The sequence below is a fragment of the Nymphaea colorata genome, chromosome 11 (assembly GCF_008831285.2).
Source record: "Nymphaea colorata isolate Beijing-Zhang1983 chromosome 11, ASM883128v2, whole genome shotgun sequence".
NCBI classification, from domain to species: domain Eukaryota; kingdom Viridiplantae; phylum Streptophyta; class Magnoliopsida; order Nymphaeales; family Nymphaeaceae; genus Nymphaea; species Nymphaea colorata.
This window is the reverse complement of record NC_045148.1, coordinates 1,922,338-2,205,029: the sequence shown is the minus strand read 5'-3', so window position 1 is coordinate 2,205,029 and position 282,692 is coordinate 1,922,338. Positions and strand designations below refer to the sequence as shown.

The following is a 282,692-nucleotide window of genomic DNA, read 5'->3' as shown; positions in this document are numbered from 1 at the left end:
TAAATAAATATTCTATATCCTGTATTCTAATCGACTGGATTCAGATATGAACATAAAAATCAGATTTCGGATTTGGATTCAAATATGACTTTTCTTCATTTATATTCGAATCCAAACATCTAAATATCCAGAAAAACAAATCGAGTATATGCAATTCGAATTTGATCCATTGACATCCAATTTTCACTTAGTTTTCGTTTTCTAGAATTTGGGTTGAACGTTTTAAATTGGTAATTTGATTTGCAATTTATGGTAGACCTTTGCTTCCATCTCGGGAATTACCTAGAACTAAAATCAATAGCTTTGATAAACAAAATAGTTACAAAAGTCTCATTTAGTTATGTTTTTCGTGATTGAATTTTCTTGAACTTACCGAGCTATCAAATCGTTGCACCATAAGTATTGAAACTATAATTAGGCCCTCCTCATGAAAAAATTCTGGGTCCAACCCCTACTTGCTACTCTGTTCGCTATTCTGCGATTCATTCAATTCAAATCACCGCTATTACTGAGATCCGCCAAACTAAGAGCACGAGCTCGTGTGAGAGTGGGATAATTAGGTCGTTACAACTTACAATCTCCATTAATAAACTTTGAAAAACTGGTTTATTTAATTGTGCTTAGACTAATAATCTAGGTAATTCTCCAAAAAACTTGGACGCCACGAAATTGGAGCAGGCTGGTGGCGATTTGATCAATTATGAGAATATGGAGGCCTTGAAATCAACTCTAGTACAACTCAGGTGAGCTATTTGGCGATGAGAACAGTTTGCTACTGTTTTATTAATATGCCTTAAAGATTACCCTACTATAGCACAGTGTTATATAAATTTGCTTCAATCTTTTGAACAGATTTATAGAACAATAATAAATTGTTATTATTGTCAAACACCCCCTGAGATAGGAATTGCAAATAAGGGGGAGATCAATGAATTGAAATAATTCCTGGTCTAGATTGAAGCGTGGTTATTTAAGCAACTATAGTTGGTTCATTGTTTCGGTATTGCCTTTCATTTCACTCTTCGCATTAAAGGAAGTGCAGGTCCAATTTCTTTGACATGCACAAATTTGAAACTTTGCAGTTTACTTCATCTCGTCTGTTTCCACTTCCTTTTTTACTTCATCTGCATCTCTTTCAAGGCGAGGGGTCAACTTCTTCGACCTTTTGATCACTCGAAGAAACTGATATATATATATATATAAAGAGAGAGAGAGAGAGAGAGAGAGAAATGAAAGGCGTAAATGTCTTGGGATTATCTGATTGCGAACTTTGAGTGCCTGAATTTGATGAAAAAAAAAAAAAGTAGATCGGAGTCCATACCTTATCAAGAAACTACTGGACTTAACTTGCCTAGCTGAATTGAAATCTAACTTCACATGAATTGCATGTAGGGATGTCAATGGATCAGATTTGAATTAGATATAACCTTAACCATATTCACTTTTTTTTTATATTTATATATTCCGCTTTCAATTCAAATTCAAATAAAAAAAAAAACCGTATCCAAATCCAAAATCTGATTTCACTATCCAAAAACATTCGTTTCCGAATCATGACCTGAACTTTGATACGAATTTGGCCGATTTTCAAAACATAAGAACCTTAGATATAGAATATTTGGTTAAAAACAAATTTGAGCTGAATCTGTATCCAAATCCGACTGGATATTTATGTATATCTGGATCAAATGCTATTTCTTAAATTTGAATCTGATCTGATTTCCTAATCAGATTTTTAAAGTTTTTGTTCATTTCCGATTTTTTTGAAACAGTTGGGTTGGATATCAGATCCAAATCAAATGTATTGACATCCCTAATTGACTTGATCCCAGATCCAAACCATACCATAGGGCTTGTGTCCATATCTATGATTTCTGATCAATAAATGAGTGCGCGCAATTCCAACCCAGCATCTGAAACAAGTAGAACACGATTCATGTAACAACCCGACCCACTCTCAGACTTGGGTCTCTGGTTCGACGGATCACAACCTGCCTCTTAGCAGTTTCGGTTTCAATCCTAAAAAGACTAGGAACCAAGACAATCATCTCATTCATGACCTCTCTTTATAAGATCTCTCATAATTTTCGATACAAGACTAAACATTTGGGGCATTACAATCCATGGTTTACCTCATGCTTGAATCACATGATGCGGTGGGCGCCATAATAGAAGCTGATGCACCTAACAAAAAAACAAAATTAAAAAATGATATTGTTAACAAAGGAAGAACCAGGGGAGGATCTGGGGAGATCGTTGACATACAAGAAGGAATTAATTTGTATACCGTTTTGGGGGTCAAACACACAGATCTACCTTGAAATCCCACACAGTAGCTGCTGGAAATTAATCAAAATCAACTGGGGAAGGTCCATTATATGCATTAAATTGTTGAGCACTAACTACCACTACTTGAAGTCATATCATAAGTATTATAACGTCATAGATTTGGCCTATTAAATATGATGGGACTACAGTTCACACCCAACAATTGACAGAAATCAAATTGTTTTCGGATTTAATAAAAATGCTCCGACGTTTCGAAAATTGGCCAGATTTGGTTTGTAACTTTGACTCGGATTTAAATACAAATGTAAATGTAAAAATCGGATCAAATTGTAAAATCGGATTTCAGATTCAGATTCAGATATGACTTTTCTTTGTTAATCATCCAAAAATACAAATACATGTGTATATCCGGTTTAAATCCTTTTGACTGAGAGGTTTGGAATAAGCAAAGAGCAACACTTGTTTCTCTTTTCTTGGAAACGACCTTCCCCAGACATCGTCGTCTCCATCCAGTCCAGTTAGAACCGGACTTTCGTGAGATACACGCAGCGTAGACATTGCAGCAAAGGAATGTCATTTTCCTTTTCAAGTGAGCCTGATGTCTGCCGCCGTCTTTGCGTCAAACATGCCTTTGCTTCTCTAACCTCACAATGCAGTTGACATGATACGATCATCATATGGTATGAAATGATAATAAGAAATCCCAAACTTATACTTTTTGTATTTAAGTCAATGTGTCACACCATTAACTACATACATGGCTCCTTTCTTCCACTCACACGCATTCGTGGAGATAGAATTTTTTTATTTTATTTTATTTTATTTTATTTTATTTTAATTTTTAAATCATCATAATGTAATTCTGAATTTTTAAAATGAAATTTTTGTAGCTTGGTCACTGGCCACAGGTATTGCAACTGGCACAAGAAACAACTCAAAAATTTGAATGATTTTGCGTCCAAAATGTCATTTCAAGCCTACTTAGATGACACATAAGAATTGGATTTGACCAAAACTCAAATTTGATAAAGCCACCTCCCCTAGGTTTTTCAGGCAAAATTGAGTTTTGCCACCTCTTGGTATCGTCATCCAAACATTCAAACCAGGTTTCCAAAACTATGTTTTTGTCAGGCATTTATAAAATAAATTTGGTTTTTCATAAAATCAAGCTCCTTTTTAGTGTGCAATTGAAATTTGAAATCTGGTCAAATTCGGCTCAAAATTCAGATTCAGATTCGGATATGAATGTAAAAATCGGATTCGAATTGTGAAACCAGATTTCATATTCACATTTGTACATATGACTTTTGTTTGTTCGTATTTGAAAAACGGATATAGTTAGGAGCTTATGCGATTAGAATCTGATCCGTTGACATTTTTACCCGAAACAACTAGGACTTTATTGGCTTGCAGAATGAGATAAGGCCTATGTCACTCGATCCAACAGCTAGTCATATCTACCAGCCACTGGACCTCACTAAACCTCAGAGGAACCCAATCATTTATCTTCTTGCCGAAACTTATCTACCCTATCATGGAAAACGTATTTTTCGTTAGCAACTACTTCGGGTGAGCGGGACTCGACTCACTGCCCGGAAAAAGCCGAATCCCCTACCCAACCTTTGGTTCTTTGGGAGACTTGTTTACGTTAAATAAACTACCACTCAAACACCTCTTAAGTCTCCATATTCCTACAACTTTAATGGCTTGGGGCCCTCTCTCAGTTGCCGTCGCCAGTTTAGTTCTTTGTCTCGTTTTAAAAATTTATACGGCCATGAAAGGAACAGGAGAACGGCCCGTTTCCGAATCCTTAATCAAAGTCTGTCCTTTTTATTGTTTTCTTTTCATCGAGTTAAAGAAGCTTTTCGATAAGGCAGCTCCTCATGGGCCACACCGATCACGGATCAACTTTCAAGATGTAATCAAATTTAACTTTTCCTTTTTCTTTTTCCGCATACTTTCAAATGAATAAGCTAAAAAAAAAAATTACTTTAAAAATACTCAAATTTGGTGGGTACTTATATGTATGTAAGGATAAATATTTAAAATTCTCATTTAAAAATAAAGAACTTTTAAGAAATTGTTATAGGCAATTGCCCACACAAGTCACCATGTGGCTACGCCACTGCCTTCAATTTAGGTGTTAATACTCTGCCACACTTAGATTTTCATACATCTCAAACACATACCATAGATTTTTATCTCTCAAACCATAATGCAAATCCAAGATCCAGACACCTAAGATCCACATCCGTAGTGATACGGGTCCGTTCGATTGACATCCGACTATTTTGCTCCCATTTGTTATTGCTAATTCCATCCTTTCCTTTACTTAATTCCCTTCAAATCAGGTTTGGAGTTAAAATGGTGAATGGCAGCTGTTTTTTTATTTTAAAAATCATGCCCAAATAAAATGACATCAACTGCATTTTTCAAATGAAAGAAATCCCTTTTGCTGTTTGCAGTACTAAATAACGAAATTACTTAATTTTTCTTCAAGAGTAACTTACCAATCACAGTTAATGTGGTATTATGGATTTGTCAACTGCTTATGTAAGTCAGAGACAAATTTCAAAAAAGAAAAAAAAATTATTTTGTTTTTATACGCAACCGTTGTTATTCTCACGTCGCAGGTGAAATGACATAAGAAATTATTGAACACTTTTCTGAAAATATATAGCTTGGTCGAAAAGGCATTTGCTTAGAAAGAGAGGATAATATCAACAACTTTTCATTTAAGCGACTTTTGTTTTTCAAGGTCGTTCACTTCTTCCAATAAAGGGAAGCCAGTTTTTTCTCATCATGCAATCAAACTTTTTGGGGTTCATTGACAAGTTTCTTCTGTATGCTTCCAAAGTTGATAGTTAATGGCTTTAATGGTAAGGCATCAGATGCAGTTTCTCGGGTTTATAAACAAGCTTCGTCTGTAAACTTTTTTACAATTTTTTTAAAAAGTTTTTTCGGCTTTCTGTATGCTTAGTACTTCAAGTATTTTTTTTAAAAAAGGTTAAAAATTTAGCTTGAAAACGCAGGAACTAAGAATTATGGATGTAAATAAGTCATTAAAATTTGATTACTGACCTGAAATTAAATTCAGTAAGTGAAATCGGGTAAATCCAGAAGGACCCAAACTATGATCAATCTCGAATTCGATGTAAATTCAAGTTCTAACTTTGATAATGATGAAAGTTAAATCATGTATTTTAAGAGGACAAGGGGTTGGGTAGGGGCTTTGGAGTGAGATTCCTCCATTCATCAGGAGATCTTACTTCCGTTTTGGTTTCAAGATTTCGAACCCTAATATGAATCTAGATATGATCAGAATATGATCTAATTAAACCAAATATAGTATAAATGAACAACATCTAAATCCAAAACGCTTCACATCGCTACTGAGAAAATGTTGAACATCAAACCATAGTTGGCAAACTCACCTCATTGGCTCGAGAATTGCCCGAATTAGCTCGGATCCCTAAAAAAACATGGCCAATAATTAAGGTTAGCCCGGCTTGCCCCTGGCTTGGCTTGACTCGGCCCAACTCACCCTGATTTGGCCCGACTTGACCTTACTCGCCCAATTCAACCCAGTGAGTGATTTTCATTATAGTTATTTTAAAACTCGACTTAGTCAACTCACTAACCCGATGACCCAGTCATCTGCCAATTATGTCTCAAACAATGAGATGATGTTCGAATCTGGGGTGGGTCTCACTGGATCTAATCTATTAGGTAGTGTGTCTGGAAACTTGCGGCGGCTGCACAAAGAGAAACTGGATTCTCTCTCTCTTTTGGTGGCCTGGAACTTATCAATTGGAATCTGGACCAGTCTAAAGTAGGACAATGTTGTGGTTTGTGATGCAGATCCAGATCCAAACATACACTGTAAACGGACGAAGGTGGGGTGCCACTGCCACAGCTAGCCAGGTGGGGAGTCACATCTGGGTCAGATCCAGAACAGCCAAAAGAGGGCAACCGATCCACCGACCAAAACATTTGTAGATCGGGTCTGGGTTCTAGTGTAGTCCGGTGCAGGTCCAGGCCCGCGCATGAAAAGGCCAGGTGATATCCTCGGGTCATCTTAGTGGGATCCATATATCTCCAGTTGTCACCTGTCAGAAAGGCATCCAATGTAAACTTACCGTCCTATCTCCAAAGGTTTTGAGAACCAATGTAAATAAACTTAACATGGTAATCAATTTCTCCAAAAATTTTGAGGTTGAGAAGCTGAGATAGATAATGATTTGAGCAATTCATTTTTTATATTTTATATGAGTAATTCACATATCATTGGGGTTTGAAGTTCAATTTTTTTTTATATCTTATTTTGATCTTGATTGGCATTGCTAAAGACAATTTTCACCAAGTAAATATTAAAAAAAAATCCTCTTTGTTGCATGAAAAAAGTATTTTAACCATTACCTTAACATATTTTCTTTGGTAAATCAACTAAGTTTTACAGTTTTTAAGTGGAGTATATTATCGAAGCCCGCCCCACTGCCGTCTCCCATCACTTTAAAGTGATTCAAAGCCAATTCGTTGAAGCTCAAATTGATGATTCGTCTGCCTACCAGCCACAGCTGGTGCGTCAAAACCCCCGTTCTAGATCAACTTGATTTTGAATATTCTGCGATGAACAGAAAGAAACTGAAAAATAAAACCGACTGTCATGTTTTAAGATCTAAGATATAGAACGTGATTCGTTTCGGTTACTCCTATCCACTTTCTTTCTAATGCTACAAAAAAATATATACAAGAGTTTTCGACAAACTCGACGGCCATTGAGGAAGAAGATGCGACTCCTTAGGTAACTTAGTTTTAAACGGAATGGGGCACGCCGGGCTGGACCTGATGAAGGATGAGGCCCACGCCTCCGTCGTCCCACGCAAAACGAGAAAAAGGGAGAGGTGGGGTGGGACCTTTTGATCGATCTGAGGCCGGAAGCGCTTGGGGGAGGCAGAGAAACACGTTGGAAGATGCCGCATTTAATAAACATTTAAATTCACCACTGGTGTGATTATTTTAGAGATGTTCTGATCGTTAATGGCAGCAGAAATCATACCGTCGGATCTTCAACTCCAACTTGGTGTCTTATTCTCAGTGGCTATATGATTGGGGTTTCAGAGGAAAAGAAGCCTGTTAAGAGAGGAGCGAGAGAGAGAGAGAGATCTTTATCGTTCTAGATCTCGTCTTGTAAACGGAGGGGATAATCTGTTGAAGACAGGCAGGTTGATTGGGTGTTGGCTCCTTTTGGTCGTGGGGAAGGGGAGAGAAGGAGGGGTGAGGTGGGGAGCTGGTTTTTCTTTCTTTTCCTATTCTCTCTCTCGTTGCTTTTCTTTTTCCTTTTCTGGGTTGTTGTGTGTTGTGCGAATTTGATTTGTTAAATGTGGTAACGGCAGTGATTTTGAGCTGGATGTTGTGTTTCTAGTTTGCCTCTGAGACCTATGTCTCTCTCGCTCGCCCATTGGGGATTCCCCTTTTTGTAGGTTTCTGCTGTGTTGGAGTTCCTTTTTTCATTTTCGCTTCCCTGTCTCTCTTTCTGCGGTTGTCCCTCTCTAGCCTTGAGCTGTTTCTGAGTTTTTTTTTTTTCTTTCCTATTCTCTCTCTTTCTCTCTCTCTCTCTGGTTTATGGTCCCGTTTCTTTGAAGGGAATACCACCAGAACCCCGTTTTCTTTGTCTATAGATTTGATGCAAGAGCTCCTGCGGGAATGGCGAGGCTTTCGCTTAGAGTTCGGTGGACCCTTTTCCATCCTTTTGGTTTTCTTCCATTCCTTTAACACCCATACGTTCTTCCCCTTCAGCCTGTTACAGATGAAACGACCAATCCGGCCCCTCCTCAGCGTCTTTCTGCTAATTGTTGTTTGCACTGTGCTGGCCTCGCGTGTTGTGATTCGCCGGAGTTCCATTTCTGCTACTCTGGAAGCCAGACCTGCATCTGGCATAGATGTTTTGCCTCTTCCTGCTTTGAATGAGACTTTCCTGACCTATGCTGCTATTGAGATCGGCGAGTCAGATACTCGGCGTCAGATCAACGATATGCTCGAGTGGACTCATCGTCAGGGCCGCCCTCGATCCATCTCTTCGTGGCGGCAGGATAACCATGAAGGAACGTATGTGCGGCCCAGTCGAATTCCGGTACAGCTCATGAACCCCAGGTACAGCGCTCTATGGCCGGAATTTCGTCAATCTCTGCGCAATTGGGTGATGAAAAAGCGGTTTCAGCCTGAGATCATGAGTGAGTTGGTGTCACTTGTTAAGGGCCCTCTTGATCGGCATTATGGTTCAGTTCCAACAAACCGACCGTATGCATCATGTGCGGTTGTGGGGAACAGCGGGATTCTGCTGAAGAAAGAATACGGGGAGTTGATAGATAGCCATGAAATGGTGGTCAGATTGAACAATGCGAGGACTGAAGGATTCCAGCGAAATGTTGGCTCGAAAACCACGATTTCGTTCGTTAACAGTAACATCTTGCATCTCTGTTCAAGGAGACCCAGTTGCTTCTGCCACCCATATGGAGAAAACGTCCCCATGGTTATGTACATTTGCCAGGCAGTGCATTTCATGGATTTCCAGTACTGCAACCGAACTCATAAGGCTCCATTGGTCATCACAGATGCCCGTTTCGACACGCTGTGTTCCAGGATTGTGAAGTACTACTCGTTGAAAAGATTTGTGGAGACGACGGGGAAGTCCCTTGAAGAATGGAGTGTTGCCCATGATGGAAACTTGTTCCATTACTCATCGGGTATGCAAGCAATCATGCTTGCATTGGGTGTGTGTGAGAAGGTCGACGTTTTCGGGTTTGGTAAATCAGTTGATGCGAAGCATCACTACCACACGAACCAGAAAGCTGAGCTCCATTTGCACGATTACGAGGCAGAGTATGCGTTCTATAGGGATTTGATTGAACAACCAGAAGCTGTGCCATTTCTTAGGGACTCCAAGTTTAAAATCCCTCCTGTAACCATATACAATTGATATCAATATTAGGTTTTTTAGCTTGTCTAGCTTGAAGTACCACACTGAAGTTTGCTCCACGAGGAACCTTGTTTCCATTGTCTTTCTCAGATTTTGAATTCAATATGTTGGTACTGTTTCTCTCCATTTTGTGTGGTGTTAAGAATCTTAGTACTTTTATCACTTGACCATTCCCTGAGAACAAAATTTTGTCGTAAATTTGGCAATGGTAAGGAATTCCCTGACCAGGAGAAGGAATGAATAGTATTTTTGTCAACCTGGCTTCCATGGACTACCTTGCTTGATTGATCTGCTGCCTGGTTTCTCATCCAATCTTTAACTCGATGTGGTTGGATTGGGAGACTGGGAAAACACGAACAGCGTGTGTCGTACTGGCTACTTCTGCTATATGGTTTATTGGTAGACTGCGGCTTTTGATGTTGAATTTTATGGTAAAATGGTTGCAACTGTATCATAGCACCAAGATATGGTGGCTTGCTATTCGCATCGGGATTTGACAACTATGATCTTTTAAGGAGGCATGAATTTGAGAATTTCAAAATTTGTAGATAAAAAAGTGGCCAAGTGAATCAGTGGCTTTTGATTATTTAAACAGAAGAATTTGACGGATAGGTGAAGGGAAGCGGTAGCAACATGATATCTGCAAATGGTGGTTGATGTGAGCAATTACGCTTGTCGGCTTTTTTCTCTACCTAACTGTGGGCTCTGAATTTCTACCTAATCTTCGGTTCCTGAGTGTGATCCTTTTTTGGTCAATTGAGTTCTGTACCTACTTCGAATGGAAGTTGGCAAAGCACCTGCAGGTCTGCAATTTGAATTCATGATGAGAGTCGTTACTTAAACTGTGAAAGAATGAGAATCGTTATTTTTCGAGGTACTATTTCAGTTTACTTTTTTACTCTTAACAAACTTTTATGCTCGAGTTCTTTGACCATTGTTGCATGTCAACGAGCAGTTTTTTTTGTTTGTTTTGCTTGAGAGACTTTGTAAATTGTGGTATAACTGAAGGACTAAAAGCTTAACGGCATCAGTTGTTTTGAGCATCTGCTGTATCATCAGAATTATTGTACCTTTTTAAGTTCATATTCTTGGTGCTCTTGTTTAATCTGCATGTGATGGTTGCAAGTGCTTTAATGCTCCATATTATTTTGCATATCAGAATCTCTAGAGTTCTTCGTATTTTGTGTTTTGTTGCTTGTCTTGTTATATGGCCATCAGCATGCTGAGTTCCCGTTCGATACACCACTATTATCATGCAATCTCGCAGTTCTGTACTTCTTTCAAAGCACAGTGATTCAAGTGTTACTAAGTATTTATATGCTGATAGCTAGGTACTGATCTTCACTTTTGACTGTCAATCGTCTTAAACAAATTCAATGAAGTGACCTAGATTTTGTCTACCCTTATACGTTGTTATTTTCCAATTATGTTTTGTCGCAATAGAATGGGAAGGTGACTTGAAGAATAAATTAGAGTACAAAGTCTGCTTGATGCCTACCTCTAGTTGGAAAAGTCGACTATTTATTAATGATTTCGGATTTTATCCAACTGTAAAAGTAACACCTCAATAACTTTTCCATGTTACCTTCCATGTTTTTGTATTTTTTGATCTTAGGTTTCTTGTGAATGTACAGATCAGCTGTAGGAAATCAAAACAGCAGTTACTGTTATAACCTGATCTCCTTATGCTTATGCAGGTTTCTTTTGTTCCTTTCATCCTTCACTTTATGGGTCTTACATCTTAAGAGCGAAGAATGAAATTATATTTCTGTGCTTTGCTTGCAGCATCTGCACTAAGAATACATCTTTTGATCATTCAATCATACGGTTCAAGACTCTGGCTTTCCATTGTCACTCTAGAGCATGTTGACTTCTGATCTACTTCAGTAGGCTCTTGCAGGTTAGGAGAGCGAGGAAAAGCGACTCTCGACTCTACTTTTATGGAGTATTGTGTAAACCTGTAAGGTTTAAACAAAGTTTTATTTCTTCAACATCTCTTAAAATCTGTACTTTCGGATCCCTCTCCCTCGTATCACATTATGCTTTGCGACACAATTTCAAAAGAAATTTTATTGGGGCAGAATTTCGAAGAAGCTGCAAACAGAAGAAAAAGAGAGTACTAATTTCTGACCCTAGAAAACATTGTGGTGCCACTGTTGATCGAAGAAATTTCTTCTTCTAAGTGGCCATTAATGCTCTCGGTCATGCTTTGATTTAAGATTATCTTAAATCAAATGAACCGCCAGACCTGGAAAAAAAGAAACTGTGGTTATTGGTCACAAGTTCTGGGTGGTAACTAAGAATCACAGGACTTTTCTGTTGCAACTTTCAAGTTAAAACCATGATCATGTGTTTCACTTCCACATGTTTCACTCAACCTGAGAAGGTGCCGCAGTTGTGATCTGTAACCGCAGAAAATGCCTGGTTCACAAGGCTTTGCTGGTGTGAAAAGACTCCCCGATGCAAACTGGAAACTGTGCAGTTGTGTCATGTGTGCGCTTTTAAAGAAGAAGGAATCGTGGAGGAAGAAGAAGAGTATGTGAACAACATAATCAAATTCCTCAGGCTGCTGCACGTTGTGTGCACGTTAACGGATAAGAAATTGGGAAGAAAGATACGAAGGCATAATCAGTTCTGCAAAGTGGTGTTCCAAATTTAACTTTTCTTCCCCACAAAGTAATCGAAGGTTCCAAGCTACCGATGTTTTTTCCTGGGAAACTTCCATCTATGGGGAAATTGATCTCTTTGTGTTACACTCATCAGCAAGGGCTTTAGGCAAAACTCTACAAATTTGGAAATTGTGAATATCTACGGCTGCACATATTGTCCATTTAAGCAGTGCAGTAGTAGAAATTGCTCCTTACTGGAGCCCATGGGCCAGTTATGCTTTCACTGACAGGTTTATCAATTTTATATTTTTATTTTATAAAATTAGTTTGTGATATTTTAAATTATTTTTAAATTCAAAACATGGGAAAATAGGACGATACAGTTTTTCCATTGGTTCCTTTACTTTTAATATCTCTTATATAAGTTTTATATATATATATATATGTGTGTGTGTGTGTGTGTGTGGAGAGAGAGAAAGAGAGAGAGAAATCAGGGTACCCATCAAGTAGTTAGGTCTGCAACCGGCTGAGCTCGACGATACAACAACAAACTCAAGCCCAACTTGCTTAACTCGTTCAACTCATTTTTGTTATCTTAATCTATCTCGTCTATTTTAACTTGTTAACTGGTCTAACTTGTTAACCAGTTCCTTTTAACTAATTCACTTATGAGTGACCATCAAACAAAAAAATAATAATAATAATCCACAAAAAGAATGCGCATATTTTGTATCCAAATATCCCCCTAAAGAAAAACTAAGCAACAGAAAATCTTTCATTTGTGATGCATTTGTGTAGTCAAGCCGAGCTAAGTTTAAACGAGTCGAATTCTTATAACTCAAACATACTTGTTTAACATTTTGAACATAAATTTAAAGTCGAGTTGTAGTTGAGTTTTTATGAGCGAGTTTGAGTCGAGCAAGTTGCTCTCAACTCATTGTGCAGCCCCAACTGGCCGGCGAGAGAGGAGAAGCAAGAGAAGGAAAGTGGTTTTACACTTTGAAAAATCTGCCCAGGTTGATTAATAGTGACGCAAAGGTGATTCCGTGCTTAAAGAGAGAGGCTTTACTTGCCTTCGCATGAAATGAGTGGAGCCAGGGGCGGAGGGAGCAGGGCCCACCTAAGCCATGGCCCCACCCCGGCTAATGAAAAAAAAATACATTGAAAAAAAAAATTTAATTGCGCCATGTATTTTTTGAATTTGAATTAAGTTGGTCCTACCCGGATTCAGAGGTTGGACTGTCAGCCCGTCCTTGAAGAAAATTCTAGCTCCGCCCCTGAGTGGAACCAAGTTGAGTCCACCATCGTCAAACTTAGCCTAAATGGACCCGAGTTCGTACTTTAGAGCCGAGATATAAAACTCCTATTTCACATGAAACCAGTTACTGAATGGGTCTACCAATTACCATTTCTTTTATTAGGGATATTGCCTAAATCACAAGCATTTAACTCTCTTAGTCTCCGCAAATTTGTCCCCTCATTTTCTTGGGCTCTTCCAATTAGGATCACAGAAAATACACGAATTACTTGACCATGTAACCTTTTTTTTGTCCTGAAATCTATTATACTCATCAGCCATTCCTTGTTTGAAGGGGTATAACACCAGTTATGATGCATAACTGGTGTGGGGCCACTGCCCACACCAGTCCCTGAAATCTTATATTGTGATTAAACTGGACCTAGGTTCAGCTAGGTCTAACCGCATGTGGTGCCCACACTAAACCTGAGTCAATACCTTTCAGTCACTCATTCTCTTAAGTGAGAGATCGGTTATTGCTCCTCAGTCAAAATTTTTTGGCTCTGCCACTGTATAGCACAGATGGTCGGGCTGTCACACATGTTTGCGGCATATTGTATGCATGCCCTTGGACCTTTAGCGTGGATTGCAGTACTTGAGTTAAAAATATGTATGGGCATTGGGCTGGAACGGGGCAGCCTGACAAAGTAAGGCTTAGGCAGGCTCGAAGCCCATGCTGGCAGCCTGGGCCTTACCTAATAGCTTACAAGTGGGCCAAAGCCAAACCATGTACATGTTGGCACAGACTATGGTTGAAATATATATATATATATATATATATATGAGTGAATGATCGATGACTTTGATTATCTAGAGTCACTCAACCACTTACCAGCGCCATCCATGGTAGATGGATGGTGAAGATAAAACTAAAGAAAAAAAGTGTAAACTAATATTAGATAAAGAAAATGCTCTTCACCTTTTTCTTTTTGTTTTTCTTTTAATCGGGTCTAACAGACAGAACTGGTTCCTTAGATGGTTATGGGAAGGAACCAATAGGTGAAAGGAGAGAGACAGAGAGATAACAAAATAAAAAAAAAGAGCGACATAAGGCTTAAGGTTCATTTCATGCAGAGATAAGACTTAAAGGTGTATTTGGGCTCGAATCGAATCCAGATACATGGCCCAAGCAGATCCAACCCAGTTAAATTTTTTTACCATGCCTTTAGTTACTAAAGAGGTTGTTTATTAGCCGTATCACTTGAAAGCGATAACATAGATGAACTGGATAGAGGGTGGATCCTGATTTTACTTTAAATGGATTTTAGATCCAATATATTTCCAAGGGGGTTACCCCACACTGGATGGTGAAGGGCTGGTAGGCGGTCAGTTTCTATTTTCAACTTCAATGACATCAACTCTTTGTACTGCAAGTTGGACGCACAGTAAAAGAACCATCCCGAGGACCAAAATACATTTTTTGGTAAATGGTGTCAGGTTATTCACTCCCTTTTGAAAAACAAGTTTTGCCAAAATAAGTTCTACCACAATTTGGTATCTTTTTTCCCACTTGTTACACAATAAAACATCAAGAGAGCCTAATGTTAATGTAAAACTCTGTGGCTACTACCTTAGCCATCAAGGCTTATTATACATGTTTTGCCTACCCAAAACTTATGACTAGAACATTATTTCATAAAAACTTTCTTCAGGAGCTCGTAGTGTTTGGGTGATAAGATCAAAACAACATTTTAGGGTCCGGGCCAGTATCGGGTACCTAGCCCAATGTCCAGCGAGGCCCATAGAGGCTTAGCTTATGTAAAACCTCAGGGTTGTTAGCAATGTGCCAAACATGAGCTGACAAGAATAGCACCAAGTAAAAGCACCGCAAGTATTGAGAATTTGTCCATGCTCCATTGTACAGACCATTCGCTGCAATGTTATGTAAAACGAATCGGCCAGAGTCCCAATTTGGTGAATCTCCAATAGAAAAAGAGAAAGGAAAATTTTCAAAAATATTATATATATATATATATATATATATAGTGAGTGAACAATGACTAGTTATTTAGCTAACCAAGGCTGTCTATTTAAAGCAGATTGGTGGTTGAGAGAAGAACAAATAGAAAAAGGCATAAACTAATATTAAATAACGAAAATATTCATTCTCCTAGTCTTTCATCATGTTGGATCAAACAGTGCAAATTAAATAGCAACGTGACTCTAAAAAACTAGAGTTACCATTCAAATTCTTTTTCTTTCTCTCTTTATATATATATATATAATATATATATATATATCACTTGACCAAATCAATTTGTCACTAATTTTATTTAAATTTGAATTGCAATTATATATATATATATCACTTGACCGAATCAATTTGTCACTAATTTGAATTGCAATTAGTCCTGTTCATAATGAGTCCTCACTATTTTTTGGTATGGTAAGTACTCATGTTGGGGTATGGTGAGCACTAATACCATTTTTTGAAAGGTCAAAATTAATTTGTCTGTCAGAGAGTCCTGACCTTTCAAGAACCTTTACATGAGTTAATGTCATTCAAAGTTGCGAGTGCTTACTTGATTCAGGCTAAATTTTGTTGGGAGACTGTCCTCAACAGTGGCGGAGCCACCGAGGGCCATGTGCCACCTCACATTTTGAAAAATTAACATTTTCCCAGTAATTTTTTTTTAATGTTAGTTTGGCTCTTATTTGAAAAACTATATTTGGTGTCTCTCATGATGGTTCGGCCTCCTTGAGGAAAAAATCCTGACTCTGAAAGCTGTGGTACTAAATCATCTAACTCGGTATACTTCCTTGACGAAACTTGCATTTTGTTTCAGTTTGAACAAGGAGGTAATATGTGCCCGTGAGGCTCGAAAGCATGTGTCCCATCTCCACAGCAGCCACTTGTTGGGCGTTTGCTGCGTTTTGGAACACAGTGTTCTACGAATCTACTGTGGAACAGATCCATGGAATGCTATGTTCCAAGTCCTGTCCTTCAAGTTATTCTCAAGTTACCAAAACTTGCTCAAGACTTTCTCCAACTCTCCAAGCTAACTTAGTTCCCAAGTAAGGAATCCAACTCTCCCATGTCTTCTTCAGAATCATGAGATATTCCTTTTTTCCTCATCATGACAATTCCTTGCTTCTCTTGACCTTTTTTTAAAACAAGTTCCCAGATCCAGATCCAAAATTGGATCCAGATCCAAAAATAAGAAATACACAACCATGTTCTGATATATGTCAAAATTGAATAGAACCAGATTCGATGAGAAAAACCTGATACGTATCGGCGTCCAATTAGTTAATAGTTCAATTTGAATCTTGTTAAATACTACTTCTGGATTTCGGATATGAACTGAATATTAGATCATATCTGGAACCTGTCCACCTATTACTTGTTTCAAATGGCGAGCACTAAAATTTGATTCCTAGGGCGATTTCAACCATATCTGATCTGTTTTTAGTTACCAGCTGTAACGGGTCAACCCTACATTAGAATCCGGTGGTTTCGACCTGGAACCGACTAATATAAGTTGGTAGCTGATCCAGATTTGGAGGTGTAGGTGATATAAATCCCCACAACATACTTTATGTTTACATGAGAACTTATTTGGAGGTCAGGTCGAACCTGGTTTCATACTCCAATACGATCCAAATATCTAAAAATGACTTGATTGAGCTCCATTAAAGGCTTAGTTCATTGGATGGACTATTATGAACATCGTTGATTTGATAAGAAAGTTTATTGTTCTTCTATAGCTGCCATTAATTGTGTGTATATATACAAATGGAAAAGGAGAAAAAGGTAGTTTCAAAACGGATTGAATTTTCAAGTCCCTTTTCTTTTCTAAGATTTACTAATTTTGGGGTGAAGAGAATGTTTGGAAAAGAGAGAGAAAATTGGATATATATATATATATATATATATATATATATATATATATATATATATATATATATATAGTGACTCTAGTTCTCCAGAATTATCTTGTCATCTAATTAGGTTTGTCCATCTGATGCATATTAATGGTTGAAAAAAATATAAAAAAAATGTGAAAATTAATACTAAATGATGAAAAAGTCTATCACTTTTTTCTCTTTATTTTTCCATTAACCTTTTTCTCTTTATTTTTCTATTAACCGTCCATCTTGTTTGATCGTGGTCCTAGTTAGTGACTCTAGAATATATATGACTGACCAAAATAAACAAGCTTGCAATTATGAGAACTAATGAGTTCTTATAAAGCAGTTAAGCTTTATGAGAGTTCCTTTGAGCTTTAATGGGAATGCCTTCACTGCTTTCTGTTTCCGAATGGCAAATAAATTTGCAGTGTCATTTGCTTTTTTAAAATGTATTATAAAGGATGAGACCGCGCCAAAAAAGGCATAACTTATACAGGCATGCTACCAGCGCATGTGCAGCAAATCCCCAGTTTGACCCATGGGGCCTTATATTCCTGTACCAAAAAAGGGGATGTATTCTACATGCAAGTTGAAGCATGCGGCTATCACACCGCTTCGTACCGGCACATCTTTGGACTTTGTAGGAAGAGCTTCAGCTTTGGGTGTTGGAAATGCACTTTTCAGTCACTGTATCTTAACCATAAACCCTAACTGAGTCACAGCCTCAAATAATCACTTTTACGTAATTTTTCTAAAAATTGCTATTGAAATACATTGTTTGCGACAGTCAGTCCTAGACTGACTATTTTGAGTTTTTTAGGGGCGTCATTGATCATTGCAATAAAGAATTTTTTTCCAAGAAACATGTCATGAGACATTTTCTCTTGGACTTGCAGCCACGAGGTGGAGTGTCTTCGAGGCTCGCTTTTCAAGTAGAAGGGTAAGGTGACATGAATGTGAATTTGATATAAATAAGTGTTTGGTTCATTAACTGTATGCTATTCGAAAGACTCGTTCAAATAAACCCTGACATCAACCTCGTGAACTGACGTATAGGGTCAAACGCACATGTAATTAGAACATAACTAAGTCCATTTGATATATAAAATAGTGTTTCATAAAAGTTCCTTTGACAAGAAAAAACATTGCACGATCTAACTATATATTTTCAAAGATATTTAGAATCATGATGTTTTTGTTTTTAGAAATATAATGCAATTACATATACTATGTAAATGTATAAATATTAGGTGAACAAGAGAATAATTTCATCCTAATTACCCAACAAAAGTAAAAGCTTGCACTGCATTTGATCTTGTGCCTTGTTGAAATAGAGTACAATTTGTATCATATTTTATCAAACGAGAATCCAGTATCTTGGAAACAAATATTGTATGGATGTGTTTGAATGATGCAATGTTTGTTATCAAATGTTCTTTCAAGGGAACTTTAGAGTTTTTATAAAAAACAACGTAGATTGTTAACCTCTTGCTCACCTAAAATATATAAAAAAATTGATCACCTAAAAAAATGATACCTAAAAAAATGATTTTGATGAAGGTGATAGAAAGGCGGATCTTATGCAGATTGGATTTGGACCATTACCCGATCTATTGGACATGTGTGCGGGCGTAGGGCGTGGAAAACATGCAAACCCTACACATACACATAATAATGAAGAGAAAAGGTATTTTCTACAGCCATCCTTTCCTCTCGTATATAAGAGAGGAGGACTCTGTGGTCGATGGGTCTTCTACTCGCTCCGCAACACGATGATTCTTTTCTCTTTTCCCTCCTGATTTTCTCTCGCTCCCCCATCTCTCTCTCTCTCTCTCTCTGCCTGTGGCTTCTCTCCCTCCCTCCCTCCCCATCCGGTCATGGAGGGCCATTCGGAAGACCCTGGTGCCCCTGACTCCTGGGAATCGGCCGATTTGGAGGAGGGCGTCAAGCGCCTGTTGGTCTCCACTCCCTCCTCGAGGAGGTCCCCTCCTGAATTCTCAGATGACGAGCCCCAAGTCGGCCCACCGCAGGCGGCTGGGGTTGCCGATGCTTCCACTTCCTCCTCCTCCTCCTCTGCTGCAGCCGCGTCTGATCGAAACAGCGCCTTTCTTGAGGCAGTTGCCCAGGTCGACCCGTTCCTCCGCGAAGCTCTTCAGAACCCTCGCGAACGCCTGTCGAGTGAGCTCTCTCTCTCTCTTTCTCTGTGTGCGTGTGTATGTGTGTGTGTTTTCTATCGGCTGGTGGTTATTGAGGTTTATTGATGGCTAGGATTAGGGTTTGAGTCTGACCTTTCTATTTCCGCTAGCTTTTTATTATGGTTTTTTTTTTATTTATTTACCTGAATGATGATTATTGTTGGGGAATTTAATGTACGTTTCGAGGGATTATTTCTGAGGCTTTTTAGGGCATTCCAGCTGATAAACTGATAGGGTCTGTGTATATTTAGCCACTGTTGGAGCTAAAGAGTAAGGGTTACAATTGAACCTAGGTTTGGGCCGCTATGAATTTTCTTTTTCATAGAATTTAGGCAAAATATGGTGTACGCTGTTGGGATTGAGTGTCAACTTCGGCCAGGTGCTATCGGCTATCCTTTTCTCAGATTGGAAACTCATGCCGCTCCAATAAATTAGGTATTCTTCAGCTGGGATATGAGTTGATTTTCTTTCCGCCTTTTCTCTAACTTGTTTTGTAATTGAGTAGATTGGTCATTGGTGTGAATACTTGCTGCCACATGAGATGGTCTTGTTAATTGCAGACCTCGGGGATTGGGATTTGTGTAGGGAATAACTTTGGTTTTCTTTGTAGCAGTTTATTACTGCAATTTTCATGTTCACTTGGATTTGTCTCAAATGGTAGAGTGATTTTTTAGTAGACATGCTTTACAAGAATGGTTGGACTACTTGGCTTTTGTATCTAGGTGAACATGGTGGAGTGTTATATTTTCATTGTAAACTATCATAATGTTCCTGTGCACCTATATGATGATTGGGAATTGATACTGGAAAGTGGCATTTTACATATGAAAGCTGTTGATGCAGCCCAACGTTTGTTTCTTTTTCTTATCGGCTGAGAATATGTTAGCAGTTAGCGCAAGATTTTTGGTTCTTCAATTGTTTTGGTTGTTTTTTGTTTGAGTTGTTTAGATTTCAAGCGAATCATTGTAATAATCAGCTTCGTTCTTGAAATATTTCTAGGTTATACTCAAAATGGTCTTGCCAAACTGCCAACTAGGCCACTTGGGTTTAGCATTTTTTACTACCACATGTGTATTATCCATTGCAGATCTCCTGCTATTGGAATCACATGTTGAAAATGTGTTATTTCACATGAAATAAATTTTTGTTAACAATCATAACTCAGTTAGAATCCCAGCTTCCAAATTGATCGTCTCTTAAGTAGACCTCAAATTTCCAATTGTAAGGATGAAACCTAGTTGTCCTATAGGAAGTAAGCTCTATATATGTAATGTTCATCTACATGGACAAGCAAAAGTTAATTTGAAAGAACCACATGTCACTGAAGTGATTCTGGTCTCAAAATATGGAAAACTCATGTATTGAACAAAGGCAGCTTCAAGGCTACTCCTGTATGTTATCCTACATATTTAACTCAATAAACATCCATATATCTCAATAAAGATACATACAACACACACACACACACACACACACACACACACATATATATATACATATATATGGAGAGAGAGGGAGAGAGAGAGAGATCGAGCTAATGCTTGAATTATCAGTCAACCCTTAGATCTTCTTTGCTTTTAAAGAGGCTTCCAGGTGAGCAACACAACTACAATCCTTCCAAAGGTTCAGAATTGATGCCCATTCCTGCCAACAATCTTTGAAGCCAACTCATGCATCCTGCATCTCACCTGCAGGGAGCATCACCCTCCAAGCCAACAATCCATCCTCTAAAGTATTGGAAATTGATATCTATTCCATAGTCACAAAAAATGTTCTCGCGCTTTAAACATCGAGGTTTTTCTCTGGTATAATACAATGACCTTGAAAGAAATGGGAAAAAAATTGGGAAAAATATGGTAAATTTTGAAAAGATTTTAAAAAATCTAAATAAATTGTGGAAAAGTAAAATAAGTGACAAACTAATAACACAAACATAAAAAATAAGTAAATAGGCCGCAAATAAAAATTAGAAAATGAAAACAAGGAGTTTGGCATTAAAAACATGAAAAAAAGCCTAAAATGAAAAATCCGGAAAAATTTTTGAAAAACTTAAAAAATCTTTCTTTCGCTTAAATTGTATTTTTTAAAAATTTTTAACGGCTGACTTATTTCTCGCATTTTCTATGTGTTTCTTTGTTTTTTTTTTTTTTTTGAAAAAAACACATTTTTTGTGACTATGATATATTCCCTACCAACAGTCTTGAGGCCAATGGAGCACACGGTATGGCTACATACTGTGTGGCAGATTTGTGCAGTCATGGTAGACCTTTATTTGAGAATTGCAAAGTACAGCTGGAAAGTAGTTACATAGAAATGATGCGTTACATAGATTGCCAAAATCCTGTGGCGATTGTCTGAGGGAGATCCTATAATAACCTAATCATATATCATATTGATTTTTATAAGATTTCAATTTTCAATAGATAATGATTTTTTATATTCTAGAACATCAAAAGTTAAGTTCTTTGTTGTTTACAAAAAATAAAAGGTTCATGATTCATGGCCTTATAATCTTATTTCTCGGAAAAGTTTCCCAAGTTTCCTTGCAGGCTTTTTGCACCTATAATGAGATTGTATTCACTAAGATCACAAATCCCATGTCATAGATGGCACTACCAACCTTCCTAATCCTATTGACCATCTTAGTGAGCACTACCTTTTTTTGAGATTGCCATCTTTCCTTCTCACTGCAGGCTTCTCTTTCCTTTTGGTCATAGATATTGAGGATCTTAACATAGTTGATGCTATGAACTGTAATGGTTATTGAAGGTTATCCTCGGTGATGGTTCTTTCCTGGTCCCTTTACTGCTCGTCGTGCTCAATTGATATCTCCTTGTAATGAAGCTGGTGGGTTCCTATGTCCTATGTGAGATGGGTGCTGAAATAGACTGCCACACCCAAGTTGGGTGGGCACTGGATTCATCTGTTAATGGTTCTTAGAGACGATGGTCGAATTTATTTCTTAGCTTCTTATATGTGTATTGCTGACTTGCACCTTTATTATTTATTTATTTATTTTTTTTGAAAAATCTCCTGCACCTGCACTCATGTTTTCTAGGAACAGGAAAATGAAGGAAAACAAAGACAAACTTTTGCAGTACTAGTTGAGGGAGAAAGTAGGTCAGGGTGGATATATGAGCCTTTGTTCTGAGTTTGATTAGCTTGAGACTGTTTGGATCTAAGATTTGCGAATTTTAAGGCCTTAATTCTGCAAATCCGATCAGTTTCAGCCAGCTGCAATTTATCTATATCTGGGATTTTCAGATCTCACACTGAAATCCTTTCCTTGTTTGTCTATGTTGATGTTACATACTGTGTTTCGTCTTGTTCATTTCGTTTTTCTGTTTTCATTCATCTTGTTCATTTCGTTTTTCTGTTTTCATGCTATCTATGCAGAAGTATTTTTTGTAGTTTAAAAATAATTATTTTTGCTACTCTACGACTAACGTACTGCTACCATTGGGAAGATGGTTGAGGCTAAGTCTAGATATTGGAGAAATGTAGAGATCAAGTTGAGTTCATAAGGTATCTAATTGTCAACTCACGTCTCCCTTACATGTGACCACAGGCTTAAACCTTGAATTTGGAATGTCTTCTATCCAAAAACAATTATACGCTTTCTATGTAGGACGGCATGCCGTCCATCCACTCTTCATGTCATCCTAGTTAGGATCTGGAAATGTGTTTCATCCTTTTCTTGCCACTCGTCTTCCTTTTTTTTAGTCTTTTATGTGGTTGCTTGTTTCGATGTTCTCTTGCTGACATGTGTGTTTGTTACATGTTCCAACCAGTGTTGGACATGCTTTAGTAATGTTACAATACTCTCTCTCTCTCTCCTCCCCCTTTTCTCTCTCTTGCTCTTTCTGTGCTTTTTTTATGTTAATTAAGGTTCTTTTTTATAGTTCTGCGTATGGAGCAAGACGTTGAGAAGTTCATCCATGACCCTAGGCAACAACAACTTGAATTTCAGCAGCTTCCTACATCCTACCTGCGATTGGCGGCCCATCGGATTGCCCAACATTACTATCTTCAATCAATGGTTGTGTTGGACAATAACTTAGCTGACAGTTCTGGTTCTAAGATTGTATTACGTAAAATACCTGGTTCCAGGCTTCCTCTAGTTCGGCTGGCTGATATACCTGTAAATCTACCACAAGATGACAACAGTAAGGTGGTCAAGGTGGCCATCAAACAGCGCCCTCAGAAGTTGGTCCAGTCCTTTAGCAACACAAGCCATCATTCTTCCAAGGCAAATTATCTGAGAAGCGTTGAAGAAAGGAAGGAGGAGTACAATAAAGCCCGTGCAAGGATATTTAGCCACAACAATAGTAGCAGCTTTGGGGCAAAGTCTGAAAGTGATCAAGCTGTCTCAGAGAGTTCACAACATAGCCCTTCATTGACTAGGGTGGAGGAGAAAACTTTGTTTGAGGGCTCGGAAATTAACTCTGGGAAAGGCTTAGGTGAATCTTCTTTGGGTGGTGCAAGGTCAAATCGGAACAGAAGTGACAAAGAAATTGTTGGTAGGTCGAAGCCAAACAGCAGAGTGGCCATTTTCAGAGATCGGGACCTTGACCGGAAGGATCCTGATTATGATCGTAGTTATGATAGGTAAGTGTGTTAATGGATGAAGTCTCAGATTTCCTTCTTCCCCCTCCTCTTTCGACTTTATTTTTGGCTTTAACTACCAGGGGACATCTAATTGTTCTAGATGGATTGGGGATTGCACAACTTAATGCTTAGTTCTAGTGTTTGCTGTTAAATGGCATCACTTTATGTCATTCTTATTTTTCTAGTTGAGGTGGATATGAGGGAGTTTCTTCTTTTTCTGGTGGTTCTGATGAAAACAAGAAAAATGTTAAGCTTTTTTGGTATCAATGTTTCTTATCTATATTATTTTAATATTCGACTAAGCATGGATATTGGGCTGAGTTTAAAATCTGAACCTACACAAAGTGAAGGTTACCCTGGCTGCAAAAGTTTTTAGTGAATGATTAATTGCATGTAGTGCTTATGTTTTATTAGAAGCTGGTATAGTCCTGTGCCAGATCAATCCAACTGCTTTGTGTGGCCTGAAAGTTGCTTTTGTTGTCAAGGTTGGTTACCTGAATGAATCTCTGCAATTGAACTGCAATTAAGATAGCTAGTCTTTCGGTTTTTAGTGGTTGGTGGTAGTTTCATCTTCATAGTGGAAAAAGGAGGGGACCCGGAATAGCAGCAGGAACTTTGTGATGAAAAGCATGCAAATGAAGCAACATTATTCATTTCACTGACATGGATTTAGAAGATTATTCTTTTCGGGTTACTCGACTTTTGACATGGATTTAAAGGTTCATGTTAGGTTCTCTCTTGTTATTATGGTGGTCACTGATGGGAGTAGCATGAGGTTGATAGAAATTTCTACTGTTGGCGTTTCATATTTCTGTGCTGAAGTTGAAGTGAGGTGTGGGAATTAATTTGTAGGTACATGCAGAGATTTGACCCTGGTTTTGGCTTCACCTCTGGGCCCTACACCATACAGCCTATGTATTCTCCAGCGATTAACTACAATACCGAGTTCCCCCAGCTTGGAGCTGCATCCCTTAGGCCTCAGATTCCTATGGAGCATGCACCTAGAGCAGTTACTCAGCATCCTCGTGGACCATGGGCAGCAACTGGATCTACAACGGCAATAAATTATGCTCCCCATGATGGCATGATGACTCCTTTCAATCCTCCCCATGTGGGAGGACATTCTTCTTCTGCCATCTATCTGCAGTCATCTCAGTATGCTTGTCCGCGTCCTGGATTGCCATTTCTAAATCAGCATGAATCTGTTCACCAACCATTTCCACAGGTACAAGGTTTTTGCTGATTATGATCTCCAACTATATTCAGACGTCTAGTAGTAGTAGATGAGTATATCATAAATGTGACTAATGATTTGGGCTTTTGCTGAACGCTATTAAGAGTATATTCCACTACTGAAACACCAGTACCTTCAAACACTTTTTCTTGAATGCCGCTAGGTGTTGGTCAATGCTTTCCTTTTATTAGTGGTAAATTTTCTTCCAGCTTGTGTATGTAATCGGAATCACATTTCTGTTGTTGGTGATATTAGTTTTGGCTGTTGATTCGTCCTATCAGATGTCTATTAGACAATAATGTGATTTAGCACCTTTCCCTTTTTTCCTTTTTTTTAGTAGGTGAGGTGGGTATTTTTGTTTGAACCTCCATGGATGAAACCTGAGGCAGCTTTGACTATTAAATTTCATTTCTCTTAGAAGCACGTGAAGCTAACACAAGCCCCTAACTCAGCCCACATGCTCACCTGCCCCCTTCACACTTGAATTGTCAACCTTTTATCTGGATGTTAAAATGCTCATATTTCATGGTGTCCTTTCATCACGGCATGACTCTTGTTAATCAAGTTCTCATTCATGTTTGGGTTAATGGTTTCTGACATTACCAAGTCTGCTTCCTAGTTAAGAGCATAACAGTTGCTGAACTTGTGCAGCAGCCTCACCAACAGCAGTCTGAAGCTAGTTTTGGATTAGGCCGGCCCCGTTGAGGGGCTTCGGCCATGCCTGCATGCCTGCCAGCAATGGGCTTCCGATTTCGATCGGCAGAGAGTCCATGGGTGCAACAATTTTTTGAATTGGCATGGCATGCAGGCATGAAGGCTGAGACTGAATGGAGTGGCCACGTTAAAAGATCATGTCACAGACACCGCATCAAGCCGCTCCATCATTCTCAGTTCTTGAGGGCAAACGCATGGCTTTTCAACCGTTATCTAGCCCCTCATGAGCTTGGTAAGCCATGCTTTTGGCCTATGCGTGAAGACAGAATAGCCATCCGTAATCTGGATGTGTACATAGACGGTACCAATGGTATGTACCCATCTACCAACTCTTCTATTTTGTGTGCTCGAGTTGGCTTTGGAGAATGTTCCACAGGTTGAACGCACTTTTTACTTTGTCAACAGAAATGCCACTTGATGGACCGCTATCCACAGCATTTCCTCCTGTGAATACAAGTGGACCATACGCCGCGGAGGCCAGGTGGGCAGCTTTAAGTATGTTTCCTTTTCTACCTCTCGTCCTGTACGGTCATTTTTAAAGGGTAGTCTTTTTGTTTTGTTTTGTTTTTTGTGTATTTTCCAGTAAGGAATATCAGGAGATGAGACCTAGTAGCAAACGAACAGTGCATATTTGGGGAGTTGGCTCTTCAGTGCTACCTTTGACATGTATTTGGCGCTCCTCTCATGCGATGTCTAGAAACCCGTCTAAAGTACATATTTCATGACACTAGAATATGTAAATTACGTGGTTGTGAAAATGACCGAACATTCAACTTTTTTTTGGTGGAATCATCACATAATCCTTCTGGTCTTGCTTTTTTCAGATCTAGCGTCCGAGCTGTTCTGCCACTTGTGCAAACTGGTCTGCATGTTCCTTGCATCCTGGTGTCTTGTTCTCCTGTACATGCTATGTGTCCATGTTTGGTGGGTTCATTTAGGTTCTTTCTTTTTGGATGAGACATTCGTCTTTCCGGTAAATCGTCGGGAGATGGCTTTTTCTGTAAATAGCCTTTTCTACTTTAAGGGGTGTGGTAAAGGCCGCACCTGTGAGACCGGTAAGGGTCCGACTTTTTTTCCCAGGGAAGTTTTCCAGTTGGTGTTCGTTGCCGTATTCACTGGATAATATTGGCGTACATCTTTTTTATGTAAAGTCGTTTCCACAACACTGGGCATCTTAAATTGTATTTAAGTCGTAATCTTGCACATATAGAAGGGAAGAGGAGTACTATTGTGGTTGGTGTAATTTTACAGGAGGACGCTGTGGTTCATTCTGTTTTGCTGCGTGAGTCTTTTTTCCCAACTCAAGTAGCTAGTGAGATTTGGTTTCTCATGTGGAATGAAATAATGATTTGTAAATTTGGAAGTCATTTCTAAGTGATTCTCAAAACTCTTTAAGAAATTTACAAAGTACACAGGTTAACGAGGTTGCGTCAAGTATCTAAGTTACCTCCAAAACGAGATAGTCATTCGTTGGGTTGGAAAATATGTGCGCCACTTCATGCTGGTTGGCCTGCCAGAGGGATTCAAGCTGATGACAGGTCGAAAACGCAAAATCAATGGTGTCAATCTCTTATTCTCGGATGACAAAGGAATACAGCCTCTTTGAGGTTCCCAATGAAATCAGGCATGAAACAGAGCCGCTGCAAAACGTTCCTGGAATAATGAGGAAGCTTCGGGCTCATATTGATCATGTTAAACTATCTATGGGTTCTGATTCGTTTGTTTTCAGTCTCTAATATCAGTGGTCATCCGTAAGTTCGTAACTTCTTTTTTGTATTGTATTCCGGCTCATCATATGGTATTCTGTTCCGCAATATTTGTTACTCACCATTAATATCTTGCATAAACTAATTAATATTTGGACTTCTTATTACTATGTGGCATTTCATATCTTCTATACATGTATAAGGTTTTTTAAATATGTATACTAAATGCATGTGAGAATTTTGTCGATTGATTATGAGCCGTTCAATTTGTCTATTGTTCATAAGAAAAATTTGTACTCCTATTCCAAAAGAGATTATATAAACGGCACTTCATAAACCAGTAATCGAGTTGATTACACAATTCACAAATCAATCTTCACAGTTTTTATCCTAAGGTCATATACAGCAAAACGAGGGCTTTGAGGCTTCCTAGCAAGTTGTCCAAATAGAGGACGTGAATGGTTGAACTAGAAGGTCATACGCCGCCCAAGACACTAGTTGGGTAGATCATGACAGCAAGAATTTATGTTATAAAGCAGGTGGTATCAAACTCGGCTCGTTTATGCCATGTTTTGAATTCTACCACTTTTACAAGTGAAGAATGTTGCTTCGTGCACAAAGGAGCAAGTTCGAGCCTAACTCAATTTACTTAGTTTGGAGATCGACTCGTGTGATATCAGTTTCTACATTTCTCTTAAGAGAAGTCAAGATAGAATATGTCAAACTTGACATCTTCATGAGCATGCTTTTTTCTTTTGTTTTCTTTTGTACAGTTTGGCAACTTGAAGAAATCAATAGTTCTAAATGAATTTAGCCGATGCAAATTTCGTCTGCCTGTAGATGGGGTGAAACTGGTTTCAACTTAACAATATAAAACACCGCCAAAACCATTCATTTGACATCTTTCTTTGTTAGCTTTCTACATAGTACATTTACAAAAGCTGGGGTATGTGTCTAATCCCCGCGTTAGTTTTTATAAACGGCGGATAAAGTAGTCAAGTTTTAAAGTTTAGGTATTATCAAATAAAAATTAAGAAAAATAAAGGCTACTAAGCGTGACAATCGAGAGCTTGAGCCGGCTCTTCGTAAATATCTGATAAGCAACGAGGGTTTCAGTAAAATATCCTTCTGCATCGCGTCTACTCGTCGTGTCCAACCCCGCGAAATGAACAGATTTTGGGCTTTCACTTCCTCCTCCCCCTGCCTAAGGCGAACTCTGCACGATATCCGGTTAAAGGGACGCGGAAAATTTCGGCAATTGTAGGGTTTTCTTCATCTGGCAGCACGATGCAGGCGGCACGTGCAGGAGCTCGTCTCTTCCGGCCGGCGTGTAACCTTGCACGCGCCGGCGGGGCAGTAGGGGGGCGTGCCGCCCAGCCGAGCAGTAGGGTCTTCTCGGTAGCGGCGTACGCTTCTCCTGCGACGTTCTTGGAGAAGACGGAGGTCGTGGATCGAGTCAATGGGCTTATCAGATCCATCCCTTTCATTGATCCCGCGAAGGCAAGTTTATGTTCTTTTTCGCCTTGGTTTTGTGGTTATGAAATTTCTTCACTTCTTTTCATGTTGCCGTCTCTGTTGTTGCGAATGGATTATTTCTTTTAATTTGTGCTTTTGTGTGCGTAATTGAAGGAAATGTGTGAGAAATCATGCATATGTTAAATTGTTAATTAAGGTGATCCGTAACCTGGAAGAGTCCTGTAGTATCTACTACTGGATCGAAAGATGCATCTCTGGTTGGTTTATTGCTATGTTGAACTTCAACAGCCTTGATGTACTTTTTGCATGTTGAATTGAAGGAAAAAACATAGCATGGTCACAGCAAACTCTAGGTATAACGTATAACTCTTCTAGTCGCGCATTTGGTGGAATTGTTTCATTAAACACCTTTACTGCTTTCTCCACATCTTGTTGATGGGGCATCTAGATTTTGCCCTTGCGTTGAAGCATTTCGTCAAATACCTGACAAACGGCCTCCGGCTTTATTTTCTCTTCCATTTAGCTCTTGCCTAGTCAATTCCAGAAAGAATCCCACCACCATGTTGGTGGAAGACAATGTGCTCGGTCACCTGTTCCTTGCGGGCCTCCTATTGTAACCTTTTTTGCTACTCGTCATGCCCAAACCTGTGCTTGGTCTAATTTTGAATTTATCAAACCATTCGTGGGCAACAATCTATATTCTGTGTTCTCAATGTTAGTCACCAAAAGATCAAGCCTATGGAAGAGGCTGTGAACCACAAAAGTGCTATGTTGTTCAGCAACTAGTGCACGTCCTGAAAGCATATTCCATGTTTTGCTTATAAGGAATGATTTCTTCTGCTGTGATTTTCCAACTGCCGCATATCCATAATATGTCTTTGGAGAGGACGATCTCCTTAAATTTCCATTATAAGAATCAGAGTAGCGTACTTGAGCGCCGCAGACAATTGTGACCTCAAATATATATATATATATATACACACACACACACAGATCCATTAACTGATTTGGTTGCCCAGGTAATTTATATCCATTGTCACAGATATTGGAAAATTTTTGAAAATCTTGCGATATTTACTATAATAAGTAAAACAACGGAGAATCTCGGCAAAAATGAATATGTCGCAATTTCTCACGCTTTTTGGATGATTTTTCACCTTTATTAGTTTTTCATTTATTTCATTTTTTTAATTTGCGAGATTTTTTTTCAAGATTTTTCTGAAGTAAAGAATTTTGCCGAAAAATACCTGAGGAAAACCTTGCAATATTTTCCCGAGAATGATATTTATGACAAAGCTTAGAACCACCCGTAAACCTCTACCTCTAATATAACTTGGTTGTCGTTGCAGTGTGGAACACACTCATGGCCTTAGAGTCACCATGTCTATTGCATGGCATGATGGCAAAGAATTTGTATGTTTCAGAAAATTAATTGGATAGAACACTCCATTGTACTTGGAAGTTGTTTAATGCCTCATAAGATTTTGATCCTACAGATTGAGCTTAAGATTCCATGGCTTCAGCTTTTGTATGTGCTGAAGAGGTAGATTCGAACAACTTTAAATACATCAATCAGGAGAATCACATGAAGCATCATATTTTGAAAATGCTTAGTACATTAAGGAGGTAGATGTGCACATCTTTTCTCAATGGTTGGTTTTGGAAGATGCTTGGCACCACATTTAGTTCGTTTCAGTTCAAGGTCTTGCAGATTGTACTTGTAGAACAGCAAGAACCATTAGTCTATGTATGACTGTCCTCCGCGGTTGAAGATCTTGACCACATAGATAATCGATTTGGTAAAATGTGTATGTTGTATTACTCTTAATGTTTTGGAACAATGTGATGAAGTGACTCAAGTGAGCTTTTTTTATTGATAAAGTATTAGGAAAGAAACTGAATATTGTCCATTTGGTCATCTTGTATCTTGACTGAACCTGGTGTTTGCTTTGCCTATTTGATGATAAACTTAAGCTCTTCTAAAATGGGTTTCGAGGTTTCTTCTTTGAAATAACATTTAGCATGTCACGATCTGACCAGCCTTTACTTTCTGTTTTGCTTTTCTTTTGGTTAAAGGTGACAACTAGTATTGTTGGCTTTGATCCATTAGTAGAACTAGTCACTTTATGCTCCGGATTTTGTTTTATATTATATCATTCCTGAATATAACTCTTACTAGAAAAACTAGCATAGGTGGTTATGCTGAAGCTTTTGCACTTCACCAAAAACAAAAAGTCATTTCTGGTAGCTTTACCCAATATTGTAAACTGCATATCATGACCTGCACCAATCATGCCAATAGTTACGCCACATCATAATCGACTGTAACATATGATAAATGTATTGTAAATTTATTTTTAATGTTAATAAATTAAACAGTGAAACATAGAAAAAATAGAAAAGAATCAGGGAAAATGAAGAAAAGCATGTATCTATAAAAAACATGTCTCACATAATATAGGCTTATAGAAATGAACATTCATCGCTTTAACATAAAAATTATGATAATGTATGTCATAACAAATCAATATATACATTTAAAGTCTCATACATCACAAGGTGAACTTCTTCAATGCAAATGACAAATGATCTACGTTTTGAGCCACAGGAAATCGGGGGAAGTCAAAAGCCTTTATTTTTTTCAACAGCCAACAGTTAATCTAGCAGGCAGAAATCTAGCTTCAAATCCACATTTTTTTCTTCAAAGTGGAAAGATTTCCCTCACACTCAACTCTTAAGAGTGTGTAGGAATTGGATGAAGAAAGTTTTTGAAACCGAAAAGGACAAATTGGGGTTCAAGTGCCCTTTTTTTTTTCTAGCCGACCCTGTATAACAGCAACTGGACGTATTGCTCGGTGTTGTACCATATGGGGCCCTATCATAAGATATGGTGTGATACAGGTAAGGTACATACACCCCATATCTTGTTATGAGGGTGTATTGTCTTACAAACATTAAGGGCTACTATCTGTATGGCCATATGATACATAAAATGTTGGTGTTTTTTTCATGCTTATTATTTTCTGACAATTTCATTAACTATATTGATGCACATTGAATTGAATAAGCCATATGGCCTTTTTAACCATCTAAATTCAACTAGAGGCAGCATTTTCGAGAGTGCTATAAAGTGAGTGCCATTCCCATCGGTCAAAAAGTCAGCAGTGCTTTATTGCCAAAATAACTCCAATTGGTATTATCGGGAAAATTTCTCGTCACCAAGAAAAATATCTTGCAAGATTTTCCTTTTCTGGATTTTTTTTTTGTTCATGTATATTTTAAGTCTATATTGTTCTTGTTTGTTCCCTTTATAATTAAAAGATTTCTTATGCAATGTTAAGGGTTAAGGATTTTTAAAAGAGATACTGGAAAACTGATAATTTTATAGTTGTTTCTTTCAGCTTCTGGTCGTTTGAGTTCCCAAGATTTTCTTGAGGAACAGAATACTAAAAAGCAAAACTTCCAGGAAACATCTTCTTAAGAAGTTGCTGAGAATGATGCTTATAGCTCCAGTGACCACCAAAACTTGAGGCATATGTTGTACCTAGGTGCAGTTTTTCAAATTAACATTCTTTCTTTTCGTTTTTTAAAGCTAGGATGGTAATTTTCAAGTTTTTTTAACAGCAAAATTGATAGAAAGATATTTATTAGTTAACAATGGATGATACTTTAAGTTTTTAACAACATCAATAGGTTTTTGTGCACTTTTGTGGTTGTCAAAACCTTTGGCAAGGTTTTAAGTTTTTCCCTTCTCTAAACTATGTTGATGGGAGTTGAAGTATATTCTCAGTGCATCTATCAATTTGCACGGTTGAAACAGCTTTTTTTGTAGTCACAACTAAAAAAATTATCTTTTGCTTCCCCCAAGATCAGTAAGCTGCCATTGAAAGGTATACTGTAAACATGATTCGGTTAGTAGGGAAACTGAAGGAATAAGGAAACCCTGACCTTTTTCTTATTAAGTAGTATCCATTGGTTAAAGGTTTTCCTGTTTCTTGCCACTTCCTTGTTTTCTTTATGAATCACTCACTTCGCAAATGCTGTGAAATTCACTCCTTTATACTTCCCAGGTCACCTATCATCTCGAGTCCAATGCGTCCCTGAATTATTTTCACTTTTTTCTCTCAACTTTGCTTTTGCAAGCATGTCAGAAGTCTCAGAACCAAATGGCTTACAAGAAGTCCAAGTAGTAGTCTCATATTTTTTTCATCCCAGGAAGATTTCTTTTGAGGATTCTTGATGTTAAATTCTTGGACCATTAATTTTGCCTCAAAGGGGCAAATTTCTTTTTTCCTTTTTTTTTTCTACTTTGCCAATCCTTTAAGAAACTTATTGAGGTCAAGGTAATGTGCTAGTCTTGGACATAAAGAAGTCTGTCCACAAGCCTGAATCTTTGACCTTGTAGAAAATGTTATAAATGATAGTATTATCATATTGTGTGATGTATTGAAACAAGAAGATTGTCTTATGTGTGTGTGTGTGTGAGAGAGAGAGAGAGAGAGAGAGAGGGAATAAGGAACACATATTTACGGGCATCCATGTATTTGATTAAAGAATTATTTTTTATTCATTTCAGTAGATATGCACTTCAGGCACTTGTCCATTTGGATCTCATTTAGATAAGTAGAAACAGGGCCCACACAATTACATGATAGGCTTGTCCAGTTTATTGCTCTACCTGAGTTTTGAAAACCTAAGGCATCCTCAGCTAAACCGAATACACCAAAGGGAGCATTGTGATTGACCCATTGCGTTCATTCACTAGAAAGTAGCTGTCAATTTTTTGTGCATGACTTGGTTCTTTTCTGAGTCGTTGCATGAAAAATAAGAAATCCAAATAAAAGAAGAAAACAATACATGCTAACCATTACCTACCACCAGCTTGGAAAAGCACTAGGATAGAAGTATGGCCCTCGGGAACATGATCTAGTTTGCTATAAAGGAAAAGGCTTGAAATGAAAGACCCTAGCACCACTAATGGCTTTGACAAGCTTGTAGCTGTTAGTTTGTTCCTATTTGTATCTTACAATCTACAGTGCACCATTATATCCTTGTGCACCTTACAGAAATTATTGTTTGAGGCCATTAGTAGTGCTACAAGGATATTCTGGTCATTGTTGGCCTATACTAGTCATGCAGCGCCACAAAATGTGTATTTATGTTGATAAACAGTTTCAGACACTTATATACCGGTTTGTTTATGGATGTAGCTGTTAAATTGTTCCTCATCCTTTAAATATCAAGCAAATTCATGCAACTAGAGGGGTTATGTTCTACCCGTATACTATATGGCAAAAGATGCTTTCCAATTTGCTGCAGGTCTTATTTTTGGCCTAAGCCAAGCTGTGTATTTTGCTGACTTTGCACCACTCACTTAATTTTGTTATTTAAGGTTTAAGCCCGCTAACAAATGATCTTCATTTTTGCATGCACTAGGTCTGCAACTCACAATCTTGGCTTGCTTTCTTGGAAGGAGCCACCAAGAACATGCCAAATTACAGCTAGTTCACTTGTCTTAAGTAAAATCAGGTCTATGGTTTCATCTGCGTTCCATGATTTCTTGCAGGTGACTCCAACAGCCAATTTGGAAAAGGATTTGCAGTTGGACATGTTGGACACTGTAGAAGTTATGATAGCTGTGGAAGAAGAATTTGCCATAGACATACCAAACAGTGAAGCTGACAAAATTTCTACTGTTTCTCAGCTCATTGACTACATTGCATCTCATCCACAGGCCAAATAGGGGCCACTTTCAGTGGAGAACCTTTAGTTTGTCAAGATGAACACTTCATTCTGCCCTTCGCAATGCCATTCAACTATTTGTAATAAATTCTCACTGTTCTGGTCCACAAAAAGAACCATGTCAGTCTTTGGTTTGAATCTTCTTGAATGGGATGGTAAATGAATTCACCTCTTCTAGAAAAAAAGAAGAAGGAAAAATAGCAGACATTGTTTTTCTTTTCGTAATTAATCACCCCTTTTGTATTTCCCTCCTAAAAGCTCGTCTTATTCCCACTGAAGAAGGTGGTCTTTAGAGAAAGCCAAGAGCCACGATGCCTTTGATCGAACACATGCGGTTTTGCTGGTTTCTAGCAATGCATGAGCCAAAGTGCCATCTGGGGTGTGTCAGATGGCATCTTTCTGGCCTCATGAAAGGAACTGGTGCCGGAGATGAGGTCCGCATGATGATTTCAGCCCTAATTTAAAACCTTGGGCATGCCAGTGAGGCTAGAGGATCAGACTCAAACTGCCTCAGAAAGCCGCCCAATGCAATGTACAGAACCTCGATGATATATTCATGGAGCAATTTGGTGATGATTCCGATTGTAGCCCTGCCATTTGCAGCGGAGTGAGACGAGTGGACCATTAAATTGTACTAATGTGCTTGATGATTTGAGGCTCATATGCAGAAGATTAAACATGAAGTCGTATGAGAATGATGGGAATCTTCTGTTCCTTGGTCGTTGATTTCAAAGATGAAAATGCATCGATTCTCTTTTCAAGCTTTCCCTTATTGATGCTCTTTTTTCCTGTTGTCATAAATGTTCTTCCTGGGCCATCTTCAAAGGAAAGGAGAGAAGAATTATGGTTTCCACTGTTCCTTGGTTTTAGCTCCGGCCAGAGTAGAGCAGACGAGAAAGTGACAAAAAACCGGGAACTCCTCTGCAACAATAGCTGCAGTTTGTTGTAAGAATGACAGAGCAGAAGGGAGGAGTAGAATGGTACTAAAAATGAACAGTATCCTTTTTACCTTTTCTGTTGCGAGGGGGAGCAAAATGATGTGCTTTCTGCTGGCCTGATGGATCTACTGAGAAAACCCAGCAGATTTTTTGGTGCCTCAGATTGTTTTAGAAACCAATGCGCAGATTGCAGATCCCCCCCTTGGATCGTGTTGTGGCTGTGGCTACCCCGCTTTTATGCAATCTCTGTTGCTATTCGTAAGACGTAAATGTAGCATGGATTTGGAAAGGGCTCTATGCTGGGAGTGGTAGGTTGTAGAAAGCGTTGGCCAGACAGAAACATTTTACACTTGGTGGTTAGGAACGTGAGGTTGTAGTCGGGTAACGCAGAATTTTTGAATTGAGGCACTGGATGCGAGTCTTCTGGAGCAAGTTCTGTAAAGAGAGGAACTCAAAAAGTATGCTTGAGGTGCCCAAAGGGCCATAACCTAGCTGGTCGGGTTAGTAAGGATTTATTCATCAGATTTTCATGGGTACTATTGCTTTATACTATAAAAGGTATCATATGCTATTCTTGAGTTGAAAGGCATTACCATAATTTTACTGATATGTCGATACAGTTCCCAATCCTAATAGCAGAGGACAAGAGAAGGGGCCTCTCACCCTGACCCTGGCAGTGTGGTTCCCTCCTACTCAAACTTTGCTTGGGGTGATCTCATGCATCACCAAAGTCCACTTTTTCTCAGTTGGAAGAAGTAAGGACGAAATTTAAAACGTTGGTATTGACGTTGATAAGTTATTGGTTGACATGGACTTGTTTGTATTTTAGATGTTCATGGAGAATAAAGTACCCTCTTGTTTTATTAGTTGCGTAGGAAGAAAGGGATTGCTATTGCAAATTCTTCAAACATGGCAGCACATCGCATCGTACACCTTTCAGTAGTGAGACAGAACAAGTGCCTCCTGCTTCCATACATGTTTGCAGTCTCCTCCAAGAAATCTTGGCCATGAGAACTTTCATGTTTATTTTAGGACTTGAATGCTTCCACAGAGAGATTATTTGGCATCGATTCTATCGTTCTTGACATGACAGTTTCAAAAGGAAGATTTTTCTATTAATCTATTCTTTTAAGCATTAAGAAAGATGAGATAAACTATGGCATTATCTTTTTGTGGGATGGCTGTTGGCTAAGCATTGATGGTAATGTATAAGTGCAGAAAAATGACCCGTGAACGGGACTTATGACATAATCCTAATCATGGTTTTTATATTTATATGCTATAAATATAAGGTATAGTGACATTTTAAGGTTCAGTAATCGGAGGTCCCAAATGATTACTTAGGGGGGCAGAGAGAGAGAGAGAGAGAAAGAGAAGAAATATGAGGAATCCAAGCAGTCCGAGGATCAAGATTGAGAAGCGGTTATGTAAAGTTTCTGAAAGATTCTTGGAGTGAGGATCAAGTAAGAAGCAAGAAGGATCTTTTTAATGGAAACAACAAAATCTATTCAAGTCTTGTGATTACTAGTACAGAGGTTCTTCAAAATTGGTCTGTATGATTTTAAGATGGCGAAGATTTAGAATCTTAGATTGAAATCTCTAAAGACAGGGGATCACGATTATTACGCGAGAAAAAGAATCAGGACTTCTGATCATAGAAACCTGGGTTGCCATGCTGCAAAAATCGCCCTCTTCCTAAGCACGGATGTTTGGATTCCACTCTTCCGCTTTCAGTTTACTAAGGGGCAGATGATGCTCCAGGGGTTCATTTGGAATTTACCTTATTTTTTGAAACCTGAGGTGGACGGAGATCTTGTTTGTTGAAAAGGAAGTGGTCTCAATCCAAAGGAGGATAAGTACAAAATTGGGCCCCTTTTGGCAAGAGTAACAACATATTATTTTTATTGAGCAAGTTCCTAGTAACGCTACGTTATAATGTTTTAAAAATCTATTCTGATTTTCTGGGCAACAATAATAATGTGTTACCTTTACCAAATAAAACCTAAAAAAAAAATTTAAGCACAAGTTTTTAAAGATCACAAGGCTTTGACCTCAATTTAGTCTGGGTGAAGAGAAAATCTGAAGGCTTTAGAAAAAAAAGGATCAGGGCTTCTTGTTCAAAAGTGGGTTCCCCATGATAAAAAAAAAAAAAAAAAAAAAAACTTTCTCCATAAAGCTCCAAATGTCCGGCAAATCAGGCGATACAGGAACTTTGGAGTTCATGAACTGGGTCTTGCAACTTCATGTCGTATCAGGAGCTCCGAATCATTTTTCTTCTGCAAACGGGCCCCCCCTTTTCCCGAACCCACATCGGGAACTCAAAAAATCTCAAAAAGAATGATTTGCCAGAGTTGACCCGAACACGTAGGGCAGCGGTCAAGCACTTGATCATGAACACTTTCTCCCTCAATCAATGAAGACAAGACCGTTTTGTATGGGACGTTTGATGACGGGTAGACCACAAGTCTACAAGAAGTCAAACGCAGGGCCCCGGGCTCAGGGTGGTGTCTTGGACGAAAATGCCCATGTGAAAAGACTAAACTGCCCATGATGATTAGAGAAGCAGATTGCAGCATACGGCGCGTGAAGGGATTTGGTTGATGATGACTACTAGGATAAAATTTTCGGGATTGTTAAACTGAATGTCCTAAATGCCCCTCGTATCCTGCGGGGAACCCCAATAATTTTAGGGGGTTTTGGTCATTTTCGTTTGTCAGTTCAAAGGAGGGACGGCCTTGTATGCGACTGGACTGCTCTTGGACGACGAATAAATGACTGTTTTGCCCTTCATGGTGCAATCTTCGTTTGGGACGGAAAATTTTTCATTCTGGATCGTTGGACGTCTCAGCGTTTCAAGATCCGCATCATGGTTTCATTGAACGGCCAAGAAAGAACAAGGCGCTCAATCGATCCATTTTGTTTTGCGGGTTTGTTGTTTTGAGTCCTTCTTAATCGAATCCAGGCTCATACTCGTGTTTGGACATGAATTATTTGAAATGGAACCTGAATTTGACCACATGTGATCTAGATTCTGATTCGGATTTGGACTGCTAAACCAAGTCTTCGTCCTATTAGGAGCGGGTCCATTTTCCTTCACTAGATGCCACTAAAAGAATCTGATTTCAAACCCCCAATTGGATCTTACCGACCGTTCAAATCCTTAACCTTCGTTGACGTTCTTCATGTTTTTCGTTTCTTGCTTTTCATTTCTAAATTTAGATAAGCCAAGAGCAAATCCTGCATTGCTCCACCAAAATTGGCAATCTTTCCGTTATCAAATCCTTGAGGCTTCCTTATATAATATATATATCAATGCATCGTGCTCTCCTCGTTAGGCACTGTCGTCGATCAAATGTCCAACTAGAAGATCAATTCAATGTAAACTATCTGAATTCAAAAATCCATAAAATCCAAAACGATCATTATCTTCTGAACTCTTCTATCAAAATAAAGTTTGAAAATTATAACCAAAATTACATCATTTTCTATGTAGTGAGCTTTGATTGGTAACTTCTTTAACATAATACAAGCTTTGAATGTGATAATATTCGAATTTAAGTCTCAACCGAATCTTGTATTGGATTATAGCTTCAATTGGAATTTTTAGCATTTTGAATCCGTCCAGGGATCCAGATCAGGTTAGATATATCCACTCATATTTTTAAATTTTATGAACATATTTAAAAAGTTTTAAATGTAGATTTCAATATGGAGGGTTGCACATGTTAGACTAATGCAGTTTGATTACTTAAGTTGAAGACTTAGCAAATTGCGGAGTGAGTATGAACGTCACACTATCACAAGTAATATCTTCACCGAATAGATGAAATTGAAAGACTGATGACTGTGATTTGAGCTAAGGTAGCATCTTCAGCTGCTGGTAGAAGAGCGCATACATTTGCAGAAGAAACAAAAACGGATGTCAATGCGATTCGTGAGTACTCGGGATAGAGAGCGAACAGAGGAATGATTATAAGGGAAAAAAAAAAGAAAATAAGAAGAAGAATTGATGATGGGGAGCGAGAGAGAGAGAGAAAGAGAGAGCACAGATGCGGTGGCGTCGGGAAGTGCCATGTGATGATGAAATTTTGTTTTCCTTTTGGCCCTCTCCCTCCATCATTGCGAATCTCTCTTCCACCATCATCACCTCCCGCGCTCGCGCTCTCTCTCTCATGCGCGTACAGGGTTCAACGACTTATCTCTGGAAAGAGAGAAACCAGAGGGGCGTTAAAAGGATGATGATGATGACGAAGATTTTATGTTCAGAGGACAGAGAGGCATATGATGATGGTGATGAGTCTGACGCCATGCTCGGCATCCCCTTCATGATCATCATCATCATGCAACCGCCCAAAACGCCGCCTATCCTGCTTTCTTTCCATGATAGTCTTTGCAGATAACCCTCTCTATCTCGTGCTTTCTCTGTTCTTTCCTCTCTATATATGTCCATTCCCCTCGTTAACTCCCTCCACGTCTTCCACATCTTCCTCTACTCTTTCCCTCTTTTCCTCTCAAAAATTTTGAGCTTGGATTGTTTCAGATAAAAGTAGGTGAAGTTTCCATCCCCTCTTTTGCTTCTTTTATATATATATATATTCACCCTTCAAACCTCATGGTTCGTCTGTTAACGGTTCTTCTTTGTCATGGGCTTATTCCTCCACTAACTTCTTTCTTTTCCGATTCTTGATTGAGTTGCGTTGGGTTTCCCCACATGAAGATAATAACTCTTTCTGCCTGTCTTGTAATGTTGGTTTCTGGTTTTCTTTTTCCATCTGGCCTCTGTTTTCCATTTTATTTTAATTGAAGATTGTCTCTTTAACACACTTTTTCTCGCCACCATGCTTTTTCCTCTATTTTATTTATTATGGTACTTCTGATTGATAGTTTGGGCTTGTCCTTTTGTGGCTTTTAATTATTTTTCGCTTCAAAATTGAGCCTAAATATGGAAGTCCTTCGGAAACCAAGAGACTGCAACTTTGATTTGCCATTGGTCCCGTCTTGTTGTATTGCATTTGTTTTCTGAAACTGTACAAGTGAAAGCTAGAATTCACGAAAACGTTACATTGACAGCGTTGTGACTGTCACTTGAATGGAAAACCCGGCTAAATCCCTAGATGACGACATCCCTCAGATACATATGTGATACCAAAAGGATGAGTGTCCTGCTGTCGGATTTCCAAGAAACCAGATCAAGGCAACCAGAAGGTTGCAGTTTAGCTTTCTGGAGTTCATGCCTTCATGGATTTTGGCCACCTTACATTGAACGCCAAGATGACCAAAATCCTGATCTTTGTTGTGCTTGAGGAGTTCATGGTCTTAGTTAAATTAGTCACACGCATCACGCATGAGAGTAAGAATATGGTGGTTTTCTCTGCTTCAATAGAAACCATTAAATAAACTCGGATGCGTGTTACAGAAAGGCCATGTTTCCCATTCTCTTCAAATACTTAATCTGCTCTCAACGGTTTCCATGTTAAGTCCATGCCTGTTTAACTACTTCTACGATGTTGGTATCTTGATAAACGTTTAAAACATATTGCAGCAGCAGGTGTTACCGAGATGGAGAAATTAAACGCTGAACTCTTCATGCAAAACTGCTACATACTCCAAGAGAACGAGAGGCTAAAGAGGCAGGCTCAACTTCTCAACCAAGAAAACCAGGCCCTTCTGTCCCAGCTGAAGCAGAGGCTGACCAATGCCAAGAATGGTGCTGGAAACTCTGCCTCTGGCACCAGTTCAGACACCACCCGCGACCCTCCAAGACCATAGAAGGGCCACCTTTTAGAGTTCTAAGACCTTGTCGGCGGTGGGAATTCTCTGTTGCTGGGCTTTTTGATGATTACGCCTTCATGCAGCTGACTTTAGGAGTATTACTGATGATATATGTATGCGCACTGAAAAGTGAAAAGCCACTGTAGTAGAAGTTTCTCGTGGTAAAGTTGAAAAGCCACTGTGGTAGAAGTTTCTTGTGGTAAAGTAAAAGTGTCAAACTTTTTTGCTTGCATTTTCTTTTCTTTCCTTTCTTTCCCGATGCTTCCTAGGACGCAGGGTCGCCAACTTTTAATCATGATTGGTACCCTGCTACTTAGTAGTTTAGCCTGAAATCCTTTTGGTCTCCTACTTCTACTTGTACTTGCAATAAGGCTGTTAGAAAAGTGATCGCATTGGCTTTTAGTTTTAAAATGTTGATAAAAAAAATTGTAGCCTGTCAAATCTTTTATCTCAAGGTTAAGGCCTTTGAATCCTTGACACTGTGTTAAGGTTGGTCAGGGTAGCAAGGTCGAACCTGGTTGAATGCGGCAGATTGAAGACTGTTTTACATCGTTTATTTGTTGGTATCTGCCATCTGAACAAACGTGGATCAAGATCCAGTCCCCTTTGTAATCCATATCCAATAGTAAATTTAAGCATTGATTCACTTGATCGTTGTTGATCTTATTCACAACCATACATTTCCAGTCAGCTGGGGCGTTAGATCGGTTCCATAGTGGTAGATTAAGAAACTGGGGCATGTTCCAGTTTCAAGGTAGACTATAGAATCTTCTTCTTCATCATGTAGCTTCTGGAGACAGTTGTCTCACGCAGCCACTTAGAATAGAATTTTCGGTTATTTGTAGCTCCCCAATTCCCTCATTGATCTCAATTCACCACACAATCTCCATTTTTGCTACAAAAAACATTTGTTTAGCGGTCACGTAAGCGCAAGCACTATGTTGACTTATGTCCAAACACATAAACCAACAATAAACAAGCAAAACACGTAATGGTCATTGGTTGATTGGCCATGAACGACGAACCGACAATGCGCTTGACGAAATATCCTTGCGACGTTTAACCAGGAAACAATAAGTTTCATATAAATGGGATGTTTTCTCGATAGGGTTGCAAATAGGCTGAATCTGGTTTGAGGGCATTATAATTTTCCACTGTGCCAGATCTGACTACAAAGCAACCTCAGGCATATTAGTTGTCTCAGTCTGAGTCAAAAAATTTTGAGTCAGATTTTGTACAAACGAAGAGCAGAATCTCAGTTCATTCACTGGTAATTTGGTGTTTAAATTGCGGATGCACTTTGGTAATGAACAAATAAAGCTTCACTAATTAATTATGACATAGCAATAATAACTAGAACTCTAGTACCATAGTGCATTCAGCATGGTCATACACGGATCAGCCCCGTCTATCATCGACCATCTACATTCAGCTTCTTATCCAGGGTGGAGAACGTTCTATAAAACGCCACGAAAATTTTGTATGCAATGTCCACATCTTCCTTCCCGCATATCTCACGTACACTGCAGATGGTAAACAAGCAACGTCAGAAAAAACTGAATGACAAATGGAGAAACCTAGGTTCACCATTAGAGTATCCAATCGTATAGAACTTAGGCCTTCGTCCATGGCTAGATTTCTCCAAGGGGACAAAACTAAGCTTAAAGCTGGAACAATCAACCAAGACAATAGGTGGGCCCGCTGGATGGCCTGAGAGTTCTGAACTAAAAACAACTGTTTAGAATCGACAAAAACCTGGTTAAAGGATTTTACGAAATGCAGTACAAGACAATGAAACAGATTCAAAGATGATCTAAGTCACATAGGTATGGGTACGGGTACGGAAATACGGATACGGACACGACAACTTTAAAAAATGTGGGTACAGGGGTACGACAGGACATATGTATGTATATATGCAAAATAATACAAAAAAATCAAAATAAAATCAACATTTTAGTAAACAAGTGATATAAATAAAAACATTAGTATGTTAATGAACAATAACTCTAAGAATAAAATGAAAAGTGAGGTGAAAAAAATTAAATCAAAGTAAAATCAAGCAGTTTCAATATAAAGGTACTCGAGTGTGTCTAAGTACCCATTTTTGGATATGGGTACGAAGACACGGGTGCGTGGACCTTATTGATGTATCCATGTGACTTAGAAGATGATTTAGCCCTCGACCTTTAAAATCAACGTGTGGAAAAATAGTTTGAAGCATTTGAATTTCTATGTTAGCTCTGAAAATGGAAAACACTATCTATGCACATTTAATCAGTGAGCCCGTAAGCCACAGTTCTAGTCTTCTAGGTCGCACTAATACACCACTGGGCCATACCCACCAGCGTTGTGATATTATAGAAATGTCACAATAATTCAAGCACTAGCTGCACATCAAAAAGTACATGTTTTTTAGTGCCTATGCATATGTTTACATGAGGAGAGAGAGAGACCTGTGCATGGACAGTTGAGGAATTCCACAATCAACAGTCCGCATACCAACTCCTGTCGCAAGAATAGGTCCTATAGTAGATCCACATCCCATATCATTTCTTACAACAAATTCCTGCATAAACGCAAACTCTTAACATTTATCTTCTTATTTCCCCACACGAATCTAGTAGATACTGAATCTAGTAGTCATCATCACAACATGCATATACACATGCTTGAGCACATGCATGAACAGGACTTTAGATGGGAGAATGCCAAACCTTGTCTCTTTGTGGTTACTGGGTATAAAGAATGACAAAGTCACAAAATACATTATAAGGCCGGGTAATAAGAATGCGGATGGAAAGTCAATTTGGACTTGCAAAACAAACATTCAGTATTAGAATGACACACATCAGTCACGTGTCTGGATTTAACAGACGGATTATCACTAATGACCGCATCGAGTAGTTGACCATTTGATAAAGTTTAAGCAAGCCAGTTTTTATTAATTAACTAATGAAGCTTCTTATAAAACGCCCCTAGCCAATTTATTAATGGAAATAATGAGAGTGATGATCCTGCAGTTATAAGGCAGCCATACCACCTGGATAGACAGAAGGACACAAAACATACCACTTTGTCTAGCTTTCCTCTAGAATTACCACACATAGACATGACATAGAATGAACACTAAAATATGCCACATAGGATGGCACCTTGATTTCAGAGGAAATTTCATGGAATCCCTGTTGGTTTGTGGCCAGTCAGATCAATGGTATTGATCTAGCATAAGGATTAGTACCATAAAAAGAACCATATCAAACAAACAAAGAACTGTTTGTCTTAATGAACAGAATATAACACAAAAACTGATTCAATGGAACATAGAGTGAACTGGACAGTGTTCAAAGTTTAACGTACCTGGGTTGGAAGGTTATGTGCTCTTGCTACTTGCTTAAATAGAAAAGCTGTTAATGCATTTGTGGCATATCTCTGATTTGCATTATGCTTGATAACCATTCCTTTCTGTAGAAGAGGGCGGTGCTGATCTTCATGTTTCTCTGTGAAATTTGGATGAACACCATGGGCCATGTCTGCTGACACTGTACATAAGAAAGAAAAAGAAAGTATTCATGATTTAGAAAGCAGAGACAGGTAGCTGGATTTTCAATGCCTCTCTCACTATCAGTCAACGTGCGTGTCAGGCTTGGCCATGACATTACTTCATATAGATACACTTTGCTATTCAGCTCACGCACAAAATAAAATTTTCACTATCTCAAGCATGACAAAAACAGATGTCAAAGACTATAATTCTACAAATATAGACCCACAAAAAAACCTGCAGGAATTTGCAGTGAGAAGAAGAAAATGACCTCTGAGCAGGTTTGTAAACCTCCACATTCCAACAAGCACTGAATTTAAAACTAAAATGACATCAAGTAAGATCATTTCACAGGTTGCATGACGTTAAATTTAGTTTGCAACCTTATGAATGACAAGAAGTTATAATTGTCTGTAAGTTGCCCATTTTATGAGCCAGTCAAAGTTATGGCCTTCAAGAAAACTTTTGTCGTCATCCAAGAAATATTTTGACATATACCTCTGCAGCATATCATGCATTCGCCCTTGGTCAAGATAAAATTTACCATATTGACCAACTTTATAATGTTTTCCATTTGTATCCATCCTCTCATACACACACACACACACATATATATACTCTCTCTCTCTCTCTCACACACACACACACATCATTGACTTGTAATCAAACTCATGAAATCATCCTATCTGTCTCTTGATCCAAGTATCATAAACAAGCTTCCCTAGACAGGCATGTAGAAATCCCATGCAACAGATGCTCTCTCAAGTATGGAAACACTAACACAACTCAGCTGCCAAAGGTTGTTGGCTTTATGAAATCTAAAATAAAGGGGCTCCACAAGATATTGGATGGCTAGAGTCAACTATGACAAGCAAAGGAGATGAAGTTTCCATGACCCACCTATTCTGTACATTGGCTGTAAAAGAATAGACAAAAAATAAATGAATGAAGGAGAAAATGGATGCAAATTCCAAATGTGATAATAAATCCAGTTCAGAGGCAGAGAACTGTTGTGCTACAGTATGCACATACATACCTAGAAATGACTGGCGAACTGCACGCTCAAAAGTACCTTCACCTACATAATCATGTCCCAAGCAGTCAATTATGCGTCTCATGCCCTGAAACATAGTAGGTGCACCTGCTCCTTGTACTGAGCCTGACCCTACCTGCATGTGCAGCAACCTTATCATGCAACACATTTCGGACTATTTTGAGCACACAGAAGCACTGTAGAATGTTACAGAAGCCAACGAGTATAATGTCTATTGGATTTCAAAGATGCCATCATATTTGATTTTTTTTTTTCCCATCAATAAATCCCCAATAGTTGCTGAAACTCTTAGTAAGCTAATTGACTGAGCCACCTAAGACTTCCACACAGTGATGGGAACATAATATTGCCATATAAAACCAGTTACCTCTTGAAGAACAGGAGAGAGAATGTTGTAACTTGTTAAATGTTTGACAGCTACAAGTCAAGATCAAGGTTCAAAACAACAGTACTGCCTGCTGTTCTTGCAGTATATGACAAAAGATGGCATATGTTGCAATAGATTTCTCTTGAATGATTAGGGATATGATTGTAATCTAAAAAACTCGAATACCTCCTCATTGTCAAATAAAGCAACCATCCTTATAGAAGGTTCATTTAATAAGCTCTCCAAAGAATTACAAGAATCAATAAGAGCTCTCAGTGCACAGAAGCTCGAAGCCAGATTATCCAGTCGTCCAGAATAAATAAATTCATTATGTGCACCTCCAAGACAGCTAGGTTGTGTATCACACAGATTCAGCTCAATTTCCATGATTTGATCGACAGTACATCCCATCTCTTCTGACAAAATCTGTCACACATAGAATAGAAAGATGATATCTCCAAGTAAATGAAAGCAAATAGTAAAGTTCATCTATTAAACCCCTTAAAGTATGTTGAGAAACTTTAGTATAACTATAGAAACTCTGGAGTTACCTGCAGAAGCACAGGGTGATGAACATTTTTCGGTGATGGAAAAGAACATTTTCCTTCATGCTTAAGAGGCGTTTCATCTTCAGGTTTTGTTGCCAAAAGAGGAAGAAGATGAGTCTCCAAATTTGGCTTAAAGCCATCGGTATTAACTGTACTGTCACAGTAAGAGGAAAAAATATTTCAGAGGATCACACATTTCACCATTCAGACAATGCCTTCTTAAGAACGGGAATAAAAACTCACACCACACTGAGATATTCTCATTGCAGATTACATATCACTAAAAAAAGGAGCAAAAGTTAGCCAATTTTTTAGCATCAGATGCTGTAAGGGAAAAATGAAACAAGTATTTATGGAATATCTACTAAAGTCTTAGAAAGAAAATCGCAATCTAAGGTGGCATTCGAAGACTAACAGCTTTGGAAACATCTGGCATAGCTACTAGGACGTTGACACCTGGCAAAGCTACTCGGGTTTGGTGTGCTAACAACACAGTAAAGTTTGTCATCATAAAATAAGCAAAATAAATATATCAGAAGTGCTTGCAAGAACACATAGCACAGCAGCAGAGAACATTTTCAAGTTAATTACCAAACATCCTTACCTGCAGTAACATTCATAGGTGTTCCAACCTAATTTCTCTGACTTTCAAATGTTGAATCTATTCAGAATCATTTTTAATGCACAACGATGATACGATATTTACAATTAGGTAATATGACATCAGAAAAAGAACATCAAGTGTTAAGAAGGAAAAGGAGTTAAGGTACAAACTCATCAAGTTTTGATAAAAAGCAAGAGTGAATAAATTAATCAACTAACCGATCAAGATGAATTGCTAATGTTGGCACACGAAGTATAGGTCTCTTCACTTTGACAAGCTTATGCACAAACGATCCATCATCAGCTCTTAATATAGCCCTTCCTGCTACACTCAAGTCTCTGTCGAACCATGTATGCCACAGACCACCTCCATATGTCTGCACGTTCACCATATCATAGCCAGCCTTAGACAATGCAGATACTGGTTTCAGTTTAAGACAGGGACTATCTGTATGTGCAGCAATGACATGAAACCCACTACCCAAACTATACCTGCATAACAACAGGGAACCATTAGATGAAATGCAACATTCTCCACTAAATAAAAAACAGAGAGAAAAAAAAAAAAAAACAGATCCATGATAACTGTCAAGGTTTCCACATGGCAAGATAATGGTGGGGACTGAAAGCGGAAATGCAGACGTATCTCATCCAGATAGCATATGCATCACCAGGATACAGTTGACTAGTTACAGATCAAGTAGAACAAAATGTCTCATATTAGATTTTTATGTACCTGAATAGTGAAGAAGGGACATAAAGGCTCTCAAAAAGAACCTTGGCCCTGAAGGAAACAAGATGGGGTTTTCTATATCTCAAGTGCAAGGTCAATTTACACAAGAAAGATATAGTTCTCATAGCCCACAAATGCGTTATATGCCCAAGGCTGGTCAGAAAAAAAAAAATCTTTAAAATAAACCTTTTGTCAAAAAGCTCAAACATGTGTCTCTGGTGAGGAAAATAGGATAACGTAAATATCCCACTTTAACAAGACATACACACCAAGTCACCGAATAATCTCATGAAGCAGTCATACAAAATATATATATATATATATATTATTTTAATAATAACATTTGTTATGACTGTGTTTGCTTGTTGCCGGTTATGTTCTTGTCTTTTATAATTGAGACGGATAAGTACAAGAAGGAAAGAATACCAAATGTCATTAAGGCTTGGCTAAATTGAACTACACGGTCACAGATTCACAAAAATAGTTTGTTCTTGAAACTAAAATAAGAAGCATGTGACGATTAAACCAGATAGAGAAACTTATCAAGAACATCAGATGAGCCACGAATTGGAGCAGCTGAAGGATTATCCTAAGTGTCAAGAGTTGATAATTGATATACTACCACCAGGAGTTGATACACTACCACCAGGAGTTGATACACTACCACTAAATCTCATCATCTTTTAAGAACAACAGAAGGAAGCGGTGGATCCTTATCAAAGAAGAAAAATATGAATATTTATATATCACTCACAGAAACACAAAATTTCGGTTGATAACCTTTGTAAAGCAAGGAAAAGATATTTTTAAGTCACCATACCATGATTGATCTAGTAGAGCGTTCATGTTTGCTCAATATTAAATGTTATCTACTTGCCGTTATGACCCACAGCAGCCTAGATGCTTAAGACCCAGCAATTTAGATAAAGAAGAACAAAAAAAAAGGAAAAAAATTATAAATGTGGCATTGAGCTGGAGACATTTCCTAAGTCCCCTAAAAACATCATGTTTCGATGGCCTTTACTTGTCCCATGAACTGAGCATAAGAAGGGCAAAACATCTATACGCTGAATCATGTCCATGAATCTCAGTATGTCAGAAAAACTATCTGGCAACCCGCTCCATCTTCCATCAACTCCGCTCATGGAATTGAATGTATAGGAGAAGAAATTATTTTGATTGCCAGAAGAACAGTGAACTTTTTAACATGCAAAATAATTTGAGGAAAACTGAACCTTAAAACCAGAAAACTAGACCCACTTTTCTCCAACAGCAAAAGCAACCAAGCAGGACATGTTCCGTGTGAAAAAGTAGCGCCCACCAGGCTTTATTTCCCATTCGTCATTCTCATCTAACAGATGAAACCCAGCTGCTAGTAATTGCCGTTTTGCTTCAGCTGAAAACAGAATATAAATCAACCAGTTATAGAACCACAGAGTGAAAATAACAACGATCGAGCGATTCAATCAAACGAATTAAGAAAATAAATAAGCCAAAATCGCATAAAATTGGCAAGAAAAAAGCTAAGAAAAATCTGATAATTAGGCGCATTCTCCACAAATAATGAAGAAAAAATACCACAAGTCATTCGTCTGTACCAGCTCTTACCAGTAGCATGAAACTGCGTCCAAGACTCATTGAGAAAGTCCAGCAGTTCACTTACGACAGACGGGCTTTCCTCACATGCAGAAACCTATCACCCAAGAAAAGGAGAAGGATATAGTTAAAAGATTGGTGACACAACAGGTTCCTATTTCTTGCACAAGATTAGAACAACACAGAGTGGAACTACAAGTTACATTATCTAATGAAAAAGAAATTGGATTTCAATCGACCTCCAAGAATTGACAGTTTGATGTTTATCTTTCAACATCAAAATTAGTTCCAAGCACCTACACATAAGTGACATTCTTTCGCTGCAGAGGAAGGAAGATTAAATGATATGATACATGTCAGATCCATTTTTAAATGTGTATATATGGAAATGCCATTTCCAATCAAGCCACCAACAAAAGGTGGAAGGCAGATGATACATCACATCGAATGCTTCTTCCATTTACGTATACTAATCACAAAATGGTAAAAAATTATCTGTCAGAAAATGCAATCCAAGGGTGTTGTTGAGTGCTCTCACTTTTCCAGATATATGGAAATAAGTTGGGTTCCCAAACGTTTGGAGCACCGCATCTCAGCTTATTCAATTTCCGGACACATGGGTGCAGCCAACCATAGAGTAGAAATCTGAAACAATTTCCCGCCATTTTGCCGGGCTAAATATCTTCCGGTACTAACGGCTACTCCTTTATCCAGATAAATAGCACGAATTACATACCACACTTGAGCTGAAAACCCAACATCGTATAATTCTAATATGATCCAACGTTTCTGGATAATTGGGCGGTCCTTCCTGTCGCGATGTTTCCCTCTAGCAAGTTCCCATGACTTCCAATTTCGTGTCCAGAGAGAGAGAGAGACAGAGAGACAGAGAGAGACAGGGAGAGGGAGAGAGATGTATATACATCTGAAGAAGAACCCTGGGAGTGAGAGCAACGTAGAGACGTGCAGCAAGATGGAGAAGACGGAAGCGAGGAAGATATCGATCGGAGCGGGGAGCTTGCGTTTCCCAATCTGGAGAACAGCAAGGAACGTCCTGGGCGACGACGAAGGTTGAAAGAGGAGGCGAGGAATGGAAAGGGTCTTAGCACTTGAAGGCAGCAAGTCGCCATTGCTCGCCACCACTCTCTCTCTCTCACCCCCCGGTTGGCGCTATAAAGACAGAGACAAGTACGTTATCAGGTTAAAAGATTGACACGGAGATTTCTTATGTCAGCTTTTATGTGGTGTTGTTAAAATCGGTTTTGAATCCAACGGCCATTCGAAAAGATTCAGAAAAGCGGCTGAATTAAGAATCTTAGGTTTTTCAATAGGAAATACAAAGACAAGAAAATAATTTAAGAGTATTCAGAAGACGCCTAACAATCGTGAAATGTATGATGGCTTACAACTTTCGAGAATTCGACCAATCGAAAAATTAAAGTCATAGAAGAATAGCAAAATATGAACTAGTACTATTTTTCATCCATCTGGTCGATTGAAATCGATCTTACTAGTACTTCTTTTAACCAGAGTACGCTGATATAGGGCACGGCACAATTTAAGTGAAAGTCCCATTACAAGCTCATGGAGATAAAGTAGTTTCTGAATCCAAATCTCTTGGGTTTCTCTTATTTGACAATGTTGGCGTAAATCCGCATCCTTATATTGATAACAATCTCATGCGTCAGTTTTTGTTCCCAGGCTTGGATGTATCATCATTACCCTATGAAATATTTCTATGGCTCTAGCTTGCATAAAGAGTGACATCCATCAATAGTCAAAGCACTAAGTTTGAAAGGCAATTGCCCTTCTCCAAAGTATCTCCCCCATACTAGCTCGTCTACAAGTTCTACCCCATACAGTAGGACAACAACATCGCAGCATGCGAGTTTACAGAAACATAGCAAATTCAAACGAAGATTATAATCATGTCAATTCCCGGCAGTCTTGCCACCCACAACTCTGTGAAAATCAATCACAACGATTGCATTCTTAGCTCTAACTGCTTGTTTCACCTGTGCCCAACGTAACTGAAATTGAATCTAAGAGATGAAAATACCTCTGTGTGTGTGTGTGTGTGTGTGTGTGTGTGAGAGAGAGAGAGAGAGAGAGAGAAGGAAGAAAAAAACGTAATGAGCTAAAGGCTTCCTCTACGTCATGATAGAAGCATTTGAAATGATAAATACGTCCTAGCAAAGGGGTTAACTCAAGACTTGAGCATCCAATTGTAAAATCGAGAGAGACAAATTTAAGCATGCCACAGGTAGAAATTTCACGTTTGATGGAATATACAGTGCTACTGATATTAAATATTGAAAAATGCTTTTAATCATCAAGGCTGATGCATCAGATGTTATTTACGGCAGATCTTGCCTGCAATGTACAAAAATTAAGATCAGTGGAATCAAACTTTAGTAGCATGATCTTTCCTTTCCAGGCCCATGATATTGCCAGCTCCGATGTAAAAATTCTTCACGTGCTGCTCTATTGGCAATTTTGGCCCAAAAGGACCCCGTCCTGAAGCGGTGCATGCCTCAGACGAAGTACAAATGGACTACAAAAGTAGGATCACAACAGTTGAGTACTCAAGCAAGCTGAAGCCATTAATAATTTCACAAGGTCCTGCCCCAGCTGCAGAACTCATGCCAACATCTACAATGTTTTGTGTTGCTGTTGTACAAATCTGGAGATGTTGCTGGAAACAATAGAATGAAAAAGGTTCCGCAGCCAATAAGAAAAGAAGAAAACACAAATGCTGCAACGAAAAGAAAATGAACCTGTAAGTGACAGCTAATGAGGACATTCTTTTCAGAAAAACATCTCATTGGACACAAAAGAGGACAAGAAATATACCTCGCTACTCTAGACCAAAACGCTTAACCATGATCATTGAAAACAATTTTAAGCTAATGTCAAGGCCAGATTACGGGCATGAAGATGTGAAAGAAATAACATGTACATGTATACTACGTAGACAAACTCAAGAAGACATTGCAAACATCACGTTTATGAAGTTTTTGACTGGAATAGTAAGTAACAAGTCAGTTATAAGCAGGAGTGTTGCTGTGATACTGATCCATTTTCGTACATAGCTCCAACTCAGAAAACAAATACCAAGAATTGTTTTATTTTATCCAGAGCCAATTTGTGGGTGTCCAAATAATGCATGAAAAAACAGAAACTGATACATTTCACATTTGGTCCAGTAATCAAATCAATTATGTGTTGTAATGTATGTATATAGTTGCTTTTAAATATTTCTTGTTAATATGTTCTCTGTTTTTTTTCTTTTTCATTACTCCTATGATGTAATTTCAATCAATTAGGCATTTGTACATGTATATAGTTGTATTTAAATATCTCTTAGCTAGCCATTCGATGCTCATAGTAGCTACTTGGAAGTCCTGAAGGTGTGTATGTACTGGGCACCCAATTTTGGGTAGACATACTTCTTCGAAACGTTAGTTGATATAACAAAATGCTTTTCTATTACTTCATGTGTGTGATTACGTCCCTTGTTAAGAGTGATTATTGTATATTAACAGAAACATAGATCATTTATCAACTTTTCAGCTGTATTTGTAGCTTCCAATTTGTATTGCTGGAGTAGGCTTCCAATTGACAAAAGCACATATAAGAAACATAGCAAAAGAATGAAAACATGCGATGACAAAATGTGTTGTGCTTGAAACACTTTGACCATGTACCTTTTTGAGTGTTGGGGAAGACTATTGGCAGTCCCATCATGTTGCAAAATATATGTGCTACGATTGGAGCAATGAGATGACCTACATAACAGCAATGCAAAACTAATAAGCTTGACAAATCAAGATTCAGCTACACCAAGAACACGTTATGAAAATAATAGTTTCAAATTATATGTACAAACATAAATATGTGTATGTGTGTGTGAATGTACCAACATCATAGCAGCAAAGACCACCCTGTTAGCATCCATTGCTGGACATAGATTTAAAGTTTAAACCATGGCCAACTTATCAGTTTCATATAAAAGCTATCTTCATGAGATCAGCATAAGTGCATCGGTTTCAAAGCAACAAAAGATTGAGCAGACAATCACTAAATAGTTTTATCTTATCCAAGTTTGGAATTCAAAACCAAGAAGTAAAAACTTCAAATTTCTCTGACACATGCAGTCAAGGCCAAGTCAAATGGTTCAAACCTGTTCGAAGAAATAAAAAGGAAGCATACCATCCAAACATCACTGTGTAGCCAAGCTGCATACCTGCCATTAAATACAAATTAGATGATTGATACTCATCTCACAAAGGAACATAAAAATAGATCATCCATGCATTTCCAAATTGGAAGGGTATACCAGAATGCGTACTCTGATGGTTTCAGTGTTGAATATCGTGTTCCTTAAATATGAACATTTCTCTTACTGTTTTCAAAATAATATACAGGAGGGTCACAAACTTTAAGTTCTTACTTGTCAAGGCTGGTGATGCATAGAAATTTTAACTTTACCATCTAAACTTTCATAACATGACCACGACAGCATTCACAAGCAAATTTAATAGGCCCACTGTCCCAGATGCAAATATACACACACATATTATGATTAATTACAAAAATGATTCAATGAATGCTTAAAAGCACCGTTTACGAACTTGATGCTTCTTTGACCCAATTACCTAGAGCCCGAAAATTGGTTAACTAAGGATGCCATGAAGTCTTCATTATTGTTTATTTGTTCCAAAAATTTCATCCATATCTTCCATAGAATATCAATGCAGCATTTATCCATTCTTTAAGTTTAATACGGATGCCAAAAGCACCAAGGATGCAAGCCAATTCAAGAAATGCTAAGTAGACACAGGAAGATCATAGAAATAGGTGCATTAAGCATAGATGTATTATTCTGACATTCACACTAAATGCTGGTTACCCCATTGTCCATCCTTGTATCTCTTTCCTAAGTGGACAGAAACATGGAGAAGAAAACCAAAGTTCTAGACAATAATAGCTATAACAGGCTCAGAAATATTTTGACAGCCAGGTTCAGTACAATTCATCTTTTCTGTAGATCTGATACAAAATTGATAAAAAAAAGGGAGTTTAGGAAGAAGAGAAATAAAGAAAAAAAATTTCTTTGTGCAAGAATCATAAAAGGAAGTCGAAGAGGACAAAAAAGATAAAGAGTACAGGAAGCAGAAACATGTTTCTCGAATATTACGAAATCAAAAAATTTCAATATTCAAGTATATTACACGTCTGCTTTCTAAAAATGAAAATTAAGGGATCGGATGATCTTACAAAATTCAATAGAGGTAGTGATGTTTTGCAAAAATTTTGAGAAGGGCTGGTTATGTTTTGCAAGAACATGAGGGTGCCTTAAATCGCTTTTAAAAAACTTTATATGTCGCTTTTATTTTTAGCCAAGGAAGCTATGTCACACGGACGCGGCTAAAGAGGCCGCGTACCCGTGTCGACTCGCCGACATGGCGATTCCGACACGGGACTCGGCTAGGACACGGCAAAAAATAAAAAATAAAAATTTAATGTTTTTTTTTCATTTTATCAATTTTTTGTGATGCATCCAATTATTTCCATGAACAATCCTTTCAAATATTCAGTACTTTTGTGATAAAACACATTTTCTCACAAGATTGTAAGAGTGAACTATTAATTTAATGTTTTTTTTAATCTTATCATCTTTTAGAATATTTAATGTAGCCGTGTCCGCGTATCTGAAAATTTTGAAAATTGCCTTATCCGCACCCGTATCGCATCCGCACCCGTGTGACATAGCAAGGAAGGCATGGCTCCCTATTTCTGCCTCGTTAGTGGCAGTTTACGTAAGTGTTGGTGCGCATGCATGATTGCCTCCAGAGTGGACACTGGACAGAGGAATATGGATGAATGAATGCACACTAAGAAAGAGAATGAAATTCTTTTTTGCCCATTTAGGTGATAAATATGGATACAAGAAAAGACATACCGCTGCAAAAGGAAAGAAAACAATGCAAATTCCAGATATTATATGCAGTTGAACTATGAATCATAAATAAGTACGGGTACGGGTGCAGGTACGGGTGCTGGTAAGGGTACTGGTTCGAACTATTTTCAAAAAACTTGGGTACAGGGGTACGGCTATATATATATATATATGTATAAAAACATAAAATAAGAATTCAAACAAAATAACACATTCATGATTCAAAATTTATAGTTTCTAAAGAAGAAACTATTGAACAAAAATATGAAAACACAGCTTTGTATGTGTTTCCTAAGTGTAAATGGTGTGAAGAACAAAACTGAAATCCTAAATTTTGGATAGGAAAGGAATCGGTCAACTTTGATTGAGTCCTAAATCGGACGGATACGGTCCTAGCCTCCTAGGTACATTGACCGTGTCCGGTAACCCAAGAGGTACCCGAGACAGTACCAGTACCAGCACCGGTCTCGTACCTGACCGTACGGGTACACTGCCTTTACAGCAGTACCCATGTGACAAAGTACTGCATTAAAGAATGAATAAATCTCTCAGAAATTATTTACAAGCTTCATTCCAAAGAAGGGAACAAAGGGTAAACTGCACTTGCATCTTACAAATATATATAGGGTCCATAGGGCACCTAAACCAACTTCATAATTTGAGAGAGTATTTTCTAACAGCAACAACCATGGGGATAAAGAAATACCTACAATTAGAACAGCCCTAGAGAAGGTGTACTTCTGTCCATAATATAGTTCCAGAAGATGATTTAAATGTGCTGCCAAAAAGAAAAACATGTCGTAAAATTGCATGTTATGCTTCAATTACCCCAAGGATACACAAGTAACTAAGCCAACTTGCCATTAAAAGAATCTAATATTGAGGGTTGTGCAAGGAAGCAAAGTAAATGCAGAAAAAAAAAAACAAAGTAAATGCAGAAAAAAAAATATTATTTTTTGACATATATGATAACTATTAAGAAATTGATTACTTGAGCAACTATGTATATAGGAAACTACACAATTCCAAACTGCCGATGATGATCCAGGAACTAAAAACAGATAGTTCCTTGTCTATATTCATTAATGAGTATATTAAATATGAGGTGATCCCTTCATTAGGACATCATTTCCTCTTAAGGTCTAGACAGTCTCTACGGGGACAAACTCCATATGCATATCCTGCACCATGTCATCAAGTTATAAATTCTCATAAGCAAATTGATATCAAATGGTTTAAATTGCTTTCAGGACCAGAACTGAGCATCAATACAGAGTGACTCAGCCTCTAGTGAAGTCATGAAAACCTGGAGGAGGACCCGATCCAGAAGCGGAACCTATCTTGAGCTGGAAAGGAATGATTTGGGCTGTATACAAAATGAACGATCAGATATCCAGCCTGATTTCTAAGACTACACAACACTATGAATCAATGTCTTCAAAATGGTAAGCACTAATTTTACAATGATTTTGCATCATATGCTCAAACAAAAGTTCCAATTTACCAAGGCTGAAGAATATAGGACTGAGAAATATGATGCTGTATGCTTTGAATCCCGCACACAGAAGCAATGGGATCATGCAGGCTCTAAAAACCAACTCTTCCGTAATGGGTGCCTGGTCAAAAAAAGTCTGAGTTAAATTCCACAAAGTAATTATAACACAATCATTTGCCTTCAAATAGCACTAATCCAGCACAGGACACAAAAGATACAATTAACTACAATAAAACAAGTGCGAAAAAAATAAGTCTAGTACACTTGGTGGTATTCCAAAGAGTATATATATACAAGTGCTTGGGGTAAGATAGAACCCAAATATCTAGCCTCCATCATTCCATCTGCCAGTTTAACAGATTCTAGGTGCATTTGCAGTTTATCAAAAAGTAAGTTGTAGACCATTTTTGTCGGGAGCCAGGGGGGGGTAAGACCTGCCAGGGAATTGGACATGACATGCCCCCATAATGGTTTTTAGCATGTAACTGACTCAAGAGATAATTACCTACCATGTATCCTCGAGCAACTTCTGTAGCAAAGTATTGAAGAACGCTGCCTAATTCTTCAGTTCGGTGTTAATGAAGGTTCACACAAACTAGGTCTAGTTAGCTTATCTCGACCATGTGATGTGCGAGCTCTTTTATACAGACTCAAAAAAGTTTAATCATACAGCACCTTTTTATTAAAGTTAGTTGTTTATTTTTTTTGGGTTCATTTGTTAATACATTAGAAAACATGCAAAAAGTACTACTAATTATATTTATGTTTATGCTTTAACTTTATCAGCACTTACAACTAAACAAATAGAAGTTGATGCTAATAAGTTTTTCAACAATTCATTTTTGTTTAGTCTTCAATCACTCATTAGAGAGCAAGATCAAATTGCTGGTGGGCAACTGTCCCCTTAAGAATAAAACACGGAATTGGTGTCATGCTTGTTGAAGAGCCATGGAAGTTCAATTATATGCGGAAGAGAACCACTTATGCTGTTCATAACAACTAAAAAGGGATGTAGCTTCAAATTTTGCACTAAATGCCACAACATAAAGTAGCCAATTTTGATCAAACTACCTCCAATGTTCTATCTGCACTATAAACCACATCTAAAACCAATACACGTGCCATCCTTTTCGCTCCAGTCTCATGTCTGGTGCAATTAGCCATGGATACTGTGCGTATGTGTGCATGTGTTGGCACATACATCTGCAGTTGGTTCCCGCATACACACAAGAAAAGAGGACCTACTTAATCCTGAAAAATATATAAACTGGACTGCATGATCGAAAAGGATGAAGCAAACAAAGTCACATAAACAAGTAAATCAGCTCTCAAATTGAAGTTTCCAACAAAAACATAAATAACATGAAAATGAACTGCCAAAAAAGCTAAAAGCAAATAATACTGACCACAACATAGTTCCGCCATGCTAAAATATTCAGTACAACAAAGTGTGCATCATCCACAAGTTTCTGGGATGCAGCCTTGAAAATTCTAACTAAATAAGCTTCTTGATGGAGTTCCTCTTGCTCCCATGCATCACTGAAAGACAAAAGTCTAGAAACAACTGACCCAACATAGAAAAGGGATGTCAAGCAAAGAGGGATTGCCACAGCCCGCCCCTGTTACACAACAGATATTAAAGAGCAGGTTAGTCTTACAGATCAAAAACCAGAGATGCATGGAGAAACTAAATTGCAACAGATAACAGGAAAAATTTGTTAGTTTCTTCATTTATGTTATATCAAATACACATGGAAAGTAATATTTTGACTGGAAAAACTTAAAGATACATCACATTAAATCAAGTGCTTACCAGATGGTCCAGTCGAATGCCACAAATGCTGAGAATAAGTGATGCACCTTGGTAATTCCTAACCTGTGGCACCAAGACAATTAACTTCCCAGGTAGTGAAGAAAATTATGCTAGAAGTCACATTCATAAGCACGAAAAAAGGTAAACAGAAAAAAAAAATGATCTGTTGGAATGTGGGAGTGGAAGCTCCATTGCAGCATGACATTCTTATACATCATCCTGAAAGTTCGATGGACAAGGAATTTAACTATATGATATCCAAAGAAGAAGACTCACTTAAAAATTGTAGAAACTGAAGAAAATTGATCTGGACATAAAGAGGAACTTTGAAGTGAATTAAAGATCAGTTCCATTACTAGCCCTGTAAATAAAAATTTTATTAGGTGAAACCAGATTCTACTTACTAGAGGAAATCAATTAACAAAAAAATGATAAAAAAAGAAAAAATTTAGCTTCTTTGGAAATTTATTTACGTGATTGGTTGAAGCTTATAATGATTTCTTTTAAAGACACGACAAGGCATCAAATTCAACAGGATATGTCAATTTATACTGTTCTATATATTTCAATTGATACTATTACTGGTCTAAACCAAGCGGTGACACCTATAACTTTCTCTCTTATCATACTTCTAGAAAAGGGCATGGAACATGGAACAAATACTTCTCACGCAATCAAAAAACCGTTTGAACGAGTGGCATCACTTCCTCTAACAAAAGCTAAGAAGGATGTGAAGTTAGACGTGAATGAGTTATGCAGTTGCTGATCTAAACCATTAAAATTCGCCAATGGGAGAAAAAATGGTTGTAAGGTAATTAAAGTTCAGTTCATGGTTCAGTTCCATCTACAATCAAAGCCATAATAAACTGCAACAACACCAGTAACTGAATTGCATTTCTTGCCACCCATTACTGCTAATTGTCTATCCCTTGCTAACCAATTAAAAGTCCTTATCACTCATTGCGCTTAGATCAACTATCACTACAGTACCCAACATCAATATATGGATGATGTTCTAAGGTACGAGCACTGGTAGTAATAGTGACTCAAAATATTTTTGCTTGCCCATTTTATGGTTTTATGATCTACTGCTATTTTATCTTCTTAGGAGATCTTGTCTATACTGGTGACTTAACAGGTTCATGTTAAAATCGTCTCATTAGCCCGTTAAACAAGTGTCATTGTCTTCTTACTTCTCTGCACTTTCCTTCTGTTTTGTCAAGCGTCTAACCAGTTTAGCTTTCTCCAACAGTGAATGCTCTAAAGTCGAAACACCAAATTTCTTACTAAAACCGGTCACGGTTCAATCTTTATTGTATTCAGAACTCCATCTCCTAAATATCTATCTCCTGTGATATATAAAAGAACAAATGTAATACTCCTGTTGATTCCCCTCTTCCGGTAGACACAACTACTGAACGGCACCAATCTCAAGGGACATCACGAGCTCAAATTGAGGTAAACGTCAATGCTGGATGTACTCCTTCATGAGAGACCTCAAAAAGTTTTCCAGTTCACAGGTCCGCGAACGTATGAAACCCCCTCCCCCCACCCTCCCCGCCAAAAAAAAAAAGAAAAAAAAAACCCCACCACACCCCAAAAAAAAAAAAAAAGACCCTTGAGCGATTGGTCGAAAGAGGAAACGAAATCGATCGCTTAAGGAGAAAGGTGTAACCGATTTTCGAACTCAAGCAACGCAACCAACATCAGAAACAACCCAACAGAATATTATAAAAAGAAAGAAGAAGAGGAAGAAGCGAAACCCACGGGCAGGAGGCAAGCGCAGAGCAGGATGGAGGCCAGAGAGGCAAAGATGACGGAGATGAAGCGTCGGATCATGAAGGTGTTGAGGGAGGAAGCGGGAGCAAGGCGAAGTACGTAGGTGGGGGCGTACAGGACGGCCACGTAGAAGAGCGCCATTGCAAAGCACGCAGCAAGGGCGGATTCCTTAGAGACCGAGCCGTCCTCCGCCCCGGGAAGCTCGGGATTTCGCGGAACCCACTTGTTGGGTTCCGCCATGATCGGATCTAGCCCAACGAGAGAGATAGAGAGAGAGAGATTACGCGCGTGCGAGACGTCGGCGCAATGACCTCCCACAGCGTCGAAAAAGCGCGGTTCCCCCGACAGAATAGGGAACTGGAGACGTCTTCGGAACTTCGGGTAAAAATCGAGTCGCCGTTGATAAAATGGAATATTATCAAAGCGTCCGCTTCCTTCATGAATGCAACGGTCCACGACTGTTTTTTGAAAATTGACTTCATAATAGATACATTGCCGCCACTAATTATAAGGCATTCGATTAACTTAGTCAAAACTTTATAGGTACCAACAATGTGATGCATAATTTCTTGAAATGTACATTCATATTTTAAATTAATAAAATTGCTAAAAACAAGGCATCTTAAGCTCTCCATTGTTATGATAATTTAAGAGAATTTTCAGTAAGAAAACAGCTACGGAAGCCATGTAGAGATTCTTTGCTTCAAGCAAATAAATGACCATTAATCCTTATTAGTTTCTAGATCTATCCTGTTGTTGTTGTGCCGTCGAGAATCGGCATGTTGACAGTGTGATGTGGCGGGATAAGATGGGTTGTTAACCTCCTACTCACTCGAAAAGATGCCATATTCTTTTTTATCACATTAAGCCCTAAAAAGTTTTTTTTATTGATTTTATCTCTAATTACCCCAAAATATTTTGTTGTATTGTTGAACAGCTGCCTAAAAACCAGGCTTTCAATATTAAAACCTGAAAGGTCATCCGAAAACCAGTAGTTTTCACAAAACCAGCATTTTCTTGTCATCCAAATACTTTCGAAAAGTGGTTTTTGGAGGCCAGAAACTAGTTTAGAAGTGACATCCCAAATGCCCCCGAAAAGAAATGGTCAAATTTGTCCCTGAAAAAATTATTCCTGTTTCAAGCGTTTCTTTACATGATTACCAACATCCGAAAGAATTATAGCCGCTAAAATCTCTAGCTTTTAAGATTTGATATTTAACTAAACTATATGATACGAAAACAAATTAACAACCAAATACAACAGATTTAAGAAATGAAATTTGGCTAATACTTGTTCAATTTTGGATAACATTTGATCGGTTAATAAGCGCCAATGTGGCTGGCTAAATTGTCTATATCTAATATCGTACATTTTGAAAATTGGTTCTTAAATATATCATAATATGGTCTAGATTCAATTAAAAGACAAGTCCGATCTATTGTTAATGGAAAGTTAAAGTTGGAACTGAATTTAGAATTTGAATTTAAACGTCAAAATCAGATAACTTATCTACTTTTCTCATTTTCATTTGAATTTAAATTTGGTTATGTACATGTAAACACCTAATAAATAAACTAATGGTAAAAGTGCATTCGATTTGAATCCAATCCATCAATGAATCCAATCCATCAACATCTCCATTCATTAAGCATGTGACAATGAGAGGTACATAGACCAAAGAATGGGGGAGGAAAGCATTGGCAGCCATGCTAACCTCTTATATTGGAGGAGTATTCGCCAATTAAGCTATAAGAAAATAACAATATAATAAAGTTGTAAACAACAAAATAATTAGACTCATCAACTTGACATTCTTCTCATTTCTTTATATTTATTAAGGAAAAAGAAAACAATGCCATGCGTTTTAATATGAAAAAACATGCATGCACGTTTGAATTCAAAAATCCACCGCTTGTTTTGAAACAAAATCGTGTCTCACAGATTTCCCTGATATAACATTAAAACAAGGCTCTCTCCTTCTCTCTCTCTCCCTCTCTCTCTCTCTATCATATATATATATATATATATATATATATATATATATATATATATATATATATATGATATTTCTCGTAGTGAATTAACTGGTTAAGATCTTTTGACCAGATTTGGAACGGAAATGGCATTAAAGTAATGGAAGCACTACTCTTTCTTTCTTCTTCTCACGATCAAGGAGGCCCAAGCAAGGAGAAGAAAGAAGGAGATGGCTTCTAGTACTCTGATACTGCGGAGGCATTGTTGCTTCTCCACTTTCTTGGCGCTCATCTTCCATTCCCTGAAGAACGCCAAGCGCTTTGTTAATGGATGCGCACCTTCCTCACATCCCAAAACCACCAGAGAGCAGAACAAGAGCGAACGGGCAACAGAAGTGCATCTAAAAGAGGAAGAGGAGGGCGAAGATGATCTCTTCGAGATCAATTTAGAGGTTGTACCTAGAGGAACAGATGATCAATATTTCCTGAATCCCACCATGGCAACTGTTCATTTTGCAGATAATGATCGAGTCCTCCTCGCCAATTGCCTTTCTTCTGTGTTGGAACTCTCAGCAGCAATTCCGGTCACCAACGGCCGAGCACCACCAACAATGGCTGTGCTGCCGGCGATTATGGCAGGATGGATCCTGCAAGAGGATTGCGACAAACCAAGGAATTCCTCGTTTAGGAAGATGACCAGCAACATCAAGCGATTGGTTTTCTTTAACCATGGAAAACGATTGTTACGTCGACCGGCCGCATGAGAGCTGCACCAACGGCCGAACCGGGCGGCATCTTTCTACACCTTTCGTGTTCGTGAACGACTGCATCAATGTGAATTCATGGTGGAAGGAGTTGGTGCAGAAAGTCTCAGATGATGTATGAAGCCCTTGGCTTCGTCTATGAAAGCAAATGCTCACTTACACCGGCCTCGGAGCAATCGTTTCACCCGTTTGGAAGAAAATGATTCACGCAAGAAAAAGAAACTGATGTTTGTAAGGGAAAAAAGAAAAAATTTCCACATCAACATGGATAGAATTTTGACAAAATGTAGATGCAACTCTCTGGCCTCCGACTCTCATCATCAATATATCTTCATGTTACTGTCTACTGATCACTATAGCTATTGTACAAATTATGTTCTTATTACATATGCGGCGAAATCATATGCGAGCGGGATTAGATCAAGGGGGGCTATGATTCTATTCAATAATAAAATCGTGTATAAGTGGAGCCAAAATTATTTCCAATAAAAAAGAACATCAGCATACAAGTGTCAACTACTAAAATGAATCATGCCTGTCTTTGGACTTATGATACACCGAAAAATACACCTGCCAACTAACAAAATGTATCGTATCGTAAAACATATTGTGATTCTATGTTTAACAGCCCCAAGAAAATCAAAACCCACCAACTAAAACGATGACTCCATATAATACAAAAAAGTAATAAAAATCAGCACCATTACAGTTCAAAAAAATAAACATTGAACCACCACAGTGAAACCGACTACGATCCTAATTACCACTGTCAAATATCAGAGCGAGTAAAACTTCCCAAGTTCTAGAACCCGAGAAAATGGGAACGAACTAGGAAATACAACACAAAAAGTTAATGGGCTGGTGGGTAACGCACGCGACGCCTCACCATCCTAATTAATTCTAAATTCTGAATTTGTGCTTACGTTTTATTATATGTAAAGTAATTTTTGAACATTTTCTCTAGTGAGAAGATTAAGCAGTATTTTCTTGACCTAAGTTCTCGCCTCCCCCCTTTAACAACCCCAGCCACCGCACTGGAAGGTTGGTCGGCTCCAGACAGGCCAACACCAAAACACTACCGCAATGGGTCTGTCTGCATTTGTGGGAGAACATATTATCATCAGCATGATCTATATATATATATATATATATATATATATAGAGAGAGAGAGAGAGAGAGAGAGAGAAGCTAAAGCCGTCCCTTCATATAACACAAATCATTCACATGTAGAAGTTGCATGAGAAACCATGCAGCGTGCAAAGTGCAATCCAAAAACCTGGCTTCTGAAAACAGGCATACATATTATAATACACATATAATAGACAAATCTGAAGCTGAAGGATCTTCCGTTTTCCCCATGAAAAACAAAATAGCAACTCACCAAGATCACCACCCTACTAGCAAATTCCTTCAAGCTCTACAGCTACATACAGTCCACACCTTTCCCCAAAATGGATAAAGATCAGGCTTCCCTGCTCATTCTTCAGGAATAGGCGCATCGGGAACCAGCTCCATGTTCATCTCCTCATACTTCACACCCACCAGGTACCTGATGCTCACCTGGTATGCATGCCCATAACAACCACATAAATCCTCTGTCATTCACTACGTTTGATCTAGAAAACTTTGTTTTGAGCGGAAAAAATATGCACTAGAAATCATTGAAAATGTACAGAAGCATCCCCAGTGGTGCCATTAATGAGAAAGCATATAAATATTGTTGAGATCCGTAAAACAGGAAGAGATGGGGATAACAGCACAATAAACATTTCACAAATGTTGCAAAATATCTCAAACTTCAAAGATGCTGAAAAATATGGGTACTCTAGCATCTAAAAGGTTATCTGGATATATTTTTATATACCTGTTTTGGATCGTATACCGCATACTCGTTGTATTCCAAGGGGCTATCCTTTTTCCCAGATGGAATCAAACGGCCGCAAGGGACTAAAACGTCGTTGTTCCACTTGAAGTGTCCAGCCTCATCCGGCTTCTTCTTCCCCAAGCCCTTTACTCCTACCTTCTGCTCTTTCAGAGATTTCGTGTCCTGTAAGTATCATACCAAAACATTGTCAAGACTTATCGTGCACACATGATACACTCTTCACAGTCTTTGGACTAAGCTGAGCAGGATCACTTCACTGAGCAAATTAAGCTCAGGCATTACCGAGCCTCTAAAACTGGACTAAGGGGCAGAACTTCATACCAGCAAGCTCAAGATATGAACAATTCAGCAGTCATCAAAGTCTCATACTCACTACTTTACCTTGTTACTAAAATTTCGATGAAAAACGGTGGTGTCTTTGAGTAACCACAGCCTCAAATACTAATGAAATTTTGTTGCTATCAACAAAATTTTGTTCCGGATGTAGTCTCCCTTATGAGTGCAATCAATGACACTAAAAATAATAATAATAACTGCAGGTGCACGAAAAATTACCCCAGGAATACTAGAAATTTCAATGATCTTGTCTCCAAGTGCAACCACAGCTAAGACCAAGAAACCATCTGGCCGATCGACCGCAGTAAATCCATATCTTGCTGCTTCAGCCGACGCATCTGAGCAAATGATAGCTTCACCAAACTGAAATAGAAGGAAACAGCCATCATCATGGAGCGCTGAACATAAAATTCACTGTCATATGTCATGAAACAATAAGGACACTTTTGTGTGAGTTTGGAGACTGACCATGTAGCCAGGAACAGGAAGAGTGCAGAGAGCAGGCAGGAAGCCCTTTTGTAGATGCCTCAGCAGGTTGGAGGTCCTAGTGCCTAACCCCAAACCAAGCACAAGTCAGATCCAGAATGCAGTCGTCAAACCACAAAAATCTTAGACCCAATGAACTGAACAACTGCAACTCGAAGGGCTTCTTCAGTTCAATGTAATAGAGGATTTTCACAAGAAAGCTCCTATTCCTTTTTCAGGATGCGACACAAACAATCCTACTGAGAAATAAGAAATGGTTGTCTTGAGCATGGAGTAGAAGCCTTTATGTTTCAAGAATGAGGATCAATCTAGATAGATAAGCATTTGCACAGTTTGTCCCAGGAAATTCTGACTTCCCCAAACCCTCGCTACGCAGAACAACGATGTAGGACTATCTTCAGGTTCTAATATGAAAATCTGCTTTGCAGTCAAAAATCAAGGACTCACCACACCATAACAGAACTTTGTTTGGCATTTTCTTCAAGTCATCCAAAGATGGGGAGGCACTTGATTGCACTTTAAAGATGTTGTCAACGCTAACCCCATAGCTCTGCAAGCATAGCAAGTGTTCAATGAGCAGGAAAATATGATCTTCATTAAGTTCTGCTGACTCGTGTTTAAGCAAAGATCACCTAGACAAGGCTGCCAACACCGAGGTCACTTAACAATAGCAGTCCGCTCAGGATTATACATCAAGAAGTTACGAAACTTGATGTATAGACAAGGTCCACAAGGGTCAGGTAACTTGAGATTAACAGACCCTCCCTATAAAATGCCAGTGAACACTAGACAATTTTGCTCACGACAGTATATCTAAAACATAAGGAGTGATATTTTACAGATTAGTGCCTGGTGTATTATATACGTAGTCAACATCAGTCATTTCCTTTGCAACCTCAGCAAGTGAAGAAGAAAAAGAGACCTCAAAACCATGTCAACATGAAAATAATATAAGAAGAAGAAAATATCACTAAATTCAAGCGACAGCTGTTCATCTGGTCACCTTTTTAATGCTCCTTTGGTTCCACTCTTTCCATATCTATCTAAGAAAACTTATTTTGAAAGAAAGAAACACTGGAATTTTCTTTCCACAAATTATATCCGAGAACACCCAATTATTTACAGTGCACGACCAGGCCAAAGCGCCAAAAAGTTTCACAATGGGAGCAAAGGGAAACCTATACAACACACATATTCAAGTCTTGATTTATTAGACTCATGGTTCCTGAGAGAAACATATAAGCAATTCAGACCGATAATAAGAATTATAATCAAATCATCACTGAGGTTTCTCAATTCATCAAAAAACTCCAACTGCTTACTCAGAACGACAATTGGTGATGACCAAGACAAGAACCATCCATATATGTGTGTGCGTGTGTGTGTGTGCTTGTGAGAGAGAGAGGGCTTACCACATCCTCGAGCCGGAATGGCTCATAAGTGGTATCCAGATACTTAACAATCAACTGGTAATCCTCCGAATTTTTGTCCAATGGGCTAATGGAGCAACCCAACTTTGTGAACCGATCATATAAAGGATCATCCACCGTTGCACCGGTCATATCCCCTACGACCAAGGACGCCACCTTGATATCCCTCAAGCTCTCAAGAGCAGATGCTCCCTGTAAATCAGCAAGATGGTTGAGACCAAGAACCTACTCCCTCGGGATCGCCCATCCGTAAGAAATTAAAGGCGATCAACGGGTCAAGCTTACATGGTCCGCGAGTTCGTGAGGATCTCTGATGACAAATGGCCTGCTTGAGTGCATGAGAGTGAACCATTTGTTGCTTAACTCTGCCCATAGCGCCTGCTTCCTCTCCGAGGATTCGGCGGCGTTCAGCTTCTCAAGAAATTCCCCTAAAGCCTCTTCACCTGCAATACAGTATCTGGTGAATGGAGCGAACATAGTGAGATCGAAGATGCGATTACGTATCGGCTTATACAAACTGTTGTCAGAATCTGCAAACTAGAAGGATTGATAAAATCAGTTGAAAATTGGAATTTTATAGGGTCATGAGATTTTTTTGAGAAAATAATTTCTAATCAAACCATTAAGGTAAAATCTGCAAATAAAAAGGCAGAGACGATAGGCCAAACTGAATCGAATCAAAAACTGTTTTGGATCAGACTAACATGAAAAAAAAAATCCAATGAAACTATCAAATATTTAAAACTAAAGATCATAAGAATGCAACCAACAAAAAGAAAAAGAAAAACGGCTGATATCTAGTAAAAGAATAAAAGTATCATTTACTTCGTTTCTCCTCCTAAAAATAGTGTGCAATTGGTAGGTTTGACTTAAAGAGAATACTATGCAATCTGTGGGCTCAAAGCCTCATACCCATTGTTCAACTACTTTTAGTTAAGAAGGAACTGAACATACAGGTTCTCATTAGTGTAACCTCTCTCCACGGGCACAAGAACGAATGTTTTACAAGAAACATAAAGCATACATCTGTGTAAATGCAAATCAGTTAGCATTCCACTCGGCAAATCCGGAACATCATATCCCATTTCCATCACGGCGTATCTGCAAAACTTATACAAGTCAGTAAGCTGTGGCACAGATATGCTAGAACAATGTCTGTCTCAAGATTTAAGAATCAAGACTCTCGTTCAATGCTGTGAATGCAAGGGATTCCCAATTTGCTGAAACGAGATCCAAGGATCTCAAGTTATTGGAAATCTTAGGCATGCTTAGAAGATAATAAACAGCGAATATGATCAATTACTTGTAGACAAGTTGGCTGCACAAAACTTTCATCAAGTTGGCCACAAAAGGGTCCAATTTGGTATGTAAGGCGGCGACCCCGAGCTGTCGGAGGCCCAAACCGCCATGTCGGACATCCATTCCATCATCCTGCAACACAGACGTGATAAGGTCAGCCATGATTCTAGCTTAAGGTGGACAGCTTTCGAGAAGGCATTTCTCAAACACAGGGTGCTCTGTTTCCTTCAAACTGATCCTAGAAGGAAGATCCTGACGTTAAAGAGCACGAGCTATGCAGACAGCAACAGCTGCAGAACTAAGCTTGTTACTTATATGACTACTAAATACTAACCACGTCCACTGGAAAGAACTTGTTGAACTGCTTATTGATCTTCTTCTCACGCTCCCATGGCTCGAACTCGTTACCAGTCAGCTCTTGGAAGAGGTTGGCAAATTCCTTGATGGCATCATCTACGATATTTGTTTTCACCCTTCTTCTAGAGTACACAGTGGTTCTTTCTTCCAACCTTTCCTCTGCTTTGGGGTCGTCCCCAGGACGACCCCTCTTGTAATACATATATAAGTGGTCTTTTGGCACCATGATAAGCTGCATGATACAATATCTAACAAGAACAAAGAAGCAACATTCAGAAACAGAACCATAAAATCCCTATGCAACACACACGTGGGCACGCGCTTGACTTGGAAATGCGTAGCAAACATGTACCAGTGCCAAGGCTACACACACATAACTAAGTTGCATGCACGCCTATACATTAATAAACACACATGTTTGCTGGTACGTGCACACACAAATAATCACATCATACGCATGTATGCACACACACACACACACACACACAAACACATGGCATGCACGCATGTGTCTCTGAATCTCTCACTGTCACACTGCACTTCGAGAACCTTACCAGTGGACCAGTGGCACAGAGAGGATGGAGGGGGAGGGGGGTAGGGGAGAGAGAGACAGAGACAGAGAGAGAGAGAGAGAGAACTCATTGATGTCACGTGCAATGTCACATTTGGTCAAGGCACAGTTATAGATGAGGCCGTCCTTCTCCAATATGTATCCCCCTCGCTCCTGCAACCTCGAGTCCTTGTGCACACCACGCTTCCCATACACCTTCAGCTGCGACCAGCATATACAATTCCCAGTGAGTCCTCAAACTCAAGTCTCAGATATCCAATGACTTCATAAGGAACAAGTTTCGACACCAAACACAAATCAAACCACCATGGAGATATCGAGAGAGAGTTACTGATCCTGTACCTCGGTCGCGAGGGACTCCAGAGCTTCTTCGCTAGGTTCTTGCTTGTCCCAAGCAATACCACGTCCCTCAGGCGCCAAATCAGACACAACATCGTAAGCTTCCAATGGCTGTTGTTCCTTCTTCTGAAGGCTCTCAATCAGCCACGCTTCACTCACAACAGGTATCCCCATTTCCCTGCAGTCGACAGAAAAGAATCCACCATTGTAAATATCACCAAGGATTTTACCCACACAAAATAACAGAGAGCAAATTGTTCTTGTAAACCAAAAAATCATATATCCAGAGGACTAACAAGGCTTCCGCAATTCTGCTTGAACCTCCTCGTTCACGCTCCGACGGAGCGACCACAAGGCAGCTAGCACCTGCACCCAACCACATAGCCAAAACTCAGTTAAGGCACAATACACACACACACACACACACACACAGAGAGAGAGATAGAGAGAGAGAGAGAGAGAGAGAGAGAGAGAGAGAGAGCGAGAGAGAGCGAGATGGAGAGATGAGTTCTCTCACTTACCTTTGACCGAGTTTGCAACCTTCCCACCATGCCTCTCAATCTCCTTCCGCCATGTCTCCTGCGCAAAGAAAACAACAGTTAACAGTAAGAACAGCAAGCCACAATTCCTGCAGGTACATGCACACGAAAACACATGCTGGAACATGCACAAAGAATCCAGGTAATGGCAGATTTTATGCTGCCGTGATGAAGTGCAATTGCACTCACGTGCTTTCGTGTCATTCGGCCGGATAACGCGATAACCATGCCGGAGAAGAGATTCCCCTGATCTGCCGAAAGATCTCTCTGAGGTCGCTGTGCCGGATCCTGGTTATCAAACCACTGCCACAAAGATCACTATGAGCTTCAACCATTGAAGGAAGGACGGGCTGGGCTCCAAGTTCATTACCGGTCCATGCGGCTTCACATTTTACCTGTTTGGCGGTCGGATCAAGCTCGAGCCCTTCCGGCAACTTCAACGGCTCAGGCTTCCTCTGGTCCTCCTTGGTGGTGAAAATACAGGAGCCCCACTCTGAGTAGGTACCAGTACACTTGTATTCCTTCCCGGTGCACTCCATCCAGCCATTGCACAATGGGCACCTCTTCAATGGCCCGTAGAACATCACATCCTCACTACAACATATCCATTAAACAGAAGGAAAGAAATAAAGGAAATGCTAAGAGAGTGTTACATAACCATATCCCTCCGGGCGTTTCATATGGTAAGGAAGATAAAGATAGTAAGAGAAAAGAAAGACTTGGAAGTGATCTCATCATAAAATTTAAACTCAAATAAAAGAAAAATCTGAACCTGCCCAAGTAGGGAAACCAAATCGGATTCTGATATACATATGAAAATATGACTTATTATAATAAGAGTGACATAGCCACTTCTTTCAAGTATATTTTTTCAAGTAAGAACTAACTTGCTTTAGCGTTTAAGGTTTAGAGAAAACTTTTTATTTGAGACAATAGTGACAAAACTGGCGTCCATGCGAGAAGAAGACGGCACTCCCTCATGACAGATCCTGATGCAAGTGGAGATCAGAGAAGGTAATTGAAAACGAGTATTAAAAGGTCGATCCCAATAGAAAACACGACTACCAAGTAGACATAAGTAAGCTGAACTTAGACTTTAGAATTTCAGATGATCCAGTTGCGGGTTCATGTGAAAATTTTCAACTTTGAACCGGTTACACCCGCAATTGATACAAGACAATCCGAGTCTACAATTTGGATATGGAACCCCATAAGGTCAGCAGGGAAGCAGATCCACAAACCCGACAAAGTAGTTGCAGAGAGTCACAGAATCCACAGAGGACAGAGAATTCGTACCATCTAGGAACGACGGCGTCGTCGGAGCCGGTGGGGTTCTGATCGCTGGCCTCGAGGATCTTCTTCATCTGCTCGACGGAGAGGTGTTGCCGCGCCGCCTTGCAAAACTCCCCGAATTCCGCGGCGATCTCGGCCGAGGACCGCCCCCGAGTTCGCTTGAGCTGCTGCCCGGACTCAGGCTCATGGCCCTTCTGCTTCCTCGCGCCCACCTTAGTGTCCTCCTCAGCCGCCGCCGCTCGAGAGTGAGACCTCGTCTCGGGTCCCTTCAAGAGGAACGTCAAGTGGTTACAGAGAACTCACCACCAACGCCATCACATAACTGCTTAAATTCATATAGCCAACTTGAAAAGAGAGACTGGAAGTAAAATCCTCCGGTTAATTTATCCACTGACTGGTCACAAGTGCTTCATGCGCAATTGAACACGTAAACTAAGTTCTCTTAGAACTACGTACTGATTATTAACAAGTTCTTAATAAACGTTTTACGTAGTTAAATATCTGTGAAGCTAATAAGAATTGATTAAAAATAAGATAATCCACCTTCCAACATCAACATCAACCATAACAACAACAGTAACAGCAGAGAAAGAACAAATACAGGCCCATGGTGTGAAGTGTGAAGCAGCAGCAGGAAAAAAGAAACAACTTCGAAGGTACTAAAGAGACAATAGGGAAGAAAGTTCGCGCCTAACTTAAGACAAAGGAAAATCACCCGGCTCTCCCCAGTTCCAACTCTTCCTACCTATATTCAAAGAACAAAGACCCACCAAAAAAGAAGGGTAGTTTAAATGCAGAAGAAACACCAAAAGGCAGCTGCAAGAAACCTCATAGCAGAAGAAAACCAACGTCCCTGTGTGTGTGTGTGTGTGTGGAGAATAACTAGAGAACAAGTGAAGATGAAGCCTGAAAGGCAACTCTCGAGGTCATACTAAGCAGTGAAGAAGCCAAGATAGTGCAGGGGAGGGAGGAAGCTCAACTCACCTTCATCTGGCGCTCTTGTCAAAGACAGTCGTCCCCTCAGAACACACAAAGATCTAAGAGAGAAAGAGGAAAGGTTGGCGGAGAAGAAACTAAACGGAGGAGAAGACGCCCAAGAAAATAGGCAGAGAAAAGGAATTATGAAGACAGAATGGTAGTCCGCTGCCAGGCACGTTGCAACGCCGCAGCCACCAGCAGCGGTGGAAGTCCCCAAGGTCTTCCACGTATGTTCTGTGTTTCAGACAGATGCCTCCGTTTTAGTCCCGGAACTTTGCAGAAGATGAACACTTGGCCTCTAGCTTCGCTCTTGCAACCGAATCAGGGGGCTCGAATACCAAATAGATCCAAGTTTTGTGAAGTTGTACAATATTTTCTGCCTGATACCCAATAAGGATCCAGCAACCCATTTTCTTCTCTTCTCTTTCTTCACTTGCTCGTGACCCGTCATGCTGGGCAACTCACACTGGTTGCTGGAGTTTCAGTCAAATGTGCTATAATGAAGTTCGAACTCATGATCAGATAGCTATATACTTGTTAGATATACCCCAATGGCCCTCTGGGTTGTGCTAACACTTGGGGTTTGATATTGATCTTTTTAATTTCTTGACCTTTAAAGATGATTTGGATATATCAACTAACATATAAAAAATTGTAATTGTTTGAATCGCATGCTGGTCGTTTTCTGGTTTGGATGTTTGTGATGTGCCTACTTTTGAAAAGATTTGAACGTTCATGTGCAGAATATTCTCCCCAATCTTTTTGTTTAACTTGTTTGCCTATAAGTTCTAGGTTCATGTGTCAGGATGACTCTTAACATATATAAAGAAAAGATCGCTCTTCTTTTGTATATGTCCAGTTATTTTCCCCGTATATATAAACTCTATGCGAAGTTAAAGCATGGGTAGCCGGCCGAAGTTCATCATGAGGCTCCCAAGAAAATTTTGGACCACCTATGAATATGATCACAAATTTAATTACATGGAGGCCAAACACTACACCCGTGATACTCTCTCTCTCTCTTTATGACCCCTGAATATATACTTTTGTATACAAGTGCATATATACTTTTGTATACAAGTGCATAGATATGATCTTAAAAATACACCTAGGAGAAACATATTCTATGTTAATTATTGTTTGAATTTCATAATGTTTTACTTTAAAAATGGCACTTATAACATTACAATTTTAGTCGTGGAAGAATTTTTTTTTTTTTTCATACAAACAAGTACTTGAACTAAGGCATGTTTTCTGTTCCGATGCAACTCCCTTGGGGATATTTTCATGGCGAAATATAGACAATGTGTAGTTCAGTAAGCATCTCCAATTTGCTCCAGCCAGACTGTTTATCACCCATTATGCATGTGGCTGCATGTACTTGAGTGCAAGGGTGAAACTAGAAGTTTTTCATGAAGTGAGCTGAATTAAGGTTTCTAAGTTTTGAATAGGACGGAAATATCATTTTCCAAAATTTTTATATATAACAAGTGAAACTTTTTAAATTTATATGTAAATTTAAAAAAAAAAATTTGAGGTCCAGGGCCCATTCTAACTTGGTTCTGCCCCTGCTTGAGTGTGTGTGAATGATATATCCATATATACTTACAAATCTGATTTTAAAAGAAAGAGATCTAATTGTAGAGAAAATTAATTAGGATGTCAGACTACTGCCCACGTTGGACTCGTATATGAAACTCCATACCAGCCATAGGTCCTAAGTTGAGTTCTAATAGAAAAACTTCGATGTGGAAAGCACACAACAATTGTACCATAATGTGGGAGAGTAATCATCTCTATATATACCCTTTAAGATTATCCATAAAGTACGCTTTCTCAATTCAAAACGGGACTAATTAATCTAGGGCTAAAAATTTTTCCAAAATCTTGAGTTTTCTCTAGGACTTGTTTTGTTTAAAACTTGATTTATGGAGCAAAATGTAAAGAGAAAATGAGCTTCAAACTTTAATTAAGTTCATAGGAAAAATTCAACGCCCACCATATTGCCTACCATGGAGGTCAGCCTCATGTGCCCTATAAAACCAGTCAAGAGGCTTGAGCCAAATTAAGTTCCACCCCCAGCACTATTAAAACCCGGGCCGCATATTAATTAGGAGCAATTTAGAATGCTAATCTTATTAAATATGTTATAGTTTCGATATACATTGGATCTATTGCCTTTTGTTACGATTGCTAGATTTAAATGAATAACCGAATGATAGCATATGCAGGAGCTAGAATTTCTCTTCAACAATTGACACAGCAATTTTTTTTTATTTAGGAGTAAGATCCAACTTTTTTTTGTTATGGAATTGATTGGGTAGAAAAAATTATCTGACCTATACTCCATATAACCACAAGGATCTACTTGTTAATCACGGGCCAAGGAACCAGCTTTGTTCAGTCCCATAAGTGGAGTGGGGTGGAAAGGATATTTAGAAGAGGTCAACCCCTTTTTTATTATTCTTATGGTTCATGGTTGCTTTGAGATTTACGTAGGGAAAGGAACACCTCATAACAGTCTGTGTCTGTTTTACAAGTCAGTTACTGAACTAATCTACTAGTTAAAATCCAAGACTGCTTTCGGACCTAAGTGGGTAGCGGCAGAGCCAGAAAAATTAATTGAAGGGGTATTTGTTTAAACAAACTCAAATTTGGTAGGACACTTTTATATATATATATATATATATATATATATGAATAAATATTTAAATTTTTTATTTAAAAATAAAAACTTTTAAGAGACTGATGAGGGCAACCGTCAACACCAACCACAATGTAGCTACGCCAGGAGATAGTTACTAAACTCGCGAGCAGGGGTCCAGTGCTTCCACTGACAAACATTTTGGGAGTCGGGCTGCATGTTATATGCTAAAAAAGATTAAAATGTCTGAACATAAGAAAGGAGAAAAAAAAGTGGCAACAGATCATAAAAAGCGTTTCCCTTGAGGCCTTAAAAGAAAAAAATAGTTTTTTTTTTCTCAGCACATAGAATTTGCACTTGGCTTATTCTTTAGGGGTCTAACATATATATATATATATATATATATATATATATATATATATATATATATATAATATAATATAATAGACCCCTAAAAGAATAAGCTTGAGTTCTCACGAGACTCAAAATAAACAATCATCACAGCCTATGGGTTTTCTCCTTTTTATACTAAAGGAAATTGGTGGGGATTCGTTATTGCCTGAGATGTGGACTAAAGAGGTCTCTGCTTATCTTTTCAAAAAGGCGCCATGCAAGACTTCTCCTGCGCAGGAAGAGAAAATTAAAAGAGAAAGAAAGGGAGGCAATAAAGAAGAAAAAGGAGAGGTGAAGATCATGATAGAAAAGCACGCAATGATCGTTTTTCAAACGTAAAGACTGCTAAATCTCTACCCTAAGCAAAATCTTGGCCTTTCTTTATTTTTTCTTTTAACACCCAACTTTTCGAGCTCGGTAGAAAATGATTAAAGTAAAGGCAAACGAACAAAGATATGGATCAACAGAGTAATAATACACTGCTTTTTCTCCTTTGAGTTTAGCAGGCAGGACGATGACTCAGCTCACATGGAAAAGGATTCCATGAACCGCAACTGTAAGCCTGTGGCTAGTGTTTTCTCAAGGTACTGCCAATTAGTATCTTGTACCATCAAGTTAAAATTGAAGTCTTATTGCTTGGTTGGTGCTTTTGGACTTCAAACTCAGAAGAAAGTTTTCCTCTCTCTCTCTCTCTCTCTCTCTCCCCTCGAGGTTTTAGTACCAAAGTCTTCATAACATCAAGGTAAAGTTGAATTTATATAGTTGCTTCTTTTGAATTTCATTGCCTCTCTCTCTTACTCTCATATTTTGTCAAGGTGTTTGATACCAAGTCTACATCATCAGGTAAAGTTATGTATATATATATATATGCGCTCGTCAAAAAAGTACTACCATGTCCTATATCTAGCTAAACTTGCATTGAACTTCCACAAATTCTTTGTCCTTTGTTGATTTCTAGTTGCAAAGTCGACAACTTAATTAATACACTACATTATTGCATTGAAGGAGAATCTTCTGATTGAATTCGTAGCTGGTCTGCATGGTTGTTGCGCCAAAGTAAAGTAGGATGATGTTCCATGGTAAATACATTCACTTCAAACTATTTTCAGGCCCAGTGCATGCACGGGTTCGGAAACCGAGGCATTTAATACAACTAAGTATAATCTGTGCGGACAAAGGATAGAAGAATGTACAATAGCGTACGTTTAGAGTCAAACAAATTGTTCATGTATTCAACTTCTTCAACAAAAGGGTAAGTCAATTTTGGTGGCTCAGAAAATGTTAACTCATTTTGTCTTGAACAATTTTTTTCCCATTTCTTCCCATTATTAAAGGTTTTGGAGGGGGCTCATTCTAGAAGTTAGTCTTTGTCGATCGGACACCTGAGGACTTTCTTTATGTTTGAAGACCGAACACGAAATATGCTTTAGTAATATGTGAGACGGGGTGAGCATAGATTTGGAGAAACTGCTGACCCCTTAAAAGAAGACCATCCGTAATTTTTAAGATCCAGTTGATGAAAATATTTCATACATCTATAATATTTCAGTTATCATGATATATATATATATATATATATATATTGAACGATTTGTCTGACCTGAAACAATGACCTTCAATGTCATCAATGAAAATAAAATTCTGAAACAATGACCTTCAATGTCATCAATGAAAATAAAATTCATCCATCAAACCTTGATTTTGTAAGAGCTTGATGAGTTCTCTTCTTTCATAATCACAACTTCAAATTGCTGAAGCTTCTGAATGAAATTGCTGAAGCTTATGAAGTGATTCATGTAAGAGCAAAGCCTTCTTTTGAAGAGTACTTCTTTTTTGTTAGCTCAACGCTTTTAATAAGCATATTCGCTTCGCTTTGGCTTTGTAATGTCACGAGCAAAGCAAATCAGATTGACACTCACAACTTATATATATATATATATATATATATATATATATATATATATATATATATAAAATATCATATAATACAAAAAACCCACTGACATACATCATACATACAATTACAAAATATTTATAGAGCATATCAATAAAACCCTAACATCCCCCATATAAGTAAACCTTCTCACTGTAATGTTTTTCCTCTCTAAAACCCTAATATTTCTAATATAAGCGACCTTCTTACTGTAATGTTGTCCTGCACATTACTTGCTTTGAAAATCATGCTGTAGCATCACCATTATTTTCAAAATATATCAATTTTGTTTATCACGAACTGGAATGCATCTTATAAAAGAACTACCAAGTGAATGCAATTACAGTCCAACAAACATTTTATATATATATATATATATATATATATACAGGGAGAGAGAGAGAGAGAGAGATCTAGAGAGTCAAGTATTTAATTAATAGCAAAAATCTTGTCACTGACAGCCCAGCCTGTGATGTAGGCAAATTTTCCCCTTCACCGTTACACCAATTGAATCAACATGACCAAAGTGTAAGCTCCTCATTGACGAAAATTCGGCTACCTCACACCCTTTCTTTTCAGTAATTCTACTCACAGGAAGCCGCTAGTTACCCAATTAATTGGAAATGCTTAGAACACATAAACTTCTAATCTACAGACATCTAGAGGGCTACTCCTGCTCTATCATCACTTCCCAACAAATGTGGTCCATCATCCACAAAATTAACGCCATTAACAGTTCCATCATGCGCATGCAAGAGTGCTGTGAAAAGCTATAGCCTATGTGCTAGGAATACCCACCAATACATCCCCCTCCATAAGCTTCACTAGACTGGCTAGATGATCTATACTGAATTCATGGGATGCTTTAGATGCATTCTATCATAGCCTAATTCATAAGCCCTTGATCATTTCATAATTGATGAAATGAGAGGTGGATGCATGGTAGAGCACCAAGCCACATTGTTTTATGAACTTATAAGGAAACTATAAAACTGCTACACCTATAATATGACTCTAAGGAGGTCGTTCACATGGTTTCATGTTCATGGGATAGGGATACATTTCCCCCAACCCAAGTTCGAGTCCCCATGTTGTTCCCTTGGTAAGGCAAAGGGAACAATGTATAGGACCTACCCAAGCATGGATGTTAGCCATGCCTATGCCTATATTCTTGATAAATATGTAGAACTAGCTACAAGAGATGAGCTATCTATCATATCTATCATCTCAGTGTGACTGGTTTCCTGTTACCACCTCCTCCCCTTCGGATACAGTGATGCATTCCTTCTCTTCTTCTAAAGGGTGGTGAAGAGGGTGAGGCGAGTGGCCCCTCCCGAATGCCCTTACATGGTCCTTGAGCGACCTCTTGTGCTTGAAATCCGAGCCGCAGGTGCAGTGCCAGAGCTTGCCGCAGTTCTTTTCATGGGTGCGCCAGTCACCCCTCACAGCGAAGGGCTTGGTGCACTTCCTGCACTTGTATGGCTTGTGCCAGTGCTTCCTCTTGTAGTGGGTCTGAAGGGTTCTGAAATCCTTCAGCGTCCGCGCCCGAGGGTGGTCTATGTTATTCTTGCAACCCTGCACGCAGCAGTAGCATGGCAGCCTCAGCATGGCCGTCGGCTGCGTCCCTCTCAGCGACTCCGGCCCTCTTCTGTATATGGCTCCATGACCCCACATGTGCATCTGCAGAATACCAATTCGAACTATTAAGCAGCAGCAGCAGAAGAAGAAGAAGAAGAAGAAGAAGAAGAAGAAGAAGTATTCGTATTTGGACTACTCTGAACTCTTATCCCCTAGATTACCTGATGAATGCATGAAAAGCCTCGTGTTTCCCATCTTGAAGAAAGTTACACCAACATGGGAAATCGGGCTCCATCGGGCATGGGGAAAATATTGTTGCTATTCACAAGTCTTGCTTGGACAATGCTTTGAGCTCAGTGAGTCACTAGGAAGGAGTTGCTTTACATTTACACAATCTATAGTGCATCAGAATGATGTTTCTAAATATTGGCCGATCTTCCTGCATCGATATTTCCAAGTGACTTGATACCGTCGTACTCCACCATGAAACCGATGCCATTAAGCTTTCTGAAATTCTTTTAGTTTTTTTCTTTGTGTATTGGGGAGTGGGACATAGGGAGAGAGAGAAAGAGAGAGAGAGAGAGAGAAGGTTTTACAAGGAAGGGGTTAAAGAAAATGAGGTTTAATCTCTCTCTCTCTCTCTCTCTCTCTCTCTGAGAATAGTGCTCTTTGAGCAGAGATGTTGGCAATAAAATAACAAGGGTAGGGTTCTATTCTGTTTGATTTGTACTTAAAATCAGCACTGATATTGAAAGAAGTTAAGAACTTCCCTCGATCTCCTAACCGAGAATAAAAGGCACAAAGACGCGACTATATTACATCCTGAATATATGATCGTTTCCTTCACATGCGGCCTCCACGGTGCATGTGCATGCGTGAGAAGAGGGGGCGCAGGGCTTCTTTTTCTGACGTTAATTAACTAACAGCTCGGTCATGAATTTCATATCTATTGAGGTTCTAACAAAACCCTCATTCTAGGCCAAGCCAGAAAGCATAGCTGAAGTTATACGAGATGCCAAGTACAGTTGCTGATCTTTTGCTTTTTTTTTATTTATCGAGAACCATGCTGCTTAATTGATCACACCATTGAGTCTCAAGTTTTGGATTTGTTGAGATGACATGGTGGGGGGGTGGGCGGGTTTTCTTAAAAGATGTATCAGATTTCCTACTAAACTCATCGCCTGTGCGTCTGCGTGCGTGCATGCTTCTGTGTGTGTGTCGGCATAAAAGCTTGCAACGCAATAATGACTTGCACCAACTTCTTCAGAAGGAGATCTGAAGGCAGATCTGATACTTCTGCTGATTTCCTAAATCTATAACATGAAAGAACCCTCGAGAAACCATCCAAAAGACATAATCAGAATAAGAGAGATAGAGAGAGACCTGCATATTATTATATCTGCTGAAGGTCTTAGTGCAGATCGGGCAGGTGAACTGTGTGGGGCCCGTGAGTATCTGTGAAGGTGTTGGGATCCAGTACTTGCCAAGCTTTGCTTCAGACCCTTTCCCTTTGTGGTGGCCGTCGTCTCTCTCTTCTTCTTCTTCTCCTCCTGAGATCACAGCAGGAGGTGTCTGCAGGCCGATGCATAAGGCAACTCTTTTCTGCTCATCATGGTCACCATCGCCTTCCTCACTTTTCACATAGAAACTCTCCCTTGGTGATGCTGCCTCCTCCTCTTCCTCCTCCAGTGATGGCTTGCCTTCTCCAAATTGGCTGAGCAAGGGAAGACACTGATCAGCTGTCTCATCACCCTGGCCCTTCCCTTCTTCTTCTCCTTCTCCCTCTCCTTCGTCTTCTGCCTTTTGGTAGAAGAGAGGTAGGGCTAGGAGATTAGGATCAGGACTGCTAATAGAAGATCTGATCTCGCTGATTGAATTTGCTGCTTGGGGTTCCGAGCCTGATGGCTTCAACCACTCGAAGAAAACAGGAGCCTTCCTATGCTCTTTAATTTCCATAGAAGGAGAAAGAGATGGAAGAAGAGAGAAGGAGAGAGAGAGAGAGAGAGAGAGAGCTTATGCTGGTTGTGGCTTCCCCTTTTTCTTCCTGCTTAGCATATTCTTTTTTCGGTTCAAGGGTCTAATTCTATCTTCTCCTTCCCCTTAAAAGGAGATGAGATCATATTGAGAGAAAGAGAGAAAGACCTGTGGCATTCTTTTCAAACAGAGAAATTTCATTCAAAAGCCATATTTTTACCTTTACTTCCAAAAAGAGCCTCCATTGATTTTCAAATCTGCGTATACAGATCATTTTTCTGAAACTTCTCACGTAGATATCATCTTATGGATTACTACAAGTCAAGGCGGAGCCACATGTTGGCATGTGTGTGGGCAATTGCCCACATGCCCAATAAAAATTTCTTCTTTATATATTGGTTAATTGTAATTCTTGCATATGTGCATATAAAATGCTCTTTACATACATGCAAGTGTTCCTTAACCAAATATGTACTGCTACGAGTCTTTCTTTCTGTCCTGAACATCGAAGAAGCTAATCACTCACCCTCGTAAGGAAAAAGTGGGAACTGTGATTGAGTCCACTTAACCTTTACTGCAGATCTTCCTTCGGCATTCCATAAAACAGAAGGGCGGCTCATATGAGGAGAACTGAAAACACGGATAAAGGGTTCTTTTTTGGATTAGGAGCAAAGATATAGGGCTTCTCAAAAAAGAGTTTCTCCTTTTGAATAAGGAGCGCTGCTGTTCACATCTCCTACTGTAAAAGAAAAGGAGAGAGAGAGAGAGAGAGGTTTGGTGGGATCCTGCGTTAGACAAAGGAACGCGCTTTCACACGGGAGAATGCGGAAAAGCTAGCCGGATTTTCTTTCTTTGGTGTCGTTTTTCTCTCTCCCCACGATTTCCCCTCATTCTGATCAGCCCCCCCGCCGGCATTCAGACTCGCTCCCTTCTCTTTGCCGACCTCCTCCGCGCCGTCACGGCCAACCTGTGGAGGGAGGCGGACGGCAGCAGTGGCCGGCAGATCTTGTGCTCCGGCCGAGTACCTGAACGGAGAGAGCCCCACAGCCTCTTTCATTGATAGTTGCAAGAACCAACCGACAGAAGCTTAAACACTGTGACAGTTACTCCATGAATTTTTAAAAGTTTGAGTTGTTTTATATGGGAAGCGAGATTTCACCGTATAAATCTTGTCTAGTTACAGTTGATTTGTTAACAGTGGGTATACTTTTTTGTGCTGATTAAATAAGGATCTGCCATGCACATCAAATTCGTATGGTTGAGTATGGATTAAGAACAACTTGAGACGTCGGGTTTCAAGAAGAACTGACGCAGAGTCCCACTAAAAAGCTTTTACCTGGCAGTCCAGGCGTCATGCCTACGTCCCAAGGACGCGGGTCCAACAGCAGGAGCCTTCGGACAGGGACTCAGGGCGCAGAGGGAATAGTCGCCAGTGCAATTATTTGCATTCTATTTGTTTTTTCACTCATTCCATTGGTCCATTTAAGCTTATTTCTCTATTTTGTTAGAAGCATAGTAAAATTATGTAACTTTGTAACTTTTTAACGATAGATTTTTAATTTTTAACCATCTAGTAACTTTCAGACGTATAAAGTATAAATAATAGCTCATAAACTACTAAATGCAAAATATGTGATTTGTCATTTATTGTTACAGTATGTTATCTTTTCAACTACCACACAAGCTAATCAAATAATTCATAATTGATTCACATATTATATATATGATTTGTGGATTTCTCCAAATGGGTTTTGCGCTGGAGAAATCCTTCAGTCTCTCACACATTGTTCAATACATTTTATCAAGCAGTGTGTTTAATCACACATGTCCCATGAATGCATCAGGTGGTTATGATTGTATTGGATGGAGTTTAAGATCATAAGAGGGTTTCAACTTTCCCCATATATATATATATATATGTGTATGTGTGATGGAGTTTAAGATCAGGTTTCAACTTTCTTTTATATATATATATATATATATATATACACGCCAAATATTAAATAACTGAGAATTAAAAATCTGTCCCTGAGAGTATTATGAATGATTGTTTCCACGTTTATGCTCTTGTGGTGACTTTTTTTATTTTTAATGATTAGATTCTTAATTTTTGGCCATTTAACATCTCAGCAGATTGAATTATATATATATATATATATGTGTGTGTGTGTAAAAATATGCATATGGACGGACGGGTGAAGAATGGGGGACATTTTTTCCATTTAGCATTGTCTCGCATGTTTTATTTTCCTCACGAACCATCATTATCGATAGCTTTCGGAAATGAAATAATTTTTCACCGGTCTTATATGTGTGCGTGTGCGCGGGCCAGGCGAGAGACGAAAGGATCCTTCGTTCATACTTGTCTTGTTCACGTTTGGAATAATCCAAGCGCTTCCTTGTCGAGACAAATATGAATGACCGTTTCATCGCTCAAACGGTGTGAAGCCACAATCACTCGTTCCGTTCCATGTATCTCATCCCGTGGGATGGGCCCCACTACTCCCCGACATTAAATTGGATCGGGCGCACAATCAGGCCCCAGTGCCAGATCTGCTCCACACGTCGTCATCCCATGCCAATTGCAATTTGTTTATCAATCAATTTATTTTCAGGGAGGTTGACATAAACAGTAGGAGTGGGAGTGGGCAGGTGGCCGGTTTTTGTTTCAAATTTTTATGGGGTCGGTTTTTTGTGTTTTGAACGAGGACCACTGACATGCAACATGAAGTACAACAGGAGCGTCACTCGAGACACTAAAAGCAGACCCTATACTTTATAGATAAGCGAAAGCTTTGGCCTATTCTGAGCGATGGGAAGTTCCGCTCACCCAATAATCAATTTAATGTCATTTCAATTAGTTTGAATCAATAAGGACGGATCCAAATTTGATTAATCATTGAATCCATGAAACTCAGTTCTGGATACAACTGAAACGCGGTATATATCTCTTGTTATCAATAGATATTGAATCCGATTTATTGGATTCGAGAATGGTTTTTCTTCCATAGGAAACCAGATCTAAATAGATATTATAAGATTAGAGGGATATGGTAATGTGGCAAAATTGACCCGTTGATTTTCAGTCTCCAAATGGGTTGGATTTGGTAATGAGATCTGGATCTGACCTCCATGATGATCGGCTGTCCTGGATCCGACTCATTCCCAACCCAACCTACCCACTGCTGTTTTGGCCCACTTCCACGCCTTATCTTTTTACCACCTTTTGAATGTTTTGGTGGAACCGTTTCCCCGTGTCTACGAATTCTCATCTTCTCTGAAACCAAAAGCTCACTTAATTGCGAATTGGTTTGAACTAAAACAAACCAGGCAGATGAATGGATCCAATGTGATTTAATTTCATAAGCTTCGATCTTAGAGCTCGTTTCTTTAAGGGAAATTTAGTTTTGGAAGAAGTTAAATTCCTAGAATCACCTCACTTGTAATAGAATGGAACACATAATATAGATTTCAACTGTACCTCTATGCCCCCATTAGATAATATGACACCATGTTAATGTTTCATTAACTTTGTCACAAAGATTGAGACAGATTCATGAAATAATATTCGAGTATTATAACCTTTCTCGAATGGGTCTTCGAAAAAATTGATGAACGGATGCAACCCAAGTCCGATCGCGAAAAAACATCCATTTTGTGTTCAATCACCCAAGAAACTCAACATTGTAAGTATTGAAGATGGGGACCAAGGGGGTCCATATTCATGATGCCATATTTTTTAGTCATTGTGGACTTCAGTGCCCTTTCTAACCCACTAGAAATGTCTTTCCACTACACATGAGCTTTGCATTTTTACAAGCTTTTGAGGCTATTGGTATCTAGACCTACTTCAACTTGTATATATGCTCCAGTCAATTCACCAGCTAAGTGTATGGAGCTCTTGTTGCCAAATGCCTCTAGATTTTATATTCCCGAATAAAGGACACGTGTCGAGTGGGCCCGCTCCGCTTGACCTAATTTTTGACTTCCTTCTCATTGTGTGGGGCCCAACAAAATGTGTTGCCCCCTGTTTAGTGGAACACATACATTCTTTTCTGTGCCATTTGATTACACCGACTGGTTCCAAGTGTGATCGCGACCCACATTGTTTTCCGGGCTCCACGGCGATCGTCAGCATGATGTCATCAGTGTTAGCTCGCTCATTGGCCGTCGATCGCGAGGTCGGACTCCGATGGCTCAGATTTGATTTGCCAAAATCGTTTGATTAGGTCACGAATGGGTCAGACTTGTTGAATTGATGGCATGAATGGAGTCGCTTCGAAGAAGAAAATTAGGTTAATTTAGGACAAGTCTGACAATTGTTTCTAGTGGCGGAGGAGCTACATATGGGCTGGTGTGGGCAAATTTCATTATTATATATATAGATGGTTTCAACAATTTGCATTTTGTACATATTGTTATCCCTAAGAATATTAAATTATTAATTTAGTGCATCTCAACCCAAACTTTCTAGCTCCGCTATTGGCTTTTTCTTGTTACATAGAAATTTTCAATTCAATCCTTCAAGTTAAAAAATAGTTATATTTGGGCGTCAAAACATGAGAATACGTGTTTGGAGCTGAAAAGACTGGAATACCCTTATGTGATGAGGGGAAAACTTAATATTAGTTTGAAGTGTCTTACATCTTTATTTAAAAACACAATTAAAAACGAGTATCTCCTAAAACATATTCTTATATACTTATAAGGGGTCGTTTGACAATAATAATACATTGTTATAAGGTGTCATGAATCTGCATCAATTTTTTGAGTAGATTTATAAAACTACAATTAAATGACTCCAAAATTTTCAAAAGATTTAATCAAAGAAAAATGCTTAGAAATGGATTCCACTGTTTTGATGTGTTTGGGAGAAACGCTAGAAGTAGGATGTGTTTTCCCTGGCGTTCCGGAAACAGCGCAGCAAACCGTCCCGGTACCTGTTTGCATGCAAGAGGAAGGACGCCCTCGCCTTCCACGAGGAGTGAAACAGCGGAACACCAAATGATGCCAAAACCGGAACGTCGCATTCCCCGTCCACCGTTCGAGTGGGACGTGGGCCCCGTGCACTGACCGCCGAGCTCTAAGAACGCGGCGTTCCAGCGCGTTCAAGCAAGGCCTACGACTGATGCCGTCCGGGGCTACAACTTACGTGCATATCTTTGAGTTTGCTAATAGAATATCCAAATGGGATTTCGCTAAATCCGCAAGATTCTTGAAAATTTATATTAAAATGAGATCTTTTTTAGACCCAGTTCCCAATATTTTATAACAAAATGAGATCTTATGCAGAAGACGTCAAAGGACCAACGCAACGCGGGTCTGCTTTGTTTAGTACAAGTTTGCAGAGTGAACCCCGTGCATGTGATCTACTTGACAGTTAATTATCTGAATGCCATACAACTGTATGGTTTCATAATATTTTGTACAGAACTACAACTCGCACCAACCGATGTATATATATATATATATATATATATATATATATATATATATAGAGAGAGAGAGAGAGAGAGAGAGAGAACCAATTGTCATTTTCTACCTCCTCTTCCATGCCTCCATCATTACATTACTTTTATGAAAAAACAGTTTATGCAGCACTAGCCCATCCAATTAAGTCAAATGGAGGCAGGATATTTCGGATTTATGAAAAAACAGTTTAATTTTCATATTTGCAACTTAATCTCTGCTATTTGGTTTCTTTGATATGGACAGCTCAAATGATTTCCATCGAAACTAGTAAGGGTTGTGAAAAAACAACCTGATTTTCGTATTTGCAACTTAATTTCCACCATCTAATCTCTTTGATATCAACAAATGAAATGACTGGTACCTACATGTTTTCATATATATATATCTATGATGAGAAGAGCTAGGCAAACACGAAAGGCTGTGTGTACGTTTAAGGAAGAAGACGACTCTGCTTTAGAAAAACGGAGATGAATGCATGGATAGGTGTGTATATCTTATAGTCAAACGACGTTTTTGAAGGGTTTTAGGAAGCATTATATCCAGAATCATGACATTTTAAAATCAAAATGATCAATTTTTAAGAAATTGAAATTATTAAACAGATAAGAGAGTTTGTTTTCAGAATTAAAAAAATGAAACATGAAATTTGATTCCATCCAGTTTGAGGAGGAATTACAATTGTGATCTTTTTGTTCTTGAATCAAAATTGCACATCATCAAACACCCCCTTAAAAGCGTACTCAGATGATAACCTCAAAAGCCATTTTGGAGGCAAAACACCGCTTAACGTGTGTTTGAGTAATGATCAAAACTGAGTTTGATGAATGTGTGTGTGTAGTGTATATATATATATATGTGTGTGTGTGTGAGTGTGTGTATATATATATATGTGTGTGTGTGAGTGTGTGACTGACAAGTAATGCATCTTTTTGTGATGGCTTTTAGTGACACAAAACAAAAAACTACCCAACCACAGTGTGTGTGTGTGTATATGTGTGTGTATAAAGATGAATGGATTAACTATCTAATGGTTATGAAAGCTTTAATTAAGTGGGGGCACTCGAGCGGTCTCAGTTGAAGACCTTGTAGCAAGTCTCTACCGTGTCCTGCTATTTCCTTTGATTTTTATGGTGCCGTTCTCAGATGGCATAATGGTTAAGATCAATTTCAATCTCTGCAGGCTTTCACTGCTATGTCCATGGACTGCTCTGAATTGCTATCCAGATATTGTGATGGTGGGGCTCAATTTTTTTCACATTATGGCAGATTATCAAGGCATAACAAATAAATTAGAGCTGCCCAACATGCTTCAATGAATCATCTCAACATTGGTAATATGGCTCTCGATCACGTAATTTAAGCATCTGATCTAAAAGAAAATTGGATGCACATTATTTTGGATAGAATTTATTAGTTGTCGACTTTGCCCAAACAATCACATCTTTGAACCTTATAAATTTCATCATGAATTTCATGTGAACAATCTGAACTTGGAGAAATATGCATGTTACTCATGAGCAGCAAGAAAATGCTAGTCATCCATATGTGTCTTCCCGTATTGCATGGATCGATGTTGGCCTACAAAGGAGCATTCACCCAACCAACTATATTCATATTGCCTCAGAATCCAGTTCAGAGAGAAAATTCCGAAGGAAAGAAGGAAGAGAAAAGGTAGGTGAATTGGTGATCCTTTGAACCAGAAGCAAGAAATTTGGACATCATTGTTTTGTCTGTTCTACGCGAGAAAAATCATTCTAAAAGTATCTTTAAAACGAAGCGGGCGTTTTAAGAGCTCAATACTGCAGTTTATCGATTCTGCCTACTTCTAGCTTGTCTGTTGTCCAACAAGAGAGCCAAAACCCCTGCCCTTTTCTTTGTCTTTCCAGGGTATTAGGTCTGTATACTTCAACTTGCATATCGGAATTCTGGCTTTGGAAAAATTATCCTCTCAATAGTTTCAAACACCGGGGAAAAATAACCACTTTCTTGAAGGAGATCAAAATGGACTTAGATGGTTACACAACGCCAACACGTCACCGACGGTATTTTTATACTCATAAAAGGCACATGAAATCAGCCCTAGTGAAAATTCCCCCACTATTAATTCTACTCGATGTCAAAGTCATGAAAGAGGAAGTCTCAAACACATTTTCAAGGGTGATACCAAGTAGGAATGCTGCCTTGTCAACTGGTAGGACCTTCGTGACTTTGAATCAGATGCCATATCAAAATGAATTCCAATCTTTGTCTCATGTACTGTCATTTTCTCACTGGAGGAAGGGAAACAAGTTACTAAACTTGTAGGACTTTGTTTCCGTTGTTGACACTCACAAATGCGGACGAGCTTATTTTCATGAAGGTAATCATATCCTTAGATTTTCACGGCCAACAATCTTTGAGATTTGCTCTCAGGCCATGGAACAGTGCACGTTTGATTTTTCATATATATATAAATTTGCTTTCTTGAAGGGACATAACCCAGTTTGACCCTTGGATTAATGGGTTATACATGGAAATATAATACAATATAGATATCTAATTGAAAAATGAAAAAAAAAAGTAGTACAGGGTTATTAAATCTTAATAACTCAATACTGGTAAGAAAAAAAAAAAAACTATGTCTCTTTCTTCATGAAATCCTTTACAAGGTACAGGTAATAGATGAAAACAAAGATAAAGAGTTGTCTTTGTTTAGTTTTGATTACTTATTTAGGGCTAAGTGCACGTGTGAGTTTGTGTGTGTGTGTGTATTTTCATGTGCACCAAATAGATCTCTTTAGTTAGAAAGAGTAGTAGAGTCAGAAATTTTTGGCCAAGGGGTGCTATTTCAGGAATTTTCATTCCTTAAGTCACACCAGAACATGTAAATAAACAAATATTTGAAGACACTTGCATGCAAATAAAGAAAAAATTTGAGGCTGTTGTGAGCAACTGCGCACATCAGTGAATACGTGGCTCCATCACTGCTTAGAAATTAACCAATTCATGTTATTCCAACATGTAAATACGCTTTGCAAGTGATTTAAAAGGTAAAAGGTTCACAAACAACTTAAATCTATGCTAATGTGAGGTTTATGTAATAAGAATATTAAGGATGCAGATCTACTGCTGCGGTTGAGGTAAGATGGGAAAGTGAAAGTTGAAGACTCCGAAATTATTAACTACTAATCCCACTATTAATGCTGAACCATCTCATATTGTTGTCCTCTAGGACTTGGTGGTTCATTAGGCCTAGGGTTTTAATTAAGAGGTATCTCATTGACGATATTACCAGGTATAAATTGAATATTTTCTAGTTTAATTTTATTAGTTATTATTGTCAAAAATATTTATAAAAATAATAATCCAAGGACAAGACCACAGGGCTCGCCTGCCTCCTAAAGCAAAATTCAGGATGTGCCCCGGCCAGCCCTGAGGGGAGCAGTGTAGCTGGTCAGGCTAACGGGCCGGTGAGAACATGGTTGTCAGTTTAATTTATGTGGGCACTACCCGTTTGTACTGCAAACGGAAGCCTAGTTATGTAAACATATGAAGATATGGCATGACAGGATGTGAATGTGTGTCTATGTGTCTATTCAAGCTGCTTAAGTTTGAATCAGGATCTTGAAGCAAAACTGACATCAATTTCAAGTACCAGTCAAACATGGTTGCTGTTTTGCTGATTTTATGCCTCCTTTCTACAGAAAGGTTAATATAGGAGACGTGATTTCTTGGTCAAATCTTGAACCAAAACTGAACTTCTGTAAGTTGATCAGTTTTCCTCTTGGCGCCATGCGGAACAAGCCGATCTAATTCGTTGAGATATCTCAGTCATGTACTTAAACAGGCACAATATACATTTTGTCAAGGGGGCCGGCCTGCCCCTCCTGCTGGCTCATGTGGTCTCATTCTTCTGCTGGTTGTTGGCTCTTCATGTCATCTTCTGCAGCATGTCGGTTCTTCAACCCGCATAAGAAATCCACAGGATCTGATTGACATACGTAAGAAAGGCAGCGGCGGCCACGGCCATTACACCAGTTTTACACTTGTTTATATATGGAAATCAACTATATATATAGATCTCGAACCCGCATAAAACAACCTACATGATCCGACTGTTATAAGTTAGAAAAGCGACGGCGGCCACGGCGAATGCACCAGTTTTACACTTGAACATGGAATGAATATATATATATATATATATATTAAAGAAAGAAAGAAAAAAACTCTTGGTCATGGCTAAGAACTTCCCACTATAGAGGTGTGGAATTCAACCCTCTCTAATCTTAACTCGATGGATTTCATTGAGCAGCAAAGTTATAATTTTTCAGTTGAAGGGCACCTGAGTCATCAAGTCGAGACTGGTATGGACATCGCATGTTAAGGACTACCAAGGTTTAGCTTCGTCACAATATAGTTTTTGATGTGTTGGTGTCGACCACTATAGCTCTACTAATGCTTTTACCCATTCTGCGGATTTGACATTCTTACATCAAAGATCCACCATTTGTTAAACCTTGTCTTTAAGATCTGAAGCTAACAAGCAAGTAATGCACCAGAAAACTTATATAAAAGGCCACTGTTATTTTATGTATATATGGTCATTATTATTTAACAAAATTTTATGTTTTCTCTACACTTGTTTCATCATTATAATTTTATGAAAATTTCAAAGTGCCAAATCTTTTCTAAATTTTCGACCTTTTTATTTGAAACTCTCGTTTTAGCTGATAAGGACTACTTTGATCTGCCGGAGTTGTGTGGAAAGCTAAACGTGATTAAGTGAACGGAAAATTATTAGGTAAAGTGGCAGAATGTGGTAACATTGCTGGGTACATAAGTTGTACTCAGTCGAGGAAATATGTGTTCAGGTATTAATTCGGCAAGCGACAAACACTCGATATGGCCGTTGGCAGAACTCATGAAGCACTGCAACAGATATTATTTTTAGCTACGGCAGATAAACCGTTCCTACTCCTTAATGGAAACGGGTCCATTCTTGGTTGGACCGGTTCCCTGCAATTGATCATTGTGTGAGGAAGGGTTCACTTCTTGAAGGTTAACTTAGCTTTGCCCATTTTGGTAAACGTAAAGAGAAAAAAGAATATAATTAATTATCTATAAACTCAATATTTTCCCATAAAATATTTGTTTTTTGAGCTTTTCATTTTAATTGCCTAGATTATGTTTGATTCAGGCAGTTAGTTAAATGAAGGAATCCAACTCAAACTTAAGCATGTTTTTGTTATATAACTAAAACACGCGTGTTGATGTTCATGAAAAAAAAAAATCATAGAAATGTGTTTGTAATGGTTATATGGGAACTCCAAAGATTGTGTAGATCACGCGTTTGACACCAACTGATTGGCGAGTGAAGAGTCCAATTTTCACAAGTCTTGTTAAGCTTTTGCGCTCCACCTTCACTCCTTTCCAACGATCCCCGTTGTTGACTGAGACTTGCTTCGGCATAACTTAAGTGCCTTGTGGTTCTCTCTCTCCACAGTTCCTGGGAAGGTAGTTTAGGAACAGCCTCTCTTGGAAAGTCGAAACCACCAGCAATTGAAAGATCTTCAAGTCTTATCCTGTCTAAGTTTCCACTCCTCAACCAATCTTTGGCCATTTTCTGTATACCTTTAGTTGACAGAATAGTTGACAAAGAATTCCTCCTTGACTTTATATCGCCCATGACAAACCCTTCCTTCTCTCATGTTGCAAGCCTGGTCAGAGGCTTGCAGCGTGTGAACACTGCATCTCAGGTGCGATTTCCATGAGCATTACCCTCTAGATAGTGTTTAGATTACCCTCTAGATAGTGTTTAGAGTTGGCCTGCGGGGTTGCATTACACGGCTCAAGTGACAGGTGTTGTGATTGTTAGTCCCCACCCCCTCTCTCTCTCTTTTTTGTACTTAGGGGATTTCTTGTTCTCAAATTTTGTTATATATTTCCATTTTATCGGCTCTTTGTTTCTCTTTCTCCCTCTCTAAATGGCTCTCTCTTTTTCTCTAAATGGCGGCTCATGTAAGAGTACAGATTATAATAGTTAACCGCTTCCTTTGAGTTACCCGTATTTATGATTGTCCAATCTAAATGGTCAGATAGTTTGAGATATCACTTTCAGGTAAGCACACATACTTCTGACACTCGTATTCTATGAACAATATATATACAAGGGAGATGCCACTATAGAATTACTTTTGCATACCTTCAAAATAGCACTAGCTTATTGGCTTCTGGGTCCAAAGACGTTTCCATGGCCTGCAATTCTTTGATGACGTAGCTTGAAGGTCCAAAGACGTTTCTGATGTTAGAAAGAATTGGAAACCCCAAGATATGAGGCTGAGCTGCTGGCATCTGTTCAGCATGTGACAATGAATGGCAATAATTTTGTTCTTTCTAAGTAATGGAATTTGGCTCTTTTCGTGCATCAGAATATATCATTGGTCCAAGCTGGTAAAGACGACACAACAAAAGTCACACACGTTGCGGACACAAGTGACCATCAGGAATGATCATGAGCAAAACCAAACCCCTTGGACCACACGAAGAAAAATGTACAGATTATTCTACTTGCCAAATGCATAACAGAATTTGCTATCCATTGTATTCGTATTCCGATATTCCGATGCAGCCGCCGGGAGGTTAGGCTGCCTTCCGTGTATTGCAAAGAGCATTTGTATTTCCATCTTAATAGAAGACATTTGAAACATCCGAACAACAAAAGTTAACAAGATATCGCGAACATATGTATGAAAGCAGTGCCGCATTTCACCTTTTGCGTTGTGCCTCCTCACTTAGACAACCTGAAGCTTCCAACAAGACTTTCCTACGCCATCCATGGTAAGTCTGTTAAGTGTAAGGGGATCGGGTCTGGATCAGGTCTGTTTAGACCTGATCCACTTTGTTTTTATGTCTTCAAGCCTAAGTGGTGGCATCTATTGTAATTACTTCATGTTTTATTCATCTTTTTGTTGTAACCTAATTAGGTTCATGTTTTAATAATAGAGATCAAGTATCATGTGGCTGTATTGGCATAGAGATCAAGTATCATGTGGCTGTATTGGCCGACTGTTCTCTTACCTTCATTGCTTTCTTCTATTTTCTATTCTCCATCCTCCTCATTTTCAGATGGAAAGACGTGATTCGGTGGTGTTTTAGTGAAGATTCTCACAATCCAGTCATCAACATGAATGCCAACAGACGTCACTTGGGGCTACACCTCGTTAGGATAAACCATCAGTAGGATTCTATGATCCCTAGCTGATGCGCCAACATCAGCTACAGCAAAGAAGTGCATTTGCTATATGTTCTAAAGAATAACTGTACGTAACTTACTTTTCATTGGTGGCATGGCTACCTGTAAATGCATTGATTGGATCATCTCAGAAATTTTTTGTTGAGAACACCTACTGGTAACCACTCATATTCGTGATGACCATCCAAGACGCCTGGACCTGATTCTTCTCCCTTCATTCCTCACTCTCTCGTATCTCCTGGGAACTCAAGGAACCAGTTGTACAACTTATAGAACAGATCCTTTTTAGGTATACATAAGAGGACCTGCTGCCGATCAAGGGAGAAGATATACTTGAAGATTTCATACATTTGACTCGTATCCAGATGCTGAACCGATGTTTCAGATTAAACCAGACAGTGTAAGTTGCTTGTTGAGCACCACGAAGGCAGGAACGAACTAGACTGAAGCATTTAAAAAGCGAAGGGCATCTGATGTATTGCATATAAGAAAACTGAATCATAAGCACAAGAGCCGTCGTATAGAAGCAGTAAAAGTTAACTGTTAAATATATAGCACCATGGCACCAATTCTACAAAAATGAATTGATTAATTGACCAACAGTCATACTTTTTCTTCATCTTACTGGGTTACGTTTCTAATTTGTACATCAGGCTCATGCTTTTAGCAAATATACAGAGAGATGCGTGCCCTTGCCTTCCCAACAAGTTAGCATTTGAAACCGCTTCGTGAATCTCCCATCTGTAGGAACTCACCAACGCAAGAATACGGCTGTTGCCAGCCCAAAACAAAAATTAGAGAATAGGATAAGGACATTTACATCGAGGACAAACTATCTGTCTGAAGCTACAAGACCTTCCCACGTGGCAATTTTCGTGTTCCAGCTGTCAACTGAATTCCTTGACAGAAAAAAGGTATCAGAAATATAAAACCAATAAATGAATTATGATAGAGAATAGCACATACATACGCCAAAAAGAGACAGAAAGGTAGAGAGGCCCAAAGGCTTGATGTAACGGGTTTGCGCTTTCTCTATCAGAAACGCAATCTGGTTCAAATTTCACGAGCACCACTCTCTAATAAAGGCTAAACATCCATAGGCCTTGAGAGTGAAGGTATTAGCCTCGGGGTTAATGAAGGTACTAGCCTCAGGGTTTCACGCCCCTAGAATAAAATCTGATCTTCCAAAGTAGTTTTGTGTGTGTGTGTGTCGGTGAGAGAGAGAGAGAGAGAGAGGGACTGACAATCTTCAACATTTTTAACTGGTAGTAGTGTGGAGTTATTTCAACCAGCCATTCAGGTTTCACCTCTGTCACCTGCATTCAGTTGGTCCTGATCAGAAGCTTTTCTCAATTGAAATTATCGATGATACGTACTTTAGAATCCAATCACACCTGACGCATGTTCTCTTTCGTTGTCAGCACCAATTCGTGTAAATTACCCATCTAGGAATATCCTGAAAACATCGAATAGTCAAGTTTCCTTCCTACGCAAAATATATAAAAATAACATGAAAAGAATCTTATCCTAAAGATGGCCTTAAGAACATGAGCATTCCCAAACATAAGCACTAGCTATGCACTAATCTTACCAGTTGATCATGTTATAAGTATCGTTAAAATAATTCCCAGTCAAAAGGAAATTGCAAACTGAAAAAGATGATTGTAAGTTGACATTTTAAAAGCTACCCTAAATGTGTCTGATTGGATGGTTAAAATTAGCAGACACATGTTCTCATATTTGAGGAGCTCATATTGGATGTGTTCATATTCTAAGAAACCTCCTAAACTTATAGCTTAAGATACTAACATAAAGATACACTTAAGCCAGGGAGAAAATCATAGACTTGTCAGGAAGACTACCCAACTCTCCAGAAGTTCAGCATTACTTCCAAAAAAAACCTAATTCTCCCTTTAGGGCAACAAATAAAACTCCATACTTCCAAATTATCAGTCGGTCCTTTCTTATCGTATGATGGTTCTAACATGTCTACTTCCAAGCTATTTCATAAACAACCAATCCCTTTCAATCCTATCAAGTATCAAGGGCTAGCTTCTGCACTAGTCCAAATGGGTCTGGGCTGGTTGACACTGGCTTTCAACCACCTTAAGCTGGGGGAGCTCTCCTCCACCAACATTAGTTTGCATAAATCACAAACATATACAATTTAGTCACTTTTTGGGAAAGATTGAGGTGTTTTGAAAAGAATATTATTTCAGAAGAACATCATGAATGTGTGTGTGTGTGTTGTCTGTAAAAGAAAGGATCAAAGAGACTTCTTGCAAAGTAAAGTCCAGTCCCAAAGACTTCCTCAGGTTCTCCAGACTTCATAATTTACGTATAAAGAAAAATTACGACTAGCAGCCATCATTGGCTTCCACTGACCATTAGAAGAGGAAAAGAGAACAAAAATTTCAGAAACAGTGATCAAATTTTTTCCTATAATACATGGATTTGAGAAACTTTTTATTGATTGGCTTAAGTTTCTAGGCAGACATGCTATCGATTTTTCCACTTTCAATAGATTACAGGAAAAAAAAAAGGTAGTGAATGTTAATACCTGTGCTAGACCAGAGGTTGGATGTATATGTACAGTTTGCAGGTTTTTGAGAGTACGATATGCCCCATATTTTTGCAGCTTTGCTGAGTTGAGAAAAAAGCCTAACGGAAAAACAAATTAAAAAAAAAAAAGAGAAAAAAATTAGGTAGAGAGTTACAATGATTGCAGCATTTAAATTTAGGTAGGGAGTGGGCTGATTGTTACATCTTAGGCTTCAAATAAATCATGGTTACGCCGACAATGGTTTTTTTAAGCTATAACCAAGAAATATTATCTTAGTGCAATAGAAAATAATATTATTTGGAGACTTGCAAATAAATTTCTTTTTCATCCACAAAAAATTCATAACCTAAACTATAGCACAATAACAATGAAAAATATACAGACAAGTTTCTTACGTTCATTATCATCATAAGCTTGTTTTGCTTGATTATAGTTTTCCCTCAGTTCAGATGATCCCAAGTTACAACAATCAAGTTTAAGAACACTACTTATAATAAAAGATGAGTGTATCAGAACACAAAGGCAAGGTGTAGTCATATCTTTCCATAATGCACGAGAAGAGGATGTCCATTGGAGTATGTGTACCAATATACTATTTCTATCTGAGAGTACCAAAACAGTACAAATCACGTTACAAATCCCTTGCAATGAAGCAGCAACCAAACTCAAAGAAAAAAGTACCGCCCATATACTTGCAATACTCAGGTGCTTATTTTTTGAAGCAAGACAAACATCTGATCCACATGCTTGCACTCCACAAAAGAAACATAACAAAAGGTGAAAGACAAATGCTTATAACTGAAATATGACAACTAATTTGCCAAGACCTAACCCAAAAAAAAATTCCAAATTCGGCAGAAAACAATAACTATTATGAATTGGTACACACTTGTCAGAACCATCATAATAGCACCCACAACTGATCACGTTTTAATTTACACATGTAAGGAGAAAACAAATAGATTAAAAGTTGCATTCCAGGTATAAGCAGCCATAAAGCAGAACAAGTACCTCCATAATCTCATCCACCTCTTCAACTCGTTTCTTTGAAAGTCTATATATTTCTTTCATATGCTTCATAATCAATCGCAAAAAGTAATAAAACTAGAAATTTGGCATGGTATGTTCTATGCTTTTTTTGCTCTATCACTTTTATCAGAATTACCATAATCTAAGGATATTGCTATATAATAGTCGAACATTAGGTACAGCTGGAAAATTACTTATAGCAGTCTTGCAGCCTAAGTCCAAACAGCCAACAAAGTTTCATGGCCTCACGTTTACAGCAGTAAGCCTCTAAGGCTATAATTTATCCCTTGAAAGACAAGATGAAAATAGAATTCAATTTCCAGCTAAAATATCAAAACCAGTGGCGGAGCCAGAAATTTTTGGCTATGGGGCACTAATTCATAGTATGTGAAAAAATTCTCAAATTAAAATATATGTTATTTTAAAATACATAAAAGTTGGTAAGCATTTTCAACGACTTGAGAGCTTCCTTCCAAAAAAAACTAACTTTTCTATTACTTTAAACTTAAAATTTTATTTTTTTAACTACTAAATTTCATGGTAACTAGTACATTGGATCTAATTTCAGCACTTAGTATATGAAAGTAACTTTCATATCTCATTCTTCTTCATCAAATCATAGACAAATTTTCTGTTGCAAGGAATCAAGACTAAGCCTATTATAGACAACTTTTCTGTTACATTGGATCAAATTTTCTTCATATGAGGGACAAATTTGAGCTTTCCCGTTCGGCCCACACTGGTATCCATCCAACGTTTGTCTCTTTGCCTGATCATCTTGAAGGCTATTTCAAACCAACTTTGTAATTCTTCATTAGTTAAAGAAATCTTCATTAAGCATTTTCTTGTACAGCTTTAATATCGCTGCGACGAACTGCTGCACTTGCTTTGTCAAGTGTAAGGTCTCAGCTTGGCTAAAGGCTAAAGCTCATCCCCTGGTCTCCACACGAACAAAAGCAAAAACAAAAACGAAAACAACAAAAACCATGTAGTGTTCAACTTCAATCACATTTCAGAAAACAAAAATGAAAGCAAAAACAAACAAAAAATGCCAGTAATATGAAATTTAAATAGCACACAAACGAGAGAGAACAAGTCAAGTGGAGAAACTCTGCTTCTGGCACCATCCACCTCAGAGAGATAGAGAGCACATTTTCAGTTGAGGGGAATTAGCAGATTTAAGGCTAACGAGATGCAGACAAAATAGAAAATAAATCAAACAAATAGACATTAAACGCCCAAAACCAAACACCCAAAATCGCTGCAGGGCTGAAGATGTGGAGGGGAGAACTGTGAAGCGGAAGAGCCAACCTGCGGTGGACGGGGGAAGGTCGAAAGGAGGAGCAGAGTCAGCAGACCTGCTGTTGCAGGAGCTCTGTCCTGCGGCTGCAGAGGGGAGAAGATCCAAGCAAACTTGCTGATAGCCTGATGTTGGAGCTGCAGAGAACTGCTGTGGCAGCGAAACGAAAGAGCGTGTAAGATGCACAGATTGGGACCGGATCCATTTTTGGTGTGGGCAACACGGCGTCAACACGAGCATGAGGCAGACTGAGGCTCCATTTCACTGTGGAGCTTTCTTGCGCTGGCGTGGGCAGGCCCACGCTTGCCCCACGCTGGCTCCGCTACTGATCAAAACTAACACTATTATATTAATTTATTGTTCTGATTGATGCTCATGAACAAAGAAACGGAATCACTCGCTGGAAACATATTGAAGAAGTTCACATCACGGAAAAAATAAGTTCTTAACATAAACCTAAGAAGACATTACCAGTCAAATTTGTTTATTTTAATAGTGCAGTTCAAAACTATAACCTTGATACATTACTTGCATCTGTTTCACTTAGAGCCGGTTTCTCACTCACATGCACACACAAGCAGACACATGAAAGCCACCTATTCTAAATTCTGAAATGCTTTTCATGTGTATTGACAACAGTATCTGAAAGCAATAGAATATAACAGCATTAGGTAACAGCTTGAGAAGCAATATGATTACTGAGGAAAAAAGGCATACATATCTAAGTTATTGCATGCTAAATGTATGTATATGAGTCTGTACATACACATACTGTACACTCTATGCCTATTTCATAATTTCATATACTAGAGCTGTAAGTACAGGTGCATATCATGCAATACAGTACAATAAGAATGCTAACTTTCTGTAAAACAATACGATATACCCCTACAACCATTTGTGATCACTGCCATATAGTCTGCAATGTGACCCAGGTACATGTACGAGTGGGTCATATATATTCTGTTCACACGATAGCCACACCCAAGTCACCGTGTTAGATCATGATTGGTCTGACCAATAAGCATTAGGGAATAAAGAAGGGAAAATAACAGGGATGAGAGGAAAAGGATTACCCTTTAATCGGTCACGCCTGGATCAGATTAGAAAGGTAAGTTGCAGTAAATGTTCTCTGGAAATGGCCAAAACATGGAACAGCAAATAGTCTAGCTCGTTGCTATTTGTAGCGAACAGAAGGAAGCAGATAAATTTGACCGTGGGCTTGTTTCGTGCCGTTCCATTTCATCACGCTGGTTATGCTGCAAGGAAACCCAAACACAACAAAAATGAGGCAGACGCACGCACAAAGAAAAAATCGGACCATCTCCGATTGGAGCGACCACCATTAGGACATCGCCTGGTTTGGCGACGGAGGCCCAAATGAAGCAGATCGCCATCGGCCATCTCCTGATTTGGGCAATTCGGCCGCCCTCTTATAAAGCGGAAGACGGACGGCCGGCCGTCTGTGCCTCTCATCTGACCACACGAGAGATAGAGAGACAGAACCGAACACCATACCTCGTGAGGAACAATTTGGGAGAAGAAGCCAATCAACTAACCAAAACCGTTTCCCGCGTGTAAACCGTTTGCTTTGGTGGCGAAAAGTTTACAAAGACCTGCCCCTTAAATGGGAATATAACAAAACAATCCCGTTTTCAACCTTTTCCATTAACTGCGTTGGTTACTAAGCCTGCTTTATTTCCACCTCAACCTTAAATCGGGAATGAAAATTTGAGTTCCAATTTTCCTTTGAGTTTGATAATATGAAATGTTGACTTTAGAATTAAAAATAACTTGTTTGATGAAAAGGGAATTATAATGATAGAATGGATGAAGCAAGGCTTTCATGCTTTGTGCCTCAAAGTCCAAAGAGAGATACAAAATTTCCATAATTCTTGAATCATAATTCTACCCCTTAAGGTGGGATCATAATTATAAAATTTGGGTTATGGAATAAGCTTATAATCACAGAATCAAACTACTCGAGCTAGGCAAGCTCTGTTCATTTGAGTGGGTTGTTAAACAAACTTGTTTCCAAACCATGACAAGTCCACTCCCCGGACTTGAAGTGTGAAGTAGACATGGACCGCCGGACGACGTTCTCGTCCGGGACAAACCCTGTGGGTAGTATGGTTATTGTGTCTTGGATAAATATCTCTCCCGCGTCCACCTTCGCCCCACACTAACTTGATGGGGGCGGGAGCGGCTCAAATTTTGAGCTTCCCGGCCATCCGGCCGATCGGGGACCGTCGGAGTTGCCGGAGATACTTTTTCACGGCGGAAAATTCGACTGTCAATCTCATTGGTCGCCCACAGTGCGCGGTGAGGCCGGCTGGGATTCAGAGATTGCTCTTGCGACGGCAGATTTGCAGAGCCGCCGACGCGGGAGGCCCGAGCCCGGTACTTGATTATCCCTTGCATTCTTTATATCCAAAATTTAGAAACTTATTTCCTTTGGATTTGATGATAGTTTTGTCAGCATTGTTATTTTTTGAGCTTGTGTGGTCTGATAATCGCAGGTTCATGGGGGTCCATTAGTTGCACAGATTTTCAATATTCCACGATTTTTCCTTTATCCGATTCGTGTTTGCTTGACAATGAAGGCGTGTTCATGCCCATTTTGAGATGCAGTTGCTTCGCTCTGTCATTAAAGATTACTCGATGGACTGTTTACCGATCTTATTCTATTAGAATACATTGATTCTTACTTTCAGTCGGAAGGTCATGATGATGACAAGTGGAACTCAACTCTGGGGAAGGTGTCAGCATGTATTCAACCGGTACTGGATTTCGCGATGGCAAACTTTCTACCAATAGGTATCTCTTCTTCTTCAGATTAGCGGCATAAGTTTTATTCATTTGGTTTCCTTTAACCTTCTTGGTTAAAATTAACTCAAGAAAACCATCGTTGTCTGTATGATAGTTTCCATTCCTTTTTTTTTTTTGCCCCAGCTAGGCTGATTTTCCATGCATTTGTATTTATAGGCATCGCATGGCAAGATGATGGTTATCAATTTACTTTGCTACCTCATGTTTCATAGCACATTTGGAATCACTTGATAGTGTATAATACTTGCTATATCCAATCACATAACCAAAAGACAGACAAACACAAAGACATACGCATATGGTGACTAGGTATTCTCTATTCATGGTACTCCAGTATGAAATGAAATGGCATGGGAAGATACAAGGAAAAAAAAAAAAAGACCACAAGTCAATAGGTTTACAAATTTAGAAGCTGTCACAACACACAATGTTCTGAAAACTTATTCCTTAAAGAGCATGCAAAGATATCACAGCTCAAATGATAGGAACATATTCATTAAACAGCACAAGGAAATGCTGTAAAAGCATTAGCATAGAATACAAAAGGAGGAAAAACCTCAGTATATAGAAGGAGGAAGAGGAGCTAGCTGTAATGGCATCAATATATTTGTGTGTATGTTGTGTGCGTGTGTTGACTTGATTATGTATACTATATATATTCAACATGTTCACTTATGTGGATACAGTCTTTCAGGCACACATACATAAACGTGTATGCACACAAAAATATGCATAATTTAACCCTGTATACTGCATTAGCTTAATTTATTGCATGTTTTTCTTTTCTAACGTTACAGAGAGACCTCTCTGTTCCCATTGTGCTGAGTAGAAAGACTTGAGTTGAGCCAATCTGCATAAGACTCTCATGAATAAGTTACTGCTCGTCAGCCTTGATCTGGTCAACTTGCAGAATCAATCTCTCTTGGTATTGTCTTGGAAGCATACTCAGTAATCAGGTTTCAAATTTTGGATCTTATCCTGTCTAGCTTTTACTTCTGTTCTCCGACAAAGTAAAAAACTGTCAATTTTCATCTTTTGAAATTTGAAGCCATTAGTATAATAGTATTACATTTCGACCAATCAGATTGTGGGCTGGTTATCATATATCTTCTTGCCTCTTTATGCATTGCATCTATTGCAATTTAGAAACAAAATTGCGATTTGTTGTTTATTTTTCACTCAAGTAACAGCTTATTTAGCTATTCTATGACTTACAAGTTTGACACAAAGGGGGTTATTGCGTGCAGCTTTGCTTAGTGGTATTTCTTTTGGCTTGGCCAATCCAAGTCCTGGATGCCTTGCACATAAATATTCATTGTCAAAATTCAGTACATTCGGCATATTCTTAATATCTGGTAAGCATTCTCATACCACAATCCTCTCATATTTCCTTTCCTTTAATCCAGTTCCTTGAATTGCCAACTTTCACCATCAGGGCTGATGTTGCGTGATGCTGAAATAGCTTCCGCCAAAGAAGCCTGGCCTGTAGGACTGTTTGGAGTGGTATGGCAAGTATCTTCTCGTAAATTCTACATGTCATAGGTTCAAAATTCAGACTTTTTCCATGAACTTGGTTCTTGTACATGTAATCATGTGTTTGCTCTTTGTAGTTGTTTTATTTAGCAACCATGTTGTGAAAGTTGTACAAGTGCCTTATTTTGAACTGCATGAAAACTGTGCACTCCCTCTTTTATACCAGTGGAGCACACTGCACAGATCTGATCATTAGATTTCTGTTCTTTGCTTGGATGGGGTTGTCATGGGAAGTAATAAATTAAGATCATTATGATATATTGGTTATGAGGTTTCTGCCGTCACATAAGGGTTCTTAATCTAATCGGCTTAAGATTCCCTTCTTCTATGTGTAATGTTCCACCTACTGAGTAGCTTTCAAATGATTGTTGTTGTCATGCTTGTAAGTCGTACGTTCTTGCCATGGTACATGCAAATACAAAAGAAGAGAAAGTTTCTCAAGGAGTGCAGACATGGAAGAAGAAGAAGCAGATAAAGAGGGTTGAAGAAGTATGAGAATCTTATGCGTTGGCTTTCCTAGGGCATCTTTACAATTTTAAAAGAATACAATTGGTATATGCTCTTAAGACTTAAGAGACATCAGCAAGTCCAAATTACACATACGTGCAATATAAAGCAAAACATGATCATTCAATAGAAACTGGCAGGAAATCATGTGATACCAAATAATAAATCTGACACACGTGGCTGCACAATGCTTCTTTTGATGGATTTTCTGTCCGTTTTGATACTAGTGCCTATTTGGCAATCTTTAAGAGTGGTGTCCTTATGGCTTATATATCTTTTTTCATGCTGCTTATAATGTGAATGTTGGATACAGCCGTATGGTCTCCACTTATAATATATGAAATGGGATTGATCTGCAAAGTTAATTTCCAGTGAATAAAAAATTTTAGTTCCCAAAAAAGCAAATTGATCCCCAGAATTCCACTGCTTAGTTTCATATTGCCTGTGTTTTTTCTTTCAAGAAATAAGCATTATTTTTCTCTGAAACATTTATAATTTCCATATCTTGGAATATGAACTTGTGCTTAGTTGACAAAGTAGTTGTCAATTTAGGAAAAAGATAAGATAGATTGCAGCCTGCAGGTATCATCTACTGTCAAAATAATCATTCCATTACTTTTTTTTTGTCCTGTGCCGATATAATGTTTTTTAACTTTTGTCTTCTGTACCAGTAGTTTCCTTGTTTGACATATTTTAATGCTGGTAACTATGTGATCTGGCTTGTGCAGGTTTCAATTCTAGTTTTCACTCCTCTTGCTTCACAACTTGTCTTAAAACTTCAGCTGACACCTCAGGAATTTGTTACTGGTGCGCGCATTGCACTACCCTCTATCTTATTGTTACTTTACTTACTTGACCTGGTTATTTGTCAGTGGGAGAACTTTGGTGAGTTTAATCATTTTGGATGGTTATGTATCAGGACTGGCTATATTTTGCTGCATGCCCACAACATTGTCTAGTGGAGTGGCCTTGACCCAGGTTGTATTTCCTAATGCCAGTTTATTTACTTACAGTCATTATATGACAAACTGCTAACATGACTGCAGCTGGTTGGGGGTAACTCTGCTTTGGCTCTTGCAATGACGGTGATATCCAACCTCATGGGCATAATGATTGTAAGTTGAAAATTAGCTCCATTAATTGGTTTAGCGGTCAGTCTCTAGAAGGGCCTTAGCCAATGTCATTATCTCTTCGAGCAAAAAATCAAAATCTCATTGATTGTTCGTTTTGTCTTCCATTAGCTTGTAAGCAAGATAAACTACTTCATCAATGGCAGGTACCTTTTACTTTGTCAAATTTCATAGCAGCAGGCACTGGAGTATCTGTTCCCTCAAGGCAATTATTCAGGAGCCTTTTTCTCCGTCTTTTGCTTCCCTTGATTCTAGGAAAGGTACTGTTTTTGCTGCTCTTTGAAAAAAAAGAATGGAGAAGTCTTTTTATTCACTCCATATACTAACATTTAATTTTGTGATGGAGGCATATGGATTATTTTTCTTTATCAATAGAACCACTTTCCATTTAACCTTCCTTGTTTGAAGATCAATCTTATAAAAATCATCCTACATAGGAATTAGGGAGGTCAATGATGAGCATACTTTCTCATGACAACGGGAATTATGTAAGATTTATACATGCAACCAGTAAAAGTATTATTGGTTTAAGACATTAAATGCTATCTCTTTTAGAAATGAAAAGACCGATCAAATAGAAACTGAAGCAAGAAAAATAAAAATGTTAAAATAAGCTCAGGATTAATAAAAGGCAATAATGGAAATAGACTAGATTAATAGAAGGCAATAATGGAAATAGACTGACTTACACCAATAAAACTTAACATGATTGAAAGCAATAAAGCAAAGCCATGTCCACCAGTGAATACAAATTGATGGAGCTGATCCAGGAAATTTGGTTGGTCTGATAGTACCTGGTGGGGCCCACATGCCCATCCCTGTGCTTTGGCAGGGAGAGACAATACACTAAGCACTCTAACCGATTACTGTCATTGCCACCCCTTTCCTTTCAGGCAGGCTATAATCATATTAGATGACATTATAAGATTAGACTTTTTATCATGATAAAAATGATGAAAAAGGCCTCTTCTTACAATGTTACCTTAGTCATTCTGCAATTTGGTTTCCTGTTTTGACTTGATATTTTTTCAAGCAAAAGACAATGCCTCTGTCTCCCACTGGTATACTTGTAGGACGGGCTTGAGAAAATGTTTACCATACTGACATGACTAAAGAATCAAAGCAGGATGTAGAACATCAATGTCATCATTGTGATTACTCATTGCTACCTTTATATGTTCTGGGAGTTGATCCTGGGCATTCATTTCTCATAAAAGCGATAATTTTTTTTCTTTCTACTGATACAATCTTTATTGCTTGCAACTGATGTGTCAACGATATGACATTCATTTGCCTATGTTACGTTGAGAGGTAGAGAAGAATGAGAGGAAGGAGGAGAGAAAGGTAGCAGCTGAAAAACGTACTGCTGCTCCTCTTTTCATTAGACTAAATAAGATTAGGGTTAAGACTAACCCTTTACATAAAGAGTCCACCAAAAAATTAAAAATTCAGAAAGCTACCTAATACTAAATACCAAAACACATAACACTTTAAATATCAAAAAGCAACACGTTTTCTCAACACTCCCCCTCAAGCTGGAGCATAGATGTCTATCATGCTCAGCTTGCTACAACACTTCGTGAAATTGGATATTGGAAGAGCTTTGGTAAATATATCTGCAGGTTGGTCTTCGGAAGCAACATACTCAGTAGAGATAATCCCTGCTTGGACTAAGTCTCTAATGTAATGACAATCAACTTCAATATGTTTGGTCTGCTCGTGGAAGACCGGATTATTTGCTATGTAAGTAGCCGCTTTATTATCACATTGCATTTTTATAGGCAGCTCAACCTGAATTCCAAGACCTTCTAGCATGCCTTTCACCCATGTTATCTCAGTGGCTGTTTGGGCCATGGCTCGATATTCTGACTCTGCACTTGATCGAGCAACAACAACTTGTTTTTTACTTCTCCAAGAGACTAAGTTGCCACCAACAAAGATACAGAATCCTGTAGTGGACTTTCTGTCATCAATTGAGCCTGCATAATCTGCATCAGAGTAAGCTTCTATCTGAAGTGAGGTGCTTCTTTTAAATAATAGACCCTTCCCAGGGGAGCCTTTGAGAAATTTCAATAATAACAGAGCTGCATCCCAATGGGCTTTCCTCGGCTTGTCCATAAATTGGCTTAGTTTTCCCACAGCAAATGATATATCAGGTCTAGTAATTGTTACATATAGTAGCTTTCCAATGAGAGACCGATATGATTTGCTATCAACAGGCTCAGATTTGTCATCATATAAATGAGTACGAGAATTCATAGGTATAGAAGCTGGTTTAGTTCCAGTCATACCTGTTTCGTGAAGCAAATCAAGAACATATTTTCTTTGAGAAAGAACTAGACCTTCTTTGCTCCTTGCCGCTTCTATCCCCAAGAAGTAACGTAGTGAGCCAAGATCTTTAGTAACAAAATGTTGCCGCAAATATTCCTTTGTGTCCTGTATTTCTTGTTAATTGTCACCAGTTAAAATAATATCATCCACATATACCACCATAACAACTATAACAACTATACCTCTGGAGGTCTTTTTTATGAACAGTGAATGGTCTAGAGGAGATCTCTGAAACTCAAACTTAGACACAACTTCACACAACTTCTGAATCCATGCTCTAGGACTCTGTTTCAAACCATATATAGCCTTCTTTAACAGACATACCTTGGTACACTCCCCCTGTTTCTCAAAGCCGGGTGGTTGCTGCATATAGACTACTTCAGTTAAATCCCCATAAAGAAAGACATTTTTAACATCGAGTTGGTGCATGTTCCAACCATAATGAACTGCAATAGATATAATAAGTCGTATAGTGCCCAAACGTGCAACAGGAGAGAAGCTTTCAAAGAAGTCAACACCATATGTCTGTGTGTACCCTTTTGCTACCAAACGTGCTTTGTAGCGCTCAACTGTACCATCTGAGTTGTACTTGATAGTGAAAACTCATTTCGAGCCAACAATATCTGCCCCATACGGAGGTTAAACGAGATCCCAAGTGTGACGAGATATGAGAGAATCCATCTCCTCCTTCATAGCCTGGTACCACTTAGAGTCCAACATAGCTTGTTCATGTGAAATAGGAATGGATGTAGCTGACAAGGCATCAATGAATTTGCACATATGATTTCCCACATTGGCTGTACTAACAAACTTAGAAAGAGGATGAATTGTACATTGTCTAATCCCTTTACGCAGAGCAATAGGTAATTCATCAGGAACTGGAGCATCAAGGGAACACTCAGGCATGTTATGTAATTCCAAACTACTTACCTCCTGAGAGCAAGATGGTGCTGGGTCATTAGATGATGGATTTCTTCTTGAATATGTAAGAGGAGGATCTTTAAACCGAGGGATGGAGGGTGATGATGAACAAGGAAGGGACTCAAGAGGAATTGGAGGAATTGGAAGTGGAACCGAAGATGACATCTCAGACTTAGGATTTGAAGTACGTGCAAGAAAGTATGGAGATGACTCGAGAAAGGTTACATCGGCACTGACAAACTCTCGATTACATATAGGATCAAGGCATCGATACCCCTTTTGATTTTTTGAGTATCCCACAAACACACATTTACTTGCTTGAGCAGCCAGTTTATCTTGATTGGGACCAAGTTTATGGACAAAACATGTGCACCCAAATATACGTGGGGGTAACGAAAATAAAGCTCTATTTGGGTATAGAATTTGTATTGGAATTTTGTTGTCTATGGAAGATGATGGCATTCTATTTATTAGGTAACATGCAGTCAAAATTGCATCTCCCCAAAATTTGGAAGGCATATGAGAATGAATCATGATGGTGCGGGCTACATCCAACAGATGACGATGTTTTCTTTCAACTACACCATTCTGTTGAGATGTGTGAGGGCATGTAAAATGTGGAACAATACCTAGAGATTTATAGAATTCAAGTAAATGAGAGGATTTGAACTCGAGAGCATTGTCAGTGCGAACAACCTTGACACAAGAATTAAATTGAGTTTTTATTTCCAATATGAAAGATTTCAAGATACAAGAAGCTTCAGTTCTGTCTTTCATCAAAAACACCCAAGTGACACGAGAGAAATCATCAACAATAGAAAGATAATAACGAGACGACAACCGACTTGAAACCCGACTAGGCCCCCAAACATCAACATGGACTAAATCAAATAGACATTGACTAGACTGACTTTGACTCGATGGAAAGGAAGTACGACAATGCTTGCCCAGTTGACAAGCTTCACACTCGATAGACGTTGTGGAAGAGATTTGAGGACACAGCAGCCGAAGTTTAGGGAATGAAGGATGACCCAATCTGAGATGCCACTGGAAGGCACTTGAAGTAGAATCAACATGGAATGACGCCTCCTTAGGGGATGTATCCAAGATGTATATTCCATCTATCTCATGGCCTCCACCAATCTTCCTCCCAGTTGATAGATCCTGAAATACACAAGTACCCGAGTAAAAAATAACTCTGCAATTCATCTCTTTTGTTAGTTTGTTTACAGATAATAAATTCTTCGAGAATTCAGGAGCATATAACACATCATGGACATGTAAAGAAGGAGAAAGATAAACATCTCCACGTCCTTCAACTGGCGATAGTCTTCCATCCGCCAAACGAATATGTTGAGGAGAATCAAATTTCTGCAGGTTTGAAATACTAGCATCTCCACAAAAGTGTTTAGATGCTCCAGAATCAATTATCCAACAACCTCTAGAAGTAGTGTTACCTGCAGAGTACGCTGAACTTGTGACAACTGTAGATGCCGATGAGGTAGAAGGAGTAGCATTAGACCTATGCTCCATAATTAAGTCAATTTCAGCTGGACTTAAATTAAGAGATGTAGCATCTACGGAAGCAACAGTGGGATTCGCCTTAGGAGCCATACTGACAGGATGTGTATTTGGAATAGAGCTGGATGAAGATGTCACAGACGAAGAAGTGGATGAGTTAGGTTTACCCACTTTATTCCAGCACCTATCCTCTAGGTGACCAAGACGACCACAATATGTGCACTGAAGTCTTCCACGTCCTCCAGGGCCTCGGCCTCTTCCTCTACCACGGGAAGAATATAGACCACCTCTTCCTCCCCCAAATGAGGCAAGGGCAGATGGTTGCGAGTTGTTTGAGGAAGGAAGAAGAGTAATAGCCAATCTGTTTAGTCTATTGAAGGCCTCATCAAGATCGGGAAAATCAGACCCTGTAAGCATTTGAGCCTTGGATGCAGAATAATCAGAAGATAGTCCAGCAAGAAATTTAACCACAATCATTTGCTCCATGTGAGATTTGAGACAATGCTTACAGGGTGGTTTTAAGGAATTCATCTTTTCATAAGCAAACTTCAACTTTGTAAAATATTCTGTCAAATCCATGTCACCTTGCTGCATTTGTAGCAATTCTTGCTGAACCTGTAAAATTTTGCTGATATTTTTATCTTGAGAATACGTTTGCCGAAGAGAATTCCACATATCTTTGGCTGTATTATAATAACAAAGTCCTGCTGCTATGTGGGGTTGAGTGCTATTCATAAGCCAAGCACTAATAATGTTGTTTTCTTCCTCCCACCGTGCGTATTTACCACTTTTTTCAACTGGTTCATCTTCTTCCAATATATATTTCTTCCCATGTCCAACGACAGACAACATGAAGGTTCTAGCCCATACATCATAGTTGGCTCCATCAAGTTTGATAGTAGATCCAAACGAAAAAGGATTTGAGAAAGCTTTGTACTCAACACTTGCCTCTAAGTGTTGATTTCCAGATTCAGTTCTATCAAATTGTATAGATCTGTTTGCAGCCATGATAAAACCACGAAATCAGGCCCACTATAGACTGAAAATCAACCTGTGACTGAAAAAAAACTCTGCACCACACGTCAGGCAGATCGGACGTTATGTATTTTTGATAATCAATGTCTGAAAATCAAACCTCCACGCGCCAGGCATATCAGACTTTATATATATTTTGATTTAATGTCTGAAAATCAAACCTGAAACACACAAAAAAAACGTCTGATCTGATATATATATATATTTTTGATAATAACATCCACTGAATCAGATCTGATCAACACCAACACGTTGCAACGACACCACCTAGATCTGATACACTTCTGGATTCAGATCTGAACTGTTTCGAACAAACAAAAACAGCAACCTTTTTTTTTGTTTCTGCAGATCTGAACCAACAAAAACAGCAACGTTGACCTTCAGATCTGAACCAAAATAACAACTAGTCGACTTCGACCTTCAGATCTGAACCAAAACAGCAACTAGTCGACTTCGACCTTCAGATCTGAACATCAACAGCAACACATCTTCTTCAGCAACATGAGGGACTTCAACCTTAAGATCTGAACATCAACAGCAACACATCTTTTTTAGCAGCAACATAGGGTACAGATCACGTCTCTACATGAAGAACGTGATCTGCCCCTTTTTCTTTATCAAGCAGTCCCACCGACAGCAGCAACCTTAGACGCCCAACTTGATGGAGAATGATAGGAAGAGAAAAGGAGAGAAAGAAAAGCTGCGGAAAACCCTAGACGTCACAGCCCTAGGTCTCAAGGCTCTGATACCATGTTACGTTGAGAGGTAGAGAAGAATGAGAGGAAGGAGGAGAGAAAGGTAGCAGCTGAAAAACGTACTGCTGCTCCTCTTTTCATTAGACTAAATAAGATTAGGGTTAAGACTAACCCTTTACATAAAGAGTCCACCAAAAAATTAAAAATTCAGAAAGCTACCTAATACTAAATACCAAAACACATAACACTTTAAATATCAAAAAGCAACACGTTTTCTCAACAGCCTATACGGATACTCTTGTGGCATCAAGTGACAAATGTTCCTTTGTTTTAACAACACAGGATTGTACAAGCATATTTGGTTTGTTCGCAGGATATGTGGCAAATTTGGAATTTCTAATCTGTATTAATATTTAATAATCATTTATCATCTTTACATTACTTCTTCATGGATGCGGAATTAAGAAATGATTAATCTGAGAAATTTCTTTTCTTCCTTTGGCAGGGAATAAGGAGCTCCATTGGTGGTGAGTGCTTTAACACTCAGTTTATGATTTTGCTCAGCATATTGCTTTGGTGAAAACTGGAGGTGACTTAACTGCTATGTTTCGTGGCTGCAAATGAACAAGGACATTATGATTGTCAATAAACAGTTGATATGTTACGCTTACTGCCTTAGATACCACAAAGACATGCATATCAAAGTTTTTCTTTAAAGGATAATTAAATCAAAAGATGGTCTAGAAAAGGGAAAATTGGACCTTATCAAATTTGATTTAGTCTAAATTGGACGGAAATGGATACGGGATACATTGATCACATCCTGCATGAGTTGACCATTCCTGAGTTGTGACCAAGGTCACATTCATGTCCTAAAGCATTGAGCATCGGTGTCATTATCAATTTTAAGTGTGTATGCATTACATGTAGAACTCATATCTAATTCTGTTGACGATATTTATTGTTTAAAATTTGGAGGAAACTACACTTGATCATAAAAGCCAATTTCATATTCTCTCATACATGGATACAGTTGACAGGCCTGTTGTGGCTCCAACCACGCTGCTGTTGCACTTGTGTTTGTTACATTTCATACATACATAGATGCTGCAAGCCAGCAACACTTGTACAAGTCCACATTTACTACCTTGTCACATGCTCTAATAACATATATATACGATTGTAACAAATATATTTTTCATGTTTTTGTGGGTGAGGCTTTCTCATGTATTGATCAGAAATATGGTTTTTTTGGGGAAAATGTTGGCAGTTTAAAAAATATGAAATATAAAACCTATGTCACACAGGTATGGCTGTGGGTTTGGGTGCTGGTCCATGTATAGGTGCAGACAACTTCACAAATCATGGGTACGGGGCTACGGCCATACATATATATTTATAATATTTATATGTATAATAATAAGGTTTAGTTAAATAAGCACAAAATTGATTGCTTATATTTATAAAAATATATTACCGAACAAAAAATACTAAAATATATGCAAAAGGTTACTAAAAATTAAAATATATCAAAAAAAAAAAAATTTAAGGCTGCCGTGTCCAGGCCAGCACCCATGTCAACACAGGTACTTGACCTTTTTATCCATACCCACACTAGTCTACCCTGACGTAATAGCAGCTACTCCCATGCCTGCTACATTTTCAAAATTTAAACTACTAGCTTTAATCAGTGGCAAAACTAGGTGCCTGCATGCTACACGAACTTGCAAGTTTCCTCACTGGGCTCAGTCCATCGCTATGGAGTGCACCTCTTAGACCCAGCTCAATGTTCTTTAGCCTTTCCATTACATCTATGAGGCCAGGCCGATATCTAGTGCCCCTCAGCTAAAAACTTCTAGCTCCGCAACTGGTTCTGAGCTTTGTATTAAACTTTACACGTCTGTTGCAAACTTTAAATCTTAAATGTTGTTATGTCATGTACCTATGATTTGTTCATGCTTATAGTGATAAGAGAATCATTTATTGGTTATGAGTTCGTGCCAGTTAATTTGCCATTTATGTAGATATTTAAAGCTTATTAGGATATAATCATATTATAATGTAATCATGTTCTATCTCTAAAGGTGGTTCCATATTGTATGAGATCTTGAGATTATCATTGACAACTTGTACAATTGTGTCACACTCTTAGGTGTTGCAAAGTATGTCGACCGGAACCGTCAGCTTTTTCCAATGCTGAGTGCTGTTCTTCTTAGCCTGGTAGAATCTAAACCCTTGGATTTATATAAGGAATCTTCTGATATGGAAACATAAGCAAGTTGAGCCATGCTACACACGTATGCCTCCAAGCATGTGCACCTGACACAACTAGAAGCTTCTATTTTGTACAATAAGAATAAAATGTATGTTGAAATAAGAACTGAAATACATTCTTTTGCATTGGTTGGTTTGTTATTTTTGGCCCTTGTGCATCTAAACTTTGTATTAATTTCCCACCCGAGTTGTCTCCAGAATTTGCTGAAATATTTGCAAATCTACGAGTTTTATCATGCTCTGAAGTTGAATATATAACAGAAAAATTTGCAAAGTAGTGGCAATTTGCTGGCTGGAGTCACATAAAACCTGAATGTAGATTTCATTGTTAACTTGTATCTGTTGTTAGAAAAGATGGTCTTGAGACTGTTATTCTTGATTTTCTTTGAATTGAACATAATGTAAAAATTAGCTGTTTCTTGCCAAGTGGCAGTGGATCATTCCATAAGTTCATTGACATTCTGGGAAATCCCAATAATAACGGTCAGAATATCACAATTGTTCCAGATTCCCTTTTGTAAGGGAACTACCACCAAGGTCTCACAATAAACATCAGATGATACCACGTTCTTTCTTCTTTACTTTATTACTTTTCTCTGTTTTATAGTCACCAATATCAGTGACGTCACAATAAAAGTTGACAAAGTCTGATCAAAAGAAAGCAGGGATAGTATTGGATATCTTGAAAGTAGAAGAAAAGCATTGTTCACACATTTTTTCAAAAGGTCATTTTTACTATGTCCTAATTTTTTTTACTTATTTTTTAACATTTTGGTTGCTATTTTGAATTTTTGTCAGTTTTGTAAGAAAATTAGTAAAAAATTATAATTTCACAATTATCTCCATTGCTTTTTCAACATTTTTAGGTTTGAATTCCCGAGGAATACTAAGCTGTCAAAAACCTTGAGGATAAAAGCCCAAAAATGATATCTGTTACTGTACTTTGCTTTACAGTATTTTAATTTTTATGTGTGCCTATGCAGAGATTGATATTTACGATTGTGTGCTGAATGTGATCTTTTCTCCATTTATGTTTAATATAAATGTAGTTCCTAAAATGCATATCATTCAGGCATACAGAGATACAAAATTTAAAATTTATTACATATATTTTGTACAATAAAAAAAACTATGGACAGCTAACAGCAGTAGAATTCTAACCATGAAAAATGTAAAAAGGGCAGGATAACTGGCAAAGGGAGCGTGATGTAGTTGGTCCTTGAGCTACCAAAAGTTGATAATCCTCCTTGCGTAATACAAAGTGTTGTGCATATCCTAATTAAAACATGTTGTTCTCTCATGATTGTGTTTCCATGTGAATCGCAGGTGCCTTGGATACAAGTCAGCAGGTCCAGATCCTTGCTCTTGATGGTTAAACCAACCACATTTCTTGTTGCTATTGGGATGGCAGCGTGAGTGCAAACATCACTTTTCTTTTTTCTACCATGTCCTACCATGGAAGCGTTTTCCATGATCTGCTGTATTTTCATGGCTCAGAGTGTTGATGACTCAGTGCATACAATGTGATGCTGTTTGTCCATTCTCACAACTTCTTGACTGAATCTTTCATCAAATGAGCCAATAGAAGTACACTTGAAAAGGCCGACTCCAGTTCAATCTAGAGGGATAAACATGTTGTTTTTTGTATTCGTTTCCTGTGTCAATCTTTCCCTACTCCAGTTTGGGAAACTGCATCTTTGGCATTGAGGATGTCAGTTTTCAGGGTATCAGCAATTATTGTGATTTGGGGTTATTTGCATAGACAAATTCAGGATTCTAGTTAATTTTGTGGGTGTTGTGGATGTCATGTGTTGTGTGTGACTCTGTGTTATGTGTGCATTCCCTTCCATCAAATGCCAGCTCCATTTCACCTGACTTTTAACAATCAATATGCACATAGTGGCCTAATCTGTGTTCAAGAGTCCAGGCAGCATGTTTCATGTTGTTCCTTTTTAGACATGGAATATTTTCACTTTCATGTGATTTTGATTTTATAGTTTTTACTCCAGCCTCTCAGCAATAACGTGTACACTTTTTGCAGAGTAATTCACCTTGCCTTCTTGTTATGGAATACTCTTGCCATACAAGGCCTGAACATTGCCTTTGGAAACGATAAATTAGTTTTCGCAAAGAAAGAGAATGCACGTGCTGTTATACTTGTTGCCAGCCAGGTCTGCATTTCTCTTTTGGCTGCTCTACCAGTATTAGGAAGGAGATAGGTAGTCATCTGGAGTCGTGCAGGGCCACACAACATGCACATCTTTCTATGTCCATCCTTGAACTTCATGTGGGGATGTTCAATAATTCTGAGAATACATGTTCATGCATGTTTTGTGTGCACGATATGAACTATATTTTGCGAGCTGACAAGCTAATTGTTCTCTAGAAAACTCTACCGGTAATGGTAGCTGTCGTAGAGCAGCTTGGAGGAGCAATGGGGGAAGCAGGATTGCTGGTTCTTCCCTGTGTTGCTGCACACATTAACCAGGTAATATTAGCCTGAATAGTTTTACTTTTCTTGATTACCTCCTAAAGGTTGTACACTCTTTTTGGCAGATAATAATCGATTCAGTTCTTGTAAACTATTGGCTACGAAAGGACAGAATAAACAAAGAGTCCAAGGGAGCATGATCCGAGAACCATCTAGGGCAAATCCAATAGACACCAGCATTTTCAGATGGTCCATGAATAATAGTCTCTGTACCATCTTGATGGTGGAAGAGAAACTGGATGCTTTGAGAGAAGCACATGGGAATCAAATTTGTTGTACAAGTGTCCGTTTTTAGTATCACATTTCCACACTCACATATTATATGCTTGCGCCCACACACATAAACAGATGCACACACTGGAATATTTGGTAGTAATGAAGGTATCAATCTACTCTTATGCAATCTATTCACATTACATGGATAACTTGTGGACTTGTTGTATCGTTTCCTTCACCAAAGATCAAATTAGATGTTCTTTTTGCGTAAGAACATGATTTTGAGTCACGCTTCCATACTTTATACGCGATTGATTTTTCTTATTTGTTAACTCACGTTTTTTTTCCGTTGAAATCGCACGATTTATCACTCATACGTACCAAAAAAATCGTGTAAAATGTCCTTGAGGATTAATCCGTTAACGTTTGCAGTTCATGACAAGGTGTTTTGAAGCAACAGTTACAATGAAATGGCTTAATATCCCAATATCTAAAATTAATTTTTAATGTTTAAAGATAAAAAAATTCTTCCATATTTGTCAGAAAAACGCTACATGCCAATCAAACTGTCCATCTGGTCTGTTGACTACGCTACGCTACAACCCAACGTAGGTTGGCTCCCGCTTTGTTGAACAAATTATTTATGCACGCGGTCAAGAAGTTGGCATCGTAACTTTTTGATTGACAATTAGTTATATGTCGTCAAAGTGGTTGCTTCCTTTTCTTTTCTTTTTAATCAGGCCTTCCTTGGGAAACATAGTTGCAGAGAAAATCGCCAAAACATGTGAACCATCTCAATTTAGCATGTGAAAACATAATTGCAGAGAAAGTCGCCAAAAGAATTGACCTGACAATTAGTTATATGTCGTCAAAGTGGTTGCTTCCTTTTCTTTTCTTTTTAATCAGGCCTTCCTTGGGAAACATAGTTGCAGAGAAAATCGCCAAAACATGTGAACCATCTCAATTTAGCATGTGAAAACATAATTGCAGAGAAAGTCGCCAAAAGAATTGACCTGTGCGAACAGAACTCTCTTCATCTTTGAGGCTCTGCCTTAAAAAGCATGACTTTGCGTAACATCATAGGCTATCTCCGGACTGGAGACACTTCGTCCGATCAAGTGGTCGTCTCTCTGCAAACCCACCGACGAGTGGGTTTACAGAGACACAGGAGGTGAACCGATTGGCCTGGTACGCCCTCCACCTCATGCCTCTTGTTCATTGCAAGAAATACTACTTGTCCATGTATCATGCATAACAAAGAGGATTGCTACACACCGGAGCTGTGAAGGAAATACCGTTGGTTTCTGGATGAACAGCCAACTGCTCCTGCTCTGCCTGATCACTGTAGCTGGTCCAGATTGCTTGATTCGAGAAAAACCACGTGGTTGGACGGTGCCGACAGTTTCTTTTGTGAATGACGCTGGCAGACCGATCCGTAGCAGAGAGTCTGAGAGTGGAGTATCCTATGCACGGGATGAAACACTGAGCTCCCTGAGATTAACTGGGAAATGGGTCCTGTTCTGTAACAAGAAACCGGGACTGCAGCCTGAAATTGATCGAACTCTGTCCTCCCGGTCACTCGTCTTATTATCTCTCTAAAAGGTGTTCTGAAAGGGTGAAATTGCATCTGTTAGTATGAACCTTGAAATCAAACATGGTAAAATCTTTTCAGAAAAAAAATCAATCTTGTCATGTCGTAGACACCCACAAAAAGAAAAGGGGAAAGAGAAAGTAGCCCCAAGAGGTTGTGGCTTTTTTTCCTGAAAAGTTATTCCAGCCGTTGGTCAAGTCTTATGCTTGGTTCAAACAAGCCTACATGATCCTTGATCAGATGAACGAATCCGTCATGAGGATAGAAAATAAGCAACGAAGCACGGTCAGCTAGCCTTCGCAGTCTTTGGTTTTGATCAGAACTACATATTTACTCCGTTGCAATATTAGGAACTTGCATCATCCCTCGTAAGTTTTACGAGCATCCACTGTAGAGCCATGAGAGGGAAGTTGATTCACATGCATGAACTTGCTTACAGCAGTCAAGAGATAATTATATCTCTGCTTATTGGCCATCCGAAAGTTCCAAACAGAAGCTGAGCGGTTTCTCTTGTCCGGCTTTTTGTAGCTCTATTTCTTACAAATGCATGCCTTTGGTACTTTTGTAGTTCTATCTCTTACAAAAATGCATGTCTTTGGTACTTTAGATATGCACTCATTGCATTGCTTTTGGTACTTTAGATATGCACTCATTGCGTTGCTATAGAGAGAGAGAGAGAGAGAGAGAGAGAATTATATTATAACACGACCAGCCATGGTCAACAGAAGATACAAAAGCAAGCAAAAGAGAGAATGGTAAACTGGCAGGGATCGAAACAGCTACTGCTCCAAAATTTGGAAGTCTACTGGGGCACCCATCGAGAGATGATGATGGATTTTATATAAAAAACAAAGCTTAGATGAGTTCTTCGGGAAAAGCAATTGCTGCCGTTGGATAATATCATTTCTCCCATAGTTTTTTCAGATGATCCCGCTTCTCACAACGTACAAGTCAATACATATTGCATCTGGCTGTGCATGTGAGAGTAGTCGGACGGATAGCTGAATGGCCAGAGGATTTCTGCTCTTTTTCTAGTATTATACCAAATGTGGGTTCCTTTTATGGCAATCGGTGGGCCTAATTATGGAAGGCTCATGAACATCCAAAGCAGGAACTTTCTAAGTATCACTACAAATTTCCTCTATAACTGTGAAGCAAGTTGTATACGCTACCATGTTCATTATTTTTTCATGCAATGACCAAGATGTCGTCATTAAAATACAAAAACATAAACCTTTTATAAAGGTAAACAAGGATTGTGAGACAAGGTTTAAAATGTCCTTTACTTTATAAAAAAATAAAAAATACCCTCATCTCCTTTTTGGTATAAATTTGTTGTGTGCAGTGGTGCACACAAAACTCAATCCCCTATGACTAGGCATTCATGATCAAGATAAGTGTGTAACTGGTTCCTCGGACGCCATACAACATCATAAAAGCATGCATCAGTTCGAAATTATTCTTCAAGTTGTTTTGAAGTTTTATATATATATATATATATATATATATATATATATATATATATATATATATATATATATATATATATATATATATAGTTAGTGACTATAACATCTAATGTGCACCATTTAATCCAACATGATAAACGGTTAAAAAAAATAAAAATAAAAAAAAAATAAAGAGAAAAAGGTAATTGGTATTTTTGTCATAGAATATTAGTTTACATATTTTTTTTCTTTTAACCATTCATTTTATTTAGATGAACAGTCTTAATTAAATATAAATGGTTCGATGACTCTTTATTCATTATTCACTCACTCTTTCTCTTTCTCTCTCATATATATATATATATATATATATATATATAATGAGAGTTTAATGACTAGGAATCTTGAAAATAAACAGGCCAAATTAAAGGGCTCGTCCTCTAAAAAAAAACTAACATTTTATCATTTCTTTTGTCTAACCAAAAACAGAAAAGCCTGCAAATTCAGATTGATCAGTAACAAGTTGGAAGATGCAGACGCCTGCTTTTTCTCAGGAAAACGGCTCATCCACTCAAACTCCGGCCACATCTAGCGCTCCATCAGTCTACGTACCGGGCTGCGACACGAGGCACCATAATTTACAGTAAGAATACAGACTTTTGGGGTTCCTATGCTTGTCCTTCGCATCAAATCTCCGTTTTAAACTCCCATGCTTGTCAAATCCGCCTACAATTTCCAATCCACGCATCTCTTCCCGCCCTGGAATTCTGCATGTCAGAAGACCCGCCCCCATCTCCCATCATATTATCCCATCTGTATTGCTCTTTAGATCTGGATTATGCCGCTCAGCAGTTTTAGTTTTAATCATCTAGAGTGCATTAGGGTTGGTGATGAGCCGATCCATCAGCCAGCAGGTGGCTCAAGGCCTCCAGGAAAGTGGGATTCGCTTGCTGATCGCTGTCTTTTTGCTTCTCCAAGCACATTCACTTGTGCGGCCTATCAAAACTCAGGTACGCCCTAAAAGAATGGCAGTCGTGTGAGTGATGGTGTAAGATTACGAGGACAAACTCTGCACACCACAAAGCTTGTAGCGATTGAATCTTGATAGCATTAAGCAAGCAAAGTATGAACGGGTTAACCTATCTCAAATGCTCTCTTGGGAATATATTTGTGTTAAACGAGTATTAATTGCACATATCTATTCATTAACTAGACCATTTGATTTTGTTTTCTAAAGTGCTTTTTTTTTGCAATCTAACCTCATTGGTATGATCTTTAAGAATGATTTGATGCAAAACATTTACTAAGTCGATCATTTGTTAGACGTCAATAGTGTTTTTATAATAAAAAAAAGAACAGCCCTATGAAATGATAATAAAAAAATCAACATTTTTCATTAAAACAAGTTGAACCAAATCATGTTTTATATTAACATAGTCTTTAAAAATATATTAAGATGTTTATATTGTATTTAATATAGTATTTGAAAAAAAAATCAATGGGTCTGGTTTTTATCTCTGACCTAACGTCTGGTTTTTACCATATATATATATATATGGTAGGTATGAGACCGTTACATGCGAGATCTGTAAAGAATCATCTTGACCATTAATTTTTCAAAGATGAATGGTTGAAAGAAAATCAAGAAAAAACAATTGTTAATTAATGCTAGATGCCTAGAATACCTTATCTCATTGTTATCCTTGTTTTTCTATCAGCTATTCGTCTTTGTAAGATTAACAGTCAACATGATTGCTTATGATCAAATATAGCACACAAACGCATGTACCTTTTGAACTTATAGATATTATCAAAAGAAAGTTTCAAGGCAACCTTATCACGAATTTGGCGAACAATACATATATGCACAACTTTTGAATGGTGTTACAGAGGCAGCTACTTTTTGCACCATCAATGGCAACTAGTCCTGATAAGTTAAGATAGGGCGCTTGTGTGATAAGAATACTAAAATACTTTCAACAATTTTTTTTTTGTTAATTCATTAGGTTGTCTTATTCTCTTTAACTATAAACAGTAATACAAATTCGTGTTAGTGAAATTTTTCCGTTAATATTAATATCTCAATCAGCTAAATGAATGTTGCTTTTCCCCCCTTTATATGCCAGCTAGAAAATTGCCCAAAAGAAAGTTAGGTGGTATGAGCAAAATCAGGTGTCTTTCATGTGATTTTTTAGTGGTCAATTAAATGGCAACTTTCAGTCAATTAAATTTTAATTTGATCACAAAAGAAATCTTACAAGTCCTTTTGATTGGCCATGAAAAATCTTAGCTGCATTTTAGACAAAATCCAAAAGGTATGCATTGGATGCCAAATCTATAGATGTGCCTTCCAAAAAGCCTCTAGTATCAAAATATAAAGAGAATGCTCAAGTAGAGGGGAATCCCTCAACCCCACCCTCATAGCCTCAACTTCATATTATTCAAAACCAGTGACATTAATGAATTGACCTTCCAAAGCAAATTGATGTCAAATCGATTTGATTCCATGACAGACTCAAAAGTGACGTGTCAAGTTTTTACTGATTTCTTAATATATTTGTTTTTATTTTTACATATCTTTCACTTTTTTTTTAGATAATTTTTGTAACATCTTCGGCTGATTCATCTGAATCGTCAAATATCACCAATAATCTGCAGCCTCGGCGATTACTTTTGCAAACCCATTATTATAACACTGTTTAAGATCCATCAGCCTGATTCAGATTGATTGAAACAAGAGGATGCAGCATGAAACTAATTTGGTCTCCCAACTTAGAAGCTTGCATTTTCAGAAAAGAATATCGGGTCTTCTTGTGTCTAACTCATACGGATTGAGCTGGAACTCTTGTTTGATTCATGAGCCATTAACAAGAAAAATTTGAGGGTAGAAGGCTCCTCAGGGATCAAGGCGGCTCGACGTTCCGGTGCTTTAGCCACGCCGCCGGTGTACTAATTATCATGGAAATGCTAGCAATTCCGGCAGGTACCACTATATGGCGCATTCAGCTGCAGAAAAGGAAAAGAATGAAACGAAGATGGAGCACACCCCAACTGACGGCAACGGACTTCCATGATTCTTAATCAGAAAGTCTTGATGAACTTGGAATACTGATCATGCAACTGAAACTTTAGTCTGCAATTCAATCGAGTCTCTTAAACCATATGAACAAAAAAAATAGATGCGGGAAGCAATAAGGTAAGAACACAGATATGTCAAAATTACTGCATTAACTTGGGAAATGGGATTCGACGATTAATGGACGTGAAGGGAGAAGGGAGATGGAAAGGAAGCGAATTTTACCAAAGGAAAGTGATCCGCTGGTAAGTAGTTCTTACAAAAATGAGAAGTCCTTTAGGAAGGACAGCAATGTGTGTGTGTGTGTGTGAGAGAGAGAGAGAGAGAGAGAGAGAGAGAGAGAATTCATCTTTTGGCCAGAAAGAGTAAATTTCAACATTACAAAACAAAACATTGAACTGAAAATCCAACTCTATCTTGGCATGGTTAACCAAATGGTGCGCGAACATAGACAATCAAGATCTCCATATATTCCTTCCCTTCTTTTTGTCTGAGAGAGAGAGATTATATAAGTAGGTCCGACAGAATATTGGACCTAGATAAACGTGATACAACTATAGATCTGCTCGAGATAACCAGCTTCTAAGAATAGAGGTCCAAAGCACTAAGTAGATGGGAGGCACTTCTCCTATATTTCGGAAGAGAGGGGAGACTCTGAATATTACATTTGTGACGCCACGCCACAGCGCATATAGATTGAGATTCTAGAACAAAAGCCCACAATTTTGCAATGAGAGGAGTGTTCCTTTTCCTAATATCTGGAATACCCTCGCCTCCTCGTGAAAAGGGTAAAGTAACTGTTTCCCATGCGACATGGTTCTTCTTCTTTTCCAAGCAAAAGCCCCACCAAAGAAATCTTTGGAGTATACGATTCACCTCCTTCTCCACCTTCCAAGATAAATGAAAAATCGATAGACAGTAAGAGATTAGTGAATAGAAAACATACTTACTCATTGTAACACGGCCCGCTAAGAATAGATCACGAGATTTCCATGATGCCAATCTGTTTTTAATATTATTTATGATTGGTGCCCAATAAGAGGATTCAGCAGCCTGAACTTGAAGAGGGAAGCCCAATTAATATTGAATGGGTAGATCCACAATTTGGCACCTAAAAACAAGAGAGGCCCCGTGCTTGGTCTGGGGGTCTACATCTAATAAAGTAATGGACGTTTTCTCTTCGTTGATGTCAAAGACCAGATGCCATGGAGATATAGTGAGAGAGAGAAGAAACCTGTCCATAAAATGCGATTACACATACAGCATAGTTATGTGCTTCCATACATCTCATTACATTCGTTGAATCAAAGCAATAAGCAAAGACCCATGTGATCCACGACAGGAAAAGATCCACACCGTGACGAACTGTAGACAGACTAGTGCAACACTGTAACTAAGCAAGCCAAACACGTCTCCTATTTTATGGCGCTACACCTTATCACTCGTAGAAAGCTCTTTTTTATTTTCATCTAAACCTTTACTTAGACCAACGAGAGGCGCCTCTCCCTCTCTCTCTCTCTCTCTCTCTCTCTCTCTCTCTCTCTCTAGCGCCTCCTTGCGGCAGTCTCTCTCTGGGCATTGAAGTAAACAGCAGCAACAGGAAGACCAAGATCGTTGTCACGTGCAAACTTCTTGGTGTTGAAGTGGTCTCTTGATGGAGGAGGGCTAACAGATTGCCTTTTCTTCTGCTTGAACAAAGCAAACACGAACCTGTGTATGCCAATATATGGCTTGGGTGACTCATAAGCCACAACCTCCTTTCCTGCAAACACCCCATCAGTAGAAACCATCAATTTTATCTGCTTACCATTTTCGGAAGGATGGGACAGCAAAATACAACAGGATAAACAATACAGCACAGATGAACAAATTCTTCAGAGTACTGGTAAACAGTTGGTTTCTAAAGAAAGAACAGTTCAAGCACTGAATGAGTATGAATCTCACCAAAGCTAACATCTGTTGTCCCTGGAATGTCCGTCACCATCCTACGGCCATGCAAATAACAATGTATTACACTCTCCATACTCTCTATCATAAGAGGACGAACCAGAAGACATGTATTCTTCTGAATATTCTTTTGGACAAGTGGCAGTAACGAATAAATGAGAGAGCAAGAGAAGTTTAGATGAGAATTAGTACCAGTGGAGATGCTCCCTCAAGTAAGGGTCACTGGGGCCTGGAACATCAGGGTCAGTCATAATCTGTTCACAGAGAGCGAGAGAGAGAGCTCAGTTCTATTAGACTGATGGTTTTTGTTACTTCAGTAACAGACGAACCATTTACGTCAGGTAGGCAGATAAAAAAAGCTAGCAAGGAGGAAGCTGAAGCCTGAAGGGTTTACCAGAGTGAAGAAAGATCTGAGATCACCTCCATTAACCTCAACCCTGGGCTTGGGTTGTACCGCAGAGGGCATAAACTCATGGCCATTGCAGACTTGCTTGCTGGAGTTGTATACCACACTCATTTTGATGCTGGGAGAGAAATCCTCAAGAACATCTCCTATGACTCTTCCCACCACAAGAGGCTCAAACACCCTAGCCATGGATGTCAAATGAGGAAAGTGAAAGAGGGGATTGTTTTCTCGAACTGTCTTGTGATTGGTTCACGCTTCTACTTGTCTGCTCGTAGGGATAGCAAGGCCTCAAGACCCCTATATATAGTCTCAAGGCTAGCTTTTTGGCATTGATGCATCTCTCTCTCTCTCTTTAAGTCATCATCGTCAAAGGTCTTTTTCCCCTCTCCTGGACAGGTTAACATCTTCCAATTAAATTAAGCATGACAGACAAAGTTCTATAGCTTTCAACTGTCTATATTGTCCAATATCTAGTCTAAATGCAAATATTCAAATTGAATAAGAAGGCCAAATCTGATAAATAGTTAAAACCAAATTCGCTTTTATAATTACTTTCCTTAAATTGGATGGACATCTGATCTCAATGAAGTTAAATATGATTTTGCATTTTGTACGCCTAATCTGAACCCTAATGGAAGTCCGATAAAGCAATCCAATCTGCTTGTACCTTGTTTATTACTGAACCCAAAAGTTTAGCGCTCGAATATGCTTCATGTCTTGGCATGATCACCAATTTACAATGGATTTGTATCAATCAACAGTTCACTAGCATCCCTAGTGCTCATATTTCCACATCGACAAAGATGGTGCTACCTTATGCCCCAGGTGTGCCTCGAACTGAAATATTTTAAGTTTTTTAATATAATTTCACCTACTTGATGTCTCAATTCTCAGTACCAAGAAACACTCACACAAAAAACGAATAAATCAGCATATGCCCTATTCCCGAAATGGTATATATTAAAGAATTATTTTCCATTTTCGGGGTAAAAAGAGATACCAAAAGGCAATGCTTATAGCCATCAAAAGCACATTGTTTTAATTTCTAGGTTCTGATGGTACTTATACTAATACCGCACATTAATGCCATTCAGCCACGTGTCTACATATTCTAGGGTTTCCAAGCAGACCTCCCTTCTCGAGTCAATCTTGTATGCCTGTGTGTCTCAGCTGCCCACTGTTACCAATAGTAGAGATCCTGTTCATCTTTGTTGACTAGTACTGTGCGCGTAAGGCCTAGCTAGCAGTATACATGGATCCGATTCCGTTAGGTTTGGACCTTTTAAAAGGAGGATACTGTCTCTGATCAGATTTACAGTTGCGTGAAAATGGCAGCATCAAATCTTGAACACAATATGAAGCTTGAGGGCACAAGCAGGCCGGTACTACTCACTACTGTATTGGAAAACACCTAAAACGGATTGAAACCCAATTTGTATACTTGGATTCGGCTTGATTGGGAGGATCCAAGTGAAACATGTTAAGTCCAAATCCCATGCATTTGCCATGGCAGAGATACACATGATCAATGGTGCACAACGTCGTCAAATTTTGGTTTCGGTTCAGTTGGTCAGACTGCAAATTCGAGAAACTGACCGAGTTTGGAATCAAGCCTGCGTGCAATCAGCTTTGTTCTATAAAGTCCATGTCCTTTTACACTTTGGGAAACATGCTTTATATCTTGCTTTTTCCAACTTTTATCTGTTCAAGCTGTACATTTTTTATTTATTATCATCATCTTTTGGCTTGCTTGAGAACTAAGCTGCCGTGTTTCAATGAGGAGAGGACTCGTGGAAGCTGCTCTCAGCCTCTCAGTTGCTTTAATGCCAATGGAATTTGCTTCTTATGGTTGAGGATGGTATAAAGGTAGGCCCCCAACAACATGCCAAAAAGGAAGGGATGAGGCTCTAGTTCAGATACAAATTCCTCGAGTAGAGAGGATGCGAGTTCTAGAAAAAGGGAAAAAGAAAGAATTAAATGCTTAGATGACATAAAATATGGAGAAAGGATTATGTTAACGCGGGCAACGTTCAGATACTGTTGCCAAAATCATTGTGGCGATCAACGAGATGCAGTTTGTTTGGCTATAAAAGGGAAAAAGGAAATTTAGGATCAGTGAAGGCCCAAAAGTGGATGCCTTCATACATATTTCTTGGAAAAGAGAACAATAGTTTAACGATCAACGTGGCATGACTAGTCACGTCTCACTTAAATTCCATGAGTTTAATTGGCTCAGTCTTTTCTTTCTTGCTTATGCTTATTTTTCTTCTTTGAACAAGCTCGAACAGATAAAATTCCAACACAAGTCCTCTGGAAGCCTTTTGGGAGTAGAACCGCCTTCTTGACTTTCAGTACACAAAGCTTTGGCTTGCACATGGAGTGACGACGAAATTAAACCGAACCATGACTGCCCAAATGATAGAAAGAGACAGATTATGCCCCGTTGAGCCGGCCAATACTTCTGCTTCCACAATCAATTCAATGAGAAGAAATCATACACATATTTCCGGAACTTTGCAGAGGAGGTCGATCCTGCTATATATGAATAGAAACATGAATTTTAATAAAGTCAGTTCCTTTCATTCATCACTCAATTTATCATCGCAGGCACTGGTACCTCACAGAATAACAAGCACCCAATACATGTAAGGTGATAAGGTCAACATGATGCAACTTGCAACACAGTTTTCATGGCAGTAAAATGGAGTCAGGTTCAAGAAATGAAGGACTAATAGTTGCACTGATCTCTTATTTCACTCTTGTTTGGGATTAGGTAGTCTTTTTTCTATGCTCGCACCACACGGCATATGTTTTGTCGAGATTGGTTGTGTAAATGTTAGGGAATCTGCCATAGTTGTACTTTTGCAGGTATTTTTGATCTTTTCCGTAAGTGCGGTGCATGCCTCCTGGATATAGTGGAGGACCGGCCTTAGAGCAGGATGTCCTGGGATTCTTGTCCAAGAAGAAAAAAGATGTGCTGGCCGAATTAATCAACTTGGTACGCTTACAATGGAAGAAGCAAGCAAAACAAAACCCGAATTCTAGTGAAAATCCAAGATTTCCACATTAACACCAGCAAGTTGCACTCTAACAGTATGAAACATTGACACGTAGGGATTGGATCCCAGACAGATACATACATTAGAAGCCATGTCGAAACAGATCCTGTACAACCGGAAACGACAGAACTTTCACACCAGATCCTTCCCATTTGCAACCCTAATCTACGATCATCTGACACTAAATAAGAGTGAGGAGGCAACCTGTTGTTTGCCACCAAGTCGATGGAAATGGGATGTTAAAGTCCAAGTGAACATATATTCTTGCCGCAAGACCAAATCTCGGTATAGTAATTTTGTTACGTGAAAAGAAGCTTTGGCCATCGAAAAGCTTTTGCAAGTGGGCAGTTTTTACTAGACAATGTTCCCTTTCTCTTTACAAAGTGCCCATGCATGCGCAGGGAATTAATGCTTGATTAGCCTTTGGGTACCTTGGAAGCTGTGATTATGATACATGAGCTTAATTTCGGGATATATATATATATAGGGAGCGTGGTTTTGGAGATCATCATTTCATTTAAAGAAGCACAACTTACTTGGGATCAGTTCTCCCTAGGTTCATCCGCCAATTCTTCCATGGTTGGAGTTCTTTGTCTGCTAGTTCATTGAGAGTTCAACATGTAGCAAAGGCCATATTAAGTGAATTCTGGAGAGTAATTGAAAACCAAATCCAATCGCATATTGGATGCAAGTAATATTATAAAAAATCTTAAGAGGAAATAGTTTATCATAGTTATATTGTCATGAAGTCTGAATCTTTAAAATAAGACGATATTCCAAAAGTTTGTTCTTTTGGCTACCATATGTGCATTTGTATGCAAATATTCATCAGACAGTTCTTCTTTTGAAAATCCCATTGTTGCAGTGACTACACAAACAGGAGAATATTTGTAGCTTGAATTCTAATCCCTATTTCTAGCAACCTGTTTGTTTGCATTGGAAACAAAGTTGATCGGTTGACCATATAAGCACTGCCCTGACATATCTCCCAATTTACAAATGAATTCTCATGCCAGTGGTACTTGAAGAAGAATTTCTTCAGGTTTTTGGATTTTCTACACACTAATTCTCGGTAAAGTTTTCACATATATATTGAAGTTGGGTGTTTCTCTGGCCCATTTGATCTCTTTGTGCACCATGCTCACCCACATGGGTTCTTCATAATCTCTTTCCTAATTGAAAGCAGTCTTAATTTAAAATCAAATCTCTTGGTACACGGTCTTACGTTTTGAAATTTCACTGCTATAATTATGTGATTGGACGTGAGTAACTTGAGGGTCGATGATCTTAAACGGATCATGAGTCTAACCATATCATTAGATTTGACTGAGTCATGCATATATATGCTATGTATCTTCATATATTGCTCCGTCCGAGCTCTAGTCAAGCTTTAAAAGGTCAGTTGAAATTTGGCTCGATAAATTGTCAGAGCTCAAGCTCGACTCATTTAAGCTTGTGAATGAAAATTTAACTCAGGCTTGATAACAAGCTAAATTAAAAGGAACGACAACGAACCCTGTGTGCTTCTACAAGTTAGGTTGGCTCAACTTGTTGAACTTGAACATCCCTAGCTGTACATAAGTGTACTTGAGTTTCATCGAATCACATTAGTGTACCCTGAACTCAAGCAATATACAAACTTGAGTTTTAATTTAAGCTTGAACACTCGTGCTTAAAAAAGGAGTTCAAGTTAAGCCCAAGTTTTCTCAATTTATTGTACACCTGTAACCATAACTTATATTGACAATAATTTTTATAGGGAAAGAAAATACAGTAGATTTTAATTTGAAGCCGTGTCTTTTCAAGTCCCAATCCAATTTGTATTCTGCAGACTGAGCTTTATTTGGTGGTGGCTGAAGCTCACATGGTGTTTTCCTTTATAAATAAAAAGCACGTATAAGCAGGTTTGGGAAGTTTACCACACCAGCTAGCCCCATAAAAATCCTTTATGTTTATATTGGTGCTATAAAAGATTTGTTCATTTATATATACTGGTGCCCTTAAAACCATACATGACAGTTTTTGAATTAGTGTCTTTCGACCTAAAATTTAGGGCTACACCATCGGCTGACTTCCTTACTAAGATTGCATCTCACAATATGGGTGGCCGTTTTCTAAATTCCCATGGTATCAATTTTTGTGCAATAAAAAAGAGATACCGATATGCAAGTAACAAAAGTACCACCCCAAAATACCGAAAACAATCATAGGTTTCACTTGGACAATGGGGTTTCTTTCGGCTCGTCTGAATATTGGTGAAGTTTTTGTTCATGTTATTTAATTAGCAGGATCGACCAACATAAGTTCTCATGGTTGCCTTTCTCGAATCCAATCCAAAGTTAAAAGGTGTTTCCGTTTTCCGTTCCTTATGGCTGGCTGCAAACTGCACATTCCGGCCATCTACTTGGCCTCATATATATGCAGTACATCACATATTGTACTGCTCTGGGATAGTCACATATATACATGTAACGTGTACGACTCGGGGATGTCAAAATCTGTGGGCACCTCCAATTGTACGTGTATATATTCTCGTTGTCTGCATGTTCCAAGTTGTTTCAGGTAAACCGTCTACTCACCTTGCACCTCTTCTTCAAAAGTTATCGCAGTAAGAACTTGATTCCATCCGACAACTATGATGGTCCATGGAGTTTATCTTAATCTGAAATAAGATGAGAAAGAAATGCTTGAAATTATATATATCGTTCGAATTTGGTGATTGGTAATGAAGATTGCATTACCCGCCCCTCTTAACTTGGTGATTCTTAATTGCTCGACTCTTCATTTAAATCTCACAATTTCTTTAAAAAAAAAGAAGGAGCAAGCTTCTAATGTAATGTTTGATCATAGCTTGATTGGGAGATAATAACGGAATCCGGTGAGTTCTATAGATGCACCCTCCAATTATCAGCGGCATGCAAATCGAACTTCTAGTACTTTTCAGGTCAAGCATTCAGAGCTGAACTCCCTCCCCCTTCCCACGCAAACACATTGGGTCGTTTGGCAGTTGTAACAAGAATCTAGCTAGGTGTCTATCAATATCAAGAAAATAATGTTTTTTTTAACCATTGTTAAGCTTTTTGATATATTGTCAACAAGGATAGAGCCAGAATTTTGTTATAAAAAGATTGAATTAAAGTTTTTAAATTTTGTCAGAAACTGAAATATCATTTTTTTTTAAATTTTCTATAAAAAAATAAAACTTTATAAAATTTACATGAAAACTTAAATAATAATAATAATAATAATAATAATGGTTAGAGCCCCTGACAGCCCCCCACTTGCTTTCCCCGGGAGTTGAGGGACCCAGATCATGAGCTCACTAATGTAGCGACTTCCTGTCAGTAGGCTGGAAGAAGTGATATTAAAACCGGTTTAATCGAATTGAGTCGGTGGGTTGCTGATTGATTCCTTGATTCAGGAGAATCGGTGGTGAATCCGCCAGCCAGGAATTTTAAGAAAAAAAATTCTTCAAAACAAATAGCAGTATATATATATATATACATATGATTATTAAAAATAAAAGAGTATTTTTTAAAAACAGGTGCCGATTATTCAGTGACACAAGTCAGGCCGATGGAGCCTGAAAGTTTTCTTTCAACATTTACCGGTAATAATCGGCTTCTTTTCAATTAACTACCTGTTTGGCTCCTCAACCCAAGGCCCGATGCGACCTTTGATGCAGACCATATCAATATGTCTATATATATATATATATATATATGAATAACAGGCTCACCTAGGGAGCACGATCTTAGGCATCATGGGCTTCCTGGATCTTCTATGGACTCATTCGTTGTCGGACTCCAGAAAAACCGCCACGTAGTATGAATCATCTGACACCCCGTCCCAGTGCAGGCTTGCCTTTCTGCCGCACTTTGACCTACTACTATGCTTACTGAACTTGATTCAGAAAATTATATATATATATATATATATATATATATATATTCTAACCTCTTACCTTGTAGCATCCAATGTATTTAATTATTTAATTTCACTAATCTAATCAAAAACGTCCATGATTGAAAGAAAACCAATATATATATATACAAACTAATACGAGATAGCGAAAATGCTTCACTTGCCTCTGATTGTTTTTCTATGATCATATGACTAGTGACTCTGGAATCACCATTTAATTTATCTAAATATATATACATTGACATTTTTTAGCCATCAATCTACCAAGCTGCACCATGTACAAAAAAAAATTATGTACCCACGTGTATAATAATCAAAATATTATTTATCAGTAAAAAAAATTTCTTATAAAAACAAATAGATAGTGAAAAGGTTAAAACTACCAAAAAGATATTTCGTTTTAAAAAATTTCTAAAGTATCCCAACTTTCATTTCTCTTTTTCTTTTAAATGCATACTAGGAAAGCCGGCCAGAATCTCAGGCGGGTTGAGCCGGGCATCGGCGAACAGGAGACAATCCGATCAAATTGGAACAATCCTTTTTCTTCTTTCATTTCCCTTTTAAGGAGGTAGACGATCTCTTAGAAATTCAAAACTAATCGGCCGCGCTCTGCGTCTGCATCCGCCACGTTCGTGTAGCTAATGAATTTTCCTCAGAAAATTGTCATTGCGTTCACAGACCGGCATGTTTTATTCCAGGAAAGATGATGCCTGCTGTTAATTAGTCACGTCACTTGGGTTTGATATTCAATGTTTTTCTCTTCTTTAAAGTGCTGTTGTCGCCGTATAAGTTATATATGACCGATCATGTTCCTTAGTCCTGGAAATTCATGTTCCTCTAGGTGGTACTTGATTTGCTTCACCCCAATCATTTTACTGCATCTGGAGCTCCATGAAACGGGAGTGTGACAAGAAAAGCTGCCAAGATGCAGCTCGAAGAAGGCAAGCTTTTCAGGCGTGGCTGAGAATCCATGATCACAGCTTGTCTTCTTGTAAGGAAGGAATGAGAATCTGGGGGCTTTGATGTGAAGGTGGGTTTTCTTTCCCAGATTGTGCTTTTCCCTTAGAAAAGAAGCAGCTAGGGTTATCAATGCATTAGACCGCTAGCTTCCGGAAATTCGTATTCCCAATATATATGGAGCACCTATGAGCTAGGTAGCACCTAAGCTGCACTTACGTAGCCTCATTTGAGTACTCCTGTAATCCCTATTCATCATCTCTTAAAGATTAAATCAGTTGTTACGCCATAATAATCCACAATCAACAGTTGTTAGGAGTCGAGTTAGAATTCATTTTCTATGAAAAACTAAATATATAGTTAACAAATTTTCAATTAATCATATAAGGTAGTAAGCCGATTTCATAGGGCTGTCTCATATAACTATAGACCGAGGTCCATTCAACACTGCTGAATTTCGTTATGACCCATGGAGCCCCCACATATCTTCACCTCTGAACACTTTTCAAAATGAAAGTAGCAGATTTACTTGCCCTGCTATAGGCCAAGGTTGCCTCTAATGAATGTGATTTATTATTATATGCACATGCACTGTGAAGCTTCCAACTCAATTTCAAGTTCGGTAAAGCAATTCCGATCTGATATTTTTCTTTTTATCAAAGTGGGCAGCGAGTTTATGAAGTCCACTGCTAAGAGAGAGAGGCCGTAGTCTTGTCTATCTTTTAGCTTTTTGGGGTTCAGAGCTTGCTTTCAAACCAATATAATGTAGGAGAGTAGTTATTCCAGCCAAGTGGTAGTTATGAGAGTCGATACAGTGACTCTCTTTAGGTGCACTGCACACCCCGCCCAGTTGTGCTGCACCCTTAGGGCTTCAATTCATAACTATTTGTTAATCAAATTCAGATATGGTATGCAGTTTAGTAACTGAATCCAATTTCGAGTCCTTTTTTGGATTGAGATCCAATAAAGATCCCACCCACATACATGTGATTAATGATTATACATGGGGAGTCTTGTGACAGTGGGATTCCGGTCCAATGGTTTAAACAAATAGGTCCAAATCTCAAGTCGAACATCGGTTAAGTCAAATCCGATAAACGATAGAACTGACCTGAATCTGAACAGTCTGGATCCCCAATCTGCTACCTGGAAATATCTTGCCATTGGTCAGTGGATGAAGGCCATTGAAGCAATTAACAGATAGAACTCTTACATGCAAAATATATATATATACATATATCATCGTGACAATTAAGTGGCCATTGAGAGCATAATGTTTATCGGTCTACCCTTTTAAATGCACTGGTGAGGGTTTAATTGAGTTGGGCCTTTCTCTTAAAGACTTCTTTCACTGTGGGAAGAAATGCTTCGACATGCATGACATGTGAGATGAAGATCGAGAATTCCCGGTTGAGACGTAATGGAGCAAATAAGATATCATAAATTTTGATGCGGCAATGAAGATGCCTTAACATTAAGAGAGGTGAAAACTGAGATTATATGACAAAATGAGAGCAAGAAAGGCAGCAGACAAACTGAAACTGGTGCTTCTTTATGGCAGTCGAGGGCAGAATCTTAACAGCGGAATATACTCCAGAGAGAGGTGTGGAGATGGTGGAATTGTTGAATTTGTGCTCCACCATTCCATTGATTCTTTCGGGATAACCCTTCTCTCGAAGCTGGTTATATGCAAACCTTTAGTCAGTAAACCAAGAAGCCTTTTTATGAAAAAAGTTAGAAGTCCAAAACAGACATTTGTAGAAATTTTGTAAAATATCCCACTTCATGATGCTCTTAGATGCTATGACAATTGACTAAGTAGTGATGTTGATGGATTGGATTTGAATTGGGTATATATCTATTACTATATCACACTAATTGATGAATATTGCTAACCTTTCTTGGAGTTGGATTTGGATTTAAACCTAAAATACACTAAACCACATTTGTTCCGCTGGCTAAGATGATTTTTTCACTTTTTATTTCACGTTTTGTTCCCAATATAGTTTCAAAAGAATAAATAAACAAAATCGGGCTGTAATGCAGAAGAATACAAGTGAAAAGTCAAGATGATGAAGATTATAAAGAAGAAGAAATGCAGCAGTGTAGAGCCCGTACGTTCTTTGTTGGAAGGAAATATTTTATCCCCTTCAACTTTCATTGTTTTCTTATTTTTTAACTTAACTTCTTGGTATAAAAATGAAAACACAAGCACGCTTAAGTTTACAAAGTATTTGATGTAACATCAAATGGGGGTAGTTCCAAAGTTGATCAGCATCTTTTTGTTAATAAACGGCCACAAAATTTTGAGCGACTTTTGTGTAATCTATTTTTACTACTTATTTTAAGAGTGAATCAGCTGTTAGAAAATCGTAATAAGCCATCAGATGTCCGATCTATGTCCTTTGGGCAAATAGTGGTAAGTATGACATTCAAATTGAAAGATAAATGTAAGTCTTCCCATAACCAGCACAAAAATATTTGGTGGTATTATTAGGAAGGCAATTTCTTAAATATATGAAAGGTTTATATATATATATATATATATATATATATATATATATATATATATATATATATATATATATATATATATATATATATATATATATATATATATATATATATATATATGTATGTATGTATGTAAAAGATCAACTAACAATTTTTAAGATGTCGATTCTACTAGTGGCCAATTCAGTGAAGATCCCAATCAATCAGTTTATTGCCCAAGTCAGTGAAGATCACAGAGTCAGGATTCTAAACGGATCGGACTGTACCCTGCAGTTAACAGCTGAGCGGGTTCGGACACTCGCGACAGATTATGATGACCAGCACTATTAAGTCCCAAATTCGATCCGCATACGCCAAAGAATAGAAAGACGTAAACACACTTACAATATAATATCTAACTTCTGTTAAGACTTAAAAAAAAGCTCTTAATTGTTGAGGGTATATATATATATATATATATATATATATATATATATATATATATATATATATATATATATGTATGTATGTATGTGTGTGTGTGTGTGTGTGAGAGAGAGAGAGAGAGAGAGAGAGAGAGAGAAGTTGGTAAATATCTGACCACTTAGATAAGGAATAAAAACCAGACTCATTAAAACCAATTATTTAATTTTTTTGTTGTAATTTAACCCTATAGATACGATCTTAAAGGTGATTTGGTAGGATACATATATTAAGTTCATCATTTTTTACTTTACTAATATTTTTCAATAATAAAAAATGAATAGCTCTTATAACATGAAAATTTTGATAAAAAATAAAAAAATAACTTGAAGTAAAATATGATTTATATTAAATTAGCATTTATAAACACATCAGGAGGGTTCTCATTTTGTTTAAAACACCTTTTTAAAACAAATTTAAGAGGTCTGGTTTTGTCCTTTGTCAAGAGGTTTGATTTATCCTTTACCAAGTGGTCTAGTGTTCATCAATCATATATATATATATATATATATATATATCAAAAGAGAGAGAGAGAGAGAGAGAGAGAGAGTGTGAAAAGAACTTGCGTTAAACTAAATTAAAACTTTCAAAGAGTAATGAATGTCTGGATACAACTTGAAAAAAGACAAAACAATAGAAAATCACAATTAGCAGTAGAGAAGAAGCAAGAAATAGCATCTCGAGGTTAGAAAGCCTTCATGGTAGCCAGAGGCTCTGCACCGAATGGTGGAAATCGAGATGAGAGCCACGAAAGAAGACGTAGTGATCCAAATCTGCCACCTAAGACACATAAAACATGTGCACCAAAGAATTCGCGGTCGCTGACACTTGTAAATGGCCAGTGGACCAGTGGTCCAAAGAAAAGGCCACATTCAAAGAAAGACTGAGAGCAGGAGAATGCCGAGAAGCATGGGAAAACAAGTGATAAAAACTTTTGACAGTCCGTTCACAGCAAGCGGTAAACCCCATGCAGGTTGACGTGAGAGAGAGTGGCGGAACTGATGAAATTTCAGTTGAAAATTTAAATCAAATCTCAGCCTCAACTCTACGATCTTGCAGTATGAGTTCGAGACTGATGAAATTTCAGTTGAAAATTTAAATCAAATCTCAGTCTCAACTCTACGATCTTGCAGTATGAGTTCGAGGCAAGTAAAATGCATGGTTTCCATGGAGGCAGAACACGAGCAAGCGTGTGAAATTTGGAAGTTACAAAAATGTCATTCAGGTGCGAGCAAAGGGAACATTCACTTTAAAGAAAAGGTAGAACAACAGAAATATCTATGGCTTTTGCGAAAATGACAAAAATGTCTCGGGCTCCACGTTAGTCATTGAGAAGAGGACGCCCTCGACGCTGGAGGCTGGCGGCCTCAAAATTTTGAAGGAAAAAAACAAGAGAGACCTGAATGGCCGAAAAATTGGCTCTCCCTCTGTCCCTGTCATAAAAGATGACATGTTCCCTACGAAGTAGATGTTTTACCCAACTTAAAAGGGTGGATGGGGGGCCATGGATAGGATGACAAAAATATGTACCATTAGAATATAGTCAAGAATGAGTATTCAATGAAAAGAGAAATAAACTTAAGAATTTTAGATATCGTGATTTGTAAATGTCAGGTATTACGCATCCTATAGTTTTGGAATCCAAGAACCAATGATCCAGACTAAGATTGCTTTGTTTTACGTATATGTAAGCTGGCAAAGTGATGTTATTAAGTTTTCATCCAAAGAGAACATGTTGGGATGTACCTTGTAGAGGGCTAAAGCCAGGGAATTACTGATGTGTTTCCTCCTTAACAATAGTATCCTTAGGGGCAGTTTGGAAGCAGGGAAATCTTGTAGGTGACCCATGGAAATAGTAGTTCTAGTGTCCAGTGAACTTATCCTCATCTTTGCAGGAGATTTTTGAAACACTCACAAAATACCTTTGGTGCCAAACGGCTCCTTACAACTTCAGTTATGTTGAAAAAATATAAAAGAAGCAAAATAAATAAAAAATGCAATGAAAAAACTTATTTTTATTAAACATGCATCGTTTTTCATCATGAGCCTTGATTACACAATGCAAAAGAAAGAGCTTAAACCTTGGCATCCATTTGAGCATGAAAAACAAAATCTGATTTTTTAGAAAGATTTTCTTTTCTTTTATCATTTAAATTTGATTTATTTAGAATTGTTTCCTTGAATCTCTTTAGAAGTGGTTGCCTTTTAAACCTTATGATAACATGCTATCATAATCTTTTGAGAAACAAATTGTACTAGTTGTGTTGGGTTATAGACAAGTTTGGTGCTCGATCCTTTCATGCAATGGCACTAATTAGATGTTCTATTGAAGGTTAGGCTAGCTAGAAAAGACCAATCTCATGCCGAGCAATAGCAGCGGAGCTACATGTCGGCACTACCGACACCAGCCCGTTAAGAACTTCGTTCCTGTAAGTCTGGACTTATGTCCAGCTACATGAGGTGCCCATACCAAATCTTGGTCGGTGACTCAAGTGCCACTTAGCCAAAAAATCCTGCCTCCATCACTGATGAAAAATAGAGGAACATACCATGTGGTGGATCTTTGAGAAGCTTTAGGTTGTGCAGAGATGAGTCTAGGTATGCTAAAAACAGTGGTTGGAAAGGGAACAAAAATTACGAATGTGAAAAAGAAAAAGAGTAAAAATGAGGGAAAAAAATTATGACACACACAGTCTAGTGGAAGCCTATTCACTCTTGAAAGTTATGTTTGCTAATTTAATTAACCATGCCATGGTTAGGTCGACTGGAAGATGAGAACAAGGCAATTTAGAGTGAAAATGACCCCTTGCACTTGGTGAGATTCTAGGCACCAGATCCCAATCTTCCAGCCATCTCAATTGACCAAAAAAAAAAAGTTAATCCCACACTTTCTTGGATTCTTGTGACATAAATGCTCTGCTTGTGACAGCGCTGCATCTGCATGACTTCTCCTTCAAACTTACTGGAGATGCAGACAAGATTCATGACATGGCTAACTGGTTTTCATTACTTTGTAGGCTTTTTAGGTGAAAAGAAAAGGAGTGTAGAGGTTGGTGAGTTGCCTTAAAGCCCTCAAACTAGAATTCGTGGGGGTCAACACTCAAGAGTCACCTACTCAAAAGGCCTTCTTGAGGAAAATTTTCGAAAACACACTTAAAGCAATATTTAGTGATAATCAATTAAAGGGGCAATTACCAATTAATCAGTACTGTTAAAAGCACACTTAATTTTTGCATTTTAAGTGGAAACAGTTCTGTATCAGTCTAGCCCGAAGTTATCATGTGAGGAGGAGGATTAATCTCATTGCTCGAGTGAGAGCCGAAACCTCCCTTCCCCTTGCCTCCAGGGTTCAGAGATGCATCAGTACCAGGCAGTTAGATCTCCGTGTACTTCAACTTGCACATAATGGCCTTACGTTATCATTCACTTCAGTTGAAAACTATAATAGACAAGAGATACCATATAATGCACTTTGAAAATCACTTTGTGCTTGCCCTGTACCTTCTAGAAAAATACATATTGATATTTACAACATTGTTCGCAACTATGTAGTTCGCCATGTGAAAAGGGCAGTTGGCTAAGCGACTCAAAAGTTTAAAATGATGACGGTTTAGATGAATTAACTATTCGGTGGTTCCAAACTAGAAGCTAGCGTGTACCTGAATCACGATAAGAAGACATGCAGGGTTTCGCCGTTGCGTGCCTCTATACGGCATTCAAGACTGAAAGCTTTTGTCTTCTACTTTGAAGGGAGAACAATGAAACGACATGAATGATACTGTAAGAGTTTACTGATTATTACTCTATGATATTTGACAACAAAGACAAGGAGAATAGACGTGGCAAAATCTTGAGTTGCTTTCGGCAATCTAGTGGTTTCTTTTTCTTCCGAAATATCCCTTCAATGCAGGAACGGGCGTGTTCAAAGGGCCCGGTTCGAATCTAAGAAGGGACACATGAATGAATAACATGAGGCTTGGGATGACTGATGAACTACCCATCTCTTCTTGTAGTTTTTTGATATGACAGATCACCAAATTTCCAGGATCAGAAGAAGAATCAGACAACTTATTTTGACGAAGGTCTTTCATCATTTACTCTTATAGAATGATACGGCAACCTTTCGTTTTGGACAAACTTGTACGTTGTCGCAAGTGATCAATAGGAAAAACTATACTGGCACATGCCATTTTCTACGGCTTTCAATTAGAATAGTATTCTCCCACCAACCTTTCTAAAAACCCTAGAATTCAAATGCAGAAACTCATGAGAACTATAGATGATGTATGAAAATAATTGTCGATCAGTATATTGGATCCACGAGAGCTAAAGACTGACATTTCAGTAGGTTCAAATCCAAAATTTTTCTAAATTAATGGCTACAGAGATCACTTGGGATTTGCTAGGTTCCTGTTAAAAAGCGTTGTGAGAACTGGAAATCGAATTGATTGATCGGGTAAAGATTCAATTATTCAGTTGAATAATCGATGAAAAGTGCAATATATACATCTCTGAAAAAATAAATGATATGTGTATATGTATATAATTAACAAAAAAATTAACATAAGAGTGTGTATGTGTGTGTATATATATATATATATATATATATATATATATATATATATATATATATATGGAGAGAGAGAGAGAGAAGTGTACGACTTATGGCACTCTTGCATCGGTTGAATCATTTGTTTTTCTTTGTCATAAAATTTTCTTCCTGTGCATGATGAAACTTTTTGAAAATTTCTAGATGATCTGCCTTCGTATTCATGAAGCCAAATTGGCGTGTCCTAGCGACAGAGATTAAGTTAGACCCGGCGCCTACCACTCTTTCACGAATTTGTTACTTTTCTGAGATCTGATGGTAAGTTCCAGCAAAAAGTTGGACCGGAAAGTTTCTTTTGGTTTCTGCATGATCTCACTTATTGGGAAAAGTTCTTGCTTTTTGTTGAAGCAGATAGTTACAAAGCCAGCGGCAGGAAGGTGACGGGTAGCATCCAATGCGTCAAATATCTTTTTATCGTGTTTTAACGATGATCACCAAAATTTAGGGCAACTCATCTTTGATCTTTTGCATATGAGAAAAACGAAACTCTTACTGAAATTTATCAAACAGGACTCGCAATGTGATCTCGAAATACAATTTTAGCATGCAAGTGGTGCGTTAATAGTCAGCTTCGTGGAGCATCGAGTTGGAGGTGCACTGACTCTATCCCAGGCACCAACGCGACCAAGGAGGCATGGGAAAGGAGGTCTTTCAGCCCTCTTTTTTTTTAATTCATATAATGTGATGTCACATTTATTAGCTGCCTGCATCTTCTAGCTTTTCATTTCAGTATGAACTTGCATTTTTAGTAATCTGATTTTTTCTCGTGAATCATAAGATATTTAAAAAAGAAAATCATTAGTTAGAAAATTAACTATCTCACAAAGTTCAAGTTTGTAAATCAAACTGGCTTCGTTCATATTCTTGTGGCCACATGGTTGAAACTGCAGTGTTTTTTTCCAAAAAAATGTGAAAAAAACACAATAAATTAAATTGCCGTTTAAAATTTTTTAAAATGCGTTTTTAAAAAAAAAACATTAAAAATTAAAAAAAACAGTTTTAACACATTTTTTTGCGTTTTGTTTCACTTTTTTCATTTTTTAATGCCAAACATTTTTTTATTTTTTATTTTTTATTTGTTGCTAATTTACATCTTTGGATGTTTCTGTTATTAGTTTTTCACTTATTTTGTTTTTCTTCTATTTTTAATTTTTTTAAAAAAAATTACCATAGTTTTTTTGTTATTTTCCTTTTTTTCAAGCTCACCGTACTATATTTGAAAAATACTATATTTGAGAAAAACCTCATCGTTTAAAACTTCTGTAATTGAAAGTAAGTAAAGTGACGGCGACAAATTATTTATATCAGCATGAAGAAGCTCATCCTGTAAAGCTTCAACTTCTCTAATTGCTGGAAAATTAAGCTTGTCGTTTTCTCTTAAGATTGGTTTCTCAATGAGTACTCCAACAGTAGCAAGCATCAGAAATCTGCAGAAGATGAACCGATCAAATATTAGAAGTACCTGAGTGTCAAGGCTCATTCTGTCAACTGTGAACATATTAAATGGACATAAAATGCATGAAACATCGACTCCTTGGTGTTCCGCGTCCGGTGTTTGCGTTGGTCTGTGGATTCAACCGCAGTATCCAGCAAGCACTAATCACTTGGGCAGATCTTGTTCAATGCCGAAAAGATGGATGAGAGATTGAAAACTGGAAGCGTGTGAAGGGCATTTTCAGGCATATTTAAATGTCGAAGCCATGTACATATAGCGACAGTTTTACCGCCCAAAGGTTTATCAGCATGCAATTCATGGCAAATAGGAAGAGCACTGCTTCAAGGAATTTTCCTGCTTATGACCTTTCTCTTGTCTCATTGAAGAAAGAAGAAGATATGGTTCAGGTTTGGTGGGAAGTCCTCCTTGTCGTGTAGCAGGTGGATGGTAATGGTGAATGAGATGCCGGACATGGCATCGCTGGATGTTTTGTCCAAACAGTTCCCAGATCGGATGAGCATGGGAAAATACAGTTGCTGGGAGTTTGAAACAACAGATCTAATCTCTAACGCAGCAGGTTAATATTCAAACACAAGATTTCTAATTTCTAGACAATGCGGTCTCCTTTTCTGCAATCTCTACAGACTCAACAACTTGAAGAATGAAAGTAAGGACGTCAAGAAATCAGATCTGTTGTTTCAAACATTATCTGCTTTTTCACACATTCATGCACTCGGATTAGAATTTGGGTTCAAATGCAAATGAAGAAAAATTATATCTGAATTCAAAATCTGATTTCACAACCCGATCAGAATCTGATTTATATGTTCATATCTGAACTATAATCTGAATTTTCAATTGAATTCAGCTGATTTTCAAAACGTAAGAGCATTGGATATAAGATATTTATATAAAACTAAATCAAATCTCAATTTGATTAGATTTTCATGTATATCCGAATCCGATTAGATATTCATGTTTATCTGAATCCAAATTCGATCATATGACATATCTTAAACCCAAACTTGATCCAATTTCTTAATGGGATATTAATTTTTTTTCATATCTGATTTTTTCAAAACAGTTTCATTGAAATAGATTGACATACTTAGACAAAAGCGTCAAATCGCCCCATATATGGTGAGTATCTAACAGGTTAGGCCATATCCCTTTCTTGCCGAATACGCCAGTGTAGGGACAATTAGACAAGAATCTTCCACGGCTAAGTGACTTAGTAAAGTAAGGTGACAAAGTATTGCACGGATGTTTGGTTCTTGTCTGGTTCTTCCCAAAATCCAAAAAACCCAAAAGTTTGGGACAAGGAGTCAGAAACTCTAAATCTAAGTTATTTTTGCATGAGCGGTGTTGACCCACCATCCCAAGAAAGCTAAGCTCACACCCAACCTCTCAATGTGGAAGTTAAGCTTACAATCAAACTACTTTCTTTTTTTTCTTTTTTTTTTTTGGAACTGATGGATTTTATAGTAAAAAAAATGGTTGTGCAAAGGAAAAATTAAAAGAAAGCAAAAACAAAAAAAAACAAAAGAAAGAAAAGTGAGAGAATGAGGCGGAAAAATGTTGAGAAAAATTGGTGCAAAAATCAACTTGTTCCTATTATGTGATTTAGGACAACATTCTACCAACATAAATCCTAGCGCCCATCTTCCACTTACTGTAAAAGAAAAAAGGCAACTTAATAGATGATGAAAAATGTTTCGTGCAACATATTTTACGACACTTCGAGCCGCGTCATAGATGATGTAGTAAAACGTTTCGTGCAACTATTTTATAATACTTCGAGCCACGTGCTCAGACGTGAGACGCCTGATATGACAAACTTTTCGCGACCAAACACGGGTCTTAATCCGCACGGATTCATGTGATATTTCAATAAACACTTTGCGGATTCGTTGGTTCACATTACTCTCTCTCTCTCTCTCTCTTCATCATATAATATTTTGTTGCGTATGGGAGTCTGACTAGCATAAATAACGTTTGATCATAATTTGGATCCGATTAGCATAAGATCGACATTTATATATAATTAAGCTTTTACGAAATTACAATCAGATAAAAAAACTCAAAAAATTTGATGAGTTCTATCTGACTTGAACGGAGAAAGGAAGCTACACCAGTTCTTGAACCCTAAAACTTATGTAACTACAACAATCAATTTTTTCGGAAGCAGATTCATGGAACGGTATGTAACTATTTTATGAGTCAAACGAAAAGGTCAGGACTAATAACAATTGTATATTATTAGTATTAATTATTTATGATTAATTGTAATTATATGTCATTAGTACTCACTTTACCAAAAATTAGCCTGTAAATTCTTCCTGCTGCTCGTAAGACTACATCCCTTAGTTTCACTTGTGAACAACAAGATCTAAACTTGCATTTTCTACCAAGATTTGAGCTTCATATGTAGCTTTCACTTTTATTAGAAGCGGTGGCCATGAGAATCAAATCTTAGAGGTTCCAGCCTTGTCAAATACACCAGGACAAATAGACTAAAGTCTTCGGCGGCTAAGGGGCTTATTAAATTAAGGTGAAATGGAAAAGAGAAAAACTTGAAACGCAAAGTGTTGGAAGGATGTCCGGTTCTGCCCTGAATTCAAAAGATCTACAAGTTTGGGACGATGAGTAACTTGGGGTTTAATCTTAAAAGTAGGAGAAACTCTGGACCTAAGTCCATATATATATATATATATATATATATATATATATATATATATAATGTAGGAAAACCAGTGATTACGGGACCCATGTACACTAAATTTAGCGGGAATCATGTGAGTTGAAAAATGTGGAAGTTAAGTTTACAATGAAACTGAATTTTCTAATTTTTTTAGAACTGATCAATTTTAAAGTAAAAAAAACACGGTTGTGCAAAGGAAAAATTAAAAAAATGACAAAAGAAAGAAAAGTCGAAAAAAAATAGTACAAAAATAAACTTGTTCCTACTATGAGATCTAGGTCAACATTCTAACCTAAAGCCGATCTTACACATTATAAAAGAAAACGCAACGTAATAGATGATTTAGAGAAGTTTAATGTCGCTATTGTATAATACTTCGAACCACGTGCTTTGATCAAACTTTGTGCGATCAAACGAACGGCTTCATGTGATATTTCAATAAACACTTGCAAATTCGTCTGTGGCTCGTCTTGTGCAAGGGGATGTTCAGTTTGTCATTCAGTTGAAGCGCCGCTGTCCGTCTGTGATTGGGTGACTGTGCCGCGCCGTCTTTCCTCTCTCTTTTATTTTTTTGTGCATTGTATTATATATTTCCTCTTTCTTATTCTGTTTTTACGGTTTGTTTTTTGCGGATGTACCTAAGGGACCTTTTGTCCCCAAATTTTGTTATATATTCTCATTTTATCGGCTCTCTCTCTCTCTTCGTCATATAATATAATATTGTGTTGTGTCATGTGTGCTTTGTATTTTTTTTTTTGTCTTCCACAATTTTAATTTTTTAACTTATGATGAAGGCGGTCACATATTTTGGTAATATTATCTTTTCATTTAAGCTACCTCCCTCCATATATTGAAACTTGTCAAATGGGCCATAGTAATATATTTAAAATCTGCACGAGAAATTTTTATATTTAAGTCTTGAAGTGACCTTTTCTTTCGTTTTCAAATCAGTCTGCGAATATTAGTTTTAACTTTTTAAAATAAGTTGAATAGTTAACAACCAATTTTGTAGAAAATGTTTGATCATGGTTGTGACATTACGTTTCATTAAAACCAAATTTGGATCCTACTAGCATCAGGGGCAAAGCTTAAGATTTTTTGTGAATGGAAGCAAATTGTAGTTTAATTTTAACGAGCCATGAAGTATAATTTTTCAAAATTTTTATATAGAATAAATGAAAAGCTGAATCTTTTAATAAAAGGATTGAAAGTCAAGCCCCTTCCTTTCAACCTGAAATCCGAGGTTTTGTTAAATCCTTCTTTTAATATAGTGGTGAAATCCGGTGTTTGTTTATCACCTGAGTCCCATAAGAAAAGAAAAGGATGTCTCATCAACTTAGGCGTATGAAACACCACACCCTACAGGAGAAAGATGTCTTTCATGTAAAATGTTCAAACTCAAGATTTCTAATTTCTAGAAAATGAGGTTATACTTTTCTGCAATCTCTAAAGATTCAACAACTTTGAAGGCCAAAAACATCAAATCACTCTCTATATGTTGAGTAATCTAACAGGGTAGACCACATCCTAGTGTTGCCAAATATGTCACTGTAGGGACAACTAGAAGAAAGTTTCCCGTGGCTAAGTAACTTACGTTTAGACCTTAGGAGAAAACCTGGATCTAAGTTCTTATATCATCATTTTCACATATATATATATAATATATGTATATATATATATATATATATATATATATATATTATATTATACAACACATATATATTAAATTTAGTGGGAATTGTCTGCGCAGTTGATTCGAAGCAAGTCAAATAATGTTGATTAAATAATATAGATAAAGTTGAAAAATGTAGAAGTTAAGCATAATATGAACCTGAATTTTTCTCATTTTTTCTGGTACTAATCGATCATGAAGTAAAAGATTGTTTTGTGAAGGAAAAAATTTTTTTAAAAAAAAAAGCACAAAAGAAAGAAAGTGAGAGAATGAGACTGAGAGGACAAAAAAAAATTGAAAAAAATTGGTACAAAAGTCAAGTTGTTCCTATTATGAGATCTAGGTCGACATCCTACCTTACATAAATCCTTAAGCCCATCTTAAACATTATAAGGCAACGTATTAAATGATGTAAAAAAGGTTAATGCAACTATTTTATATCAAACCACGTGCTTAGATCAACACGGATTCATATTTGATATTTCGATAAACACTTGCGGATTCGTCGGTTCATATTCCTCTCTTTCTCTCTTCGTCATATAATATTCTGTTGTGTCATGTGTGCTTTGTATTTTCCTTTTTTCTTCCACAACTTTTTATTTTTTAACTTTTGATGACAGCAGGTCACCTATTTTGGTACTATTATATTTCCATTTAATCCGCCTCTCCCTTTATTAAAACTTGTCAAACACGGGTCATGGTAATATATTTAAAATCTGCATGAGAAATGTTATATTTAAATCTTGAAGAAACCTTTTCTTTCGTTTTTAAAGCACTCTACAATATTAGTTTCAACTTTTTAAATATCATAGGAATCAATGGACTCCATCGGTAACCGAATTGTGCGCGTTTGCTTGAACACTAAAGTCCAAGAACGGAGAGGCGTGTGACTAAACACTTCCTCCTATCGACGCCTCATGTAACACATGTCCTTCCAATGCAAGCCTGTGGAAAGATTAGGCCTTTTAATAAGACTGCACATGCGAGATGGCTCGGCTCAAAACCCTTGAGCTCTAGATCATCAGCTCGAACTCGACAACAAGAAATCGAGTTCAAAATCCATTCCTTTAATCCATTTAACTCGTTTAGATGTTAACTTATTTAGTGTTAACTCATGATCATGTAACTTGTGAAAATTTGTTTTTTCCTTAAAAGTTAATACCAATGAACCGGTTTTGGCGATATTATATAGAGTATCGATTTTCGAGTCAAGTCGAATATAAACGGGTTGAGTTCCTAAAACGCGGATTCGATTCGTTTATCGTTTCGAGTATCTTTGTAAGATTGAACTCGGCTCGTTTATAAACGAATCGAGCACGAGAAGAGTTTTTTCGAGTGAGTTCGAATCGAATCCGAGTTGACTGGCTCATTGTGCAGCCCTACTTGGTAATACAAAAAATCCTTACACGTAACAAATGTCCTTTCTTTCGGCTTTTACAAAAGAATACTAAAGAGAGCGAGTTGGTTCCTCTCAGCCAAAGCAAGCCTGACGCAAATGGTAGCCACAAACAGCGTTATCCTCCATGCGCATGCGCGGGTGTTTTATTTTCGACAAACAACTTGAATTGTTAAGCAATGTTGTGAAAAATGTTTGATCATGGTTGTTATATTATGTTTCATTAAAACCAAATTTAGATTTGATTAATGTAAGTCTTGAACATTTATATGTAATCACATCAGGTCCTTTTCAAATCGCAATCGACTCGAAAGTCTTCATCTCTCTCTATGCACCAGTTGTTTGAGTGAGGAGAAGGTTAACAACTCATAGTTTGTAAAAAAATCTCAAAACTCCTCCCCAGTATCTTAAAGTTGTATCGGGACTTAATAAATCATGGTAAACTAAACTAGTTATCGTACCCTGAAATTTTTCTTGTTCATCATTAGTGCAACCACAAGGTCAGGGGACATCTGGTAAAAAACAACTCTAAAATAGAGTTCAATTATGAAACTGCATACCAAATAAGAAATTCAATCAATAATAGGATCTAGATTTCATTATCAAAACCTGACTTAACAAGTTCAAAATTGGATCAGAAAAAAGGTTGAATAAAGGACCGCTAAATATACTTCGAGGGGTTGTAGCGCACTCGGTGGCATGGCAGTCCACCTCATAAAAGGACTTGGATTCAAATCTTGAGATGGTCGCTGTCATGATCCAGCGGGTTCTTCATGCAGACTGTAATGAGTTCCAAAGCAAGCTTTGTGAACCCTGAGAGCGGCGAACATAAGAAAAGCCCTACAGATTACTCATGACAAGTTGCATTTCATGTTGAATAGGCTAGCATTTCATGACAATGTAATTGTTTCATCAGTCAAAAAACCCTACAGATTCTTCCCGCTACTCTAATGACAATTCAAGACTAGATCTTTCAGTTTCAGTTGTGAACAACAAGACACAAAGCAACCACTTGAAATTTGTACGCAGCTTTTCACTTTTACTAGAAGCAGCGGCCATGGGAATCAAATCTAACCTTGGCCGGCCTCCCTCACCAACCTCTTGATTGTCTTTAGTGACGGGAAGATGACAATTGAGTCACGTCGGTCTCACCTTCAAACACGGAAGCCACAGCTTAAGTTTTCTCTTTTTCAATTACCAATTTTTTCCTCTTCATCAAAAAGTATTAAGCATCCATTTTTTTTTATTAAAATGAAATGGAAAGGAGGTACACTTCAAAGTAATCCTGAATCAAAAGAAAATTTTAAATTCGTGCCGTGCCTCCTTCACCTACCATGGTAGAGATTTGGTCACCCATCTTTCGCTATCAACGAATGAATTGACTCGTGTACGTGATATTACTTTAGTCGTCAGCAATGTATATTCATACATCAAAAGCAAGTCTAAATATGAGGCTCGTGTTGTTGAGGTTGAGCCAAACGTGGAATGTGGCACGACCGGGCGTTGGAATTGCTATGTAGGCGCTTTTGGAAAGAATGCCCCCTACAACAAGTCCAGGGTCCGGTGCCGGAGCTACACGTGGGCTTGTGTTGGCAGTGGCCCACACGGTCTCATAAAATTCTTTATTTACAGATGTTGGTGTCCTTAATTATTTGTTTATTCAGATATATTTCGGTGCCCCAGAGGGTTTCAAATTTTTGGTATCCCTCAAATTAAGAGCAAAAGTATCAAAACTTGGGTGAAATTAAGTCCAGTTATATGAAGTAGCCTCACCAGATTCGGGTCACCGCTTTATCATCAATTGAAAATTTGTTAACCATATATTTCATGTCTCATTAACAAAAATTCTAGCTCGAATCCTACCTCATATTAAAATTTTTGGCTCTAGCCACGCGACAACAAAATGAGATAAACTTTTTATTTTTTCTCCTTAGTAAAAGGGCCTGATTTTATCTTTTTTGCCAAAAAGAAAATGCTACATGTTTTGCTGAATCGGGTTTCTTTTATTTTTCTGGTCCTCATGGCACTGATTTCTGCTTTGCTGTATATTGGTAAGGCCAGAGAGGGTCAACCACTTGAGACAAAAAAATCAAGGGAAATGTTATAAAATTTAACCATATGCTGAAAACGTGTTTTTCCAGGATAACATTAGAAAACTTGGTTTTTTTTTTCATTTTGGCACAAAAATTGCTGTTTTCAATTCCTTAACAATGGGGTGCAAGCCTGCTCATTAGGATTAGAGAAATTTAACCCTTTTTGGAACCTATTTGTAGCTCAAAAGCATTAAAGAAAAAATTAGTTTTAGTTATTTTGTTAGCAAAACACAAAACCTTCATTATGTATGGTAGATTTACCTAGGTTTGGAATTCATATAGATCATTTAATGGTTATAAATCCAACCAACGAGTAACTAATTAATAGTGTCTCTCAACCAACCAGAAATTTCCAGTCCCTACAAAGCCAAAACCATTAATAGGCAGTGTTGTAAGCATGGGTTCGTCTCATCTGCATGGTTTTGTCACTGAACGTCTCTTCAATCCTTTCTTTGAACTGCCTGGTCAAAACCAATAGCTACAGCAGTAAACAACTAAAAGAGGCGACCCTTTCGTTTTTACTGCCGTAACGTACATGGCATCTTTTTCCCAGGAAATTGACTTCGGTTGTTTTGTCTTACTACTCCGACTGAAACGGACCCGTGTTTCTGTAAGTACCGGTGTTTCCAATTTCATTGCTCCCAAAGCCATGATGCTCCTGGAAAAGAGTGTATATAGCCATCGATTTTTATCACACCAAAAGCCAAAATAGTGCTCAGCAGGAGAATGGGCCACAGGTGGCGGCTTGTCGGGATTCGTGGACTACCGGCCGAGTTTGACGAGCCGACGGAAATTTTACGTAAGATGGATTAAATGAAAGATGAAACCATGAAGGGCATCCAATAGTGGCGGGTATTGAGTGTAACTATATAAAGGAAGCAGTGGGCAGTCTCCTTTGCTAGAGCGCCTGTACTGAGCAGGCAAAGGAAAGCGAGGCACCTAGCTCAAACTCCCATTAGGTGTCGCTTTGTTCTCCTTTTACTTTTGGCTTTCTTTCGGTTGTTCTTTCTTTTTTTCTTTACTGAAAGCGTTGCCCCAGTGGGATTTCATTTCTCGAGTTTTTGCTTGGGGAATGGTTTCAGCTTGGAGGATAACAGATTTATCATTTATGCTCTGAGTTTTCCTTTTTCCTTTTGGGCTTTGAGTTCCTCGGAATTGTGGGTTGTAAACAGAAAAGAGTCTTACTGTTCTGTTAGTTCCATTTCTTTCTCACTTTTCTTTTTGGCGAATACATATGATTGAATGAGAGGAAGACAGGCAGATATCTCAGAGAAATTTCTTTCTTGATCTGGGTTTTTATGTGAAAAGGTCTTCATGGTAATGCTACTGCTATTAGAAAAGAAGCAACAGATAAGCAGAGGATCTGAACCTGTGAAATAGTTAGTTTGGAGACGATCTCTGCCTCTAATTCCTTATCCACTTTGCCAAGTTTTGTTCTAGTGAAGAGTGCTATTTGCCAAGAGTGCTTATCAATGTTAGATAATCGTTTTATATGGGCATGCGTATTTTTACTGTGAAGCTGAGTTAAGATAAATTCTTGCAGATATGTTTGCCCAAATTGCCTTGGTTGGTTTGGTAGGTGCTGTTGTATGGGTTTACCAGGCAATCAAGCCAGCTCCCTCAAAAATATGTGGCTCTCCCAAAGGTCCTCCTGTCACAGCAACTAGAGTGAAGCTTAGAGATGGAAGGTACCTCGCTTACAAGGAAATGGGAGTACCTAAAGAGAAGGCCAAACATAAAATTGTCTATGTTCATGGTTTCGATCAATGCCGGCATGATGCTATGCCAGTACCTCGGGTAACTTCTTTTCTTTTCTTTGTTCCTCCCTCCTTTTTTTTTCTTTCCTTCTCTTCTGTTCAAGCATCTCCACCTCTGTCTTCATACTACTTTTGAAGCTTTGACTTTCATCTAAGCAAATTTTACAGAAAAATGAGCGAACGTGGGTCTTGAATCAGAACAATAAAAAATTAGTCTTCCAAATTGGAATAAACTAGTAAATTTGGAACAGAGATGATGCTTGGAAAATAAAAGGAGAAAGGGAAAAATGAACTTGGTTTCATTTCCTGTTTGAATCGTCTGATTTAGCTTTAGTTTTGGTTCCCAACAACTCCAGCTCCAACGTAGTATTAAGTTATGTAGCGGGAAAACTAGGATAAATGCAGTTACTTTTGACAGCATCTATAGTTTAATTCCTTTCCCATCATGCTTATTTATGTATTGTAGGTTTACTTTCTTCTTGGTAAATTGGCTTGTTAAAAACTTTGATGGGGCTTTCCAGGATGTCTTGGAAGAGTTGGGTGCATACATTGTGGCCATTGACAGGCCAGGGTATGGACAGAGCGATCCGAACCCAAAGCAGTCGGTGAAGAGCAAGGCAGATGACATACAAGATTTTGCAGATCGTTTGAATCTGGGGCCCAAGTTTTATATTATGGGCTTTTCCATGGGGGGCCAGCATGTATGGAGTTGCCTCAAGTACATACCCCACAGGTAATGAAGGGAATATTGCTAGGATAAGTTGTAATCAAACACTACGCCCGTGAAAATTTGGGTTTTGTTACTGTTAATGATTAGTTTTCTAGTTCCAATCGCTCCTTTCATTGGCATAAGAACTCTTTTGCTCTGTTCACTAAATCACTTCATAATTTGTATTATCAGTTATCACTGTATTCGTTGACAAATTTGTCTAAACACCGGAAAGAATAAACATCAAGAAATCTCTTCTTTTTTAAGCGTAACGTTCTTACTGCAACTTTAGTAATACATGAATCATTTTCTTATTTTTCTCCATGGTTTATTAATATATGTGCCTGTGATCCTTCATGAACTTCCAGGGAAAAATCATAATTCTTGTACCATGATATTTCGTTTTATTAAGATTCTCCTATTAATGAGATTTGTGACCCTTCCTGCTTTTATCAAAGAAACTTGAACTTTAAACCGATTCAAAATTCAAGAAAATACTTGGTTTTTTCTATCGTTCCTTGACATCTTGTCATATTATTCTATAGCTTTTGGTTACATGAATGACAAAAAGTTGCTCTAATTACAGGTTAGCAGGAGCAGCACTCCTAGCTCCTGTTGCCAACTTTTGGTGGAGGGGATTCCCCAAAGATTTGTTTAAAGAGGCATATAACGTACAATTGGTACAAGATCGATGGACCCTTCGAGTTGGTCACCATCTTCCATGGCTGACGTACTGGTGGATGACTCAAAAATGGTTCCCTGCTTCTAGTGTTGAAGCCGGTGATTTCCGGATCTTTAACGCCCATGACCATAAACTCTTGTCCAGCTTGCCTCCGAGGGCTCATGAGGTAACTGTTGCTTCCTCTATCTATGCATGTTAAGAAAAAGTGAAGTAAATTTTTGAATTGGAAAAGTTGCCAATTATTGGTGCTGTCCTTTTGTTTCTGTTCTCATTATGCAATGTCAAGCTTTTTCATTAATAGGAGCAGAGCAGTCAATTATTGGTCATAAAACATATCAATAATTTCAATTTCCTCGAGTCAAAACGCAAAGCAAATACCACATGATATGTATATGATATACATATAGAGAATTGTATCTTTAGAAAACAAAATTCTGCTCAATCGCTGACCTCACCAAATGAACTGTCATCATGATAAGAAGAAAGTTCTGCCCACTTGCTTGGATCCAACTCCTTCAAATGCAGGGCGGTTAATAGTTCAATACCTGGGATCTAATTTTTTGCTCCCTAAACTAATCTTCCAACATAGAGAGGAAAAGAACATGAACAACTGTCATTGGTTAGAGGACATAGTTTCAAGTCAGGCTACCGTCTAGGCATCTCCTGCAGTATCAACTATTTTTGCCCAATGACTCATAACATAGAGAGGAAAAGAACATGAACAACTGTCATTGGTTAGAGGACATAGTTTCAAGTCAGGCTACCGTCTAGGCATCTCCTGCAGTATCAACTATTTTTGCCCAATGACTCATTCATCTAAGTGGTCTTTCTTAATAATCATATTGTATGAGATCATTTAATACGCCTCACCATTTTCCTATATGATTGAGTAGTCAACCGTAGCCTGCAGGTGAACAAACCAGTCAATCCAGTGTTCTATATTTTAGTGTCTTTTGTGTTGTTATAGCTGATTTTCTGTAATTTCTCCGAGCTATCCCAAGGCCTTTTCTATGTTATTGGTCTGTTTCCCAAAATATTTGGATTCGTTGTAGGATGTTCAGATACAAGCTCAGCATGTGCTCAAATTTTTCTGAGATGCAATAAATTTTTCAAATGATGCTAAAATGTCATGAGATTCTCCCATGTGCAAGCAACTATGATCATGGTATTCTCCACACTGCTTTCATGTTAAATGTGCATAAGATTCTTTCTATTCCTACACATACGTACATCTTCACTCACACTTGTCTGCTAATACCCTTCAAATCCCTTTTTGCTCTTTTCAGGCAGAGATAAGGCAACAAGGCGAATATGAATGCCTTCATCGTGACGTGATGATCGGCTTTGGAAAATGGGATTTTGATCCGTTGGACCTCAGTAACCCATTCCCAAACTATGACGGCTCAGTTCACCTGTGGCAAGGGGATGAAGATGGGTTTGTCACTGTATTGCTGCAGAGATACATTGCCAAAAAGCTTCCTTGGATACACTACCATGAGATTCAGGGTGCAGGGCACATGTTCATATATGACGAGGTTTTCCCGAAACAAGTTATAAGGTCTCTCTTGCTAGGAGAGAAGCCTACAGTTTTGTCGGCTTAAGTGGGATTTTATATGTAAACCGGTGCCTTGGCAAAGCATTCTGCTGCTTAGAATTACCTTTCAAGTACACTTCTCTTATAGAAGATGGCTACTACGCAACTGTCCTTACTAGTTTCTTCTTTTCTTTTCTCCCTGTGACAATATGAATAATGCCGTAAGGTCTCATCTTATGTATCAGATTATGAATTAAAACAAGAAAGTAGAAACTTGCCAAGCATGTTGTTTGTCTCGCTTCTTCAACTTTCTATGATTGCCCGCTGTAGCGAGCAGCCTATCAACTTGCAGTCCTTACATCTCTGATTAACATCTGCAGTCAATTTCTTTTTTTACTTTTTTACTGCACAAAGAAACTGCGTCGAGATCAGGAAACTGACCATGCAGGTCTTTTATCTGTTCAACTTGCACTATGCCGCCTGCTGATGTAAAGCTTCATTTTAGAAGCTGAAGATTGTTGATTTGTTTCTCTGAAGAACTATGTGTCCATGCTAGCATTCCATTTCTGCAAGAATTTTACTTCTTCCATCACTAAAAACGCGTTTTTCATGCTGCTTGCATCATAAAGCTACGAAATTCAATTGAGAGAGAATTATTGTGGTCCTTCAGAGAAAATTTAGACTCTGGAGCAGCTTAGACTGGGACATTTAGGATTCTCCCATCATGCATCATCTTATGCAATATTTTGTCCGTAAGAATGTTTGACTCAATTAATTTTAAGCTAAGTTCACATGGATACTTTAATAAGGTTCATGTACCCATGTTATACTTATCGCACCCATACTCAAAGTGGGTACTTGGAAACACGGGAAAATCTTTTGCATCGAAAGGGATTCAAACTACTTAATTTTGCTTGATTTATTTTTTTCCAACTCAATTTTCGTTCTGTTTTTAGAGTTACTGTTCATTATCGTGTAATAGTTTTATTTATATCACTAGTTTATTTAAATGTTGATTTTATTGTATTTTTTTGTATTGTTTTATATATATATCTTGTCATATCTCCATGCTCACATTTTTTTTAAAGTTGCTGTATTTGTACCTGTATCCGGGCCTTACCCCTACCCATGTGACTTACATTTTGTGGTGACTGAAGCTAAATAGTGCATATGTACGTGTGCGACGTCAGCCAGTGACTCCATTTTGATTTGAAAACGACGAGGAGCAGCCATTAGTGAAAGAGTGAAAACTCTCAACAGGGAAAACCTTTAATATCCCAAAGGCATCTGTAAAAAGAGGGCTCCTGATAGCATCTCATTGTCATAACGAAGTCTTGGCTTTGGCTTCTTGGTGCACAAAAGACCTAATCTTCCTTGCCATTGAAACGAAGCCTCAAAGGCACCAATTCCATCCGAAGAAAAGGAAAAAGAAAAAAATGACTCAAGTCACCAGAATGGACCAAGTTTTATCTTTTCATCAGATGAATTCACAGCCAAATGATACGAAAAATCAGCTAACTCCAACTTCACTCGAATAATCAAATCTGTATCGTCTCTTCACTTTTGCAACTCCTCAAAAATCAATGTGGCAAGCAACTCCACCGATAGCTTCATCACAAGTCGATCTCCCCAACTACTGCTGATGCAAAACAACCGACAAACTGTGTCGTTCTCAAGTGAATGATGGGGCGGTTGGACACCCTGCAGGAACAAACCACCAAGAACAGGGCGTGCTTGATTTGTTGTTCTCCTAACAGGTAAAGCAGGTTGTTCTCTTTCTGATTAGCAAGCGTAACTCGAAGAACAGAACCGGCGTTCCTCAAGTTGCTTCGCTCGTGCATTTAGCGGCGTTACTTGCAGTCTTCCTCGACGTTTCGAGAACGCTAAGCTGGGGACAGGCGCCCCATGTTTGTCTCATGTTTGCATCGATTCCTTTGGCATGGAACTGCTGCGTTCCGTTTAAGCACCGAAACCACAAACCAAAAGACCCTCAGAAACGTGTTTCAAGAATTGGTTTCGAGGGCGATTCGATCTTAAATTCGTAGATCTCAAAGCCCCTATCGTCCACTGTTTGCGTGCCGGGTATGAATATGATCCAAGTAGTTGCGTTGAGGAGTAAGACTCTATTTGATAGGTAAGCTACGGATCTGAGATCTGAGGCTGATCTCGTATTCACATTGAAAGAAATCCATGGCTGACGCAAACAGCGGATGAAATTTTCCTCACATATAAAAACCGCGGATCGTTAAGAAAAGGGAGTGTTTTGTGCAATCACGCCAAGCCACGTCACAAGCAAAGCCCTCGCGATCCCGAATCCATGGGATTTCATATATGAAACCATCAAACCTTGCTTAAGGTTGAATCGAAACTTCGAAAAGAAGCAGAGCTCTTAGATAAGAGGCGGACTGCTTCACAGAGACCCTACCTATCTCCGCCCCCCTGAGGTGAAAGGCCGAATCAAACTAGTGGCGAACAAATTCGATTTTAACCATATTTTTAAAATATTTTATGTTTTTTTGTATTTTTAAAAATTAATGTGTTTAGCTGTTTCACACCCAATTAGGTTAAATGGGCGAAGCAGCCAGACTTTATGACGTTGGTGCCATGAAAACAATGGATACATCTACACTTGAGGACATTTGATGCCATGAAAGCAATGGATAAATCTAGAGGATGAGGAGACCTGGACTCGCACGTGCACTGCCGCCTTTTATCACGTGAAGTGGGGCACCCATGCACTCGGTGAGGGAAGGTGTCACGTGATACCCTCTTGTCCTGCCACGTGGCAAATACCCTTTCCTTCGGCTCTGGATGGTTCGCCTGACCATAAATTGTTGGAGCTTCAACAACTCAAATAAATCTGCCACAATACAATTTGGTACGTATGTATAAAAAGCTGCTATCATATTTCCAAATCATTTGGCTCGCTTTGTATGTAGTGTTTGTTTAGATCCGCAGTAATCTGAAAATCCTTAAAATTTTAAATTTATATCAGAAGCTATCAAACACACCCTTTTAATGCAATTTCGGATCTAAAAAATCAGATGCAACCTTTTTTTTTTTGTTTCTAACACAAGAAATTGCATTAAAAAAAAAAAGGAACCCAATCAACAGATCGGATATATCCTCGAATGAATCCGGTTGATCAGTTGGTTTTCATATTTGGATCTGTATTAGTCGGGAGGAGAGTAGGACCGCTTCATTTCTACGAAGGGAACTTATATTTTTTTATAACATAGTATGGTTTCTATAATTTTTTACTTAATATCTACCATCCAATCTTTTTAAAATTGACATATGAGTCAGCGTGATATATATATATATATATATATATTGCATTTTTCCTTATGCACTGTAGCTCGCTGCTTGGGGCCAACCACATGGACAGCCCTAATCCTTTATGATTAAGGGGGCGTTTGGTTGGCAGGAAAAGCACTGTTTAACAGGAAAAAAAATTCAAATTTTTAAAACTTTTCCATTTCATCAAACATGGAAAAAAAATTTGGACCGTTGGAGATGATTCTGGAAATATATTTTCGAAAAAATTTCTCCAGCCAGAGGGGTGGAGACATTTTTCCAGAAATTTTTTTGTGACCGTTGGAGGAGGCAGGAAGAATGGATGGAGAGGAAGAAGAAGGGAGGAAGAAGAAGGAAAGAACGGATGGGGAGGAAGAAGAAGGGAAGAACGGACTAGAGAAGAAGGCAGGAAGAGAAGAACAGACTGGGAGAAGAAGGGAGGAAGGGAAGGAGGGAGGAAGAAGAAGGGAAGGAAGGAGGAGGAGGGAGGAAAGAAGAAGGGGAGAAGGGAGGAGGAAGAAGAAGGGAAGGAAGGAGGAGGAGGGAGGAAAGAAGAAGGGGAGGAGGGAGGAGGAAGAAGAAGGGAAGAACGGAAAGCTAGGGCACATCACCAGGATGGTCGCAAGACTCGGCGACGCTGCCTGAGCGTTTTGGAAGTCGGAGGACGCCTGAGCCGCCACCGTTGCTGCTTGAAGTCGGAGAAAGAGGGCGTCGAGGGTTTCAGATTGTCTGGATCCCTCTTTCGAGAGGCATGACATCAGACTGTTTCAAACGGTCTGAATCCCTTTTCGAGAGGGACTCAAACCGTCTGAAACCCTTTCCGTTAGAGACCCTCAATGAGGGTTCTGGCCATAGCGCGAGAGCGAGAAAGAGTCTCACCATTGTCCAGCTCCCTTCTCTTCCCTTCTTCCTCTTCCGTCCTTTTCTTCCCTTCTGCCTCATTCCTCTCTCGCTGCCTTCTTCCTCCTCCCTCCTTCCTTTCCTTCCATACAAAAAAATTTGAAAAATGATTTTCAGCTCATGTCAAAATTTAAAAACTTTAATTCGACTCTATTCATGAAAAATTTTTGACTCTGCTCCTAAGTAGAGGGAAAGGTTTATGCCTCCTCTTAAAAAAATTGCAAGGGAGGCGTTGTCCTACCTTTGGTCTTCTTAAGACAAGAAAGAAGAGAAGAGTTTCCTATCACACCTCGGCATAAGAACAAGTTGCGGTCGTATTTGGGTACTGATACTAAGATCTAAGATCTCATGATGTTAAACTCTAATGTTTCAAACCTTTGATTTCTAAATTCTGTAATCTCAAAAATGCATATGTTATACCACAAATTTTTATATTTCTAGGGACTGCTTCACTCTCATAATCAAGGGGAATCACCAGGACCATAGTAAGGCCAAGTGGTGGGTTGCAAAGTGGCTTTATTGTGGACCAATGGCCAACCAATGCCTTTGCATTCAGCTGGTGGCAAGGAAGATAATAGAGCTTGAGCTCATATGTGGATTATGTTCCAATGAACTTTTTCATTATCTCATATAACAAGAAAGGGCTATATTGGCTAAACGGATATTTAGAAGCATAGTCGTCTGGCAATTTTAAATGGTGAGGTTTTTTTCAGGTATAATGCGACAAGTTGAAAAAAGTGAAAAAAATATGCTAAATCTTTAAAAAATTTAAAAAACTAAAATAAAAAAAATAAAATAAGTGAAAAACTAATAGCACAGACATCAAAAGATAAGTAGATTTGCAACAAATAAAAATTAAAAAATGACAAAAAATTGTTTGGCATTAAAAATTTTGAAAAAACTGAAAAACGTGTTTTTTTCGTTTTTAATGTTTTTTTTCAAAAAAACATGTATTTTAGTTAAAAATGTGTTTTTTTGAAAAAAATATTAAAAATGAAAAAAACTCGTTTTTAATGCGTGCTTAATGTGCTTTTTAGCGTTTTTTCAGTTTTTTTCATTTTTTTAGTTTTTTTAATGTCAAACAGTTTTTTGTTTTATTTTATGTTTTTTATTTGTCGCAAATCTACTTATCTTTTGAGTGTGATTAGTTTCTTATTTATTTTATTTTTTTCATATTTTTTAGCATTTTAAAATTTTGCATATTATTTTCATTTTTTTTTTCAAGCTCCCCCGAAAAAAACCTTACGTCATTTGTGACTAACTTTCTATGTGAAATTGAAATACAGATATATCAAAAAATTAACAAAGTAAAGCTCAGCCTTCTTAAATTTCCAGAATAGTGAACAGATTTCGCTAGTAAAGAAATTTACAGAAGGACCCCTGTTCATACCCGCCTCCGCCGGTCGGCAGAAGGACGATTCCCTCCTCTCGGTCCGTTCCATGTCGGTAGGAGGTCCGTCCTCTCTTCAAAGGGTGAAACCGTCAAAATAAAGTCCTGTCCAGAACGGAACCGGCGAACGCCGGTGCATTCCGTAAATAGAACACTCTACCACCGCCCCCCTAATCTCCACTCCCGCCACGAGGTAAAATGACGACAGCATCGCGAATTCTATTCTGTATTTACATTTTCTACCCCGCCGGATCGAGCAACCTGGCTACGGATTCATAAATCTGATTCGGATCTACCCATTTATCAGAAAATATAGAACAAGAAAGGAAATCGACTATGGTAAAAACGGCGCCGGAGATTCGTAAATCTCAACAAGAACTGCATCCGGTCCCACACCTACGACATCCAAACCAGGGAATGCTTAACGGACCCGATCCAAAACTGGACCCGTCTGAGCTCCAAGCTGGGATGATACCGCGAGCGTAAATTTGGAGGGGGAGGAGGGCATTTCGGCTCCCAGGAGCTCACGTGACGCGCCAAGAGGCACGTGCGGCTGCCGCCACGTCCACCCGGTGCCCGAGCTGGACGCGTGTTGGACACGTGTCGGTCTCTCGCCCCACTGAGACGTGCTCGGAGTGCGGGCCAAGGGCATTCAATGGGAAGTCTCGCTCAACGCCGGGCCCTCGTGGTGCGGGTCCCGCCCCAGCGGCCCGAGAGGATAACGATAGGGAGACTTTTCTCGACGGCGATGGTAACCCCGACGACCACACTTGAATAAAGCCTTGCCTGAGAGACGGCTAGTTAAGGGCTTTTTGTTGAACTTTGGCTTCGGGTTTACAGGTGGGGCGCAACTATTTGAGCGCCTTATTTTTAGAGTTGTGTGTCTAATCATGTTTGCGTCGGTCAGGACAAGGAGAGATGGAGGGAGAGAAGGAAGAGCATAAATTTATGGGGAAAAAGGAGGGGAAATGGTGAAATTAGGCTGCGAGGGAGTGCTGCTTCGAGCGAGGAGGGAGTGTGCCATCTGGAAGGGTCTCTCTCTTTTTTGTGTCTGGTTTGCTTCTAGGGCACGATAATTTCGCTTCCGCAGGCGCTCTGACTCCCTAGGGTTTCGGTTCTCTCTCGCGCTGGTTCGCTTGCTCGCCGCTTTGATAGGTGGCGGCGGTGGCGGAGATTCTGTTGCGAGCGAGGCGCTCGGTGGTAACGGAGGCTGGATGCGGAATGCGAGGGACTTGAGCGTTGGGGCTGTCGCGATCTTCGGGTTTATGAGGTTAGTTCTTTCGGTTTGCTGAGGGAGAAGGAAAGGGACTGAGTAGTCGCGAGTTGTGGGATTGGAGTTGCCGGTGAGGATCGGACGGTGCGGATGGTGACGGCTTCATCTGCGAGGTATGGCTTGTGGTTAATGCCTCCCGGAAACGACTTGTGGTTAATTCATCGCTGCAGTTTGTTGGAAGTGTTTTTGCTGCATGAAGCTCTGCTGCTTAGGATTTCGAATCCGTGCTCTTCTGTCTGTTGTGGAAAAGAAAACGGACACACACGCATGCTTGCACACGCATACACACGCATAAACGGGGTTCTTCCTTTTCCTTTTCCTTTTTCTTTGCTTTTTCTTCTTTGGAATGGAACAACCAAGTCCTAATCTCGGGTTTTCTAGTAAAATTTTGCTTTTTGCTTCTTTTGCGATCTCTCCTTTCGAAGCTCTGCCAAGTTTTACTCTCTTTATGAATGTGACGTCTTTTCAGTTTTCCCAATGGCCGCTGTGCGGCCGTCCGGGACTCCTCCTGACGGAAAGGTGGGTTGCGGAAGTTGGGGCGCTTGTGCATGCGCGCAAGCATTGCGTGTGTGTGTGATGGTGGTCGTGCAGCAGCTGCTCTGGCCCCCTGGGAGAGGTTGGCCGAGGTGGGATTTATTTCCGTCGTGCTTTGTCATTTGGAAGGCCAGTTTCGGCCGAATCGGGGTTTACTTCTCTTTATTGAGGCTCTGATGTCCACCTGTATGTGCTCGTCTGTGGAGCTCCCGCAGACGTGGTGAATGAATAGTCTTGCGGTCGTTGTGCTCTCTTGTTCTTGTACTCAGGGACTTCTTGTCCCTATCAATTTCCGTTTTATCGACTTTCTTTCTTTCTCTCTCTCACATTCCTTCTTGGTCCTTTCGTTCCTCTCTGTGCACTCTACAGTGTAAAATAGTAGCGGCAGTGTCTTTAAAACGCTTCCATTGGTACTTTCTGGAAAACACTTATCCGACTGTAACTTGTTGGAGTCGAGATATTAGACCTCCACAAAGACTTTTTTTTTTTTTTTTATATGATCCATATGTCGATGGTTCGGTGCATTTTCGCAGGAGACCCAATTATTTGAAAGTACTACGAGATTTTTCTTGAAAGTTGATATGTAAGTCCAGCATCCATTATTATCGTTTTTATTTCTTTGCGCTTCTGAAGGGCGTTTTTCTCTTAAAACGGCGGTCTTTTGAAGACATCGTTTTTGTATACAACGGAAACGCTGCTGTTGGGGGGGAGCCCTCATTTCCCAATTCTTGGGTCCTTATCTCCAGTTTGATAGATTGTCTTTTCCAAAGTGGAAAATTTTTGTCTTCTTGGTGACGTTGATTGTCGATGCTCGAGAAGGTGGTGGGTGGTGCTTTCGCTGCAGAATATGCCTTTTTCTATCTCGCGTACCGAATTTCTCTAATTTACCTTCTCGTTGGAAGTCAAGGGTCATGGCTTGTGGTTCTTTTTACTTTTTCCTGGGAATTGCTTCATTTTCTGGGTTCTGAGTGTACTTCCACTGTTTTTTACCACGAAACTGGTCCAAGCAAGGAAAGTAAAAGAGAGCCGAAGAACGGGCATGGGTTAATTTGTTATCGTTTTTGGTTTTTCGAGTCAAGAAATCAGGATGGTTCCCCCTTCAGTGTGTTATTCTTTTTCTTTTTCTGGTTGTGCATGTGCATGCTCATGTGTCATTCTGCCCTCTCTCTCTCTCTCTGTGGACTTCTGTTGTTCTTTCCCTTGTATCTCGTAAAGTCGTAGCCGTACTGTTTTTTTATTAGGCATCTTCCTTTTTATCTTTCTTTTTTTGGTGCTTCTTTCCAGTCTTTCTCTCTCTCTCTCTCTCTCTCTCTCTCTCTCTCTCTCTCTCTGCTTGATTTTTTTTTCATTCTCGCACCCTTGTGACCAAGAACTAACGGCATCAAACTCGCAGCGAAACCGAGTGAATTGCCGATTTGACGCACCCTCGACTAGCTAAGGTAGCCGCTGCAAGCGTCCTCTGCCTTCACTCCGTCCGAAAGCTGAAAAGGCATGAGCTCCGATACGGACTCCCGTGGACTGTTGTCGGTAGATGCAGGACTGCAGAGGTCGGTAGGCTCCCTGTCTCTGGCGAGGCAACCCTCCATATACTCCCTGACCCTGGACGAATTCCAAAACCAAATTGGTGAACCTGGCAAGAACTTCGGCTCCATGAACATGGACGAGTTCATCTCCAACATCTGGACAGCCGAAGAGAGCCACGCCATGTCGACTGCAGCGGCGGCAACATCTGCCGGTGAGGGAGCCCTGCCCAGGCAGGCCAGCTTGCCAAGGCAGGGTTCGTTTACCTTGCCTGGGCCGCTTGGTCGAAAGACCGTAGAGGAGGTCTGGTCTGAAATTCATAGGGATCAGCAGCAGCAGCATCAACAACAAGATCCGCTGCAGCACGGCCACAATAATGGCGGTGGTTCTGCTAATCCTGTTCATACCCGTCAGCCCACCTTCGGCGAGATGACTCTTGAGGATTTCCTTATCAAAGCCGGCGTAGTCAGAGACGACAACACCGCATCCATGTTCAGGAATGAAGGAAATGCAGCGGGAGAGCCAGACTTCGGGCAGGTCCTTGGATTGGGTTATGGTGATCGAGTAGCGGCAAATGGCGAACTGGGGAGTAATAGGATAGCTGGCGGGGGTGTTCCGGGCTTTCCAATGGCAATGGGGCAGCAGATGATGCAGCACCAACTGGGTGTAAGTGATGCTGGGATTAAGAGGATGGGCAATGGTTGCTTGGGTGGGAGGGCTGGAAATGGAGGCATTGCGATGGGGGGATACGCCAACGGCGGATTCGGCGGCGTGGGGGCCGGGTCACCTGCAAGCCCCCTTTCATCGGAGGGGTTGTGTACGAGTCAGATAGAGTGCGGAATGTCGCCGGTGCCGTATGGTGTGGATGTGGGGATGAGGGGGAGAAAGAGAACACTGGATGGTCCGGTGGAGAAGGTAGTGGAGAGGAGGCAGCGGAGGATGATCAAGAATAGGGAGTCCGCTGCTAGGTCCAGAGCAAGAAAACAGGTCCGTGCCTTTGATTCTCTGATTTTATTGCTTGAGATATTACAAGGGAATTTTCTCTTGGCGTCTTTCATTTCTGATGCCATTGGAACATCCGTATTCCAGTAGTACCAGCAGACAAAGTAAAAACCACTTGCATGCCAACCTTTACCAAACACCCACCTCCACACCCGATCTAATGGACTTGAACCATCTCTTCTGAAGGGGAGTTTTTCAGGTTTTGTGCGAACTCACGTAGCAAACATTCCACACGAAAGTGGTCCTGCCTTTGAGGGTGTGTGGGTTATACGTGAGGATTTCGTCGTCGTGCTTGGGGCAACATGGTTAAATCCCCAATATGGAACCATTTGTGTTCGTCCCTATTTGGTCTAAGCAAGCTGTACTTTGTGCCAATCCTTTGTCCGTCGAGTCCCTGGGCTGACTTTTTTACCATTTCTTCCCCACTGTCTTGAGATTGTTGTAAGAATTTCGCCTCTTTTGTACTTCCTCTGTCCAAATAAAGCTGGCCAGATGTTTCTTGGAAGGGAAACTGCTCATTGGTCAGGTGGCGCCTTCACATGTTTGGCTTCTGAAGACGCTGAAGGATTCATCTGCGATTAGTTTTTATGGCGTACGATGTACGACTTGGGGCTTTTATCTTGTCAATCAGAACTACCAATGGGGAGGATTGGGTTATTGGATAGCTTCTACCCGAGTTCGACTTACACTAGGAATGCCCTGATTCGTTGCCCACCATTTCTTGCCATTTTCTGTTTGTAAGTTCAACGGGCACATTTTGTAGTAGTACCATTGACCAAAGTAGGGTTTCCCAGGCCAGCCATGAAACTAACTTTCCTACATGTTGCTGTTGGTGCACCAGGCTTACACTGTTGAGCTTGAAGCTGAACTTAACCATCTGAAGGAGGAGAACATGAGGCTTAGAAAGCTGCAGGTCTCTCTCTCTCTCTCTCTCTCTCTCTCTGTGGTATACTTGTCAGTAGTCGAGTACAGTAGAAGCTCACTATGCTGTCTCCACTTGCCATTGTGACAGGAAGAAGAAAAGGAAAGAAGGAAGAAGAAGGTAACCACGCGATGCTTCATTCTCCTTCTGTCATGAATTACAAATAGAGAATACCGTCTTTTCAGCTTTCAAGAGCTCCCCATTTTTTAACTACTTGTCAAAATACAGTGTTTTTATAACGTTATCCAATAGTCGCCTGAAGCTAATTTCTTGGATAAGAACGTTAGAAATGCCTTGGTTTACTTTCTTGCTCTGCTAAAATAATTAATCAAGAGAAGCCTGGGTAGGAGTTCGGTGGGCTTGTGGTCCTCCGAGCTTCCTACCACCCTTTAGATTGTTATAGTATATAACGAAAATCGGTTCCTTATTGTTTACTTTGGTTTTCCGTTGCTGCTCCCTACGTGATATTAATATTTGGTTAATTCTGCCGTCTTCTCTGAAACAGCTATTGGAGTCTCCTGCGCCTGCAGTACCACAGAAGAAGAAACTCAGAAGAACGCGTAGTGGACCATGGTGACCATGCGAAGGTCAAATAAAATGGTCTCCTCTTATCTGAGGACAGGTGGACAGGTAATTTAGCAGAAGAGGCGTCTTTGAAGTTTTTTGTACATATACGTATGAAGAGCTGCCTTTGTACAGGGAGCAAGCTCTTAGGCCTTAATATAGGGCGTCCTTCGAGCCTTGACACAGGAAAAGTAGAAAGTATGATCGAGGCAATAAACGCGACAGTCTCTCTTTCCCTCTCTTGCTAAACAGCGGGTGATAGCTGGAACACTGCTAGGGCAGGCAGTGGCGATTCGATTCTGTCAACTCCGCGCCAAGCAAGTGTTCCTCTTGGGGTGAGGGAGATTTATTCTCGGAGGTTCAGTTCTCGGTTTTTCTCTCTCCTCCTTTCTCTCTCTCCTCACCCACACACGGAGAGGATGCAGCAATGGCGTAATATCCCCTCACACCCGCTGAGGTGATGATGGCCAGCATGCTAACGACGATGCCATCGATCGAGTTTATGGAGGGAGTTGGGTCTTGATCCAAGTTAGCGTTCAATCGATCTTGCTCATCTCTCGGCTTCCGTCAGTTGCGCGAGCTTCATTTCGTTCCCGAACCCGAATAAATACTAGAAAGTTAGTTATTTGCGTGGGCCACTACGGAAGCGTTCTTTTCAAGGTGTCCACATCTTATCCCGTTCGCCACCGTTGTTGCCGCTCTTTGCCCTTTTGTTGTCTGGCGTTCCTCTCTGTGCCGAACTTATTGTCGCCATGAACGCGTGAAACCGGCCTGCATCGCCGTCACGCCGTAAGTTGGCCCCCCTGCCTTTCTTTGCGGAACTGTCACTGTTGGAACAAGTAGAATATGTATCATTTTCCCATCGATTCGATTCAAATTGATTGATTCAGGCGGGATAGTCTGGTTTTAAGAGCAGCACGTTAGGCACTTCCCTCTCAACCTACTCGGGATTTGCATTGAAGAACCAGTTCCCTTGTTGAACCTAATCGGCATTTGTGTTCAAGAACCAAAACGGTGACAGATTTCCTCTGTTAGAACAAGTTGAATATGTATCGCTTTCCCATCGATTCGATTCAAATTGAATGATTTTTGGATGGATAATCTGTTTTTAACCCTTCCCTCTGAACCTACTCGGGATTTGCATTGAAGTACCAGTTCCCTTGCTGAACCTAATCGGCATTTGCATTGAAGAACCAAAACGGTGACAGATGTGAGAAACGAGTAATGCCAACCATTAATATAACTAACCATAGTTAAAATACAACCCCAAAGCCTTGTATATGAAGCTGAGTAGAACTGTAGAATGGTGAGCCCGCAGATGTGCATGCAAGAAATCTTCTAAAGGGAAGGCCTCCAGTTGATCTCCCCCGGACGGGGTCAGCTTAAGGTCTCAATCCACTTGAACAGGAGCAGTCTCATTATACATTTTTGGAACCACAAACGTTGATACGTCTTCCACCCAAAATTAGCTAATAGCTATCTTCATCCGTTTCAGGACGTCGGAGGTAAAATCGGAGGCAGTTAATCAACACCTGCAGGGTTGCAAACTTTTAATCATCAGTAACATAAGGGTTTAACCGTCCCAGTTTTATCTTCTATCCGAGGGGTCATTCAGGATGATGCTTTACAAACGTGAAGAGGAAGTTCATGTAAGGGACCTGGGATAAAGAACTGTTCAGTGCCGAACCCCTGTAACTGACATGGAACTTGTCCTTAGCCACCAGACCCTGGAAGAGAAGGAAAATTTGTTATAAGATTATGATAATTTCATTTCATTCATAGTGCATATTGAAAAAACAACTCACTTCGGTATCAATCTCTGCTGACTCCACGCTCACGTTGATGTCAGATAGTATCTTAATTATTTCCATCAATAGACCAGGTCGGTCAGCCGTTTCTATGTAAAGCATACTGAACACCAGCGACAAATAGGGATCATGAGAAAGCAGTATCCACCATATCTGTCTTCTCAACTACTGAAGGATAATTTTATGCCTCCATAATTTGCATAAACGCAAATAGAGGATATTCAAGTGACATACAAAAAGCCAGGACTTACGAACCTTCTTTTTGGCCCGTCATCCTTAATATTAATATGTGTTGCCACGTCAACGTCAATCTATAAGAGAAGTAAAATTTTAAGTTAAAACTCAGAAGGCACCACCAAGAAGCGACAAGCACATGCGTAGATGTTGAAGCTTCCTTTTCCATGCAATTCTTCCAAAAGATAACGTCCGATGGACCAATTGATATAGCACAAGTCAATCAGACCGTTGCACGAATGAGATATGCCATGAATATGCTTAGTCTGTCGCGAAAATTGTTAAATATAAGGTGTGGATACATGTGGATGTTTGCATTTCTCCAAAATAAAACAGCACGAAATAACCCATAAAAATGGAAGCTCTTGACGAAATTCTAAAACATCACACATTAAACATAGTGTCCGCGACTGATGACATATAACAGCAAAAGAAGATAAGTGTCAAGCAAGTAACCATAAGTGATCAAGTACATTAAAAGCAAGATTGATTGTGTTCAACAGTGGAAAGTCAAAAAAGGACCATGTGAATTTTCAATTTTCAGATGAAAAGGCATAATATAACCAAAACCTAAAACTGGGAAAAACTGGAATACACAAGAATCAACATAAAAAAAAATCAAGGATTTAGGGTTCTCAATTAGAATCATGTTCATACTTAGGTGAAGAATTAAGAACTTGTGGAAGTTGATTGTTCATGTTAGGTAAAACAGGAGGGCAACAGGACAGTTGTCCAATCGTTGACCTCAGATTTCATCATATTACTTTCATATTACTTTCATGGTAACCATTGAAGAAATTCAAGAAAATGTACCATCCTTACTGACAATAAAGTTGAACAGCTCAAGCCTACATTTACATAGGTTTCTTTGCCAATAAATACATCACAGCCCGAACAACAGTTCAAAGGTTAAATCTATAAAAGCACTTTCAAAAGCAAAGAAAAACTCGTCTACGTTAGCTGGCAGGAGAAAACATAAAACGCACACCCTGCATCCTCCAGATGCTTTTGTAGAGGAAGTTCCATAGCTAAGCAATCATCAAGGGAAAATCCAGCACTCATTATCCAATATTGCAATTAACAATACGTCAAGATAACTTAAAAGACTAGGCAGCATCCAACATGAACTCTCAGAGGATTTTCACTCGTTCAGATTTCCCAAGTTCTTTGGAGGAAATAACAAATTTTAAAACAATAAATTGAAAACCCAAATGAAAATTTCATGCTTCGACATGCAGAAGTACGATGACACTAAATTAGATACAATGACTTGTCATACATTATAAAATATTTGAAAATATTACGTCATGTTTATTTCATCTGCATTCCAACAGTTCATGAAATCATCATCTTTTGCTCTCATAAATACTGGAAGCCTCTAGCCAATTCTAATTCCTTGAACTAAGATACATAGAAATACACTATATCTATTACTAACGACTTGCAGTTATCAGGGCATTATGGAAAAGAACAAATTAAGGTTTTCTGAATGACGTAACCTTCTTTTGAGGTGCTTTTATTCCAAAAGCCTCACCCAATGCCAGCCGTTCACTGGATTCCTAGGGAAATACGAAAATAGCTTAAAGGTAGTGAACTAACGATGTGCAGAAAAACTAACCAACCAAACTGAAAGAAACATACTGGATGATACTTCAGAAGATTGTTAAGTATAGTAAGACGAATTCTCTCTAACATGTCAGGATCCTCAACTTTGCGACCAGTGTGCCTGGCATTTGAGTCAGATGCAAAATTACATCTCCATGACAGTGAGAAAAGTTGAGATGTAAGCAAAGATGTCTCATAATCAAGAAAGAAAAAGGATAATTAGACAAGGGAAATAAAAGCACTGTGCAAGGCATGCAGAAGGAAGCATACCTTGCTCATGGGGACAAATTTCAAGTATCACACCCAAAGGAATTATGTTAGCCAGTAATACATAACAGAAATAAAATGAAATATAGGTACTCAACCATGATCCCATCCCCATCTGAGAAAGATTTTCCTATCCAGTTATTGGCTAGGACTTTTGGTGCTTGCCACAAATTTATTGTCTCAAAAGTTACATAAAGGACCAACCGGCAGCATTAGTATAAAGAGAATGCTATCTAGCGACAAAAATAAGGACATCAATGTTACATTTGTACATGCCACAAAATGAAAAGATGTATAACAAATTAATCGTGTTGAGACTTACAAATGCATTATAAATAATTTTGTTTGAATTACTGATGCCCCAGTTGAAACAGTTCCCTTAACCACATCCAGGCCCAAATCCTTGAGAGCTTTCATCTGTGAGGATTAAAATAAGATAACAAAAGGCCGTACATGAATAGTGAGAAGTTAGTGAATAGCAGCTTCTCCTGTGAAAACCCAGAGTAAAAACTATAAACAGAAACCAGAGAGTGAATAATTTAACGTCTAATTCTAATGATGCAAACTACACATTTACCATCTCAAAAGGAAAAAACATAGGATACTGATCATAAAATAATTGTTTGAAGTGTTTGATCAGCATCTCCAATGAACCGACATTTTGTGAACAATGGTTAAATGCTCAATGGCAAGCAGTTTCCCTAGAAATAACCCAATACAAGTACCTGATTAACATATTTAGAAATGTATCAGAAGAACACAGGATATCCAACAAGTACGAGTTCTGCTTTGAACATATCAAACTGAAATTTGTGTTACGCTTTCCTCCTCCAACATATGATTGGTGGTGGATCCAGCAAAGAATAAATAAAAGAAAAACGTTCTTTTTCATAAGTTCATGATTTCATTCTTACCCTATGCAGAGTCGACATATCATCTTTATCTCATAGCTATTGACAAGCCCATTATCACTCTTTACTTAAGCAATCCAAAATAATTATTTAAAATTGTCTTTCTCTAATAAAATGACACATGTGCCCTTGCAAGGAGAAAAGTAACAATGTGTATAGGCTTTTGAATAATGCAATCCCATTTTTCCGAGTAAAGAACCTTTTCAAGCTACAAACCATGGTCCAAACAACAAAAGGATAAACTTTTAAAGGTGAATACAAGAGATGGATTAGTCGATCATAATAAGGCAGAGAAGAACTAGCTATATGTTAGGAATGAATTTAAGGGGAAAACCTAAAGATCAAGCACAAACAACTGTTCTAGGAACCAGGATATAACATGTTGTGACTTGTTTCAGAGTCTCAGACTATGCGGACTTGATATTTTTTACATAGCAAGCATGAATATATAGCATAATAGTAACATACCATTGAACAGTCAGTTATATTATCCATTCGAGTCAAAGTAAACTGTAGAAGCAACAGTTGGCATCTCACCGTGTCAAGTAGAACTCACCGTGTCAAGTAGATTTCCAAGACGGTCCCCAAAGCTAACCTCTACAATTGTTGCACTTGAATCTGAATCTTGATCTATTAAAACTACAGGTGTTGGAACAGAATCCGTGTCTTGATCAATTCTCTGTTATAGCAATAAAAGATAAGTAAAATCTATGTCATGTGGGGAATGATATAAAAAATATAAGCAACTACATTTGTCCATGATTGATCCTAGAGGAAAGGTGAACGAGAAATGTGTTATCATATGCCTGAAATATGCCTCTCAACCCAGGTTGTGGATTCCATGTGCTTAAAAAATAATAATAATAATCTTTATTTGTGTGAACCAACAAATAGTGCTACACACAAATGTACCATACTTTTATATGTTAGTGATTGAAAATAATAAACACATGTTTTCCTGTGGATGTATGCCTGTCCATGTGTTGTGCACTTTACCTTTTTATTTGCTTCTTCATAATACTGGATGGAAGCCTAAAAGAAAAGGCCACCAAAGGAAAATCTTGCCTTAGCAGAAAAAGAAACTAAGGAAATAAGCAAGAATTTTTCTTATACACAGGCGACCAACACACTTGCAGTGGACATCCAAGGGCTTGGGAAGTTATATCCCTGCCTTCCTTTATTAATATGCACGCTTAGAACCTAGTCATTCTATTGAAAAGATAAGTGGCGAATAACCCAAAACTCCAAAGACTTTACTTGGTGACACTGCTTGCAAGCCCAATTTAAGTTTACTTTATATTCTGAGTAAAAAGCATTCTTTTTTGGTCGATTCAACCTGAGACCTTGGAAGTAATGCAATCACAAAGTGCTTAAGAATAGGCAGAGGAGGAGAATATTGAGAAAAAAAATGCATATTTTTAATATATATCCAATAAGACTGAAACCTCCAGGATCAAGGACATGCTTTGATAGCAGAGACATAAATCAGTTACTAACCACAGATGGTGAGCTTGTAGACCCAGAGGAAGTTCGTGAAACATTCCTACAGAGAAACAGCAAGGAAATCAGAGAATTGTAACTAAGGCTAGCTAGATGACACCAATATATTTAAGCATACGAAATTATGGTTTAAAAGAAAACTAGAAAGAGATGTATACTTTTCGCTCCTTACATCGCATATGACTAGAACTAGATGCAGATACATATAATAGAACAAATAACACGAATTGAATGACTAATTTAAAGCAACAGAAAATTGAATGAAACTTCAATGCCCCAAAACCCGCCTTCCACTATGCTCACACAAAAGAACATCAAGATTCTGGGGTCATATGTTTGGAAACTTGAAACATCAAAACAAAAATTATTTTGTCCCGTTTACGTTTATGCAAATCCATCACTTGGTTAAAGAGGTAAAGGCCCTCAATGTTGATTCCCTTGATGCGTTATGCTTTGGCTTGTATTTTCCTCAGAGTGTAGCATGGTCAGGCTATGGAATTTAAAATCTCATGAAACATATTCCTCTCTCTTTAACCAAACATATCCATGTTTCCCGTCAATATTGTTACCAAGCCCTAAGAAAGCCCTTCCATATTTTTATCCAGGGTATGAGTTCTGCGGTTTTAAAGAAAAGATCAACTCTGCAATCCACAAAATGTCCTTACATCACTGATACTGGATCTCCGATTCTCCACATAAATGACTTGTAAAAATAAGGGCTTAAAATTCACTTTATGAAATTATATTGGTGTAAGCTAATTAACAAAATCCTACAGCGGTGAGGAACGGTTCAAATTTCAAGCGAGTGGAGTCAAACTAGAGAAAACTATGTAAACATAACTGCAAACCCCATTGACCAGTAAACTGATGTGCGCCACTCTTTTAAAAAAAAAAAAAAAAAATTACAGATAGACCTTTATTGACTGTATAGTATACTCAAGTGCAAATAAATTTATATAACTGGATGCATGTGTGCCAGTGGCACGAAATTACATCTAACATTCCTACTTTCCTAGTAAAATGGTCTACGGAGGCCACAAAAAATTTATACTACGGTAAATGAAACGACAAAACCATGACTTTTAAGAAGCGATATCCTAAAACATGAAATCCAGAGTGCTGAACTTTTCTCCAACGCAAGTAGCTCTCCAACTTCCCGCCGACGACTGTCACCGACTGGTTTTTCAAACACGATAATCAAACGATCACCAGAATACATCCCTAACATATCCATTACTTCAATGGAAAAGAACCAGCCGAAGCATCTCGCAGAATGGATCGACTTCACAAGCAAACGAGCCCCTCCATCGAAAAGCTTCTCGGCGCGATCATTACGAGGAAGACCGCGGAAATCTAAAAAATCGGCGTCGAAGCAAAAGGACGCAGGATTCGTACCATCTGAGGGACCGACCGACGCGAATGCCGTCCAACTTGGGCTCACGATCGAGGATTCCAGACCTTCCAAAGGACGGAGATAACGGGGATGGCGACGGAGGGATCGAAGCGACTGGCCTGAGGCGTCGGAGAGAGGCGTACGAGATCAAGGCATTCCACGCAGCCATTGCAGCTTTCCTCTTGCAAGAAAGACACTGAGGCGCACTTACTCGGGACGGTCCCGCTTAATTTATAGAACCGGTGTGGCGTGAAATTACCTTTCCATCCACGAGATATTTTTGTTATGTCGGAAATGAAAGTGCTTTGTCCATATTCCATTATGCTCCATGATTGGCATCAAATTGGAAGATACCACGTCGGAAACGCATCGACAAATATTTTTCTTATTTGCTAATGAAAATGACTGTCAACTTAGGCTTGTGGGTTAAGAAGCCGAGCGTGGGCTGGGCTAAAGCCTATCACTGCAGCTTGGATTCGATCAACATCAAAAACTCAACTCCATTAAAATTAAATATATATATTTTAATATAAAAATATAATTAATTGTAATAAAATAATATAAAAAATATTTTGTCCACCTCGAATCGAGCAATCGTGTAATTTTTTGCTTTAATAAGCTATTGATTATGAAATGCACATGGTATGACCTTATCAAGGAAATGGAAGGGAGTGGAGAAGAAAAAAGTAGATGAAATATTGTAAAATCTTATTTTGATAGACAAATAAAATTAAATTACTAAAATCATATTTGTTTAGAATTTAGACAATACAAAGGAAATGGAAGAAGAAAATTTTAAATTTGTTTATAATAATGCTTCTAACACTCAATAACTTATGATCCAAATAAAATATTTTTTGATTCGATTACATTACCGGTTCACGAGTGCCGTATGTCCATTAAAAAAAAACTATTTTATATGTAACTTAATTTTTTTTACTTTATTCCTTTTTCGTATTTTTTAAAAATAACTTTTAAATATTTTATCACCATAATTTTTTAGACCATCTCATATAAATAATACAATATGACCACCATATAAAACATTTTACCATATGAGTTTAGGAAAAAAAAGGCAAAAAATTATAAAGAAGGGAAAGCAAAAAAAAAAAAATAACATGACATGTAGATCAATGAATAGTTGAATAAATCTGCGGCAACAAAATCCAAATTTGAGAAACATAGATTAACAATCTTAGTCATCGTCAACTTTATACTCATCTTATTATTGAAAAAACAACAAAAACCATAAAAAAAGTTCAATTCCGATGTGTGTAGTTTGTGGGTGTGTAAAAGATTGTGTGTGTATATATATATATAGTATTTATTTATTTATTAAGACCGATTTGAACCTTTCATACGGACGGCAGCCTTCTCCCCATCATCTGCATGCAATTCAAGTATTAGTGGAAATAAGATACTCATTCATGGTTAGAAAACCATTATTTAGGGGCATACGGTAAGCTTGGCTCATTTATTAATGGGGACGAGTTAACGTGAAAAAGTTAAACTCGAATTTGCCTATTTTGTGGAAGAAGGAAGTGTTTTAGTGATTAGATGACTAGTTGAGCGAGCTAAAGCTGGATCACAGCCGAGCTTGAGCAAGTTGTGTGGAGAAAAATAATTTATAGTATTTTAATCAAATAGTATTAATTAGTAACATATTCTCATTATTTTTCTCAACCATCCATCTAATAAAAAATAATAGTCGAGATGTTTAGCACTTGAACATACCAACTTTTCTCTCTCTCTCTCTTTATTTATATATATATATATATATATAGTAGCAAATAGGATTACTTATTCCATGTTTTAAATCTTATTTCCTACCAAATGATTAATGTAAAATACATCACAAGGTCTAATCCACGAAGAATTGTAAATAACGAAAATAAAGTTGGTTTCACAAGTTGGTTCAACGCCAAAAACAGTGCAAATAATTATATCCATGTTCTTTTAAATCTCCCCTTAAACCGGTAAGATGTATAGGCATGACTACATCAGAGAGTAACGGGAATTTGCAGAATAACGCGTCATTGTCGAGATAGTTGTCGATAAGTATACGATACGTGGAAAATGTCACCGGTATTTTTTTTGGCGCGATCATTTTAGCGGCACCGTCCGGTCCTCCCCTCTATGTAACGTAGGACCGATCGCCTGCGCCGGAGAGGCCGCCGAATATCCGGCGATCTCGGTTAGTCCGATGTTTTCTCGCCGCCCGATCTCGATGATCGCCACCGATTCGGGTATGTCTCCTCCTTCTCGTGTGGTCTCTCACCCTCCGACCTGTACAGTTTCTTCTTCCTATCTTTTACCTAGGGTTTCATGAATCCATCGATTTGCCCTCGTCCCCAAATCCCAGAGCCTGCTTCTAGCTAGGATAGAGTTATTTCGGTGCTCACAGGTCTTGGGGAGGCTAATTGTTCCGTAGGAGCAACTCCTGCGTTCCGCCGAATCACCGGTTGTTTCGTCGTCAGTCGGGATTTTGTGGTATCATCTTCAAAAATAGTTAGGTTTCTTATGTCCAAATTCCAATGATTTCTTAATCGTTTTTTCGTTTTGGTATCATTTGTGTTCACAGATAGTTTGCGGAAAATATCGTGTCTCTTGAACCCTCACCTTCTCCTAAAGATCTCCCTGGTACAGGTTACTCTACTTTAAAATCAAGGACTGTCTGTTCATTTCCGTCATCTTCGAAGTATAATTGGATTTCACTTTCTATAATTTTTGTTGCGACGGTTTTTCAGTTGAAAATGGAGGTTTATATTATTTGTTTTGGCGTCTTTATGCGGTTCAGGGATGAAGTAAATGGTGGAGCTACCGATAAGTAGCAGCAATGGCATCTGGTGGTCGGTTTGATCCAGCTTCTGGTAGTCCAAAAGGCTCAACTTTTCCCACTAGCTACTCCGATGGGCTGCGTAGTTCATTCGCTGCCGGGTCATTGGACAGGTCAAGTAGTTTTCACGAGGGCAGTGACAGTCGCATGACGGGCTCTGGTTCCACAATATCAGGGGATGCATCCTCATATGTCGAATTGAGCCAGTGGTTGAACCTTGACTCGCTGTCCACAGGTGACCAGAAATTCACAAGATTGGGGGAGTTGAAGAAAGCCTCGAATATTTCATCAATCATGTTAATGGAAGATGATTCCTTCGGGACTGCTCTGCACTCGAAGCCTCTTTGCCCGCCATTGTTGGAAGATTTGAAGCGTTTGAAGTCTAGCATTATTGAGAGCTCCATACGAGCAAAGTATTTACTTCTTCTTCCTTATTATGGGTTGCTAAGATGTTTAATGTATATGAACACCTGTACCTTCGAACAATGGAAAAGAAACTAAGGAAAAGTTTTGGGAACTTATTGCCTGGATTTTGTCATTTTAAGGATTTTACATTTTTGACAGAACTGTTTACATTTCTAATTTACCTTTTTTTGTTGACCAGGGACAGAAAAAAATATTTGGTTGAATCCATATCAAAATTGGACAAATACATGCTGCAAATGCGGCAAAAGCGGCAGAGGAATGAGCAACTTCCAACTGAAAGATCTAATGGTTTGCTCTCTGTAGATCGCTCTGTTTCAGGAACATATTCTCTCTCTCACACATGCGCGCGCGCACACACAAGGCGACTCGCCGAATCACATGCATGAAAACATGGGATTTTCTAGCTTCTTTTAGAGCAAGAGGAATCTTTTGGATTGAATTTATGTTAATGTAAAATTTTCGCTTTTAACATAGCATAACAAGTTTTGTAGTCCAAAGCTTGAGTTCAATGTAGATGTACAGAAATGCTTTTGTGGATGATAATAACGATGCTGTTCATCTTTTCTGATGCAGAGCAGAACCAAAGGGACCTAGTAGATCTAGACTCGTTTGATGCGTCCAAGTATGTATCATCGACGAGAGCAGCGGTTGAGAGCTCCAACGAGAATCTGTGCGGGGGTCGAAACTCAAGACTAGAGGAAGTGAACGTGAGGAGGTCCACGCGTGCGACGAAGGGACAAAGGCGGCGCAGGTTCAGCCCTCCCTGAGCTTAGTTTAGGCATTTTGGATCCAGTCATGGCGTTTGGACCCTTTATCATATTTGATCCGTTTTCTATATTTTAATTGAGTTGAAATCAGAGATTGGGTTTTTTTTTATTTATTATTAGACTTTGTTATTTGATTACAACTTTGTTGATTTCTTGATCAATTGACAGTCCATTGATTTGAGATTTGAAGGACACGATCCTCTTTACGGCTGGCATCAACTTGGTATCAGCCTTCATCACAAGATATTGGAAATCAAAGTGTCTCGTTGAATGATCCAATTGATGCATTGCAGACGTAGATGATGTCATTGACCGAAACTGTCATATCAATGCAAAAAAATCGATCAATGGACTGCAAACAACATGCCATGAACTAGACCGACCGTTAAAACTATCCATGAAGAAAATGTCGAACAATTTGCAGGATCGGAAAAAAATTACTAAAAGCAAGTAATAGAGTTGGGTGTAAGCGAAACCCAAGCCATCCGTTTGAACTGGATTTTGGTGGGTTTAGATCCGAGTTTGGACCCAAGTCAACCCGAAACCCAAACCCAAGCCCAAGCCAACTCTAAGCAATGTAAAAAGCATTATATTGGTTTGCTTGCTGATAAAACATGTTAGCTGATACATCGTTACATACTGGCCCCCATCACCTTGTTTTTCGATTTTATAAATTTAAAAACGAAAAAAAATATATATATATTATAAATTGATTAAAAAGTGAAAGATTAAAAAAACCAATAACTTGTTTCTGCCGTATCATCAAAGGCCTGATATAACATACCTTAGCCGATATGCTCCAATACGAAGCCACGTTGATAATACTGGTGATAATCCTCACCTCTCCGTCTCGCCTCTTAAACAAATGAGCCGAAACAACTTTCAGTTCAAACATAATATAATACATGCAATTCGAATTCAAGTATTAGCGGAAATAAAATAACTATAATTTTTGGCAAGAAGGCATAACATATATGTATATATATTATTCCTTGATGGGTTTGTAGGTTTTTATAAGTAACAGGTTTAGAAAAGAGTCTAAATTCCTCCTTCCCAGTTCCCACCGTGGGTAGTAAGCTATCTCCGAGGACTCAGCTTGAACGGCACTCTCAACTCATTTTTGGCATTGAGAAATAACAGACATGGAAATCGAACTCCGGACACACCACTTAACCATCCAAAATAGCGAGAAAAACAAAAAGAAGAAAAAAATATGAATTGTTTTTCTCTCAACAATTCATGTGTGTAAAAAATGATAGTCAAGACATTGGTTAATGAGTCTAGCACTTACTCTTACTAGTAGTTTCCTCGCCTCCCCCCCCCCCTTTCTCTCTCTCTCAACAATTCATCTTTTCATCCGTCTTGTTGACTTCTCATCGTCCACATTCCCATCCTGGCCTTTTTCACATACCCATGAGTTCACTTTTTCTTCTTGCTACATGGCCTCTTTTGGTCCTTCTGTTGCGTCGCTCTCACCCCGTTTCTTTTGGTCCCCTGGCTCCTCTCCTCGTACCATTATTTTTGTCTGGCTTCTTTTTACTGGTCATATCAACACTTTTGACCACTTACAGCGCCTTGGCATCAATTTGGCTAACCAGTGTGCCCTCTGTCTTGTCATGGCTGAGTCTCGGGTTCACTTTTTTACTTATTATCCTTTCTTCTTTAGTGTCATTGCTTCTACTTGGTCTTTCCTTGTTAGTAGCATTCCAAACCCACCATCCATTCGTCTTTTTCTTTTTTTGTCTTTCCCCTACCTATCTGCTTCCTGGGATCGTGTTTGGAGGCCGTGGCTCATTTCAACTTGGTGGCGCACTTGAGAGGAGCGCAACAACAGAGTCTTCAGGGGCACCTTCTTTTTGCCAGATTCTGTGGCTCGTCTTGTGCAGGGGAATGTCAAGTTTGTCATTCGGTTAAGGCGCCGCTGTCCGCCTGCGGCTGGGTGACTCTGTCGTTCCTCTCTCACTCTGCCTCCCTTCTTTTTTTGTGCATTGTATTGTATATTTCATTTTCTTGCTTTTGTTTTTACAGTTTGTTTTTGTATCTAAGGGACCTTTTGTCATCAAATTTTGTTATATATTCTCATTTTATTGGCTCTCTCTCTTTATATAAACAAATAAACAAATAAATAAATAAATAAATATATATATATATATATATATATATATATATATATACTCTACATTTTTAAAATTACCCAGCTATTTAATTTGTGCAGTCCGATCAAACATGATGAACCTTTAAGAAAAAAAGATAAAGAAAAGGGTGATGAATCTAATATTAGTTTAAATAAAAGGGTGATGAATCTAATATTAGTTTAAATAAAAGGGTGATGAACATTTTCATCATCTAATATTAATTTGTGATTTTTTTGTTTTTCTCTCAACCATCTCGAATGGACTATCTTGGTTATACGGCTGAATGAGTTTATCGTTCACTTATATATATATTAATTTCGGACCAAAATAGCAATTTATTTTGTAAGTGAATGTAAGAAACTAAGACAGCGTTCAAATCCGAGCTGTATTTTATATATATATATATATAAATTTCGGACCAAAATAGCAATTTATTTTGTAAGCTAATGTAAGAAACTAAGACAGGGTTCAAATCCCAGCTGTATTGATTCAACATGAAGAGATGGTTGTGCGCGGTACAATTACTTATTACTTTGTCAAAACTGAATCGTTTACTTGAGCATGGGAAAATGTTTGAACGATTCGTGCATTGCAGACCGTTAAATTGCAAAACACTTTGAAAACATGATTGGCCGGCGTTGCATGTTTTAAATCTTATTTCCTACCAAATGATTAATGCAAAATACATCTCAATGTTTAATCCACGAAGAATTGAAAATAATGAAAATAAAGTTGGTTTCACAAGTTGGTTCAACGCCAGAAACAGTGCAAATAATTGTATCCATGTTCTTTTAAATCTCCCCTTAAACCGCGAAGATGTACCGGCATGACTACACCAGAGAGAATAACGTGAATCGGCCGAATAACGCGTCGTTCTCTCGATAAGTACACGATATATGAAAAATGTCGCGGTGTTCTTTTGGCGCGACCATTTTAGCGGCACCGTCCGGTCCTCCCCTCTATATAAGGTAGGACCGACCTCCTGCGCCGGAGCAGCCGCCGAATATCCGGCGATCTCAGTCAGTCCGATGTCTTCTCGCCGCCCGATCTCCATGATCGCCACCGATTCGGGTGTGTCTCCTGCTTCCCGTGTGGTCTCTCGCCTTCCGACCTCTACAGTTTCTTCTTCCTCTCTTTTTAACTAGGGTTTCATGATCCCATCGGTTTGCCCTCGGCCCCAAATCCCAGAGCCTGCTTCTAGCTAGGATAGAGGTATTCGGTGCTCACAGGTGCGATCTCCTGGGGGGCCTAATTGTTCCATAGGCGCAACTCCTGCGTCCCGGCGAATTACCGGTTGTTTCGTCGTCAGTCGGGCTTTGGTGGTATCATCTTCAAAAATAGTTGAGTTTCTTGATTCCAGTGCTTGCGTAGTTGTCGATTATTTTCCGTTTTGGTATATTCGTGTTCATAGATACATTGAGGAAAATGTCGTGTCTCTCGAACCTTCACCTTCTCCTAGAAATCTCCCCGGTACAGGTTACTATACTTTAAATTCAAGTACTGTCTGTTCATTTCCTTCATCTTCGAAGTATAATTGGAGTTCACTACTGTCTTTCTATAATTTTTGTTGCGACTATTTTTCAGCTGATAATGGAGGTTTATATTATTTGTTTTGGCGTCTTATCTATTTGTTTACCTGACTGATTGTTTTAATTTTGACCCTTGTAAAGCTTATGTACGAACTTTAGGATGTTATTTTGTGTTGACTTGGTTTTTATTTATTGCAGCTAGGCGGGTGCTTGAATTGATAGAATTTTCTTATGTAGATTTCATGAAAAGTAGTAGTGACGGGTCGTTTCGTCTGAGAAAATGGTTCTTGAGTATAATTTTATGTATGCTCATCCTTACAGGTAGTGCAGTTGAAATGCTGGTCCTGAGAATACCTAGTTGAGCATGATAGATTTTTTTAGCTAGGTTACCTTTATGCGGTTCAGGGGATCTAGTGGGTGATGAAGTATGTGTTACTGATAAGTAGCAGCAATGGCATCTGGTGGTCGGTTTGATCCAGCTTCTGGTAGTCCAGAAGGCTCAACTCTCCCTACTAGCTACTCCAATGGGCAGCGTAGTTCATTTGCTGCCGGATCATTGGACAGGTCAAGCAGCTTTCGCGAGGGCAGCGACAGTCGCATAACGGGCTCTGGTTCCTCAATATCAAGAGGGGATGCATCCCCATATGTTGATTTACCATCACTTAGCCAGTGGATGAACCTTGACTCGATATCCATGGGTGACCAGAAGTTCACAAGATTGGGGGAGTTGAAGAAAGCCTTAAATATTTCATCAATCATGTTAACGGAAGATGGTTCCTTCGGGACTGCTTTGCACTCGAAGCCTCTTTCTCCGCCAATGTTAGAAGACTTGAAGCGTTTGAAGTCTAGCATTATTGAGAGCTCCGCACGAGCAAAGTATTTACTTCTCCTTCCTTATTATGTGTTGCTAAGATGTTTAGTGTACATGAACACCCTATACCTTCGAACAACGGAAAAGAAACAAAAGAAAAAAAAAAAAACATGTCGCCTTTGTTTCGGTGAATTTATTGCCTGGATTTTCTCGTTTTACGGATATTACTTTTGGGACAGAACTGTTTACATTTCTAATTTACCTTTTTTTGTTGACCAGGGACAGAGCAAAATATTTGGTTGAATCCATATCAAAGTTGGAAAAATATAGGCATGCTCTTTTGTCTCGGAAACGACCAAGGAATGAGGGACTTCCAACTGAAAGATCTAGTGGTTTGCTCTCTGCAGATCGTTCTGTTTCAGGAACAAATTCAATGAAGATGGGGCCACAGGCACACCAATTGATGAGCCCCATGGACCTTATATCACCCCGAGCTGATGATAGGACCAAGAATATGATACCAAACAGGCGAATTCGCACATCTCTGGTGGAAGTACGGGTTTGTGTTTTTCATTTTCTTGTTTCTAATGCTTATTGAGGAGTTATTTGATTTATTTAAAATTTCATTCATCCTTGCTGGTTCTGATGGGTTCTTTCTGTCATAATGCTTCATTTTTTGTTCCATTACTTTCCAGTACTTGTGGACTTCTTGATTCCTGCTCATTTATTTCTTAAAATTTGCACCGTCTGCTTTATCATTTAGTAGTTGTGATGTGACGGGTTCTGATTCCAACATGCCACACAGCACCATTTGTCTATGTAATTCTCTTTTATTGTATCCCTGATTTGTGTTCTTATTTACCATTCGATAGTTTGTCTTGTATTATCTTCTCATTACAATGTTCTGTCTCCCTCTCTCTCTCTCTCTCACACACACACACACACACACACACACACAGAGCGACTCGCCGACTAACATGTATGAAAAACATGGGATTTTCTAGCTTCTTCTTTTATAGCAGGAGGGATCTTTTGGATTAAATTTATGTTAATGTAAATTTTTTGCTTTTAACATAGCATATCAAGGTTTGAAGTCCAAAGCTTGACTTCAATGTAGATATAACTTCAGCTCCAGAAATGCTTTTGTGGATGCAGTATGATTATAACGATGCCGTTCATCCTTTCCCTCTGCAAGGTTGTCATAAGCTTCACAGTACTTATAGATGGCATATCATCATCTCTATCGTTGCATGCTATATTACAGTTTATATTTCTTATTGTCCTTTTTTGGACCTGGGTTTTGGCAGTCTGAGGGACGCACAAGTACATTAACTCGACCATCTGGACTTCCTGAAAAGGATAGAGAACTTTTGAGGACTACAAGTGGACTGTCAATTCAGTCTGACGAAAAAGCTCGTGTTTTGGCACCTGGGGGTGAGAGCTGGGACAAGAAGATGAAGAGGAAACGGTCTGTAGGTGTGGCAGTTAATAGGCCTTTAGATGGTGATCATGATCATAAGCGTGGTATGCAACAAAGAGCTGGCAATGAAAGTCGCTCCCGATCAATTGACAGCCATGGTTTTAGGTAATATAAGTTGTACGGGGTATTAAGCACATGCATTACTGAATTCAACATAATTTATTAGCCGTTCACATTTGGCTTCATTATTATTTATTGTGCAATTTTTTCCTTTTGCAGCCATGATAGGATCATAGCTAGTTGGTAGTTATTGATAATTATTATGCATGGTCACCCTTCCATCTATCATACATTGTTAGGTTGACATGATAAGGAATTTGTTGAGCATGGCAATCTTTTAGCAGATGATAGACTTATTTTATGGTGTTAGAAATTGGGAAGTAAGCTATTAGTATTTGATCTGCTTAGCCAGGTAGATACCTGAGCATAAGCCTCAATTTGCGTCGCTGTTGGATTGAAAAGCTTATTGATTGAATATCATCCAAATAAGTGAAGAGAAAACCATCATTGGCAGTGCTCTGATCGACCCTGTATCTCATTATTATCTTGCTTTATACAAACACTTAATGGCTTGTTTCATCTTTACATTGCTCAAGCCTAAGAGACAGTTCTCTTTAATCCAGTTTAAAGTGATGAGCAAGTGGTACTTATTTATTCTTTTGAAAGAAAAAAATGTTTATCATTCTTTGAAAATTCTGATATGTTTAATCTGTTGAACATTAGCATTCAGAAATTTGTCAATCTATGTAAGCTGAAGTCTGTGATGTATTTATTAATTTTGTCTGAAAGTGGATTATCATTATTTGCTTAGTTTCTTATGCTTTTTCTTATTTTTTTAATCTAATGGTTAGGAGCTAAAGCTATTTAATTAACACTTTCGAAAATTTATGCTAAGCTCATGGAAGATTGAAAGTGGTTTCCAAGTTGCTATTTATTCATGTAATTTCTTGTTCATTCTTTATCAAGAACAGCAAGTTTAAAGCCAGCTCGGTAGCAAATAAACATGTCGTCTGATCTGGCAAGGAAAAACAGTTACTAATTTGGGACAGTGTCATTAGCTGATACATGATTAAATTGAAAATTCCTCCTTTTCATTTTTCCCTGTGGAGCAGCAAAACAAAAGGATTCTTGGAAGCAAGTTTCCTCGGTGCACATGAAAGCGGTCCAAAGAACACGACAGTAAATACATATGTCTACTTTTGTTATTATATTAGAACATTATTAGAATGATGTGGCTAATCAGGGTTGATCGTCACTTGCACCAAAGGCAAGCACTCACATAGAAATTTTTTCCTTTTCTAAGCAAAAGAGGAAAAGAAAAATCTTCTGTTATGTTTCATTCAATGCTCCAGCTTACAGAAATCCAAATTAGAAAATCTTGGCACAAAAAATAAAGTATAACTAATCATGAAACAGATAAGGAAACAAATATCAGGAAATTAAAAAGAAATTAAGGAGATGACAACAAAATATATCTTCCTGGCCCTAGTCTTTGGACAAGTATTTGACCCCTTACCTGGTTCCTTCTGGGATTTCTGATGGAATGGACTAATTCTCAAGTTTGCAGCCATTCTATAGAGTTAACTGTCTCAGTGCTAGTTCTTCTCTGAAGTGTTGGAGACCAGGACTATCACCACTGAATGGCAGGGAAGGATCTTTGTGTTCCATCAGTAGCTTGCTTATTCCTTTTCTAAGTTTTATTGGTGGTTGCTCTGAAGGCCTCCTATTGAGTTCATGATCCTTTCTGACTGATCCGAGAGTTGAAAGAGTTTTTGGATGCAATCATGCCGTGAAGGTGTATTTTTAATTAATTCTAAGTGATTAAGCTATAATTCCTCTGGTAGTTGTATTTATTGTGATTATCATTCTCCGATATAAACTGGTTGGGGTTTTCTGTCCTTCGATGTTGATCTTTTGGTTGTAGTAGCCAGTATGGTTAGCATCTATGTACCTGGATTTTGGAGCATATGTTCGCCTTTGAGCATGCGATGTTTGCAATCCTTTCAACTTTTTTGTTGCCTTTGTTTTCTAACTGTCAACTGATTCTGATGTTTTCAGTAAGCAGATTGTGTCCTAAAACCTGCTTTTGGTTCCCCATACATGACATGACCTTGTTAGTGGCATTTCTGTGTTCTTTCTTTGATATGAGCTATTTGTGCCTATTGCAGATCAGGTTATGCCAATTCAATTGTTGGAGGTGCTGCTCAGTCTAGTGGATTAAATGTCCGCCCTATAGCAAGAACAGATGCAGACAGTGTTTCTCTTGATAGAAGGGATCGGCTTATTGGATCAGATAAAGAGAAGGCCACCATGAAAGGAATTGCCAAGTACGAAAATATAATATTAACTTCATCCATTTCATATTGAGTATCTTGTGTAAATGATTTTTAGCCTTTGGCTTTATAGTCTATATACATATTTGTCTCTTTATGAGAATTTGTAGGCAAAATGTCCGTGAGGGAAATTTGTCAGGAAGTCCCACTCCAGTTGGAAAATTAAAGGCCTCCAGAGCACCACGTACTGGATCTAGTGTGATGTTTAATGCAACTGCTAACTTTGCACGAGCAGCTGGAGCTCTTGAGGGATGTGAGCAGCCTTTAAGCTTGAACAAAACACAGGGAATAGGTGGAGCTAACAACAACCGCAAACGTCCTCTGTCTACTCGGGCATCTTCACCTAGGTCATCTTCTCCGCCCGTTGCTAAGTGGGTTGGTCAACGACCTCAAAAGATTTCACGTGTTGCTAGAAGAACAAATTTAGTTCCTCCTGTTCCAAACAGCGATGAATCTCAGCTAGACGCATTCACCAGCTCTGATACTGGGGCTAGATTGATTTCTGGAGAGGCTAATGGCTCTGGCCCTTTAAGGCGTATTTCGAGTGCTTCTCCACAGTTCAAGCTCAAAGCTGAAAGTGTTCTATCTCCAGCTGGATTCTCAGAGAGTGAAGACTCTGGTGTTCTTGATAAGTCAAAAGAGAAGGGAAAGATTAGTGAAGCAGAGGATAGGGCTGTAAGTTCAGTTCAAAAGGCTGCTAGCTTTGTTGTGCCCTCAAAGAAGAAGTCTCTTATGAAGGAAGAAACTGGAGATGGAGTTAGGAGACAAGGACGGACTGGAAGAGGTTCTGCTATGTCTAGGAGCTGCTTGCCTCATTCTAGAGAAAAAGTGGACATATCGACCATTCCCAAGCACAGAAAGCTTGTCACAGATAAGATTGAAAGGTGTTCCCTTTTTTCTATTAAATATTAAGCTAAATGGAAATTGCAGCAATTCACTATCTTGCTGTTGGCTTCTCGTGCTGACTGCATTTTGTTATGATATGGTTTCAGTAAGTCTGGCCGCCCACCTACAAAAAAGTTCTCTGATCGAAAGGCATCTGGTCGGCCTGGACATGTAAATGCTTCCCTAGTTCTTACTGGTAAATTGCAAGATTCTGTAATAAGGTTCTTGGCCATTATTGTTATACTTCTCACGTGTTAGCACTTTTATTTTATTTTATTTTATTTATTACTAAGTTTTGTCTGGCACAATATCTAGGTGAAGCAGATGATGATCGTGAAGAACTTGTGGCAGCTGTTAGTCTTGCTCAGGAAGCCAGCAGTATGCTTGCCTTTTTTGTTTGATTATTGATCTATGGGAATGCTTCCTCATTACTTATCTTGTTTCTTTTGGTGTGTTGTTACTTATGCAGATCATGCTTGTTCAAGCACTTTTTGGCGTCAAATTGAACCAGTGTTTGCTTTTGTCACGCCAGATGATTTGACCTGCTTACAGGAGCAGGTAGTACCCCAATGTCTTTTATGTATATATGCATATATGTATGCATCTTTTATGTGTGTACCTGTATATCATATATGTATGTTTCTATAGTTGAGAGGGAACAGGGGGCAGGATGAGTATGCCTGCTAATCATTCATTAACTAATTTAGAGTAACACCAAGCAAGGTAACACTTGTCACTGTCCTTATTGTCTAAGAGAAGGTTGCTATGTGTCTGTCCCTCTGTCTTTCTTGCTCTTACCCTCTCTCATTTGGTGTGTATGTGTATTGTAGGACTAGAGATGATATATGCATGTTGTGTTGTGCTTTATCTTCTCTTTTAGTTGGACCCCTAATTGTTTCTGTAGAAGTCTTATGTTGTAATGTTAAGCCCACCCAGTGCTATTCAATTAAGTTTTCTTTTAAGTTCACTTTTAATAAAATCATTATTTAGCATGCATTTTGTAGCTGATCTAACAGAAAATTTGAGTGCTTTCTGAAAAATTGGTAATTCTAACATACTTGGAAGTTTTAACTACTTACTGAGCTGAAGAGCCTTCTGTTGATTGTCTATATGGATATTACTATATGTAAAACACACTTCCCACAGACACACACACATATATGTGCCTTGAATTGCTTCCTTCCTCATATTTTTACTGAAATTTTACCAGAAGAGGCTTGCAGAGGGGTTGGAGAACAGCTTATGCTTCCAATATGGTGTTCATCAGAACAAAAAGGTATGCAATATTTGAGGTTTTCCTTATGTTAGTTTACGAGCTTTATGCTAGTGAACCTAGTTGAAATTCTGTTGTGGCATAGATTGAACAATATATTAACCATCAACTATGAACAGATAATCATAAACGGCTATGGCTTTTCATTGTGCACTATGATTTTCCTTACATTTGTTATTTCTAGAAGAATCATGGCTTGACTGTATTTGTTAAAGACCTTATTTTTTTCGCTCGTAAATTTTTTGCTTCGTTTTGGATAAGGCTTAAGAATCTTTCTGCTACTTTATTCTAACTTTTTCTTTTCTTTTCTTGTCTTCCTTTACTTTTGCAGGATATATCTTTTAGTGAAACTTTCATATCCTCACCTGGCCATTTGTTTGAGGGGAAACAAGCAACTCTGATAACAGAAGCAGCGCAGAATGAGTCTGCTAAGACTGGGAGTTGTGTTGATGAATCACATGTTGTGGATACTGGGGAACTAGGAACTGACAGATGGCTTGAGAGGATTATACCTCTTTCGCAGAGGCTTCTTGCTGCTCTGATTGTTGAAGATGAAGTCAGTGAAATTAGTTGTGCTGGTGGAACAGAAAGAGAGGTTTATCAATACCCAAGTGATGATTCTCCTCGTGGTGCTTGTAGTCATACTGGTAATGAATCTAAGGACATGGACAGGACCGAGTCTGAAATTGAATCAATGGGGGAACTTAAGAACCATATGTATCATTCCTTTGATAACTTCTCTTCTGATGGAAGTATTATTTCAAATGGTTTTAAAAACCCGGAGAAGGGGTTACCATATAAGGAGGAACTTGCATTGGATGACGGTGCCATCCTGAACTCGTATAACAGTGAGCACCATGGAGCTGACAGATCAGATTTGAGTGACTCGACCATTTCTGGCATTAGTTCAATTGATTGTTGTTATCAGCAGATGCCACTTGATGACAGAATACTTTTGGAGCTTCGAAGTATTGGGTTATTCCCAGAAGTGGTGGTAGGTTTCAGTTTGAGCACCTGTTTACAGTTTAACCCTTTCCTGTGACGTGGAATGCTGTCTTAGAATATCATGTCTTGTTGCAGTACTGGTGGATCTTGGCTAACAATTCAAAATAGAGATACCAATTATATCAGAATGATATGAGAATTAGACCTATTCTTTGATGCGTGTTCTCTGTGTCTGTCTTCTGAGTCAGATCTCGTAGTAAGGCATGGGTCTAGCAGAGAATACGAACCGTTAGGTCATGGGATCTTCTGAAAACAGATTAACGTTGTCAGCTTTTGAATTGAAACTGATAAAGATGTCATACTAAACCAATTTCAAGTAAAAGTTATGGGTTCAGTGCAAATGCTCTCATGTAATAACAACCCTGTAAAAATGCTTTTACTTGGCATTCAAGAACTTAGCCTGAGCTGGTCTTTAAAGGTTTGCCGGTGAAAAATACTTGCTATGCCTCGATTTCATGCAATTCTCAGATCCACTTGCAGAGTTCTTCTGCACTTGTGCTTCATCACGTCTATGTTTGTGTGGTTGATGGTATCTTAGTTCTAGCTCTTGGACACGTTTGCCCATCTTTCATGGAAAACCTGTGAGTGTCCAAGTGACAAATGAGATCGTACATGCCTTTTCTGTTCGACTTGTCTATCTGTCAGCTAATCAATCCACTTCACATGCATACCATCTGGGTCTGGCTCTATGAGTTAGATGTTTTCCCACATATCAGAACTGAGACCCTTTTTGCATTCCTGCTATTTAGTTAGTGTGCTTAAACAAAGCTTGCTTTTCCCTTTTCCTGGACATTGTCATTAGTAGACTAGGTTGGGCCAAAAAAATGTTTTTTGTTTGTGTCAGTAACGGATATATATGAAAAAACAGTCTGTTAAGCACCTCATAGATTTGTCATACTAGATCCGAACTCTTTCCCCAGATTGTTGGTTTGTTGTAATTTGTAAAATCTTGTATTTCTTCCATAATGTTTTGGCAAGCTTTGCATTTATTTTCAGAACATGACATGGTCCATGTTTTACAGCCTTCATGTCCGAACTAAGAACACTTGAAGTGAAAGAACTCCTGTGGTTTAGTTCATTGAAAGCTTAATGAAGAAATTGTTCTTGCAGTTTATTGACCTGAAAAAGGAAATGGCAGTAATAGTGTAAAATACATGATCTGTACCTCTTCAAATCAATCAATAAGGTTTTTCATTTCCTTCTTGTTGAGCTCGATTTACTGTATGCTGCTGGTTTGGTTCTGTAGTATGGTTATGAACTAAATAGCACTTATCTCCAGAATTCAAATAATGCACTTGCAGTTGCATCTAGAATTTTCAACTCCTAAGATAATAAGATTCAATGGTTCATTCAAATTTCCTTTTCCTTCTCATTATCTTGTTGCCTTTGCTTTCAGCCTATTGAACTCCTAAGATAAGATAAGACCAAATGGTTCACTCAGACTTCCATTTTTTGTCTCATTATCTTCTTCTCTCTGCTTTCAGCCTAATTTATCACAGGGAGAAGATGATGAAATTAGCAGAGATATCTCCAATCTCAAGGAGGGATTGTTTCAACAGGTTAGTTTTACTAAAGTTCCTGTTTGTAACTCTACCTTGAGGTGCAATGTTGGAGATCCCTGTTCCTATTTTGCTCAGTTTGATAACTTACTGGGGGATGTTTGCGGCGTTTTGGGTCTTGGTTTGACCGTCTAACCTATAAGATAGAAAAAGTTTTTTTTTTTTCTTCAATCTATTGCAGTAGAGTTAACATGCTTGTTTATCTGTCAATGGCTACAAATACTGTGGCAGTCGAGGTGATTATACATAATGCAGTCATGGTGATTGTATGTACATACGTATGTAGATACTCTAAATCACGGCTCCAAAAATTATTATCACCACAAGCATGCAGTCTTGATGAGAGGAAAACAGAAGTCACGGGCAAACAGCCTTAAGAGAAACAACAGTAAACACTTGTAACTGTTGAAAAGAACACATTAATGGAGAAGAACCTAGATAAACTAGCACTCAGGCCATATCATAACAATGGGAGAGACTTGCCTCATAAACAACTGAAAGAAAGGAAGGAAAAAGAAAGGAGCTAGTTGTTTAGCTATCAAATACATGTAAAGTTTATATAAATTCTAACACGTGCATGCATAACTTTGTAAAAAAAACATATTCCTGGGCAGCCTCTTCTAGTAAGTATGTTATTTACTTGTAATTGCCTCTTTTCCAGGTGAAGAAAAAGAAAAGTCATCTCTGCAAGCTGGAGAAGGTTGTTCTGCAAGAAAGGGAGCTTCAAGAAAGGTGAGATGAGTATATATTTGTGGATTTCATGTGGAATAATGTCTTCCCAGCAGTTAGTAAGCTTTATTATGCAGGAGCCTTGAACGTTTGGCGCTGAACAAACTTGTGGAAATAGCATACAAGAAACTTATGGTGAGTTTGTATGTTGTCTTTGTTTTGGCTGTTTTGATAGTTAAATTTTTCTCAAGATTTTCCAAATGAAAGTTTGGTTTCTTATTGTTTACTAATGTACTGAATTTTTTTTTACGCTGCATCATTAGAATCCTTCAAAGGCAGATCACCTACTTCCTGAGTGGAAAACCTGGACCTGCTTCCCTGAGTGGAAAACCTGGCGTGTGCCTGACCATCATGCCCATGGGAAGATTCAGGTGCAGAGAGGCAGGGTTAGGACTTGATCAGGGTTTTCACCTGAACACCCTTCACAGTTCCTCTTACCACCTGCTCTCCACCTATCGTGACAAAAACTTGTTCAAGTTTTGCCGTCCACCACAGATGGACTTATGGTCCTTGCAGGTCCTGAGATTGGTGGTATAGAATTATCAGGAATGTTTATACCAGTTCAATACTTTTTAGGAGATCATGCTGGTAAAGTTGTATTAAGGTAGGCTGTCTAGGCCCACAATATTCTATAAAAGTTAAGGTCTACAAGCTGGAGGTTCTTACTAGTATCTCATACTGAAGAAACATCAGTAAATAACATAATAAGTAGAGAACTAAGTCACATCACACATGGGTATGGGTATGTGGAGGCAGCTATGGATGTAGGTATATTTTAATTATAAAATATACATTATTAAGTTTAAAAAACAATAAAAAATATTTTTTATAAATTATTAACGGGCCGGGCCCGGCCGACCCGGGCCGCACAACCGGGCCTGGGCCCGACCGGGTACCGGGTACCCGAAGGCGGCCCGGCCCAGTACCCAGGCTTATATGGATGCCGTGATTTAAGAAAGTCTGGGTATGGGTATGGCAGAGTATATATATAAATATATACATTATAATATTATATATAAATAATCAACAAAAAATTTCAAAATTAAAGAAAAATAAGAGAACAATGTAGAATCTAGGTGGAAGGGAGATAAGAAAAAGAAGGGAAGAATGAAAATTAAAGAAAAACTTAAGTTTGAAAGTATAATTTTTTATGTTTTAAATACAGCCATATCCACTTACCATGTTGCCGTACCCGCATACCGACAGAGGTATTTGGGCAGATCATGCATACCCGTGTGACTTAGGTAGAGAGAATATGTAGGACATGGACTGCGATTGTGGAGTAGTAAACTACATCTTGTTAGAAACTATTTTGCAATTTCTACTTTGATTTTTTTTTTCTATACATTCTGTTTGATCTCTATGGTGGTTGCCAGTTTCTATGATTACATTGACTAGCATTTTAGGTGCATGACTATATTCTAAATGCCAACTCTTGGCTGATTTCTTGGTTGAGTTGGAGAATGCGAAATTTCAACAATGCTTATAATGCTCTTTTCTGACAGGCTTGTCAAGGTAATAATAAAAGTGGTGGCAGTAAAATTTCAAAGCAAGCTGAAGCTGCCCAAGCATTTGCTAAACGGACATTGGCCAGGTGTAGTAAGTATGAAGAGGCAGGTGCAAGCTGCTTTCGTGAGCATCTCCGCAAAGATGATCTTTCTGGTCCCACCTGCAGCAATGATACAAAGTGTATTGATGCTAGTAAAGGAGAGCACAATGTAAAACTACACCCTGAGGCTTTTACCAGTCAGAATCAAGCCAATGCAACAGGTATATGCTTCACAACTAAGGAGCTTTACTTCTAGAGTTCTTCTGTGGGACTATCCTCTTTAGTTACCTCCTGCGCTGGAATTGCTCAACTAAAGACATGTTCTTTCTGAGTCTTTTGTCTTTGTCCCTTTTTGGTTGTTGCCTTATATTGGTATATTTACTTCTGCAGCCATTTTGGCTTCTAGACCTGCCGTAAATCCAGTTGAGCAGTGTGGACAGCATATAAGTAGCCTTAAAAGGGATTTGGCTGGTGCATTTCAGCCTCATGCTCATTCATCAGACCAAAGTACTATGAAAGATGAAATATGGTCTGGCAGGGGGAAAAAGAGGGAATTGTTGCTTGATGATGTTGTAAGCAATGCAGCAAAAGGTGCATCGAACCTTGGCAGTGGCATTTTGGGTGGAACAAAAGGGAAAAGAAGTGAGAGGGATAGGGATCACAGCAGAGAAGGAGTAAGAAACTCTGCACCAAAAGCTGGTCGGCCAACTGCTGGCACTGTCAGGGGTGAGCGTAAAACTAAGACAAAGCCTAGACAAAAGACAGCTCAATTGTCAACTTCCGTCAATGGTCTTCTTAGTAGGCAGGGGGCACATAGTTCCATGTTGAGTTCAATAAGCGTATCCAGTGAAACAGCTGTAAATGGGAGCACAAAAGTAAAAGAAGTTCTACCTGATGACAGTGTTTCTGCACCTGATCCTCTTGACCCTGAGGGACCTATTGACCTCACACATTTGCCTTTACCTGGAATGGAACAACTGGGTGTTTCTGATGACCTTGACCAAGGTCTAGATCCGGACACTTGGTGGAGCTTTCCCGATGATGGCATGCAAGACCATGACCAACATCTTGTGGGTCTTTCTGTTCCCATGGATGATCTCTCAGACGTGAAGATGATTCCTTGATCTCTCAGACGTGAAGATGATTCCTGTACATTCTCTTGCAGTGTTCTTAGGTTCTATAAAGAATTTGATGCTGCTCTTGTGGCTTAACCACCTGGTCAAGTTACCTGTCTTGTTAGCTTTTGTAATTAGCATAAAAGCCATTCTTTTGTATACCTTCTTTAGATAAGAGCGTCACAGAGCATGCTAGTTGTGATCTAGATTATTGTCTTATTTCCAACCAATTGAAATCAAGCCCCAGCTGAGAAGTTTGCTTCTTCAACCAGTCTCGGATAGTTTTTTTTTTTAGTTAATTTTTTGAGTCAATTCTCCCTGTTTGTATCTTTTCTTTTTTCTTCACTCCTTGTACATTTATTTCTCCTAATAACATGAAATCCTGTTCTCCTTGTTTCTTAAAATTTTATTTTATATTTTTCCACATGGAAAACAGTTTGTGTAAACTAGATGTGCTCTCTCTCTCTCTCTCTCTCTCTCTCTCTGTGTGTGTGTGTTCTAAAAACTGCCTGTAAGCATTGCTATTTGTGCTGCTGGGCATTATTTGCCTCTGAATTGTTATTCTTACTCATGCTTGGCTACAAACCGATCAAAAAAATAATATGCTTATTGTATAAATGTACTGACATGATGCTGGATCTGCACTGTGATCTACTTATGGAGGCAGGTTGATCGTGGTTCTTCTTGTACTTACAGAGTTTCTAATTATTTTAGAAATTCATTACATGTTTGACCATTCTCCAATCTGTCTTATTGGAATCGTTCGAGGTAAATGATGCTAAATAATTTGTGCTTTTTTAATGAATTTTTTTGTTCCTGTTTTTGTTGACTATTTTTGTGCAGTTGTTGCTGGTGGTTCTTTGTCGTGTTCATTCTGTTATTGTTGGAATACTGTGTGTGTAAAGAGTTGCTGAAGCTGCCCTCATGGTGAGTGAATCAACTACCAACTTGACAGAACGTATTTATCTGTCTATGCACACACTCACACACAGAGAGACACTTCAGTATGTGTATGCTTCTGTATGTATATTTTAGGTAGATATAATATGTACATAGGTTCAAATGTAATTTCTCTTTCATTTGTTCCTTAATTTGTTTTATACAATTATGTTTTGTTTTAAGGTCGAATTTGGATTTTGACTTTGAGATTGAGTTGGAGTGGCTTCTGGCTAGCTATAAGATTTTCAAATAGAGCCATCTTTGGATGTCAAGCAATGGCTGGAGATGCTTCGTTATAGATATATATTTTTAGCCATTTGGCAACTTCCATCATGACGTCAGGTACTTCCTCTTAGGCGCTTCCACGCTCATCTGCAAATTACAAGTGCTTGACTTAGGTTTGCAAATGTAATTTCTCTGCTGGATCATAGTTAATTCTAGCAATCAGGTGTTGTCTGACTCATTTCCAAGCTTTTTGTGTGCTGCTGTCGCAGGAAACCTGGCTTAACCCTTATTGCAAAGGCTTGAGATAATGGTCCTGTTGTTGGACGCTTGTCCACTCAGTCTTCCTGCTATACATGTGCATGCTTGATAATCAAATAAGGAGACTTCCTAGAGATACTGACAGGCAGCTAGATATAGTTATTTCTGAGTATGACAATTTATGTTATGGGCATGTGTTGGTTGCATCCCAGAAGGAATAAAAAAGGACTTATATCGACCTGCATTGATACTATATAGTATATATACCTGTTACATGTAATAGAATTTTTCACTGTTGCCAAGCTTTGTAAGAAACCCCTCTTAGCATAATTAATCTTTCTTATCCAGCAGCTTTTACCATCTTTCTGGACCTTGCACATTCTGTACGTTTTCCTTGTAAGATGGTTACTTTTGATCCTTTGCTTGCTTGTGCCTGGCCCTATGCCCCAAGGAGAGGGATACTGTGAGGCACTGATATATATTTCTCTTGTGAAATCTGAGGAGCAGTGACACGGATTTCTTTGTAGATAAACATAAATCCGTCAGAGGTGCATCTGCTGAGAGAAAAAGCCGCTCGTTGTTGGAGCTGTTATTGTGTGTCATGCCGCGTTGTGTGGCATCTCCACGTTTCGTCCTGCTTCCTAGATTCGAGGCCCTGTATAGCATGCAGTTGTGATGTAAGGCTGGAAGATATTCCTTCCTTCAAGCAAAACAGCATCAGCAGATGTTTTGCTTCTTTTTATGTTCTTGGTGTTAAATACACAGGGGGGGCGTACTGTCTATTTGAGTGTGTGGGTGATTGATTCCGTTCCCTGTGTTCCTAGAACAGTCTGAATGATATCCACGAAGCCCTTCATTAGCTGAATTTCAACCACCATTATCAAGAACCCTTGAAGATCTTTAAAAGCAAGTGATATTAAATCTGACTTCTTCTAAGCTGTATGAGCTTAAGATTTAGAAATACAAAACAAAAAAAGGGAAACGGGGAGAAAAATCTGAGGGATGTATTCTTTTAATTATTTCCATTTTCATCTAGCACCAAAGCTTACTGGGAAAGGTATATAATTCCTTCTTCTAACAATATGATTATTAGTGTCCAAAATTCATTTCAATGTGGGGAGACGGACACCGCATACCATAGGCTTTTGTTGCTTTTCTACAAGGTTACACGTTTAACATGGTTGTCTGGATCGTCCCATGAAGATACGTATATGGACATTAGTAAGGCCTGATGGATTTATTTTCAATGAAATGCTGAACCCTTTCTCATCAAGGCTGTTCACATCCTAGCCTGAGCTGAGAGAGTAATCAAGTTGAGGGATCGCCAGAGTCCAACCATAATTTGTCCGTTGGTTCTGTCACACGGTCGAAGTGTCGCTTTAGTTTTATCGGATGTCTCCTCAGAGAGAGCACAAGGTCGAAGTGAGGGACATCTATGATGGGCGAGAAGGAGCGTGAGAGCTATCCTTTGAGCTCACCGGATGTCAACCGAACAAATGTATAGCCCTGTTGAATTTGGGTACCTTGTGGATTCTTTTATCCACATCGGTTTTCGAAATCAGACCCCGAATTTAGCTGGATACTCGACGGTTTTGTAACATTTTAAAAATTGTGGGCAACTAAAATAGAATCTGGTGATTTAAATCACAATTTTGTGTAAAGACATTATTTAAAGGTCTATCATTGTAAAATGAATTATGCAGATTTCCTTTTTAAATAATTTAACTATTAACATTAAAAAACACTTGCAATAAATTAATGGGCAATGGCCCGCTAGACGAGCCTTCACCGGCTTCATGTTGTGTGAAGGCGGAGATCTACGGGGACAGGCGACGGTATGAGAGAAGCCTCACGATCGACGGCTCAGACATAAGCCGGCAGGCCAGGGAGAAAGGGGGAGATTCTCCAGCTTCTTCCATCCTGCGCCAAGCAAGCGCAGATTCCCAGAAGCAAGAAAAACGAAGATGGTAGCTCAGGAACCCAATGAACGACGCAAAAGATCTCCTAGAAACTAGCAAAAAATGGTGGGCATTTCTTCCTTGGTGGGATTGAAAGCAGCCGCCTTCCTGCTAGCATTTGTCGGTCTCAGACATTTTTCGCTCACCTTCTTGTCCATCCCTTTTCTTCATGCCTCCTTCGTCGCCTTCCTCGTCTCCGTCGCTTCTCACCCTTCCCTGAACCTTCCCTTGCTGTTCGCGAAGAGCTCGGACGGCCGTTTCCCTCTTTGGTCGTTGATTATCTTTGGTCCCTACCTGGTTTTCATCCGGATATTCGTCTACTTGAGGAGGTTGAAGAGGAGGGAGCCTCTCTACAATGAGATAGTAGAGGGCGTTTATGTCGGGGGTTGGCCTTCGCCCTTCGATTCCGTTCCTCCCGGCGAACTAGCCATTCTAGACTGCACCTGTGAGCTCCCCAGAAGCAGTTTGTTCTCTAAGAATGCTTATATGTGTATACCCACATGGGATACCAGGGCGCCCCGCCCATCCGAGATCGAATTGGCGGTTAGATGGGCGTGTAGGAAGAGGGCTCAGAATAAGCCCATCTACATCCACTGTGCATTTGGTGAGTGTTCTTTCGTGTTATGAGTTGTATCTGATTGAATTTTACCTCCAATACACTACTTTTCCTGTTTGAAGGTTGTAACTGTTTTCTGTTTAAGCATTATTAAATATGAAGAGACTATATAATTACATTGCGGTGTTCTATCTTCTGTTCTAATCTTGTAGTCTGCTTTTATCTGTTTTGATTTGATTATCTTAAGGTGCAACTTAGATTGCAGTAATCTCTACCTGTCTGATTATGTTGAATTGAGTTGTTTACCACAAAATAGGGGACAAAACTGGAAGTCAGGTACATGTCCTTCCATCTCTGCTTTTATGAAGAGTGATTAGTTAGTCTACCAATTGCTAAATGGATTAAAAGTTTAGTTTTTATATCCTTCTAGCTGTTTCTCTTGGGGGGGTTTTCAGTGTTTTTGCATCAGTTTTTAGTTAATGGTCTTTGAAATGTCTTTGTGCTACTTAGGGTTCGTGTTTAAAACTGCAATTGATATCAGTTTGCATCTTCGTGTCTTTGTTTATAACTATTAATATTCTGTCTTTCTAGTGTCAATGTTGGACAGCTTCCAACTTTCGGGAAGTGGCTATCCCAGAAGTGCGAACATATAATCGACAACTGATATAGGTGGGATATGGCATCAGGTAGGATGTCATGGGTGCATCTACGTGGGATATGTCAAGGGTGCGTCTACATGGGATATGTCAAGGGTGCATCGACTTGGGATCATCTTCCTCACTTTTTCGATTTTTGTGTGGCAGATGTATTGAAACAGTATCTTAAGGACCAAACTAGTATCCTTAATGGATCATTATCTCTCAGATGTTGCATAATCGAGGTCTTCTTTTCTGAATCGGTTGTGCAATACTCAAGTTTCACTTGTCACAGGAATGAGTGACTGTTCTGAGAAAGATATACACGATAGAATGGGAGAAATAGAAACTATGCACGATAGGGCCAATTGTCTTTTTAGTTGACACAAGAACAGACCTTAGTATCAAAAGAAATCTGAATTGCAGAAGCTCTTTTATATGAACAAGATGCAGTTCCATGGTGATGTTCAGATTGATCATGGCGTTATCCTATGCGAGTGAGACATGCTCGATCATTCTATTCTGATGCATGTGTGAATTGTCAGTTGAAGTAGAAGCATCCCTTTGATGGCCTGTGACACCATTTCCTCCACGTGAAGGACAGAGACCTTCGTAATTGGTTCTCTAGGAGAGCAACATCACAGTTGTTAATGTTGTATAAGCTTTTAGGGCATGTAAAGTATGAAAACCAGCAAGTGTGACAACTCGTGAGGACTAATATACACACACTCTCTCTTTTGAAGTCGTGTTCTGTTTTTACATTCGATCAAACAGCTTATATAGTGGTTCATTGGTTTTCATGTTTCATGAGTTTTCATATTCTACAACTCATACATTATTATGTTCTTTTGCTGTCTAATTGATCTGGGTGAAGAAAGACCTTTCATCATAGCATTCGGCTGAAAACGTGACTATGATGCTATCTACCCCTAACTAAATTGCTGTCTGGTAAAAAAATAAATGCTGGAATGTATGAGTTTCAATTAAAAAGCAACAGCAGCTAGTTGCTGGTTTTATCATACATGTATAGACTGGGCTCGTCAAGGCTTTGATCCGGTAACTTGAGGCATTGCATTTTTTGTTCAGCGGAGCCTCTCTTCCATTTCATCATTTTTCTTAGCATTTATATAATCAGTTTTTCCTCTAGTTTTCTTGATCCATGGTTTCCACATTTTTGGAGACATATTTCACACCTTGACATGGGCATACTAGGGATTACTTGCAACATGAGTCATAACTCTACCCTTCAGAAGTTGGACAACATGAAACAATGGTGGCTTTAGATCTGTTTTTGCTCATAGACCTGAAAACTAATCTAGTAGCATTTATTTATGCTTTTGATTGAATTGTTTTAAATAGAAACCTTGTCTTCAGCTCACTCTAGAGATTGGTTTTGCTTTAGTTTTGATTTTCTAAATTAACTTAAAATCAGGTCTTATATTATGGATCCCTCACTTGATATATAAATTACTAAATCAGCTGTAGTGATCATGTATGTAAGGTTTCTTTTGAACACACATCAGGACATCAAGAAGCATGTAGTTCATAAAGTTTTGTAGCTAAATTATGGATGATAAACTAATTACACTACTCACGCTACCGTGGTTTGAGGCCACCATACATGCACACCTGCCACATATGATGCTCACGATGATAGCAAGATGCTACTCATTATCTATTAACATGGATAGATTTTCTCATTTCTCACAGTTCCACTCCATCCATAATGAACTGGTTGGTCTGCTAGGAATTACAAGTTTTTTGACGCCTAATGCCTGTTTCTGCCGCAACCTGTTGTAGGCCATGGACGAAGTGTCTGCGTTCTGTGTGCATTGTTAGTCGCCTTAGGGGTGGCTGACAACTGCAAAGAAGCAGAGAAGATTGTAAGAAAGCGAAGGCCTTCAATTTGCTTGAATTCTCTTCATCACGGGAGTTTGGAGGAATGGTCAAGGTGCCGTATTTCTTCACAAAAGGGTGGCACAGGAGTGAGCTATATGATGACAAAGGAAACGAAGGATTGATGAGTCAAAGGATGGACCCTGCTAAAAAGTTCATAGTTCCTTGGCTTGACTGCCATATAATCATCCATATGCCCCACTTCTTGTTGAGCTCTTGTCTTGTCGCTGTTCTTGCTTCTTCATTGTTATGTTGACTGCTAATATCTAAAAAATATTTACATAGTAAGCTCTTATCTTGTCAGTATTCTTGCTTCGTTCAGGTGGCCTATATATATGTATATATATATAGAAAGAGAGAGAGAGAGAGAGATGTTATTATACGCCCAAGTGCAAGTCACTCCATTTGCATGTTATCATGGTATTGTGTGTTGTACAAAGTTAAGTGGATAAAATGTGACCTTCATATTGAAAAACCTAAAAATTGAAAAAGGAAAAAACGTTTTTCCCAACATATCGAATTTTATTAGTTGGGAAAGCTCAAACAGTTCATTTTTCAAATGTTCATAGTTAAGATCTATGCATTGTGAAATGCGATGTTTTTTTTTTTTAAAAAAATTTATCTCCCAGGCTGCGTTCTACTACAGAAATTTTTTCATGTTGGCCTAATAGGCTAATACTGTAAAGGTTTTCCAAGATAAGTTCTTGATTTGAAAATCAAGAAAAGCAACGCAGTTTAAAAGGAAACCTGAAATACTTATCCAGGATTTTTGTTTATGATGTTTGTGTTATCTCGCCCAGACATTTCTTCTACCTTGATAACTTTCTGGGCAATCAAGCGTGCACTAAAGTTTTTACACATGTAAATCACCTGTAGAGTTAACTTTGCGAAGGACACGCGAGTATATTACATTTCTTCCTCTGTAAATTCTCCTACACGTTTTTGCAAAATGTTCTGGTAATGTATAAAAGAATGACATACATAATCATATTATATAACCTAAAACACAACATCAATGGAAGATTTCGCAAGCAAAATAAACTTTTCATGATATTCGTGCCTGCAAACACAGATGCCCCGCCAAGGGTTCTTCTGATCATTTGATAGAGGCTACCCGACACATCATTAAAATGTATTAGATATATATATATATATATATATACTGGATGATTGAAAACTACAAGTCCAAGGTGGAAAACGCTATAAAGGATCATTAAAAGCACCATGAATCATCACTAATGCTTTTAATGCGAGTTTTTTGAAAATAGTTTTTAATATTTTTATCTATCTGATAACATCCGACATTTGGCAGCCGCGCATTCTAGAATAATGTTTGCAAGCAATGCCGTAAAACTTGAGAAGTCTCTTTAGGAGTCAGTTTGGCAGCAAGGACACTCAGTGAATGTCCAATAAATCTGCTGCAAATATTGGAACCAATTTATAAAACACCTGGACATTCTTGAGTGTTCTTGCTACAAAACATACGAGACAATATTTACAGCATTAGTTATAGGGGATCTCCATTATGACTTTGCTGCCAATAGTTGGCAAAATAATCAGGATTAATACTGTCTAGAAACAATAGAAGCAGGCTGTAGTCTGATCGGAGCCCCTTGTAGGCTTGGGAAAGCAACCCAAATGAACTGAAGAAGACTTGTTCATCTTGGCTAGTATTAACCATAATCGAGCCTGAACAATCTAATTAATGATCATAGCTTGCTTGAATTGTCTCATGAACTGTTCGATTAATACAAAAAGCCGAGCCTAAACTCGACAAGGCACTCAGGATGTGATAAGCTACAAGCTTAGTTAATTTCCGCTATACAAAGGCGTTTCATAAGCAACCATCCAAAATTCCTGAGGCCCATGAGGCATCAACTTGCAGTAGTTATCCTTTGATATAATCTAAAACAGTGAAGAAAGCAGAAGGGACAGAAGTTCAGTTCCAAAAAGGAAACTCTATCTCTCTCTCTCTCTCTCTATTTTATTCATGCTCCATGTGGCAAATAATACATCTCGTTCTCTATGTGCTTGTAGATAAGTCGTGTATTAATCTTCTTCCACCCTCCCAAGAATGGAATCCTGCAAAGGAATATGACATATCTTTTCCCTGCCCTTGTCCCATTGACTGGCACCTACTCTCCATATTCTCTGGTTAACTGATATTGGTTTGGCCCTTTTAGCTCAAGTACATCATCATCATCGTCCTCATTGCCATCAGCATCGCCTCCGTTGTCGCCATGCGCAGTATTATCATCATTGTCATCATCATCATCATCAGAAAGTGGTGAAGTGATTCTCTGTGTGTTGGACCATTTGAAGTTCAGTTGCGGTTGCGACAGGATGTGCTTCTGGAACCATTATCCTGCATCACAGGCCTCCGACAAATAAGCCCACAAAAACCCTTTTTTTTCAGAACAGTCAGTATTGAGGGGATCGAATGCAATATAGTTGCCAAATTGTTTGCTTATGCTCTAGTATGAGACTTGTACAATGACAATGTGACAATGGCTAACTACATACCTAAAACTGGTAGGGGTGTGCTTAACCCTATACTTTCTGTAAAAGAAGAGCAGAAGTTTAAGATGATGATGAACCTTCAAAAAGAGTTCACATAGTTTTTTTCAAAGGTGCAGGTCATTTTTCATCCGCTTAGTGCAGGCTAAGAGGTGAAAAGAGTGAATTACTAATAAAAAAAGGGAAAATAAAATGAAAGGAAATGATGGACATACTCCCTAGGGCGAGAGGACCAGAGAGAGCTGAGGGCTCTCAGGCGGGTGTAGTACTCTCCAATCGCCAAGAAGCACCGGGCCGCCTGCCGGATTGTTAGAATCCGGCGAAGTTGGTGCAGTGTCTGCTGCCTCAAGTTGTCAGCCTGCATATACACATGGACATTGACAGTTAAATATGTGGTAAATGGATAGGCAGCATATTGGATGTCCTTTCGTAATCATAAAAAGTCAACAAGCCTTATAACATGAGAATTCGGATAACAGTAAACAATTTAAGTCGATTTCATAAAAAATATTGATTTCTCTAGTAATGATCTTCGATCTAATAAGAGACATTAATTTCGTAATAACTAAAACATACATCTAAACTAAAAGTGATCTGGCTTAAGATACAGTATTCTTCGAAATAATTAGCAGCGGAAGAAGCATGAACCTGTCGCACGAATCCTTCGTAGTTAGCAAGCTTGCCGAGGGCTATGGCCATCTGACCCATGTAGTTCCCGACGTCCGGCCCTTGGCTAAGTGAGCCGGCGGCGATCGTGTCGGCGAGCGCCTGCTGCAGCGAGTCGAGTCCCTGCGACAGCGCCTCCTCCGCTTGCTGCGACGACTGCTGGAGGCTGCAGATGCCCAGGAATTGTTGCTCTGTCAATGGCTCCAAGTGCGGCACAAGAATCTACACAGGGTCCCGTGCCCGTTAGGGGAAATAAATGAAAGATTGGGGCCAATCTGGTTATTTCGAAACATACATTTTTTTTTGCAGCCTTTTGGTAATCATATAAAAATTAGGTACCTTTTTTTAAAAAAATTAAATAACGTATTTAAAGTAGACTAACACCTGCAACTTGCTATCAGCGAAGGTTGTTCCCAACCAACCCAGGAAATCCTACACCAATTATTCATTATGCAGGCCTAACTTATGGAAATTGCCATCCACGCCTAACTTGAGCCACTATTTCTCATTCTGTACGATTACGAACTTGCATAAGCATAACTACTTCTTCCAGAAATTCGTTATTCAATGATATTTTACTCTTCACCTTCCCCACTTCAATTAACTCAGCACAACAATCTTTTTATACGAAATTTTCATTGTCCCAGCTTCTTATTTATCACTTAATACAATATATATATATATATATATATATATATATATATATATATTATCTATATGTAGACATACACACAGCACGAGCAGACACAGATACACACGCTTAGAGAATGAGTAAGTTAGTTGGGATTTTGTGTTAGGTTTGAGTACAGGTGTAGATATATTTTGTTGGTGCACGTTTCCTAGTTTGAAAAAGGAAGTTGTTAGCGTGGTCTGATGTAGACGCCTCATATTGTTTCTTATAATTTCGGAAAGGCATAAATTATGTGAAATAAATAGGGGAATCAAAATTAGGACAATTGTCTCGAAATGCTTCCCTTTGCAACATGATATTAATGCAAATTAAGTTCTCATATTTGAGATATATATATAACTTTTTTTAAATCTAACTGTAAAGATGTAATAGAATGTCAACATGTACATATATATATATATACACACATATATAATATCACTGAAACTTGATCTGGAAGTCATATTTTCTGACGGGAAGTTGTTGGTTTTTTTTTTTAATAAAATCTAATGTATATTGTTTTTTATTTAATGGAAAATCCAACACGACAGCAAGTTGAATGACCAATTCCAGTTATATAGCTGGTAACTTTGAAATAGAATTAACGGCCATTTGAAAGGCATAGTTCAACATGCATGGTATTGACTTAATCTAAACAACATATATTCATTATTACTTGTTATAATCCATGTTTTACTCTGAATAAATTTGCCAAATTTTCAATTTTAACTATTAGTTTTGGTTTATAGATATATGTACAGTATTTATTTTTTCCACATATTTTGCAGTATTGAGATCGGCGAGCTCGCTCTAAGGTAATTGATGCACTATTCATCTAGCTTTTGTCATTTTCAATTGGTTCAAAGCGTTGTAGCGGGTCGAGCTCTCGTACCTTGAGGAGGTCAGATGGCCGGAATCCGCCCATCCAAAGGAAACAGCGCTCGGCCGGAGTCGTCCAGATGCCCGAGTAGAGATGGAAGACGTCGGCCTTGGCGGCGACGCTCTTGAGCCGGAATATCTCGTCGTAGTGGCCGAGGCAGCTGTCGACGATCACCCGGAGCTCGCCATCCGGCAGGTGAGCGTGCAGCCCGGCCCGGAGCTCCGACATATGCCTCTGATCTTCTTCCAGCCATCTTGCATGTTCCATGTCAAAGATTGCCGCACCTGAACAAGAATTCCTTGCTAGTTACTTACATTTAAGTCCTTCCATTTTTCAACAGTTACCCGACCAGTCAACTTAGCCACCTGAATGACGCATGGGTGCCCCGGTGTTTTTAAAATGGATCGTTTGCATCACAAGAAAAACGATCAACATGACCGTATTGGAGAGGAATGGAAAACTGTTGGTCTAGCTAACTACTCAACAGGATGAATGTCCTTTTGTTCAATTTGAAAAGCAAAAGGTTGAAACTGTTTAAGAAACAGTTCAAGGTTTTGCTTTATTCCTCACTCTCTCTCTCACATATATATATATATATATATATATATATATATATATATATATATATATATATATAAAATATTTTTAAATCAACAGTTAAAAGAAAAACAATGAAAAAAATAATACTAGATGACGAAAGTATCCTCTTGTTTTTTTAGATTATTTGAAAAAAAATCAAAAGAATGAGTTTGTTCTTTATAAATCTAACATCTAAATATCTACTTTTATATATATATATATATATATATATATATATATATATATATATATATATATATATATATATATATTGTTCTTTCATTCAAGCATGACGTTTGAGAGGAAAAAGGCACACAGTGTAGAGCGTTGTCAAAACTTTTGGTTGTTTTTGGAAACTGAAGCACCCTTCAAAAAGTTTTTTAAGAATTGAAAAGTTTAAGGTAATTGTTTTCTTCTTTGTCTTCTAATTTTCCTTTTTGCTGTCGTGTTCTCTGCAAGACATAAAACATTGATATAGAAAATGTGGTTCTCTCTCTCTCTCTCTCTCTCTCTCTCTCTCTCACACACACACACACACACACATATATATATATATATATATATATATATATATATATAAACGACAAAGAAGCGTGCAATTTTCATTAATTGATGTCTTATTATTCTATGTTATTATATAGATTAATGAACTAAGGGAGGTAGGCTGTCAGTTTCATAAATTAATAACAATTTTATTTGCATGCCAATATTAAACAATATGGTTGAAGTTTGTGCCACACGCTACAGGCTTGCCAAACAGAGGAACATGCGGGCAAGAGATTTCAAAAGAAAGATATTCCAAAATTTCAGCTTATTTTGGTGTATATAGGAATATGATCAAATTATCGTGCGATATATAATTAAGAAAAATGCACCTGAACTAAGGTTCGCGCCAGCACCTCCGGCTAGGAAAAGGCCCTAGAAAATCCAGCAAAATCTATATATGAGAAAAATGAAAAAAAGAAAGAAATAGAAAAATGCACATATGAAATATAATAAAATAAAAACAAATGACACTTAATTAGGTTGAAATTAACCTGCGATCTTGCCCTCTGCAGTTCTTGCTCCAGCTGGTTCAGCTTGATCCTGCTGTTTTCTAGTTGCTGTACATAAGCCTTCAAGATAACCAGAAGAAAAGGGAGAAAGAACTAAAATTATTATAATAGCAAAAGAAGTTATATAAACTGTGTTAGGGAAAAAAATTCTACGGATCAGATAACATATCTCATCGTCTTAATGTGCTATGTATATTAATTTAACACTCCAGTGGGTATCAATAATTTTAATATCAACACTAAATTATGCCTATCATATCAACATGTATAAAATAAAGCAGACAATATTAAGTACTTTCCGTTTTGATTGCATCTCCTTGAGTGTTCATGAAACTAGTGGAGACCCTCTCTCTCTTCCCCCCATTCTTCTCTCTCTCACTCTCTCTCTCTCTCTCTCTCTATATATATATATATATATATATATATATAAAAAGTTCACGATCGTTATATTAATGAAACTCATCTGCTAACTTTATTATGATTCAAGTTATACATAAATGCCAAAGAGCTATGGGATACGTTCTGAACCTCGTGATAGATGGTGTCATGAAAGATCCAAGCGTATATTTGGAAAATGAAATTTAAAAGTAAAATATGAAAAAGCCCACCTTCTTTCTCAGTCTACTCTTTCTTGCTGCCTCCCTATTCTGAGCCAACCGTCTCAAAGTCTGTAGAGACAAACCAGTCAAGAGTTGCAGTTTGTATTGGAATTCGAGATTGCACGAAACTCAAGAAATAATAATCATGGGAACGAACAGACAAAAAAGATGAATATAATAAGCAAGTAATAAAAGATTAGCAGATTTAAATGCATATCCGTTTTCACCTTCGCATCCAACTGCTTGGAGCCATCTCTCTCTGAACTTGAGGCAGTAACCTTCTTCTGTAAAATAAACATAAAAGCCACGCGCAGAAGCGTACACCAAAAAAATTAGTAATTAAACGAGAGTTCGCTTTTCAGATTGTTGGGCGGTGAAGCTTTTCTGTAAATTGAAAGAGAAGAAAAGAAAAGCCAAAGAAGATGATCACATATCAAAAGGGCTCATGGGAAGTGGAGAATGGGAAGGAAACCCAATACTGAATATTCAAAAAGGTACTGTTCTGGTTCTTGAGTCATGCTGAAGTTTTATAATGATTAAGATGACAAAGATGATGATGATTCACCACCTTCACGATATAATAATATTAATAATCATAATCTTGTTTGTTTGCAAAAAGTACTGCTAATAATATGACCAAGTATATATATTAGAGAAGCCATCGGCTGTCTACTTCTGTATTCCTTATATGCCTTGTGAAACTTCTAAGCTTCGGGATTTGGGTGCATAAATATGACAAAAAGTTGTATGAATATAATAGTCGTGAGGACGGGAAGAGGTTGCTGCTGCAAATTAAAAAGGAGAAGATTTTGAAAGCTTGAATCGATGATGGTCCGTTAGTTGTACAGCCTATAATATATGAACGATAATCCAAACAGTAGAAAGAGTAAGACGTATCTATACATATATATGACAATGAAACAAACGATAGCCTACAATATATATCTCTATATATTATACACATTATATTGAAATTTTGAGCTTTGGAATTTGAATGAACAAGATAACAAAAAATAATCGAAATTCAGTAGTGCCAAAAGACAGAACGAGGCCGCTTTAGCAGAAACTGGGAAAAAATCTTTCAAGGGAAAAGAAAAATGAATAGAAAATTTGGATGGAAGAAAAAAAGGAGTGAAAGGGGGAGAAAACGTTTGGTTTCTGGTAAGAATATATATGGGGGCGTGAATTGACTGTTGAATTGACTCAGAAACAGAAAGGAAGAGATCAAAATGAACCTTCTCCAGAGGCTTGAATTGACTGTTGGGAGCAGGTGCGGTGGAAGAAGGAGCTCTGGTAGGATCAGAAGCCATCTCTCCCTGCGGGTGGTGCTCAGAGTGGTCCGACCCTTTCGTACTGATCGGAGATTCTTGATCAAAGCGTGCATCAGCTGCCTTCCAGGGGCCCGTGTTCTGCGCAGACCCAGAATCTGTACTCTCTGCCGACTGAGAGTTGGCCTGTTGAAGAAAATCAAGCCACACCTTCCTTTATTGATCATAATATTCAAGATGCAGAAATGGTCGGTCCTGCTTTAGATTCTGATCATGAAATCAAGATGGAAAGAAGAATTGGAGGGGCATTAACTTGATGGAGGGTACTAACCCTGGTTGGTGGTGGTTGAGGTCTCACGGGCCATGAGGGGAAGATTTCCAGAGTTGGAGGCCTAACGCCTAAGAATGCTGCAAAATTAATAGCATCGCAGTTCCCTGAATCAAAAGAGAAAGAACAGAAGGAGGAGGGAAGAAAAGTTATGAAATACAAGGTCGGTCTATGTTAATTTACACAGAGAGAGAGAGAGAGAGAGAGAGATAGAGATAGAGAGTATTCTTTCCATGTTTGATGTATCATGCCAAACAAATTCTCAGACTTGGAATTATTAGCATGACCAAAGAGGCATGACGCTGCCATTTTTCTCCCACAATTGGTACATCTTTCTCTCTCTCTCTCTCTCTCTTTTTCTCTCTCTTTCTTGCTGTGCAGGCAGTTAGAGAAAAACGTCATCAGAGGAGGAAAAGGAGAAAGGGGAATAGAAGGGTTGAACACCCACGCTTTCTGTCTCCATCAGCTCCTAACCCTACTCCATGGAAAACCTTGGGCATGAGGGCCTGCTCCAGCTCCCCAAAATCATAAGCAGATCCATGTTGTTCACTGCGACAAGCAAGGACCAACCAGCAAATCAAAGAGGATGAGAGACAATCACGCTAAAAGCATCTTCTCACAAAATAAACGAGAAAAATGAAAGAAATCGAAATAACGAAATTTTTTTTATAAGAAGTAGCATGCGTCCCCTTTACCCATCTTCAGAGAGAGAAGAGAGATATTGGGGTTTACTATGGCAAGTTTCTTTGTTAAAAGCTGTCCATGCATCTATCTGAATCATATCGATCAATCCAAGGAAACGAGTAAAAACGAAAAGAAACCCTTTAAGAAGAAGAAGAAGAAGAAGTAGTCAAGCAGTACATGAAATTTGGCTGAGGAGGAGTGACCCCATGAAGAACTTCGTACACCATACTCTGATTTGAGCTCTCTGGTTCTGAAAAACCAGGCTGCGCAACTCTATTGCTCGCCATGCAATCACTGCAATCTCACCATCTCTCTCTCTCTCTCTATCTATCTCTCTCTCTCTAAATCCTTAAATGATACGACCTCCCTGAAACGTCTTTGTTGCTTTACCTCATCAAACTGTTCCGAGAAGAGAAAAAACCAGACCACCTTATTATTATGATGATGATGGTGACGATGGTTTTTTTCTTCCCTCTCTCTCTCTCTCCCCCTCTCTAAAATATGCCAGGATGGGACTCTTCTGCAAAAGAACTGATTATTCTGTTGTGGCCTTTTAACCTCATGCCGTATCGTCAATTTGTCATCCTCCCCATCCTCTCTCTCTCTCTCTCTCTCTCTACCTTTGACAACAGAAACGTATCATATCGACCGTAGGTTCTAGCAGAGTCTGTCTCAATCCTCAACCAGGGCTTCTTCTTGCAGCCCTCGCCATATTATAACTCAATAATCAAAACCAAGAGTTTCAGTAGAGCACCTAAACCTTTTCACGGGAATAAAAAATGATACCTGAAGTTCATATATTCTTAACACGCACACCTAAATTTTTATTCCCCCCGTTGACCACCAAAAAAAAAAAAACATTTTTCTCTGTTGAATTTGGTTTAACCAGCAAAGTGGGTACTTTTTTTTCCCGAAAAAATGCACCTAAAAAGTTGACCGGAAAACGGTAGTTGCATCAATCAGACCTTTGAGAGAAGCAGAACTTAGCGTTATGTGTTTCATTAATACATGTACCATGACAATTTCAGATTTGTTTCCATTAACCAGAATCTCTGTGGCTTCTAAATAACTGTAAAAGAAATTGATGTCTTTCTGAAATATCTCTAATTAAAGAGATGGGCCCCTTCTAAGTCAGCCACCAACATCACTGACACTGACTCCTACTCCACAATAAAAACCATCTGCATTCTCCTAATGACTATCATTATATTATTTTGGGTGCTCCCAAAGTACACAATAAAGCCATAGATCAATAAAAATAGGAAAAAATTTTTGCTCAATGGAACAAGTTAAGCATGAAAAGGAGGTAAACATGCAAAACCAAGTTAAGTATTGGGAGTTCTTATCATGGTGGCACAATTTATTAATGTCATGGCCTCCAGATGAGTTTGAGTTTACCAGACAAATGAATGGCTTCATTTAAGAAATGCACACACCCTTCAACCACTTAGAAAAATACCCCACAAACAAACCCACTTCTATTTTAAATCCCCAACATGAAATGGATATGTTTGGTGCTGTCCCATGGTTGATGAGTCCACATCCATGTGTTTGTCAATACCTAAAACAAGAGAGTAGATCAAGATTCTCTCCCATTAATGGGAAAACTTTCCCTTGGTGTTGGGAGCTCTTGTCATGTCTTCTCTTGGGGCTGCCTAAATGGTATGTCTTCTTTTTTCCTTTTCTGTTTGTTTGGTTTCATTTGTTGCCAAAATCAAAGATTTTTTTTTTCTCAAGACAATGTCAGCCATTGATTCTGATGGGTCACAGTGAGGAACTTATAATGTTCCCTGTTTCCTTTTCAGGATCTCAATTGTAATTAATCACATGAGTTAAGCTTCTTGATTTCTTTGGTATGACTATGAAGTAGGTCTGTCCTTAGCTTCACCACTGAGGTCATGCATGTACATCCACGTGTCGAGAACCGCACCTGCGCTATCGCCAGGTGTCCGTATGAAAGGCAATATCTGGCCTGGTCAATTCATTGACATTAGGCAAAGATCTATTAAAATTGAAATGGCACAATTAACATTCCTTAGACTCAGCCAAAGGACTTTTAGGAGCTTGTACAAGCTTTTAGGCAAAATGAGTTCAACTCCGGGGATCGAGTTCGAACATTTTTTTTTTTTTTTTTTGGTCAATAAAGGCCGGGAGCCTACCTCACCAGCAATCTTTAGCCTCCCGTTCACCCGAAAAGTATACGAGCAATCTCCGCCAATGGTGGATCTCACCAGCGGCTTCGACACTTGTCATTATGTTGATGAGGAGACTGCGGTGTGATTCATGGGACTCGATTCGACCAAGTTGTATGCATACTTCATCTCCTTTGTTGCAAGTATGACTACCAACAACCTACTTAGGTGTAAGCCCCTAAGATTACTTATTCATTATTTGGACAATGATTGGCTTGTAGCAGCTAGTTTACTTGTAATAAACAACTGCATTTGAATATGCATTAATATTTGTTAAGTTTACCTAAGATTCATCACAATCCTTATATTGGAAGAATATTAGAGATCTTAATTAGAAGTTTTGTTGACATCTTTGGTTGTGATCAATCTTCTATGGTGACAGAAGACTCCATGTCTCTTGTAGAGTGAGCTCATTGATTGGCTTGCATAAGATCTTGTCTTGTTTAATGATATAAAAATATTATTTGCCTCCCTTTTTGACAATAATTTTAAGCTTAGGTATGTGCCACAAAAAAAAAAGAAAAAAAAAACGGAGCAGGAGGCATGCAATGCAACAAGACATACTAGTATATACCTCTGCATGCATTGCTTGCCTTCTAGCACTTGGTACACAATGTTTCATTTAAAAGACATGTTTCCTGATAGCACTTTGAAAATGAATCAGAACCGAAGAGCGCGTACTTTAGACATCAACAACTAGATTGATCATGATTCTTAAATTTATAAAGAACTAGCCTTCAACAAGAGAATCGATTATGAATCCGATGGATCAGATCATGAGTTTGATCCTACCATACTAATTCTTCGTTTTCATGATCTTTTTTTTTTCATTTCTTCTTTTTTACCTCGTATTATGGAGGAAAACTCAATTAAACTCAGCATGCGTTTACTTTCCAGTGTTCATATTTCATATTCTCACTCATTCTTGGATGCAAAACTTTTCAAGTCATGTTTTCAACAATATTCAGTAATTTTCTTTGCCATTTCAAATATTTCTAATTGACTTACCTAACTTTCCAGATCGATCTTCAAAGTTTCTTCCAAAATTCTAACCTAATCTTCTGCCAGACTTATATTGGCCTACCTTTTCTTGTGTTCATCTATGCCATTATTTGACTCACCTTCAACATAGTTCATCGTTATATATAGAGTTCCAAACTATGTAAAACTGTATTGGACATTGTGAAACACAATAATATTAAATCTTGAGAGCTCTTATAGATGAACAACCAGATACCCTACTCAGTGCTTAGCCCACCCAAATTATGAACATACTCTTATCTCGCGGCCTAACCCTGCATTTTCAGTGGATTCACAATGCTTTAGGAATAATTCTAAAGAAAGCCAAACCTCATTCATGACTTGATTGATTTCTCATCAAGTTGAATTCCTTGGTATCATATATATATATATATCAGCACTTGCTTGCTTAATTGCTAGGGAACTGATCATCCCAACTTTCCTATCTGAAAGAAAAGGGAGAGAAGGGGAAGTGGAGGTTGCATGTAGAATATTACTAATGGCCCAATCCATAGCCAAATTCCTTATGTTTGGATTTTAGTGAAACATAGATTTCTTTTTTCTTTTTGGTTATATTTTCACTTTTTTGAAGAAAAAACAAAGTTGATGTAAAGCAAATTTTCTTTAACTATTATTCATATCTTCTCTTTAGGTGATCTTCAACATCCTTGATTAAATCAAGCGAATAATGTAAATTTTCTTTCAGATATTGAAAAGCTCATGCGTACAAATTAAATCACTCACGTAGGTGGACCGAGCACCTTACAGGATACTCGAGCCGAGCAAAGGATCTCAAGGGGTCCCCTCTCCTTGTGCTGGTCTCTCCACTCAAATATTCTAAACACGAAGCTATTTTCATCATCTTAGTGATTCTTCAAACGAACCTCACAAAAGGTTTTGGCTTTTGATCCTTCACCTGAAGTGATCAGTTCTTATCCACAAAGATGCACTCATCTCCTAAGTTTTCTTCAATCCATTTCCATTCGACACCAACTATTATAATTAAAAAAAAAAAAAAACTTTATAGTTGGCACTGTTCTTGTGGATGTGCTTCCTTTTCTATCTTCCTTTTTAAAATTTTTAATTAGACAAAAATTTCACTAGAAGGTCAAGCCTTTACAGGTAATCTCAAAAGCATGCTTGAATTTTTGTAAATTTCTTAATATAAGCTACATTCTAGCAGACCAAATTCTTTGTTAGGGCATTCTGACTACGATCGTGGAATGAACCAACTGCATGAAGCCATGCGGCAAGCTCTGTCACCTAGCGTTAACTGTTTGGGACATTCCATCGTCGCAAATGAAATGCTCAATCATCCAAGTAAGTCGCCCTCTCTCGCACATTCTAGTCCCCAAGTGCTAAAACTCATGAAATTACGTGTACCATCTTGAAAGGATTAACTCATTTATTCAAAGCTCACTATGGAAAAATGCATTAGTGAAAGTTAATGCAATCTACTTTGACAGTTGCTAGGAAATCCCAGCCTTGCGTAAAGTAAATCCAGAAACACGAGCATTCCTTTTCAAATTAGATGCAAAGAGAAAGCCTTTAGATGAAAATTTTGTTTAGTTTATTCAGCGTTTGAGTATCTCGATTAGGTAGATTAGTTGGCCAACTTTCATCTGTGAAAGCTTCCGATACTCTCTTTTAAGGCCTTTCTCTTCTTCCTATCAAAATAAACCTGGAAAAGGTATTGAACAACTTCTCTAACATCTTCTTGACTAAAAGTTTTTTCTTTTTCTTTTGGGCCTAGTGAAAATTTTGAATTACCAAAATCAAAGATTTTTTTTTTTATTTTCGTTTCCGGCAGTAATGAGAGGTGGGAGAAGAAGTTTCTTGGTTTAACTCCATTTCATGGTGCTCTGAAGGGGAGGGAAAAGTAGTCCTATGTGTAAAGAACGGCACAAATTTCGCCTTTGGTGAAATTTTTACTCTTCTATTCAATAATGGGTGGTACACTACGCTATGAGAATAAGAAAAGGTTCTACCAACTTATTTAGGGCGTGTTCGGTTGCCCAGACAAACTGCCTGGGATGCCTTTCCTCACCACACCTTATGATACCCGGTATTCAAACACGAGATTATATGTCCTGATTTTATTTGACAGGAAATCATGAAAATTTTTTCTTCAGGCTTATTTTATCTTTAAAAAAATTAAGCAGTCAAACATGCGCTTAGACCACGTTTGATGGCCTAGAACCTGACATTCCCACTGGGAGGAAAATAGCCCTTTTTTGTATGGAAAAGGTGGTGAAAAAAAAATTGCCTTAATTTTCAACCTCCCGAAGGTGGAACTTGTCCCTGTCACGCGAACTTGTCCCTGTCACGCGAACTCTTCTAGCATGCAATTTTTCTTTTCAATGAAAAGGGTGAGATTGGTCAACCACTTGAAGAGGATGTTTGAATTCCCATTCCTAGGACGCTACGGGCACATTCATGTCAGGAACAGGAAGAACAAGTGCAACCTGGAGAGAAGTCACATTCAGATCAACACCTGAACACTTTGCCGCATGGGTGGAGTTAAAGGGGGTTGGCAGGTAGGGCTGCACAACTAGCTGAGCCAACTTGAGCTCGACTTGAACTCGCTCGAAAAAACTCGTCTCGTGCTCGACTCGAACTCGCTCGAAAAAACTTGCTTCGTGCTCGACTCGTTTATAAACGACTTGAGTTCGAGCTTACAAAGATACTCGAAATGATGAAGAGTCGAGTTCGAGTTTCAAGAACTCGACTCACAAACCGTTACTCCATATAATAATGTCAAAATCGGTTCAATGGTTTTAACTTTTAGGGTAAAAATAAATTTTAACAAGTTACACGAGTTAACATTTACACGAGTTAAAGCTTACACGAGTTAATGCCAAACGACTTAATGTCGACTTAACACCTAAATGAGTTAAACTAGTCAAGTTGAAGCTCAATTTTGTATAGTCTAATCGAACTCGAGCTGACCAAGCCATGTGCAGCCCTTCTGGCTCTACTCCTAAAATAACGTGCCTGTTTCACAGTCAAATGTGAATGTACCTCATTTTAATCAATTGGACGCGAGGATTGACTTCAAAGCTCCGACTGCGAACATTAAAACTGCTTCATTTAAACATGCCATTTTAGCAGGCCTTGTAAATGCTGGAAATCATACCAAACGTTGAATATTTTCCGTTCCATGATATGGCCAGAAGTCGTGCTGCTCTTTCTTGTTCAAGAAGTAAGAACTTCGCGTTCTACACCCAAAAAAGCGGTCTTCAAGTATGGCGGTTTACTTTTCTCTTTCGAGTGAGCCGCAAAAAGGCCAACAACAAGACAGAAAAGGAGGCTGGAGGGAAAGAATTCGCGTCTTTTCTCCCCCCGGAAGAAGTGGCGTTTTGTTTCTCCAAAACGGAAAAATTTGTACTTGCTCTAATGTTGGTGATATTTCTTTTGCTGCAACGCCGCGAAATTTCGAGTGGCTTCGTCTCCGTTCAAACTTCGGGGCACACGGTTCCGGCGTGAAATTGCCGAAGAAGGCAACAAGATGATTCTGCCAAGCCTCATTTATTATGGACCCCCTCAGTGAGTAGAAGAAGTATTTCATTCTATCTTAAGTTGAAGCCTTACTTCTTTTCTTCTGATCTTTGTATAATGCCAAACCTGCTTTCGGTGCTTCAATACAAAAGTCCCATTATGTTTTAATTTACATATTAATGCCCTCCTATAACAATATAAAACATTAATGTCACCCAACTGTAAATAAAAACAAGCTACCTACCAACTTCCATTGTGTCTGCCTGTCTGGTGCATTTTCAAGGATAATCTTTCTGTTGCTTTAATTTGAAAGCTTGGATCATTGTAATTGAATTCATTGAACAAGATAGAGTGTATCGTTTTTAATAAAAAACATGATTTAGTTTAAGTATATAAAAGTGCAAATGATCTCATTGGTAATAAAATTTGAAGTCAACTTTATAAAGTAATATTGGTTTAAAAAGTTTGTGCGTAAAACCTGACCGAAATATATGGGCTTCAATGCGAGACTTTTTCTTGTTATTGAATGTTCTTTGTCAAACACTCAACAAGAACAAGCATAATTGCCATAGTGTCATACACAATTCAAAGTTTGATTCAGTAGCAAAGTCAGAAATTTTTTATAAGAGGAGCTGAATTAAAGTTTCTAAATTTTGAGACGAGCTCAAATATCATTTCTCAAAATTTTTATATAAAACAAGTACTTTTTTTTAAAATTTACATGTAAATTTAAAAAAAAAATTGGGGTGGGCTCAAGGCCCATACGAGTCCTCCCTTGGCTCTGCCACATGGGCCGGCGAGAAACTCATTATGTTAAAGCGAGAGATCCAGGTCCAGCCAAATGGAGTTGTCCCTACCGGACCCGGTTTGTTTCTTTGCAGTGCCATGAATACAAAGCAGGGTGTCTCTCAACCAAAATTTTTTATCTCCGTCCTTGGTGCTTTTTGACCATCAAATATTTTGATATAATATCAACCATCAGGTTTTTATTGCATAAGAAATACTACAAGCGTGAAAAATAATTAGTTTTAATATGCATTCTGCATTGAATCAATTCAAAGATGAAATTTGTTTGTAGGATTAGATCAATTAAAAAAAACTGCAAAAACTACACAAAGAAAAGGTCTATGTGTCACTCTCACTTTACCAAACGCATGTTAAGCTCTACATGGCCTTCAGCTCAACCGGTAGATAGACCTTTGATTAAGATAAAAAAAATAATAATATTTGAATATTGAAAAACCTTCAAAAATATAAATATTCTTTGGGTAAATAATAAATAATCACTAAAGTTGTGGTACACAATACCTTTGCTTTCAAAGTCCAAGTTTGCTTCGGGACCTAAATGGAGATCAGTACATCCGTCAGCTAAAGTGTCGCACATTCTCTAAACTTCAACCTTAAAGAAAATTCTCAAAACGCCATCTACCAATAAAAAAACATTAGGTTTCAATATACAATGATAAAATATCCTTCCTAAAAACAAAAATATCTTTTGCCCGTAAAGGAGCAGAGTGGTTATTTATAAGCAATAATATATTAGAAATTAATTTTTTTTTGTGAAAAGGCGGCTGTTGAAGAATTTTTCTCATAAGTTGAGCCACCCCGAGTGATAATTTTGTTTTATAACCTAGAACACATTTTCTGTAATTTTTGGCAAATATTTTTGGTTAGAAAGCAAAATATGGCCCAAGGGAGAACTCTACCAGCAAGTTGAAAGAACAAAAAGCAGCAATTGGAAACAGCCAACAAAGCAAACTTCACGATGGCTCCAAAACTCCAAGTGAAGGAAATAGTTCAAGCTCTTCAACATTATTATGACAGACTGTTTGCATTCTCAAAATTTTTGGTTGGTTTTGAATCTACGAGTTAGATTTTGAACTTGGAAAAATTTGAGGTGATAACCCCGACCACATACTCTCGCATCACAGCAAGTTATTGCATTTTTCAAACAAGCTGCAACATTTTCCTCTGCTGCAGGATCATTTGTGAAAGCCATATAGTAAATGATAATCATAGTTATCCTGAGTCGCTCAGCTATTTAACTAGAGTCATCCATCTACTTTAGATGGATAATGAAAGAAAAATAATGAAAAAAATGTGAATGAAAAATATGTATTTTTTAGTTTTCCTTTGTTATTTTTCTTTTAACTGTTTATTATGTTGGATCGAATGACTCTTCGATGACTTTGAAAGGTAGAGTTATCATCATATATATATATATTTATATGTCGTATCTTGTACGCTTGAATAAGTACACTATAAAATATTTTATTTTCACAGTATTTTCTATTACCAATCAAATGAATGTGATCAGAATGTCGTAGAAATATCTGTATAAAATAATGTGAAAGTTTTTCAATGTCATGTACTGATTAAATTTTATATGAATTTCTTAAATAAATGGGCTTATTTTTTGACATTTCTTCTTTTTTCATAAATTGATTTATCACCATACGTTTCCTTATTTCTCATTCATTTGAACTGTTTCTGAAAAAAAAAAAACTAAAAAATAGATTGGTCCATTCCATATTCCCCAAAATAGAAATTAAAATGTCGTCGGAAAGTTGAGAAGGTGACAGGACATGATAAAATAAAATCGCTAGAGGTAGATACGAGAGAATTGACTTTCTGCCCAATTAATTGTTGACATGTTTGCGGTAAGCAAGCAGGGAGTAAAACTTCAGTTTCCACAGCAGTTCATATCCTTTTTAATAAGACTTTATAATTTCCATTAATCGAATTTAAAGAATCTTTATAATTTCCATTAATCGAATATTGCTTCCATAATATATACATACATAGCAAACATGTATACTGTTCGATGACAAAAAATTAAAAAATTACCATTGAAATAACCATAAATCCATTGCTAAAAAGTATTGTGAGCCGTTGTTGTTGCTGTATCATTCCCAAGGGCCTAGGCCATGGCTCCACCTCGGCTAATAAAAAAAAAATTATATTAAAAAAATATAAAATTTTTTAATTGCGCTATGTATTTTTTGGATTTAAATTTAATTGGTCCTACTCAGATTCAGAGGTTGGACTGTCAGCACGCACTTAAAAAAAATTCTGGCTTCGCCCCTAATCATACCATACCATAAACGGTTGCTAATGCCCGATGCAATCAACGATGCTTTTTTTTTAAAAAAAAAAATTACCATCCAACAACATTTGACATATTTGAATCCTAATATATAGGTACACACAAGACATTTTTAAAAAATCTAGACAACCTAAGAATCAATATAAAGTGAGCCCCTTTTTGGTGTGTACAAAAAAATTTAAAAACAAAAAAAACATAAATCAGTTAATTTTCAGCTCCTAACAAGCGTGATCTTACTTTAATTTCAGGTTTTCATACATTAATATCATATTTCATACAATCAAAGAATATACGCATGCATATAATACAATAACGAGAAGATCATATACTTGTAAGAGGTGGGTGTACATAAATGTTTTATACATTAACGTCATAGTTCATATAATGAAATAATTTACGTATGCAAATAATACAATAACAAGAAGACCACATATATATATATATATATATATATCCGACCGGCTAAGGCATTTAAGTGCGACCATGACGCCGCGCATTATCTGTTGACAAGTTACCCAACCATGGCAGTCTACGATGGGACATCGGAAAACCATCAACTACTTCCATTTTTCAAGATTGGCCGGTGGGACCAGCATCAGCATCTTCGATCTCTCAGGCTTTCGCCTTCCAATGTATAAATATATAGTTTATGAAATAAGTAAATAAGGGAAATGTGAAAAACCATGTGTTAAGTAAATATAAGAGGTGTGTACATTAAATATGAAATATCAGATAACCCTTCTGCACTTGTTTATAATATATGTTTTCATGAAATATATACGTTTAGTAAATAGAAAAACTAAGTGCATTAACACATTCATTAATCCTGATTGATCATTGGCAAAGTATTTTGCCAACTACGTTAATCGAATGATTCATAATCAGTGTACATGATTGTCACTTTATATAAGTGCATATATTTCGCAGGCTATATAAATATACAGTAAATTACCACTTACATTGGTAACACAACTTTAGTGTGACATTGCATAAAATTTTAAAATCATAACAATGTGAAGTTAACACAATATAATGAAATTTTTTATGGACTGGCGTGGGCAGTGGCCTACCCCAGCCAACCAGGGTCCATATTTCTGTTTCCTGATAAACTAAAATGGTCGGCTATCATAAACAGTAAAGAAAGCTTGATTTGGACCAATCAAAGCAAACTGTAGACTAGACTGTTAGCAGAACCAAATTCCAACATAGTATGTCATTACCACCAAAGCAAGCTTGATTTGGTCCTATCATGATTCAGCCAAGGCTCACGTCACAATTCAAATCTGGATTGAATGCCCGGAACACGGCGACCGGCAGAATGCGGCAGCGCTAGATTGATTTATAAGACCGGCAAGGCGGACCCAAGTCCCCAAGGTAGACTCAGTCAAAAATCCGAGCACAATCAATTTGATTCTCGTGAGTGCGATTCTCTTAAGCCTTATGAGATGGGATGCTCTTGCTTCTAAGACCCTGACGCAACTTTAGACCCTGAAAGCAAGGAGGAAAATAAGAAGATTTCATTCATCATGCAACATCATTTAGTTAATTAGGGTAGACTTGTGTGCAAAGCCAAATAACACGACGATGGAAGAATGAGAGCAAAAGCATCAGGTAAGCTTTTCCCTTACCATTTAGAAAGTGATTACAGGTAATATCATCCAGTCAACCGATTACAGTAGCTACACGCTTGTGGTCGAAATGACTTGCTCAGCAGAACATGGCATTAAAATAGGCATGTCATGAAGTCTACAATGTTAAAATATGTTATTATATTTTGTTTCCAGAATGTAGCAACCTCTTTGATGTGACATTTAGTCATTATCAACCTTCTTTTGAAATCCTTATCTATTCCATTCAACGTCTTTATTACAGAAAAATCATATACATGCATTGATACAAGTGGGTATGATGCTTGGATTTAGGAAGACTAGAGATCCGTGGTTACATCAACATTGTGAAAAAAGCAGGGCAAAATGTCAAAATTCAATTTTAACAGTCTTGTACTCCATGTTTAAAAACCTCTTGACAACTTAACTTGACTCAGACGATTCGGCTAGACTCGGTTTTATCGAAATTGGAAGAAGTTGACCCAAATTCGGTGATGCATGCTATGTTAACTTTAACGCTTGTTTCTGTCGAGGGGTTGTCTTTGATTGATATATTAATGTCGAAAACTGAAATGTGTCAAAGTCTCCATATAGCCGATAAAGTAGTTCATGACATGGTTTCTTGTTATTACATGAGTGAATATTACTCAGCCATGGATTTACTTGATGTTCCTTTTAACTTATTTTTATGCACGTAATCATATCATTTTACGGTTAAATGACCAGTTATGTGTCGTTGTTATTTAGAAAAATAATGGTTAACGAAACAAGACTCGCATCACTGTGACCTGCCGAGAATGGGTGAGTCAAGCAGCCAGTCATTGAGTTCTAAAACATTGGTCACATGGTAAATATTTCATTACTTAGTGCAACTTTCACACATTAGACTTCGAAAAATGGAGAAGCCATTTTTGGGTTTCAAGTGCTTCTTTCCACTGCTACTGTGTGGCTGTCGGTATTGGAATATCGACAGGTGACTTCACAATGGAGGTAGAGAACTGGAGATGGAGACACCTCGAAGATGCCAAAGCGCCACTCCCTCACCCCCAGAGTCCAGAGCTGCTTCGGGCTTGAGTGAAAAGCATAACACTGTCAACTAGAGTGTTGCACATTCACCATTTGCAGTCTATAAAAGTAACATTCCATAACAATCAAACTAACAACCAAACTTTCACCAGCATACTAACCCGACCAACTATGCAACACGAGTTGATCTGTCTGTAACCATACCTGCAGTGGGCATAAGCAGCAGAATTGAAGCCAACTCCACCTTCTTGAGGTAACCAAACCTGCAGTTGGCATATTGAGGTTAGCGGTGTGTTGAAGTGCATAAGCACCTCAAACACTAATGGGCTTCGCTTCACCCCCCTTAAAAATGCATATATCAGCAACCAAGACATACTGTAGAGAAGATTTAATTTAGAATAACTCGGAATAAATCGCTGTATGTAATATGTTCACAGATCAACACCAGAATCAGAAATTATCCCTTTGTATCCCAGTTCAGCTGACAATTCCAAGAAGCAAAAATACTAATAATTCAACCTGCAAGTGTCAAAGCATTCTAACCAAGTTCCTGTTGCAGCTCTCCCTCCGTCTTTGGGACAGAGAAATCTTGACCAGATAGATGTCGCACAAAATCATTTTGGCTTAAAATATGATGTCACTATTACGCGTCTAAAAGTTAATTTCCAGTAAAAAAAAAATGTATGTAGATCATAGCTATAAGGCCTGAAATTTTAATGACCTGAAAAACTTATTATTTAAGAAGACATAAAATGTTTCTTTAAGTAATGTAGGTGAAGACAGAGCCCCTGTGTTGCCCCTTGTCTCTCTCTGCAATATATGTAAGGGAAAATGAAGATGACCATTTAGACATTTTAACTGGTCTTACCGACTCCAATTTGGACCATTGAATGGCTTCAGCTACCTGCATTTTCTTTTGAAAAAGAAAGGTGGTTGCTTACCATCTATAAAAACCATCAGCTTTTCAGAAAATGGAGATAATAGGGACCACTCAATGAGGTCATCTAACACACCGAAATTCGTATTGATAGGAGTAGAACCGGTTGAAATACTTAACTAGCCTTAGTGGTCCAGCATTCAAATATAGCAGACACTAAACACACTGAGGCTCAGGCATGTCAAAGTATTGCAAGGAATCATACCAGAGTCGATTTAGCCAGGTTCCAATTTTTGACAGGCAAGAAAAGATATAGCTGTGATAGTCATCATATGCTAGCATTCTGCTGCTAAAGTATGAGAACCCTATCAGAACCCACCTCAAATAAGCCATAAACTAGAGGAGACTTGTGCAACATATTAGTATCTCAAATTGATCAAAACCCCAGAGACTTGAGTGCACAGAGGTTAGCAGAAACCAGCTAGTCTAAACCTGCTCTAACATAGCGTCATCAAGTAAAGCCAATAAATATAGACAACACATCCTTCCCTCAGTGGCTAATCCTACATTTCAGACATTTGCAGCAACTGACAACTGCGACCGCGACTGTTCCTTCACATGCTTGCAAGAGAACCGCTAACAGGATAAAACACTAGCATAGCTTAAACTAAAGGTTAGCAAAGCAAGTCCATACATAGTTCTCTTTCTTTTCCAATCCTATCTTGCAGAGTGATTCAACACTTGCAGATTAAGAAAGTTTGCAGTAAATTAGATTCATGTGCATGCTCACGCACACAAAAACAGCTTGGTAATAAAGTGAGTAGGCCATATTTGTATGCACGAGCATGCCACATATGAGCAGTTACAGCCATGCTTACTGTGATGATACCATTGGACAATACTAAACTAGAACAAAACCGCTTTGCAAATAAATAAGAACAGAACAGACTGTCAAATGAATGATAAATATTTTGTTATAAGATCAAAGCTATCAATTTGCTTGCTGAACTGAGGACAATCAGGATGTCCCTGAACCAGAATAAACAACTACCAAGGTAAGATCATCAAGGGGGCACTGCTGAAACAAAGATGCCATGTTTTGGGTCTCTCTTCTTTGTGGTGCGTCCTGTTTTGGTAACAAGTTGAACTTTTGCTTCCCAATCAAGTACATGAAGCAAATAGTTTCATTTTAGTTAAACAAATGATACTCAAATATTCATCTGATGGACATGTGCCAGGAATTCACACATACAACTTCCATAAAGAATGTAGGTAAGAAAAATATATATTGGTTATTGATAATTAGTTTACAACTGAAACCAACATGGACCCACTAATAATTGTAAACACAAGTTAAAAGAGAACTGATGTTGGAACCAGAAAAGTAAAAGCTGTCCACCAATAGGTCTTATGATTGTTCCACATCTTTTTGTGGGCATACAAGCTTGTTATCCAATTACAATTAATATCTCCTATTGTGTACTATTTATCTAACACATGCAAATATACTTGCATTCTGCTATTTATTGAACCGTTACTTGTTCCACCAGAAGGTCCATGCCTCGATGCACTTGACATTGTGCATGAAATTCTGCTATGCCAATAATTTGCCTCTAGACAATATGCTGGGAAGCAAGACATTGAGGCATTGTTTAAGTCAGGATGAAATCCATTCTGATGTTCCCTTCTGCTCTACCCCAAGAGAGACCACAAAAAAGGTTATGGTTACAAATGCATTTAATTTTTCCAGATATTACGGATAGAATTTCAACTTGATACAATGAGTCCAAATTAAGTTTCACAAAACCATGTCATTTGAGATGTCAACCAAATGCATCATCAAGGTTCTATTTTGGTGGGAAAGGGGTACGGGCAATGGATTTGGGTTTTGAAAGAACATCAAATGGGCCCTTTCCTTCTTCAACTGTTAGTGGAAGATTTTGGAAGCCTCCTTTAGAATAGAAGATATAGGCAATTTGGAGTCCACCATGTCCTTGAAAATGAACTCACTTCAAAGCCTCAACCTGCCCCTTCTTTCACATGGGCCCAAGTAAAGATACCGTAAACATATATACCATATGCAAACACAGCAAAAAATATTTCTATCAAATATATCTGAGAACATGCCTAACCTGAATGTATAAGTAATCATTTAATAGCTATTTGACTTCCGTATCCACTTTAAAAGGTCAAAGATGCAGTTACAATCAGAAATACACCTTTGTATCTTCATTCTTGGATCTTTGACTCCTAGTAATCTAATTTGGAAGCTTAAAGTTTATGCTTCACAAATGCATAATCTCGATTTGATAAATTTCATGAAAATTAAGTTGTCCTTATTCTTACAATGATAGGGGATTAAAACCCTTACAAGAGACCCATATTTACATTTACATATAACCCTCAATCCATGACTAGGAGTTTCACTATTTTTATGTGCCACTTCATGTCCAACTATGCCCATTTTTAGTGCAATTGCCTGGCATATCAATGTGGTGATCAGAATTCTGTGAGGAAATTGAGAATACAGATCCACAATCTCAGTATCGGCCTTTCAAGTAACAGGTAGAAGGTCAAGAACCATTTCTGTCAACACCTAATAATGTGTGGACTCACTGTGGCCCTTGTTCAACTGTACAAGTTCATCTACTCATAGTCTAGAGGGGCTGGTGTCTCCATTTGCCAAGAATGAAGCCACAGAGAAAGAGAGAGCAAGAGAGAGAGGAGAGAGAGTTGCAAGTTTCTTCAAGTTCAATTATTTGCTCCTGTTGCAGGAGAATGCAAGTCAGTTGTAGCACAACTACAATCATTACATACACAACTGGATGAACAGGACAGACCTCATCCACAGACATTCCAAAAAGGAAAAATAAAAAAGAAAGAAAGAAAAACTCAAGAACAGAAATTCCAACTTGAAGCATAATTATACAGTGGATTAAAAATTGTAATGGGATTGCAGACCGTCATGAGCCCACCTGACTAGTGTTAGCGACTGAGTAAGAGTATGCTCTCCAAGATGACCGTCTTGACAACCCATTCTCAAAAAAATCATTCTTGAAACAAGTTTTTAACTAGCTCCAGGCCTAGCGACTCCCGGACTGCTTGTTGTCATGAAAGACTCTCCACAACCACATTCTCCTTTAGAGTTTGGATTGATGAATATAAACTCTGACCTGCACATCAAGGACAAGAAATTAGGCACGGTCACAGAACCACTAAAATGAAACTATAATATTGCACAATCGACTCTTCCATAGCAGTTCCCATACTTGAGCGTGTCATCTACATAGTCCATCTTTGTGCCAATAACATGCATCAACGCCTTGGGCTCAATCAATATTTTAACACCCTTATCCTCCACTAGTTCATCAAATTTTCCTTTTTCATCTGCAAAGAAGGAAGACGAAGGTGAGAGTATATTTAAGAGTCCACCAAAACGTTAACTAAATGAAAAGCGAAAAGAATACAAAGAAACAACAGAATAAGAATGCAACTAATTTTCACACATCAGTTGTGGTCAAATAGGCTACCAAATTGTGTGGATTACAGTCTTTATCGCCTTAAGGCCAACTCCTTAAAATAGGACTCCGCTATTACCACGAGGAGATGCCTCAGGGAATGATTTCCATATATAATGTGGCTTATCCACAGAATCCTGCTTTATGAATAAGCATACAAAAATTCTGCACAGATCGAGTTTCGATCTTGCCAGCCCCGATTGACAGCCCCAAGCAACCAAACTACACAGTCGCTGAATTTCAGTAATGAGGATTAGCTCCTAGTTGATGAGCAAATATACCACATGTTCCACTCCAAGCGTAAGGTTGTTTACTACTTGAATCCTAGGCTTTATCAAATGGAGGTCCCATAGAAGTCCACAAAACCGAGGACCAACTGAAGAAGCATATTGAAGCATGAAGCCTGCAGTGGAAAGTGAAATGGGAAACAAGAGGAAGCTACATCCAAAACACCAGAAGGGGAGTTCCTTGTATTCTCTCAAGCACAAACAAACCCAAACAAGAAACAAAAACACGAACCAAAAAGGGAATTTTTTAAAAAATAAAAAAAAAAGCGACATAGACACCCTTAGTTGCCATCATTCAAGTCTTAATTCAGAAAAAGAAAACGGCATCAGCTCCCAAATTTTTTTAAAAAAAATGCTCTAACCGGAGACGACGAATACCAGAAAATGGAAAAAAAAAATCTTCGTAAATGGAAGAAAAATCGTCCTACTTCCCCTTGCATTCATGAAATTAGAAATTGGAGCACCAGAACATGGAACCCACTCTTCGTAAATTAGAAGTTGTTAATCCACAGAGAACTGACAATGGAATCATGGAAAAAAAACTATTCACTATTAGCATTAGTAAAGTTCGAAATTGCTAACCGAGAGAAACAGAGAACGAGAGAGAGAGCTCCCACCGAAATCATGAAAGCGGAGGCAATTCGTCGCTACTCGAATCCAACCCACAATGGTTGCGAATACGTCCAAACAGAAATCCTCCCCACCAAACGCAGAATTTCCCGAAAAACAGCGTAATCTAAAAACCGAAAACGAGGAAACGAAAAGAAGAAATGATTTAACTTATTATTACCGGCATAGTTGAGCGTGTAGGAGAGCCCGTTACATCCCCGGGCCTTGACGCCGAGGCGGAGGAACGGCTTCCCCCGTAGGGCGAGAAGGTGTCGGACACGTTCCGCCGCCGTCTTCGTGAGTGTCAGAGCCTGCCGCCTCGATGTCGAGGCGACCCGCTCTGCCGCTGCTGCCAGGAGGGACGACGCCATCTGCCTGCCTGTCTGCCTCTCCCGCTCAGCCTGCTTCGTCCTCGTTGCCGCCGCTTTGGATCAGAGAGGAAAGGCAACCGCCTCCATGGCAATAAATCGAGCGCCCCGGAGGAGGGACGAACCGACTCGGCCGACGGCGCGAGCCGCGCCAACGTGGCGTTCTCCGAGCATCTGGGCGGCCCCAACTCGTCGGACCCACTCTAGAAGTTACCAGAACGTTATTTGATTCGGACTCGTAGGCATCCTCGGTATTAAAAGATATAACGCAACCCAAGCTTGTCAAATGCTAGCCAAAGCGCAGGCGAACTTTGTTCATCTCTCATTTTTGACGGTCTATAATTGAGCATTCAATTATAAGAAAGAGAGAAGAGAGAGAATTGGTTGCTATCCTCATGAACGGGTTGTCTGAATCGAACGGTCTTACGTGACTGGTTGACGATTGATCCGTTTATATTGCAAAATGAGTTCTCTTATTGCCTATTTGCTAACTATGTTGAAATGAGTTAAACTTACTTGCCATGAAAGAAAACACAAGTGGATTTAGTGCAATTCACGCTGTTCTTCCTTCACGTCTTTAAAATACTTTATCATAATAAATGCTTAATCAATTCATTCCATGCATTAAAACAATCAGTAACATTAGGTAATTGTTGTTCTTTCTATAAAAATTCAATGAAAACTGAGTTTAAGATAACTTTTAATCAAATTGTAATGGTTTAAATTCAAGAAAATACCTTCAGTTATTCTTCCTATAGAAATTCAAAGAAAACAGAATGTGACAAGTTTGATGAACTTTCAGCTTCCTTCCGCAGCTTGTTTGAAACCTCGTTTCCAGGTATTCACATCCACGTGAGATATGGCTATAGCACTGCTTGCGTTCCTTCTGCTTCTATAGATTTCATTGCCTTCATTCTTCAATTTATTTTGTGATTCTTAACAAACGTAAAAGTTTTAACAGTTCTGTGGGCAAATTCCTTAGGTCATGTCATGTCATGTTTGCAGATTTTTCTTGCTTGTCAAATAACACTAATCACTTGAGCAATGAAGCAGCCGTTCTGTAACTGCATTTATTGTAATTCCCTCTCTGTCACAATTTGCAGGCTGGGATGGGTGGTGGAACAGGGACTGGTCGTGCACCTGTAATTGCAAGCATTGCAGAATTAATCAATGGTTATCTTCAGTACTGTGGGGATTGCTACTGCCCCACTCTTTTGAAGGTTGAAGTGGAACTATTCAAGCACAGAAGGAATTACATTCAACGAGCTACTGAAATTGTTTGGCATATAACTAGTGGGACTGATCTGACGTTGCACGAAGTGCATCCCTCTCTCGCTCTCTGTATACGTATGTACGTATGTACAAGGCCTGCCTTTTCTCATTCTTTTCCATCATTAAGCCATGGTTTTTGTTACATCTTTAAATTGAAATTACGTTTCTGTAGCAGTAGTAATCGGTTGATAATTCCGTAGTTGGTCTTTTGGAGGACTGATATTTTGATTATCTGGGTCACTTTATCATGGGGATCCTACTGCAGATACCGGGATAAAATTATTTTTCTTCCAAGATTACAGGGACCAATATACAAGGGGATGTGAAAAGCGAGTAAAAATGGAATCTGTGTGACTAGCTGGTAGGTGAAGCTGATGAAGCCCCAGTATTCCACTGTTTCAGCTATGGCGTTATAGCGCCTTGCACGGCATGCTCAAGGAAGTAGCTGCTGAAGATACATGTAGTTGAGATTTATGGAGTTACAATCATAGTTTCTCACGTTTTCTAGTTCAGATGAAGGCATCTTTCATTTTCATAGTTTATAAATTATAAGCCTTTGGAGCAGGCAACACTTCCATCAACCCCTTCTATAAAGATCCAATCGATCCATCGATCAAAACCTTTTGCCGGTAGTCCTCGCTTTCTCTTTTTCAAGGGTCGCATTAGGATTCCATTCCATTGAACAAGCTCCACCTTGTGGAACACGGAAAGGTTGTAGCCTGCCGTTGAACGCTTCCACGCCCTCGGTACCGGATGGTGCTGGAGGACTTCCTTTTGCCGGTCTTTCTATATTATCACCATCCATTCCATACAATACATCCTTCTTTCTTGAGGATTCTTGCTATGTGCATTGGCACCTGTTCCCAGTTTAAAATCTCACTTGGTTAGCTGCTCTCGGCACATTTCAGACACAGTTGTTCACTTGCTTTGGTTGCAGAGTGCAGTAGCCTGGGGATTTCAGGGATGAAAATTTTGATTTCGTAAGGTTATTTCATGGCTCACACTCGATATTACGTCAAGGCCAGGATAAATTCTAAGCCTTTTGGTTGGTCAACAACAAGAATTTCATTTACTTGTTGACTAATTAATTTTGTTTTGCTTTTACACTGAATGACCATTCAGTTACGATCAAAATAGAATTCGGGGCACTCTATGTAAGTAGCCAGATCACATGGAAGATGCATGTTCTCTGCCAGATGGTTGCTTCCATCTATTTTCTTTCTTGACGTCATTCCCTCATTTGTCATGTCTTTTCAGAAGACATAATCCTCCTCTTTTTTTCACTTCTGTTACCAATACTCCTTTTCCTTTTTTCTTGGGATTTCCATTTGTACAACTAAATACTCTCTCAGTTTTACTCAATGCTTCAACAGACTGATTTTGTCATTATGTTATTATTTCTATGTACCCTGCAGGTAAATGCTGCTGCAGAAGTGATATACGACCTTGTTGATCCAAGTGAAAACCAGATTTTTGGCACAGTTATCGATCAATCACTAGGTGGACAAGTGATTTGGTGACTATCCATCTTTCTCTGCTATTACGTTACTAAATAATCGGCATTTTCTTGAAAGAGAGCTATAACTGAAGTCCATGATTCCTTGCAGTTCATTGACTCCGTATGCGTTTTATTATATCAATGATATATGATAAAAACTTCAAGTAATGATTGCCCACTCTCTCTGGCTCTATGGTAACATACCATTATTCAATAGTGCCTCGTCAATGTTAGTTGCTCTTCAACTTCATCTTTTTCTTAATCTTGTTGGTTTAGGTAACGAGTATGTCACTTTGTCAATGGATTTTAGAAAGACATGTTTCCCAGATCACCAGTTATTAACGTAATCTCGACCGTTTCGGTGATTCAAAATTGATGCCACAATCGAGTTTTCAGGTGAGCACAGTTATTATGGCTACTGGATTCAAAAGGCAAAACGAAGCTGAAGGCCATCCTGAACCAGTACTTCTCTCTCTGCCTCTGTCTCTTTCTCAATCTGCGCCGGTGCCTCTCTCTCTCTCTCTTGCAGAGAACAAGATCCTATTGGAGCCTATAAGTTCCTCGTACTAAAATCACATCATAAAGGTTTTCCTGTCGCTGCTTTTGGCTTTGTTTGTTTGAGACTTGGCGTTCATTTTATATACATACATCAAAGATTGTCTACAACAGAAAATGTAGGAGGAAGTTACAACAGAATTCAAATTTGTAAGTCGATTGAAGGATAATTAATGCAAAGAATAAACTGCCACTTAAATCACCAATAGTCTCCACAAGAGCATAAGCCATCTCTGAAATGGTGGTATCTGCTATTGTCCCTTACAATTATATGCCTTCCAACAATTTTAGATATGAACTTGATTGCCGAATGGCAATCCACACAGATTCTAAGATTCTTTTTTACAATGATTTCTTTCTCACTTGGTATGCTGATGAGCGCAAATGCCAAGGCAATCCGCTCGCTGTGATACTGAAGAAGCTTCTCTTTCAAGCATTCTTCAACATTACTTGAGACAGATCCAGTGTAGGGAATGTAACCTGCTTCCCTCATTCGATCGGAAAGACTTTCAAGTTTCTCATAAATCTGTTTCTTCTGAGGATGAGAGAAGTCCTCTGCACCAAAGATATGAGTTTTGTTGTTCACATCCACCCAACTGTAACCAGGTAACTTCTTCACCTTAGTTTCCTTTATCAGCTTTCTGACACTCTTCACATCCTCCCACTGTCCTACTGTGGCATATAAATTAGAAAGCAAAACATGGGTTCCATTGTTCTCTGGCTCAAGCATCATTAGTTTTTCTGCAGCGAGCTTACCTCTTTCTGCATCACCATGCCTCCTGCAGGCCCCCAGCAATGAGCACCAGGCAAATGCATTAGGTTCTGAAGGCATTGCTTTAATGAATTCTTCTGCTTCCTTAAGTCTGCCTGCTCGACTGAGAAGATCAATTACACACGCAGAATGCTCGCCTCTGGGTGTAAAATTAAACCGCATTGACATTGAATTGAAATAACTTAGCCCCTCATCAACTAAGCCAGCATGACTACAGGCAGTCAGGAGATTTACAAAAGTAATTGCATTGGGCTCCATTCCCTTTGAGACCATTTTCTCGAAGTGTTGGATTGCTTTCCTGCCATAACCGTGGTGTGCAAATACTCCTATGGTTGCATTATATGCGATATCCGTCTTATCCTGGATCTCATGGAACACTTGGAGAGATGATTCAAGAAGTCCAGACTTCCCATACATGTCAATAAGAACTGTAGAAACAAACGGGTCAGCTGCAAACTCAGCCTTGATCACTTGGGCATGAAGCTGCTTTCCCTGTTCTAGTGCGGCTTGGCTAGCACAAGCTTTTAGCAAACTAGAGAAGGTAAATTCATTAGGAACAATGCCTTGCCTTCGCAAGTTGAGGTAAATATTCATGGCTTTCTCGATTTCGTCATTTTCGGCAAAGCCGTCGATCAATGTACTGCAGGATACAACATTCACCATCTCAGAGTCCAACGAAAATACAAGGGATGCACTTTCCACATCACCGGACTTGGAATACATATCAATCAGAGAATTACCAACAACAATATCTGACTCGAACCCATATTTAATGACGCTAGCATGTAGTGATTTTCCCGTCGCCAAGCTGTTCAGCCCTCCACATGCACTCAACGCACTGCAAAGAACATGTTGATCAGCTGGTATACCATCAAGGTTCATCTTTCTGAAAGCTCGAAGAGCTTCAGAAAACTCACCGTTTTTACTGCAGGCGTCAATTAGAGCAGTCCAACACACCTTATCTTTGGCCGACATCCCATTAAACACATCCTGAGCATCAACCAACAGCCCAAATTTTGAATACATATCAATGAGATTGCTTCCAACGAATAACTCCGAGCCAAACCCAGTTTTTAGAATCAGTGAATGAAGCTGTTTTCCATGTTGAACCCAGCCTAAAGCAGCGCATGCCTGAACAGCGCACGAAAGCGCAAACTGACTCGGCTGCCACCCTGATATCCTCATCTCTTCAAGGAAACGAAGAGCTTCCTGGAACGCTCCGTTCTGAGAAAGGCCAGAAATAACAGCCGTCCAAGAGACAAGATTTCGTTGAGGCATTTCGTCGAACACCTGCAACGCACAAGCCATGCCCCCACACTTGGAGTACATGTTGATGAGATGGTTGGAGACAAAGATGGACGGCTGCTTTGCTGTCGTTATGATGTGGGCATGAAGCTCTTTGCCCTTGTTCAGTTGCCTGGTTCTGGCACAGTCTTGAAGCATGAAAGCGCAAGATGTGGGGTCCTTCAAAAGAAGTCTGTAGAGTGCCCATTTCTGAACCTTCATAACACCATGTTCTTCTTTCACGCCCAAGTTTTGATAGGGACACTCCTCGGTGACCAACGTTTCCTTTGACACCCAAGTTTTTGACAGGAACAGGAACACTCGCCGATAACCAAGAGCTTAGGAGAGCCGACTAATGAGGCAAGGCAGCAAGGACGCATAACCATGGGACCCTGAATACACCGTACCTGATTACATTGGATCGAACACATGCTAGTCTTGAATTAATATCCAAAAGTTGACTTGTTTGGCTCGGGAGTGTTGCATTGGACCAACGGACCGATCGGTTCGATTCTCGTATGCACTGTTTTATAATAGATGTATATATTTTAGTTGACAGATATATGGCTTTCCACTTAGATCTCCAAATAGTTTGAAACTCAAAAATAAGAAGAAAAGGAAAAGAGTTTCATCCTCTTAAAGGTGTCTCTCCTCAAAAAAGTTGGCTTATTTGATAGCAGATCCGATTTTGTTTGCTGCTAAGTGTCCTACTTCTTCCCTGGATATGGATTTCCACTTTTTATCTAATTGCGCTTGGGATTTTCTGGGGCAGCGCGGTGGGCTTCGATTAGATTGGATCTCGATATCTTCTTATTTCGCAATATTTTAATTGACTAAAAGTACCCACCCCTGCTTTTTCAAGAAATCTCAGATTCAACTACCGGTACAAAGTTTGCATCTCATATCCAGATCAACGTTGAGATTGAGCAACCTTAGTTAAAATTGCAATTCAGCTCACCAACCATAGCACCGTTTGATCCTTCGCAGTTTTACTTAGAAAAAAAATTCCAAACTCACATTTGGTTAGTTGATTCTAGACAACACCACAAATGGAGCGAGCATCCCGGATACTTGAGGACTAACCCGGTGCAACCAACATGGTAGAACCTTTGTAATTGCACCATTTCTGGCACATTTGAAAAAAAGACGTAGCTTTGATAACGCATAGGCTTGTGACTGTAGAGCACGGTATCCGGCTCGCCCAGTCTATATATATATATATATATATATATATATATATATATATATATATATATATATATAAGTTATCTACCCAACCCCACACAAGACAATATATATATATATATATATATATATATATAAGTTATCTACATATATATATATATATATATATATATAAGTTATCTACCCAACCCCACACAAGACAAGAAATTGTGGCTCAGGCCCACAGCCTGCTTCGGTCTGGGTACCCGACTATCCGATGGGTATCCCGGCTTCGGTCTTGTCGGTTTAACAACCACGGGTAGGTTAGCATTTGATACAATCAGCATTTCTAAAAGTTAAACCATGAGCCACGTTTAATGGCTGATCAAAAGCATATGGTTTTCCTTGATGGAGAACGCATTAACAATAATTGCGTTCTTTTTTCCCACGTACACGCCTCGAATAAAAACGATAAAGACCTCATTTATGGTGATTTGTTCTCGCTGAAATATACATATACATAGAACCAGCAAGAAAAAAGCTCTGGAAAATGGGGAATGTCATGGCTCAGTTGTCAACTCCCAAATCTTTATTGTTCCATCGTCACTCCCGGACGCTAGAAGGTGAGACATCTGCAAATTTTTTTTCTCTTTGAGAAGCATGTAGCATTTTTTTAAATTGATAATGCAACTGGAATAAGGATAGAGGACTGAGAAAAAGGAGAATAACTGTACCTTCGGATGCCACTGAACTGAATTTATATCCATGTTATGGGCCTTCTCTTTCTTCAGTACCAACTCGTATGATGGACCATCAACCTGCAATTTGAAAATGAATAAGCTAAATTAGCCTTCCGCTCGTTTGAAGGAATGAAAAACTCAACTACGCCATGCGTGCATGTGTCTGGGTATGGAAGTTCGCTACCTTATAAACTCAACATACGGACCAAAAATTTTGAAATTATAAGGCTAAGATACAGCATATTCAAAATAATCAGTGAAAAGAAAGTTAATATAACACATGCTCTTGTACATCAGCAAGACCTCACTTTTCTCCCGAGTGCTGTAATAAAACAGAATTATCAGACTATCACTTTAAAATAGTGACGAAGGAATTATCATATTATTTAAGTACCCAGTAGAACCACAGTAAATAAATGCTGATAAACTTGAAGCAAAAATCAGTGATGACACGGTAGGAAGAAAAGCTGTCAGTACCGATGGTTCAGTGCTCTCACGGAACAGACAGATGGAATCGTCACCAGCTCCACTAGCAATTATGCCATCCCTGAAATAATTGTAAGAACATATAATCAGACTAAAAACAACTTCATAACACTTGAAATAACTAAAGAAAGAAGCACGTGAACTCCAAGGATCCTTGAGAATCCAGAATATCAACATAACTGTGCTGCCTTTATGGTATGGTAACAGCCATCAAGGACTCCAAATCTCAGACAAAATGAACATTTCCCAGTTGAACTCAAAAGAATTTTTCCACAACCTATAACGCAACCACATTAATGCCATTTGTGCCATTTCTGGACCGCAATATGCGATCATATGGACAATCCAATAGATTTCTATTACCTTGACCAATCAACTGAAAATATTGTTCGATCATGATACCCTGATAATGTGGACAGATGTCTCCTGGAGGAAAGAAAAAAAAAGGAGGTTATTCATGTGACTATTTGTGCATACACAAAAGAGAGAGAGAGAGAGAGAGAGATGTCATTGCATGTGGGAATGCGGTTGTTTTCTTCTTTGAATGAATCCAAAAATATGAAATCAAACTAATGAAAGGATGATTCGGTATCTCATTTCAAAGGAACGTTTTACAGGATTCTTGCAGAAAACCTAAAAAGGCACAACTCAAGTCCAAATCCAGGTCAAATCTCAATGCACTCAGCTGATCCATATCCTATCTACTTGAGCACTAGGAGATCAGGTTCATTTTGATTGACCAGACAGATAGACATTCATATATGCTTACTTGTAGATATTACAGATATAGGATAATGAGAAAGAATAAACCAACTGATTGCATTCATGTGTGATGGACCGTGACTGCAGCCGTGGTTGACAATATAGTGATTGAACTGAAAGATCAGAAGAGTGAGGAAAGCAATTGAGTTGGCTGATTACCATCGTATACTACTGTCAGAACTAGCATCTTTTGGATCCACACTAGTATCCCATATCTTCAATGTCAGGTCATCACTGGAAAATAAAGCATGTTTTTAGAGATTACAAATAATAAAGCACTGGCTTTTGACAAAGAGAGGAAAAAAACAACAGAATTCCAACATACCTACATGTGACCATACGGTCCCCATTGGAGTTGAAAGATGTGGCCCATACAGTAGATGAATGTCCACTAGGAAAAAAACAGAAAGTCATAATTACATACAATAATAAAATTAATCATAAAATAAGAGCGCAAAGCACTTTGGAACTGCAAGACATCACACTACACCAATAAATAGTTCAAGACAAACTAAATTGATGAAGGAAAATTCTCATTTGTCATCTGATTGTGAATGTTTTAAAATTCCATTAGCATATAACAGTCTCCAACTATCCCACTTGAGCTCTATCACCTTCACAAGGCAGATCATTCTCCATAAAGAGAGAACAAAAATATTCCTTCCACCATTTTATACTGATTCCCAACCTCAGGAGCTTCAACAGATTCAGAGAGAAAAATAAACCATTAAGGAAATGAAATATCAAACTATACCAGTACACTTTCATAAACATGAAGCTCAAAACTACCTGCTTCCATCACCCAATGTCTGTATACAATGCCAATCATCCATTTCTCCATCCTCTGCCCAAACCTAAAATTACAGGGAGAAACAATTCCCATGTCCATATTCATAATGATTAAGTATACATGATATATAAGCTAGATCAAGAAAATGTAATCACAGCGTGCAAGATCTGAAAAAATAGTTTCCATGTACCTTTATAGAATTATCATAGCTGACAGAGACCAGAACATCATATGAAGGATGCCACCTCACCATCTTCACGTCCTGTGTATGCCCTTGTAACACCGACACACACTCAAACTCATTACCAGGCTGTACTTCCCAGATCCAAACAGATTTATCACGGCCACATGTAGCAAGTAGTGAACCAGATGGACTCCATGAAACGCTCTTAACTTCATTCTCGTGTCCCTGGTAAGAGGAGATACACAAAATGTGCATGCAAAATAAGAGTACATTTTATGTAGACTTAAAAAATGAACAACAAATATAGATTTTAAGACATACCTCCAAAGAAGCAACACAATCAAAATCTCCACTAACAATTTCCCAAATTGCTGTTGTGGCATCAAAACTAGCTGTAGCCAGCAGCCTTCCAGATGGTGACCATGCACAGGACCGAATAGTTCGAGTATGATTTTCATCCAGCACACCCTAGCAATAGATGACAGAAGACAAAAGTCAGCAAGCATCCTATCGGCTGAAACTCACCGAGTCACCATAGAAAATAGACTAGCAACCTTTTGACAGAACTACATAGATAGACATAAACTAATGAATGCATGACCAACAAGTAGCAAGATTGCGTACTTTTTAGTTCACCACACTACACTTTAAGCACAAAAGAGGTCTAAAACTTGAACATCTGAAAAGGTCAATAGCATAATAATGGGAAATAGTAACAAGAGTGTATAAATGCCTTTCTGTTGATTAAACAGTAATCTGTAGCATGCTGATATGCATGAGACAATGTGTGCCATGCACCAAGAAGCTACTTCTGTGAAGCCCTTGTACAAGCTTCTCCACACTGTACCACATGAACTAAATTCTGATGATAAAGCTGCAATAGACTGCATGGCACATCAAGTTACATAATCGAACATGCAATCACAGATGAGTGAAGATGGAGATACAAGACTTTGAAAGGCAATTATAGGAATACCCAAGGCATGACTGATGAATGTGGGGTTCTTCACTTGCAAGAAGAATATCCCTTATCAACATCTCTCCTTCAAAAATGGAGGAGTTGTGCACAGACCTCCCCTTTCTGTCTGAAGAGGTGGTGAAATGTCCTTGTACCAGCTTTTTTTTCTTATGTGGTTAAGTTCTCCTAGGTAAGGTCACGTTGGATAAATTTTTCCAGGCCATTAAATGCGCCTCAGAAAAGTTCCTCAATTAGGAACTCTGACATCTTTACTAAGTTCTCATGCAGTCAAACACATTCTTTATTTTGAATATCTTGATACAATCATGAAATTCATAAAAGTGTCCAGGAAATACCAATGCAAAATCTAACCGCAATCACAGATATGTATAACAATTATCACAGAACACATTGAGTTTTTTAAATACAAGATTATGCTCCATATTCTTTATCTTAGGAGCATATTTCTTTCACTTTCTGTAACCCACTCTTCTGTTTCTAGTGGTCAGTTTGAACAGATCAATGCTAGCTATTTTTATTTGAAGAGGGCTATATATTCTTTTTCAAGATTTCTCTAAGAATATGCAAACTTGTGCATCGAGTGGCTTCTTGAACCATCTTAGAAAATAAACGTCATGCACAGCCACATCAATCCAGGACCACATAAGGTACAAAACAATGCTCTAATCTGAAGATGCAGATTAAATATCTTAAGCAAAAACATCTGTTCCAACAACACAATTTCAAAATGTACACCAAAGAATTCCCCTTCAGATTCAAAATAGGTGCTGATAGACAAGAAATCACTTTCTTATTCTGATCATCACACGAACTATGAATAGACACTTATACTATGGTTATCATATCCTATACAGGTTCATCCGCTAGCCAATTTAAGTATGGTCACAACCAAGATCGTTTTAGGTAAACCTTTTAGGTGAACCTTGTTCAATGGAGGTAGTCCACCTTGAATTAATAATACATTCTTAGTTGAAAAAACCACTGGCTGTGTAAGAACCCACAATAGACATCCAAGACAAATACGCAATTTAATATAAAAGTCACTTGAGTAATCATTTGAATCACATCAAGAATTATTTCATTCTTCCTTATCTGGATAACTATTCTGTTTTCATCATTTGCTCCTGGCCTTCGCATTAAATGTGGCCTGTGTTTCCATTCCAACATGTGTTTACGAAAAAGAAAAATTGGAAGAGAGAATCCACATTTAACGCTAAGGCCAGGGGAATTTGAAGCATAACTCTGCATGACAGCCAAGGCCCACACCTGTACACAAATCCACGATTGTCTTCCAAATAGCTTAAAACTATTTGTCAGTAGCGGACGAAGGAAGGACTATCTTCATAGCTCTACACTCATATTTGAGAAGCATCTAAGGCAGATCAATAGAAGCTCATACATAGTTCTCTTTTCCTCACGGGTAGCGAAAACTCTTCGTCTCAGGTTCATGTCAAGCAACCTAGCGTTGATGGTTTGATTCGTGACAACTTAAAATGTCAGTATTGGGTGTCCTTCACTTTCAACAGTCATGGAATCCACTCCCCAACTTCTTCATAAACAAAACAGATTGTAGACGTTTACTTTAGAAAAGAATTATTTCTACGAACCTCCCAAGTCAACGCCACCATCTCCTCTTAACTTTCAGAAGAAAATGACGATCGTATCCTCCAAATGGTGCGTTTCTAACCTCTCTTACTAATCCCAAGAACACAAGGAAAGAAATAGAGCCAAATCCAAAGGAGACGCCCACAGAACAAGACTTGAATTGCTTTCGTTTTTCACGCCATTAACAGCTACTCATCATCGTCTAATCTAGCGCTCCCCGTATCAGGAGAAAAACAGTATGGATCAGAGTAGAGAGAGAGAAAGAGTTTGAAGTCTTACTCTGCACTCCCAGGAGGAAGGGTTCCTGGGGTCCTCCTGAACCCAAATCCGGACCGTCCGGTCGCCGCTGCAAGACGCAAGCATCGGCGGCAACCTTCCGGCTCCTGTCGTCGGGTTCCAGGCTAACCCCCAAACCCTATCCTGATGGCCCTCGAGCGTCTGCACCTCCCTCAACTCCGCCCTCCTCTCCACGACCAGACCGCCTTTCTGCTCCATCTCTCTCCTCCCCAGTTTCTCAAGACGGAATCTCGTAGGGGCTTCCTCCCAGACGACAAATCCAGCGCACTCCAAGCCGGAGAGCGCGGCCAGCACCGAAGAAAGTGGTATTCCGGCTTCGTGGGAGCGAAAAGAAAAAGCGAGGCGTCGTAGCTGCAAGTGGGGGCGCCGGCGTTTATAGACGTCGGAGGAAGAACACGTGGAGCTCGCTGATTGGCTTCAGAAGTGTGGAGAGCGTATCCGTAGCTTAACTTTCATAAACGGCGCCGAAAAATACGGTGAATTGCAGGTCAGATCAGAGCAGAGCTCCTTCTGCTTCGCTAAATAAGAATTCCTACCGTCTATCCGATTGTAATTAACTCCCGGTTTCCATGATCAGATCGAAACCCTAAAATTAATTATTAATTTAAGTTTCTTACACGAATAACATTTATCTAGCTAAATTGATTCCTTGGAACATCAATGAAACGTTGTTAATTCCGGCGATTCAGAAGGCAATTTCAACTAAATGATCCCGTTAATTACATGCGTAGGGTTGAATTTAAGACAAAAACTAAAAAAAATAACAAAGTCAATTGCGTGTACTAATAAAATCGTCTGCATTACCTTTAAATAAACGCTTAAACATTTCCAAGTCAACAACTAATAGAACTTTACCAAACCTTGGGTTGTCTGTGAAAAAATTACTACAAATAGTAATTATTACACAGATAAATCCCAAAGGCAATCTCGCAAAGGAGAAGAGAAAAGAACATAGTTGCTTTAAAGAATTCTGTTATCACTTATCGCATCTCATGATATTCTCACCTTGATATGGAATCTATAACAATCTAGTTGACAGACTTCGTCCCGCTTTTCACCTATGGTCCTTAAGCAACATATATGCTCAGGAAAAGGGGGATGAGCTTCGGCCTGTTCACGGTACTTTCATATTTAATGAGATTAAAAGAAAATGCAAGTGTAGTGAAGGCTGGATTTTCAGGAGAAACTTGTTTTGATATTAAAATGAGGTTTCAATATGAATTTAACACCATGAAAGATTCAAAGCGTCTTAATAAGTTGAATTAAGTGTATACCACACGACAATCACAAATAACATTTTAGAGTTTTAAACGATCATGTTTTTTTCATATATAATGCGGCAAGCTTAAAAAAATAAAAATATGATAAATTTTTAAATATTTAATAATAAAAATAAAAAATAAAATAAGTGAGAAGCTAATAACAAAAATATCAAAAGATATTTAAAAAAATATGTTTTTTTTTTAGTTTTAAACAGCAATTTAACTTATCATACTTTTTTTGTTTTTTTCAAAGGAAAAAAAAACAACGTTTTTTTTGTGACTATTGCTAGAAGTAGTGCAGCTTTTGAATTAAAAAAAAAAATGACTCGCGATTCAAGTTGGTACCGATTTTCTCAGGAGTGAATTTCGTGATATCAAGCATCCTAATAAAGCGAGCCAAATGTAAGTGCAGAGCATGGAGAAGGGAGAAGACAAATTTGTTTTAATGATAATAAAGGCGCCATTGGTATGAAGTAGTTGATACTCAGAATATAATATTTTTCAAGTTAACATTTAAAAATATTCTGGAAGCGCCACAAACATTTTAGAATGTCTCCTCCATTTGTTGCTTAGGTCACAAATGGATTAAGTATAGGCCAAATTACTCATTTATCTATGTCAACTGAGATGCTTCATAAATATATATATATATATATATATATATATATATATAATTTGAATGGTGAGTTACACAATTCAATCATGTGGACCATTTGGTCGATCATGATGGATGATTAAGAAAAAATAAGAAGAAAATGGTAATAACGTTTTCGTTATATAATATTAATTCACACATTTTTCTTTCAATTGTCAATCATGTGGATCAAATGTGAGAGAGAAAGAATAATTAATAGATTCTAAACCACTAAGTCAAGGATAAAAACCTAACCCTCAAAATTGGTTGTTGAAATACTCTTTTACACAATTCAACCATACAAATATGATTTTAATGTTTTGATGAGAAACATATATTAAGTTAATATTTTTGTAATAGAGTAATACTTTTATAGTAATAGAAAAATGAAAACTCTTATAACATCAAAAAATTTTATTAGTAGAAAAATCAATGTGCTTTACGATAACAACTTGAATTAAGACTTGTTTTGTGCTAAATTTGTGTTCATAAGTATTTTAGAATGTTCATATTTTGTTTAAAATTAATTTCAACAAGAAAATAAGAAGATTAGTTTTTATCTTTAACCTAAATGGCGTGGGATATACCAATATATATGTGTGTGTGTTTGACAACTTAAATATGTAAGAAATGTTGCTCAATGATTAAAAATTAAAATTTGTTATTGAAAAGATTATAAACCATTACTAAAAGCACTATGAAACATTACCTCGTCTTTATTGCTTTTCAGTGACAGACTTCTAGTTTTATATACATAAGAGGATTTGAGTATGCTGGGTGCCAAATGTTGCCAAATAATTAAAAATGAAAAAATTTGGGGATGAAATTAAAAGTACACGAATCATTGTGGCACAATGACCGTCGCTGATGGTTCTTAACCCATTTTTAACAACAAATATTTTAATTCTTAGCCAACATCTGGTATGTGTGTGTGCCTATATATATATATATATATATATATATATATATATATATACTCTTTTGAGAATACAAGAAGTCTGTCATTTGTCAAACCAAACCAGGAAATTGGAGAAAAAATTTGGAGCAAAATGTATATGAGATACGTCGTAAATGAATCCAAGCTGACAGAATTTGTCAATTTGTAAAACGTTTTTGTCATCAGCATCACCAATGGACAACATGAGTTCGAGCCAAAAGCTGCTAGAAACGTTTCTCACAGTTATAGATGAAGTTTCAACTGATATATTCAAGGAGACTCATTCTAGAAAACCATATACTCATTTTCTTTCAAAAATTCCACACGTTTACAAATGAGAGACTAAGGAGGAAACTAAAGCAAAAGAGGTACGACAAACTAGCACGGACGATGTACCTAATTTCTTTCTCAGACACTCTACTCTTCTATTTTCTTAAGTTTATAGCTGCCTCTTCTATCACAGGAGGAAAAAAAAAAGTAACTATTGACTGTGCACTTCGTTGTATCTCTTACAGCATAAAGCTTGGCCACAGAAAAGAATCAATTCATCCCCCACTTCCTTACAACTCTCTCTTTAGCAGAAGGCTTTGCCACAACTTGTTCACTAGCTTTTCCGTCAGACAGAGGCTTCAGTGCAGAAGCCTTACCAGCAAACACGTAGGCTGCTGATGTGAAGAAATTTCGGCTCCCCCGTAAAACGTACAGTAAAGAGTTGAAGATGATAGCGAACATCACATTGCCTTTGGAGATTATCAGATACTGAAACAAGGGGAACAAATTCATCAATTATGTAATCATGGATGACGAAAGCAACTCAACTGCCTGTTCTCAAACATCATTAGTTTATGCAACGACCCCTTCACACTGAGTTGACACTTGACTTGACAGCAAGTGGGGTTACCAAATAAGGTAATGAGATTGTCAAACTTTGAAAATGGGGAACTCCAATATCTAGAATATATAGTGTTGATCAAATAAGATCAAAAGAGAGGAATGTGTGATACCAAGAAAATGATTCCTGCAACAGTAAGGCTGGTCTGTTGTGTTTCCTTCCAGAAGCGATCACCATCTGATCCACCAAACCACCCACCACCTCCAAACCATCCACCTCTCCCTGCGTCACCTCCACCACCTGCTTCTGTCCTCTTCTGAATTTCCTTGTTCCATTTCTCAAATTCATTCTTCTTTCCACCAAGAGCATTTTCTAGTGCTTTTCTAGCTTGCTCCTTCAGCCAAGACAAAACATCCAATTCCATTTTATCAGAAGAACTTAGAACATGAAAGATAACGCCATATATGGTGCCGTATAATAGTCAGCAAGCGAAGAGAGGAAAAACAGAAAATGTGTAATCATGCTTTCCTTTTGAAATCAACTTGCATATTTTTCCTATTAAGCAGAAATGAAATAACTAAAGTTTTTAAAAGATGAAGGAACAAGCCTACAGTCGAAGGGATATACTATCCAACAAGTTCATATATTCAAGTTGACATCACTGAAAGTATAAACCCTTAAGAGGCTGAACAACATGAGAAATGCAGCATTTCTCACAAAAAGCAAGTTTCAAACTTTCACCACAAGAAAAGAAAACTACGACCAACTTGCAATTCTTCCACTGATGAAATCGTAAAAGAGCAATTCATAAACTGCATGACTCTGACACACGTACTTCATATATGAAAGAGTATGAAAATAGATGAAATGTCAATACAGTAGGAATAAAATGTAGCACTAACGTGTAAGTTTATCAGCTACTTCAAATCATTCAACTGTTAAACCTGACTTCAACTCTTTGTTTTTAGATAACTAAGCATTAAGAGGCTTGATGGGGTCTTCTGCAATAGCCGCAATTAATAGACCCTAGATCCAAAACTAAAGAAGCACAGAAACCCAATATTCTAGTGAGTGCAAAAATTTTTATGATCAGAGCCATCAGACATTTGCAGAATGCCATATATTCCAATAAGCTAGTCCAGATGAGCATAACCCAGATTAGAGCCCATAAACTAAAACTAGGTAAAGGCCTCAGGCCAGGCATTATAGGCATGTGAAGAGGAGCTTCAGAAGCACGTTATGGGGAACATTCAAACATTAACTTGCACGTGTTACTTTTTTGTTGGACAGCTTTATCACAGAAGGAGATGTGAAGGTACTAAAATATTCCTTCCATTTAGCTAATGGTTCCAGGCCACAACTTTTGTGCTCTGAGTTCCTGAGCAGACCCAAGTCTTATATAGGTAATCACCATCTGAGGTTTGAATTTTGCATGGCCACCATAACATAGTACATTTTATGCTTCAGTTTTATTTGTTTGTTTGTGATGTTGTGGCATGTCTCTCTCACTATATAAGTATCATAAGACGACTGAATGTCAAAAAAAAATGCAGGAAGAGAAAAAAAAATGGTGAATCAAGGCCATGTTAAGAGATTCAAGCTGCAAGTGAACCATCACACGTAAACTCAATAAAACCATGAATGGGCATTCACAGATAACAATTTGATGGAAGTTAATGAACATAAACATTTCTTCTCAACAGAGCATAAACAATGCATAAGCGGCATACTAAGTTATGCCATAGAAGGAAATAGTACAAAGGCAATGACCAAACACCTTGATTCTCAAGCAGTGGCACCCAACAAGGATCAAATAATTAAAACCCTTTTCTTTGTCATTTTCTTTGCTACAGATCTTGACAATGCAATTGCCCGAGTCAAGGCGAGTCATGGCCCAGTCAAGCTGAGACAACTTGAGTCACGGCAAGTCATGCTGAGTTTCGATAAAAAGCAAGCCCAGTAGGGAGGCGAGTCGAATGAGTCAACCTTGACTCGGCAGTTTTAAAACACTGATAAAATGGGCAACCCAATGCAGTTGTTACTATCGCTTTCTTTCTACATTTCTAGATTATCCAATAAAGGGAGAATAACTTGTATTTTATATTGGGAAAAGATCTGGAGAAGGTGAAAGAGTACACATAGTTCAAAGGGTAAAACCCAAGCCAATGACACGATAAGTCCAATAATTCATTGCCAAATCAATTGATATTTGTATAATTTATAGACAAAAGTTTCATGTGTCAGATCTCACCAAAAGAAAATGAACTAATTAATGAATGAAAACTCGCTTCATTAGAGAAGGGAAGAAATCATGAAGGAATTTCTAGTTAGCGTTGTTTTGGTTCAGGAAAAAACAATTGTGAGAATAAAACAAAGTACGGCCTGCAGGCAAACACAACCAACGCTGGTTTATGAGAGAAGGAATAAACCATTTTTATACGATACCAATCTGAGTGGTTGAACACTGAACCCACGTCAATCCTCCAAAAGCTTCAGAAAAAGACCACTTCAACCAAATTATTCTTTCTCCACTCTCTGAAACGGTAACGCTAGTTCTGGTATATATATCCGAAAAGACTTGCTTTCTCAAGAAACTCAATTTGTCAACAACATTAGAAGAAGGAAGAATAATTTATGTTTTTTTTTCTCCGCTTAGTAATGCTACATTTTGGCTCAAGATCCCCCTTAGGACTTCATATGACAAGCAAAGTTAGGTAGTATTCGTGGTTTTTCTGTAACGAAAAGTCCATTTTCATTCATGCATCAGTTGTCTTACTTTTACCGTTTTAATTTCCAGTTCATAGCGATTCCTTATACACTCTAAACAAGGTCACCATTCATTTTGAACTGCCATAAACCAAAGCCAGAGATCAATTAGAAGAATATTAGCCCAGGAATGAAACAAAAATCCGCAAACCCACCAACATCAAGAGTTCATCAAGTAAACTGGCCAAAACAAAAGGCTCAAGGTAGGAATTCTGCGCACCCAAAACAGGTAAGACCAACGTGCCAGAGCTATGAAGATCAACAATAGCCACCAGAATTCAACGAGGGCAGCGAGTAGAGAGAGAGAAACTGGAGAGACACAAACAATGAACCAAAGAGGGAGACGGGTAGCAGGATGGTAGCGACTCAGAGGTCATACCTGTTTGTTGGTGTTTCCACCGGAGAAGAAACAAGAGATCCTGGGTTTGCATTTGCACCTCTCCTTCAATCTAAACCAGTGGAGCTCTCTATTCGGGCACACAGTTAACGGCGAGACTAGAGAAGAAGATAGCATGTTTCCCTCCTCTCTTTCACAGAGCCTGTATTCCGAATTGGCGCGGACCCAACAAAAAGAAAGAGCCTGATTTAAGGACACAGTGTCGGACTAGGAGGTCTCCCATGTCCTAGTTTGTCCACATCGACACGCACAGCCTTTTTCCCCTAAAAAAAAGAAGACAAAAGAAAAATAGGGTAACATGATAGCCGTTAAAACTCGATATCGATGCAGTATTTGCGTTTTTTCCAAATCCTTTTTACAAAACTAAATTTATAAATTTTTATCCTTTCATTATAAAAGTACGAAAAGAGTAATCTTCTCAGATTTCAATGGATTTCGGGAGATTATTTTTTCTTTTATCATTTTAAACTTTGACAGAGTAAGCGTCTGGTATTCAATGAAATGTTAAAACTAGTTCATCATTATCGTGTTACTCTTTGAAAGTTTAAAAGGAAATTAGTTTCAAGCGAAGCATTGGATTTTACAGAAGCATGTCTATGGCGAAGAACTTACGGAAGGCTTTTTAGTAAGCCCAAGCTTCTCCTCCCCACTCAGGTCTAAAATTGGGATTACTTGTACACCGATTGGATTGATATGTGTCTCAATTTTTAAACAATAAGTCCAAACTCGACTCGGATTTAATTTAAAAAAACGATAAGCATGAATTACAGTTGAACCAGTTGCCTGTGCTGATTGGTGACGATGCAATATTTATAATCCAATTATAGGCAAAAGTGGTAGAAAAAATGTAATTTTTTAAGTATGTCCGATTTCTTCCGAAAATTTCGAAAGAAATTATGAAAAAACTATGAATGCTAGCATAGTAAGCACAAATAAACGGTAGAAAACACATCTTGTACATTCTACAGTAGAAAAGTTGCAGAAAGTGAGGACTTATAGTCGATCTTCGGTCCGAAACAGGAAATGAATCTGGGATTCTCGAGACATAAGTTGTGACGCTGCAACACGTTAGTCCCTTGCATTTTTCCAAACGGAGTGGTTCAAACTGACGAACGTCATGTGGATTCAAGCACGACGTCCCATTGTACGAGTAAATGGACTGATAAATGAATGCCTCCAAAACTTTCTCGCTTAAAAGCCTTCGACGAATACGATTTTTCTAGTGGTCGTGCTTGTCACGCAAATATTAGGGGCTCATTAGCTGAGGCCCAATCAGACAATGCTCAAAATTGCATAATAAACAAAAAAGAGTAGCTACTGCTGTTAACCGTATGCGCATGGAACCCTTACAAGATCTGGAAAACTGATAACAAATAAAGAACCAAGTACAAACACCTAATATTCATCCGAAATAATGAAGAATGGCCGGATAAAACCATGAGGTAGTAAGAACATCAAAAAACGCGAACTGCCGGCCCCATTGTGCTTTTCAGGTACAAGCACCTAACCTGTTCACAAATCAAGGAAATGAATGAATCATCAGAAAAAAAAATGTACACAAATAAATGTTTTCCTTTATCATATGCCAAGGGACAGGTACAACCACAGGAACTTCTAAGTATGGAGAAAACCGTATTCTCATTGCTTCTCACTGTATATGTGTCAAATGATACTGTTTATAGAAATATAGTAACAGACTTGCGTTGAGTGTTAACATGTGAACTAAATTATGAACTTTGCTTACAAAATGCAGCATAATCACTTTTTTGTTTCAAAAGCCCACAGCAGTATGGGTAGGAAACAGACTTTTCTTTTTCTGCTGGCCAATGCTGGATAGCAGCCAAGTGAATTTGAAATTCCACCAAAAGAAAGCCCAAAATCAGTCCCACCAACTTGTGCAAGGGAACATTGACCCATTAATATACTCCACTGACAAAAGCAGTATGGTGGAGCAGACCAAGAAAGAAGAAACAAGAGATGAGTGTAGAAGTGTTAGTCAAGGGCCTTACATTTTGCCAATTCTTCTTCAATAACGAAACCAGGAAGTTGACACTGAGCTGAACATTCTGGAATATCTGCTTCTCCTCCATTGAGCAGTTCCCAACAGCAACCCCCATGCAGAGGACCTTCTTCAGCTGGAATTTCACCATTGCCTTTGTTTCGTTCACTTTAGACTCTAGGGATTCTTGATGAGTAACCAGAGTGGGGAACTTCCCTGGTATGTCAAAGAAACACAAGTAGATATTTAACATAACTGAGAAAAATGGAAAGATAAAGCTGTAGATGTAGACAGAATAAAATGATAGATGTTTGGACAAGAGGCATCGGTTAGATGTCACCAATATCATTATAAAATATTTAAGATTATGAGCAGTATCAAAATTGCCTAAAGAATATATCAAGGTGACACCAATCCACTTCAGTCTGCACATAATTTTTGTGCATCAATCATCCTTCATCAATTAATAAATCTTACAAGCACTCCCATCTCAGAGTGGTAACTGAACAATCAATCTCCATCCAACTGAACTCAAAAATTTATGACACATAAAAACAAACATAAACAAGCAAAGAATAGCAATCAGAATATTATCAAATTAAGGCACAAAATCCCGACTTCAGCTGACCTTGTTCAAGCCTTCTGAACACTATCTTAAACATAGAGAAATATAGAGAGATTGTTGGACCACCTTCCAATCTTATGTGCATGTAATGAGACTGGAAAACTAATCATATGCTCTTAACAATTCAGCGTGAGCAATCTCAAAAACCCTGTCCAGAGGGCCATTCTGAAATTGGGCGGTAAGTGAAAAAAAATACTTGCCTGCCTTGTTAAGACCCGGACCAAGAAGCCTTGGAATTTGTTTGATTATAGCCTCAGATGCAAGAAAAGCATGGTATTTCTTTGCAAGTTTCTTCACCAATTTCTTGTTTTTGTTCATCTTCTTCAGCCCTTCCACGTCCATATAGTCCAAACCAATTTTCTCTGCCTGCAATTTTATCCATATTAATGTAGTTATTATCCCCAATTAGCCAGCACTATTAGATCTAAAAACAGACAACCTATTTATAAAGGCTAAGACATTGGCGTTTTCATGCTATTCTAAACAAAAGGACTTCATTTCTGGTTTCACTTACTCTAAATGCAGTTACTTTTCCAGTAAAAAAAACTACAAAGAAAAAAAAATTAAGACTAGGAACATCTATGGTACTACAACAGAAAAAACATTTTCAATCTCAACATATGTTGAGTAGTTGGTTATGTAAGCCATGTCATATGAGCATGGATGCAGGTACTGGTGGACCATGTTTCAAAGAGAAAAAAACATGGATGTAATTGTGGCCATAGTATAATTATGTGTGTGCAAGGAAGATTACACATACAATTATAAAACAAATGTATGAATTTTAATTAAAACATAAAGTACAGCAATCATCAATTATTAACAGCAACAATGCACACCCAACTCTGGTGCAGTGGCATATTTTGCAGGATCCATGTGATATAGGGGCCTAGTGACACTCCTCCAAAGACCATACTTGTGCCCTGTTTCCTTTAGCATCATTCAAGACACGAAGGAAAGCATCATGCTTGATAGCATGCACAGTCTGACATTTTTGCATACAGAAACAAGTTCCAGGTGATGTGACACACTCTTAACTAAATACAGGTGTGGAGGATAACAGTGCAACCAAAAATCATATACTATACTTCCAAATAAATACAGGATATTGAGTATCCATTACAAGAATATGTGAAAATCTATGTTCTCAAACATGCAATATCTGAAGATCTATGTTCTCAAATCTCAAGTATATTACTGCTAGGAACCAGGTATGGAATTAGATCAGATCTTCATGGAGACTGATCCAGTGGTGCTTATAAAATAAGGTCGAAGGACGTCAGTGGAGGACCATCATGATTGGGCGTTTCTACCCTCTGGGAGGAAAGACCCTAATCGGGGATCAGGGTGGAGGGTGCGTGTGTTATCGGGTTTCTCTTGTAAAGGGGCATCTGTGCTAGCAGTGGCTAATAATTACCTCCTCAACATGTTGTGCATCTCCAAGCATGCAAACCCTCATCTTAGGCCGGGGAATGTGTGGCAACTTCACAGAACCACTGAAACGTTTGTCCTTCTGAGGATCATAGTTCTTTAGTCCAATCTGGAGTTCAATTGTCTCAGTAAACTTGCGCTTTTTCTCTTTTGCACCAGTGACAACTGTAGTGATGGCTTCTCTTAGTGCGTCACTCTGGAGCTTGCTGAACAAAAGACAAGAAAAGAAAAGAAGATAAGGAAATCATTGATGGTAGATCAAGCAACTACTGTCTCCAGAAAAACCATTTTTCTAAAGACAAAGCCTATCCTAATCAGCACTTTTATAGAAAAACCTAAAAAAATGAGAGGTGGTTAATATAGTACCACTTGATAGCATTGATCAAATTCACTAGTCCAAAGTACACCAACAATGCTCGCATGCCAAAATTAAGGCACATCAAATTAATAAGTTTGACTTGTTCTCTACTACTTGAGGATTGGAGAGACGATCTTATACTAATAATGGTCTTTGTGTGTGTGTGTGTGTGTGTGTGTGTGTGTGTGAGAGAGAGAGAGAGAGAGAGCGTATCCCTTGATATGTGCAATTCTTCCCTTTCAATAAGGATCCAGTATCACGGTAACTAAGCATTCGTAATAAAAGAGACCATCCTGTTAACTAAACCAAATATTACGTCTATTTGCACAACATCAATGATGAGACGTGAACCATTAAGGTCTTCTAACCTTTCATGACACATTAAAGTTCGAACAACGTTATGCTCTTTTGAAACCAACGAGGCGCTGATTGTAGGGGACCGAGCACTAGGTGGTGTTGGACAGAAAACTAGAGAAATATCATCGACGCAAGAATGTTGATTGCATTTCGTGTTTTGAGTAGAGTATATAGCATATTATCACAATTCATAAGTGGTCCTGTTAATTGTGCATCATTCAACCGACCAAAATGAATCAGCAGTCGTTGTAAAAACTACTCAAAGTTTAGACATTGTTCCCAAAAACAAAATGTTCGTTATTGTAATGTTCGTAACTGTAAAGCGCTTTTACAGAGTTGAAGCCATTTTAGAGCGAGATAAGGCTTCAAGTGGTTGTTACACCCACATATGGTGCTTTTTTCTTATAATGGAAGCCCAATGATATCTTTCAGACGTCACGGACTTAAACATGATAAGAAAAACACAGTTCTGACCTTTACTGTTAGACACCCCTTTCAATATTTTTCTTTCAGAACAGTATTTCAGTTACGAGTGAAGTCCTCCGTTTCTGTGCATCCAGATGCTTTAAAAAAACAACTACGCTGAAAGCCCAGCGCATTCTCTAAAGAAATCTAAGAAATGTCTTCCGCGCACAAAAGAACAGAAGTTCTTACCGAAAGAAATAGCAAGAAGAATGACAAGAAATTTCCACTAGCATAATCCCGAAAAAACACGAAATGAAACGGAAACTGACGGTGACTCGGTAGGAAGTACCTCATGATGGCGTCGACTACTGGATTCGCCTATTCTCTTCTTTCCTGGACACCACACAGAGAAAGAGAGTGAGAGAGATCAGTACAGATCAGATGAAGAAGAAGCTCCAAGCAAGTCCTAACCTTGAAGAGACACTGCGTACCTGCGCTCCGGTGGCCAAAACAGCCCTAACTCCTGTCGCCCGCGGGAAAAAGTGGCTGAGAGAGCGTTGTATATATTTGTAAACCCTAGTTTTGTGACAGCCGCCAAAAATATCGCGATATTATCGTTAAACGATAAACTTTGAGCCCTTGAAAAATAAACGACTGTGTGTTTTCCCCGTTCTGATAACCAACCGATTAAGTACCTGCGTGCGGATTATGCCGTCATTTTTTGCTAAAGTGAAAAAATTTTAAGGGGTCACTACGTATAAGTTGAACTACAAGACATCTCACTACCTTATACTAGGGTGAACACGAGCCGAGTCGAGCTTAGAGTTACCTTGAACTTGGTTTGACTAATGAAACCTTGAGCTCGACTCGGCTCTCCAAATAGCTTGATGGAAGCAGCTTGAACTCGACTCGAAAACTCAACTCGATTAAGGCTCGACAAACTCGTTTGAATAAAATTGATATTTATCGTTATGTGTTGACCTCGAGCTCGGTTCGATTAAGGATCGACAAACTCGTAAACTCGTTTGAATATAGCGGCTTGATTAAGGCTCGACAAACTCAATTAAGACTCGAAATCGATTCGGCAGTTAGGTGTTGAGCTCGAACTCAACTCGATTATTTGAACGAGTCGACTCATGAACTCAAACTCGATTCGTTAAGCAAATGACTCGGCTCGAGCTAGCTTACGAGCCAAGCTTTAACGAATCGAGCTCGAGTAGCCCGACTCGTTGTTGATCTGATACTAAAGTAACTCTAGTCTTTAGAGACAAATAATGAAAAGAGGAGGCGCTTCAGTTCTCGTTCGAGTGGTAAGATCATCCTTCCACCAGAAAATATTTCAATGGGTTGATGTATTACCGTCATGGAATAAACAGTCACAGATCACTAGCAATTCAATGACAACATGTCCATGCTCTAACTAAATTGACATTACATATAGACAATGACTGAAGGAAGGATAAGGTACAGCTGTTCGAATAAAGGCACAGGCACAGAAGAAAGTGGCGTCTTCGGCTGCATTCTCGTAAGCATTGGGTCCTGGTCCTAGCATCAAGTTGACCACGTTCAAACCCGGACATAGCCCTGCTGGGCTTCGGTTTTTCTTTCTTTTCCAGGCGATGGGTCGGAATCGATGTACTCGCCCACATTATATATTCTAGCGAAGAGCTGATAAATGTCAAAAATATTGGCTGATATGAGACTTGAGTTGGCAATTCAGTAACATTGTTAACAATAAGAAGTTAGTTTTCATTAGATTTTAGTTTTTCTTGTTGTGAGTGTCCGTAATGACCCTCAAACCTTGTAAGACAATACCACGAAAACTTTCTTCATCGGTATATTGATCTGCCAAAGAATAAGGCATCTTAAGTGACACCCTTTGGGAAAACATGTTGCTATTTTTATTTTTTTTTCGTAAAAATTAATCATCGAATATTTGGTAATACGTATCAAACTAAAAAAATGCTTGAACGTTTCACGAAACAGGTTTTAACACCTAAACGTAACTTGTGACATTTTTTACTTTCACAAATATAAAATATTTTAAAATTACCAGTATATGCTGAGTTTTTCTTCTCTATTCGGAATGCTGGTGCTGTAAGCCTGTAACGCAGAAAGACATAAGATTGATAGATTCATTTAGTATCCTCAGCTTCAACAATGTTACTTGTCTATTTACAGACACCCCATAAGATTGGAACTACTTCAGTTGAAGGCACTGACATCAATCTCAATATATTTCATACTCATCATATCTTGGGAAGCCGAGCCTCAATTCATCCATCTATTTTGCAGTAGACGTGCAGATTGAAAGTATACAAAGAATAACATGTTGGCTATATATATACACACACGCGCGCGCACATCCATTTTCCAAATTAATATTCACGGTTTAAGAGTGAAAATGATGGTTGAGAAAAAAAAAATGACAAAGAAGAATATGCTACCAAGGAGAAAAACCTGATTTTCCAGTTCATTTCCCTCTTCACCTCTCTTCTAAATCACATTCAATAAAAAGAGAAAAAAAATATATTCATGGTTGCTACAATTGGTACTTGTCAGCGTTTACCGACCGGAGCACAAGAAAGAGGCCAACAACGACGGCTCATCAAAAGGGCTAGAGAAGAAACACAATGTGAAGCTGGAGAGTTCGTCCCCAGCATCCTTCAAGGGGTTGAACAACCGCTCGAGTGTCTGCATCTCACGGAAAGAAAGGGTGCTAGGTCGGAAAGGACCTGTTCTCTGAATGATTGTGACATAGACTGAGAGAAGCCTGTTCCACTGGACTTGAGATGAACAGACTCAAGCAATCGTGCCGTTCGTAGGATCACAAGGATCTAGCAGGTCACCAACTCTAGCCAGATCATAGGCACAACCAAAGTCCAAGTCCCACCAAACAGGAAACGTTCAATCCCATCACCTAATTGTGCTCTAAGGCCATAGTCCAAGAGAAACTCTAAAACATTGCATCCAACGTAGGGCCTGTTGTTACAAGAATCATCGCCATTCCCAAACAGACATAAAAGGTAGACATGTTTACTGCTAAGTCCATTGTTGGCCAGTGTCTCCCTTGCAACTTGCAGTTCTCCAAGCTTTGACTAGTCTTCAAAATATCAAGTGAACTGGCTGATGAAAACAATAAACATGATCTGTTCTGCCTTCCATTGGACCACCAGAAGAAGCGAAGCACATAGCTTGTGGCAGCTCTCCAAAATTTTAAAATCACGAAGATTTGCACCACCATCCTGCACCACCATATAAACATCGTGTCAAAACACAGTCAGACTATTAATTTTAGGCCATGAAAGTCAAAATCATTCAACTGGCTGTTTTGCTCATGTTCTTGATCAACTTCCTGTGAAATGGAGTAGAACCTAGCATTATAGAAAATGCCCATCTATCTACTAAAAAAGAAGCATGGGACAGAAGACCTGCATAGTCAAATGAATTGAAATTTATAACTACTTTAAGTAGCAAAGTTACTCTCTTAGATATTCAAGATGAACGTCACTCACATTCAGTTTAGGAAGAGATTCCATTCTAGGTCAACAGTCTGAAGAAATGGCCCAGAAGGGCCCATAGGTGGTACTCAGCATCCTAAAGAAGAATTCCGGTGCACTAAATGGCAAAAATAAATTCAAATTATATGTCTCAAAAGATAAGTTGATTGTCAAAAGGTAAGCTGCACATCATTCAGGCAAATCGAAATTCTTTCATTTCATGCATTTGTTCATTTGCATCACCGATTCCCCCGCATGATTCCTTATCCAACCCTCATGCGATATCCTTCACAAGTTCATTTACATCTTCTCTGTCTACAACCAAGCCCAAGCCAAGATCAGTATCAAGAATAAATCCATGACGCAAGTAAAGCAACCTGATATAAAATGGATATTGAAGGTGACCAACACCATTCAGAGAGCTGTTCAGATTCGCTCGGCCTCAACGGACTACTTTCACTGTTTTGATGGCTTCCTACAGTCATTCTATTGTAAACCTCATTCCTGAACCAAATCCATGCTAGATATATTATGCAATGCAATCCAAACAACTTTCCAGTTTTCTACTTATCAATAAATCTGATCATGGAATAGTCCACAAGATCAGTCTAACTTTAGGTCTGGACTGAGCTCCATGGCTTAAGCCTGACAGCTGAACTCTAACCGAAACTAGTAGTCTTAATATGCTGCAGGTCCCAATATTTTCCCTTGGCATTCTATTAACCACCTCTCTCTCTCTCCCTCCCCACCTCTCTCTGTGGAATCCACATCATCATCTATTCATTGCAACAGTCCATTCAAGACAAACAACTCTGATGTTCATTTGATGTATTGTGGATTCCAACTATCAGCTCTTATAAAGGTCACCAAAAATGTATCGACCATTACTAATGGTCATACGTTCATTTCCGTAGATTGTGCGTGCATCCAATAAAATCAGACGCCTGTCATAGTACTTGTCAAACAGGTAGAACTAGCACCTTTTCTATTTGATAATAGTTCCCACCACAGTTGCATGCTGATATGTTCATGAAAACAATTATGCATAACAAAAGATGAATGAACAAACAAGATGTTATGTACAGTTGACAGCAGGATGAAGCTGATGCCTTATTGCAGAAATTAATGTTATATTTCATGTAAGTAACAACAAATAATCTACTTAGGGGCCTCGGTTAAGTTTCTTTTCTGTAGAACCAGACAAGGGATGGATCAATCTATTAGAAATTCCCCATACCACAACTAAAGCTGTTAATGTATTGCTTATCATTCAGTGAAGAACAAAACCATTTCCTTTCCTCTTGTTCATCATTTCTATATGTATCTACAGGGTGAGAAATCAGGTCTTACGATATGAAGCAAAACTAGATAGCATTTGGTTCTCAAAAAAGTGCATAAATTAGGACATCCAGTTATGAAGTTTTATGGCAGCAACTAAGTCTCTCGGCCCAAGTGCGGTTTCCCATGTAATACATCCAAAAACAAAATGTGACACAGTTGTTACACAGCAGTGCCCACCTATAAACATAGCAAGTGTTATAGAACCAGTTCTTTCACATTCACGCAAAACTGATGGCACTTGCAAGATTTTCACTAGAGGAAGGGAGAATTTATCCCACTGAAGCCTTATATGTAGGAAAAGAACACACTTTCTCCCTAATTTTGGCTAATCAGAATGCTCGCTATCAGAATTCACCTTAGACAGGGCATCTGGGACCAAAAAAAAAAAAAAACCAAAAGACATACAGATGAACAGAAAATATGATAGTTCCAAGAAAGGCTCGATGACACTGAAAACACCAACTTCCAGAAACATCCATAGACCAGAATAACACCAATTAGGACCACAAATTTCTAAAGAAAGTTCCATATCCCACAGCTCGTTTAATTTAAAGTGAAGGTTTGATTCTAATGAGAGAGAGAATACCTGACAAGAAATCACTTCGATGATGGCTCTCCATGGCTTGAGGCACTTGTGCTTAACAAGGTAACCCACCATAATAATTACCAGATTCACTGGAATCAATATAATGAAAGCATAAAGTAATCAAATTAGCCGCTTCACTGGAATAAGTGAAGAAAAAATTTTCCAATATGATACAAAGAGTACATACAAATATAATATCAAGCACGGCGTTTGCTCAAGCGCCATGAGTTTGGTTCATGATATCTATCATAAAGAGGTTCAATACGCTCTTGCCGTTTGCGCTTACTCATTTTTGTCGGGTCAGCAACTTTGAAGAACCTAGGAGCAAGTTCAACCAACCATTTTGGGTCAACGACTGTAACCTCACGCATGTACTCCTTGGTGGTCATCACAAGCTCATTATATATAACCCAATCTGGTTGCCTTTGAAATAAAGCACTGCTAGGATGAATGTAGACAGGTTGATTCTCAACCAAGGTTCTATAACCCTCCTGGGGATCCTTTCGACCTGCATGGAAAAAAAAGCCAGCACAAATGGCCTTTCTGATCTTTGTGAAATTTTTCCCAGCACTCATCACGTCCAATTTGTACCTGAAAGAACAATAGTAAAGGACGGAGTTAATGCCTTATTATAAATAAACATTGATTGGCATAAAGATGATGCTTACATGAAACAAATAGGCATGATTTCACATTATAAAAAAGCCACTCCAACACAACTAGGGAAAAAGAATAGACATTCAAAGTCACTTGCATTTCCCTTCAGAGTTATGAATAGACAATGCATAATATCAATCAACGCTTACAATGGTGAACATTGAAATATACAAACACATGCACAAACTCTGCATGAGTTAGTTTGAAAAGACGCCACCAAGAAGTTCAACGACAAAATTGTTCAGTGAAAAGTTCCTTGAGATTTAATAAGTTTTTACTTATGACGAGAGCACGATAAAACGTTTGCAGAAAAAGAAAAACACAACAAGACACTTCCATAAAGGCACAACCAAATAAATCAGAGGATAAATAAATAAATAAATAAATAAATAAATATATATATATATATATATATATATATATATATATATATATATATATATATATATAGCGGGTCCGTGATTAGTCAAGTTAGGCTTTCCAAGCAGGGATGCATGGAGTATAAGCAGTGCCCAGTATGACCACTACAATTGAACTCATCTCAACCGTCTGATCGGCACGACTAGATGGTTCATGAATGAACATATGTAATGTAATATTGAATGGTCCAACTTGCTGGACGAGACACACAGGTGGTGACCCCAGCCAATTGTTTCTAGGCCTTTCAAACAAATATAAAAAGGAAATTAGTTCCAAGTGAAAAGAGACCGTACCTGTCCATGATTGTGAGAAGCTGTTTACGGACATCCTGGGCCCTCCTCAATGAACGGGACTGAACGAAGTTTTCAAAGCACCACGGACCAGAGAAATTGTTAGCTTTCCAAGCCTCATAAACAGCTAAGAGAGTCAAATGGTCACCCTCTGGCTGGAAAAATTTAGCTCTTTTCTGGTCAGCTTGGGCCTGCTTCTCCCTCGGCCTGTAAAAGATGTTTTGTGTTTGAAGCATTGCTATGATTGTCAAAATTTCATCACTACAACCAAGATCAACACTAGCAAGAAGCATCTTAGACAATGGTGGATCTAGAGGGAACTCAGCCATTTTCCTTCCAAGTTTTGTCAGCAGGCCCTCTTCATCCAAGGCACCCAGACTATATAGCTGCTCCATGGCAGATACTAGAGCTTGTGGTGGAGGAGGGTCCATAAAATCAAAGCACAAAAGGTCATTAATTCCCATAGCCTTCATTGTGAGGGTGGTTAGACCAAGATTGATCCTTTGAATTTCCGGCACAGTGGTTGGTAGCATTTCATTACGATAAGCGCTCTCAGTGTAGAGCCTATAGCACTTACCAGGACCAGTTCGACCAGCACGACCTGCCCGCTGTTTTGCTGATGCTTGTGAAATAGGCGTAATTACCAGCGAATCCAACCCAAGTTTAGGATTATAAACATTCTGCTTAGCAAAACCAGGATCAACCACGTAGTAAATGCCATCAATGGTTAAAGATGCCTCCGCAATGTTAGTAGCTACAACCACCTTTCTCTTGCCAGGAGGTGCAGGCTCGAATATTCTCGACTGCATTTCACTTGGCAGAGCACTGTAAACTGGAAGAATGATCAATTCAGGCACATTTTTTCCTAACCCCTTCATTCGTTCATAGAGGATCTGACAAGCAGTATCTATCTCCTCTTGTCCTGTCAAAAACAAAAGAACGTCTCCTTCTGGCTCCGTCAAGTGGATTTGCATCACAGTGATCAGTGCAGCATCCAGGTAGTCGCTTTCTGGTTGCTTCGTATAGAGTATCTCGACGGGAAAAGTCCTTCCAGGGATGGTGAAAATATTGCAATTGAAGAAGTAACCAGAAAACTTCTCCGCATCAAGAGTTGCAGAAGTAACAATTAATCGGAGATCCTTTCTCCTTTTAATTAGTTGCTTCAGCAGCCCAAATAACACATCAGTATGAATCGTCCGCTCATGTGCTTCGTCCAACATAATTACGGAGTACTGAGAGAGGCTTTCATCGACTAAAATTTCCCTAAGAAGCATACCATCAGTCATATACTTAATCACAGTCTCCGGTCCTGTGCAATCTTCAAACCGAATAGCATAACCCACTTCCTCCCCCAACCTGCACCCAAATTCTTCTGCCACCCTCTTTGCCACGGACATGGCTGCAACTCTTCGCGGCTGAGTACAACCAATTTTTCCCCTTGTCGTGTACCCCGCTTCCGCAAGATACTGAGTTACCTGAGTCGTCTTCCCAGAGCCTGTTTCTCCAATGACAACCAGCACTTGATTGTCATGAACTGCCTGAACCAGCTCCTTCTTCAATTTGAAAATTGGAAGGCTTTGCCTCTGCTCTTGTATAGAAAGCTTAGACCTCTGCCCAAATGTCGGTGCCTTCCCAAAAGCATCCTTCTTCCATTCTGGCATGTCGTAAGCAGAAAGACCGACACCCCTCAGCTCCTGGGCAAGATGCCTCTCACCCGTCTCAGGCATTGGGTCTTCCCATGGACGATTAAGATCCTTGGGAATCGAATCCAGCATTGTCCTCTGCTGCTGCTCCCGAAGCTCCCTCCGCTCCTTCGCAAGAGCCGACTGCGTCATGGCCGCTCTCTGCAAGGACCCATCTGGATTCTTCACAATCTTCACCGGGGAAACATCAATCGAGTACCGAGTCTGTCCCTGTAAAAACGGAGGTTCGTCTTCGTTCAATTCAATCTCGAGTTCTTCTTCCGCACCTTCTTCCTGATACATCATCCCGTCCCCATCGTCATCATACATTGGATACTCGCGAACATCCAACACTCCCGAAGCGATCAACTGCTTCGCTTCCCACCTCTCCGGTGAGCTCATCCGCTTCAGCGGTCGCCTGGAAGGCCCTGAAGAATCCTCATCAACGATCCTAATCCCTGAGAGACCAATCCTTTCCCTGGGCTGCGGGTTCGAGCTGAGCGGATTTGTCCGAAAGGAGTCGTCCTCGGAGCTCTTCTTCATGGGAAGGAGATCCTGCCCCGTCCTCTGATCCACATCCCTCATTGACAAGCTCAATTTCTGACCAGAAACAGAGATTACCTTCACGAAAACCTCCTGGTCCCTCTTTACAGCATCTTTGGCGTTCACAATTCGTCGGTTCGCCATCTGCGATACGTGAACCAGGCCTTCCTTGCCCCTGAAACCGTTCAATTGGACGAAGCATCCACTGTCCATAACCCTAGAAACCCTCCCGGCATAAACTCCATACAGTTCGGGCTCGTCGGAGTTGCGAACCTTGTCGCTGTGCTCGTCTTCCTCAATATCCCGATACCGGTCGCTTCCTCGATGCCGACCAGACCTCCTCTCCGAATCTCTATTTTCGTCCCTACCGTTTCCGTACGATTTCGAATCCTCACGTCGCCGATCCCTATGGTTCCGGTCGTCATCAAAATCCCTATCCCGACCCCTACCTTCTCTGCGCCTCTCTCTGTAAAAATCATCGTCTCTTTCCTCCCTGTGCCGGTCCCTCCTAGAGCTCCTTTCATCTCCTTCCTCTTTGTAGCGATCCCGACGCTCTCTGTCCCTACCGCGAACCCTAGCCCTATCATAATCATCTTCTTCACGGCCAGGAGCCGCTCGGGCAGCATCCCCCTCGATCTCCTTCTCCAAAGCCCTAACCCTCTCTCGGTCGTCGGCGACGGAGAGACCCGGGAAGGCGCTCTTCTTCGTGGCCGCCCCCCGGGCTTGGGGCTGCCGCCGGCCTGGCCATCCGGCTCCGGGGGCAGGATGGCGTGAATAATGGTGAGGAGGGTACGGACGAAATAGTCGGGCATCTCGGCGCCGCTCTCCTTGAGCTTGGTGTCGAACTCGTCGACGGTGCGGCTGGTGCGGCCGAGCTCCGCGATGAACTCCGCGAGCACCTTGTCGCCGCAGCCGATGTGTGACTCGAGCTCCGTGCAGATCTTCGACACCAGCGAGAGGTACTCCAGTTTCTTCAGCCCCTCCATCTTCGCTCCCCCCATCTTCACAAGAGAGGGAGACTAGGGTTCTTGGGTGCCTTGGAGGAAGAAGGAAGAAGACGGTGGCGGTTAACGAGCCGCGCGTTTATTAGTGTAGGTGCGAAGAAGAAGAGTCGTGGCCGGGTGGGGCGACGGCGGCGGCAGCAGAGGCAGAGGCAGAAACTAGAGAGTCCATGACTTCATAAGATACATAATTCTCAGCCAATCTTCAGACCACCGCGCTCCTTATAGCTTGTCCCTTTCATTGCTTCAAGTATCTAATTTCAGGCATTTGAATGGTTTGGAATTTTAATTCAAGAATGAAAATTTCGGACCCATAATCCTTATTGAACTGCAATCGAATAAAAAATTCCTAGTTTCAATTTCCTAACTCTGAAAACAAAATACTTAGTTTGTTTGATAATTTAAATTTCTTAAAAATTAAGCATTTTGATTATAAAATTGTATGATTATGGGAAACTGCCAATTTTACGTTCCATGAATCAGCTGATTTACCAATTCAGCATTATCAGTAAAAAATATTAAAGATCATTTTGAAAAAAATGAATGAAAATCCAGTGAAAGTGATAAATTTCTTGAAGTATTTGAATGATATATGTCACATTTGAATTGACTACTAGATCGAATTGATTTGCCGTCAATTCAATTCGAATCAGCAGATAACGCAATATTTCTCAAGAAAAAAAGAAACCCTCATTTTCTTGGAAAAGTACTTGGAGAAGGTATCTTGACAAAGAGCAGGTAGAACCACTAACTAGGAATGAAAGCTCACCATACTGCATTTTTCTCAGACCCAAGAAATTGCATCGTGGAATGTGAAAAAAATATTCATGATAATTAGCTATTGTTCATATACATCTAGGATCAGGGCCTCTGGCTAACATGATTTCTATATGTTCAGGTTATTATTTAATATTTTTATGCAAGTTAGGTTAGCCCCAATTTCATTTAAGATCCACCAAAGACAAAGCATTTGAGTCTCTAAATTGTTGCGGAGATTTTCAACTGAGCCGCCAAGTCCACAACAATGGCAATCTGATCTGAACAGGTTCTCAAAATGAGTACTCAGGAGAAGGAATCGAATGGTACCTGAAAATTCTCAAGCAAAATGTTTTGCATTTACTTTGTTATCGGTTGTTGTCCTTTCCTTTTGGCTTATTATAGACTTGTTTCTTCCCATTCTTTTCGCGTAAGTCTGAGTTACCTTCTTAAATAACAGATAATTATTTATATTTTAAATGTTTTGAGTTTTTTCTAACCTTCTTCAGATGCCAAGCTGGGATTAGGCAGGCCTCCCGTAGTTTGTGAAGAATAAACAAAATACTGTTCAACAGGAGAGGAAATTCGCATCAAAGTTACCGGTCAGGGTTTCTATGTCAATCAATTTCTCATGAAGAGAATGCTCAGCATACCCTTTACGGCAAACACGAACATTGCTGTCTTAAGCAGGAATTCAACAATTGGATTTGCTGCAATTCCTTGAACCTCTACCTTCAATTGTACAATTCATTTCAGCAGTGATATCTGGCTGGCTCACTTGGATGATCATTTTTTCATTAAATTGACCTGAGAATATCCTCCCAATAATTCCATTTTCTGCAGGGGGAGTTCGATGGGCGACGAAAGAAACCTGCTTCAAGGAGCGAACAGACTGGTCCCTTATGGTAAATGCAATCTCCAGTACTGTTCAAGTCTGCTTTCGATACTTTGGGCCAACCTGCTAAGGTTCCCAATCATGCTTTTCCAATAAAGGACCACTGCAAATTCTTACCTGATGCATCAATACTGAATCTCTCCGAATCTTTCGACCTGGAAGATGGTCTTGTTTTTCCTTTTCCAAATGGCCGAAACCACCATTTCAAAAGCAGGTATCCGATACTCATAAATAGTCTTGTGGCTTAACGGTGTTACCTGAGAAATGCAGCTCCTGCGTTAAGATACTACACTCTTCTCTTGTTAAATAGTTGAGGTACGTATCCACATTTTATTACCCACAGGGCAAGAAACAAAAAGGTGATGAGTGGCTTCTTCATTTCTCTTGCAGAGGGCACATTGACTAGGACCAGAGAATCCCAGTCTGTGCAGCTGGTCGTGGGTTTTTAGCCTCCATGTGTCTGCAAACTGCAGGATGTTAGCTGCTCTGGGAATGTGAAATTTTGGCCAAATCATTTAAGTACCTTTTTGTTGGATTGCCTTTTCCTAGTAGGCTCAAGAACGCGCTTGGGTAGGGAAGCTTCAGTCTCATTCCAGCAGAGTTTATCATAACGAGAAGGCTACCAAGTACTCTAACTAAGCATGTCTTTGATATCATCTGGATTGGCTAAGTCAGCCTCCTTGAAGTTACAAGCAGTGGCAAAGATGGGATCTAGGGCATCAACAACTTTGACATGAAGAAAATTTTTAAACAATACTTGTACATCAATGGAGGGTCCCTTCCATACCCACAGATCTGTCCATGCATGCACGAGTCTTCTGTTCCTGATTTGCCAATAGTCTCCGATGGTGAACAGAAGCGTTTCTGATCTAATATCTTTCCAGCCGTAAGCTTTTCCAGGTATGCCATAATCAATTTAAATAGATGAGTGAGGTAAATATTTTTGATTTGCTAAGAAGACCCAGAGGAATCTACGGTTCTTTGCAATTTTCGAAGAATTTTTTGGCTAACATAGACCTTTTCTTTTTCTCAACACTTCTCACTCCCAATCCACCCTCATCTCGAGGTAAGAACACTTCAGACCATGATATCGGAAGACCTCCGGTATGAACTTGAGTGCCCTGCCAAAGGTGCCTTCTCATGATTTTTCCATGCCCTTGATGATTGCTTGAGGTGAGCAAACCAGCTCATCCAATGCAAAGAAACGAAGGAATTGGTCGGTGTAACTTTAACTACAGACGAAATCAATTTACCACTCCATGCTACAAGATGACTCTGACATTACCATTAACTAACTGGTAGTTTCACGTTTGATCGAAAAAAATATCTACTTTTTGCTTCTTTTGTTATTTATATTGCCATACCATACGTGCATAAGCCAGTAAGGAGGTTGTTAACTTGTCATTAAGTTTGATCTTCAACTATTTTGAGGGGCACATTTTTCTTGTTATTCAATTTTTGTTGTCCACACTGTGTGAAATTTTAAGCTATTGATATTTGAAGCTCAACAAAGATGGAATCAGGCTGTAGAACTTTAATCTCCGTGGTGTGGCTAAAGCTCAGAGAAAAAGCATAAGCTACTCAGATGGGTTCTTGTAGTTGTTGTTGCTACTGGCACCGACTTTATTGTCTGTTTTGAAGAACATGGACTATAGATATAAATAGAAATTTTGAAAGTCATTCTTGCTTTTTACAGGATGGAATCTGTTTATAAAATCTTTTTGCATGAGCAAAGCCTTATTAGTGCTGAACCTGCAGACTAGAAGCTACTCAGTTTGACAGACTTTCACCACCGGGATCTAATTGCTGCTATTGGAACAACTAAATGGCAGGTATTTTTTTTAAGTTTTTTTCCCTTCCACTTATAATATCTATTTTTATTTATTTATATATTTACATTTCATGTACTTTTTTATTCGGTTGTATTTTTCTTTTAGTTGGAGAATTTTGAGAGAGCTGTTCAAATATCTGATGTGTCAGATAAAACAAGTAGGTCGAGGTGCTTTATTGAGACATGGCCAGATTATCGGGGCATTAGCAGGTAAATGTAGTAGAGAAAGCCTAGAGCACCTACCTGCAAAAGAAGGCAATGGTATCATTTAGTCGGTAAACTTAAATGAACAAGATAAGGACCGGTTAGCTCTTTTCATTTCTGGTGGCTATTCGTCAGACTCCGTACATTATGACACAGGAAGGAGCAATCTCACTATCTCAGAGCATCAGGGGATGAGCACACAGTCCCAGAGTAACAAAAATATTTGATGAGACTCCAAACCATGAGGAGATATTACACAATGGAACTGATTCTTTTTGGTATCCAGGTTATGTTGTCCAGTTGATGAGTGCCTCCATCTTAACTATTTGAATCACAACCATTCAAGCACACCTCATGTTTCTGCAGAAATGAAAACTGATGGTGCTGGTATTGAAAAGACAAACTGGAATTGTGATGGTCACTTCCAAGGTCTGACTAAAGAGAGAAACTTTTCAACCCCTTCTTGTTTGGTCAATCATCAATATCCTCCAGCTCACTCCCACTCCATATATATATATATATATATATATATATATATATATATATATATATATATATATATATATATATGTATGTATGTATGTATGTATGGAATGGGAGTGAGTTGGAGGACATTGATGATTGGGCAAACAAGAATGGGTTGAAAACATCCAGAAGTAGGTATATCAAAGGGGCTTGCTGAGCTACTTGAGTTCAATGACTGAGAGTCAGATGTTTACAAGTTTTACCAAGGGAAGAAAAGATGGTGAGACTATTGATCAGCTGTTGGATTGTTGTTTTTCTCAAAAACATTAAGGTCATAAAAAAACTCCGTCCAAAATAACCTGTATCAAGATATCCATTGGGAAATAATAGACCGTAATCAAGTTGAAGACAACACTTTCTTAACCTTGGAGCAGCTTTCACTATCCATTAAATGTCATGGTTCAAGTGGACATTCTACAAGTGTAGTTTGTCATGATGTGACAAAGTAATTGACAGTCTCTTGCCTTCAAATATCGTGTTGAGGAAAGCTGGTCAGCCAAGAATGTACCCTGAAGGATAATTTATCCAAAAGCATAATCACTTCTCAATGTGCATTTTTTTCATTAGTCTGTAATACATTTGGAAGGACATTTTTATGGTTATCTAACAGTTATTAAATTCTCCATGATTGTTTGCTTTTGTGACTTGCTAAGTTTCTCCATGATTAGCAAGTTAGCGTCTCCTCTTGAATTTATATCTGTGAACACGTTTGTCTATGTTTGTTCTGTCAAATGGTAATCAGAATGACATTTTGAATGCTCTTCTTCACAATATGCTACTTCAATGATATGAACTGGAAATTTTTGTCCAGGGAGGGAGTATTTCATTCTGAAGTTAGGTATTCTGGGTAACTTTCCTCTGTAGGTTGGTTCTGTTTGTGATGATTTTAGTTGTAGGCCTATGAGCTTAGGCAACCTTTTGGCTGGAGAAAGCGGGTACGATTATTATCATGCTTCACACTGATGAAATAATCTTACATTGGTTTATGAAATGTGATTGTTCACCCGCCATTGAAATACCCTGCTTTATAGCATTTGATCTCCAAGCCATCTTACTCATTTTTTAAATCTGAAGCAAGTTGCACATATCAGTCTTTAAAGATCAGGAGCAGTGGCAGAGCCATAAATTTTTTGGCTGAGGGGTACCAGTTCAGAAATTTTCATTCCTTAAGGGGATGTATATACAAATAAGTAAATATTTGATAGCACCTGTATGAAACGAAGAAAAATTATGGGGCTACACCAACCAATATGTAGCTCCGCTACTGATCAGGAGAGAGCAGGGGAGAGGTTGTGAAGATTATTATTGGTTCCGTATGTTTCTAAGAGGAGAGTGTGAAGATATTGTTGGTTTTATTTGTTTCCGTGGTTAGTTTTTTTTTTTTTTTTTTTCCTATTGATAATTCATTTACATTGCCAATCCTTGATCCTGATAAAATGTGCTGTCTCATGCCTTTGGATATTTGTTAATGTAAAAATGATTAGTTTGGCAAGTTTATATCTTTTATCATGCTATTTGGAGGACATGTGCTTTTGCTTCATTTATAGTGTTTCCTTAGAATCTTTTCCTTGGCCTATGGTGCAGGTGTACAATCCTTTTGAGTTGTTTGAAGAGTCGTATTTCTGTTTGTTCTGTCCTCAAGGTCTTTGCTTGTCCTTTATATGGTGTTGTGTTGTTGTCTATGTCACACGGACACGGTAAAATGGGCCACGTACCGGTGTCGACACTCCAACACCTGGATACCGACACTTGGACACGGCAGGATACGTTTTGGATCGGGGCTGGGTCAGACCCGATCCAAACCACTTTACTAACCCGACATTCTTTGTTTGAGACTTTCTTTCTTATGACTTATAAGATTGGTCATGAACAATGTTTTGTTTGATAATCTGAGACTTTCTTTCTTATGACTTATGAGATTGTACGAGTGAATTATTAATTTAATGTTTTTTTTATTTTATTATCCTTTTTATTTTTTTAGAATATAAAATTCACCGTATCCACGTATCTTAAAATTTTGAAAATTACCGTATTCGCGTACTCGTACCCATACCCATAGGATACCCATACCCGTATCCGTGTGACATAGGTTGTTGTTTCATTCCACAAGTCCTTTGCTTGTCCTTTGCATGCTGTACTTGGAAGCCTGCATATATGATTTTTTCAGTTCTCTAGACTCAATTTCAGTAAAAATCTTAGGAATTGCAAGCCTGTAACAGTCCTTTTATTATAGTGTGCTATTTTTAGTTGATTACATTTCCTCCATCTCCAATGTAACCATTTAACTGTTTTTCCTTTTTCTGTTCTCTCATGGATGGATCGACCATTTGATGTATCACATGCAATATGTACATTATATTGAAGCATGAACATACCTCTATTTCCTCTTCTTCATGTATAACTGTAAAGCGCATCCTCAGGTTAATCACATCTGTTTAGCATTTTATCAGGCAGCGTTATTCAGTTGCAGCTGTTTGCATTCATAGACAAAGGACTGTTGTTTTAGAGAAATTGGAAACCTTTGGAAAGGAGACACAGGGGATGGTACTCTTGGCTCCTTGAACAGTTTAAAGAAGTTAAAAGTGAGGTCAGAACTCCCGTTTGTGGTTATCAAATTTTCTGAGTACAAGCAAACTTCTAAAATGTTTTTCAGAAAGCCAAAATTATAAATGTTTTGAAATAATTCCTTCGAGCAGCCAAACTATTGTGTTTGGAACTTTTCTTTTATACAGGAAAATTAATATCTTTCTAGGAGCAAAATCTTCAGTCATCCTAAGGAAAAAGAGGCTGAGCATTCAAGATCAAATTGTGTCAAGTGTCAACTGCAAAACTTGAATGGTTTCTTCAGTAGTAACAAGGTGAAAATCCTGTCATTGTTGCAATTATAATTCATCGAGTAGTGTGGTGTTTTCTTTAGGCCTGCTGAGGTTTGAAATGTGCATTCCTAATGATTGTTTCAATGTTCTTTGACTGGATACTGATGCAGCTCAGGACCCTAGAGGCAGGGGCAATGGGGGGCCTTCGGGCTTCACTTGAAGTGGTAGGGACGAACCTCTCGCACACTCGGAATGTTCTTTGATTGGATACTTGTTCTTCCTTTTCTGTTTAGAACTTTCTTTTTCCAGAAGCAGGTCTAACCTCAGCTTGAGAACATAGTTGGCAAACCCATGACTTAGACTCGGATTGGTAAATGACCGATTAGGTCAGCAAGTTGACTCGTCGACTCGGTCATGTTTTAAAATAACCTGAATCGGGCAAGTCAGGACGAGTTAGGCTGAGTTAGGGGCGAGTTGGGCTTAGTCAGGCTGAGTCAAGGGCGAGCTGGGCTAACCTTGACTCGGGGCCAAGTTTTCTAGAGATCCGAGCTGACTTGGGTGATTCCCCAGCCAATTCGGTGAGTTAGGCAACTATGCTTGAAAAGGCCATAATTGGCAAACCCGTGACTTAGACTCGGACTGAGTTAGTGAATTGACTTGTCAACTTGCTAGAGTTTTAAATAACATGAATTGGGCGAGTCAGGGGCATGCCCGGGCCAAACTTGATTCATGGCCATGTTTTCTACCAATTCGAGCTGACTCGGGCAATCCCCCAGGCCAACTCGTGAGTCAGCCAACTATGGAGAAAGCAGCCAACTCTCATGAAATTCTACTCTTCTTTTCCTCCCTACACGTTGGAGTAGGGTCTTTAATTTTTAGACCTGGGCATCTACCATGAGGACCTTGGCAATCTCATAAGTTTAGGTGTTTGAATTTACAATGGCAAAGCAAAGTCTGTTGTTGTTGTTGTTGTTTTTTTTTTTTTTTTTTTAATGTAGGGTTAGTTATCAAAGCTTTGCCTGGTCTAAGGAGCACCCATATGATTGAACCTCGCTGACTATTGAAAATGAGTGTGTTTGTCTGGGGTATCTCTGTTGGTTTGAAACCTATGTCACACGGATACAGGTACGGGTATCCTATGGGTACGGGTATGCGGATACGGTAATTTTTAAAATTTTAGGATACGCGGATACGGTGAATTTTATATTCTAAAAAAATAAAAAGGATAATAAAATAAAAAAACATTAAATTAATAATTCACTCTTACAATCTCATGAGTCATAAGAAAGAAAGTCTCAGATTCTCAAACAAAACATTGTTCATGACCAATCTTATAAGTCATAAGAAAGAAAGTCTCAAACAAAACAAAGAATGTTGGGTTAGTAAAGTGGTTTGGATTGGGTCTGACCCAGACCCGATCCAAAACGTATCCTGCCGTGTCCAAGTGTCGGTATCCAGGTGTCGGAGTGTCGACACCGGTATGTGGCCCATTTTGCCGTGTTCGTGTGACATAGTTTGAAACTTAAGTCACTTAGGTACTTCAATAAGGTCCATGTACCTGTGTCACAGACCAATACCTAAAGTAGGTACTTGGACACACTTGGATACTTTTAAGATTTGAAACTATTCAAACTATTTAATTTTACATGGTTTAATTTTTTTCAACTCAGTTTTCATTCTATTTTTAGAGTTATTATTCATTAATTCATTAACATGTAATGTTTTTATTTAAAATTACTTGTTTATTTAGATGTTACTTTCATTTTGATTTTTTTGTGTTGTTTTGTGTATATACATGTAGACATGTTGTTGCATTCCCATATCCATATTTTCTAAAGTTGTTGTATCCACACCTGTTTCTCTGTACCGGTACCCATACCCAATGTGACTTGGTTAGAAACTCACGGGGTCATCCGCTCCCTCAAAGCCAAAGCTGGATACCTTCCTCAGTTAGGTTCAGGTTCCCATTGTACTACCATACCATGGATCGTCGATTAGGGTTGAAAATGGGTCTGATAATGTTAGCATTTTCGTGGATACTCGACTCATTTCCTACTCGACGTAGGTGTCCCAGATCTTGCAAACCTACCAACAATGTGCAGCTACTGATGGAGGGGCTTCCCTGAACCTATTGGAAAAGTGAAAGGCCTCATGTTTGCTTAAAATGATGAAATGATGTATATGCTACATTTTACAGGCAATGAATCCCTCAAATTTGTTTAACACCTGTTCGCTATTGACAGTTTACCTATGGTTGGAGAGACCAAACATAACCTGGATGGAACCAGATTGAACTTTGCGTACCTGATCTGAATCTGAATCAATAAGAAAGACTGAATGCTGATCTGAATCTTAAACATATATTATGAACTGTGTCCAGCAAAATAAGATAAAAATGAAGGTCCTTTTGATATGTGAAACTTGCAGAGGGATTGGCATCTACAGTGGAACATGGGTACGAATGACAACCACAGATCTGCAACGTCTCTGAACATTGAAAATCTTTGTGAACCCGTGAACCTCACGCTAATGTATTTCATGGTCTTATTTCCAGAATGTGTCTTACGAGAAATATCTTATATTTGGATAACAATTCCGAACAAATATTACCACCTTCTAGTTCATTGCTGAAGTCTACCAGCTTAGCCGTTTATGTGATTATCTGTTTTCCAAAAAGGTTTACATGAGCCAGTGTGGTTTCCTTGGTATGCGCATTGTGGGTGTTCCTTGGTGTGCGTTCTCCATGTTCCTCAATTTGGTGGCACACTTGGTATATGGTCTTCCTGTTCCTTCGGGCATTAAGGGTCTGTGTTCTGTGTGCCGCTTGTTTGCATCGCCGTGCAGCGCCCACTATTTGTGGGCACGCTGGATTTCCCTGGAACGGATGGTCAATACAATCAAACAACCTTTCAACCTTGCCCATGTCCTTGCTTTTCAAGATCAAACATCGCCCCAACTGCCACTAAATTTCAGCTCTAGCTTTCATGCCAACAAGAAATCTGTACGTTTGGACAGATTTGAGACCTTCAAGTTGAATGTTGTCGAAGAGTTTGGTAGGGAAAGTTCGTCTCCTAGTACAGTCTCCTAAAGATCAGCTTTAACCTGCCTTGCCATAGACATGTAAGATATTCTGAATGCGATCGACTGCACGGGATTTGACCATGATCTACTTTTGCATCTATTTAGTTGATCTGAATTTGAAACCTCACAACCAATGTTGCCAACCGAAGAAAATTGAATGATGGTAGTGCAACAGTGAGCATCTACCTGATCATTTCTGAAGAATCTGTCTTCTGCAACAATTAGCGGTGAGAACACTCTTCCACTCTGACAGTGGTTCCCCCAGTACTACATGTTCTTATCTCCAATTACAGTTCCACATTACACCTGAACAGCATTAGATTGGATTCATTGGAATAGGGGAGAAAAAAACAGGAAAACAGAAGGACTCCAGGCATCAATTGCTATCTCGTTGTCAGTTATTCAAAGACATGACAACAAAATATCTAGGATTTGGTGCCCATGAACAGTTGGTCTTGGAAAATGACTTCAAAATCCAAGAAACCGCGATTCGGCCCTTACCAACAAGGCGACTCACCTATGAGTTGACAGATTTTGGTTTCAAAATTGTTCAACATGAGAAGAGAAAATAATGAGAGGGTGGATTGGCCTTGAGGGGAATAACATTGCTGGTCGGCTTGACGAAACGTCCTCACTTTGATTTTTGTAGGTGCTACTCACCTTAACTGTAAACTACATGATACTGATCTTAAAGGATGTATGATCACCTAGATTCTAAAGCAGTCTTGGACCGAAGGTACTCTCTTGTGAAACGCCAACAAGAGAAAGAAGATTGCTTTCAACAGTATGTTGGCAGCCTTACATGATCCAGGCCATGTTGCAGTGTAATGAATCTAGCTAAGCATGACTGTGGACAAATTTCTAGAAAAATGCTGCAATATTAAGGTGAACATGAATCTAATATACATTATACAAGGAACACAACAAAAATATAAACTATGAGAAATCCGACAAGATCAAAATTTAAAAGATATTTACCGTTTTGAATGATAAAATGAGGAGGGTTTTGAATAAAAAGGAAAAAATTAACAACATTTATGACTCGAAAACTGCCGACGTTCAAACTTGGCATGTGCCGGCCACCTACCAGGCTATAGTGAGTCAAAGAAAAGCTACAAAGTAAATGGGGACCGACCCCCTAATCAGATACACCAAGTCTTTTCGAGTCAGATTTTGGCAGTTTTGACTGGATTTGGCAAAATGATTGACAGCCTGATTTCGGGCACTGTATGGTTGCAGATTCTTGTGAAGATGAATGCGCCGGTAGGGCCGCCGGCCTGATTTCAGGCACTGTATGGTTGCAGATTCTTGTGAAGATGAATGCGCCGGTAGGGCCGCCCTTCCTAACTTCGAGGCTGCCAGCGTCAGACATTTCGTGACCAGCAGTGCCATCCATATCTTTTGCAGCACTCAATCTGCATTATTTTGAACGTCTCGCATTTGTATCAGTTTTATTAAAAAAATGGGGTTTCGAATGCAATCTGGCGTGATGAATGATGATTCCAATGTTGTGAAACTTGGTCTCTGAATCACAGGGAATCGGCCGATCCATCGAATTCGACTCATTCAGTTGTGCACAACTTGGCTCAAAATATTTGAAAAATATTCCAATATTTAAATTTCATTTTTGTTTTTAAACTGTTCATGACTTGTTCGTTTACAATTTTTATAAGTTGGATTACCAAACTACTCTGATTAATTTTGGCTCCACTCACCTAAGTCATTCGATCTCTTTGCTGATGGGATGACAAATTACCGTTACCTAGCATGGATATGCATATAATAATTGTTCAAATTGTGGATACCAAATCAGTTCTTCGGATCTCAGATCCACGGTTTTTCTAGGTCTCCTATTCCAAAATAGATATCTTTACCATAGTGGGCATTGCTAGGAACGTAATATGCACATAAATGTTAGTGATTTTATTTTTAAACGCTTGCGTCATTCTTGTTTTCCATGACGTGATCTTTCTGTCTCTACAAAGTAACTACAAATATTTTGATCGTCTACACTTTAATGATGTAGCGGTCACTTTAATCATTCGGCAATTTTCAATCTCAATATGAAAAAAATGTCATAAAGATCCAGTTATGTATATATATATATATGTGTCCAAAATTTACTGGTCATTACATTAATTTATCAGTAGGTTATTATAAACACTTTCTCTCTTTAACATCAGCAGAAAAAAGAGGGCGTAGCCCGGAAAACAGCCGGTTCGGATTTTCCGGCACTTAAACGGGATCCGCGATCCGGCGGTCAAAGAAGCCGGCGGATCGGGTCAAAAACACGGTGTGCCTCCAGTGCACGTTTTGGGAAGCAAAAGCTGGGCCCCAGCAGGCGGCGGGTCCCGCAGAGGGTGGGGGGAGGCCTGTAGGGTTGACTGGGGGCAGGGGGACCCACTTAGGTGGGTCCCGCTGCCATGGCATCTTCGGCACGCGTGGTCTCCGGCCGACACGTGGTGCCAGACACTTGGCAGCTACGATCCCCACGGGGGCGTCAAATCCTGCCCTCATTGGTTGGCAGTTACGTCTTTGACGGCACCTCTCGAGAATCTTTCCTTTCTTTTGCCCCCACCCAAAAAAAAGCGAAATTACTTCACAGCCCCTGACAGCCCTTTCATCCTCTCTCTCTCTCTCTCTCTCTCTAAAAATTCGATTTTTCATACCCGAGCGTCAACTTCGTTGTCCCCGTTTTTGGTTGGAACGGAACGGTTTAAATTCGAGTCAAATTCAGGTTCTTGCCGAATCCAAACCTATTTGGACCCCGTGTATCCAGATTTGAATTCCGACTCCAACTTTCAAAACTAAAATCAAGATATCACTAGAATAAAACCAGAAATTTAAAACTAATTAGGTTGGATACATTCAAATTTATGAGAGAAATAGCCAATCGAATTTAAATTCGTGTTCGTAATTGGATTCAGTTTTTTTTTTTAATACCAGACCCGACTAAAAACTCATTTGGAAGATGCATCCCATCGACGCAGAGAAAATGTGATTTTATTTATATGTTGTTTAAGGGATGCTTTGGTTTTTTAATAGTTTTTACACATTTCTTGCGCATGGTATGGATTTTTTGTCTCGTGTTTGCCAACAAATTTTTAAAGGAGAACACTTTAAAGTTCACCTTGACTACTCAAAGACGACAAGGTGTCGGCCAAATAATGGTTCTCCGCCTTATCCTACATTTTTGAATAAGTAGGTGCATTCAATTTGTAGACACTTTTTATTTTTTGAATAGTTAGCATTTACAATATCCTGCTGAGGAATTAATATATTCAATAATTTCCTGACCTTTTAATGTTGAAAATATTAAATAATGTCCAAGGTTCCCCTTGCAATGTCTTTGTTAGGTGAGGAAGGAGAGGAGAGGAAGTCAACAATGAAGAGAAAACACAAATCCTGCATAAGATCAAAAGTAGCAGTCTACCAATAGAGGTATGGATTCTTTTCCTTGGAAAAGTGCAAAGTAAAAATTTCTCTATTAAAGGCTTGGGCTGGTGGAGAACTCTGGATTCTCCACCTGCCTTGTCGTGGACAAGAAAATCTCACACTCTGGAGATCAAGACGAAAAGAAACAAAAACACAAGAATGCGAAAATTTACATGGTTAGAAGAGACTAATAGTTTTTCTACATTGATAACTTGTTGGTGCCCCTTAAAGGTCATGATCTGGATTAGTGCCCCTCGGACAAAAAATTCCTTTCTTTACCTCCGTAAGGCTGCCCTAGTCTCTACAATTTGAACAAGAAGAAATACAGGAAATGCTAACCCTCGTTAACATCGTCGATTTACATAAAATAGGTAAAGCCTACTAAATTGGGATGCAGCTCTACATCCCAACATACCTTAGTCCAGCGGCGGAGCCATAAAATTTTAGCAGATGGGCATTGATTCATCTTATTATTGCAATTGATTGAGTGCATATAGAGCTATAGGACACTGGCATGGGTTTGGTCTGGACACTCGGTATGGCCAGGCCTTAGTCCAACACATGATAAATAGAAATTTTATAAAGGATTACACAGGCTAGGGTGGGCAGTTGTCCACACCAGCCCCATCGTAGCTCTGCTACTGCCTTAGTCTTTAGATGTTGTCAACACGCTTTTTCTTTTACGAGTCCAGGTGAACTGCTCACCCAGTGAAGAAGGTCCAAAGAGGAGACCTCAAAGTGTACATTCAAAGCAATCAAACACGACCTTGTGTTCCCATTCATGCCCATGGATTTGATGATTCTATGTGTAGCCAAACAACATAATGACCTTATTTTCATCCACACATTCAAATGGTTGAGGTTCTCCTTAGGGTGGAATTTGAAGAAAAAAAGGCAAAGGGATATTACTAGGGCATCTAGACAGCTCAATTGGGTATATAGGACCACCAAAGCTGAGCAAAAGGAGTGGATGCTCTTGGTGAGTGATAAAGGCATATCTGTATGCATTTGCAACCCACATGAAACAAAGTATAAGCTCACAAAAAAATTCCTTCACATGGAGGTGCCACTTGCAGAAGTTCATGATCTTTGAAGTTCATGATCTTCCTGTCAAGACCTCTTGGGTGATTAATGTGCAAGCTGGCTGTGAAGAGCTTGGCATTTATGGGCTGTTGAGTTAAAGGGCATTAGTTTGCATTTGTGAGTCACATGGATTGGAATTGTACCATACTTATAACTCCCACTGCTTTTGGTACTATCTGCAGGAACTTTGTAGTTCAAGCAGGAACTTTGTAGTTCAAGACTTTGGTACTGAGCTTTACCTTTCAGTAAAAGGGGCTTGTTGATAGTGACAAAATTTTGCAGTTGGTTGGCCTCAATCAATAACATTGTAGGTTCAAGCTCAGTAGTGAACACTTATAGCCTAGGAGTAGGTTTGTAGGGTGTAAATGTTTTGAGATATTTCATGATTTTCTTGTTCCATGTGGGTGTGCACTTGTCATGTGACATTTTTTATGCTGGTCCCAGCCCTATGAGCTAGAAAGAGAACAATTGCCACAGTAGGGACTCATGTATGCCCTAGCTCAGTCCTGATCCAATAAGCAAAGTTGGTCATGGCCATTGACTAGGTCTGGGCCGCGCAAGCAAGACGGCTTGGTGTTTGACCAAATTATTCAGTCAAATTGTGGGCCATAATTTGATCACCCATCTTTAATGACATAGCTTGGTGGAATGAAACACTTGAGAAGCTAAGCTTTGTATTGAAGAGAAAGCGACTGCAAGTGAGTTTACCTTGGGAACAAGAGAGTGGATGACTTCAAAGTGTAGAGGGCACCAGATTTTATGTCATTATCCATCCATCTTTGACTGAATCATGAAGCATGAGTAGACAATTTGACCCAAATAAAATTTTAGAGCCTACATAAAAATAGAAACAAGATGATCGTTAAGAACAGCAAAAAATCTCATAAAGTGTGGGATTAGTTCACTTTAAAAAACTATTTCTCTCCAAGGGGTTAAGCATAGCTGGTTGGACTAGTGACTCGTAGAAAGAGCCAACGGCAAAAGGAAAAAAGAGTGAAGTCTTGGCTTCTCGTTCTCGGCCCGAGCTCTAACAGTTGGAGGTTGAGACCAAGTAGGCGCGCGCCGCGCACCCACTGGGCCGCTGGGTTGGAGCAGGGTCAAAGAACCCACACTCGCTTCGAGATGATGTGAGTTGTAATTGAATGAAATGGGTAGGGACAGAAGCGTCATCACGAGAGAGAGACAAGAGTAAAATAGGATCTTTGACCGAAAGTTCCTCCGAACAACATGCTCTGTAAAAAGAGGGGCGGAGAGAGGGAGAGAGAAGACCAGAAAAATGGCGGAAAAATGGGGATGTGGGGAAGCAGTAAAGAAGGGAGAGTGAAAGCCGTGCTGCCATTTTTAAGACCGCTTCCGCACGTGCACCTTCTCCTTTCCTCCCGTGTGCAGAGTCAGAGATAAGAGCAGAGAACTACTGTGGGTCTAGATTGTCCACCACCCAACTGTTCCAAAGAAGAGAGAGAGAGAGAGAGAGAGAGTTTGATTCTGTAAATATGTTTCTGCTGGAGACGTCCTTTCTCTGATTTCAGATATATCATCAGAGGGGGAGAGAGAGAGTGAGGAATCCAGGCATAGGGAGACGAAAAGGAAGGAAGGAGAGGAATAAAAAGACAAGAGGCAAGAAAATTGAGAGGGAAAAAGTGAGAGCAGGGCAGAGGCAGCAGCGGTAGCGGCAACTTGAGAAGACAGAAAGAGAAAGGAGGGGCTGCTGCGACAGAAACTGAATCGTGGTGGTGGTGGTGGTGGAGGGGAGGATAAAGAGAGGGGAGGCAACAGAATTCTGGCCCCGGCCAGAAGGACAGAGGAGGGGAAGGCGCACGCTTAGACTGAGAGAGAAGGCCTTCTCAATTCAAATTAGCAAAAGTTGCCGCCGTTAAGAGGGAAGGAGAGAGGGAGGTTTGCCAGCGAAGGATCACGTAAAACAAGGAATTGAGTCAAGAGAAGGATAAAGGGAGACTTCGAGTTCACACAGAGAGGGAATACAGGGAGAAGGAAAGAGTTGGTAGGGAGAAAAGGAGAGAGAAGATCGAGCTAGGCAGGAGCCTCCGCCTAGATAGAGAAAGTGGGCGTCGAAAGCAAATTCCACCCCTTCTGGAGAAGGAAACAGCGGGAATTCCGCGTGAAAGAGAGCCAAAAGTTCCCGTTACTAGAAAGAGAAAGGAGCTGAGAAGAGAGAAAGGGAGAGAGAGCGCGACATCGAGATGCCGGGGTCGGTGGCGCCGCTGGAGACGGTGGTGGTGCCGGTGCACTTCCGATGTCCAATCTCTCTGGAGCTGATGCGGGACCCGGTGACCGTCTGCAGTGGACAGACCTACGACCGAACGAGCATCGAACCGTGGCTTGCCTCCGCCGATAACCCCACCTGCCCGGTCACCCGCCTCCCGCTGGCGGACACCACTCTCATCCCCAACCACACCCTTCGCCGCCTCATTCAGGAATGGTGCGTTGCCCACCGATCCGACGGCGTCGACCGCATTCCCACCCCCAAGCAGCCCGCCGATCCCTCCCTCGTCTCCTCCCTCGTCCAATCCCTCCAACCACCCTCCTCCGACGCCGTCGTTTCATCCTCCCTCCGGCGCCTCAAGACCCTTGCCCTTGATTCCGACAAGAACCGAGCCCTCATCTCTCAAAACCCCAACCTCCGGTCTTCCCTGGTCTCCCTTCTTTTCACCTCCTCCTCCGATCCTTCCGCCGATGCCATCTCCGACACGCTCGCCCTGATCTCGTTCTTTCCACTTTCCGTCGCCGACTCGGAAGCCATCTCCGCTCGCCCGGATCGACTCACCGCAGTCTCCGCCCTCCTCCGCCACTCCTCCCCCGACGTCCGCGTCGGCGCCGCTTCCCTCGTCGAGAACCTCGCCGTCTCGCCAGAATCCCGGTCAGCTCTCGGCGACACCCCAGGAATCATCGCCGGCGTCGTCGCCGTCCTCCGCCCGCCGACGTCATCCCACCCGCGCGCCGCTCGGGCCGGCGCCAAGGCCCTTCTGGCGCTCTGCCTCGCCCGGCCGAATCGCGACGCCGCCGCCGCTGAGGGCGCTGCCGGCGCGCTCGTGGACCTCCTCGCCAGCGCGGGCGCCGACCGACGCGACGCCGAGAGAGCGCTCGCGACTCTCGAGCTCCTCTGCCGGACGCGGGGCGGCTGCGAGGCGCTGCTAGGCCACGCCCTCGCGGTGCCGCTGCTCGTCAAAGCCGTGCTCCGGGTGTCGGAGCGCGCCACCGAGTCGGCCGCGGGGGCGCTGCTGGCTCTCTGCCGGGCCTCGGAGGCGCGGCAGAGGGACGCGGTCGGCGCGGGGGCCGTGACCCAGCTGCTCCTCCTGGTCCAGAGCGACTGCACCGAGCGAGCCAAGCGCAAGGCCCAGCTCCTGCTCAAGCTCCTCCTCTCGGCCTGGCCGGACCATCCCGCCCCAAATTCAGACCTCGGCTTCTCGGATCTGCTCGCCATTTAGTTCGGGACCCGGATCACGGACATCCCCATTGTTCCCCGGATCTACAATCGCCATTCTTTCCAAGTCGCCCGCCAGATCTTCATCCAAGGACACAACAACGCGGCAGCTCTTCCTTCGGATCCATCATGGCTTCGGATCCATTTTGACACACACTGTATCCGTGATGTTTTGATTCTCTCGCATTTCTTGATGCCGCCCCTTTCTTTTCCTTCATTGAGGCTAAATGAACATTCTATCTATCAATTACAAGAACATAGAAAAACTGATTTCCCGTACAAACTTTTCTTCTTCAGAGTTGAATTGAGAACAAAGAAGAAATTATATTGACTCAAAATGGCATAAATGCACTGTTTCGTTTTGTTTAAGTTGAATCTCGACGACAAAACCTCACCCTGACCGAGAGACTTTGTTGTTTGCGGAATGATTTTAACCAGCTATGCTATGCTCCTTGTTTTTTCGGCCACTTAACCAACCTTATAAAAAAAAAGGTAGCCAACCCAACTAGAAAGGTGCTTTGTCAAAGAAGATGAGGATGACGAAACGATGGCATTGAGTGGTAGAAACTTTTTCGAGTGTTGCCGCTCATCAACGTCTTTGGCTTAAATGTGGACAAAAGTTTTGAGGGGACAGCAAAGGCAGGAAGTTCATTGTCTGCTTTTTCATTCGTTTGACTGCTTCCCTAAATGGGCAGAGGTGGAAAAGGCGACTTGCTTTCTCATTGAATGGGCTTAAACAAAAAGAAGGCAGGATTCCTTTTGGTTTGTGTTTTGATTAAATGGTTGGAGCTGTCCCCTCCCCTCATCTTTAATTTTTCCATAAAGAAAAAAGTCTCAAGTTCGCGTTTGGTTGCCGATGGGAACTGTGAAAATATATGTTGGGCAGAGAAAAAATGACCCTTCTGGTCAAAAATATATTTTATGGAAAAAAATTTAAAAGTTTTCTAAAAAATGATGCTTTTGGTTGTTTGCTTTTGAGAGGGACATGGCTCCAAATTTCGAAGATAACTTTCTCATTCCGATGCGTAGGTTGGCTACTCGAGGCCGACTTGAGCCATATTAAATGGATCAACTATACCGCAATTTTTAAAATAGATACATGAAAGAATATGTTATCCTTACATTGCCAAACAGCTCAATATATTCTGATATTTGCATCCGGATATCTTTTTTTTCCCCTGATGGGCACTAAGAGAAATAATTTACAGATCTGAATCTCTATGCCCCGAGGCAAATCAAATACGACTCGGGCCTTTATGTAAAAAAAATTGGCTGCAATTACTTGGTACGAACAAAACTGGAAACTTGCGATCCAAGATAGAAAAGATAGGAGTTCATCTGATTGTGAAAGGTTAAAGCAAGTTTACAGCTGTTGAGCAGCGTTTGACAAAATGCGACCATACCTGTACCAATGGGGCTAAAAACAAAAGGCTACAGCTTCCTCATGGAATTCACATGGTTGTGGATCTTGTGATACGTACAAACATGAACTCTCATATATATACATAGTAAGTTAATGGTGATTTTAGATAACTAAAATGTTTATCATTTCATCACTTATATATATATATATATATATGTATGTATATATATATATATATATATATATATATATATAGAGAGAGAGAGAGAGAGAGAGTGAGTGAGTGAGTGAGAGAGAGAAAGAGAGAGTCTATGAAATGTGTTGAAAAAACTACTTATATCGAGGATGCTATCCATGTCTATATAGAAAAATGAAGCATTAAAATAATTAATAGGCTTATCTCTTTTGTCTCTTTATGAAATCATATATGCATATATATATATATATTAGGGACAGTATTGGGGGCAAACTAGTTCAGTAGGGATGTCCAGGGACCGCATGCATGGTGGACCACACACGCCTACTCCTATAGAATTGACTCATTTTCCTTTTTATTATTACGACCGGCGAATCAAAACATTTCTCAAGGACTTCAATAATGTAGCAGTGTCCTCTCCGGCCTCTTTTCTTACTTTATCCTTTTTTATTACTACTCATCTTTGAATACTTAAATTGCAACTGGGATATATATATATATAAAAGGAGTAGGAAGAAGCTAAAACATAGAATGGCAGCATAAAGCGGGCC

The 282,692-nt window shown here is 38.9% G+C and overlaps 25 protein-coding genes and 2 long non-coding RNA genes across 49 annotated transcripts; 12 read left to right on the top strand and 15 right to left on the bottom strand.

Moving 5' to 3' along the window:
- The first annotated feature begins 7,093 nt into the window (after nucleotides 1–7,093).
- Nucleotides 7,094–9,394, top strand: LOC116264739 (beta-1,6-galactosyltransferase GALT29A-like). The gene has a single exon (XM_031645111.2). It carries the CDS (start codon nucleotides 7,976–7,978, stop codon nucleotides 9,266–9,268), a length of 1,293 nt encoding a protein of 430 aa, XP_031500971.1. The 5' UTR covers nucleotides 7,094–7,975; the 3' UTR covers nucleotides 9,269–9,394.
- A 9,379-nt stretch (nucleotides 9,395–18,773) lies between these two features.
- On the top strand, nucleotides 18,774–27,133 carry LOC116264661 (uncharacterized). Of its 4 annotated transcripts, XM_031644998.2 has the most exons (7): nucleotides 18,774–19,204; nucleotides 23,124–23,829; nucleotides 24,682–25,054; nucleotides 25,715–26,087; nucleotides 26,183–26,258; nucleotides 26,361–26,487; nucleotides 26,602–27,133. In XM_031644998.2, the coding sequence occupies exons 1-4, from the start codon at nucleotides 18,904–18,906 to the stop codon at nucleotides 25,766–25,768; spliced, it is 1,434 nt and encodes a 477-aa protein (XP_031500858.1). In that variant the 5' UTR covers nucleotides 18,774–18,903; the 3' UTR covers nucleotides 25,769–26,087; nucleotides 26,183–26,258; nucleotides 26,361–26,487; nucleotides 26,602–27,133. The 4 variants fall into 4 exon arrangements, with proteins under 4 accessions (XP_031500858.1, XP_031500860.1, XP_031500861.1 ...); XM_031645000.2 differs by lacking the exon at nucleotides 26,361–26,487 and having other exon boundaries at nucleotides 26,183–26,272; XM_031645001.2 differs by lacking the exon at nucleotides 26,602–27,133 and having other exon boundaries at nucleotides 25,718–26,087; nucleotides 26,361–26,600.
- Nucleotides 27,134–28,634: 1,501 nt separating this feature from the next.
- Nucleotides 28,635–34,926, top strand: LOC116264774 (acyl carrier protein 2, mitochondrial-like). The gene is made up of 2 exons (XM_031645156.2): nucleotides 28,635–28,983; nucleotides 34,526–34,926. Exons 1-2 carry the CDS (start codon nucleotides 28,771–28,773, stop codon nucleotides 34,700–34,702), a joined length of 390 nt encoding a protein of 129 aa, XP_031501016.1. The 5' UTR covers nucleotides 28,635–28,770; the 3' UTR covers nucleotides 34,703–34,926.
- Nucleotides 34,927–39,604: 4,678 nt separating this feature from the next.
- Nucleotides 39,605–41,880, top strand: LOC116263977 (uncharacterized). The gene is made up of 2 exons (XM_031643837.2): nucleotides 39,605–39,929; nucleotides 41,182–41,880. The coding sequence occupies exons 1-2, from the start codon at nucleotides 39,689–39,691 to the stop codon at nucleotides 41,406–41,408; spliced, it is 468 nt and encodes a 155-aa protein (XP_031499697.1). The 5' UTR covers nucleotides 39,605–39,688; the 3' UTR covers nucleotides 41,409–41,880.
- A 761-nt stretch (nucleotides 41,881–42,641) lies between these two features.
- LOC116264041 (probable aspartyl aminopeptidase) lies at nucleotides 42,642–52,356 on the bottom strand. Of its 3 annotated transcripts, none has more exons than XM_050080472.1 (10): nucleotides 52,230–52,356; nucleotides 49,869–49,953; nucleotides 49,521–49,656; nucleotides 47,747–48,019; nucleotides 46,928–47,078; nucleotides 46,563–46,802; nucleotides 45,992–46,124; nucleotides 44,772–44,953; nucleotides 43,868–43,980; nucleotides 42,642–42,934 (listed from the first exon to the last, which is right to left on the bottom strand). In XM_050080472.1, the coding sequence occupies exons 1-10, from the start codon at nucleotides 52,275–52,277 to the stop codon at nucleotides 42,823–42,825; spliced, it is 1,473 nt and encodes a 490-aa protein (XP_049936429.1). In that variant the 5' UTR covers nucleotides 52,278–52,356; the 3' UTR covers nucleotides 42,642–42,822. The 3 variants fall into 3 exon arrangements, with proteins under 3 accessions (XP_049936429.1, XP_031499806.1, XP_031499807.1); XM_031643946.2 differs by lacking the exon at nucleotides 52,230–52,356 and adding an exon at nucleotides 50,780–51,278; XM_031643947.2 differs by lacking the exon at nucleotides 52,230–52,356 and adding an exon at nucleotides 50,395–50,729.
- On the bottom strand, nucleotides 52,162–61,287 carry LOC116264042 (CAAX prenyl protease 2). 4 transcript variants are annotated; one of them, XM_031643950.2, is made up of 9 exons: nucleotides 60,894–61,287; nucleotides 59,127–59,189; nucleotides 58,720–58,932; nucleotides 57,323–57,434; nucleotides 57,125–57,184; nucleotides 56,525–56,596; nucleotides 54,040–54,102; nucleotides 53,564–53,644; nucleotides 52,162–52,551 (listed from the first exon to the last, which is right to left on the bottom strand). In XM_031643950.2, exons 1-9 carry the CDS (start codon nucleotides 61,143–61,145, stop codon nucleotides 52,469–52,471), a joined length of 999 nt encoding a protein of 332 aa, XP_031499810.1. In that variant the 5' UTR covers nucleotides 61,146–61,287; the 3' UTR covers nucleotides 52,162–52,468. The 4 variants fall into 4 exon arrangements, with proteins under 4 accessions (XP_031499810.1, XP_031499808.1, XP_031499809.1 ...); XM_031643948.2 differs by having other exon boundaries at nucleotides 52,162–52,611; nucleotides 60,894–61,286; XM_031643949.2 differs by lacking the exon at nucleotides 57,125–57,184 and having other exon boundaries at nucleotides 52,162–52,611; nucleotides 60,894–61,284.
- Nucleotides 61,288–64,828: 3,541 nt separating this feature from the next.
- LOC116264290 (protein ADP-ribosyltransferase PARP3) lies at nucleotides 64,829–73,608 on the bottom strand. Its single transcript, XM_031644425.2, has 18 exons — nucleotides 73,545–73,608; nucleotides 72,183–72,477; nucleotides 71,282–71,480; nucleotides 71,076–71,189; nucleotides 70,869–70,926; nucleotides 70,644–70,713; nucleotides 70,351–70,525; nucleotides 70,076–70,209; nucleotides 69,415–69,685; nucleotides 69,085–69,212; nucleotides 68,806–68,882; nucleotides 68,067–68,224; nucleotides 67,764–67,973; nucleotides 66,799–66,901; nucleotides 66,334–66,416; nucleotides 66,085–66,228; nucleotides 65,509–65,691; nucleotides 64,829–65,204 (listed from the first exon to the last, which is right to left on the bottom strand). Exons 1-18 carry the CDS (start codon nucleotides 73,606–73,608, stop codon nucleotides 65,121–65,123), a joined length of 2,550 nt encoding a protein of 849 aa, XP_031500285.1. The 3' UTR covers nucleotides 64,829–65,120.
- A 4,933-nt stretch (nucleotides 73,609–78,541) lies between these two features.
- On the bottom strand, nucleotides 78,542–81,797 carry LOC116263906 (zinc finger protein WIP6-like). The gene is made up of 2 exons (XM_031643726.2): nucleotides 81,089–81,797; nucleotides 78,542–79,807 (listed from the first exon to the last, which is right to left on the bottom strand). The coding sequence occupies exons 1-2, from the start codon at nucleotides 81,659–81,661 to the stop codon at nucleotides 79,355–79,357; spliced, it is 1,026 nt and encodes a 341-aa protein (XP_031499586.1). The 5' UTR covers nucleotides 81,662–81,797; the 3' UTR covers nucleotides 78,542–79,354.
- A 13,106-nt stretch (nucleotides 81,798–94,903) lies between these two features.
- LOC116264288 (uncharacterized) lies at nucleotides 94,904–100,918 on the bottom strand. Of its 4 annotated transcripts, none has more exons than XR_007574795.1 (6): nucleotides 100,793–100,918; nucleotides 100,351–100,533; nucleotides 99,286–99,599; nucleotides 96,943–97,043; nucleotides 95,777–95,838; nucleotides 94,904–95,698 (listed from the first exon to the last, which is right to left on the bottom strand). It is a non-coding gene; the product is annotated as an uncharacterized LOC116264288 (long non-coding RNA). The 4 variants fall into 4 exon arrangements; XR_007574797.1 differs by lacking the exon at nucleotides 100,793–100,918 and having other exon boundaries at nucleotides 94,904–95,281; nucleotides 95,627–95,698; nucleotides 100,351–100,783; XR_007574796.1 differs by lacking the exon at nucleotides 100,793–100,918 and having other exon boundaries at nucleotides 94,904–95,273; nucleotides 95,627–95,698; nucleotides 100,351–100,783.
- Nucleotides 100,919–101,301: 383 nt separating this feature from the next.
- On the top strand, nucleotides 101,302–116,966 carry LOC116264831 (probable sodium/metabolite cotransporter BASS4, chloroplastic). Of its 3 annotated transcripts, XM_050080628.1 has the most exons (15): nucleotides 101,307–101,674; nucleotides 101,794–101,877; nucleotides 101,989–102,091; nucleotides 103,351–103,458; nucleotides 103,539–103,606; nucleotides 104,872–104,950; nucleotides 105,063–105,121; nucleotides 105,190–105,258; nucleotides 105,420–105,533; nucleotides 112,282–112,303; nucleotides 113,929–113,996; nucleotides 115,377–115,462; nucleotides 116,092–116,221; nucleotides 116,437–116,538; nucleotides 116,607–116,966. In XM_050080628.1, exons 1-15 carry the CDS (start codon nucleotides 101,465–101,467, stop codon nucleotides 116,679–116,681), a joined length of 1,377 nt encoding a protein of 458 aa, XP_049936585.1. In that variant the 5' UTR covers nucleotides 101,307–101,464; the 3' UTR covers nucleotides 116,682–116,966. The 3 variants fall into 3 exon arrangements, 2 of the variants coding, with proteins under 2 accessions (XP_049936585.1, XP_031501105.1); XR_007574762.1 differs by lacking the exon at nucleotides 116,092–116,221 and having other exon boundaries at nucleotides 101,302–101,674; XM_031645245.2 differs by lacking the exon at nucleotides 101,794–101,877 and having other exon boundaries at nucleotides 101,311–101,674.
- Nucleotides 106,861–112,248, bottom strand: LOC116264832 (uncharacterized). Its single transcript, XM_031645246.2, has 2 exons — nucleotides 109,983–112,248; nucleotides 106,861–109,689 (listed from the first exon to the last, which is right to left on the bottom strand). The coding sequence occupies exons 1-2, from the start codon at nucleotides 111,052–111,054 to the stop codon at nucleotides 109,652–109,654; spliced, it is 1,110 nt and encodes a 369-aa protein (XP_031501106.1). The 5' UTR covers nucleotides 111,055–112,248; the 3' UTR covers nucleotides 106,861–109,651.
- A 7,157-nt stretch (nucleotides 116,967–124,123) lies between the features above and the next one.
- LOC116264534 (CEN-like protein 2) lies at nucleotides 124,124–125,483 on the bottom strand. Its single transcript, XM_031644824.2, has 4 exons — nucleotides 125,214–125,483; nucleotides 125,012–125,073; nucleotides 124,817–124,857; nucleotides 124,124–124,634 (listed from the first exon to the last, which is right to left on the bottom strand). Exons 1-4 carry the CDS (start codon nucleotides 125,412–125,414, stop codon nucleotides 124,417–124,419), a joined length of 522 nt encoding a protein of 173 aa, XP_031500684.1. The 5' UTR covers nucleotides 125,415–125,483; the 3' UTR covers nucleotides 124,124–124,416.
- Nucleotides 125,484–150,849: 25,366 nt separating this feature from the next.
- Nucleotides 150,850–155,013, top strand: LOC116264488 (uncharacterized). The gene is made up of 5 exons (XM_031644756.2): nucleotides 150,850–151,006; nucleotides 151,591–151,844; nucleotides 152,326–152,537; nucleotides 153,100–153,361; nucleotides 154,482–155,013. The coding sequence occupies exons 2-5, from the start codon at nucleotides 151,593–151,595 to the stop codon at nucleotides 154,794–154,796; spliced, it is 1,041 nt and encodes a 346-aa protein (XP_031500616.1). The 5' UTR covers nucleotides 150,850–151,006; nucleotides 151,591–151,592; the 3' UTR covers nucleotides 154,797–155,013.
- Nucleotides 155,014–161,269: 6,256 nt separating this feature from the next.
- Nucleotides 161,270–166,367, top strand: LOC116264109 (ABSCISIC ACID-INSENSITIVE 5-like protein 2). 2 transcript variants are annotated; one of them, XR_004174794.2, is made up of 6 exons: nucleotides 161,270–161,702; nucleotides 163,517–164,631; nucleotides 165,488–165,559; nucleotides 165,659–165,688; nucleotides 166,074–166,198; nucleotides 166,268–166,367. XR_004174794.2 is itself a non-coding variant. In XM_031644103.2 (5 exons), the coding sequence occupies exons 2-5, from the start codon at nucleotides 163,615–163,617 to the stop codon at nucleotides 166,143–166,145; spliced, it is 1,191 nt and encodes a 396-aa protein (XP_031499963.1). In that variant the 5' UTR covers nucleotides 161,271–161,702; nucleotides 163,517–163,614; the 3' UTR covers nucleotides 166,146–166,367. The 2 variants fall into 2 exon arrangements, 1 of the variants encoding a protein (XP_031499963.1); XM_031644103.2 differs by having other exon boundaries at nucleotides 161,271–161,702; nucleotides 166,074–166,367.
- A 976-nt stretch (nucleotides 166,368–167,343) lies between these two features.
- On the bottom strand, nucleotides 167,344–174,050 carry LOC116264110 (ACT domain-containing protein ACR12-like). The gene is made up of 10 exons (XM_031644107.2): nucleotides 173,853–174,050; nucleotides 172,455–172,500; nucleotides 171,514–171,636; nucleotides 170,369–170,463; nucleotides 169,816–169,900; nucleotides 169,674–169,733; nucleotides 168,196–168,251; nucleotides 167,938–168,043; nucleotides 167,791–167,859; nucleotides 167,344–167,664 (listed from the first exon to the last, which is right to left on the bottom strand). Exons 1-10 carry the CDS (start codon nucleotides 174,017–174,019, stop codon nucleotides 167,602–167,604), a joined length of 870 nt encoding a protein of 289 aa, XP_031499967.1. The 5' UTR covers nucleotides 174,020–174,050; the 3' UTR covers nucleotides 167,344–167,601.
- Nucleotides 174,051–175,885: 1,835 nt separating this feature from the next.
- On the top strand, nucleotides 175,886–178,071 carry LOC116264464 (uncharacterized). 2 transcript variants are annotated; one of them, XM_031644712.2, is made up of 5 exons: nucleotides 175,886–176,096; nucleotides 176,432–176,490; nucleotides 176,648–177,099; nucleotides 177,291–177,400; nucleotides 177,686–178,071. In XM_031644712.2, exons 3-5 carry the CDS (start codon nucleotides 176,687–176,689, stop codon nucleotides 177,877–177,879), a joined length of 717 nt encoding a protein of 238 aa, XP_031500572.1. In that variant the 5' UTR covers nucleotides 175,886–176,096; nucleotides 176,432–176,490; nucleotides 176,648–176,686; the 3' UTR covers nucleotides 177,880–178,071. The 2 variants fall into 2 exon arrangements, with proteins under 2 accessions (XP_031500572.1, XP_031500571.1); XM_031644711.2 differs by lacking the exon at nucleotides 176,432–176,490 and having other exon boundaries at nucleotides 175,890–176,096.
- Nucleotides 176,130–194,706, top strand: LOC116264010 (uncharacterized). 6 transcript variants are annotated; one of them, XM_050080437.1, is made up of 16 exons: nucleotides 176,130–176,358; nucleotides 181,865–182,419; nucleotides 182,634–182,913; nucleotides 183,662–183,939; nucleotides 186,003–186,161; nucleotides 186,278–187,051; nucleotides 187,160–187,248; nucleotides 187,368–187,430; nucleotides 187,522–187,610; nucleotides 188,260–188,328; nucleotides 188,657–189,319; nucleotides 190,815–190,889; nucleotides 191,551–191,621; nucleotides 191,696–191,753; nucleotides 193,124–193,388; nucleotides 193,558–194,706. In XM_050080437.1, the coding sequence occupies exons 2-16, from the start codon at nucleotides 181,995–181,997 to the stop codon at nucleotides 194,289–194,291; spliced, it is 4,092 nt and encodes a 1,363-aa protein (XP_049936394.1). In that variant the 5' UTR covers nucleotides 176,130–176,358; nucleotides 181,865–181,994; the 3' UTR covers nucleotides 194,292–194,706. The 6 variants fall into 6 exon arrangements, with proteins under 6 accessions (XP_049936394.1, XP_031499745.1, XP_031499747.1 ...); XM_031643885.2 differs by lacking the exon at nucleotides 176,130–176,358 and adding an exon at nucleotides 180,932–181,085; XM_031643887.2 differs by lacking the exon at nucleotides 176,130–176,358 and adding an exon at nucleotides 180,932–181,354 and having other exon boundaries at nucleotides 182,634–182,907.
- Nucleotides 194,707–197,482: 2,776 nt separating this feature from the next.
- Nucleotides 197,483–201,052, top strand: LOC116265048 (uncharacterized). Its single transcript, XM_031645576.2, has 2 exons — nucleotides 197,483–198,266; nucleotides 200,654–201,052. Exons 1-2 carry the CDS (start codon nucleotides 197,726–197,728, stop codon nucleotides 200,872–200,874), a joined length of 762 nt encoding a protein of 253 aa, XP_031501436.1. The 5' UTR covers nucleotides 197,483–197,725; the 3' UTR covers nucleotides 200,875–201,052.
- Nucleotides 201,053–202,447: 1,395 nt separating this feature from the next.
- On the bottom strand, nucleotides 202,448–210,503 carry LOC116264931 (transcription factor TGA2-like). Of its 2 annotated transcripts, none has more exons than XM_031645395.2 (12): nucleotides 210,173–210,503; nucleotides 209,760–209,860; nucleotides 209,315–209,418; nucleotides 208,951–209,169; nucleotides 207,943–207,999; nucleotides 207,725–207,784; nucleotides 207,099–207,176; nucleotides 206,937–206,979; nucleotides 205,495–205,766; nucleotides 203,915–204,154; nucleotides 203,482–203,624; nucleotides 202,448–203,114 (listed from the first exon to the last, which is right to left on the bottom strand). In XM_031645395.2, exons 1-12 carry the CDS (start codon nucleotides 210,280–210,282, stop codon nucleotides 203,027–203,029), a joined length of 1,515 nt encoding a protein of 504 aa, XP_031501255.1. In that variant the 5' UTR covers nucleotides 210,283–210,503; the 3' UTR covers nucleotides 202,448–203,026. The 2 variants fall into 2 exon arrangements, with proteins under 2 accessions (XP_031501255.1, XP_031501256.1); XM_031645396.2 differs by having other exon boundaries at nucleotides 209,315–209,391; nucleotides 210,173–210,502.
- Nucleotides 210,504–226,049: 15,546 nt separating this feature from the next.
- LOC116263921 (iron-sulfur assembly protein IscA-like 1, mitochondrial) lies at nucleotides 226,050–228,277 on the bottom strand. Its single transcript, XM_031643747.2, has 3 exons — nucleotides 227,917–228,277; nucleotides 226,591–226,708; nucleotides 226,050–226,494 (listed from the first exon to the last, which is right to left on the bottom strand). The coding sequence occupies exons 1-3, from the start codon at nucleotides 228,104–228,106 to the stop codon at nucleotides 226,389–226,391; spliced, it is 414 nt and encodes a 137-aa protein (XP_031499607.1). The 5' UTR covers nucleotides 228,107–228,277; the 3' UTR covers nucleotides 226,050–226,388.
- Nucleotides 228,278–231,494: 3,217 nt separating this feature from the next.
- Nucleotides 231,495–234,010, bottom strand: LOC116263885 (pentatricopeptide repeat-containing protein At4g14850-like). The gene has a single exon (XM_031643699.2). It carries the CDS (start codon nucleotides 233,704–233,706, stop codon nucleotides 231,628–231,630), a length of 2,079 nt encoding a protein of 692 aa, XP_031499559.1. The 5' UTR covers nucleotides 233,707–234,010; the 3' UTR covers nucleotides 231,495–231,627.
- A 1,020-nt stretch (nucleotides 234,011–235,030) lies between these two features.
- On the bottom strand, nucleotides 235,031–241,009 carry LOC116263512 (protein CIA1). Its single transcript, XM_031643248.2, has 10 exons — nucleotides 240,474–241,009; nucleotides 237,932–238,078; nucleotides 237,617–237,835; nucleotides 237,426–237,490; nucleotides 236,962–237,027; nucleotides 236,796–236,870; nucleotides 236,238–236,300; nucleotides 235,866–235,935; nucleotides 235,383–235,466; nucleotides 235,031–235,280 (listed from the first exon to the last, which is right to left on the bottom strand). Exons 1-10 carry the CDS (start codon nucleotides 240,687–240,689, stop codon nucleotides 235,209–235,211), a joined length of 1,077 nt encoding a protein of 358 aa, XP_031499108.1. The 5' UTR covers nucleotides 240,690–241,009; the 3' UTR covers nucleotides 235,031–235,208.
- Nucleotides 241,010–243,586: 2,577 nt separating this feature from the next.
- LOC116263953 (uncharacterized) lies at nucleotides 243,587–247,510 on the bottom strand. The gene is made up of 3 exons (XM_031643793.2): nucleotides 247,302–247,510; nucleotides 244,329–244,550; nucleotides 243,587–244,083 (listed from the first exon to the last, which is right to left on the bottom strand). The coding sequence occupies exons 1-3, from the start codon at nucleotides 247,434–247,436 to the stop codon at nucleotides 243,865–243,867; spliced, it is 576 nt and encodes a 191-aa protein (XP_031499653.1). The 5' UTR covers nucleotides 247,437–247,510; the 3' UTR covers nucleotides 243,587–243,864.
- Nucleotides 247,511–248,565: 1,055 nt separating this feature from the next.
- On the bottom strand, nucleotides 248,566–253,094 carry LOC116263742 (60S ribosomal protein L10a-like). Of its 2 annotated transcripts, none has more exons than XM_031643496.2 (6): nucleotides 252,986–253,094; nucleotides 252,844–252,887; nucleotides 251,361–251,580; nucleotides 250,144–250,309; nucleotides 249,329–249,534; nucleotides 248,566–248,827 (listed from the first exon to the last, which is right to left on the bottom strand). In XM_031643496.2, the coding sequence occupies exons 2-6, from the start codon at nucleotides 252,846–252,848 to the stop codon at nucleotides 248,774–248,776; spliced, it is 651 nt and encodes a 216-aa protein (XP_031499356.1). In that variant the 5' UTR covers nucleotides 252,849–252,887; nucleotides 252,986–253,094; the 3' UTR covers nucleotides 248,566–248,773. The 2 variants fall into 2 exon arrangements, with proteins under 2 accessions (XP_031499356.1, XP_031499357.1); XM_031643497.2 differs by having other exon boundaries at nucleotides 252,966–253,041.
- Nucleotides 253,095–254,808: 1,714 nt separating this feature from the next.
- Nucleotides 254,809–262,721, bottom strand: LOC116263989 (probable pre-mRNA-splicing factor ATP-dependent RNA helicase DEAH5). The gene is given in 5 exon segments (XM_031643853.2): nucleotides 254,809–255,739; nucleotides 257,922–258,010; nucleotides 258,109–258,512; nucleotides 259,292–262,229; nucleotides 262,232–262,721. Coding segments are annotated over 3 exon segments (3,615 nt in total). The 5' UTR covers nucleotides 262,515–262,721; the 3' UTR covers nucleotides 254,809–255,739; nucleotides 257,922–258,010; nucleotides 258,109–258,118.
- A 1,332-nt stretch (nucleotides 262,722–264,053) lies between these two features.
- Nucleotides 264,054–266,683, top strand: LOC116264903 (uncharacterized). Its single transcript, XR_004174938.2, has 4 exons — nucleotides 264,054–264,480; nucleotides 264,556–265,065; nucleotides 265,862–265,997; nucleotides 266,103–266,683. It is a non-coding gene; the product is annotated as an uncharacterized LOC116264903 (long non-coding RNA).
- An 11,719-nt stretch (nucleotides 266,684–278,402) lies between these two features.
- Nucleotides 278,403–280,865, top strand: LOC116264926 (U-box domain-containing protein 25-like). Its single transcript, XM_031645387.2, has one exon. The coding sequence runs from the start codon at nucleotides 279,342–279,344 to the stop codon at nucleotides 280,584–280,586; it is 1,245 nt and encodes a 414-aa protein (XP_031501247.1). The 5' UTR covers nucleotides 278,403–279,341; the 3' UTR covers nucleotides 280,587–280,865.
- Nucleotides 280,866–282,692: the final 1,827 nt, after the last annotated feature.

Coding starts and splice junctions, on each gene's coding strand:
- LOC116264739 (XM_031645111.2), top strand. CDS start 7,976: ATGCAAGAGCTCCTGCGGGAATGGCGAGGCTTTCGCTTAGAGTTCGGT.
- LOC116264661 (XM_031644998.2), top strand. CDS start 18,904: ATGGAGGGCCATTCGGAAGACCCTGGTGCCCCTGACTCCTGGGAATCG. Junction 19,205..23,123: donor CCCTCGCGAACGCCTGTCGA/GTGAGCTCTCTC, acceptor TCTTTTTTATAG/TTCTGCGTATGGAGCAAGAC. Junction 23,830..24,681: donor TATGATCGTAGTTATGATAG/GTAAGTGTGTTA, acceptor ATTAATTTGTAG/GTACATGCAGAGATTTGACC.
- LOC116264774 (XM_031645156.2), top strand. CDS start 28,771: ATGCAGGCGGCACGTGCAGGAGCTCGTCTCTTCCGGCCGGCGTGTAAC. Junction 28,984..34,525: donor CTTTCATTGATCCCGCGAAG/GCAAGTTTATGT, acceptor GATTTCTTGCAG/GTGACTCCAACAGCCAATTT.
- LOC116263977 (XM_031643837.2), top strand. CDS start 39,689: ATGCGGTGGCGTCGGGAAGTGCCATGTGATGATGAAATTTTGTTTTCC. Junction 39,930..41,181: donor CAGAGAGGCATATGATGATG/GTGATGAGTCTG, acceptor AACATATTGCAG/CAGCAGGTGTTACCGAGATG.
- LOC116264041 (XM_031643946.2), bottom strand. CDS start 50,986: ATGGCGACTTGCTGCCTTCAAGTGCTAAGACCCTTTCCATTCCTCGCC. Junction 49,954..50,779: donor CCCAGGGTTCTTCTTCAGAT/GTATATACATCT, acceptor CTTGGGTGATAG/GTTTCTGCATGTGAGGAAAG. Junction 42,935..43,867: donor CCTCAACTGTCCATGCACAG/GTCTCTCTCTCT, acceptor TACCATCTGCAG/TGTACGTGAGATATGCGGGA.
- LOC116264042 (XM_031643948.2), bottom strand. CDS start 61,145: ATGGCGGAACCCAACAAGTGGGTTCCGCGAAATCCCGAGCTTCCCGGG. Junction 59,190..60,893: donor TCTGCGCTTGCCTCCTGCCC/GTGGGTTTCGCT, acceptor TTGGTGCCACAG/GTTAGGAATTACCAAGGTGC. Junction 52,612..53,563: donor CTTCCCCAACACTCAAAAAG/GTACATGGTCAA, acceptor TTTTCGTTGCAG/CATTTGTGTTTTCTTCTTTT.
- LOC116264290 (XM_031644425.2), bottom strand. CDS start 73,608: ATGACGGGTCACGAGCAAGTGAAGAAAGAGAAGAGAAGAAAATGGGTT. Junction 68,225..68,805: donor TGATTTGCATTTACACAGAT/GTATGCTTTATG, acceptor ACTGTATTGCAG/GTGAAGAGGCTTTAGGGGAA. Junction 66,417..66,798: donor CAAAGTTCTGTTATGGTGTG/GTGAGTCCTTGA, acceptor GTTTGGGGTTAG/GCACTAGGACCTCCAACCTG.
- LOC116263906 (XM_031643726.2), bottom strand. CDS start 81,661: ATGGAAATTAAAGAGCATAGGAAGGCTCCTGTTTTCTTCGAGTGGTTG. Junction 79,808..81,088: donor GCAGATATAATAATATGCAG/GTCTCTCTCTAT, acceptor GGTATTCTGCAG/ATGCACATGTGGGGTCATGG.
- LOC116264831 (XM_050080628.1), top strand. CDS start 101,465: ATGGGGGCGGGAGCGGCTCAAATTTTGAGCTTCCCGGCCATCCGGCCG. Junction 101,878..101,988: donor GTGTTTGCTTGACAATGAAG/GCGTGTTCATGC, acceptor TCTTACTTTCAG/TCGGAAGGTCATGATGATGA. Junction 105,534..112,281: donor TTCCCTTGATTCTAGGAAAG/GTACTGTTTTTG, acceptor TTCCTTTGGCAG/GGAATAAGGAGCTCCATTGG.
- LOC116264832 (XM_031645246.2), bottom strand. CDS start 111,054: ATGGCTGCAAACAGATCTATACAATTTGATAGAACTGAATCTGGAAAT. Junction 109,690..109,982: donor AAGTTCAGCGTACTCTGCAG/GTAACACTACTT, acceptor TGTGTATTTCAG/GATCTATCAACTGGGAGGAA.
- LOC116264534 (XM_031644824.2), bottom strand. CDS start 125,414: ATGGCTAGGGTGTTTGAGCCTCTTGTGGTGGGAAGAGTCATAGGAGAT. Junction 125,074..125,213: donor TCAGATCTTTCTTCACTCTG/GTAAACCCTTCA, acceptor CTCTGTGAACAG/ATTATGACTGACCCTGATGT. Junction 124,635..124,816: donor GACAACAGATGTTAGCTTTG/GTGAGATTCATA, acceptor GGGTGTTTGCAG/GAAAGGAGGTTGTGGCTTAT.
- LOC116264488 (XM_031644756.2), top strand. CDS start 151,593: ATGTTTGCCCAAATTGCCTTGGTTGGTTTGGTAGGTGCTGTTGTATGG. Junction 152,538..153,099: donor CTCAAGTACATACCCCACAG/GTAATGAAGGGA, acceptor CTCTAATTACAG/GTTAGCAGGAGCAGCACTCC. Junction 153,362..154,481: donor TGCCTCCGAGGGCTCATGAG/GTAACTGTTGCT, acceptor TGCTCTTTTCAG/GCAGAGATAAGGCAACAAGG.
- LOC116264109 (XM_031644103.2), top strand. CDS start 163,615: ATGAGCTCCGATACGGACTCCCGTGGACTGTTGTCGGTAGATGCAGGA. Junction 165,560..165,658: donor TGAGGCTTAGAAAGCTGCAG/GTCTCTCTCTCT, acceptor CCATTGTGACAG/GAAGAAGAAAAGGAAAGAAG. Junction 165,689..166,073: donor AGGAAAGAAGGAAGAAGAAG/GTAACCACGCGA, acceptor TCTCTGAAACAG/CTATTGGAGTCTCCTGCGCC.
- LOC116264110 (XM_031644107.2), bottom strand. CDS start 174,019: ATGGCTGCGTGGAATGCCTTGATCTCGTACGCCTCTCTCCGACGCCTC. Junction 169,901..170,368: donor AAATTATTTATAATGCATTT/GTAAGTCTCAAC, acceptor CTCAAATGCCAG/GCACACTGGTCGCAAAGTTG. Junction 169,734..169,815: donor ATCTTCTGAAGTATCATCCA/GTATGTTTCTTT, acceptor GTATTTCCCTAG/GAATCCAGTGAACGGCTGGC.
- LOC116264464 (XM_031644712.2), top strand. CDS start 176,687: ATGGCATCTGGTGGTCGGTTTGATCCAGCTTCTGGTAGTCCAAAAGGC. Junction 177,100..177,290: donor GAGAGCTCCATACGAGCAAA/GTATTTACTTCT, acceptor TTTGTTGACCAG/GGACAGAAAAAAATATTTGG. Junction 177,401..177,685: donor TCCAACTGAAAGATCTAATG/GTTTGCTCTCTG, acceptor TTTCTGATGCAG/AGCAGAACCAAAGGGACCTA.
- LOC116264010 (XM_050080437.1), top strand. CDS start 181,995: ATGGCATCTGGTGGTCGGTTTGATCCAGCTTCTGGTAGTCCAGAAGGC. Junction 187,249..187,367: donor TGCTTCCCTAGTTCTTACTG/GTAAATTGCAAG, acceptor CACAATATCTAG/GTGAAGCAGATGATGATCGT. Junction 190,890..191,550: donor AGGAGGGATTGTTTCAACAG/GTTAGTTTTACT, acceptor CCTCTTTTCCAG/GTGAAGAAAAAGAAAAGTCA.
- LOC116265048 (XM_031645576.2), top strand. CDS start 197,726: ATGGTGGGCATTTCTTCCTTGGTGGGATTGAAAGCAGCCGCCTTCCTG. Junction 198,267..200,653: donor CTACATCCACTGTGCATTTG/GTGAGTGTTCTT, acceptor AACCTGTTGTAG/GCCATGGACGAAGTGTCTGC.
- LOC116264931 (XM_031645395.2), bottom strand. CDS start 210,282: ATGGCGAGCAATAGAGTTGCGCAGCCTGGTTTTTCAGAACCAGAGAGC. Junction 208,000..208,950: donor AATTCAAGCCTCTGGAGAAG/GTTCATTTTGAT, acceptor TTTATTTTACAG/AAGAAGGTTACTGCCTCAAG. Junction 207,785..207,942: donor CCAAGCAGTTGGATGCGAAG/GTGAAAACGGAT, acceptor TTGTCTCTACAG/ACTTTGAGACGGTTGGCTCA.
- LOC116263921 (XM_031643747.2), bottom strand. CDS start 228,106: ATGGCGTCGTCCCTCCTGGCAGCAGCGGCAGAGCGGGTCGCCTCGACA. Junction 226,709..227,916: donor CTACACGCTCAACTATGCCG/GTAATAATAAGT, acceptor CCTTCTTTGCAG/ATGAAAAAGGAAAATTTGAT. Junction 226,495..226,590: donor TATGTAGATGACACGCTCAA/GTATGGGAACTG, acceptor CTTGATGTGCAG/GTCAGAGTTTATATTCATCA.
- LOC116263885 (XM_031643699.2), bottom strand. CDS start 233,706: ATGAAGGTTCAGAAATGGGCACTCTACAGACTTCTTTTGAAGGACCCC.
- LOC116263512 (XM_031643248.2), bottom strand. CDS start 240,689: ATGGAGCAGAAAGGCGGTCTGGTCGTGGAGAGGAGGGCGGAGTTGAGG. Junction 237,491..237,616: donor GCTATGATAATTCTATAAAG/GTACATGGAAAC, acceptor CTGTAATTTTAG/GTTTGGGCAGAGGATGGAGA. Junction 235,467..235,865: donor GTGAGAGCACTGAACCATCG/GTACTGACAGCT, acceptor TTCAAATTGCAG/GTTGATGGTCCATCATACGA.
- LOC116263953 (XM_031643793.2), bottom strand. CDS start 247,436: ATGCTATCTTCTTCTCTAGTCTCGCCGTTAACTGTGTGCCCGAATAGA. Junction 244,551..247,301: donor GTGGAAACACCAACAAACAG/GTATGACCTCTG, acceptor TCTTGGCTGAAG/GAGCAAGCTAGAAAAGCACT. Junction 244,084..244,328: donor TTGCAGGAATCATTTTCTTG/GTATCACACATT, acceptor CCCTTGTTTCAG/TATCTGATAATCTCCAAAGG.
- LOC116263742 (XM_031643496.2), bottom strand. Junction 250,310..251,360: donor ATGCACAACATGTTGAGGAG/GTAATTATTAGC, acceptor ATAAAATTGCAG/GCAGAGAAAATTGGTTTGGA. Junction 249,535..250,143: donor TCCGGGTCTTAACAAGGCAG/GCAAGTATTTTT, acceptor TTGACATACCAG/GGAAGTTCCCCACTCTGGTT.
- LOC116264926 (XM_031645387.2), top strand. CDS start 279,342: ATGCCGGGGTCGGTGGCGCCGCTGGAGACGGTGGTGGTGCCGGTGCAC.